Source organism: Achroia grisella, unplaced genomic scaffold (assembly GCF_030625045.1).
Source record: "Achroia grisella isolate CSIRO2021 unplaced genomic scaffold, CSIRO_AGI_Agris_v1 utg109, whole genome shotgun sequence".
Classification (NCBI taxonomy): domain Eukaryota; kingdom Metazoa; phylum Arthropoda; class Insecta; order Lepidoptera; family Pyralidae; genus Achroia; species Achroia grisella.
Genome location: NW_026712573.1, coordinates 4,710,457 through 4,922,004, shown reverse-complemented (window position 1 = coordinate 4,922,004; position 211,548 = coordinate 4,710,457). Strand labels below are relative to the sequence as shown.

General features: G+C 33.8%; 5 protein-coding genes across 7 annotated transcripts; 3 read left to right on the top strand and 2 right to left on the bottom strand.

The window, feature by feature from the left end:
- Window positions 1-25,451: 25,451 nt before the first annotated feature.
- On the top strand, window positions 25,452-36,827 carry LOC131848234 (gustatory receptor for sugar taste 43a-like). The gene is made up of 11 exons (XM_059198030.1): window positions 25,452-25,521; window positions 29,271-29,386; window positions 29,994-30,108; window positions 30,826-31,019; window positions 31,702-31,849; window positions 32,306-32,461; window positions 33,032-33,178; window positions 34,261-34,446; window positions 35,278-35,387; window positions 36,062-36,223; window positions 36,762-36,827. The coding sequence occupies exons 1-11, from the start codon at window positions 25,452-25,454 to the stop codon at window positions 36,825-36,827; spliced, it is 1,470 nt and encodes a 489-aa protein (XP_059054013.1).
- Window positions 36,828-52,430: 15,603 nt separating this feature from the next.
- Window positions 52,431-178,859, top strand: LOC131844786 (uncharacterized protein CG3556). The gene is made up of 11 exons (XM_059193754.1): window positions 52,431-52,527; window positions 96,639-96,679; window positions 163,049-163,124; window positions 172,605-172,801; window positions 173,557-173,654; window positions 174,279-174,526; window positions 174,916-175,076; window positions 175,652-175,868; window positions 176,420-176,570; window positions 177,324-177,535; window positions 178,031-178,859. Exons 3-11 carry the CDS (start codon window positions 163,055-163,057, stop codon window positions 178,090-178,092), a joined length of 1,416 nt encoding a protein of 471 aa, XP_059049737.1. The 5' UTR covers window positions 52,431-52,527; window positions 96,639-96,679; window positions 163,049-163,054; the 3' UTR covers window positions 178,093-178,859.
- Window positions 178,860-184,604: 5,745 nt separating this feature from the next.
- LOC131847764 (nucleoside diphosphate phosphatase ENTPD5) lies at window positions 184,605-201,132 on the bottom strand. Of its 2 annotated transcripts, XM_059197420.1 has the most exons (11): window positions 199,783-199,984; window positions 198,365-198,488; window positions 191,637-191,780; window positions 190,802-190,890; window positions 189,920-190,083; window positions 189,382-189,473; window positions 188,700-188,856; window positions 187,922-188,071; window positions 187,130-187,302; window positions 186,228-186,391; window positions 184,605-185,571 (listed from the first exon to the last, which is right to left on the bottom strand). In XM_059197420.1, the coding sequence occupies exons 1-11, from the start codon at window positions 199,813-199,815 to the stop codon at window positions 185,467-185,469; spliced, it is 1,395 nt and encodes a 464-aa protein (XP_059053403.1). In that variant the 5' UTR covers window positions 199,816-199,984; the 3' UTR covers window positions 184,605-185,466. The 2 variants fall into 2 exon arrangements, with proteins under 2 accessions (XP_059053403.1, XP_059053396.1); XM_059197413.1 differs by lacking the exons at window positions 184,605-185,571; window positions 186,228-186,391; window positions 199,783-199,984 and adding an exon at window positions 200,997-201,132 and having other exon boundaries at window positions 186,836-187,302.
- Window positions 200,514-207,103, top strand: LOC131847790 (zinc finger protein 511). Of its 2 annotated transcripts, none has more exons than XM_059197443.1 (4): window positions 200,514-200,946; window positions 203,849-203,994; window positions 205,726-205,924; window positions 206,498-207,103. In XM_059197443.1, the coding sequence occupies exons 2-4, from the start codon at window positions 203,849-203,851 to the stop codon at window positions 206,834-206,836; spliced, it is 684 nt and encodes a 227-aa protein (XP_059053426.1). In that variant the 5' UTR covers window positions 200,514-200,946; the 3' UTR covers window positions 206,837-207,103. The 2 variants fall into 2 exon arrangements, with proteins under 2 accessions (XP_059053426.1, XP_059053434.1); XM_059197451.1 differs by having other exon boundaries at window positions 203,839-203,994.
- A 3-nt stretch (window positions 207,104-207,106) lies between these two features.
- LOC131847780 (phosphoglycerate mutase 1) lies at window positions 207,107-211,054 on the bottom strand. Its single transcript, XM_059197431.1, has 5 exons — window positions 210,856-211,054; window positions 210,075-210,307; window positions 209,316-209,507; window positions 208,620-208,692; window positions 207,107-207,571 (listed from the first exon to the last, which is right to left on the bottom strand). Exons 1-5 carry the CDS (start codon window positions 210,956-210,958, stop codon window positions 207,405-207,407), a joined length of 768 nt encoding a protein of 255 aa, XP_059053414.1. The 5' UTR covers window positions 210,959-211,054; the 3' UTR covers window positions 207,107-207,404.
- Window positions 211,055-211,548: the final 494 nt, after the last annotated feature.

Below are 211,548 nucleotides of genomic sequence, written 5' to 3'. Positions count from 1 at the left end.
ACAATGAGCTAATTAACCAATTAGCTCGTTGTGGCGATTTCACCACGATGTTCTCCAGGCGAGAATGCCTGGATGTCAGTAAACTTTATTGCTAACAATAAAGTCTCTATTGAAAATCAAAGTTAAAATCATTTATTCATATAGGACATTTTTATCCATTCTTGCGTTTAATTATTTTTATAAAAATAGTATCTAGAAATAGATGATATTAGTATCGTCTAATTCAGGTAGCTACCTCATACCGTACATTTTTGTATTCGCTATTCTTAACAATTCTTTCCCCATAATAATTATTAGTTTATTGAGTTAGTACATTGATTTATATTGTATAAATCATAGATCAATTGTGAAGATAAATAAAGTCGCATTATGGTGCTTTCACATTTCAGTAATAATAATTTTGTTCATCATCATCATCTGCTTCTTCCTTATCCCATTTATTTGGGGTCGGCGTAATATGTTTTTCGCTTCCATTCATCCCTGTTCGCAGTCATCGCGTTATTTACTTCCTTTCTTACCATATCATCTTTCACACAGTCCATCCATCTCTTTTTCGGCCTTCCTCTGCCCTTATAACCATCCACATTCATATGTAACACCTTTCTTAAAATATTATCCTCGTTCCTACGCATTACATGTCCATACCATGATAGACTCTTAATAATAATTTTATTCATAAAACAAATAAATGCCACGCATTACATATTGAAAATATGAAATTGGTTTTATGTCTTGTACAACTTGAATATTAATATATATCCTAAATAACAATTCTTATTATATATATTATAAATAATAATATGGTAAATAATATCTATATTAGTACTAATTATATTATCGTTCGTCATAATGATTTCCGCTTCAAGTGCGATACAACTACCCAAATCAAATTAAAATATCTTTATTCATGTAAGTCTCATGCAGACTTATGATATGTCAAGTCTACCGTCAGTTAGGAGTGCTTTCTAGCTAAGAAGAACTGACAAGAAACTCAGCATGTATTCATTTCAATTGAGCTTGTATGTACAATTACTGAAATACAGAAATATATAAATATAGAATATATCTAATATAAAACTATTTAAAAAATATTATTATTGCCTATTTATGTTATTTGCTTGAGGTTGGAATTGTTTAATAGGTAAATAGGTAGGGTATAATAATAAGATGTATATAATTATAATTACTATTTTAATTATTTAAAATATTGTTATGTACATAATCTTAACAAAATACATTTAAAAAATAGGTCTTAAAAATCAAAAAAAATCATAGATAGGCATAAAACCAAAGGTTAACTGGTAGAGAATGCCATATGGCATTAAATTCGTCTTTTAAGTTTTATTGTACGGTAAAGATTAAATAAACCTCTATGTTATGCATGTATCCTTCAATTCTTGTCCCTGACGGGTCTAGATAGCGAACTTTAAAAAAGGACGAGCACAATAGATCTATGTGGATCGCAGTGCTACACGTCAAACCATCGGATAATAACTCAAACCCCCCCATAAAAAATGCATGTATTTAATAAATTTATATTTTTTTTCTTGAATAATTTTGTTTTTGTTGTGTATTATTTGTAGTTACAAATTATAATTTCTTTTACAAATATAAAATGGGTAATTCCAGTAATCAATAATAGGAATATAAAATGTTAAGATCCCGTTATTCCTTTGATATTAGGTATATGCAAATATTGACAACATCAAATATAAAAAATATATAAGAAATTGGTATTTTAATTATTTCATAATTAATGAATTTCAAGGACCTTTGTTGAGGTCTACGTGGTAGGTAATAATTTAGAAGCCGTCTGCTTTATCGGCCGATGTTTGGAACTGGAAGATGATGACCAGGTAAGTAGTAAGGATACCCAGGATCTGCAAATAATGCATACGTAGAAGTGGTTAAGAAAATGTAAAATGTATTTTTTAGAATTAATTATTTAGAAAACATAAAAGGATGAATTAATATACGTGGAACATAGAAAACATATCGGATGACTGAAATATCGTTGTTAATAAGTCATATCTGGGATAAACTAAAAAACTGAAGATGTCAATTTGTGACTGACACTTTGGTAATAGAATTACCAATAACAAACTTCGAAACTAATCAAAGTTTAGTGGTTAGTTATCGTATCTTAAAATGTTGTCTGTCTGTCGGTTTGTTTCTGTTAATCTCTGAAACGGCTCCTCCGATTTTGACGGGACTCTATCTCGCAGATAGCTAATATTATAAGGAGTAACTTAGACTACATTTATTTTAGAAATTTATTGTAATAAAAGAAGTTGAATTCCACTGACGAAGTCACGGGTTAACAGCTAGTTATGTAAATATTTAGATACCGTAGCTCCTAGTGGTCTCGCCAATGTACAAACTCCAAGCGGTGAAAATGCGATTTTGTTCAGAGTGAGGTGCTTGAAAAACTCGTCTAACTCCGCAGCGAGAAGACTATCTGCGTTTGAAGCGTGATGCGTCAAAAGACTGACTAGCACGTGGGTACGATTTACCTATCGACAGAAACGAAAACACATAAATATTTTATTACTTTATACTCTCTGTTTAACTATTATTGGCAGCATGTATACATGTACATACACATAGCACCTCAACATAACAATTAAATAATTAAAATTAAAAACTAATAAGCTACTATACTTGGACTTCGTTCCATATATAGCTGCAGCCGAAGCTACAGCGCTGATTTTCAGCGGAGGCCATATTTGTGTTTTGGAATTCCAAATACAAAAAGCAATAACGAAGGTTAAATAAATAATTAAATAGATGTACATAACAATGTAATATGTAAAATAAACTAGATAGTACTTCCTCAAGCGTCCAGTGACAAGGTTCCACTAGCAGCACCAAGCTTACGAAGTGAGTGCTGTACCACAGTAACAATAGCAGTACAGCTTCTACTTGTGACTCTGTGTATTCTGTTGATAAATAAATATTTAAATGTCGTGTTAATTGGTATAATATCAATTATAAAGGACATAGTTAAAATAAACCTTATTTCCATTATCATAAAATATTTTATTACAATTTTTATTTCAACATATAATTTTAATAATGATTAGTAATAAATTAAAAAGTTGATGGCGATGAATATGAATAATTGTAAATTGTAAGATGAGGGAACTGGTACCTACCACACAGGTTTATTCTTAGTTTAGGTACCAGGGAACAATATAAAACGTGAAAATTTGAAGAAATTAAAGTATTGTTATTATTAATAATGTTTATTTTGATGACATTTTACATAGCTACATCTGATCGTTGTAAAAGTTTCTTGAGTATTATTCTACACATTTAATATATGTGTGGAAGTAGGTACTAGTACGATTTTATGGTGTAAGAAACTACACAAATAATTTATTTAGTGTGGTAATATATATTTTTGTAAATACAAAGAAAACACCCAGACCGATAGAAACAACCATACTCATGAATACAAATGTTTGTACTATGCGAGGAATCGAAAGTAAAGTGTGCTAATCTGATAGACCACCGAAGCCGTCAGTTTAATGAATTCTTTGTTAAACACAGATAATATGAAAATAAATACATACGCAGTGCTAAAGAGATGTAATAGGGTATGATGACGAGATGAACAGCAAACGTGGCAATCAGAAGAACTAAAACAATCTCGTGGCATTTTGTTACCGACGACACCAAACAGCATATATTGCTAAACGAGAGTGCGAGCTGGCGGACTGTTTCGTGGACCTTCTTATGTGGACGTGTTATTAAATAATCTGAAAAGTAAAACAAAGTTTTATTAATTACGACTATTAAAAAAAAACTGTTTCAAAACAAAAGCAATCAGCGACGACAATTTATGCAAACCTCTTGTTAATATTATACAAAGATTTAACTTCTTATATACATATTTATTTTTATTATTAAAAAAATTCTCACCTATATATAATTACATTGATAGCGAGTATACGAGAGCAACTCCACAGTATGCAACTAGAACACACAGTATACAACTTTTAAAAAAAAAAAAAACTTACCTGAATACGAAATATAATTGACATTTTTTACATTCATTGGATATATCCGGTTGTTCCTTTTCAGTGTGATGTGATCATTATATCCAACTGTACTGCCTGAAATAAATTTTTGAACAAAATTTAAATCGCGACCTATAATCCTTACTTTTTACTTATTAGTACATATAATTGCGGCCAAATGATGGGATAAAGACTAGGGAATGATGAATAATTACTGTTTATTGCGCATAGACACTAAACGTTTTTTTTGTATTTAATTTTTAGGAGTGACTTTTGTACAAACTAAAAGTACATGCTAGTCCTTTTGTTCCCATTTGTTTTGTTTGTGTTGTGTTAATAATTATATCACTTCACCAATGAGCAAATTGCCTTAGCCGCGCTGTTTGAAGGATCGACTGAAACACTTTATATCGTATATATCAGGCACCTACGTCAAATATATTCATTTTTTGGTCTGACATTATTTTATATCGTAGACTCTCGTTCCTGACACATTCCATCAACAATCTTAATTTAATAATGGTTTAACCAATGATATTTTCTTCTAGTTCTTCACCGAACTACTTTCCAATACCCCTTGTATTGTTATTTGCTACTTTATTTTAAAAAAAAAATGAAAATATAGTAGTAGTAGTCACAGCAAATAGTTACCTTGTATTACTGTCTCAGTTTCTAAGGCGTCGTTGAGATTCTTCAAAGTAGAGTATACTGCCAGCGCTCCCACTATGAACTGACACTGCAGAAATATCATTCCCATATACGCATAACCAAAACTCATATAAAGGCACGCTATGAAACCTGCAATTAATATTGATATTTACATACAGCAGAATACAAAAAAGATAAAAGAAATGAACAGCCAATATTCATAAATATTTCACAAAAAGCAAACATAAATTATTTCAAATATGTTTTTTGCTAAACATATTATGTTATCTGTGACTAAACTAAGGTCATTAAGTAATTTAAAAATAACAAAATGATTTATTTTTTAAGCGTTTGCAGTTCAAATTCTAAATAACTAATCTATGATAACTTAAAATTTAAATTCGAGTAAATCGATTTTCAATGATTAATTTACGTACTTTCTTTTAATTTATTTATTAAATAATTATTTAAAAATAGAACGTTTAATATTGAGTTGTCCTGTTTTGATATTCTTCTCGATTCTATAGCCATTAAATAAAATAGAATTATTAATTAAAAAAATATTTAGTATTGTAGAATATATATTACTGTTAAGATATAGAAATGATGCTTACGATCCCTGTCGTATCGAATAACATCAACCATAATTGTCCAAATATCCAATAATGTAACTAGAAGGTAACTGAGCATTATGAATGATATGGCTGCCATATGTGTCCTCACTGTTGATGCTGAGGTTTGACTGTTCATAATGGTATTTATCTGAAATATATTACTATTTAGTTTTGTCAGGAGAAAGAGTATATGAAGCTTAGGATTAGACAGACGTAGCCCTCTCCTTAATGTTACATATCATTCATAATCATATCAAAAGCAACCTAACATTGAGTGTAATGCAGCTGGAGTCGAGTCCAAACGCAAGTTTTAAGGTTTTTATACTTTTTCGCTATAATGTATTTACAAAAAAGTGCCTTTTGCACTTCTTCTTTATGTAAACTGTAAGTGTGCGAAATTTTATACTCCTTCGTCTAGATATACAAATATACAACCTTCCTTAATTCATTCAAATATCGCATCATTTTGTTCATCCTGAACGGACCCTCATAGGCCCCAACGATCGCCGTCAGCAACACTATACCGAAATCAGCAATCCACAGGATGCGTTTCGTAGGCGTTCGCATGCGTACAGCTCGGGACGGCTCCACGTTAAGATCTAGTATCAGTCCAGTCACTCCAACAGAAACTGCAAAGTTTTATTGTAAAAGCATAAAAAAGCTAATAAATCGGTACAAGATTTAGAAAGGTTTTTTTAATGGTTGATAATGTAATTGTGCACCCGCCTTCGCTAACGGTTTACGCTGACGGGGCACCAGTGGAGGATGATAAGATGAATTTGAGGTCAGGTCTAACATGGACTAACTGTCCATCGTGAAAAATTCATCAGTAATTTATCACGATAGGGTTTCCAGAGGAACCTCGAGGAGGTAAATCTAATATGGTACATTGGCACAGCAATCTCCACATTACAAATATCTTCCCCTAGAGAAAAGGGATATGTAGTTTAGTGGTATACAACTCCGAATATTATACTAAAGGTCGTGAGTTGAAATCTGTGCGACACTAAAAACCTTTGTGTTAACTTATATATGTTTTAATTGCTTCTCCGGTAATGTAAATATGAGCGCCTAGTATTGACGCCACGACGTTGATAGTTGACAGTTAGCACTTACCATCAGGTGGGCTGTCAGATTGTTTGCCAAATCAATTACATCAAAAAATATGTATGAATATAACTTACCTACAATAGAAAATAGAATTACGTTGTAGACATACATGAACGGCGATACTCTCATAAGCCACCCGTCATGGCGTCGTCTGAACTGTATGGGAGCGATGCCTGCGAACCGGGACACGTGGAGAACCAAAGCCATGGCTCCAGACACATGGCATTGTGGTCGGGACATGGTGTCACTTTCACATAGATTTTTCTAAAGTTAGCATATATACTCGTAAGTTATTAGAATTAAAAAAATATATACAATCATTTGAAAAGAATAAGAGCTGAGTTCTTTTAGTTTGAAAGCACTGAAAATTTATAATATTACTAGCTGTTCCACCCGCATGTAATTTATAGCTATATTCTAATGTAAAAGCTATATTACTGTAAAATTTCATCAAAATCCGTTCAGTACTTTTTGCGTGAAAGAGTAACAAACATCCATCCATACTCACAAACTTTTACGTATATAATAAATATTAACACATATAACATAATATTATATTAATAACGTTGTGGATGACGGAAGGATCCTATGGACACCTGAAACACTAGAGGTGTCACGTGCGCGTTGCAGACTCTTGGATCCTTTTTTAGCCATCCCAATAAGATAAAAAAATATAAATACCTTTTAAAAAACAACAGAATCCCTGTTAATCTTAGATCGATAAATAAAAAATCACATATGTTACTTATCATATATGTAAAACTTTAGCTTAACCGGTTTAGCACACTACTTTACTTCCGATGGTCGAGGGTTCGATTCCTCGCACGATGCAAACATTTGTAATGATGAGTATGATTGTTCATATTGGTTTAGGAGTTTTCTATGTAAATATATTATGTATATATTTGCAAAAAATATCTAAGTATCAGAGGTCTAGTACCTATAACACAAGCTCTGCTTAGCGTGGTACTTGATGGCGCTGTGTTAATTGACCAGGGTTATTTATTATTATTATTTATAATATTATAGAAAATTTGTCAAATTAGTATTATGAATGTTAAAACGTTAACTGTTGTATGTCTACCGCGTGTATAACTATTTAGAATAAATGAGTAACTAATGGTATAACTAAGTTTACACAAGTTTACTGTAAGTAAATATTTATATTACCACCCTTAGTAACATTTGTTTTCGTAAATCAAGAATGTGATAGATTATTGAACAGTAAATTGAAAGGTGCTGTAGGAAAATTTGCTTGATGTCTTCTTGATTATTAAATAATGGCATATACGAATGTTGATTTATATATCTGATTCTATACATTTAATAAAATTCACTGCATGTCTTATTTATTTATTTATGTAAATTAGGCCACTAATCGCCCATATTATAAACACCTTATAGACTAACATACAAAAGATTTGGCCTCGGTGGTCTAGAGGTTTAGCACACCGCTTTACTTCCGATGGTTGCGGGTTCGATTCCTCGCACGGCACAAATGAGTATGATTGTTTGTATCGGTCTGGGTGCTTTCTATGTATATTATGTAAGTATTGAAATTCGACTATACTCCTAGTTATAAGTACGAGTATATTTTAGACAGAATCTAAATTATAGCAACTAGTGTTTACCGCTCAATGCAATATTTGAAGTTTGCTAGTTATCGACACTGGTGTAAAGGGGTCAACGTAAATTGGTAATGTTCGACGTTTTCATAGAATTTTAGTATTCGTCCAGTATAAGTTGAAATAAAATCAATTAAAATGAAAAATTATAGTAAAATGATAACAATTTACCAGTTTCAGATTTTTTATATTCACCTATCCGCATGCCAAATTTGAACTTCCTAGGTCATCCATTCATTCATCACTCATTCGCCATTCATCATTCATTCATCATTCATTCATCATTCATTCATCATTCATTCATCATTCATTCATCATTCTTTCATCATTCATTCATCATTCATTCATCATTCATTCATCATTCTTTCATCATTCATTCATCATTCTTTCATCATTCATTCATCATTCATTCATCATTCATTCATCATTCATTCATCATTCATTCATCATTCATTCATATTTCATTCATCATTCATTCATCATTCATTCATCATTCATTCATCATTCATTCATCATTCATTCCTCATTCATTCATCATTCATTCATCATTCATTCATCATTCATTCATCATTCATTCATCATTCATTCATCGTTCATTCATATGATGTATGAACATCAACAACACATTCTATGTATATTATGTAAGTATTCCAGATGATAATGATGATGATGTAAGCATTTATATCAGTTGTCTAGTCTCTAATACCACAGATAATATAACATTACATACTAATACATTATGTTATCTGTGCTAATATTAATAGATCTATAAGATAAGCTCCGCTTACCGTGAGACTAGATGGCGCTGTGTTAATTGTTCAGGGTCACTTATTTATATGAGTTATCATAAAATTAATATAAAATATAAACATAAATTGTCTGTGTGGTCACGAAGATTATTTATAATCTTATTGTTAGGCGTTTTATTTAGTACTTCATTCTATTATTAGATGTCTAGTATAGCTATGAATGGAATTTTCTTACTCGTCACATTTAAACTCCTATAAACAATAATAAATTATTTCCGTTCATGTATACACTAGCTTTTACAGTGCTTATGTTTGTATACCGAATATGTGTTTTGGTTTATTTAAAGAACGGCCTCAGTGGTTTAGTGGTTAAGTACACCGTCTTGCTGTCGATGGTCGCTGGTTCGGTTCTTAAGTATGATTGTTTGTATTCAAGTCTGGGTTTTTTTTTTAAGTTTAACATGTACTAGCTATGCACGCGGTTTCGCCCGCACAAAATTTACTGTAAAGTTTCATCAAAATCCGTTCTGTAGTTTTTGTGTGAAAAAGTAACAAACATCCATCCATACTATACTTTCACATTTGTAATATTAATAATAAGATTTATAGAAAAATAAGTATATCAATTACTCGTTTAGTATCTATAGTACAAAGACTACTTAGTTTTGGGATATCATGGTTAATTACTAACCTGGTTTAGGACTTATTTATATTAAGACCAACTGTATTTGTTTTTCTTATATTTGAAAATCATTACCTTCCAAACGCATTCTGATTGTACTATTAGAATGTTTTGTCACATTCAACATATTAAGAAAATTGTTCGAATAAAAAGGAGAAACCAATTCAACATCTGAAATAAGTTCATCACACATTTGCACTTTTTATAACTCAGGAGCGACATACGCCACATCATTATATAGTACAACTAATGTTTAATAATTTAACTTGAAGCCTGGAATGTATTTCCATATATATTATATGGGTTTACATAAAATGATAACAAGAATTGCAGTGTGTCATTTTTTTTGCACAAGCATAAGCATAAGAAGAAGCAGAAGTAGAAGTAGAAGCAGAAGCAGAAACAGAAACAGAAGCAAAAGCAGAAACAAAAGCAGAAACAAAAGCAGAAGTAGAAGGTGGAAGCGTAAGAGTAAGCGTAAGAGCTAGCGTAAATACTGGCATAAGCATAAGCGTAAGCACCCTTTGTCATATCAATTGATAGGAGAAGTTATGCTTAACCAATTTAATCCGAGAAATAGCGTTAGCGAGTTCTTATAGTGCTGAATTCAAGAATTCAATTATAGACAATGAAATGTGGATATGACTAGTACTGTATTCACCATGACATAATTTGGTAATGGTTATAACTATCTCATCTGGAATAAGTCGTGAAGGTATGTACATTAATTATATTGCTATTTATATGTTTGCAGGCTCATAACGCTTTGTGATACAGTTGCAAACAGCTATACTTTATATTTATAATATTAGTGGTTAAAAAATCAAACAACTCTTTAGTTAATAAATTGATATGTTTATTTAGAATCCATCTATTCTATCAGCTGTTGTTTGGAATTGGAAAATGATGACGAGATAAGTAGCGAGCACTCCCACGATCTGAGAAAATAATTGTCATTTATAATAGTAACATAATATGAAAGTATACATAGTACAAGTTTTGTTTAGTGTTGAGAAAAGTTGTTGTTAACAAATTTGTTTAAAAAATAACAAATATTTGTTATTTTAACTAATAGATATTTGTTATTTTTTAAACAAATATAACTTGACGTGAAAATATCTTAAGTACATAAATACATAATTTTTTATTTGATTTAATGACATGGACCAATTATTGCCAGAGGTAGAATGACTTTAATTGAATTTGTGTAAGATACCCATCTCACATAATTCAGCGGCCAAGCAGTTTTCTTTCTAAACTCTGTTTCGGTTGTAGGGTGAGATTAGGTAGTGAAATTACTGGGTATGACGTCACATTTCATAATTTTATATAGGTACTAGCTGACCCTGCAGTTTCACCCGCGATATTTTTAGCCTATGTGTTATTATGATATATAAGCTATATTATTGTAAAGCTCATTAAAATTCATTCAGTACTTTTGGCGTGAAAGAGTAACAAACCTCCATACATCAACATTAAAACACATAGTTACAATTTAATATTTTTAAAGCCTTTTTATATAGCACAAATAAGCCTGTGGCTCACCTGATGGTAAGGTAAGTGATTACCGCCGCCCATGAGCACACGTAACACCAGGGGAATTGCAAGTGCGTTGCAGGCCTTTTATGAAGGACTACGCTCTTTTTTTGAAAGTCCATCAATCAATATCGTCATTATCGTATCGGTTCGGAAATACCATTGCTGATGATATCAATTTGCAAAATATGTAGCGTTACAATAGAGACAGGATGAATTACAAAAATGTGACAAAAGTGTTTAAATGTCCCCTTATGAGTCCTATGGTTAACATCTACTTTCGGTCTTTGTAATTAGTAATTGTAGATTCTATTACCGAGGCACACAGTGGTCTTCCCATTGTAAACATCCCAAACGGCGAAAATGCGATTTTATTCAATGTGAGATGCTTGTAGAACTGATTTAGTTCTGCGTTCAAAAGACTGTCAGTGGACGACAGGCGCTCCGTTAACAGGCTCACCAGTATATGGGTGCGATTGACCTGAGCAAAAATTTTAAGAAAAAGCAATGTAAAGTTACAATTCTTTAAATTAAAATAATACATATATGTAGCATGTAGCAAGACAGGTGTTTACTTTATACTTTTATCTCTTAATTTAATCTTATCTCATCAAAGGGAGACTTTGTCTTGTCTTTTCGTGACAAATTCATAAGAAATGAACCACAAGATTTTGTCGTCCTGTCTGGATGATAAATTTACTAGAAATTAACCAACCACCATGGTTTCTAGGGTAACTTCGTAGAAGTCGATTGATCTGACATGGTACACAATAAGCTTATTGCACTACAACCAACCTAAGCAACGCAAGAAGTAAGCGGTTAAAACTCAGGTACAGTGGAAATTACGTTATTAAGAATTAAACAAAAATTGAGGAGGTTTGAACCAGTTTTTTTTTAGTTTATTTTATTGGGGGGTTTAGCCCCCCAATAAAATAAATAATGGTTATTGTCAGGTTCCAAGACCTGTTACACTGCAACCTATATAGATCTATTGTGCTGGACAAGAATTGATTATGAAGAATTGTATTCTTAGGAGCGAGGGTTTTTATCTCCTCAGGATAGAGTGTATACTTTCCAAAGAAGATATTACGTTCATGCAAGAGTGTGCTACAACCACATAGAATGTGTAGAGGCATTTCCTCTACTGCTTGGTAAAATCTACGGTTTCATGTTAAGCTAAGACCTAATTTGAGATGTCTCAATTTTAGACAACGCGGCACCAGTCGAACCTGTTATCACCCACGTTGCTAAGGTTGGTTTAAGTGCTGTGGCCTGCCAACCCCGCCAACAGAAGCCACCTGGGCCACTGTTGTCAAGGGAAAGCGGGGTAAATTGGTGAACGTCACCGAAGGACAGGCGGCAGCAACAACGAGCCGCCAGGGAGTTAAGCCGAGCTCGTCGAAACCGACCAAGCCCAGCATACCGGCCCCCTCAAAGTTAAAACCGTCCCGCTCTGCGGCGGTGGTAATAACCATTGACCCGACCGCTGAGAGAGAAGGCGTTACATACGCAAATATCTTGCTGGAGGCAAAAACTGGAGTGGACCTCCGCCCTCTAGGTATAGAGGCTCTTAGACTTCGCCAGGCTATCACCGGCGGTAGGATCCTGGAGATTCCTGGAGCCGACAGCGGCGGAAAAGCCGACGCCTTGGCATCGAAGCTCCGAGAATTCATCCCGGAGAATATGGCAAAGGTGGCAAGGCCCGTCAAAACCGCAGAAATGCGTGTGATGGGCCTCGACGACTCTGCGACTACAGATGAGGTTGCAGCGGCAGTCGCACAAGCTGGAGATTGCCAGGCGGACGCAATACGGGTCGGTGAGATCCGCCGCAACTCCTCCGGGATGGGGACCTGTTGGGTTCGCGGCCCACTGCTGGCCATCAAGAAGGCGACCACCGCGAAACACATTCGCATCGGGTGGGTGTCGGCACGTACGGAACTGCTGCGGCAAAGGCCGCTGCGATGCTTCCGGTGCCTGGAAGAAGGACATGTGAGCACTCAGTGCTCACAAACCCAGGATCGTAGCAGCCTTTGCTACCGTTGTGGGGAAGCAGGCCATCGTGCAGCAACATGCACAGCCGATCCGCGGTGCGTCATCTGCGCTGCGCTAGGTCGCCCGGCGAACCATTGGGTGGGTGCTAAATCTTGCACCCCACCCAAAAACAAAAAGGGGAAACGGCCAGCCACTCAGGCCCCAGGCCGAAGGAGCGTTCAGGAGGAGGGGATGGAGACGGGCCACGAGCCCAGTCCCCCTCCTGGCGATCAGGGAGGTAGGGGCGGTAACTAGCCGCTCCTCGATCGCTACCGGGCCGGGGTGACGACCGCGGGGGCGGTCCCACCCCACCACACTAGGCCCGAAGAAGTCGCGCGCATGTCCCCGCGCGCCTTCCCCAGGGAAGAGGAGGGGAAGTAGTGGGTTCCGCTAGGGAACCCGCAGAGAGGGCCACCGCCGCCGGAGTTGCGGTAAATGTTATTGATCCCGCGACTCCGGCATAGGCGTTGGGTGAGGGATATCTTGGAGTTTTTAGTGAGTAGGAGTCTCACAGTACCCGCAGGCTTCCCCCGGGGCCGGCGGATCTCCATGAGGGATTTTCTCCAAGTCAAAAAAAAAAAAAAAAGTGAAGTGGCCTAAGAGCTGTCTTTACATGATAAAGAACTCCCAAATGGTAAAAGCCGATTAGCGCGTGAAAGACCACACGTGTGAAGCAGCTAATGACTATACTACTAATACTAATGACTAATTACTTCCTCCTTCGTCCAGTGGCATGGCTCCACCAGGAGCACTAAGCTGATGAAATGTGCGATGCACCATAGCACCATCTGCAACATAGCTTGTAGCTGATCGTCTGGACTCTCTGTGGGAAAAGTTGTATACAGTTAACCTGGAATACATCTGGACACGCCGCCTTCCAATGTCGCAAATGGAAGTATTAAAATGTGTATTTATGTGTATGTGTATGTAAAAAAAATGAGATCGCAGTGATCTTATTTTTTTATTACTTATTCTCACTCTCACTCTCACTCTCACTCTCACTCTCACTCTCACTCTCACTCTCATTCTCACTCTCACTCTCACTCTCACTCTCACTCTCACTCTCACTCTCACTCCGACTCCGAGCCCAACTCCCACTGCCACTGCCACTGCCACTGCCATTGCCACTGCCTCTGTCACTCCAATTGCCACTGCTACTGCCTTTGCCACAGCCACTGCCGCTGCCGCTGCCGCTGCCGCTGCCGCTGCCGCTGCCGCTGCCTCTGCCTCTGCCACTGCTACTGACACTGACACTGCCACTGTCACTGCCACTGCCACTGCCACTGCCACTGTCACTGTAACTCACACTCTCGCTCTCGCTCTCGCTCTCACTCTAACTCTCGCTCTCACTCTCACTCTCACTCTCACTCTCACTCTCACTCTCACTCTCACTCTCACTCTCACTCTCACTCTCACTCTCACTCTCACTCTCACTCTCACTCTCACTCTCACTCTCACTCTCACTCTCACTCTCACTCTCACTCTCACTCTCACTCTCACTCTCACTCTCACTCTCACTCTCACTCTCACTCTCACTCTCACTCTCACTCTCACTCTCACTCTCACACTCACTCACTCTCACTCTCACTCTCACTCTCACTCTCACTCTCACTCTCACTCCGACTCCGAGTCCAACTCCCACTGCCACTGCCACTGCCACTGCCTCTGCCGCTGCCGCTGCCGCTGCCGCTGCCGCTGCCGCTGCCGCTGCCGCTGCCGCTGCCGCTGCCGCTGCCGCTGCCGCTGCCGCTGCCTCTGCCGCTGCCGCTGCCGCTGCCGCTGCCTCTGCCACTGCTACTGACACTGACACTGACACTGCCATTGTCACTGCCACTGTCACTGCCACAGCCATTGTCACTGCCACTGCCGCTGCCACTGTAACTGTAACTCCCACTCTCGCTCTAACACCAGCAACAACAGTAAACTGATCTCGTGGCACTTGGTCACATCCGTCACAATTTGACAGAAGTTGCTAAACGACAGCGCAATATGGCGGACGGTTTGACAAACCTTCTGACTTCTTTGTGACTTTAAATGATCTGCAATAACGTTTTTATGTTAGACAATTTGTTATTTTTAGATTAAGGGATAGTAAGATTTTCCAGTTACCCCGGATTGTTGCATATGTGGTAATTATTGTAGTATATTTTCAGTTTAGTATTTTTTTATCATGACAAATAAACAATCTGTATTCTGTTATAACATTAGTTATGACAACCGATTCATCCCGTCTTTCGGCGATGAGTAATTATTTAATATTGAAATCATCACAGGGTGTTAAGTTCACCAAAATTTACTATTGGCGTTTGTTTTGTATCCATTAAAGTTAAATAAATAAAAAATACCTAATAGTCAAACCTTTGTTTCTATAAAAAGACGTGTCAAAAATTACTTATTAAGATTATCATTATCATTACATAGTATAAAACGAAGTCACTGTCGCTGTCTGTCCTTCCCTATGTGTGCTTAAATCTTTAAAACTACGCAACAGATTTTGAAGCGGTTTTGTTATTAGATAGAGTGATTCAAGAGGAAGGTTTATATATAAAATACATGTACACCCGTGCGAAGCCGGGTCGATAGCTAGTCATTTAATATAAGCTAATTTCGGTATTCCATAAAATTTATTGCAATCTACTTACCAGAATATATGGTAGAATTTTTATTTCTGACAAGAATGGGATGAGTCTTATTAGATATGATTTCATCGTCAATTCCAATAATTTTCTTGTAATCGCCTGCGACAGAAAAATACGAAATGAACATTAAAAAATATACTTATCGTGTATGTAAAGTACTAAAGTACTAAATCGTAAATAAACTCACGGTTTTAACGGTAAAACCGCCCTCGGTGGCCTATATATGTATATAAATACATCTCAAAACATTGTCTACCTATTACTTCCTTTCTTCTCTACCTGTTATTTCCCATGCCATGCCTTTTTGCATGTTTCCAAAAGGTTGAAGCGTTATGTTTAATAACCTAACCTTACTCAAACATTGTACAATATTTTCAAAAATAATTTTGAAATCCGACCTCTGTCAGTCAGATAAGCGAGTTCAAACAAACAAACATAAAAACTAACAGGTTTACAGATAGACAGATTAAAATTACCCTTCGCTTCCGTCTGGGTTTCCAATACATTGTTGAGGTTCTTCAGCGTAGAATGTACTGCCATAGCACCAACTATAAATTGAGACTGCAGAAATATTAACGTCATATAGAAGAAGGCAAAACTCGCATAAAATGAAGACACCAAAGCTGAAATATAAAGAAAAGAGACTCATAAATAATAATATATACGTATCTAGCTGGGTCAGCTATCGTTGCAAGCGTTGTTATGCCATATAAAGTAAAATCGCTATTAAAAAATAGGGGTTGATGGTAAAAGGTCGAAAATTTAGGGTTGTATGTATTATTTAACACCACATTAAAAAAAAAATCCAAAAAATTTATACATATTTAAATAGTACATTCATCCTCGTGGATATGGCTGAAAATTAGTGTTTTGCTCCTTGAGTAATTTTCCATACTGACCTATGAATATTTTGTATTGCTGTGGCATATAATATATATAATAATATATAACCCAAAGCTTGTAAAATACACTGAAAGAAAGAAGAAAAACATACTTACGATCCCTGTGGAAACGCAAAGCGTGGGTATGCGTAGTCCAAATATCCAGCATCATAACAGAGAAAAAACCAAAATATGAACAAAGTATGGCTACTGCGCGTATTCTTTCCTTTGATGCTGAATGCTGGATGTTTAAGCTTTTATTTATCTGCAAAATTGTGATGATAGACCGGTACTCCTAAACTGTGCCAACAGCGAACTAGGTGAATAGCCTCATCTATTCACCTAGTTGGTGGTTAAACTATGTCTCACAAACTTCTATCGCTGTGTTACATATTACTTCTATGAATTCATGATACCCTAGTCATCAGGAATTGCAAGGTATGAAGTTTTACGACTGTCATTGTATTTTTTTATATATAAGCTACTCGTATGTAGAGTAGAGGTAGTTGTTTGTAATGGGGACTAATGAAACATCTTAGGGCGATCTCGATGTTGTCCAATTTGGAAATTATCACATTTAATTCCTGGTGAATTCACCACTGTGTTAAGTGAACTAACTTCATGCTATCAAACTCCACTAATGCCCCACTAACATATACCGTTAGCGCCGACCGTTTGTTTGCCATTCTCATCACCCGTGATCTATCGATTCTATGTAGTCTATATGTTACGTCTGTGATGATAATATTCAGAGGTAGTCATGATTCACCTTGTGTAATTCATTCAAATATCGTATCATATTGTTCATTCGAAAAGGGCCTTCGTAAGCACCGACGAATGCAGTTAATACCACCGTCCCGAAGTCTGCGATCCATAGAATCCGTTTGATGGGTGTACGCATACGAACTGATTGTGATGGATCTATATTCATATCCAATATTACTCCAGCTATGCCCAAAGAAACTGAAACACAATGTAGAAAATACAAGTAAAAATGTCCAATATATATTATGAGAGACCTTTCTAATGATCTGTCCGTTCTTAAAGCAAAAATCAGAGCCAACCTTACAAATTTTTGACAAAGCAATTTATAAAATAGCTCAATTTGGTTCTCGTACATCATATTTCGTATGTCACAATCTTGTACAAAATTATACGATAAAAATATCCTCGTATTTCTAAAAGGATTCTTGTACCGTTGACATCATTTGTAAGAACATTCCGGTGTGTAACCTCAGCTCCCGACCTACTTGTACCAACATACCCTCCAGAACTGAAATATCTCTCCTTCCCGTACCAACGTTCGTTAATCACTTCCAAGTTCCTTTATCTTTTATATATCTAAAAAGTTAGGATTAAAAGAATATGGGATAAGTTAGAACTTATCCCATATTCTTTTAATCCTAACTTTTTTCACATTGCACATCAACATAATTTTTTTATTAAGTACGTATCATAAACAACTTACCAATGATGGAAACAAATATAACACTGTAGGCATAAGAAAATGGCGATACCCTGATGGTCCAGCCGTCGTGCCGTCTTCTGAACCCAACAGGTGCTATGCCTACTACTCTAGACACGTGTAACACTAGAGCCATAGCGTCATACACCACACATTGGGGTCGAGTCATTGGATTACCTTTTACAAACCTGGTAAAATACAAAAAACTGTAGTCTTAACCACTGGCTAAAACTGGGGATACAATTCTTGAAGTTCGAAACAGACGTAGACCAAAAATGAAAGTGGAATTGAGAAAATAATCTTCAAATTTGCATATTTAACGGCTAAAATAACGTGAGATTTGATTAATTTGAGTTTTTCCCTTTGCTGTTTAGTGGATTAGTTCCGTTTCTGAAATGTGTACTGACTTTTGGTTTGGCTAATTCAATTTTTACAGATGTCCCCTTAATTTTATAATCATAATAAATTATGCAAGGAGAAAATATCTACAGTAATCTTAAAAATTCCAAATAAATTACAAAGCTTCTAAAAGAATATATATATAAAAACTGAAAATATATTAAAAAACTGTTTTTTTAAACATAATTCATCCATTGACTTCTTTTGGCTAATTAAATTTAAAAAAAATGTATTTATTTCCTTTTCTTGCCTACTTTTTATCCTAGATGGTAGTTCCATCAAGTCTGTCTGACTAAATGTTTATTGTATTAAAAAATAAGTATTATTTTATCGGCGTTAGTCACCTGCGTGTTTAGAAATAATAATGGATGTATGTTGTCGAGTGGACCTAACTCGTTTACTATTAGTAAGTAATAATTTACTTTACAATTCTTGACAATAATTTTGTTTTCATAAATCAGTTATTTGCTACCATAAATTTGTATAAGACTGGTATCTGCCGGTGACTTCGTCTGCGTCTCAATAATTGACCTGAATAAAAAGTAGCCTAGGCTTTCTTTACTAGTGGTCTCTGGGGTATACCTTGGGTCCTCATAACTTTTGTTACAGAACTATGGTGGCAATGAAACTTATGGCCTATCTGGTTGTAAACGGTTACCATAGCCTATAGACCTCTGAGCCACCAGGGGTGTCAGGTGCCGAATCTTAATTTTTTGATAAACCCCATACTGTAGTCTCTAGAGAACTATAATTTTGTAGAGGATAATATGTAGGTTGCTCAAACATCTCTTTAAAATAAAGTTTTTCAAATTACTGCAGTGGTGCCGATGTTAACTTTACTAATAACAAAATCAGCTATGTCACTATTTAATATTAGACATATTTTAATTAAATATTCATAAAATTACGTAATTACCAATAATAGCTTCTTACATGAGTATATATTTCTGAATGTTTCTTAATAGATTTTTATCATTTAATGATAAATCATTTCCATTACGAATAGTTATGTCAACATATGGAGTGTTTATTTAAACTGTTTCATGTTGTATATTTTTTATTAATGATAAATTTATTTCTTCGGAAGCAGTTTACTATAGACCATATTCGAGGAACTGTCATAGAAATTTCATATTGTAAATAAATTATCTACTATTATGTTATGAAATTTTTAATCTTGAGTATACTCTACCTGCTCTATCTCCCATTTTTCATGATGATCAGGAAGTTAATACAAGCGAGGAAGATAAAACCATCACATATGATACTAAAATCAAAGTCAATATTGGAACAAAGGTAGTAGGAATATCGGCTCGACGAGTGGACTATATAAAATCATCGTTGATTTTGCCGAAACTTATTTTTATGCGTACCTAATTAAAATAGCAAACAAACTAACAATGACCTGATAGTAAGCTGTAACCGTCGCCGTATACATGAACAGCTCACCATGGACTTTACATCATATGACACCCGTGAAACCATACTGCTTAATCTAACGATATAACCGAAACACAGCTTATTAAGCAATTTCCTTGACGGTTCAAAATAGGTGAGGCTTTAGAAAGCAATCCACGGAACTTCCTGCCACTACTTCTATATTGCTTCTAATTTTGGTGTAGTAATTAAGCCATATTATATCGATTACATCAGTACTGAGTACCCATGTCTATTGCATTGTAATTTCTATTAAAATATAAATATTTATGGTAGTTTACTAGTATTAGCACATTAAGTTAAAAAAACATCAAAATTTATAAAATTATTTTAATTTGAATAAATTAATTAAGTTTTCAGAATAGTGATCGAATAATATTGTTCAGAGAGTAGTTACAAGAAAATTTTCTATTTCAATTATTGTTCTATCACAAATATTATAATCTATTGATTGGATTACCTAAAAATAAAAATGAAATAATGTTCCCAATTATTATTTGGTTTTCTTTCATTACTGTATTTAATTCTTCTTCTTAATAGGTAGAGTATAGTTTTCTCCATTCTGTATTTCCTATACAAAATCTTCATCGAATGATCGTTTTAGGTTTTTTCAAAGCAGTAATTGTATTTTATTATCTGTAGTTATAAGCACGTTCTCTGTTTCATTTATACTAATTTCGATTGTTCTTCTGGTACCAATATCATATTTATATATCAAATAATTTCAAATAAGTGGTTTGAAATAAAATGGTTACTTAAAATTATTTGGGTCTTTAAAAATTTTCCTAACATAAAAGTTAGTTTTTTTACAACATGTTAATTAATGCAATGTAGCTTCGGCATTATTTGTTGAACTGGGTATGTCGGGTAGTATAGAACCTGCAGTCATGGGCCTTATTATAGCTTGGAATGTACCAATCATCATTTTCGCATCACTTCCATCCGCTTCTCTCTTCACTATATTTGATTCTTTAATAGGCGGTGTATCATTTTCGTCATTCTGCTTTTCTTTCTCAAAATCTTCATCGAATGATGCTTGTTTAGGCTGTTTCAGTTCAGTTATTTTATTATCTGTATTTATAAGTACATTCTCTGTTTCGATTATATTAATTTCGATTGTTCTTCTATCACCAATATCGTATTTATTTATCAGATAATTGACAGGAAGACTTGAAATTAATGAAAATAAGAAAATATGAAGTACAAACAAGCGTAATGTTAGAGACATGTTGTTCGTTTGTGATAAAATTGAATATTCGCTGATTATAAGTAGCATCGTTTACTTGATATTCCATATTGAGTATGAAGGAGGAATTTTAAATAGATAGATAAACTTATCTATGTAGATATATGGGTTTCTATGTTACATGCATGTGCATAAAGGTAACTTGTTTCGAATTTTTATAATTATCGATGTTGCTTACCTCGGCTGACATATCAACAGACTGGAATTAATTATAGCTTTGAACAAAATAATCTTTGTTTGAAACTTTTTAATAACTTGAATATTTAAATTTAAAAATAATTTTAATACAATAAATATTGTATAAATTAGTTTTATATAAATTAATTTTTATAACAAATTTTGTATTAAATTATGCAATAATTTTGTTTAGGTTATCTATGTACGTTAAATAAACAATAATACTGCTCCAGACAATCATTGTCTATGTATCTACTTTGTACTTAGTTTTGTTACGATTATTGAAGGCCTCGGTGATTTAGCGATTAAACATAAAGCCTTACTTCCGATGGTCGCGGGTTCGATTCGTCGCATGGCACAAACATTTGTATTCATGAGTATGATTGTTTGTATCGGTCTGGGTGTTTTCTATGTATAATATATGTATTTACGAAAAAAAATATCTACGTAATTGTATAACACAACATTTAGCTAACTTAACTTGGGTCTAGAGAGCGCTGTGTTAATTGTCCTTAGATTATTATTGTTAATTATTATCTGCCTAATAAATATCAAATTCGGTCAAACACTTTTAAACTACAAATAATAATAAAATCTTAACTACTAGAATAAAAAATCAAACAGAAATTGCGCGAAGTCGGTACGCCCCTTTGATCATATTATAATCATATAACATCGCCAAATTTATCAGGCACGTCAAGCAAACAGCAAAAATTCCATTTAATAACTGGCCGGATGTCTCTTCTAATCCGTTAGTATACGCCCCGCCCGCCTATGATCTCCACGTGATTACTGCTGCCCTAGTACTTGAACACGTTGATTATGTTAAAAAATATTATTCGGACACGTCATAAAAAGTGTAAATAAACGTCTTTTCACGAGAACGTGTTGGATTTAAATGATATTTTTTTATTAAAAATTATTTAAAACTAAGGAGGTATCTTTGAATGAAGTTATTAAGGTGAATAAATTAATGGGTAAGTAATATGTACCATTGCAATTTTAATTTCAGTATTTTAAATAATATATACTAGATGATAGGCTGTAGTTTAACCATGATGACATTAGCGAGGTTATTTTCGTTCGAGGACAGAATCATATATTTATATTTAATTTAATCGACTATCGCAAGTTAAGGCCAGAAATTACAGTAATAAATTTAAAATAGCAACTAGTCCCTATTTATCTCTCACATTGTATTAATGATTTACTTATTAGGAAAAAAATACCATATACTACAAATGTCAATTTAAATTTCCAATATATTTTTACAAATAACTCTTAAAATTTTATAATTTATTGTACATAGAATAATAATTAATGTTCTTTATTTAAAATTCCGTTGCATGTCTTTATTAAAAAGTAAACAACGTTGGCGCCAAATTGCTAACGTATAATTTCAAAAGAGAAATATGTATTATATTGCATTGTAATTGTAATTTTATTTAAATATTAATTTGATATTTTATTTAAATAATTAATTTGAATTATGACTTGAAGCATGGATATGGATAATAAATACTTAGTAAGGGTTTACGTAAGTAATAAATTTTTCAAAGAAAATACGATATGTTCACTTATATTAAAATAAATAAAAAAAGTACAACGAAATACTAAAAAATCTGGTAGTCTAGGAAAATATCTTTATTTTATTTAAGTACCCATATTATTCATTGGGTAAATTATGTGAAAACACTATGCCCACAAAATACACTTACTTGTTGTTTGATGAAAACATTAAATGGTAATTTATACATTTGTGATGATAAAATATTAAGGAAAATGTGATTTTGATGTCTATTTTTGAGACATACAGTCATATGGGATGATGAACTGATACCAACGAGATGAGGATTTAGTCTATCTTAGCCATATTTTAAGTTAATCTCGCAATTTTTTTACTTCGTGTCAATACATTAGGTATAATATAGGTTATAATATGATTATACCAGAGCATAACTACTTTTATTTCACAGTCAGACGCTTTGTTCAGGTCTTCCTTCATCCAGGACGATGGTAACAAAATACATCACAGGAAATGGGACATAGTCGCAAGTCTCCCAGGTAGTAATACTACATTTCATTAGGTTGTGCCTATAGCGAGCCTATGTTTCCCTATGTTCCCCTCTTACAATATTCTGGGAACAAAAACGTAAAAATATTTTGTAATTCATGACAAGGTACTAGAATGTAATTTTAACATATTTTCAATCTACTTTAAAAATAATAACGTTCATAATTTTATTGTATTTTTTGTCTATTCAAAAAAATTACAATAATCAAAACCAATTTTAATGAGATTTTTGTAATCAACCCTGTTCTCCCCTATTAGCATCGTTCCTACCGTATATTTTTTTCATTCATGGAAATGATGATGTAGTATATTTTATTCATATTTATAGCTTCTAATAACATATCAAACAAAGTAAACAAACAATTCAATGTAATGGGACAACAAACACGATCGTAATCGAGCACGATTATAAAGATTTGAATAATTATAACCTACAAATTGCCCTGTTTTGTATCGTATCAAGCAATTGTAGAGAAATTTAAATACAGTTCGACATAAGTAGAATACTAGTGTAGTATTATGCTATTTGTGTAAGTTAGGGTGACATTATTTATTCATCAAAACTGTTATCTAAAGCTGTATGGCTCATGTTTTTGGTATCCTCCTAAAGAGCAAAAATTATAAAAAAATGTGAAAAATAAATATCCATATTCAATTTCATAACCTAAAATTAAATTACAGTTTGAACGAGATACTTTGTACAGTGTTAAATTATATTAAAACTTTTCAAGCTTAATTATAAATGTGCTGTAATACTAATCACACAAGTCTAATACTAACTAACATTAAAATACATTTTTTTTTAAATATTTGTTAGAAATAGTACACATTCAGTGGTTATAGTCAGTCAAGGACATAGTTTCTGCAGCTCACACACACGTAACAGGATTCAAGAATGATTATCATGTACAGAAGTACATTTAAAAGCAAGACATTTTAGTATTCCCCAGGGGATGGGGATTACTAATAATCAATTTATCACAATGGGCTAACTGACCTGACATCAGCTCATCTTATCATCCTCAACTACACCTTACAATGTAGTAAAAATATATATTTCTTAGCAGATTTACGTGCTTGTTTACAGAGCAACAACGTTATGTTTTTTTATTGGTTTGAGAATAGAGCGTACTCGATAAACAAATAAACATGTTATTATGTTGCATATTTAATTAATGTAATTTTATTTATTAAAATTACAATAAATTTGTAAAAATATAATATAATAATAATAATAAATAGTTATTGCTGTCTTAGGTTGTGTTACATAATTAAGTTGTAGGTACATAACTGTAAATACAATTTAAACATACGAGTGTAATTGTGCCACTTGAACTTGTATAGAATTATACTGTATCTCAGATGTCACATACCTTCCCAGGGTGCATTATTTTTCATTTATTCACATTTGCTCTTACATAACATAATAACATACATACTACTTAACATAACATTACATAAACAATAAAAAAATGAAACAATAAATACAAAACAATACAAATACAAAAACTTTCGTGTTTAATATACATTATTTATATTATTAACCGGGTCTTATCACGAACGGTTAGTGCAACCTAGTCGAAACATCGAGAAAGGTTTATTTGCCATAAAATTAGTTCGTGTTAAGACCCGGTTAATAATATAAATAATGAATAAAATACATAAAAATCATTTTTTTTATAAACTGTATATTATAACTTGCCGTACATGTAAGTCTCTTATATCCTTTAAATTTTATAACAAGGTTTCGTAGTCAGAAACTTGTGTTTAACAAAACCGATGTAGTAGTAAAATCTTGGAAATCTACGTAAATAACTTATATGTACATAGATAATACAAGGTGTCTATTAAAAGTATTAATAAATGGTATTCGTATATTGATGTATTAGTCTATTTTGTAATCAAATTAATATAATAAATAGCTGAGAAAAAATAAAAATTATACATGCAACCGTATGTCACAGTGATAGCGTACAAATTACTCTAATGACTATAATATTACTTATACCTTTAGTATATTAATATATTTCTCCACCAATTCCCCATATTGTTATAATCTCAAAGATATTGCTTACAGACAATATATTTAAATTAAATAGATTTTGTTGTATTAAAAATGTTCAAGAAAACTGGAGTTGTTAGAAGATATGAGTATTTTGTTACGCCCATATATGTTAAAGAGCTCGGTGAGTTTATAATAATAAGGTGTGTTTCGATTGTAGGATGGTAGATAGACGACCTCGGTGGTCTAGCGGTCTAGCACACCGCTTTACGTCCGATGGTCACGGGTTCGAATTCTCGCACGGTACATACATTTTCATTCATGAATATATGTTTGTATCGGTCTGGGTGTTTTCTATGTATAATATGTAAGTATTTACGAAAAATAAAAATTATCTATGTATTTGTATCAGTTATATAGTACCCATAACACAAGCTTTAGCTGGCTTAACTTGGGTCTAGATGGCGCTGTGTGAATTGTCCTGAGATTATTATTATTATTATAGATAGATAGAAAATAAATTTGTGCTACAAAATACAAAACTGGTACATCGTTTCAGTGTGAAGAATCACTCAAGGAGCAAAACACTGATATTCAGCTATGTCCTCGAGGGTGAATAATGTACTTTTATATTTTAAAAACAAAAATATACTGAACGTAATAATATTAGTTGCAATTAGGCAGTGTAATTACAGAATAACATTTACGTCCTCTGGAATTGCAACGCAACGCATAAGTGGTATCACAGGTGTTATGATAATGAGATGTAAGTAGTACTATTCATTTACATTGCCAATTATTGTGGTTTACCATCTGCTGAGCCGTCAGCTTGTTTTGCAATTCACACCTCATTAGTTCCAATAGTTGTGAGTTCGATTCCTCGCATGGTGTAAACCTATAAATTGATGAATATGATTGTTTGCAAAGTTTTTTTATGTATATTATATATGTAATTACAATTTACAAAAAAATAAATGTATTTAAGTATTCATATAATTTATCTAGTACCCATAACACAAAGTATTCTTAGCTTGGAACTAGATAACTATGTGTCAATTGTCCTAGTTGATAACATACATAATAAAAAAGGTAATTCATAGTAATATTAGGCTGGTTTATTCGTTATTTTAGTTACTAATAAGTATAAAATATAGAGAATAAATAATAAAAGTCTTCATTACTCTGTACTTTGAAGGACTATTTCTCTTATTCTGAATGTAACACTTGTTTACCCTGTTTTGTCAACTAGAGACCGAGTTCATAAATTGTAGTAAAGAAAAAACAACTATTACATCAAATATTAAGCAAAAATCGGTGCCATAGATACTCCTAGTGTTAAACGTATTCTATAATAATAATTGCATTACTCAATGTAATTGTCATTTAGATAATTTTAATTACTTATTAATTATAAAAATTCATAATTGTGCAAATCGAGTGCTTGTGAGTGAGTTAATGACTTATTGATTCATTTTTAATGTACCGCCACGCCTTGTTTGCTTTTACTGTTATGGACGTAATAAATGAACATCGTAGCTTACTGAAATAGCATCTTTCACATCTATATATACATATAACAAAAATATAATTGATAGCTGTTTGTACATCAAAAGTATACACACATATGAGAAAATCTATTAAAGGACATTATTACCATAATAGAACCATTTATTTTTGTTAGAATTTTTGTCTGTTTGTCTATTAATCCGCACAGATTAATAGACAAACAGACAATAATTCTCTTCTTTGTGTGCGCTAAATACAGAAAGAGCTAAGATATGGCTAAAAAAAATCTACAATGTTAGAAAAAATGTTAGTCGGTAAAGTTCTATAATATTGTATAATGAAATAAAAATTTTCAAAAGCGAGCTCTCAAATTAATTTAAAAGAAATTATACACACTGTAATTTGTATATATTTATTAACAAAAAAGTAGTATCGTGACGTTTAAGGCAGTAAAATAGCGTAGCAGTGTAACGTAGTAGAGTAGAGTATCAGCGTAGCATAGCAGCGTAATGTAACAACGTAGCATATCAGCATAGCGTAGCAGCGTAAAGTAACAACGTAAAGTAGCAGCAGCGTAATATAGGAGCGTAGAATACCAGAGTAGCGTAGCAGTTTAATGTAACACAGCGTAATGTAGCAGCGTAGCGTACTAGAGTAGTATTTCGGTGAAAGTAGTAGCGTAGCAACGTAAGGCACCAACGTACCAGCGTAGCAGAGTAATGTAACAGCGTAACGTATCAGTGTAATATAGCAGCGTAGCGTAGCACCGCTGTCTCTCAGATTAAAGTTTTGATTGAGTATCGGCGTTTCCTTCATTGGAGAGTCAGGCAGAAATATAAATTGACACGCATAGACTTTTTTTTTACTTTTTTCATGGTAATAAAGCACTAGGCCATTACACTCATACGCGTAAGTTATATTAGTATTACCACATATAATATAATTAGATGTAATGCTATACCAGAATATTTGTTGAAACATATTTTTTAGGAAGACACGCCTATGACCTAATGTAAATATGTTTCAACAAATATTCTGGTATTACAGAATATTTGTTGAAATATATTTTTTAGGAAGACACGCCTATGACCTAACGTAAATATGTTTCAACAAATATTCTGGTATTACAGAATATTTGTTGAAACATATTTTTTAATAAGACACGCCTATGACCTAATGTAAGTTAATAGCATTACATCTATAACCTTCCAAGTAATGTATGAGTAATAAGTTTGCAAAGTTAAATACAATAGGATAAAGAGTATGTACGCAAATAAAATACAAACAAACAATTATTTATTTTTATACAGGTACACGATGAATATAAAATACAACTATACGGTTGTACAAGAATAGATTTATCCAGCACTTTATTTCAATAAATAATGTATATACAGTGCGCAGTTCATTGTAGTGAAAGATTAAATAATTCAGAGAAGGTGCGACAAACATGTCACATTTCTGGACATGTCTTTTGTTGTCAGAAATCCTTTAGTGATAACTAACGGATTGTTGACAACAAACTTCATAATAAAGTGATTCGATGGGAATTCATCTTTGATTGAAGGGGGTAAAAGATTTTTAGTAATGATGACCCCATTACTAGTAATATACCATGTCAGGTTGACCTCTATACGATACCTCCTGGAAACCTGAATGGGTTAACTGACCTGACCTCACGCTCATTTTATCATCCTCCGCCTGGTGCCCCGCCAGCGTAAACCGTTAGCCAGGCGGGTGCACCATTCCATTATAATCCAATAAAATGGGTTTAGGGCGGAGTTACATATCATCAAAAGCAAATAATATCGATAAAGTTGAGTGTTTACTATGATAAACACTTTAAGTGCTTAATAATAGTGTTATTAAGTGCTTATAGTGTTATCAAAAATACAACCACCTGCGAACTCTCCGGAATTAGGTGCCGGTGGTGGGTACTGCGGTGGGGTCACATGGGGTTTGTGGTCTGAAATACTTCCCTTTACTATAAATACAAGGCAAAGAGGGATGTTTAGTTGTGGGGACTGTTAGGATCCTTTCTACGAATACTATTTCAGGTTGACCTTCACGTGGACCCTTTTAGACACCATCGTTATTAATTTCTAGTCAGTTCATCACAGTGTACTAAATAACTTGACTGATTTTAGGCTCAATGTAACCATGACTTCAGATGCAAAGTTTGTCAGTCATAAATATGAATTGTCATATTTATGACTGAATCTCCTATGATGAAGACACCGATAAAAAAACAAATTAAGCCAAGTGGTGATTATTTCACGCCACGTTAGATTCACATATACCCTGAAATATAGGCCAAGTGTTGTGTTCACCATATTGCCGATAGTAGACAATGCCTGTAACTTATCCTATTTCGTTATAACAGTCGTGACGTTAAATTATTACGATTTATATTTGAAATGTTTCTAGGTGTGGAATCTACGAAAGTGGAGGATACGAGTGGTTCACCGGTGGGGACCGCGAGGTCCCGTGCCGTCCGGCCCACACACTGCGTCGTCGCTGGAGCCCATGCTTTAGTCCTCAGGGTAAATATAATTTATTATATAACCTCCCAGATGATCTAAACTATTAATCATTTTGTAAGAATCATGTAATGTGGATCAATGAACCCATTTCTAGTAATGTACCATGTCTCGTTGATTTCCACGCTATTCCCCCTGGAAACCATTGTGATAAGTACCACGTGTATATGCTACGATGGGCTATTTTTTATTGAGAGTTTTGGGCTATTTTCAGGTACTAAAACCTGTAACACTACGACCTGCATAGATCTGTTGTGCTCTCCCTTTATCAAAGTTTGCTACCTAAACCCGTGAGGGATATTCTTAGGAGCGATGGATCTAACTGACCTAACCTCATGCTTATCGATTATCCTCCACTAGTGTCCCGGCAGCGTATATCGTTATCGCAGGCGGGTGAATGGTGTAAAAAACTAGGGTACTACAAAACATCAACAAATCTACACCACAAACAAAACTCTCATCTTAATCTCTAATATTTATCAGATAAAACCCTGTTTTTGCAGGTTGTTTTTTACTCTTATGAATAATTTTGGACATAAGCTGCAACAAAAACATAATAAGTGTAGATGTAAATAACAGTAAGTACAATATTTTTAATTTATAATTTCAGGTATCAAGTATCTTTGGACTAGCGCCGTTGAGATTCGAGCCTTGTGGTTCGGGCTTCTCAGTCTCTATATCCAATGCAATGTGTATATATAGTTATATATTGGTCACAGTTCTAGGTAAGTGAAAACGAGCTCATTTTCTTCTATATAAATAACTACTGGTCCATTTAGATGAGCACCCGGGCAAAGCCGGGTTCTCATCTAAAAAACTCAAGCTCAAAAACTTTACCAGTTTTTGTATATATTAACATAATATATGTCTTTGTCACTCTGGAATAATATACCTCGAAAACGAATAACGAAATTATAAAATTGCAAGAGGAAATTTTGCGTTAATAAGTATGCAAAAAATGAAATCTTTCATCATCTTTTATGATTAGTATGTATATACTACGCGCAAACTTGCCTCGGTTTCATGTATGTGCACTGATTATAGCGATCTCTATTTTTTGAACCCGCGACCATCGAAATTAAAGCGGTGTGCTATACCGCTAAACCACCGAGGCAGTTTGTTTTTGAGGAAGGCCAAAGACTATATAACTTCACGATAGTAGAAAAGGATCAATAAAAAAAGTTGCAATAATGGGAAAAATGTGACGCATACAAACTTGCGCGGGTCGATCTTTTATAAACAAAACATAACCTTTACTCCTTAGATTTTAATTTTACCTAAATTAATAAAAAAATATTAAAATATAATTCTTCATTCAGACACAGTCAAATTAATGTACAAAAAAAAATAGAAGAAACTTTGTGTGCCGCAACGATTAATAAGCAACCAACTCAGAACGTAGCAGAATATTCTTATTTAAATAAAATGTATTTAAATTCCAGTTGTATTAACAATATCCGGTTTAGTGGCGGAAATCAATGTGGGCTTGGAATTAGCTGTGCGGATGTCCTCCACCACATCGCAGGTGGTCTCTATGTGCGACATCCTCATAGTGGTGCTCACCGCCGGAGCAGGAGTCTATGGTGCACCGAAGCGAATGCGCAGCATGCTGAAGTTTATGAACAGCATTGCTTCGGTAAGTGACTTATTGGTAGATACATAGATAAAACTTGACTCTTGGAATGTTTGTAGAGAGCCAAATTGAGCTAAAATGTATCAGATTCTTTAAGGTCTTCTTACGCGGCTAAATATTTTAAAGTTGTCAACCATTAGAGTGTAGTATTCCATGCTACGGTCAATTTCATAGACACCGTTCTTTCGGCTTTACGTTACTTTTATAAACATACAAAGTTATCATTCATATTATATCTCTTATTCATATACATTTTTTTTTATTAGATGTACTATTTATTAAAGAGATACATATATTATAGAAAAAAAGTATCAGGGTGACAGGATTTAAAAGACATTAACGTTTTAGCTGGGTAAAGTTAGCAAAAACTTTAAAGTGACAGAGACATACAGACAAAAGTACGAGCTACTAGCTATTTATATGACATTCATATAAATAATGCTTTAAAATATATTTCTTTATAACAGATAATTGAATTTTACGATAGTCAAGTTAAGGAAGATTATTAAAAATTAAATTAAATTACCAATAATTTACTACCTCTTTATTATTAGTTTTAAAATATTTTAAATAATATATAAATATTGCAATTTTGGAATTACCACTCATTTTTTTATTTAATTTCTCACTACATTAAAGTAATAAGTACCAGGATGATAGGTTTTAAAGGAGAACAATATTTCAGGTTGATACCAGTATAGGTGGGAAATACACTCAAGCGACAGAGCGCAAGGTACGCGCTGTTCTGCTGGCTATTCTGATCTACTTCTTCGTATTGCTAATAGATGACCTCTGTTTTTACGTGGTATATGCTAAAAAAGTAGGCAGGCAATGTAAGTGAACATACATATATTAGAAATAGTTTATTATTTTAAGTATATAACAATGAATGCCTAATTGCCTATTTCTATCTCTCTTCCTCATCATGTTTTATATTTTTTTGTAACATTTTGTAAAAAATTCAGAATTTCAGAAAATTAATAATGTTTTATGTTATATCGTTACATTTTATTAATTATTGCTTTGTTTGTAAAATCTAGGCGAGATTAGTAGGAAAAAAATGTAAAGCCAGCAATGTAAAAAATGGATAAAAAACGCATTATAAAATAAATGGTGTAAAAGGAGGCTTCTCAACCATATGAATTTTAACTTTATTATTATTATTAGTGGTCGCAGAGTAGTCGAAATTCGACCATAATTAATTTAACATTCATTAAAATTATAGACAATTCTAAAGACAAACTATATTAATTTAATATTATTGAACTATATTATTTATTTTATTTCAGGGAACGTACTACTCAACTACATAGGTTTTTATGTACTGTGGTATATGGTGATGATATTGGAACTGCAGTTCGCTTTCACTGCCCTGTCGGTGCGAGCGCGCTTCCAAGCTATCAACGATGCTCTCGTACTTACCGTCAAGAACACGTCTATACCAAGTAAGGGTTTTATTATGTGGTTTGTGCTTTAAGGAATCAAATATCCTCACCGTTGCTCCGCAATACATTTAACAAAATATCATGTATGCCAGGAAAAATATAGACACTTTTAAAAGAGTTCGTTAAACACTAATAGAAGCTTACGTAATGACAAACTCATTTTACCTAAATGCTGTTTAACTAAAGTTAGTAATTCGTTTTATAACAATTGCGTAAGATTTTACATTAAACTACCAGAGACTGTTCTGAATCTGCCTAAAAAAAGATTCAAATGTCGTTTTTCTATGTAAAAAAGTATATTATAATTCAGGAAACTGAAGAAATATTCCCGAGAACTAACTAACGACAGCGCATTTTGTAAATGTCGCTTATGAAATACAGACAGGCAGACACTTTTTCGGATTTATAATGTTTGTAAAGATTAATAATATAATATATGTAACTAGCGACCACTCCGGATTCGTTCCAGTGAAATTCTGGTCGGAATTCCGTTTTTTACATAAATTTCAACCTACGTGACTCACGTACTGAAAGAATAAAAAAATGTAATTTCAAACCACTACTTTCCAGTGTCCGCAGTGGAGAAGACCAGGAGTCCAGCATCGCTGAACATCTTTGCTATAAGCGTGACATCGGCGGACAGCCAGCGTATACGTAACGTGAACCTAACGATGGACACGCACGAAAGTGAACCCACTGTTATTGTGTCCAAATCTGGTATAGTTGCATATTATTATTTCTACCTCTGTTAATAAGATATTTTTTTAATATAGGCATATGGATGACGCATCCGCCTGCGTTAATAGTATATACCGCCATGACACCAGTGTTGGATGATAAGAAGAGAATGCAGACCGGTCAGTTAGGGAATTATGGCAAATATACTGTTTTAAATTTGACGCGGTCATTATTTATACGTATAATTAGTAAAAATCACGGGATTTGACCAAATAAATCAGTTTACCCGTGATCATGGTCGTTGAAGTATCGAAATATCGGGAACTCAGCAAATAAATATAAAACGTGGTAAGATCCCGTGATTTTTACTAATTATACGTACAAATTATGGCAAATTCCCCACAATGCTGTCGGAATCGCTATAGAACGCTGACGCAAACTCGAGAGTTCAGCAATGGTGCTCGTAGGTAGTAGGTACACCATGTGATTTATTAGTGGGTAAGATCCCACACATCCCTTCGTCATCTCTCTGACGGGAGGGCGATCTTTTGAAGATTTTTCCACATGATGTACATACGAGCAATGGCTGGAGTCACGAGATCGCGTTAGCATTCTACTACGACTCCAGCAGCATTGGCCGGGCTGGTAAAGCTGTATAAATGGTGCAACTAGTCCAACTTGTTATCTGTGTAGTGTAGTGGCCCAGTATAGGTAGAATTAAACCACTATCATAGTCGTATTTGTAGACCTTTTTTCTTTTTTTCGGATTACTCTAATGCTGTTGGCCGCATCTGGACTTTACAGCTTCACCGGACGATAGTAGGCGAGTGCACATGGCACTCCAAACCTGAAGGAATTATGGAGCGGCTGAAGGCCAAGTCCTACCTGGTGGATAGGACTTTAATCTAAGGACACTACTAGGGGTTCAAACTTCGAATTAGGCCGTCGCAATTTCGATCCTCGTTAGAATTAGACCGGAGATCGATCGTATCGTACGAGCGCCATTATTGGAGTTGTGAGGTTGTAATAGCATTTTAACGCGACTGCTGCAGCATTGGCACTTCCTGTATAAATAGTGCAACTAGTCCAACTTGTTATATGATAGATTTGTTATATTTTAGTGGCGGGTGAATCCCGGTTGATGGTGTCCGCCAGTAAAGCGACCCATCAGCTTTCAATGCTGCACGGGGCACTGTGTGACGTGGTGCACAGGATCGACTCCAGCTACGGTTTGCCAGTCATTGTCATACTAATGTCCACACTATTGCACCTCATCGTGACGCCATATTTCCTTATCATGGAACTTAGTGAGTTATTTAAGTTTAAACTTTGTAAATTCAAAGAAAGCCTTAGTATAAAGTTCTTTTCCTCTTAGGAGATAACCCTGTAAGGCATTTGTTTTTTTTATACTACGGTAGTGGCAAACCAGCATACGGCCCATCTAATGGTAAACGGCTATCGTGGATGCCTGAAAAAGGGGTGTAATGTGCTCGTTGACGACCCTTAAGAAACCTGAAAAAAAAATTAAAGGGGTTTTCAAGATATATACCCTTATATCTTGAAAACCCCCTTAATTTTTTTTTAGTGTTAATTTGATATATCCATTTTTGTACAGGCAAGGAATTTTCCATGTATCATATACTTAAATGTTCTGTTAAAATAAGCTTTCAAGTATTTGACTGAAAACTTAAATACTGATAATGATAAAAATAATAACAAAAATCCATTGAGTTTCTTGCCAGCTCTTCTCAACTGATGTAACTAGTTTTGCCGGTGTTGCCATCAAAAATATTCGCTGAAGGCCATCTTCGAATTCAGGACGTTTAGGGTTGATGTTTAACCAATGGGCTACGCAGGACGCTATTAAAAGCACGTTGTTTTATTCCATACTAATATTAATGAGAAAAAATGTGTGTATGTCTATTTGTTGCCTTTTCATGACTAAATAGCTGAACATGTTTTAATGAAGTTTAATGTAACTATAGATAGTCTCGAAGCTATCTTTTGTCCAAATATGCAGACAAGGTCACGTGTAAGAGTTAGTATGTAACAAATTAACTAGAATATAGCCCTGGTGACGTTTCACTCAGGCTATTGTTGTACTAGGTTAACATAAAACAAAGAAATCTACATTGCAGTCGTGTACACGAACCGTCTTCACTTCTTGGTGCTGCAGTTCCTGTGGTGTTTCACTCATCTATTGCGTTTAGTTATCATCGTTGAGCCATGTCATTACACAATCATTGAGGTGATTTGTATGAAGTTTTTTTTGTATGGATGATGATGGAACGGTGCACCCGCCTGCGCTAACGGTATACGCTGGCGGGGACAATAGAGAATGAGGGCATCTTGAGCTTGAAATATATTTTTAATAAATAATTTTTTTTTAATTATAATATAATAAAAAATATTTAATAAATAAAAGATGTGAACAATGCTGGACCGATCGTCGTGGAGATCGTTGGGGAGCCTATGTCCAGCAGTGGACGTCTTCCAGGCTGCAATGATGATAATGAAAATTTGAGATCGAGAATATATCTTTAAATAACTGATAATATAATGTACATTTGTATGCAAGAGTATAATTGTTTGTATCGCTCTGGGTGTTTTATATTTACATAATGTATGTAAAAATGTATCTAAGTATATCACAAGCACTTACCTTAAGATTAGATGATGAGGTCTGAATTGTTATAACATTTTTTTTAATCTATTTTATACATATATAACCGTATCTCATAAAATGTAACTGGATGCTGTCTGTATATAAAAGTATACATAAAACTATTATTGAGTTTATTTTTTTCAAAAAAACTGCTAAAATTCTAAAATTCAAACTCTAAGTCATTGAGTTTTGCCTGTTTGACTGTTTGTGCGCTTATCTCAGGAAAGGTTTAACCGATTTGCCTTAAATTGTACCAGGGTAAAAGAACACAGAGCCTGGTGAGCCGACTGATGTCCTTAGCTCCGTCTACTGGAGAATTATCCACTAGGCTCGTGGTATTCTGCCGACAACTGATGCTGCAGGCCGTTTCCTACATGCCAATGGGGATGTGCACTTTAGACCGACCGCTTGTCGCTTCGGTGAGTTTTTTTATGTACACGATTTATATATATTTTGTATATACACGAATGGCAAAACATGACCAGCCACCTGATGGTAAATGGCATACTATTCATATACGTATAGATACTGTTGATTTTACTATTTGACAGTTTGTATTTACACATTTATATCCCACATATTACCTTTTACCTCTGCATCATCTCCGGAAGCATCACCCTCGGGGGTCTGGGTTAGCAGACAACTAGCAAAACAATAAATTAGATATATCTGTATGTGTGTATGTAAGATGTAGGCCTGTAAATTCGCAAGGTTATTTAAATATCTAGAGAGAATAAGAATTATACACATATATATGTTGGAAGATTTTGCGATAAGGCCGCCCAATATTAGCTTTGTCCTGCAGATAGTAATAATATGTTTTTATCTATTTGTACACATTAATTTATCTAATTGTATTTTGTATGACGGGAACAATAAATAATTTTCATTTTATTTCATTCCCCTTAATATATAATTTTATACATAGATCGTTACATAAGCCTCTCTTGTTTTCAGATACTGGGAGCAGTTACTACGTATTTAGTTATACTTATACAGTTCCAGAGATATGATACAACATAATTATATAATTATATTTAATATATTTATGATTACTAGAAGAATCTCTAGTTGTTTTATTCTGGCTGAAGATATAATACTAGGCTTGTTACCAGTGTGTTGTTTACACACCAAGTCACATGTTGAGCGGAGCGTGTTCATTCTCAAAAACTCGGCTTTCAAAAATTAAATTAATTTTTTTTCAGTAGCGAATGATTTTTTTCCGCCATGCTAAGTCTATGGTAACTTTTATCACCGACCATTCCTCAAGGACATGACCGATGGGAATTTTTTGGAGTCGTAAGCGATGCAGGCCCGATGGTCGACATTCGATGAAATTTTGGTCTCGATCGATCCGTTTTGTAGGAGTATCGTTACAAAGAGTGCAAATCTGTTCTCTAAGATAGATCCGCACTTCGCGCTCCGCTGAATAACAATATATATTAATAATTATATGATAAATAGCTGTACCCGCGACTTCGTCCGCGTGGAATTTAGGTAACTTTATTTTTATAAAATTAAAGTAGCCTAAGTTACTCCTTATTACATCAGCTATCTGTCAAAAAAAGTCCCGTCAAAATCGGTCCTGCCATTTCAGAGATTAGCCGGAACAAACAGACAGACAGACAAAAATGTACCGTATTTATATTCGTATGTAGAAAAAGAATGATTATTTCAATATTACAAACAGACATTCCAATTTTATTTATATGTATAGATAAAGGTATTTACCTCTCTCGACGTTTCGACTAGCCGTGGACTCGAGCTTATTGGAGTAACAGCGATGTCAATGGCGGTAGGTGCCAGCAGTTTTCTTTTATTTTGCCATATTCAGATCACGAAAACATACCGACTTTAATCACATTATTAGGATAACTCAAGAACTACCGATTAAATCTTGAACAAAATTATATGAATGAGCTTTTAAATAACAAAATAATTTTCAAAAGCAGTCCAGGTACAATAAAGTTATGTGATACACATAAAAATAAAGTCGAAAAGAGAACCTTCTCCTTTTTAAAGCCGGTTAAAAATAACCACCTTCAGTATTAGTGGAGGTAACTCGTCAGCTGGTACATAGATTCACAATCTTGGCTCGTAAAATTCTTATGTAAACTCGATACAGATTAGTGATGAGCGATATCTATCGATAAAACATCTTTAAATAAACAATACTACATAATATTAGAATAGAATAGAAAATCCTTTACTCAAATGAACTTAATTTAAACACTTTTGAATAGTCATAGTTATCCTTCTTTAAATCTAGCTGTCACTTCACAAGAAGAACAAGCAATGAACTTGCGTTTGCTCTATTAAATAATCGTTGTAACTTTACATTCCTAAGTCAAAACGTGTGAATACAAACTACTGACTAGCACTAATTTATTAGGATCAAATATTAAACGCACAATAATATTAAATCATTCGTAGTGATTAGCAAACTAGTCATTACAAGCAGCACTCCTTCATGAGTATGACATTAAATTAATATAAAAAAAATATTAACATAAAACTTTCATATCAATAGTCATAATATAAGCATACGGTTGTAATGGTATTCAGATGGTAGTCAGAGTAATATTCAATAGTCGAATTTATGGTTTGAAGTTTATTTATACCTATGTGTTACAATTGAATGTGATAAGGGGTTGTTAATTGTTATTGGTGTTTCATGCATCGGAGAGTAAATTAGAAAACAAAACGACGTTGATAGTTTCTAGTGTCCGTCAAATTCGAAATCACGCCTTTAGAGTCCATAAACACAATAGTAAAGTCCACCATGGACACTATTCGTAATAATAAAATAATGATTATTATTATGATCCTATCAACTTATCATTATTGACTGGCATGATAACAGGTTAATGACCTATAATTTATATAATACAGTACTTTCGAAAATAGCATTAATCTTCTTTCAGTCAGAGGATTTTCTTGAAAGATGTCTCTAAGAGATAATCTGAGGCCACAATTTAGGAATGTCTAGACCCGAGCCAATTTATAAAAGTACGTTTCGTGAATTGACCTGACCGAAGATAAAACCTGCAATATAACGAAGTGTAAGTTCGTTGCCGGAACCTCATTTACTCGAAAGCCTCTGCTCTGAAAGAGACTTATTTTCTAAATGGTTTACATTTCGATAGATTGTGAGTCTGTCTGTGTAGATATATATGTGTATATAACCCACAACGATAAAAAGAAGTCTATCTATTTAACTGTGAGTTTTTCGTTTTATTTATAATTTCGTTGTCATTATAAATACAAGGATGATTAAGACACTAGGAGAAAGCAGTGTAATTTAGAGAATAAGGTTTGACGATAGTAGTAACAAGATGAGTCCTCGTTATCTGCTAGTAAACACAATTATCTTAGCACATTTTATTTATATAACATGCGCATATACATTACATTAAAAAATAAAATATCCATATTATATTTTTAATAATTACTTGCTTGATTTATTTCTCTGGTAAGGTAAATGGGTACAATAGAATTTGGTTATATAATTTTCATTTACGCATATTCTTATTTATTTTCTCTATAAATTTTGAAGACATATACCTATAAAACTATTTTTATAATAATGTTACAACAAATTAATTCACTAGAAAACCGAGATTAATACAAAAAAAATGTATTACATTTATATTGATTGATTTTAACAATAAATACAATGGAAAATATGTTTTGAATAAATATTATTTTAATATTAATAATATATTTATATTTTTCTTGTCGATAAAAAAATACAGTAACAAACACCGCACTACGACATAGACGACTAAGGATTCTAGGTTCATATTCGCAAATGGCTTCACATTACGAGCTATAGCCAGCGACGTGAGTCTTGCATATAAAATATTAACCATATTTCATATAGTTTTCATATTTATTTCATATTAAAACATAACTGTATATGTAATATTGTCTTATCTATGCCTCTATCGAAAGATACATTCGTCTGTGCTATACTTAGGATGGGAAAACTAATAATCGATTCTTGAAGAAATCTATTTCGTTTAATAAAAATTACTATAATTGATTAAATAATAATAGAACTTTACAAAAACCCACATTTTTGGATGCCTTTGCACGTGGATGTTCTAATTTTTCCTGTAGAACCTTTTTGGATGAGAAACACGAAGCTTTTTTTACGCAGAAAGCCAGATGCCTACTGCGGTAACACATCTATGGGACACCAGTGGATGATGATAAGATGAGAATAAAGTCAACATGTCATAACATGTCTATATAAAAAAAAGGCTAAAATTTTACTTTTATTTTTCATATGAGTGATTATGTAGTGCACCTGCCTGCGCTAACGGTATATGCTGACGGGACACTAATATAGTATGATAAGATGAGCATGAGGTCATGTCAGTTGGCCCATCGTGATAAATTTCCCTGAAGCTGACCTCCCCGGTACCTTGCTAGCAACGGGGTTATTAGTCCACATTACTATTAATCCCTTTCCACCACTCTATATATGTTAGTAATAAGCACAGATGATTGTATTGTTAGCAATGTACCATATCAGGTTGACCTCCACGCGGTTCCCCCTGGAAACCATCGTCATAAATTCAAGATGAATTTATCACGATGGGCTAACTGACATGGCCTCATGCTCATCTAATCATCTTCCACTGTTGCCTCGCCAGCGTAAACCGTTAGCGCAGGCGGGTGCACCATTCCATTATCATCGATAAAAAAAGAAATTAGTAAACACACTAAGCTCTTTAACGGCATGTGGCAACTATCACCTATATACATGAACAGCACTACAACCTCAAGTCGTCATATGCTCATGATACCTCATGCTTTGCCTTCGTACAGTACCGTGGCCACAGAGACAGTTTATACATTTACTAGCCGTCCAGGCTTCGCACGGACACAATCATGGAATTTCTCGGCTTGTTCTATACTATGATACACATGTATCATACATATAAACCTATCTTGAATCACTCGCAAATCGTTTTTCAGTAATAAGGCCGCCCATTGTTGCGTCTTTCCTTTGTCAATGTTGTATGTTTGTACATATTTATATATTAATAGTGTATATAAATGTTTGTATTCTGTGAAGACAACAATAAAGAATTTTCATTTCATTTCACTCTATCTATTGCTGAAAACTGCATTTAAATCCGTTGCGTAATTTAAAACAATATAGCGAACAGACAGCAGACTTTGTACTATGTAAAGATATTTATTTATATTATTATTAAATGTATATGTTTGTCTATAAGGTATTTATTATATGTGCTATTAGTAGCCTGAAATATATAAATAAAAAACACAACTTATAAAGAAATCTACTCAGTGGCTAAAGTTTTAGGTAGAGATACTCACCCACGCAAACAACATTTAAAAATGAGTAAAAATCACGGGATCTTACCACGTTTTATATAGTATTTATTTGCTGAGTTCGGGTAAACAGTTTACTCGTGATCAAGGTGGGCGAAACACTGCCGAAATATCGGCAACTCAGCATATAAATATAAAACGTGGTAGCATCCCGTGATTTTTACTAAAGTACGATTATTAATTCCAGTCAGTAAAATGACAAGTGCAACTATCACTGATACAAAAAAGGGTGACCCGCTACAATAGTAATGTTCGGCAATCAATAGACTTAGACATTTAGTCATGCTTTATTTTATTAGGTATCGAAGACTTTTTTTTAATTTTAAATATTTAATACATATCGTATTAAACAATACGATTTTAGAAATATGGACCTTACCAGCATATTAAAATTTCTCACTATAACATTATTACAAAAGCTGGGAAAAAATGTAAAAAGAGATTCAGAGGAATTAATACTAGAATTTTTATTTGTATAAAGGCAATTTGATATTGAATAAAAAAAATGTAATCTCGACTAACTTTTAATTGTAAAAACTCGATTCTACCACATCACTATTTATTTGGGACTAAAAACCTGCAACACTGGAAATGTCATTTTACTGACTGGAATTAATAATCTTACCTTAATTATACGTATAAATAACGACCGCGGCAAATTTAAAACAGTATATAAAATTCTCGTGTCACAGTTTCCGTTCCCATACTCCTCCGAAACGGCTTGACCGATTCTCATGAAATTTTGTGAGTGTATTGAGTAGGTCTGAGAATCGGCCAACATCTATTTTTCATCCCCCTAAACGTTAGGGGTAGTCCGCTCCCTAATTTTTTTTTTTATTTTAAGGCAAAACTATGTTTGCCGTGGCAGCTAGTAACATTATAAAATTACCTACATCAGTTTTGATTCAGTCAAAATAGAACTCTACCAAAATTTTCATATCCAATACAACGTGACGGTGTTTATTATTTCTGTTATCTCATACATGTCATATTCAGGACAGCCCGCGGCCCCGCTGTACTTTATTACATTTTATAAAGGAAATGTTTATTTTATGGGGAAAAAAGCACAGAGAATAACTCATAGTGATACATTTTCTGAGCGGAATAGAAATACATACCGTACTTAAATTTAAGGACCTCGATGGTGTAGTGATCTTACACCGCCTTTCTTCGAATGGTCGCGGTTTCAATTCTCGAATGACAACAAGACGGTAAACGATAATCTAACGGTAAATAAAGCGTGTATACGTCGAATCAACTTCTGTTTTCTTGAATTTTTTCTATATAATTTAAATGGCAGTATATCTGACTATACTCTGGAAATTGAAAACATTGTAAGTATTCATGTATACATATATACATATGAAGAGCTTCATACTCATAATGTCTATCCTTCACGCAGGAGTTAGCCTTCAGCCGCTTTGTAAGTCCTTCTACGGGTTTGGAAGGCCCTTTACAGTTGCTTACGCCCAAAAACACCGCGTTACATCCAATGGTCGCAGGTTTGATTCCTTACACGGCAAACATTTATGATCATGACAATGATTGTTTGTATTGATCTGGGTGTTGTGTTGTGTATATGTATATTATATTATACAAGATGGCGCTGTGTGAATTGTCCTAAAAATTATTGTATAATAGCACTTCTTCAATAAAACATCCTTTAATTTTATTTCAAATGGTAATTTAGATGACACACAGACCACGCTGACTTTTAACTTTAATATAATTTACTCATTATATATGTTTTTATAAAACTTTTAACGCTAACTCACTTCAAACTGGCCAGTGACCGAGTAACATTTCATTTTCAGAGCCCGCCTGTTCAGCGGGTGACGTCATCAGAGGGAGCTGCCAGGACTCGATTACTATTTTTGTAGGCGTCCTATCGATCTTTTTATGACGGTACCTTTATATATATCGGCCTCGATGGCTTGTACACCGTCTAACTTCCGATGGCCGCAGATTCAATTCCTCGCACAGTGCAAACATTTGTATTCGTGACTATGATTGTTTATATCTGTCTGGGTGTTTTCTATGTTATGTATCTAAAAAAAATTATTTCAGAAGTCTAGTACCCATAACACATGCTCTGCTTACCGTGGGACTAGATGGCGCTGTGTTAACCGGCCAGGGTTATTTGAAGTATATTAGCAAAATTTTGTTCCTACACCATACGTTATTCTGACGATTACAAATATAACAAAAATGTTGTTAAATTCAGAATAAATCCATACTTCTATACTAATATCTAAATTTGAAAGCGTATCTGGGTGTTTGTTACCTATTTAGCGAATAAACAGCTATGAAATCAAAATGAAGATAGTTTGTTTTAGAAGGTCATAAAGAGAACCTTGAAGATCATAGGTTATCTTTCACTTTAATAATAATCTGGAGGTGAAACAATGGATATTTGTGCAGACGAAGATAACATCTAGAAAACCACAAAATAAACATCCAATCTTTTCAATAACAATTTAAACCATAAATATGAACTAGAAAAGATCGCTTTTTTGGCGATAAGGCCGCCCGTTGTTAGCTTTTTGTCTTGTTTATTATTGTATTTTTTTATATTTTATACAAAATTGTGTATGTCCATAATTAAAGTTTCATTCAATAACTATAAAATCCAGGAATACTTCTATATCATAAATTTTGACTACAGACCGAAGAGAGTAGTGTATCGGCGCTACCATGACAAATTACTGTTTCAGTGACGTACGCACATAGACAACGTATATTTATATTCGACTTCAACAGCCTAGGTGGTCTAGCGGTTAAGCGCACCGTCTTAATTCCAATGGTAGCGGGTTCGATTCCTCGAACGGTACAAACATTTATATTCATGGGTATGAGTATGACCGTTTGTGTCGGCGTGGATGTTATCAACGTAATGTCATTAATATGTATGTATTTACGAAAAAAATTAAATCTATCTATTTGTATCAGTTATCTAGTAGAGTACTAGATAAATGATACAACAAGTTAAGCTACCTAAAGCTTGTGTTATGGGTCATAACACAAATACACAAGCTTTAGGTAGCTTAACTTAAGTCTAGATTGAACTGTGTGAATTGTCTTGAGATTGTAATTATTATTATTCCATATGTATATTAGTCTAGAAGGTATTTATAACATAGGCCATTAGTTGCATTGAAATAAAAATATTCATTAAAAAATGAAAAATATTACTAAAATGGTTTACCATTCAATTTTGCAAACTAATTTCGTCTGCAGATGCCTGCATCCTATTAGGTACCCTTCCTCAAGTTGCATTGATTATACAGCGATGTTGCAACTTAGTTCTCAAGTACACCACAGTCATGCAAGTAATTTATTGAGAATTATTTGCATGGATTTAGTTGCAGTTGCTTACATAAACTTGAGTTACTATACTCCTTATTATTGTTTGGGGACAACAATCTTACTAATAATGAATTCGAAAATTTGTGAATATAGATCGATGGATATTATTATTTCAAACAGAAACTTAAGCATATAACGAGCGGAAAAGTATAGTTTATACATCAGAATAATTTACACAGGCTATTTTGAAAGATAACTATAATTTTTAAATACTAAGTAAGTGTGATGCAGATAAAGTTGCGTGAGTCAGCTAGTTTATCATACTTCATCATCAGGTGGATCAGTTCTGTTTGATCTGTCTGCCGTGAAGAAGCATGCTGCTTTTCAAGCTTCATTTTGGCTGAAGTAATATATGACAGTAAAATTAAAGGACATTAAATAATAATAATAAAGGGACTCCTTTTGATAATATATTTTAGTTATTATATTATATTTTATAAGGTTTTTAATTTTAGGTTCTTAGTTGTACAATTAAGTTATATATAAAGTATAAATACCTATACATTAATAAACGAATTATGATAAGAAAATAATAATAGGTTTGTATCTGTGTTATGGGATAACCGATATAAATACCAAGACTTATTTTTTCTATAAATACATACATTATATACATAGACTAATACCCAGACCGATATAAACAGTCATAGTCATAATTACAAATTTTTTGTATCGTGCGAAGAATCGAATCCGCATTCATCGGAAGTAAAGCTAAACCGCTAGATCACCGAGGCCAACAAAACTTAGCACTTAAGAACAGCAATTCAACAGGGACACTACGTCACATGATATCTGTGGTTCTGCTCATGTAATTAGTCTCTTTTCCTGTAAGATACGAGTAAACGTGTTGAAAGTGGAAACGAACCTTAATGAACTTGTTTCGCGGACTGGTCAAAAGTAGTGAAGAGAAAGAAAACCCAGTAATGACTCAGCAAGTACCGCGATGCACGACTGTATTAAATAAAAGGTCCACACTCCGGAAACAAACTCTTATAATGAGTTTTGTTTCTGGGACTACACCTCTTTATTTTTATACTCGCTTAGTAAGTTTTCTCGATGCGAAGGAAAGTTTAATAAAAAAAAATATAAACGGGGAACGCTTTGGTAACTTATTCAGTACGATTTGATCAAACTGTGCAAATGTTTTTCTAACAACTGTTTTCTTTGTGGTTTTTCCTCGTCACATCTTTTTTATCATTGATATTTCTATCGATAATGTAATAAATAAAGTTGAAGATTATTTATTCAGTATTGAATAGTATGACTTTACTTTCTTGTACATATTTTATGTACCTACATGAAAGTAAAATTAATACTATTTGTTTTAATAAAAAAAAACCATAAGCCTTTAAAAATTGAATAATTTAACATCTCTTTAAAATTCGTAAAGAATTAATAAGTTTAATGTTTTACTTATGCAACATATATATTTACTCAGTTGAAGAGAGATTGTTCGTATTAAAAGTTATTTGAAATGTAAACCATGCTGGAGTTTCTCCATTGAAAATCGGACAATCTAATCGGGGTAAACGTACTATTCTGTAACGTAGAGGGCCATACAAAGGTACCATTGTGTTTTTGTGTCGAGTTAGATTGCAAGGATTTCTTGTTCCAACAACGACAACGTTTGTGTTTGGGAACCCGCACGTGTTGCTGGCGTGCCGAGACTGGGGTAAAATGTTTTCTTAGTCATGGAATATACATAGGTCTAATATATATATTTCTGCACTGAAACAACGATTCTTGTGTTGTTGTTTCAACTTATAATGCAGAACATACTTGCTGCGATAAAGCGTTACGAGTGTAGCTGAAATTAGATTCTATTTCTGCTTAAACACTTTACATGGGTTTTATTATATTAGTAACGAGCTGTAGCCGCGACTTCGTCCGCGTGGAATTTAACAAGAAAAATTAATAAGACATTTTTGCTAAAATAAAGGTTGCCTAAGTTACTTCTTATTACATCGGCTACCTGCCAAAAAAGTCCCGTCAAATCGGTAAAGCCATTTCAGAGATTAGCCGGAATAGACAGACAAAAATTGTAAAAAATGTGTTTTTGGTGTATGTACCATATTTATATTTATATGCATGTAGTAAAAAATTGTTATTTCAATATTACAAACAGACACTCCAATTTTATTTACATGTATAGATGAGTTTTATCCGTTTGTATATTGTTTGTATCGGCCAGAGTGATTTCTATATATATAATACTAGCTGACCCGTGTAACTTTGTCTGCATCACACTTACTTGACATTTATCATTATATTTCGCCCAATTTACATAATACTGAATTATAGTATATATTACTGTAAAGTTTCATCAAAATCCGTTCAGTAGTTTTTGCGTGAAAGAGTGACAGACATCCATCCATACTCACAAACTTTCACATTTATAATATTAGTAAGATTATGTATGTGTATTAGAAAAAAATGTATGTAAGTATTTGTATAACTGTTTAGTACCAATAACACGAACTCTGCTTAGCTTGGGACTGGATGACGGTGTGCATTTATAGGGTTATTCTATCTTAAATAGAATATAATAGAATAGAAAATCATTTATTAAAATAAACTTACATTGAAGCACTTTTGAATAGTCATTACATTTTTTTGATCTACCGCTCATTCGGAAAGCTGTCTCATCACAAGAAGAACGAGCAAGAAACTTGCGTGTTGCTCTTTTAAATAATTTTATTATTACTTTACATTTTTAAGTTTAAGTGTGTGAATACAAACCACCAATTAGAACTAATTCAATTAAATACTCAAATAGAAAAAATATTGAATATATAACCAACTGGTTAAACAATTAATAAGAGGAAATCAGTCATAGTGATTAGAGCAGACCAGTCCTTACAAGCAGCACCCGTTCACGAGTATGACGGATGATAAAAAATATAAAATTAATACAAAAATAAACATATTGAAAGAGTTTGCAACATTGATAATAAAAATAGTCTTCTCCTGCTGTACGCTTGAGTCAGCTCACGTCATACAAAACTTAGTTTACTATGTAATAAGGTTCCAAAGAAGATTCACTCTCTCAATGCCAGCGGTTATGTGACAGATATTAATTTTAGTAGACACACCAGCTGGGTTGCACAATTGCGCCGAGAAATTGTGAATCCGAACACGTTGGCTCCATTGTTCCCTATTATGAGTTATATCACGTACTGCACTAACACAGCAAATGTAAAGAGTAATTGTAATAACTTTGGTCAGTTAGATATAGTCAGTGTCTAGACAAAATGTTGCACTACATGAGCTTTAATAATAATAATAATAATAATAATAATCTCAGGACAATTCACACAGCGCCATCTTTTAGCTAAAGTTTGTGTTATGGGTACTAGATAACTGATACAAAAACATAGATATTTTTTTTCGTAAATACATTCATATTATATATAGAAAATACCCAGACCAATAGAAACAATCATACTCATGAATACAAATGTTTCCGTGCAAGGAATCGAACCCGCGATCATCGGTCGGATATATATCAATAAGGATATTTTTACTTTTTATTACTAATATTTTTATAGCTTTACATCTATTTGGATATATATCATATATTTTTCAAACATATCATTATTATTTTTGGTTTATTTTTCTCCTCGGGTAAAAGCCTCCTCCATCTTAAGCTAACCCTCGCTATCCATGGCAATATGCATCCAGTCTTTACCTGCATTTTTTTCTTTATGTAACTGGAACTAGGATCAAGCCCATCGGATCGCGAGTGGGCCGTCAGCATATACATATACATGAACAGACAGCACGTTTTTATATCAACCCCGTGATATCACTCATTCGTTGCTGTACTGGATATTATCGCTAAGTGTATACTGGTGATTTTGCTATACTAGCTGTGCCCGCAGGCGTAACCTCGCAGCTAGTAAAATAATATAAACTATAAATTTCGTCAAAATCAGTTCAGTAGTTTTTGCGTGAATGAGTAACAAACATTCATCCATCTGTCCAGCTATACTCACAAATGTTCGCGTATAATATTATTAAAACTATCACAGATATAAAAAAAAATTACCCGATATCGATAGTGCGTTACCTACCTAATACTTAAAATGACTTCAAACTTGTTACAAATAAATTGAGTAATACCCAAAATTTTATCATTTTGTTGTATCCCATCCTTGGATTAGTAAAGGTTTTAGTTTCCTTATTTTAAGTGGTCTAGTACTCATTAAACATTATTGCCGTAGTCACATGTACGTATGTATGATAGGATAATGATGATTTTCAAGTAATCTTAAAAATTATATCTTACCACTAAAAATTAATACATGCACCTTACATTCAATATCAAAGTTCAGAACAATCAGAACTGGCTGGAAAGCGATCATCTAACATAATAAAAATCTTGGTGCTCATTCGAAATTCAAAAACTTTATCGCGGGTTGTCCTGCTACTTATTGCAATTTATTGATTTTTTTTTTAATTTCGTTAATGTTTCATTTGTTGATTGAAAAAATGGATAATTGTAATAGAGTGCATTGATGCTGTCAACTTGTCCACCATGGTTTTTGTACTATTTTGATACTTCTATTTTTTTATATGTCGCCTTTGATTGTCTTTCGGGCCGTCTTAGGAAATATATCCACGTAAAATTATTCGTGGCATTTTTTAAAATTCTGTAGTGATTTCGTTCAGTCACTTATTACTTCCAATTACATAAAAGAATTAAAATCGCAATTCAATAGCATCTTGTACAATAAATATAGTTATAACGGTTTAATTATTAACTAGCGACGCATCCCGGCTTCGCACGGGTGTATAACATGTACAAATCTTTAAATTTCTCGGCATGTTCTATACTATAATTATACGTATAAACCGTCCTCTTGAATCACTCTATCTATTGTTGACATTAAAATCCGTTGCGTAATTAACATTTTACAGAGACATAAGTGAGCAGACAGCAGTAGCAGAGTGACAACAGACAGCGAGGACAACTTTGTTTTATACTACATAAAAATACTCATACATTTCTATGTAGTGTATTATTACTAAATTATTTACATTGTTTGTGACTTTAATCCATTAAAATTGCCGTTTTTAATACCCATTATGTTAAATGGTCAGTTATGCGAAAGTCCAGTACATTTTAATGTTACCAGGGTGGCATGACTGCAAGGAGCCGGGGAATGCCGTTTCATTAAATTTGTATTAGTTAAGTTTGATTAATAAAGTTGCAGACTCAGCATTCCCACTTTTGGCGGAAAGTTTTCGTATTAAGAACGCTCCTGGTGTATAGTGGTCCTCGGGATTGGATAGTTCAAGTTATGGCCATCGTTGAGTACTAACGACTTTTCTTAACGTTTAGTATAAAAATAGTTATTAAATTATGTATGAATATAAATAAGACTTCTCGCTAATAACTTACCAACCAATATACATAGAAAAAGTGCTAGAATGAGATATTTCTAAGATTTGATGGAAATTAGGAAGGGGAGTGTTAATAATGTGGGCTAACCCCATTGCAATATACCATGTCAGGTTGACCTTGAAACCATCGTGGTAAATTGCCATTATGCAAGATGGGCTAACTGACCTGACTTCATGCATCACTTTCCACTAGTGCCCCGCCAGCATTAAGCGTTAGCGTAGTCTGGTGCATCACTTTATTATCATACTTTAAAAATATATATAGTACCAGTTGAATATTCATCACTGACATTATGACGTTATATGACGCCCATGACACCCTTTGTACATTGCCATTTCTGGAGAGCAAGATGTTCCCTCATACATTGTAACTTCACTGCCATAATCATCACTCCTTACTAATATTATAAATGAGAAAGTAACTCTCTGTCTGTTGCGATTTCACATCAAAACTACTGAACCGAATTAATGCGAAAAAAGTATTGTAAGGCGTCAAAAACAAAATCAAATTACTTACAAACTGCGCTGCCAAATGATCAATTTAATAAATATATAGCAGAATTTGAAATAAAAACCAGAATATATATATTTATATAGAATACCTACATACACTACCTACTATACACATACCTACTATACATACAATTATGATCATCATCATCTGCTTCTTCCTTATGTCATTTATTTGTGGTCGGCGTAATATGTTTTCTTCCATTCATCCTTGTTCGCAGTCATCTCGTTATTTATTCCCATTCTTACCATATCATCTTTCACATATTTTCTTTCCATGGATCTCTTTTTCGGCCTTCCTCTGCCCTTATAACTATTCACATTCATATGTAACACCTTCCTTAAAATATTATCTTATTTCTTAATTGTTTATTGTTGTTCTCAAATATTATAAATTTATATAAACCCGCATGTTTCTTATAGTCCAATAAAATATTATATTAAATCGTGATGTGACCAGTTACGACGCAATATATAAAAATAAACGTGCAAATACGTGAATAATAATATTCAGAAACAAATTTTGATTTAAGTTGACTGGAAGGGAATGAAAAAATTAAAAAAAAGAATTAAAAAACGCCTTTTTTAAAATAACTCGATCACGGTAAGAAACATAAAAAGAAAAACTAAATAATAGTTGTAGAGAAAAAAATTCTGCACACACTATTAAGCTTTTCATGAGTAATGGAGGTGACTGAAAACCAGTGTTATATATATGAGGTGCACTGAGGTTGTTATATCAGCAACAGCCAAAGCAGTTCCTTTTAACAACTTTATTTATATTAATATTGGTAATAAAGCTATATCTATCTAAAGTGAGATAGGTTTTCTTTCGGCTATGTACGCCCTTAACGAGTAATCCTTTACTAAACTGCAAGTACTCCAACTGTTATAACACCCCTTTTTGATCGGCAAGGATTAAAAGAAAACTCACTTTAAAAGCCATTACAGTAATCCTAGACAGAAAGGTACGTAGCAGCTGTTAACAACAGGGTGTAATAATCCATATTTTTAACGGACTTTAAAGAAAAATGTTCAGCAATAATTTCTTTTTTATTATTTATATATTAGGTTCAGGAAACTTAATATTATTCACATATAAGTCCTTAAGGTCCTAAAGTATGTACAATATGGATCAACCATATTGTATAGATATACCTTAAGACTAACATATATAAAATAATAAAATCCTATTAATATTATAAAAGCGAAAGTTTGTGAGTATGTATGGATGTTTGTTACTCTTTCACGAAAAAACTACTGAACGGATTTTGAGGAAACTTTACAGCTATACACCAGAATAACATATAGGCTATAAATATAACGATGGTGAAACCGCGGGCACAGCTAGTATAAAATAAAATAATAATATTGTCTTCATGGTCTTAAGTTAATTTGAACAGAGATTATTAGTTAGATAATCTCTATTCAAATTAACTTAATAGAGAGATTCAGTTTCATTAAGTTCATAACCTTAAGGTACGACTAACCCCGTTTATATTAAAATATTAAATTTATTATATTAATTTTAATATAAATAATTATGGGATTACAAGTGTAACATTGGGAAATTATGTTAATTATTATTATAAGAACCCAGAGCCGTTTAAGTCAATGTAAAAAATAAACAGTTTGTTTAATGTCCAGACGAAATCTCCGCTGTAAATGACCCCTACCTATCTATATTCAGACTTTAAACGAACATCAATACGCTCATGCAAACAATTTGACACCAAATTTAAATAAGAATTAAGTCCTATTTCGTGTGAACCAAGACTATGTCTCACTCCATTACAAATGGGGAAACAATTTGTATCAAGGCAGAGAACGTCAGAAACTGCCGCGGAAATTATACGAATGAGTGTCTATTGGTACTGGGGGAGGATGCAACACCGAGAGATTGCATAGGGTGTTTCCATCCCTCTGAAAAGCGAAATAATTTTCAGTCTACGCCGGTCGGTGTTCGCGACCGGTCGCGTCTCTCGCCTTACGCTATCACGAATTCCAGGCAAATTTCCAACTCCGTATATTCTTCTATAGTTGTTGAAAGCAGCGGAGAAGTTTCACGAATCTTGTAAGTAAATTTAATACATTTCTTTCTTGTTATAATGCTTAAATAAATGATATTTTTCTTATTTTACAACCGAACTTTGCTAGTTAAAAAGCCGTCTCGTCCACGGGGAGCCGTTATTAAAAAACTTGAATTTGTGATGGATATTTTAAAAGGCATTTGAGACGTTTCGAGGGTTATGGTCGGCATGACTTCTGCCTTTATTGGGGCTATGTTACATTTATATTCACTTAGCGGAATGAGGACAATTCAGTAATTACGGTGTCGCTTTGGTTTGAGATGGGTTTTTGTGGTCGGAGTCTGTAAAAATATTTAGATAAGATTGTGCCCATTTTTTATATTTAAAATTAAATTTATTGCTCATATAGCAACTGTAATTACGGTTTGAGTGAAACATTTAGGAACGTGCTTGTTGCTAACTTTGAATCTGTGACGGAATAACCGGATAAATTTTAACGAGTTTGAACTTTTCACATTTCTTTATTCTAATGATATAATTAGAAATGGGATACAGTATAATTAAATCTGACAGCCTATGCCTTTTCAAGCTAAACTTCATAATTAGTTTAAACAAACCATATTGACAAACTCGGGTCTGTGCAATTTAGTACACCGCCTTACTACTATTGGTTGCGGGTTCATTTCCTCGCACGATGTAAATATTTGTATCTGTATTGGTCAGCGTATTTTCTATGTATTTTACAAAAAAAAGATTTAGGTATTCTATCAGGTCTAGTAGAATTGTCCGCTATTATTTATATATATTATGTATGTCCTTTTTTACGGGAGCAATACCTTCTAACACGCGGACCTTAGCCAAGCATGGATGAGTTTAAAAATAACATGACGATTATGAATGTGATAACGAAAGATTTTTTTTACAATACGACATGTGTTAAAAAAGACGGCTGGGGGAAAGGGAATTGTTAGTAATGTGGATTGATGATCATATTGCTAGCAATGTACCATGTCAACTTGACCTCCATGCGGTGCTCCCTGGAAACCATTATGATAAATTCTTGGTGAATTTGTCAAGATGGGCTAACTGACCTGACTTCTAGTTCATCTTATCATCCCCCACTGGTGGCTCGCCAGCGTAAACCGTTAGCGTAGGCGGGTGCACCATTCCATTATCATCCATAAAAAAAAAAAAAAAGAAAGACGGCTAGCGATAGGTTAGAGTTACGTGTCATATTATTATTATTTATGTATATATTTTATACATCTCCCTTTGATGGGGTGATAGACTTATCATTGCGGGTGAAAATAACCAAATAACGTTAACTGTAAAAGATATGATGATAATATTTTTTTTTAAACGGAAGACAAAATTTACTATAATAAACAAATTAATTTTAAAACAAAATTTAATATAATAAATGATTAATTAATAATAATGTCCGCAAATTTTGGACATTATTATATTATATTAACTTAATAATGTAAATACATAATTGATATAAAGCATTTTTTCCAAGAGATTTTGTACTGTTCAAACATAACATTAGCAATCTGAATTCGTGAGGATTTAGACAAAGATTCATGTGACATTTTTATAGCCATAAATATAGGCGTAAATACCTGGTAGAACCTATATTTTTTTATATAATAGTAATGGCAAACGAGCTGACGACCCACTTAGTGGTAAGTAGTAGCCATCTCCATATACATGAACAGCGATACTGATATCATGTTATCATGTGATGCTTGTGATAGCACTTACGCGTTGCTATTCCTGACTACTAAAATCTTATAATAATAATAAAATGTATGAAAAAAAAGACTAATAATAATAATCTCAGGACAATTCACACAGTGCCATCTAAACCCAAGTTAGGCTATATAAAGCTTTTGTTATGAATACTAGATAACTGATACAAATAGATTGATATTTTTTTCGTAAATACATACATATTATACATAGAAAACACCCAGACCCACACAAACAATCAAACCCATGACCATTGGAAGTAAAGCACTGCGCTAATCCGTTAGGACATCGAGGCTGTCAAAAGTAGATCTTACTAATATAATAAACGTAAATACGGATAGATCATTGCCATTATCATCATCGCAGCCCGGAAGACGTCCACTGCTTGACATAGGCCTCCTCCAAAGATCTCCATGACGATCAATCCTGCGCTGCGCGCATCCAATGCCTTCCAGCGATCTTGACCAGGTCGTCGGTCCACCTTGCTGGAGGCCTTCCCACGCTGCGTCTTCTGCTCCGTAGTCGCCACTCGAGGACTTTATTGCTCCAACGGCCATCTGTCTTACGAGCTATGTGCCCTGCCCATTGCCACTTCAGTGTCGCAATGGATGAATAGCTATCAGTTAATCTTCGCGCAAAAACTACTAAACGAATCTTGATGAAACTTTACAGTCATATATAGCTTATGGATCAAAATAACACAGGCAATGAATTTCATGCGAATAAAACCGCGGGTACAGCTAGTAAATAATAAGTATTATTTTCACAAATACCGTTATTTTCTTCTCTTTTCTGTTTATTGGTGATAATAAAATGTAAGGCAGTTAAAGGGTAACATTTATTACTTAACATACTACGAGTACATTATAGGGTAATAAAAGTGAAATGCTTCTTTTACGTGTGTGATCATACCTATACTTACTTACTTACTAATCCTTATTAATATTATAAATGCGAAAGTATCTATCTGTCTGTCTGTCTCGCTTCCACGCTAAAACTGCTGAATCGATTAAAATGAAATTTGGTACACCGATAGACTACATCAGTTTCCCAACCTTTTTAGTACCATACCCCACCATAGCCTTTCTAAAATTCTTATGCATCCCTCCCCTAGGAAATTCACTAGGAAATTGTAGTTATTTGTAGTATACGTTATATTGTAGTAGGAAATAAATAGTAAGTTAGTTTTCAATACATGTAATTATAAATTGAAATTAACTTTCCATATAATTTTAATAAAGAAACCATTTTCGAATTGCCCCAGTGCCTCCCTTAACAATCAAATTGCCCCCCTGTGATGCGTGGGCCCGACGTTGGGAAACACTGGTCTAGTACTTTGTGAAAGGATATATTTAAAGCTAGAAGCTTGAAACTTATTTTTTAGGCTGTTGATTATATACAAAAAAAAATAATAAAAGTATGTAAAAATTTTGTCTTTAAAAAGGTAAAATAAAATAGGGGGTGAAAGTTTGTCATTCGTCATTTTTGAAGGTAGAACGATGTAACTTATGTATTTCTTTAGATTTTTTAAGTCAGAATATTAAATATTTTAAGCTATCCAATGTCACTGTTCCACACGGACGAAGTCGCGGGCAGAACTAGTGTAAACATATAACTATATGTTTGCAGCGACATCTACAGCAATAAAAAAGGTTATTATTAGAGAAAGTGTGTGTATCCTTTGTTTCAGGATTTATTGTGTTATTATTATTATATATGTTTTATCTTATTTTCAAATGTAAATTCTTATATTTCTCTTATATGTTTTGTTACAAATGAAAGTATTTTATAAGATAAAACTGAGTGCCTAAACCGTCTCAGTTACCTAGTCATAAATATAATCATGATATACGTAAGGTTTTTGAATAGAAATAATTGATAATAGGTTACAATTTAATACTATTCTATCTTAAATATTCTACTTTTGAATGCCTCGGTGGTCTAGTGGTTTAGCGTAGCGTTTTATTTCCAATGGTCGCAGATTCGATTACGCACACGGTACAAACATTGGTATTCATGAGTATAAAGTTTTCAATTTCACTTTAACATCAAAAATGACCAGTATATAGGCTACGATCCATTTTCCTCTGGCAGTTCATCAGTTTGTTTTGTCGTTCCAGTTATGTGAAATATGTTCTGACGAATTTTTCGATATGATGCTTACAGCTACCTTTTACCATCACACCGCTCACCATCTACAAGGAAGTTAACCCCATACGCTAGAACCTAAGTGGTCTCGAACAGTGCGTTTTCAGAGGAGCATCCACTTGTGTTCACTTTATCTATGTTTGATAATGAAATAGTGCTCCCTTCTGCACTAACGGTTTTCGGTGGCGGAGCACCATTGGAGGATGATAAGATGAACATGAGGTCAGGTCTAATTGATTCTCATGCCCCTGAAAACCATCGTGATAAATTCTTGGTGAATTTATCACGATGGCTTTCAGAGGGAACCACGAGGAGGTCAACCTGACCTGGTACATTGCTAGCAATAAGATCATCAGTACACATTACTGACAATCCCCATCCCCCTTGCGTACACTTAGGTTGTGGAATGAACTACCGAGGTTTTCTCGAGTGACTACAGCATAGGGTTTTTCAAGAAAGATTTATTAAGGTTTCTTATTTATTCCCTTTACACCCTGCACGAGACACCCCTGTTGCTTCAGACGTCCATAGGCTACGGTAACCGTTTACCATCAGATGGGCCGTATACCTATTTGCTACCATCGTAAAAAAAGGAACCAGTATAAAAAAAAATTAAAAAAACGATGCTAAAAGATTTCGGCGGTGAGCGTTCATAATTTAATTTGCAAAATATAGAAAAGCCATTATTTGGAAACGAGTTTATGCTCCAGTCGATTTACTTTTTATAGCTGGCCATTTATAATGAACCTAGATGCCTAAAGCCTAAAATGAAGACGCCATTGAAAAGTCATTTGACTGTAGGCTACGCAATTTGCATGAAAGATATAATAATAAAATGTATATTAAATATTGTATACTAATGTTATAAAGAGAGTTTTGAGTTTTTGTATTGACGGTCTCGGTGGTCTAGCGGATTATTAACACCGCCTTACACCCGATGGTCGCGAGTTTGATTCCTTGCATGGTATTAATGTTTGTGTTCATGAGTATGATTCTTTATATTCGTCTGGGTTTATTATACATTTTTTTTTGTAAATAAATATATAATCTCTACATGTATTATATATATATTTACAAAAAAAAAAGTATTCCTGTCAGTTGTCTAGTACCCATAACACAAGCTCTGCTTTAGTAATATAGCTTATGCATCAGAATAACATATAGGCTACTTTTTAAATGAAATTTAACGCAGTTGAAACCACGAGCACAGCTAGTAATATTATAAACGCGAAAGTTTGGGAGTATGGATGTTTGTTACTCTTTCACGCAAAAACTACTAAACGCATTTAGATGAAACTTTACAGTAATATAGTTTATGCATCAGAATAACATATAGGCTATAAATTTGACGCGGGTGAAACCGCAGGCACGGCTAATATTCTTGTATATGAGACATGCTCCATACGTTTGAAAATTTCAAATGAAAATCCATTTTCTTTATTGAATGTATATAGAATTTTCACACTAATGGGCATCCCGTCTGAGATCTAATAGTGAACAAGCCATGTAGCCGAATAACGACGTTGCCCACAGATAGGGATATATATACAGACAGTAATATAATGCTGCTCATTAATTATAGACTTGGCAGGTTAATCTTTGGTCGTTTATTGAACTATAATACACACACGCTTGCGCTTTCATAGTCTCTACTTAGTATCTGATAATACATATAATCCTAAATGGAGTTACGAGATAATTTTCACTTGGTTTATAATTTTGTGCACTAAATGCTCGGTATGTACCATGCCAGGATGACCTCCACATGGTTCCCCTGGAAATCATCGTAATAACTTCCTAGTCAATTTGTCACACTAACAGACCTGAACTCATGTTCATCTTATCACAATCCACTGGTACCCCGCTATGGTAAACCGTTAGCGTAGGCGGGAGCACGATTCCATCATCCATTAAAAAAATCTCTCTCTGTCATTCCTACATCTGTCACACCTACTTCAACAGCCTTGCAGCTTAGCTCCAAGCTGTGTTTTGTTGGGTGAGACATGACACTGAAATTACATGGTACAGGCTCAAGATATCTTCATCTTCCATAATTCTGACACATCTAAGTTCCACTACGGGTATTATATATTGACATGACATGATGTATGTAGAATTATTTATATATATATGTATATTATATTGGTTATCACTCAACATCAGAAAGGTCCTCATCAGGAACATCAGCTTGTCTAAATTTTATGTTTTTTTAGTTTGTATAATGAAGACTACTGGCCTTATTGTTATGTAACAATATGGCTTGTATATATATGGGCTACCATATATGTATATACTTATATATACATATGTATGTAGATAAGCACACATGTATGTATGTAGGCTCTGAAAGCATTTTTTTTCTATCTTACGCTCGTATTCTTTAATTTTTGAGTAGTGTAGACTTCTCAAAAATTAAAGAATACCAGCAGAGTTTCTTATCAGTTCTTCTCATCTCGAAATCATTCCGAACTCACGGTTGATTTGACATTTAAGAGTCTGTAATAGATCTATATACATGATTAAAGATATTTTAAATTTGAAAATTTGAATAATAAGAATATTTCTATACTGATAATATTTAAACTCAATTTTACTCGGCTGGAGAGTGCTTCAACTGGCCTGGTTGAAGAGAGGTCAAGAATTGCGCACGTAATGAACAAATGGGAGTAGCAATGAGATAATGACCAGGCTGCAAGTGACTCAGTCGCTGGTCCATTTAAAACATGCTATATGATGAAGTGTAAGAATATATAAGTAGTGCCTTGTCATATAAACAAGAAATAATATTTACACATGCCTAATATTATTTGAGAGCGTCGCGACCTAGTGGTTTATTACTCTGAAATAAATCTGACAAACTGACCCGCGCAAATTCGTCTGCGTAACATTTTTCACGTTTTTGCAAATATTTTTCATTGCTGTTCCGCTCCTATTGGCCCTAACATCAAGTTATATAGCTGATAGTCTTTCTTCATAAGTAGGCTAGCCAATACTATAAATGTCTTTTAATTCGAAACAGCAACTCCAGATATTAGCGTATCCAACCAAACAAACAAACAATCTCTTCGTCTTTAAATATTTTTAAATTAAAATAAAGACATGTGCAAAGCCGTGAACAACAGCTAGTTGAATATAAAAAAGTACCAGTATAGCATAAGATGATAGGAGAAAAGGGAAGGAGCGTAAAAATATTGTCAAAGTAAATATGTACAAAGGGAATCGGCACAATGCATCAATATTATTAAATGAAAACAGCGAGATGCCTACCAGCAGCTGCGAGCGGTGTATTGTAAATACGATTAAGATCCAATACAATTTAGAATTTCCAACCGAATTTCTTGCTTGGATGAATCTACTTTCAGAATGTGGCAGCTGAATCGTAAAAAGAAAATATTCAAAAGTGTTCAGAATTACGATCATTTATTTGAATAAAGATTATATCTATGTATTTCAAACAATAGTTTCCTCTTCGTGACTCATTCATTATCCTTCCTTTTTTTGTACCTGGAGTGGCAAATAAATTAATAGAACTATAGGAAGTGGTAGATTAGAATCCTCGCCTATATACATGAAAAGCATCACGGACAGGGGGAAAGGGACTGTTCATAATAGAGACTGGTGATTATTATGACATGTTACCTAAAAATCAGTTAACATCTATTTTTCATACACCTCAATGATAAGGGTGACTTACACATAATTTTTTTTTATTATTTTTCTGACAAAATTTAGTATTTGTAATTTATTATGATTTAGCATTGTTTCCTTGTTGCATTTACTGTGCCTGGTGTCTGTTTGTGTGTGTGTGTGCCTTGAACGTACTTAAAAAAAATCTCTAACATTTTATATATCATTGAAAAATACATACAACTTACTTTTTACCCTTTCACCAATAACCCCTATTTTTATACCAATATTAGTACTATAATTTATTTAGCAAAACAAAGTTTTCCGAAACAGCTAGATAGCTAGACAGATATATTCATAGAAATTAACTATGATACCATTTTTCCTCAATAGAAAATGGTAGAGATCAAGTGAGTCGCGCGCCACAATGGTCGGACATGGCTGCGTGCAGACTTCGAGAGGCAGAGAGTGTCTGCAGCTGACAGTAGCTCGCCTGATGCGAATGGCTCATTGTGCCCACATCCATTTTTATTTTCTACATTTCGTCCTAAACGAAACTATTTTATTATTTTATACGTATCAGTCCATTTCCATTTCAGTTTGTTTGAACAAATCCCACACACCCCTACGGCGGGAGAACGGTTTTTGAAGATTATTTCACACGATAAAAATAAAAAAAGGACACATTGCAAATTAACTACATCGTTATAAAGCAACATTTGACTTGGCCAAATTTCGCTGGATATACTCCATAACTATCTTATATGTATAGATATAGTAATAACAGTAGTAATAAAGTAATAATAATAATAATAAATAATACTTATTAGAGATATTGAATCTTCATTCTATACAAAAATATTAGATACAGGTTCTTCCAGTGCATTTCCATGCACTATTCTATAATATTTTGCATATGCCTTATAAATTTTATATTGCATGCAAATTGCTATACCTTTTGTGTTACACCTTGTTTATTTTGAACCGAGCTGCTTATATTCTCTCGCACTTAACCTTACCTTGTAACGGATCCCTAATAATAATATTTTCCAAGCAAACAACGAATGGACCTTTTGTAGGGCAGGAAAGGGCCAGCTTTGAGCGCCCCTTATTTACTTAACTTGAATACACATATACCTCTCATTTATCATACGCGAAAAAAAATAATGGAAAATTTTAGATGTATCACGGGATCAAAGGGATGGAGGACAAAGTAACTTTGAGCCGATTTGGAAATTAAAATCGTGTTATAATAATATTGTAAGGGCGACTGACATAACGGTATTGCTTGCTTTGCAATCAAAATAAAAAATATAACAGAAACCTATTATACATATTAAAAGGTATAAAATTAACATAAATATCGGTGCAGCTCATGCTACTTTCCGCGATCTTCTATCATGCTCTTTAAATGTTGATACGATACAACTATTTCGTTTAATTCTATTGCGGTTTGGTCGCCCAACACTCAACACTAGGCTTCCAAGTTATATCCGAACTCTATTAAATGCCAGATGATACCTTATTTAGAGACGAAACACGTGTCGCAATATGGGTGTAGACTCAATAACAGTCGGAATTTGATCACCATTAGAGAAGGTCGTAACGGTAGTCAAGTGTTCGCACTGATGTTTGATCTTACATATGCTAATTGTAGCGGAATTAATCAAGATAATAAAAATCCAAGAATTAGTAAAATGATATGAATTAAATATTGTCATTATTGTGATTATCTTCGAAGTGTTTATTATTTCTTTTATTTTGCTAGAATAGCAAATAATAGAAATATATCATTACATATAGCGTATCCCACGTAGACTTACGTTTTACGAAATTCAAGAACATTTTCATAATGCCTACAGCTACCTTTTACTATTGCACCTCTCGCTATTGACAGGGAAAATTGTGTCATCCCCACACGCTGTAACTTGGGTGGTCTCGGACAGTACGGTTTCAGAGGATCTTCCTCCTGCGTACACTTAGACTGTAGAATGAACTACCTGCCGAGATTTTGTCGAAAGACATGGGGTTTTTCAAGACATCGCCGACCCTTAAGAAACCTTAATATACCCATATTAAATCTTAACGGTTGGTAACACGCATGTGATACCCCTCGTGTTTCTGGTGTCCATAGGCTAATGTAAACGTTTACCATCAGATGGTATAAAAAAACTTGACATTTGGCTGTGGTGCTGTTCTTATATAGGTGAATGTTATCAACTTATCACTTACCATCACTGGCTGTCAGCTTGCTAGTCATTCTATTTACATAGAAAAAAAAATACAAAGTATAACCCACAAAGCTTCTAATTGCTTTTCAAAATTTACCTCAACAAAAAGGCAGTAAAAAATTCTTGTTGTAATAGTATTACAGAACCACTATTATTACATTACAATACATACAGGACAATAAAAAAATAAAGCACTTCACAAAAATGTTCTTATAAGTAGTAAAAAGTGGCTGTCATTTTATAAATAGACTCAACCTCTCCAATAGCCTTTACAAAAATATTTTTCCGAAACCTCCATTACCCGGGTATAGTTTAAGTACCAGGAGAATATAAGTAAAGAGAGAAAATCCGATAATATCGAAGCGGGTATTGTCTACCGTTTATTGTCTTTGCAGCATTTTATTCGATTGTATTTATTTGGTAGCACCGTAAGTACATATATTCTTTCCATTAACAATAAATAGGTATATCAACTAATGTTTGGCGACAAATTGTTAATATACTGGCCAGTTTTTTCAAATATCGAATAGTATTTACGGGTAAGGGCCATTAGATTTTTGCTCAAAAGAAAATGTAACTCAATTAACAGTAATAATAGAAACGAAAATTAACTAGCAACTAAATATATGTTTATCTCATTTTAGCACGTAACATATAAAATATCTATATATAAATTCTCATACTTATCGTTTATATACAGAAGGAATGCTGTATGCAAATATTTTTTTAATTATGCATAAAAAATACATTTTGCATATAAATCAATAATAAAAATAATATACATTATTTTATTTTTTATAATATTATTTTATATTTATTAACTACTACCTGTACTCACGACTTCATCCGCATGGAATTTTTTTTTTTAAATGAAAGTAGCATAAGTTACTCTTTATTACATCAGCTACCAAAAGACTACCAAAGAAATTCCCGTCAAAATCTGACCAGCCATTTCAGAGATTAGCCGGAACAAATAGACAGACAGATAAAAATTGTAAAAAATGTTATTTTGGTGTATGTACTATATTTATATTCATATGCATGTAGTAAAAAAACGTTAATTCAAAATTACAAACAGACACTCCAGTTTTATTTAGATGTATAGATAGTATATAAATGTCAAATAAGATATCATTATAGAAAATTAATTGCGCCGCGCCCATACTAATTGGATTACCGTTTTAAATCGACTCCGCTAGTACATACATATGTATACAGTATTGTATTCAATTAATTATGATAATAGTAACGTGACGGACTCGGTGATCTAACGGTTTAGTATACTTCTTTATTTCCGATGGTCGCGGGTTCGATTTTGTATTCAGGTGGTTTCATTCTGTTCAATTAGAGATGACACGATGGTTTCCAGGGGAACCGCGTGGAGATCGATCTGATATGGTACATTACTAGCAATGGAATCAACAGTTAGAATAGAACATAATTTTATTGACTCGTTTTACACAATAATAACATAAGAAATACAAGCAACAATTTACACATTACAAACAAAATAGTTTCCAGTGCTGATTTTCAGTTAGGCCACAGTACGGACGCACACAAATTACAATTAAAATATATATATATATATATAAATATATATATATATATATATATATATATATATATATATATATATATATATATATATATATATATATATATGTAAATTTATAAAGCAGATATTCTACTAATAAAATAAAACCTTCACGAAAGATTTAAATATACACAGCGAAATGTGGGCATGTCAAGTGTTCCATTCACTACAGCATCTACAATTGTCTCTATCTACCCTATTCGGGAGAACAGTCGTAAAGAAATGTTATTGTTATACGTTACAATATCACACTAATTGGAATGTTGTTTTTAACCGACCTCACTCCTGTACATGGAGCGTTCTATTAAATTATTACTATATAAAACTTATATATATATATATATATCTATACTTATATATATGACGGCCTCTGTGGTATAGCGGTTTAGCACACCGCCTTACTTCCGATGGTCGCGGGTTCGATTCCTCGCACGGCACAAACATTTATATTCATGAGTATGATTGTTTCTATCGGTCTGTATGTATGTATTTACGAAAAAAAACATATCTATGTATTTGTATCAGTTGTCTAGTACCCATAACACAAGCTTTAGGTAGCTTAATTTGGGTCTAGATGGCACTGTGTGAATTGTCCTGAGATTATTTATTTATTTATATAGAGGAGAGAAGGGAGCTGTTAGTAATGTGGACTAATAGTCCAACTAGCAATGTATTTATGTCAGGTTGACCTCCACGCGGTTACTATAATTTAACTAGTGGTCGCCCAGTAGTCGAAATTCAACCATAGTTAATTGGGGGGAAAGAGGATTGTTAGTAATGTGGACTGATGACCTTATTGCTAGCAATGTACCATGTCAGGTCGACCTCCACGCGGTTCCCCTGGAATCCATCGTGATAAATTCTTGGTGGATTGACAGATCTGTCACGATGGGCGATGTCACCCGCCGGCGTAAACTGTTAGCGTACCCGCCTGCACCATTCCATTATCATCTATAAAAAACAACCATAGTTAATTTACATTCAGTAAGACTATAGACAAATATTATAATCTCAATTTCACTTTAACAAATCAAGTCAAAAATAATGTATTCATATAGGCTATTTTAGCCGCTTATGAACGTCAAATTCTTTGTATTATATTTTTCCCCTATCGTTTAGTTCAATATACAGATTCAATTGAGAAGAACTGGCAAGACTCACCTGTTTTTTTTAAATACAAGTATTTATTTATATAATTAAAAAATAATAATAAGGTTTCTCTCCCTGGGGCCCTGAACCCCGGCCGACTGTGCTTCTGCCGGGGGTAAGTTGCCATCTCCTCTCCTTAAGAGGGGAGATGAGATTTCTTTGAAGTTTAAGAAATAATAATAATACCATATTAGAATAATTAGGCAGTTAACAGTCGTGGCGACGCCTAAACTTGTATATTTTAGTTATTTCCATAGCATTATGTCATAGTATAATTTTTTTTATTTATAATTTTTAATAATTATGACGTGATCGAGTGGATTGAGTAGTCATGCTCACTAAAATGTCCAGACATATGGCGGCGTTATGGGCCGGGTCATTGGGTTTCGTAAAATATGGTCGAGCGCAGTGATGGCTGGCTCATACATCATACTCGTGAACGAGTGCTGTTTGTAGGGACTGGTCTGCTCTAATCACTACGACTGTTTTAATCCTACTGTGTACTTAATATCTGAACCTAATAAATTAGTGCTAGTTGGTGGTTTGTATTAGCACGTATCGATTGGAAATGTAAAATTACAATGATTATTTAAAAGAGCAATACGCAAGTTTTTTGCTCGTTTTTCTTGTGATAAGATAGCTTTCCGAATGAGCGGTTGATTAAAAGAATGATAACTATGACTATTCAAAAGTGCTTAAATGAAGTTTATTTGAATAAATGATTTTCTATTCTTTCTATTATATTCTATAGAAAAAGACAGTATTATGGAGATATACCTATATTAGGAAAACTATTGACAAGATAGATTTGAAGTATATACAATAATGTACTATAAAAGAATTATAAATTCAAATACAAATTTAGAATAAAAAAATATATTTCCGATTAGCCAGTTACAACTGTTATTTAAATTCTTTATTACAATAGCACAATTTTAGACGTTCTATTTTTGATTTAAATATAAATTATCACCTTCAGGTATTAATATTACGATGATAAATTTTGTAAAATGATATAAATTTTATGCGGCGTGTCGAGAATTTATAAAATTTATAGAAATAAAGAGCAATATCGTCCAGACGGCATGCAATACAAGCCAGAGCACGTTTCCCTCAACTTTTCCACTACATTTGAATCACGAATCACGACTATTTCATTGTGAGGTGGAATCTCATGGAGTATTATTAGGTCTGCAGTCTATTGGCGACCTCGGGGGTCTAGCGGTTTAGCAAATCGCTTTACTTTCTATGATCGCGGGTTCGATTCTTCACACGATGCAAATATTTGTATTCATGAGTATGATTGTTTGTATCGGTCTGAATGTTTGAAAAAATATATCGAAGTATTTATATCAGTTCTCATAATACAAGCTCTGCTTAACGTGGGATTACATACATATTTTTTTGTAAATACATACATAATATACATAGAAAACCCCCAGACCGATACAAACAACCTTATTCATGAATACATGTGTTTGCAGCGTCCGAGGAATCAAATCCGATACCATCGGAGGTAAAGAGGTGTGCTTAACCACTAGATCACCGTGACCGTCAATAATATATTAGGACATTCGACACAGCGGTATCTAATCCAAAAAAATACGAAATGTATATCTTTATATGCCTACGTTTTGAACCGACTTACATTCACTTATACACTATATATATATATCTATGTTTTTAGCCCAGCGGCAAATCCAACAAAGGACTCTTATTTTTTTTTTATTTCGCCATTTCTCTCACCACCCCTCCCGTACGCCTCCCCCTCTTTCGCCGCTCAATGGCTCCCCGATAGCACTACATTACCACAGTACTATTTTATATTCTGTGGCATTACACCAGCTGCGTTGTTTTCTTTGTATTTCGCATGTCTGTCATATATACTGAGATATTTTTCTAACCGTCTATCAGAACGCTCTGTTATTTTTGATTGACTGAACGAAATAAACGCAACAATTTCTCATGTATTCTTAGTACAAGTATTGTAACAATATTATTTTTTACTGATTCATAAACGAGTATATTTTCATTGTTTATCTTTTTTTTAAAGACGTTGTCGGTGGTCTAGTGGTTTAGCACGCTGCTTTACTTCCTATAGTCGATTCCTGGCACGGCACAAACATTTGTATTCAGAAGTATGATTGTTTGTATCTCTATGTTCTTTCTATGTATATTATATATGTATTTACAAAAAAAAGTGTGTAAGTAGGTATTCTTTAGTTATCCTAGTATCCATAAGACAAGCACTGCTTAGCTTGGCTCTAAATGGCGTTGTGTGTATTCTTTAGGGAATTATTGTTATACTAGCTGACCCGCTAGTTCCGCCTCAGAATTAAATATGTAATATGTTTTTGAAGTTTAGTTACGTTCAGAAATTTGAACGTCTGTTTGACAGATAAAAATGTTGTTTTTATTATTTTATAAGCAATTTCTTCAAGACTAAAATTAGCGAAATCGGTTCAGCCGTTCTCGAGTTTTAGCAAGACTAACGAACAGCAATTAATTTTTATATACATATATATAGAAGATATTTAGGAAATTATTTATTATTGCTATTTTTAGAAGAATGTTTCGAATCAATGCAGTGGTTTTGAATATTATTTTACTCATAACAAAGTCTACTCTATCTCTCTCTCTCTGTTTGTATGTTTATTCCCTTTTCAAACGGTTGGACAGATCTTATTGTTGGGCTTAAAGATATATTGTATCACGAACATGCACATTGGCTATCTTTTGCAAAATAAAGGAAAGAAAAAAAAACTAAAAACATTCCTAAAAAAGGAAACAAAGTCGCAGCTATCAGCTAGTATTAATATAAAAATACACGTTATATTTAAAATACAACCGCAATATTGTAAAATTACCGTCGACAAGAAGCAACAACTTCATAATGTGTTGCATAAAATTCACGTGCGCAAAATGCAGATGGCTTAACAATATTGTTATCCTCACGTCCTAGAAATATGGATTTTATTTAATACTAGCTGTTCCCCGCGATTTCGTCCGCGTGGAATTTCCACATAACTTTCATTTTCGAAAATAAAAGTAGCCTAAGTTACTCCTTGTTACATCAGCTACCTGTCAATAAAAGTCCCGTCAAAATCGGTCCAGCCAAAATCAGATCAGAGATTAGACAGAACAAACAGACAGACAAAAATTGTAAAAAATGTTAGTTTGGTTATGAACAGTATTTATATTCATATGCATGTAGTAAAAAAAGGTTATTTCAATATTACAAACAGATACTCCAATTTTATTTCTATTTATAGATATAGAATAAAAGTAAGCTATCCATACTTTACACCACAGATAAGATAGTATTACATACTCTATACTAATATTACTCGTATAAATTAGATGTCTGTCTGTCAGTTTGTTACTTTTTCGCAGTTAAATCTCGGACCACATTGAAGATAGTTTCTATCAACATCTGATACAGAAAATTGACACGTCCAAATTGCAGATGATTTAACAACATTGTCCTCCTCATGTCCCAGAAATATGGCTTTTATTCAATAAATAGAATATAAGTAAGCTATCCATACTCTATACTAATATTACCCGTATAAAAGCATACAACTTAATAATTTATTTATCTCAATGCTTTCTTGATTTAATTATTTTAGAAATATGAAAGCGCAGCGGTTTTTATATTGATTGCCGCATGCATTCTTATGTAAAATGTGAATACTATAACTATCAGATGGCAATTGTGAGTAGTTATGACGTGGTCTGGTGTTTTGAGTAGTCATGCTCACTAAAATGTCCAGACTTGTGGCGGCGTGGTGGGCCGGGTCATTGGGCTCCCTAAAATATGGTCAAGCGCAGTGACGGCTGGCTCATCCGTTATACTCGTGAACGGGTGCAGCTTGTAGGGACTGGTCTGCTCTAATCACTATGACTGATTTCCTCTTATTAATTGTTTAACCAGTTGTTGTGTATTCAATATTTGCTAATCGGTGGATTGTATTCACATTACACACTTAAACTTAAATTGTAAAGTAAGAATAAAATTATTTAAAAGAGCAACACACAAGTTTCTTGCTCGTACTTCTTGTGATGAGACAGCTTTCCGAATGAGCGGTAGATAAAAAAAATGTGATGACTATTCAAAAGTGCTTCAGTGTAAGTTTATTTGAATAAATGATTGTCTATTCTATTCTATTGTAATGGGATGTTTTTGTGACAGTTTGTTACCTTTTCACAGTTAAACTGAGGATCACATAGAAGATAGTTTGTATCAAAATATATGGCAGAAAATTCACGCGTGCAATTGGTAGATGACTTAACAACATTGTTATTCTCTCGTCCCAAAAATATGACTTTTTTAATAAATAGTATTGAATAGAATATAAGTAATCTGTCCATACTCTATACTAATATTACTCATATAAATGGGAAATATATTTCCCTGTCAGTTTGTTACCTTTTCACACTTAAACCGCTCAACACATTGAAGATAGTTTGTATCAAAATCTGTTACAGAAAGTTCACACGTCCAAATTGCAGATAAATTTGTTAAGTTACATTGTTATCCTCACGTCCCAGAAATATGGCCAACAGTTAAACAGCTGCAGTTGAATTTCTTTGAGATGTGTATCTTAAAGAAATTCATCATGAATATAGTTCGTATCAAAATGTGTCGCAGAAAATTCTCGCGTGCAAAATGCTGATGGTCCAACAACATTGTTATCCTATATTCTCAGAAATATGGTTTTATTTTTTTACTTGGCAAATGGCAGACTTAACACCATAAGGCATTTTTTATCTAAAAGCGGTGAAATTAAAGTCTGTAGTAATAATCGTATGTAGCAGCTAATATACAAAATAAAATTAATATTACTATTATTAAAGTTTTTTTATTTGTTTTATTCTTGATTGTAGATCATTATGTATGAATAGTAAACTCTTTATTGTTACTTTCACAGAAAATATAAATACATAAGTCTTAAGAACCACATAAATACTGGCCGTTTCCAGCGACGTCGTCTGCTTTTTAGAGATAATGTCCGTCCGCTTAGCAAAATATATGCATATTTAAGTAAAATTTTAATACAGCCTTCGGACGTGGAAAGTTAACACCCAGACAGTCAAACACAATGGATATACTAATAGTACGGATATCAATATAATGAACAAGACAAAGAAGTAACAATATGCCGCTTATCAATTGATAGTGATCCTGTACCACTATATATTCTTTGCCTTCATAACAGTTCAAGCAACATTAATTTATTCTTGTCTATGCTATTCCAAGCATTTTCCAACTGACGCTATAACGATTTCTCTAAAAAATATATTTTTAAACACCAGTTTCAATTTCAACAAATTAAGTTGAGGCAAATGGACTCGGCGAGATAACGAGATTCATGAGAAATAAAAACAACTCCCAGTTTAATTATGGTCTCCTAGTATTTAATTAAAGCGGCCTTGTCGTTATCTCCATGACCAATAAAAAAATCGTCAAATAGAAAAAGAAAATATTTATTGTAACCCAGTAAGTTGATAAATAAAACTTCATTTTATATTACTTTGCGAAAAAACACAGTATACATTAAGTAAATAAAATAAAGGAAATGTACAAATAAACGTTATATACTTAAGTATAATATTTATGATCAGACTTTATACGGAATACAGATTTAGCTAAGAAAGAAGAGTAAACTGGTCTGTTGCTCTTCCAAATAACAACATTTCTTTCCTTTAAAATCTTTACATTTAGAATATGAACTACCAGGTAACATAAATTCATAATAACAAAATATTTAATCTAATCTTAAAGTAATTACTTGAACAAAATAAATAATTAATCATAGTAATCAGAGCAGCTCAGTTCAAAACGCGAATAGTTACTTCGAAGTCAGAATAAACAATATACTGTATTAATGTAGGTGTATCTACATGGTAAGAAGAATGTTAAAGTAATAGTTTAAGCGGAGAAGTACTGGTGAGAAACCTCTACCCTCACTCTTTTTTAATGTGACTGTACGTCATTCTAATTAATGTACATTAAAAATAATACTCATTAAAGCTTATGTTGCCTTGGTGAATACAGCGACCACCAGTAGATACTGTTAAATTATTGTGACATTTATATAAAAAAACATGATTTTTCTTATCAGTTCTGCTCAACTCAAATATCAAGATGGTAGGGATTGTAATAAAAATATGAGTAAATATATCTTTGACTTCATAATTTGACTTTAAAAAATTTCCTCTGCCAGTAAAAGTACCAGATAAGTTTCTTATTAATGCTTCTCAACTTTTTTTTCTCTCTTCTGTTGGCTCCGGCGGGCTTCTCAACTTAAATACTCACTAGCGAGGCTCGACGGTAGGTATTATAATAAAAAAATACTGGCTGTTAATACTCATACTAGTATTAACATCGCGCATACAGCTATAACGCACTCGTCATCCTACTGCAGCTTCGCGCCGTGCAATATTGTGCATCTGTGGCGCATTACGTTTGCGCGGGAAAATATAAACCTAAAAAACTGGCTTCTTCTGCAGACATACTGATTAATTGTTATATTCCTAATTCTTAATTAATTTATATTGTCCTACAAAACTTTATATGTCTGCAATATATATTTATTATTATAAAATACCTATATACTTAAACAACATACCTGTACACAACATATAAATGCAGCCCCTACTATCACACCTAACACTTGCATAAAAGGCCGAATGGTCCTATATGATTAAATAATTTTTGGACTTCGACTATTATGGTTTCTTGTTGTATAAATTAAGATTGCAATCAAAACTTATAAAGCATTGTATAGCATGCTTGTAGCGTAGTGCAGTGGTCGAGTGGAGAGCACAATTCTGGCTTACCTCCAACTGTTTAAGTTCTACTTGAGTATCTTCATTATTATTCTAGACTCTTCTAAATGACAATGCAATGCCTTAAATGATTGTTTATTTTTTATTTATACACTAGCGGCCCGCCTCGTAATCTTCTGCATGAATTTTAATTTGTTTTATATAATAATTCGACGTCTTTGGCGACCTCAATTGTGCAATGATTTTGTCTTCCAGCGGTAGCGGATTGAATTTACTTTACTCCTGTCATATTGTGACCACGGCTAGTGCAATCTAGAGGAAGCGTCGAGAGATCTTTATTCAAGTGTTAAGACTATTTAACAATGTAAATAATATATCATCATCATCATCATAGATCATATCATATATATATATAATAACCACGAAAGTTTAAAAATTATGTAAAACTAAATAACGCTGTAGTATGACCAGAGTTATTTATTTATAACTTATTTCCAACTGTACACTGAGCAAATGTCCAACATGGACCATTTATTATGTATGATAACAATCATAAAATCATATCAACCATTCATATTAAATGAATTATTAATGTATATTGTTATTTTCATATTGCATATGGAGGCACTCTCGAATTTACAATCTGTCATTTTCAGACTGTTATTACCAATTCTATTTTTTACTTCAAACTAGATCTATAGATATCTTGAGTAATCTGATACTGTATTAACTTTCGGGTGATTGAAACATCAGTAACAAAGTACAATTAAGCAAGCAAAGGGGATTGTCAGTAATGGGGACTAGGCCAATTGCGAGCTATGTCAAACCATCCATTCTCCTCTTCATTATGGTTAAGCGTATAGTATATTCAAATTCAAAAATCATTTATTCATGTAGGACGTTTTAGCCGCTTATGAACGTCAAGTTTTTACATTATAATTTTTTTCCCTACCGTCCAGTTCGGTATATAGATCCAATTGAGAAGAACTGGCAAGAAACTCAATTGAATGACTTTTTTTTTAAATCCAGTTTATTTACAATGCATAGGTATTTATATAGGTGTCTATGTCTAACATTAAATGAAAATCACGAACATGAAAACTATTGCCATGCACGCTCGTCATTCAAGTAATCGTTTAGTGAGTAATAGGCCTTGCTCAGTAAATATGATTTAACAGATGTTTTAAATTTATTTAAGGGTAATTCCAATATATCCTTTGGTATCCTATTGTAAAATTTTATACCTATTCCCATAAAAGACCAATTGACTTTTTCTAAACGATACTTGGGGACAGCAAGTTTGTCTTTAAATTTATATAAAACTATTACAAATTTCAATTCCATGTGACAGAAGGTCTAAAGGCTGTAGGGGTTAATAAGGGTGTTACCTTTTTGGTAACCGCAACGCAAACATCACTAACGTAGGTAGCTAATAATAAAACGGGGCTAACTGTCGTGTACCTAAATATAGAACTTATCCCATGCTATAATGCGAATAGAACTATGTCAAGGAAAGCTATGGTTAGACGAGTCCATTGTGCCCCTCGCTTGCAGGTATGTTAGAGACAAGTTGAGTAGCCCCGGACGGCGGGGACCGAAAATATTAATTTATAAGAAACTAAATGCGTTATGTAGTTAAAGCATTTTTGTAACGGTTCTCTGTACCTTTGAACAGTATCGTCTTAAATCCAAAAGGTCCTGAGAATCTGGACGACATATACTGTGTATTTCTGACTAGCTCTTCGATGAGGGAAGCACCTATTTTAGATATTCAAAACTCAGCAAAAACTGACTTTTTATTCGAAACTCAGCAAAATGTGAGCATGTCAAGTCATATGCTTTTATTTATTTACATAACTTTAATGCACATTGTACTAAACTTAGCATGCTATATTTTCTACTAGTCAAACATAGGTAGTGCAGAGAATATATGTTGGCGGTCCAAATTCAATATTCGTATTCAAAAATGATTTATTCATGTAGGACATTTTAGAACATCAAATTTTTTATATTGTAATTTATTCCCTACCTTATTACCTAATTAACTTTTACTGATTTATTTATAGGTGTTCGAAATTCATATATTTATATTAATTTCGTTTTTAGTGAAACTATATAACTAAATAACAACAAAATACATGACATTGGTCTAAGAAACAATATCTGAGCAGTGGTATGGAAAGTAATGCTTTACTTTCTAATTCACCTCGTGTGTAGCGAAATTAGGACCAATTTCACATAGTGTGCCCGCCGCGCCGCCCTTGTTGCTTTTATCCCTAACACCACTGCTACAATATTGACCCTGACTTTAGTGTCGTGTGAACGCTTTTTTAGTTATAAGTACAGATGTAAAAGCGCCTTACTATATAGACTAGAAAATTATACTAGAAGTTTCTGTTAGCGAAGAACAGACCCGGATATTGCGCTCTCTACGCCTTCCGTTCAGAAACCGGTTCGTACCGGTACTCTATTGCCGGTGTTATGTTTCACCGGTTGCTGCTCTGTGTTTATGAATTATGTTCCTTTCCTTTGTTTACGGATGTGTGTTCGCGGGTCTGTTCCATTTTCGCGTATTCATATCAAAATATATGGCATGTTTAGTGTTGTGCTGTTCGCGAATGAACTAGTGCAAAATAGCGCTCTCATAGACAAATGAAAGGAAGTAATTTACAGATCCGTCGCTCTTAAATTTGTTTGACAATGTACGAATTTACCTAGTGATTGAAAACAAAAACAGGACTCCATATAAAAAAAAATTGCAGAATCTCGCCATGAAACAGGAACTAGTACGTTCACTTGAGGGCAAAAAGCGAAACTATATTTATGCGAGTTAAAAACAACCTAGAAGTTTCTATAGGATCCTACTGTCTTTCTCTGCCTCGAGACGGTAAGTAAAAGAAAGAACTAGTTTGCAGTTAGACTTTGTAAAAAGTCGTCTGCGTGTGTACATCAGTACTCATTTCAGCTGCTAAGTAGCTTGTTTTGCACGCTGTTTTTCAGGCAATGACATTAAAATCTAAGAGGTATGATATCTTAGTCCTCTCAAATGGCAATCATAACTGATATTATACACGTCACATGATAACGTGATCAAGTTTCACGCATATCAGTAAGTTTATATTCCATGAAAAAGAAGGCTAGCTGTGAACAATTGAGTCTGAATCTCGAACTAGAATGCTCAAGACTAGTTTAGATGTGTATTTTTATGAAACGCAAACAATAGGGTCTCGTTTTTAACCTAATAACGAGACCCGTGGTTCTCCCATTTGGAATCAAGATGAATGTTTCTTAATTATATTCTCATTTTCTGCGGATTTTTTTGCGGTTTCATCGTAATTGGGATGGATGTCTCCATTGCTTTTCTTGTTCAGATAATTATCGTACTTGTAATAAGGTTTGTTGTCAATTTTCATTTTTTTTTTTGTGATTTCGATATGACTGGTTTGAAGATAATAAATATCTTATTTTATATCGCAACAATTACATTTTATTTTTTATTAATGAAGACTCAAAAGTTCATGTTTAGGTACAGGTTACATTTATTCTTGTAATTGGATTGGTTGTCAATTATATTCTTCTTGAAATCTATATGACTTCTATGAATGAAAATAATAAATATTTTATTTTATATCTCAAAAATTACATCTATACAAATAAATAAAATTGGAGTGTCTGTGTGTAATATTGATACAATCGTTTTTTACTACATGCATATGAATATAAATACGGTACATACACCAAAATAACATATTTTAGATTTTTTTCTATCTGTTTGTTTGTTATGGCTAATCTCTGAAATGGATGGACCGATTTTTGACAGTACCTTTTTTGGCAGGTAACTGATGTAATAAGGAGTAACTTAGGCTACTTTTATTTTAGGAAAATAAAGTTAAATTATTGCACGCGGACGAAGCCGCGAATGAAGCTAGTCTTTCTATATAAAATAGTAATTATGTATTTGTCCCCATTACATTCTTTCTTACAATGTTGTTGTTTTTTTCTTGAACAATTACCTGCAGGTTCTTATTGGATAGGTACATAAAAAATCCGTTTGTTTTTTTTAAAGCATAGGGACCAAACGAGCTTGTGGCTCACCTTAGTATGTAAGTGATTACCGCCGCCCATGAGCACCCGCAACACCAGGGGAATTGCAAATGCGTTACCGGCCTTTTAAGAAGCTTAAAAGTTTATATATCGTTCTACTGATTTTAACCCGAGTTCTAAGTTTATAAAGCTGAATCTTGTATTATAAGTTCAGTGTGTAATGAAAGTAACTGTGGAAATTTCAACTTATGTACCTATACTATGTGTACAAACCCGCAAGCTACAACTAACTATACATGTATATATAAAAGTTTATTGTATGCAATAGGAGGATCTTAGTAGTCGGTGCACAAACATTCCTTCTATACTTAAAGTAACTTGAAGTATCGTAGCAGAGTTAAGTTACGCTTACAGGCAACTAATACGGAATGCTCTCTCCTTCGTCTCGCACTGTGAACACGGAGCTAAGGCTCTATACACACTATTATACCTTCACGTGTTATTCAAAAGCAAAAACAATTGGAAACACCAAGGTCAGGCTGACGTGGGACCACGACAGCCTGACTTATCTTCACCATATTCTTGATTAAAAATCAAAATACATGCTTTTGAAGCAGCTGTTCTTCAGCTTACCTGTTTTTCATGGCGGTTGAAATGCTGCCGAAATATCGAGAAACCAATAAAAAGTAAATCATACAAAAATTGGTTAAAAATAAAAAAAAAATTATAAAACTTATCACTTAAGGGTATGAAAAATAGATAGATAGCCTATTCTACTTTCTACTGAATATGCACATAAATATCATAAAAATCGATCAAGCCGTTTAAGAGGAGTACGGTAACAAACATTGTGACACGAGAATTTTATATATAAGGTAATATTTAACCACGCGTTAAGGTCATAGAAAACAAACTAATTTTATCAGTATTATTCAATTTATAAATTAAGTAATATGATGAAGCATATGGCAAGCATTATGCAAGCATATGGCTAAACTAGGCCTATGCACGACAAGTATCTGCAGATTCTGCCAAACTGAAGAGGAAACGCCGCTTCACATCCTATGTGGTTGAAGCCCACTCATGCATAAACGAAATATCTCCTTTGGAAAGTTTACACTCTTTCCCGAGGAGATAAAAACGATCGCTCCTAAGAATATCCTTCAATTCTTGTCCCTGACGGGTCTAGGTAGCGAACTCTGAAAAGGGCGAGCACAATAGATCTATGTAGGTCGCAGTGCTACAGGTGCTATACATCTGACAATAGCCCAAACAACCCAATAAAAAAAAATATGATGAATATTGTTCTTTTTCTAATTTTTAATATTTTTTTATATATATTGCTATGGTGGACCCTTAATAAGATACTGTATTGAATTATTATATAATTATAATAATAATAATATAATAATCTCAGGAGAATTCACACAGCGCCCTAGACCCAAGTTAAGCTAGCTAGAGCTTGTGTTATGGGTACTAGATAACTGATACATATACATAGATTTTTTTTTTGTAAATACATACATATTATACATAGAAAACACCCAGACCGATACAAACAATCATACTCATGTATACAAATGTTTGTGCCGTGCGAGGAATCGAACCCGCGACCATCGGTCGTAAAGCGGTGTGCTTGACCGCTAAACCACCCAGGTCGTCGATTTTTCTAATTTGTTATAGTGTAAGATACCCATTGATAATAATTAACTTTATAAATAGCTCAACATAATTTTTCTTTGTTAACTAATTTACCTGCAGCCGTCCATCTTGGCTTTATTAATCCAAGATAAGATGTTCTCTAAGTATTTAATCAATGCAGCTACATGAATAATGCAAGTATATTAACTTTACAGACTAATTTAAATTTATTTATTTATGTACTAGCTGTGCCTGCGGTTTCACACGCATCAATTTATAACCTATGTTATACTGATGTATAAAGTATATTAGTGTAAAGTTTCTTCATAATCCGTTCAGTAGTTTTTGCGTGAAAAAGTAACGAACATCCATCCATATTCACAAACTATAATATTAATAAGATGTATACCTTTAATATTTGTAGGTATATGTATTTAGTATTCATATACTATCTAACTATATTTTTGTAGTGCGCCACCTACCTTTCCCCTTACTCAAAACTTCTATCTCCTAAGAAATACGTCTCTATAACAGTTGTAATTTGGTTGTTTTAATATTTTTATTTGACGGCCTCGACGATCTAGCGGTGTAGCACACGGCCATACATCCAATGGTCACGGGTTTGATTCCGCGCACGGAATATCTGTATACATGAATATGATTACAAATTTGTATCGATCTGGGTTTCTATGTATAATGTATATATTTACAAAAAAAATATCTATGTATATCATCACATAAGCTCTAGCTAGCTCAACTTGAGTCGAGATGGCGCTATGTGAATTGTCCCAAAATAAGTAATATATATTTTAGTTTTAGATTATTATTATATATTAGATACCAGCGAGACAACGGTCTACTAGAGTAATTATATAATATATATATAATTAAATATAACTATCTGTAACATTATCATAGTCCATAACCGGGACCGACCCCACATAGTATTCATGAGATTAGCCATTTATCTGCCCCACGAGCGAAGTCCATATCTGCCCGCTGCAAATTATGAATTATTCACACACCACACCCATCATAGACTCTATTGCCATAGTATTAGAATGGTTTTTGCTAAAACGATGTCCAGATTTCGGCTACGAGATAGCAATTCGCATTAAATTGCAAATACGGTGTGTTGCGAAGTTGAATATGTAATAGCTCGCTCATAACTCCGTAAGGTGCAATAATCGGGAGACGAGTTGAGAGATGTAATTAGTCGCTGAAAACGTTATAGGTACGTACTGTCCCAAAAACGAGGAAGACTGTACAAACCCCCATGAAGGAGGACTATGGGCCGAAGGGGGTGGTATATCGGCGCTATCGTGGCAGATTGCCGTCATCAGTGCCGTAAACACACAGACATTATATTAATCTACATATACTCGTATATAAAAATGAATTGCTGTTCGTTAATCTCGCTAAAACTCGGGAACGGCTGAAGCGATTCGGCTAATTTTTGTCTTGAAATATTCGTGGAAGTCCAGGGAAGATTTAAACGGTGATAAAATATGAAGAAATTGGAGAATAGCAAAATTCTATTTTATTTTCCCATACAAACTGTCAAACAGGGTGCGTTCAGAAATTTATTGCGCAACTAATCAGCTAGTATCATAATATTAATTCATATGTATGTTAGTCTATAAGGTATTTATAATATGAAGTAGCATGAAATAATTAAATAAAAAAAATCATCCACGTAGAAGCCTCATCACTACCTTTTTTATGGAAGATAATGGAATTTTGAAATCGACTGCGCTAACGGTTTACGCTGACAGGGCACCAGTGGAGAATGATAAGATGAGCATGAGGTTAGGTCAGTTTGCCCATTGTGATTAATACCCAGGACTCGAAGATAGGTTTCAAGGAAAACCGCGTAGTGTTAGGTTAACCTCTACGCGGTTCTACTTGTATATTGAAGGGGGGGACGGGGTTGTTAGTAGTGGGGGCTAGTGATCCCATCAATAGCATATACCATTGCTATTGCCATTGCTTACATTAACAACGGTAAAATAAAATCTAACTATTTTTCTTACTAATATTATAAACGCAAAAATTTGTGAGTAAAGATGGATGGATGTTTGTTACTCTTTCATGCAAAAACTACTGAACGGATTTTGATAAAACTGTACAGTAATGTAACTTATATATCAGAATAACATATAGATATAATATGAAGATGTGTGGCGAAAGATATTAAGATGAGAGATATTTTAATTGGGCGAAATATAATGATAAATATCAAGTAAGTGTGATGCAGACGAGGGTCAGCTAGTTGGAGTTTAGTTGAATAGATTTTTTTTCGGACTACTCTAATGCTGATGGCCGCAGCTGGCCTTATCAGCGAGTGCAGATGCCACTCCAAACCCGAGGAAGGACTTATGGAGCGGCTGAAGGCCAGCTCCTGCCTGACGGATACGACTTTAGTCTGAAGGCACCACTAGGGGTTCGAACCTCGGCTCAGGCCGTCGTAATTTCAATCCCCATTTGAATTGGATCGATATAAACTCTTCAACTAAAACACAATTTGTCCAAAGTAAGATCCTTGGTGGCTGAAATAGGTGAGACTGAGGTACCCACGGATTTGACTTTTTATAAAGAGTAAACGCTAGAGTAACTAAAATTATGTATTTTTATATAACTAACTATATATGTATTTTTATATGTATGCAAAATAGTGGATAATATAATCCCCGTACTGTACTATAAAGCTTCAAACGCATCTCGGAGCAGTACAAAGTGGAGCCGTAACGAAGCTTTAGCGAGATTAACTATTTATCTCATTTGAAACTCAGCACTCCGTTGTCCAGCGTGATACGGTGTGGTCCATTTTATGAACTAAAGCGAAATCTTACACTAGCGATGTTGATAATTAATTAAAGTGACGGCCTCGGTGGTCTAGCGGTTTAGCACACTGCTTTACTTCCGACGCGGGTTCGATTCCTCGCACGGCACAAACATTTGTATTCGTAAGTATGATTGCTTGTATCGTTCTGGGTATTTACTATGTATAATATGTATGTATTTATGAAAAAAAAATCTATGTATTTGTATCAGTTATCTAGTACTCATAACACAAGCTTTAGCTATCTTAACTTGGGTTTAGATGGCGTTGTGTAAATTGTCCTAAGATTATTATTACGTTTATTATCTATTTGTATATAATAACTAGCTATGCCCACAGTTTTTACCCGTATATAATTTAAAGCCTACCTATATAAATAACCCCTGACAATTAACTAGCACGATCTAGTCCCACGGTAAGCAGAGCTTATGTTATGGGTACTAAACGACTGATATAAATACTTAGTTAATACGTTTTAAATTAACTACCACACATTATTTTTGAACAACCTATAAAATAAGTAATTAATATTACTTCCGATAGTGCCAACCCTATTTCAAAAATTCAAAAACCTGTCAACATTGGAAGTGTCAAATTTGTTTCCGAGATTAAAAAACAGACTATAATTCATTAAGTCATTTAGCAAACACTATTATTTACCGAATGAATGAATCTATATGGCATAATACACTTGATTTATTCAGACTCAGTAGTCCAGTGCATTAAAGTAACGCTTCTGGTGGTCACGGGTACGATTCCTCGCACGGCACAAACATTTGTATTCATGAATGTGATTGTATCGGTTTGTGTGTTTTCTATTTATATTATGTATGTAGTTATAAAAAAAAGTACCTATGTATTATAGTACTACCTATAATATCAGTTGTATAGGATACATAACACAAGCTTTTGCTAATTTAACTAGATTGCGCTGTGTGAATTATCCTGAGATTATATCTGAGAATAGCTGACGATCTACAAATATAAACATGTAAGTACAATAAGCACATATAATACTAGCTTTTGCTCGCGGCTTCGCTTGCATTAATTTATCCCTTTAGGGGTGGAATTTATCAAAATCCTTTCTTAGGGGATGGCTATCATAGTAGCTTTATGCAAGCAAAGTTTCAGCCCGATCGGTTTAAAATTGACGAAGTTTCATATAAACTTTCATGTATTTTATCCCCTTAGGGGTAGAATTAATCAAAATCCTTTCTTAGCGGATGCCTAAATCATAACATCCACCTGCATGCCAAATTTCAGCCCGATCCGTTCAGTGGTTTGTGCGTTCATAGACCACTATGTCAGTCACCTTTGAGTTATATATATTTAGATTAACTATAAAAATTAAACCAAGCAGCGTAAATTCGCCACGTAAAACTTTAGATTCCATGTACTTTGCGAAATGTGGTCATGTTAATTATTGCGTACACCATGATGCTGATATTTAAAAAAAATGTAGGTAGTTCTAATACGTAAAAACAGACAGAAACCTTTCGATATTACGGTCTCTGTAACTATTCTGTAACCGATAGAAATAGAAGCGAATAGTTACGAGTATAACAAATACGTGATCGGATTTACATTGTAACCTTAACCTTACTAGGGAGGGAAACCTTCTGAGTTTTCTCAAGCTCGAATATTTTGTAAACCTGAGTTTGCTCAAGTATTTCGTACAAATATTTATTCATAGCTCTGAACACACATCTATGACATGACGGTCCCCGTGGTGTGGCGGATCGCAAACCGCTTTATTTATGGTCGCAGGTTCGATTCCTAGCACAGTGGGAACATTTGTATTCATGAATATGATTGTTTTCAATATTCAGAGTGTTTTCTGTATATATTATGTATGTATTATATTTACAAAAAAATGTATATAGGTATTTGTAGCAGGTGTTTAGTAACCATAACACAAGCTCTGCTTATAAAGATTGGACCTATATGAGACTGTATAAATTGTCCTGTAATATTATTATTATCTACAGTTTTAATCTATTGTTTAGTATGAATTGTTACTTTTGTAATAATAGTCGTGCATACCCCATAGTTAGATTAGATAGCTCTGTATCATTTCACCTGGGTAATTACAAAATATAAAAAAAAAACTTTAGTCATGCCTTATAATGATCTTGTTTCGTAGTCTAGTTACTGTATCAAGTATGTATAACAAAATATTGATAATGTATTACATGAAAATAGTTTAGTAATATCTTTATGGGCTGAAGTTCAGAAACTATTCGTAACCATATTTGGACCAATACCTTTCAGTTGTCTCCATCCTAAGGTGCCCTGAACGACATCACTTTACCAATAAGACGCACTATGTGTACTGCTTGTGTGGGCTCTTCTACTCTAATCACTACGACTGATTTACTCTTATTTAGTTACTCAACCAGTTGGTTGTCCATTTAATGTATTGGCTCTAATGAATTAGTGCTATTTGATGGTTTGTATGTACATATTTTAACTTAAAAATGTAAAGTTACAACAATTATTTAAAGAAGCAACACGCCAGTGTCTTACTAGTTCTTTTGTGATAAGACGTCTTGTCAAAAGTGCTTAAATTTGATAACTTAAATAAATATTTTTTTATTTTATTCTATTGTATTGTATTCTTATGCCTTCCTTTATTTAAAGCTATGTAAATTTTAAATCGGTTAAGTTTTACGTAATCGTAATATATTGCTTTCAGAGGAACAATAATTTTTTTGTGTATAGTCATATCAAAGTTATTTATCAAATAATATCAATTGTGTCCCTCAATAATATATAAAATAGTATAGAAATAAGATAAGATCGAGCCCAGAGATGGCTGGCTCATCCGTCATACTTGTGAACGAGTGCTGCTTGTAGGGACTGGTCTGCTCTAATCACTACGACTGATTTACTTTGATTTAGCTGCTCAACCAGTTGGTTATATATTTAATATTTTCTCTATTTGAGTATTTAATTGAATTAGTACTAATTGGTTAATTTAATTGGTGCTAATTAGTGCTAGTTTGTATTGATACACTTCAACTTAAAAATTATTTAAAAGAGCAACTCGCAAGGTTCTTCCACGTTCTTCTTGTGATGAGACAGCTTTCCAAATGAGCGGTAGATTAAAAAAAATGTGATGATTATTCAAAAGTGCTTCAATGTAAGTTTATTTGAATAAATGATTTTCTATTCTATTCTATTAAAATTCCTGTCAACAAAGTGGGTCGCTTGCTACATATTAAAATATTCGTATGTTCTTGTAAGATAAATATTAATCAGATTAGGAGTATGCGAGTTAAATATTAATCAAATAGGAACTTGAAGTCTTGAGTTAATATGTAGAGTAAGACGTAAACAAACTGGTAACAAACATACAATGGAATTAGCTCGGCTCTCACTTGGGAAGAGAATACTTAATACAACCAAGTGATCGATTAAGTTATAAACTTAAGCTTTCATAAATAATAATAACTAGTGATATTAGACCATAATTAATTTAAACTGTAAATTTTAACATTATTAAAATGTTGTCATTTTTGAAGGTAGATTATAGGAAAAATACCTATAGGTGTATTAACACATTTAAACATCAAAATTGACTGAAAAATTTCTGCTGTTATTGAATAAAATCTCTATATAAATAATTTAAATTAATTATACGAGATTATCCGTCACAATAATTCTAATTTCAGCTTATTTAATGCTAAATACTTTACTTGTATTCATGGCTGTTCTTGTATAATTAATCGTAAAATGTTACTAAAATCTCCCCTAAAGACATGTCGCATAATTAAACTACCTAAAGTAGATTAAAGCAATATTGGAAAATCTACTTTAATGGGATCAAATTTAAGTTCATTTTTCAATAATAATAATTCACCTAAGGGTACGATATCTCTAATCCAAATAGTTATTTATGTAGTATGTTATATATATGTAGGTATGTCTTGATTTATTTTTATCTATCAACTACATACATAGTTTATAAATATCTTTGGAAATATTGGCGGTTCAAGCTTTGAAGTGCTTTCTATATTAAGATCTTATCCTTTTGTTGAAGTTCGCTATCGCTCGTCACTTGCGGCAATCATATTCCACTGGGAGTCTTGGTTACATTCCTGCAGTTGCATTGGTTGGCTGTGCTTTACAAAATTATGGCGAAATCCCATTAATTCAGCGGAACACAACCGCGTCTCACTGTGAATATGCACTTAGCTAACTTTATAGCTGCTGAATTAGTAACGTAAAACTTATATGCAGCACCGTTGCTATAACTGTTTAGCATACCTACATACGCGCGGTTAGCATGGGTTCGATTCCTCATATGAAACAAACATTTGTATTATTGGATGTTTAAAAATAACCAGGGTGTTTTAAAAAAATAAGTAGAAATTTCTATAACTTGTCTAGATACTATAACTAAAGCACTACTTGGGACTAGATGGTGGTTCTGAATGGGTCATTATTATTTTAATTAATAACTATGGAATGCTACTCTAGTCTGCGCTAATGGAAAACTTTAGGGGTATAAGACAGCGTGGCCCTGTGGAGTATGACAAGATGAGCACTAGGTAAAGTTAGATGATGATCATAATCGCCATGATCATAAATTCATGAAGATTTAAATACGATGGTACCCAGGGGAATTATAAAACAGTGTGGCGAGGGGGGATACTAATGCAATCTCTCGGATTAGTTTAGTTTATTATCCGATTTTCTATCAACGCAGTATCATTCAAAAAACTAAATAAACACAAGTTCTTTTGTTTCGACTAGATTCTACTTACGGCCTTTGTTGGTTCTACGTAAACTGCTACGCTATGACGCTCTTTAGGGGTCTGCCTTACACCATCTACTCTACCAACGTCGCTGGTGTCGCGGTAGAACACAATGCAATCTCGCGAGTCCGGCAATGGCCCTCGTATTAATACACGAGTTCTTTTGTTTCAACAACATTCTAACTCACAACCTTTATTGGGTCTAAGTGAACTAGATCACGGCGCTATCTAGATGGGGCCTACCCTACACCATCTACAGGACCAACACCGCTGGTGTCGCAGTAGAATACAACGCGATTTCGCGACTCCGGCAATTGTTTCGACTGATTTTAACTCACGACCTTTGCTGGGTCTCAGTAAACTTAATCACGGTGCTCTCTATAGAGGGCTTACCCTACACCATCTACAGTACCAACACCGCTGGTGTCGCAGTAGAATACAACGCGATTTCGCGACTCCGGCAATTGTTTCGACTGATTTTAACTCACGACCTTTGTTGGGTCTTTGTAAACTAAATCACGGTGCTCTCTATAGAGGGCCTACCCTACACCATCTACAGGGTGAGCCAACACCGCTGGAATCGCGGTAGAATACAACGCGACTTCGCCACTCCGGCAATGGCGCTCGTAGGTACACTATGTAATTTTTTATTGGGTAAAAATTCCTCGTGACCTCTCTGACATTGAGACGGACTTGTGAAGATTTTTGCATACTATAAAAAATAAGACCACGGCGCTCAATAAGAAAATTGAGATCTTATTTTTAATTACGCTTCAAGCCGACAATAAACTCTTTAATGATTGTAATTTTAATATTAATTAATTTTGTCGCCCTCTAGCTAAGTGGATGGATCAGATGCGGTAGCGACAGGGTGGGGGAGGGGGTGTTTTTGACGTGACTCGAGGGTGGCCTGTATCGAGTAACGAATTAATACATTGTTAATGATTCTTATTAGGCGAAAGTAATTCAGACGTTCCAATTTGTTTATAATTAGATGATATAATATGTTGAGGTCATCAGCGATTTTTATATAAATATTATCAGCAATGATGCTGATAATATTTATATATTCATATAATGTATTAAAAACCAATATTTTGATGTCAACGACAATCATCAACGAATTCCACTGCCCTGAGAAACACTAAAATGGAAATAATCTTTATTCAAATAAACTTAATATAAGCACTTATGAATAGTCATATGTTTTGGATTCTCTCACTCATTTGGAATGCAAACTGATCATGAGAAGATAACATGCGTGTTGCTCTTTTAAATAAATATTGTCCAGCGTTACATTTTAAAGACTGCGTGATTACAAACAGTGCATAAGTAAATAATAATAGTGATTCAAACAAAATAAATCAGTCATCAGAGCAGACCAATCCGTACAAGCATGCGTGAGGCTTAATTAATAATAATTTTTTTAGTTATGGAAAACAAACTGACAGCAGATCTATTAGGAAGTGATAACCTTCAGCTTGAATAAAGTGAGATGAATTTTTGACGTCATTTGTATACCGTTTCAGTTACTCTTCTAAAGAGTAAAGTATCCTGATATCTAGATATAGTAGTGAAATTAAAGAGTGCTATTGAGGCATTTCCTTCTTACCATAAAATACTTTGCAAAGCAACTGATCGATCCCCTATCGATCCCTCCGATGATTCGCCTTCCAATTCAAACGAGGATGGATATTACGACGCCTAGAGTCAAGGTTCGAATAACTGGCGGTGCCTTCAAAAGTCTAACAGTCAGGTAGGAGTTGGTCTTCAGCTACTCCATAAGACCTTCCGCGGTTTTGGAGTACCATGCAAATGATGTGTCTATCGTTCGATGAAACTGTAAAGACCAGCTGTAGCCAACAGCATTATAATGGTTAGATAAAAAACACGCTGCTTGGCGGTAGAAATAGTTGTCACAGAGATACCTACGCTGATGGCTTAGTGAAATATATTTTTGAAATCTAATTCTTTTGTGGTACTAAAAATTGGCATTATTAAAGAACGCTCTGAGCCGATTAAATATATTTTTAAAAGCAAACAAAGAATGAACCACTTAACCCTACAACCTTTATAAGGAGATTAAGCGAAACTAAATGTATACGGTGAACAAATTCAAGGGGCTTTAGACAAGAGGATTGTGCTCCATCTAAATCATAATAGGGACTGAAATACGATACTGAACGACGATAGCTCTAGTGTATGAATACTGATAGTAAATATAGGTAGGTATTTATGAAATAGTTAATGTAATACCTGACATAACAGCATTGTATTCCGGAAAAAGTTAAACAAGAAACCTTTTTTATCGTGTTGAAAAATGTACACCAAGACTCGCCACCGGCGAAGGAAGAGAGATTCTTCATTTAGATGTATATCCTAGTTACCTTTGTCTTACCTATTTCAGCCGATAAGCAGCGTTTTTGTGTATACAGTATACATAATAAACACTACCAGTTATCAGGTTTAAAAATACTTCTTTACAATGTACTGATGTTTTGAACATATGGAGACACTGAGAAAATATTAAAAAACCTAGCATAAATCAAGACATAGTGGGCTGTTCTGAGACATCATATAATCTTACTTTACTTAATATTTCCAGACAGACAGAGGAAAGGCTTGTGAGTAATGGTGATTAGTAATCCCATTACAAATAAATTACCATGTTAAGTTCTCCACGCGGTCCCCCCTGAGAATTATTGTGGTTAATTCCTGTCATGATGGGCTAACTAACCTAACTTCTTGTTAATCCTGCCATCCTTCACTGGTGACCCGCCAGTATATGCCGTTAGCGCAGGCGGGTGCACCATTTCATTATCATGAATTAAAAATTCTTTCAGACACTTATACTCTCTCTCATACACTCACTCAGTCACACACACATACTCACATTCACACACACACACACAAACGCACACACACACTTTGGACTAAGTCTCTGGAAAATTTAATCCAGTTTTATTTACTAGCTATGAGTTACGTTCAGGGTTATTGTTTATTTATTTGTAAATCACATATCATGTATCATGAAACGCCATACGTTGTGCTAACAGAGGTGTTTTTCGACGTATTTTAATTTTTTCGACGTGATATATAGCCTTTGTGTGGCCGTTATCGGAACCGTTCTGGATTTAAACGTCCACGGAGCGCAGTTTGTTTGCGAAAAATAAAATGGCGCCATCGTAACGACCGATATTTGCAACGAAATATTAATTAAATTTTTACATTATTATTGTTTATGGTGTTTGATAGTAGGCTTATCTCTTTAAATGGATTTCATTGTGGAGCCATTTGATTATATTTTTGATTTTGTAAATATTGTTTTAATATTGGAATTGTTGGATGTCGCCATTATCAAAAGATAGTTTATTGGGGGCGCCACTGTATTATGCTCAGAAACAGCAGAGCTATCCTTGCCATACTACCATTACCTTTCGGAAACAAATATAAGGCAAGTGCGGAGAAAAGACATTCTAACAACATAATTTTTTGCCACGCACAACCACATTGTGAAATCGCCTACCAGCAATGGAATTTCCGAACCGTTGTGAACGAACAACGCACTTGCGATTCTCCTGGTGTTGCGGGTGCTCATGGGCGGTAATCACTTACCATCAGGTGAGCCGCAAGCTCGTTTGTCCCCTGTGGTATAAAAAAACCTTTCGGCGCGATCCCGGTTCAAATCAAATTATATATAAATAAATAATTATTCATGTAGTACATTTTACTCCCGTATGAACGTGAAGTCTTTTGTAATAATATTTTTTTGTCTACCGTCCAATTTAGATACAGTTTCGATTGACAAGAACTGTCAACTTAAATGTTTTTTTAATGCTTTTCAGTTCAAGGTGTTCAGTATTGGCAATTGGGAAAAACTCTATTTTTTTTTATTTACTTAATAAATTTTATTATTGAATGACTCGTCAATATGAAAAAAAGTTTGGGAAGATATACCTAGCTCATATTAATACTAATACTTACTTACTTACCTATAAATACACATTTATACAAACATATAATTTGCTTAGTATATATTTTTTAACATACCTTGTGCTTTTTTTAATGTTGTTGTATCACATCTAAATTGATATATATATTTTTAAACCAAATACCTTTTAAATGCCATTATACATTGCTAAATGCATCATAACGACAGACTATAAAGAATACAACCTCATACAGAAATTGTGACACGTTCTGAGTGAAATCCCTTACAATATGTACATAATGTATGCTGCCCTCGTAAAGCGACATGTGGACCGTACATGAACTCGCTGCAACTATGTTTATTACAGCAGCACGGCACATAATATGCAAAGATGTGTCCAGTAAAAATGCTTAATATCTTCCAGTAGATTTCTAGACAATAAAACAACCTGTAAAATCGCGAATTATTTATGTAATTGCCACTCAAATCTCACGGCCCATCTGATGGTAAGCAGTAACCGTCTCCTATATCACTAGCTATGCTCGCGGTTTCACCCACGTGAAGTTTGTAGCCTAGGTGTTATTCTGACGTATAAGTTATATTACCGTGAAGTTTTATGAAAATTTGTAGACTAGTTTTTGCGGGAAAGGGTAACATCCATCCATCCATACTCACAAACTTTTAGCGTTTATAATATTAGTAAAATACATGTACAACACTACAGATATCACGTTATCAGGTGACGATCGTGATACTACTAATGCGTTGTCATTCTAGAGGACTAAGATGAATGAGTCAGAAGTCACCATGAGCTAACAGATCTGACCTCATGTTCATCCTATTGCGGACGGGACCACTATTCAAATTCAAAAATTATTTATTCATGTAGGACATTTTAGCCGCTTATAAACGTCAAATTTTTTACGTTATGATGTTTTTTTTATTCCTTACCGTCGTCATAGATAAGTCTTGAAAAGTCCAATATATATGTAATTGAGAAGAACTGGCAAAAAACTCAACTGAATTACTTGTTTATCTATTATTATCCATCAAAAATACATTTATGATACTCCTGTACCTACGCAGACGACTTTTTACAGTCTTCCTCTAGTATTACGATTCATATTCCTCAAACGTTAGGGTATCAAGATGCTAAAAGGTTTTTTTCCAAATCCAACAGACAGTTTGACTTAGCGTAGACTCAGTTGTATTACTGTGGACTAGTGGTCGCCCTATGATCGAAATTCGACCATAAATATTTTAAATTATAAATTTGAAAATTATTAAGATTCTAGTCTGTCAGACTATGAAATCATTAAACTTCTATCAGTGTGTCAAATACATAATAGTGAGTGTAATGTGTTGTTTATTGATTTAATGTATTTAAATAAAATATTAGTATTTTGCACTCCTTCCATATTTAGACTATATGTGTGCTAAATTTCTTAATTTTTCGTCCGCACAATTTTCGTAAAAAGGGGTACAAAGTTTTTGGTTCACGTATTAATATATATATATAAAATGAGCATGTCCAAACAGGTCTGGATATGTTGATTTGAATATGAAATAGCACGCTCGTTCTCAAGCACGTGAGCCTTTTCAAATGCATTATGTATGCTGCATTCGTGTTTACAGCATTCCGAAATAATTTTTAAACTTAGTATTTTAATGCACGGTAATGGAACAGAGCATGTCTAAGTAGAGCTTATGCTACTTAAATATGTTTTATTTATTGCGGTAACGTAACATACATTATAATAAATATACACACAGCCATATATATATACACACACGCACACATGCACACACACACACGCAAACACACACGCGCACACGCTCACACATACACACTCACACACATAGGCCCACCCCTCTCAATGGTATTCCGTCATTCTCTTTTCACAACCATGTACTCTCTACCTTATTCATTTACCTATTATTTTTTTAGTTTTTTTTTTATATCTCTAAACATTGTATAATTATAATTTATGTTATGTAGTATAAGCATCATAATTTAACTTATATCACATTTCGGTTGGGGGCCTGGTGATCTGTATTACAGGTTTTGCCTATTTCAGACACCAGCTCCTCACAGCAAATCGATTCAAATAATAAATTTAAGTATTTTACTATAAAGAACTACATGTATTACTTACTTTTACTACATGTATTGTTGCCATCATGTTTGTGAGAAGAAATAAATAAATTATATTATATTTATAATATGTAAAATATGAATATACTTATTTATAATAAATACATACATAATATGCATAGAAAACACCCAGACCCATACTACAATCATATTCAAATGTATCGTGAGAGAATGCAAACCCACGTGAGTAAGCCGTTGTGCCATTACCGGTAGACCACTGAGACCGCATTTTGTATTTTAGAGTTTATTCTGCAATTTTATACATTCTATAGAATGTATAAAATTCTATACATATACAATTCTATACAATCCAAACGATATTATAATGTAGAAATAGAAATAATCTTTATTCAAATAAATTTAATATAAGCACATTTTTTGTTATTCTACCACTCATTTGGAACGCAGATTCATCACAAGAAGAATTAGCAAGAAACTTGTGTGTTGCTCTTTTAAATAAATGTTATTGTAAGTACATTTACATTAACAAGGATTAGGCATGCGACAATCGACATAGAAACCGCTACGCACTTAATCCTTGTTCAATCAGATGACATTGTCAACGCGTTACAATACAGGTTAGATATTTCGACAAAATCATTATTATCATTTATAAATTCTTTAGAGAACTAGGTATAATATTTTATTCTTAATCATCTTATATATTTGTGCTTCATACCCTTACCCGGCTCTTAGGAATTAATTGCTCTCTACTGTGAAGTTAACGGGACATTTTTATATTTATTTTGATTCACAGGAGATTATCAATTAGTAACGACTTAAGTGTTATCTTTTGTCTCCAGCGGCTCAATTTTCACTTCTAGCTTTTGATGATACGAGATTTTAATTAAATTCAAATAAAACGCTCCATGAAACTACAAGCTATTCTGAGAAATAAGTGCCATTAAAAAGATAATTTGAAAGCCCCGACATAGTTTGTGAAATCACGTTTTCAACTAGAAAATGAGTTAATAGTCTTCTAACGCTGGAATAAACTTACTAATATTATAAATTTGAAAGTTGGATTTTAGAATGGATGGATGCATGGATGGATGTATGGATGGATGCATGGATGGATGCATGAATGGATGTTTGGTACTTACTCACACAAAAACTAATCAACAAACACTAATCAACGGATTTTGATGAAACTTTACACTAATATAGCTTACACAGCAAAACTATATATAGGGTATAAATTTCACGCGAATGAAACCGCGGGCACAGCTAGTTATTGATTAAAGTGCAGCTAAGTACCACCTCCATTACTTCAGTTTTCAAACAAAAAAAAAACCAAAATCGATACGTCCGTTTAGGCGCTATGATGCCAAACAAATACAGACTTTTTTGTAGGAGATTAAAACTATTTAATAAAACTTACAATTTTGTATGAATTATTAATATATTTAGTGCTGGAGTCAACTAGCAAAAGTTTTTTATTTTGTATTATTTTACGAAATTGTACTATTCAAATGTATATTTCATATATTACAGATGAGAATTATCATAAAACTTTTTTCTACGGGAACCAATGTTTATATTTCTTTTTTTGTTTGAAAGCTACTGCTTCTCGTATGTTCTTATATAAATTTGATTAAGATAAGACCAGTCATTTTTTAATCATCCTTAATAATAGTTTTATATTTATATTTCTTTTATATTTTATATTTCTTTCTATATTTTCAATTTGCCAAAAAATACAACCAAAATTTAATTATTTAATAATTAAACCAAAATTTTATTTATTTATTTACCAAATTTGTATTACGATGGCCTCGGTGGTCTAGCGGTGTCACACTGCCTTACTTCCAATGGTCGCGGGGTCGATTCCTCGCTCGGCACAAACATTTGTATTCATGAGTATGATTGTTTGTATCGGTCTGGGTGTTTTCTATGTATAATATGAATGTAGTTACGAAAAAAAAACTATATATGTATTTGTATGAGTTATCTAGTGTCCATAGCACATACTTTAACTAGCTTAACTTGGATCTAGATGGCGCTTTATAAATTGTCCTGAGATAAAAAAAAATGTAGTAGAGAGACACGCACTATAAAAGTTTACAATGCAATTTAACCATAGGTTTAAAAAAAATAGACTTTGTACACTACTACATTACATTTTGCAGGAATAGTAAGAATATTTCATTTTACTGTTCAACTATTCTTGTTTATTTTGGACGGTACTTTGTTAGCACTGAAATACATTCTCCTTTGTTTCAATTTCAGCCATATGGGACCTTGTAGCTGTAGAATTGAATTAATTGTTAGTTACTTAACAGCGAGCCATACAAAATAGAAATAGTGTTTTCCAGATAATTATGAGTATTTCAGAAAATTAGTAACTGCATATTTTTAGTACTCGTAGTATTGAAGGTCTCGGTGGTCAGATCAAATACATACATATATTTTTTTCGTAAATACATTCATAAACAAATTCATCAGATGTCATATAAGATAGTAAAAATTAAAGTACATACGTCAAAGCTACGTAAAAATTGTGTAATTGAACCAACCATTGTGGAAGGTTATCTGTAACATCTGGGATTCCCTAGCACAAATGTTACGGCCTATAAATTAGTGTCATTGTGTAAAAATTAAAAAATATATTATTATTATTCATATTATACATGGAAATTGGAAATGCGACCATCGGACGTAAAGCGGTGTGCTGAACCGCTACACCACCGAGGTCGTCAAACACTTAAATATATTTCTATCTGTAAATACATACATAATAACATCCAGACCGACACAAACAATTATACCCTACGCTAGGGGGGGAAAGGGGATTATTAGTAATGTGGAATGATGATCTCATTGCTAGCAATATACCATGTCAGGTTGACCTCCACGCGGTTCCCCCTGGAAACCATCATCTTCCACTGGTGCCCCGCCAGCGTAAACCGTTAGCGCAGGCGGGTGCACCATTCCATAATCACCTATATAAAAAAACCCTACGCTAGGAACTAACATGCGACCATAGGGAGTAAGACGGTGCGGTAAGCTAACCGCTAGACCATCAAGGCCGTTATATTATTGTTTACCTATGTTGTAACTAACATACATTCGTATATCTCTGTATATACAGACGTGCTCTCGCCGTGAATGCATGCCGCCGCATAATTCACACGGTATCATATACTTTCGCCATTGCTTCAAAAATTTTTAGCACAAAGCAGCTTTGTTTGTTAGCTGACTTTAGTAGCTACTTTGTTTACGATATTAATATTTTAATATTCTTTTATAGTAGTGTAGTAATAATAGACAAATAGAATAAATGAAATCCTAAATTCAATTCAAATAATCCCGTCAATTTAGGAAATAAACTATTATCTTAGGTAGTAGTAGTAGGATATTTCTTCCATGATTAAATATTCTACATTTGTTATCAAAATTGTATTAATTAATTGATTTTTTTTTCTTTCCTTCTTAATTTTTTTCATTTTATGTATTCAAAATTGTACATCGATCTTTTTTCTTTCCTTTATAATTTTTTTCTTTTTATATATGGCAAATGAGCTGACGGGCTTCATGATGTCTAAATTGTAAATAGCACTACGGACATCACGTTATCATGTGACACCCGTGATACCACTCATGCTTTGTAATTTCAGTGGACTAGGATGTCATGACTCTCATTCTGTAATTTTGCCTAATCTGCATCCTGAACTAAACGAAAGCTTGTCGGCTGTAATAGATGAAATAGAAGTTTACTTCTTACAATCTACGTCTAATAGATATACGTAATAGATATACGACGTAGATCATAAGAAGTTATATATATTATAATAATAATAATCGAAGTTATTAATATATTATTTATATTAAGTAGTACGTTTATATTTTTGTATTATACATTTATTTACACTTTACGTTATTAAACGATACGAAGTCACGATACGTATTAATCATATATTTTATAACATTTGACTTTTAAAAACAGACATTTGCACAATTTTAACAGACAAAATCTCACGGATACAGCTGAATAAGTCCTAGAATTATGTACATTTGTCAACAAGCACGCGAAATGTTTATATTTCCAACAAAAAAATAGATTTCTGGTCTCCACGAGCGCGGGAAAGATTCATGTCTACTATCAACATATCTTGCATTCCGCTATATAATACTGTGAACACAAACAACAGTTTATTTAACACATTATTTATTTATATATGTTGTCTAAGTCCGTTCTTATAATACAATCTATCTTGATATCAAATTTCATTAGTATCTGTTGAGCAATATAGCCCTAGCTACACACAAAAGCACACATACACAGTTTCGCATTTATTTATTTTATTTATTTCTTTACATCATGTGATCATAATAAGCGAGCTTTACAGTTTCCCAATAGGCCTTTAGAAAGATTGCATACATAATTACAAGAAAAGCAATCTTAATTTTACATACTACCTATATAATCTACTGCTATCCTATGAAATTCCAACAAATTATAAAGAAATATACCTAGATCTGGATATCGATTAACTGCACCGTTGAATAGACGCAATGCATGGAACATCAAACAATTATTGGGCACTCTTATGGATACTGACACCAATATATATCTTTTGGAGTTTCTTCACCATGAGTATATGTTTTGACTCATGTGGGTTCACCCAAAGGTCCTGAACTCCTGAATGCATGTATGATATGATCATATGCACCAGTGATATGATCTTTATAATATTAGTAGTTGTCACATGTCGATTCATTTACCTTTTTTTTTCAGTTAATACTCATACACAGCGTTGTCTTTCAAAGGGACTATGATGTCTTAATAATAATAATAATCTCAGGACAATTCACACAGCGCCCTCTAGACCCAAGTTAAGCTAGCTAAAGCTTGTGTTATGGGTACTAGATAACTGATACATATACATAGGTTTTTTTTTTAAATACATACATATTATACATAGAAGACACCCAGACCGATACAAACAATCATACTCATGAATACAAATGTTTGTGCCGTGCGAGGAATCGAACCCGCGACCATCGGTTGTCTCTTATCCTGTAGTTTCATTGTCTTATTTCATCCTACAACCGAAACAGTATATCGACTAAAATAAGTAAACTGAGATACTCACGTAGAAGACCCAACAATGCGACTCGTCTAACCAAACTAATCTTACGACAATTAGTTAGAATCCAACCGATCCACCAAATCGTTACTTAACTAACCAGTATGGTTATGAATTCGTCAGAATACAACAGATCGACCCGATAGATCGGACTGACAAATCGGGTCGTGTGAATATACGCTTTTAATATTCATCCTTTCATACTCGAATTTAGCTGACAATAATAAAATTATGTTATCTATGATAAAACGAAGTCACTGCATTATCACAAAAGTCGTAACCGTGTCAATATTTCGTCACAAGGAAACTTACATTCAATTTTCTCATTGCACGAATTCCATCCTTATATTGTTTCTATAAGAGCTACATTTCAATATATTCTTTTCATTTTTTTTCCAGGTGATCAACAGTATTAACCTGTCAAGGGAGAGAAACGTTCTGTAAGTATTTCCTTCCTTAGCAGTGTTGCCGTTTATTATTATACTTTATCTCGTCGACCGAACCGCGAACTTTGCCACACAAAAGCAGAGTAAAATACCTGGGATATTAATTTTGGAAGTGTAATTTACGACAGAATATATTATGGGATGCCTCTTAAGAAAGAATTAAAATTGCATGGAGCCGCTCTTGAATATTGGAGAGGTGAGGTGTTCGCTCCTTAAAACCCAATCTTATATTAAATAGGCTTTCAAAAGAGCAATATATTTGGAAATAAAGCGGAGGAATTCGTAGAAGACTCGATGATTTCACGGTATAACCTAAATCCTCTATGTTCAAATTTGTGTGCTGTTATAAATAGGTTCAAATATTTGAAGTAATCGTAGCACTTATGTGGTATATAAGGTCTAACCAAAATGCCTTTACCGCTCAATAATTTCGACGAGTAAATTATTAAATTAAATAAATAATTAACGCTGAGTATTAGATCATAAGGATTGTTATAATACGGGCATTTTGTTTTTTTGTTTAAATATTGTTTAGTTTTAGACTTTTACTAAATCGTTTGCGTTGGTATTTGGCAGTTATATTAGCCGTAGAGTACCTTGCTAAAATGTAAAATGTCTTTCGGTTAAAACAGCAGTGAAATTCCAGGGTATGGAGGTATACCATATTCGACTTCAGGAATAACAAACCAATAGCGGTACCATCAGCGTCAAATGATGACTACATGTGTATAGGCGACTGTTACCACCTATCATCACGTGGACTGTCAGGTTATTTACCATTCCAATTATATAAAATACGTTTTTTATTTATTACCTACTTATCTACACCTGTGTGTGCTGTCATTGTCTTTTTTTTACTTAATAAAAATAGTCGAATTTTGACTACTGAGTGACTACTAGAGTCTCCCAGTAGACAAAATTCGACCATAATTAATTTAACATTCAGTAAGACTATAGACAAGAAACAAACTATATGTATTAATCTATTCTCAGTTGATCTCTCTCATTTGATCAAGAGACTATAACAATAAACAAAACATCTCGTATATGCGGAGGTATGAAAAATATGCGTATATGAATACGCATATTTTTCAAAAATTTATAATGATATTCTTGGCACATTGAAGATGAATAAAATCACATTATTAAGAGAAATACGAGAAAGGTTTTATTATAGAATTTTATATACCGTATCATACCATACCATTTTATATACCGGACTCTTCTAAGTATCGTCTGGAGATATCCTAATTTATCATTATTATTTTTTTCTTTTGCAAATTATTTGTGTACAATTTTTAAACAATAATATTTTACAGACCATTGCTATGGCACATGATCTTATAATGTTATGTTTTTGAGCAAATAAAATTATTATTATTACGATAATTTCCAGCTGCAAAATAAATTGTTACCTAACCAAAATTTGGGCGGGTAAAAATAGCAGCACATTAGTTATCCCGATACTAGTAACACGCGAACGATGATAAATGTTGCCACCTGGAAATTACCCACCTACGTGGAAAATGCACTTCAAGATGGCGGTTATGAAGATTTATGTATGGTACGTTGGAATATTACAGTTATGGATGCCGCCGGCGACGGCGACAGGCCTTTTAAATAACAGCTCTTCTAGGTTATATGGAAATTATTAGAAAATTACCTCGGTGATTTACTTTGCTGGGAACTAGGCGATAAACTGATATGATCTTACGCAATGGATTTTTATATATATAAATATAATCATACAACGTACACAAATCCTCGGAACAGTGAGGTCGCTCCGTGAAGTTTGTGAATACAACAGCGGGCTCTGCGTTCCTGGGAGGAGCTTCGCTTGATACTTTGGTAGTCTCGGCTCTACACGCTTAACTACTACGGTCCAAATGAGAGTCTAAATGCGGAAAACAGAGTTCAACAAACAATACAAGGAGTTTACGCTTGCAGGGCACCAGTGGAGGATGATAAGTGTGCATGAGGTCAGGTCAATTAGCCCATCGTGACAATTTCACCTGGAATTTATCACGATGGTTTCCAGGGGGAACCGCGTGGAGGTCAATCAGCCAGGGTACATTGCTGGTAATGTTGGTAATGATGATGGTATTTTGGGGGAACTGCTTGGAGGTTAACCTGACATGGTACATATTAACTATGGGATGAAAGGGAAAGGGGTTTGTTACTAATGTGGACTCTTGACCCCATTACCAGCAATGTACCATGTCAGATTGACCTCCACGCGGTTCCCCCTGGGAACCATCGTGATAAATTCCAGGTGAAATTGTCACGATCGGCTAACTGAACCGTCCTCACGTTCATAATTATCCACTAGTTAGATTACATTAAATTTGATATATGACATCATAAAATTTAGGATCTCTACCACTCGCTTGTCACAGAATGTCACACTATGTTTACCCCCCCTTAATGTGTCACGTTATTTATGAATAGCCCCTAATGAATTATCATTATCTATACATGTAAATAAAATTGGAGTGTCGGTTTGTAATATTGAAATAACCGTTTTTTACTACATGCATATGAATATAAATACGGTACATATACCAAAATAAAAAATTGTTTGTTAACGGGACTTTTTTTGGCTACATTTATTTCAGAAAATTCTTTATTTTAAAAAAATAAAGTTACATTCCACGCGGATGAAGTCTCGGGAACAGCTAGTCAATGAATAAAAATGCGCATACTCAAAAGACCGAATTTCCTAAAAGCCTAATTATAATTAATTGAAAACGTATGTTTCAGAATTTCAATTATATACCTATATTATATAAATGACCTTTTCAATGATATTCCGATATTTATTGGAGTTACTAAAATATTAACAAAAGTAAATTACTTTAGAGACATATTCCGGCTTTGTCCGAATTGAAGAATGAAAGAAGAAATTTCCAGTGGGTACCGCGTAAATTTCACTCTGAGCTAGCAATATGGTCAATGCCCCATTATTAACAATCCCTTTCGATCCCCCGTCCCCCCTCCGATCGACGTCCGTCCCCCCTCGAGTCAATCTCCCGTCCAATTCAAACGGAATTACGATAGCCTGAGCCGAGATTCGAACCGCTAACGATGCCCTCAGAATAAAGTCGTGTCCGTCAGGTGGAAGTGGATGGTGATGATGGAGTGCCATCTGCACTCGCTCCCTATCGTCCGGTGCCGCTGTAAAGGCCAGCTGCGACCAACAGTATTAGAGAAGTCAAAAAAGAAACTCCTTCAATTAACACTAAACTTATCTACAATTTGTTATTTAACATATCACCAACACAAAATTATTTTAATATTAACCACAGTATGTGAAACAAATATGAACTGAATTACCAGTGGGCTAATTGCTCTAATTAATATTTGAGTAAACCAAAAAGATAATATTTAGATACCTCTACGAAATCTCATGGTAATTAGTCCAACTTAATTGATATGTATTACCCTACACACATGCACAACGTAAATCAAATATGATAAAGTATTACTATACAATACCCTTGTGGTTATATGCTCTGGAAAGTTAAAAACTTTACAGGAAACATACTAGGATTTGCTTAGTATAATCCGCCGATTTGAATAGTCGTCTCGAGCTGAGACCGTCGTATAAAAGGACTAGTACTTTTAAATCATACAGAGATTATATCATACAGAGCAAAGGAAATCTTTTTGTAATTCGTGTAAAGTGCAATTCTAAATCACCACGGTCTCTACATATGACGTTTTTATTCTCAATAGGAACACTGCATATATATATGTAGATACAATATACCTATATATACATCTGTATTTGCAGTCTGTCTGTGGCGATTAATAGCTAATGGAATTACTATTGTTTCACAACGAAATGCAGAGCGCTCTGCAAATAGGACTTTAAATTTGACAACCATTTTGTGTGGGCAATTTGTTTGATTGCCTCTTCATTATACCTATGTAATGTATATGCTTTCCTGGTACCACACCCATGTTATTCTCTTCTGGTATTAGGCCGCCCCCATAGTTTTTTTAGCACAAAATGAGCAAAATGAGCACTCGAATTAAATAAAAACAAATTAAAATAAATTAACAAATTGTTGTACACACAGGATAATTAAAAAATAATTGTTGGGATACTTATATTACAAAATGGAGGTCCTGAAACCATGTTATATACAATACACATAACAATACACTAATTCACACACACATTTCCATAAAAAACTTATTCCTTTTAAGGAAATCTGGAGAAAAGTTTAATCATAAAATTTGAGCTCATTAGTCAAAAAAATGTTTGAATATCTGTCAGAAATAAATTATTGCCTCTTTCTACTTTTTGGTACCCCGTTGACTTTAGATCAGAGTATTATTTGTCTATTTCCTAAGGCATCTCAAACTACTAAGAATGACTGACGTCATTCGTCCTATCATTCATATTAAATTTTCTCATTCAATTATCGATTGATCAATCGTTTATTCTTCCAAATTAATTCGAATTTGCATAGCTTTCTTTGTCGTAAATTTACTTACTATATTATATTTTAAGGTTGCCTGGAAGAAATCGCTTTTCAGCGATAGGGCGCCCATTGTCGCTTCTTTCCTTTTTAATATGATACGTTTATATATATTTATATATTAATAGCGTATATAAATGTGTTCTTGTATTCTGTGAGGATAAAGAATTTTCATTTCACTTCATTTCATTTAATCTTTTAAAAAAAGTACTTTTACTTACGTAATATTTTTTCAATTTAAATTATATTACAACAATTTGCCAGGTACATTAGTACCAGGGGATCATAGCCGTACAAAAGTACTAGACTGAACTCATTAGCATTGCCACCACAGAATAAATTTTGGAGAGCCCCCGAGAGTTGCCGACTACCGGCACTAATATCCAACGGTGGAGTTAATCTATTCTTTCCGTTCCATGCTTTCCGAATAAAACAGACGAATTTATTAAATTTTAAACGTAGCTTGTTTGTGTTACAAATTTTAAATTGAAAGCGATTATAATTTTAATCTATTAAATATTACAATAGCTATTACGAACGTATACTAAGTACTGTAGTATACTTTACAGAGTTTCCGCCAAAATACATTATATACATACTTATATTATACCATATTTAAAAATGTAATGCCTATAAAACGTACTTACCGAGTTTTATATTTACATAGTCCTTCCTATATTCAATTATGATTTACTAGTATAAAACCCGTTAGTCTGATGTGTAAGCTATATTACTGTAGTTTCATAAAAATTCGTTCAGTACTTACAATCCATCCATACATACAAATTTTCGAATTTATACGAATAGTAAGATAAAAATGTCACAAACAGAACCATGCTTTGCGCCATGTGGTCAATCTATCTTCATCCCATGTCTCTTAAAAGGTAGGCAGAGAGATCCGCGTAACATTATATATTATATTATAACATATATATAAAAGGATAGGTAGAAAAAAACCGAATGTAGGAGAACAAATTTTATTAGAAAATTTCTAGTAAAATTTGTAACTACTTGTCTTGGGTTCTGTTATCTTATCTATCTCTCTAATCTATCTATCTAACTTTAAGTATAGGCTCCATTTAACAAATAGTGGTTATGGTGTTATGTTTCGACCTGGTGACTCTGGCAACAACAAGCATACGACCCATATGATTGTAAATTGTTATCGTAGCCTATGGACGGCTACGATAACAATTTACAATCATATGGGCCGTATGCTTGTTTGCCACGATCGTGGTATAAAAAAACAACACTAACTTGCTTTGTGAACAATTCCATAGATCGATACTTAACAAAAACGAGATTTAAACGTAAAAAATTACGAAAAGTTAAAGACAAATAGAGATATTAAGAATACTAGTTAATTAAATATTACTAAGATGTCAAAGCACTTACTGTCGTTGGTATCTGATTTTGACGGCTGAAGATGGTCGGAGGAAATTGCTTGCCCGTTAACTGGCTTACGGTACTAATTTTTAAAGAATGCCAACACGGACTGAACTACGAATATGAACTCTATTGACGTATTTCTAAAAACGGGCAATATCTTCATGAAAAGGTTCAAATTAAGTTCAGATACAACTGTTTTTTCATCACTCAGGGTTGATTAAAAAACTACACTACCCCACATATATATTATTCATGGTCTCTGTGATGTAGCGGTTTAGCACAACGCTTTACATGTTATGATCTCGGGTTCGATTCCTCGATCGGTACAATTATTTGGATTCATGAGTAGGTTTGTTTGTCAGGGTGTTTCAGGGTATATTTTGTGTGTATTTACAAAAAATGTATCTAAGTACATCTATCAGTTGTCTAATACTTATAAGACAAGCTCTGTTTAACTTAGAACTAGATAGAGCCGTGCGAATTTTCCATGGATTTTATTATTCTATCAAACGCCACTGCAATCGGTACACAATTAAAATAAGTGTAATTCCTATATATAGGTTACAAAAACAATCATCAAAATCAATTCGCATAGCATAGATTTTGGTAATCCTTACACCAAACAATAGGGTTTGCAAGCTTTATACCAATTGTGACTCTTTTTGTTTATTGTTGTTTTATTAAGAATCTTCTTCTTTCTGCAGTAAAAGGACATCGCTGTCAAAAATCTCTAACAATTTATGTTTCTAAAAATGTTGATAATTTATAAACTAAATCTACTACAAATTTCTATAAACAAACTATGATTACACTAATACAATTTCTATGTCTATGGTCAAAGGCGCCGTCAAATGAGCAGCAAGATTAGGTTAGGATTAGGCTACGCTATCAGAGCGAATGTCCTCTAGAGACCAATGAATTTAATCAGATGCTAATAGGGACCAAAATATCCGAGACCTCCCCAGATTTATACACAAAGAAAGTTGATACCCTCATTTCCCTTGTTAGAACTTTCTCCGATATGAGCGTACGATCAAAATACATATTTTTTATGCTAAAATTCTTAAAGTGAAACAATCTTTTGACGTATCAAAGCAATCGCCTGCTTTGTGTATGCAAATGTTCATCCCTCACTTAAAAGGCGTGCCGGGCGTCAAACAATGTGAGCCCACTTGGACGTCGAAACGGCCATCTTTTTATACGTAACCCTATGCCGTATTATATAATAAAATTGCTAACAATTCTCAAATATAGCAAATTATAATCCAGTTTTGTGAGATTTGGTACTTATACATAATAAGACTAGACTAGATGACCTGCTCAAGTACGTTTGAGTTACACTTACTTGACATTTATCATTATACTTCGCCCAATTCATATAATATATTTTTAAATTATAGCCTATGTGTTATTCTGATGTATAAGCTATGTTACTGTAAAGTTTCATCAAAATCCATTCAGTAGTTTTTGCGTGAAAGAGTAACAAACATCCATACATACTCACAAACTTTCACGTTTATAATATTAGTAACAGTTAGTTAGAATAATATTTACCAGAGTAGACTTGGTACAGTCGTCTACATGGATATCTTTGTAACACCTATTTCATCTGCTAAGTAACTTTATTTGTTAGGTGTTTTTCGTTTGGAGGGTGAAGTATAGCAACCAAATTATAGGGTGCGGAAGAATGACGTAGTACGTAATAACAACTCATGAAGTACTATGAGCGCAATATAATAATCTGATATCCGCTTATTTGCTATTCGAAATACATAAAAAACTTCAGACATTACGAGCTAAGTAATACGATTCACAATTCCTAATTCCAAACTTAAAAAAGTACCGCCTTACCTCCGATGGTTGCGGGTTCGATTCCTCGCACTGTGCAAACACTTGTATTCATGAGTGTTTTCTATATATAATATGTATGTATTTACGAAAAAATATATCTATATATTTGTATCAGTTGTCTAGCAACCATAACAAGCTCTGCTTACCATAAGACTAGATGGCGTTGTGTTAATTGTCCAGGGTTTAATTTAACGTTCATAAGCGGCTACATGAATAAATGTTTATTTTTTTTTTTTTGATGTTGCAAATATATTCATTTTAACATTTCTCAAATCGGAATTGTTAGCAACTGTGTTATTAAGTCACTGGAAACCGTCAGTGTGTCATCGGCTTATTGTTCCCGCCAACGTCATAAATCAAGGCGTCAAATCCGCGCGGCCGATCGTTTAAACGAAAATGGATTAGTACGCCATCTTTTTTCCAAATTCATCCGTTATTTTTAATGAAATTTATACAAATGATTAATTGCTGTTTCATTTAATATTGAAACAATTGATGCAGTATGAATGAAGTAACCCATACCTAGACAGATAGATAATTCATTTATTGCTAACATAACACAACAAATTACAAATAATACACAAAACAAAAAATAAAATATAAAGTCGGCAATAGGAGCTGCCTCAACTGTTGCTGATATAAGTGCAACTTCAATGAGGTGCACCTATACAGCGCTGATTTTCAGGCAGCCGCCATTACTCATTAAAAAACATACTAACGTGCGGGTTTATTCAATTAACAGTCACTATAAGTGTATAGTTAAATATCATAAATTTATGATATTTAAGACAAAAACAAGAATAGACAAGGCATATGTTACGATAGGACTGTATTAAAGCTGGTTTAAAATGTGACACGTTCCTAGGTGAGGTCAAATAAGTGTAATAAGCTCTCTAACAAAAATGTAAACAATGAATGTGGCATGAGAAAACAAACGGTATACAAAAACAGAACGTCAAAATATAAAATTCAAATATATATAAAAAACATATACACTTATAGAACTGAAGGATAGAGATATAGAACCAGATATATTATGCTTTTCAGAGACATTCTTGAAAATAGGTCATGAAAACTATTTAAAAATTAATGGGTATCAACTTGCTGCTACTTTTTCTCGGGATAGCTGTAGAGGTGGAGTTTGTATTTTGACAAAAATGGGTTGGGAGTCAAAGGAACTTCCATTCATTCAAAATCATGCTATGTCTAGGTTGTTTGAATGTTGTGGTATTGAGGTTACAGATTTAAATGTAGTCATAATTTGCTTATATAGGACACCGACATCGGATGCTAATTTTTTTCTTAAAAAACTTGACTGTTTATTGCTAGAATTACAGGATAAATGTGGGAAAAAGAAGATCATTCTAACCGGTGATTTTAATATTAATACACTAAACCCGGGGAAAACTACTGATTACCTATATGACGTAGCTAATAGCCATAATCTAAAAATACATATAAATGTAGCTACTAGAGGTTCTTCATGTATTGACCACATATTGAGTAACATTAAGAATGCCAATGTATTAGTGTTATCTCTTCATTTATCTGATCATGATACTGCTCAGTTACTTAATTTCCCTATTAATATTACATGTCAACAGCAAAAAGAGTATTTTATTTATAAAAGAGATTACAGTATTGAAAATATTACCAAATTTAGGAACTATATAAAAAAATTAACGTTTTCAGATGTATTGGAATCTAGGAATATTAATGTAGCATACAACAATTTTTACGAAATATTTACACTAATATACAAACTTTGCTTCCCAATAAATAAAATTAAAATAAATAGGAAGATATCTAAACCAAAATGGATGACAGAGGGTCTAAAATTAAGTTGTAAGAAAAAAAGAGAACTCCGTTTCAAATATTACAAAAATAAAACACCACACGGTAAAAATATATACAGACAATATTCAAAAATATATAGACAATGTATATTTAGAGCACAAAAAAATTACAATATTAGATTAATTGCCAATAGTAAAAATATGTGTAAAGCTTCTTGGCAGGTAATAAAAGACGAAACGTCTAATACAAAAAACAATGACATAAATAGTATTAAATATAATGACGAAAATATAATTGACCCTAAACAAATAGCGAATGCATTTAATAATTACTTTATTGACATAACTTCCATGCCCTCAGTTAACACTTCATATAATTGCAAGATACGAACCGTAAATGACACGGGTAACTCATTATTTCTGAAACCGTTAACTGTTAATGAGGTTATTAATGAAACAATGGCATTGAAAAACACAAATTCAGAGGGGTTTGACGAAATATCAACAAAAATTATAAAATCATGCATAATGGAATTGGCTCCAGTTTTAACATTTCTAATCAACTTATCTTTTGAATGTGGATACTATCCTGATCTTTTAAAACTATCAATAGTAAAACCACTTTATAAAAAGGGCGCTAAAAGTGATATAGCCAACTATAGACCTATATCCCTGATTTCAGTACTATCAAAGTTATTTGAAAAATGTATGCTCAATCGTTTCATTGATTACTGTTCTAAGTATAATATTATCAATAATGATCAATATGGATTTCAAAGGAATAAATCTACTACTCTAGCTATCTTATCTATTATAAATGAGGTGTTACAAAATATCGATAGAAAAAAACGTGCTACCGCTTTATTCTTTGACTTAACTAAAGCATTCGATTTTGTATCGCATCATATTTTATTGAAAAAATTGGAAGCCATAGGTATTAGAGGCCCAGCTTTACAATGGTTCACCTCATACTTGCAAGATCGCAAACAATGTGTAGTTATTGAAAAAATTAATAAAAATAACACCCTAGAATCATATCAATCCGACTACAGATACAATAAGTCAGGTGTTCCGCAGGGAACAGTACTAGGACCAATACTATTTTTAATTTATATTAACGATATACCTTTAATTACCCGACATAAATGTGTTTTATTTGCGGATGATATTTCTATGATTGTGACATGTGATAAAAATATTGACAATAATGAATATGAAACGGATATTAATAATGCGGTTAAATGTATAATAAATTGGCTTGACATTAATAATCTAAAAATTAATTTATTAAAAACCAATTATATAGAATTTTGTAAGAAAAATACTGTACAAAAATTAAATATTGCACACGACAACGTAAGTATCGAGGAGGTTATGGATGTAAACTTTCTTGGAGTTATTATAGACAAAAACCTTAATTGGAAACTTCATATTGATAAAGTATGTAACAAAGTTAACAAATTCGTTTATGTTTTGAAAAAATTAAAGAATATAACAAATCAAAATACCGCTCTAACAGTTTACCACGCTTATGTAGCATCCGTTTTAAGGTACAGCATCATTGTCTGGGGTAACAGTGGGCATTTAAACAGAGCTTTCATTGCACAAAAAAAATGTCTGAGGGCAATATGCGGCACCACCCCGCGTACGTCTTGTAGGCCATTATTTATCAAACTTAGTGTATTAACGGTACCTTCAATGTATATATTGGAAGTCTGTAATCATGTTAAACGGCATCAAGAACTTTTTACGAAAGCCAAGGACATATATCCACGTAACACTCGTAATGCAGAGAGGTTAGTTTTAGACATTATCCCAAGAACATCACTGTACCAAAATAATAGCACTGCTATGTTTATTAAAATTTATAATAAAGTTCCTGATACTATCAAACAATGTAATATAAGACTTTTTAGGGCAACGTTACAGGAGTGGCTAATTGTAAAAAACTTCTACAGTATAAGGGATTATTTGACATACGAACTCTGACCTCATGTAATTATAGTTTTAATAATATTGATTGACATTAGTGGAATACTGTGACATTTATTATTTTATTGTGGTACCTATTATAATGTTTTAATTAAATTTAATGACATATTGTAATTATGATATCATTTTCAATATTTGCATACCTCTACGGGGTGCTGCATGTCGTGTACTTATACCTATTATATTGTAAGATCAAAATTACCATGTAGCAGGCAAATAAATAAATTATTATTATTTCCACCGTTTCACAATATAAATATCGGTTGTTATATAGTGATACAAGGACGGGCTTATATCACCAAGTCACATGTTCACACAATTGAATTTTTAAATATTGTTTACTGGGCTGTTTAAAAATTTTCTAACTATTGAACACGTATCTAATATAGTGGATTTCTGTAGTTCAATGTAGCTAAATTTCCTTAATTGCAGTTGATGTAATGACGAATGCAATGTTTTTGGGATCACTCCAGTGGATGATAAAATAATAGGGATAATTACAACGGAAGTTTGGTGCCACATGTCTTTAATTTCTTCTGACAGAGGTAAGTATTTTTGTATTTTCTCGTTGTGTTTTTGTTTCAGGTTTTCAGTATTTGGGATGGATATATCTAAGAGGTAAGTTGTTTTTAGATTCTTATATATAAGTGTTATATCAGGTCTATTAGAAATTATTGATTTGTCGGTGATAATATCACGGTTCCAGTACAGCTTAGTGTCTTCATTTTCAAGAACTGCGGTAGGTGTATATTTATAATATGGTGTTTTGGTTGTTATAAGTTTGTTTTTGAGTGCAAGTTCCTGATGAATTAATTTTGCAACGTTGTCATGCCTCTGTACGTACTCTTTATTAGCCAATACGGGACAACCTCCTGTTATATGATTTATTGTTTCTGACCAATTATTACATAATCTACATTTATCACTCTGAGCAGTATTATCTTTAATTATATATTTTGCATAGTTACGTGTGTTTATTATCTGATCTTGTATAGCGATCATGAAACCTTCTGTCTCTGGGTATATATTTCCTCGTGTGAGCCATGTATTCGATGCATCCTTATCAATATGGGGTTGATCTAGCTGACAGGGATATTTTCCATGGAGTTGTTTCCTTTTCCAGTTTTCTATTTTCTGTTCTGGTGTTATGATTTTATCTAAGGGTTTAAACTGATCGTTATTAAGTTGTAGTGCAGTTCCAGATGTCGACATAGATATGATTGCCTTATGCAACTTACTGGTGTTGGAATGTTGTTGGAAGTATGTACGTAGATTTTCAACTTGGGAGTAATGTAAATTTTTGATGTCTATAATCCCTCGGCCACCCATTTTTCGGATTAATGTAAAACGTTCGACCGAAGAGTGTATATGATGTTGGTTATGTTTACGTGATACAGATCTTGTAACTGTGTTAATAGCATCAAGATCCGTATCTGTCCAATTAATTATACCAAATGAATAGGTAAGTACTGGTATTGCATAAGTATTTATGGCCTTTGTTTTATTTCTGGCTGAGAGAAGAGTTCTAAATATTTCGCAGAGACGTTGCTTATATTTCAATATTAAATCAGATTTTACTTGTGTGTGATCTATAGTAGTATGTTGTACATAGCCCAGATATTTATACGTCTCTTTATAATTCATACTGTCTATTATTTCCTGTAGTGACTGTACATAATGTGGTTGTGTCTGTTTATAGTGTCCTTTAACAATTGAATTTATTTTGCATTTTTCAGTACCAAACCTCATTTTAATATCCGTACTAAATAATTCTGTTAATTTGAGAAGATAATCTAATTGTTGTCTATTGGTTGCATATAGTTTTATGTCATCCATATATAATAAATGCGTGATTTTAGTTTTTATTTCCCGGCTTATAGTATATCCATATCCTGTGTTATTTAATATCCTAGATAAGGGATTTATTGCGAGGCAAAACCAGAGTGGGCTCAACGAGTCACCCTGAAAAATACCTCGAGCTATTTTAATTGGAGTAGATTTAATAGTTGAATTTTTTGTAGCTATTTGCAAAATGGTGTTCCATGTGGTCATTGTATATTTCAAAAAGTTTATTATTTGGTCATCAATTTTGTATAATTTTAATATGTATATAAGGCAGGAATGTGGGACACTATCATAGGCCTTCTGGTAATCAATATAAGCGTAGTGTAGATTTCTATGTTTTTGTTTTACTTGAAAATGGATTTCGGTGTCAATTATCAGTTGTTCTTTACAGCCTCTTGAACCTTTACAGGAACCCTTCTGTTCCTCGTGTATAATATTGTTGTGTGTTATATGCCGTCCTATTTTATGTGCGATAATAGATGTTAACAATTTATAGATCGTAGCTAAACATGTAATTGGTCTGTATTTCGACGGATTTAAATGATCTGTATCTTTCGGTTTAAGATATGTTATACCTTGCGTGAGAAACAATGGTGTATTTTCCGGTTCTTTAATTAATCTATCGAATATATTAGCAAGAGTTTGGTGTGTAGATGGTAAGTATTTTAACCAATAATTATGTACTTTATCTGGGCCTGGTGCTTTCCAGTTTAAGGTTCTGTCAATAGCAAGTTTAACATCTTCCAGATTAATCGTAACATTAGGCATTGGTTCCAAGCCTCCTACTTCATTTTCCTCTATAGACATCCAGGGTGTATGTTCATTATGTTGTACAGGGTTTGACCAGATATTTTCCCAGAAACCTTGTATTTTGGCAATTTCAGGTCCTTGTGTAACAAATTGGTCTTTATTTAAATGTCTGTAAAATAGTTTTTGATTAGTTTCAAATAAATTGTTTTGTTGTTTTCGTAAATTACTCTTTTGATATCTGCGTAAACGTTTTGCCATTGCCTGCAGCTTTTGTTTCTTTTCGTCAAGATCATCCACTATACTATCTTTATTTTTTCCCAGACGATTAATTTTCTTTTGCTTTTTGACAGTCAGATTTCCTCGAAGGTATTGTGTAAGTTGTCCTATCTCTTTTCTAAGCCTATTGATTTTATATTCCAATCTTCTTTGCCATGGTGGTTTTTTGTGCTTCTTGGTTTCTGTGATTGATTCTGAATTTTCCGTATTTATTTTGTTTCGAGTATTGTGTATTAAGGAAGTAGTAAAAGCCGCACTATATATTATCAGTTGTAATTCTTCAAGTGTGTTAACAAGGTTTTCTTTTAAAAAATCTTTTATTATGTAATTTAATGTTTTAACTGTTTGGGTCATATTAGGGTTGGTTTGTAGCCTTGGTAAACTAGGTCTCAATGTAGGGTCGGTGCCTCTATATTTTATTAATGTTTCATTAAATATATCTTCTATTTTAGTATAATTAACTGTACTTGTGTTAGTTTCAGTGCTAGATTGTGGTTCAATATGTTGACTATTTATAGATGTGTCAGCGTTCTCTGGTATATTGTTGTATTGTTGAGGCGTTAGTGTATTTGTTTCCAATGAAGTGTCCGGGTTGATCGATTCTTCTTCCATACCTATATTGGCTTCGTGTTCCGTGTTTAAATGGTCTCCAGCTTGCAGTTTTATGTTTTGTCTTTCTATTGGCGGTATTCTATTGTTTCTATGTATTACTCGTATTTGATCAGCTAGTCTTTGTTGTGTTAAGTGATTTAGCTCTGGATAAATTTCGGTGAATTTTTTATGCAATACTGTTCTGTATCCTGTTAGATTATTTTCCAGATCAGTGACTATATAATAGCAACGGAGCAATTGTCGGTTGATCTCATCTGTCCATCTCATCCGTTGTCTACTTCGGCCAGCCTGAGTGGTTGCAGGTAGAATTTCCTGCAAAACACTTCTGGCTGGGGGTGACGTGCTGATAGTGTCACTTTCAGTCCTACTTGACTGTATAGTCTCGGCGGTAGTATTTTGTGTGACCGACGCCCGCCGGAGTAACGAACGGCCTCTGGCTCGCATACTGCCACGTCTAGCGCCAGCTCCAGACGTGCCCTGGCGATCACCCCCAGGCAGCGACTCTATACTTGAACTATTATCAATCTCCATCATAAATGGGTTACCAGAGCCATGTTAGCCGTGCCAGTAAATTGATTATATCACGTGTCCGTCCCCCTCGTGAATCAGATCTTCGATTCGGACGTATGGTTGGACTTTAGGGGACTAGGACTTATTATTATTATTATTATTTTTTTTTCTTTTTTCCAAAAATTCTCATCTCCCCTCTTAAGGAGAGGAGATGGCAACATACCCCCGGCAGAAGCACAGTCGGCCGGAGTTCAGGGCCCCAGGGAGAGAAACCGGCGTACAATGCGGGCAGAATCTAACAGCACCGCTTTCTGCATCTTTCCCGGGAGTGAACCGCCCCGGAATCCCAACCGTCTGAGATGTTGTTCCAGACTGGTTGGGATAAGACCGTTCACCGACATAACGATTGGGATGATTTCGGTGGACATCACCCCCCACATTTCGGTCACCTCGTGAGCCAGGTCGAGATACTTTCTCTTTTTCTCAGTTTCGGCTTTCACGAGGTTCTCGTCGTGCGGTATGGTGATGTCCACCAAAAACACCCTCGAAAGTGCCCGATCCATCACCACGATATCAGGTTTGTTCGCAAGAACGGTCCTGTCCGTGATGATGGATCGGTCCCAGTAGAGCTTGACGCTGTCGCTTTCGAGGACCGGCTGGGGCTCGTACTTATAGTACGGCAACCTCTCATTCGTGAGGCCGTATTTCAGAGCTAGTTCTTGATGGAGTATTTTGGCTACCTGGTTGTGTCTGTGCAAGTACTCAGTGTTGGCAAGAGCTGAACAACCCGAAAGCACATGTCTGAGTGACTCTCCGGGATGGCGACATGCCCGACAGATGTCCTCAGTGCCATCCTTCAGAATGTGCTTTCGGTAATTGTTCGTCTTAACCACCTGATCCTGTATTGCACAGACAAAACCCTCGGTCTCTCCGAAGAGATCACCGAACTGTAGCCAGTGCACGGAGGTCTTCGTGTTGACGTACGGCCCGTGAAGGGCTTTGAAGAACCTTCCGTGCAACTCCTTCTCTTTCCATACGGCCTCCCGCCGAGAGGTACCCAGGACTTCGGGTTTTCGCCAGTCCTCTTTAGCCAGAGAAAGAGGGGTGAATCCTTTGTCACATTCTATGACCTCTCTATGCAAACCCTCGTCTCTTTTCTTCAGAAAATATGTCCTGAGACTGTCAATCTCGCGGTTGTGCATGGTCTTAACGCTTAACAAGCCTCGACCACCAGCCTTCCGCGGGATGTACAGCCTCATGACTGACGATTTCGGGTGATGCATTCTATGGAGGGTCATAGTTGTGCGGACTTTTCGATCCAGGGCTTCGAGTTCGGTTTGAGACCATCTGAGCACGCCAAAAGTGTAAAGGAGTACGGGTATGACCCAGCCGTTATATGCTCGGATCTTATTGGCACCCGACAAGGAACTTTTCAGTACTCTTGTAAGGCGCGCAAAAAATTCCTCACGGACTGACTGTTTCATATCCGTCTCCCTCACACCGATGTTTTGTGACATGCCCAGATACCGGTATGTTTCAGCCTCGGAGAGGGTTTTGATGTTGGAGGGATCTGTAACGATCCCTTCAGTTTGATTGACCCGTCCCCTCTGCACATGGAGAACCGCGCACTTGTCTATTCCGAGTGCCATCCTAACAGAGCTGCTATAATCGTTTACAATATTTAACAGCTCCGTCAGGCGTTCGACACTCGGAGCTAGTAGTTTCAAGTCATCCATGTACAGAAGGTGAGGCACTCGTGTACCTCCTCTCCGATACTGAAATCCAGTCCCCGAATTCTCCAGTAAAGTACTGAGAGGATTCAGGGACAGGCAAAACCAAAGTGGACTCAAACAATCGCCCTGGAATATTCCCCTCTTAATCTCAATCCGGTCAGCGGTATCCGTTAATCGCTCGCCCTGGATAGACAGGATCGTCGTCCATTGCCCCATGCATGTCTCCAAGAACACCCGAACCGTACCGTCGATCTTGTACAGCTCGAGTATCCTCCGAAGCCATGAGTGGGGCACGGAATCGAACGCCTTTTTATAGTCTATCCAAGCAGCGGAGAAATTCCGACGGTTCCGCTTAACCACTTGGCCAGCGACAGCATCAATGAGGAGAAGCTCCTTCGATCCGCGGCTACCGCCCCTGCATCCGTTCTGAGCGCTAGATAGGATCTTATTTTCGTACACATGACGAGAGATCTTAGCGCTCAGAACAGATGTTAACGTCTTATATATTGTCGTAAGACAAGTTATGGGGCGATATTTAGATGGATCCGCGGTATCGTCCGTCTTAGGAGCTAAATGAGTGATCCCGGTTGTAAGGAAGTTCGGGAGCGCCCTGTTTTCGAGGGCACTCTGGAATTGCACGGCTAAGGTTGCATGGCTGGCCGAGAACGCCTTTAACCAGTAGTGTTGCAATCCGTCGATTCCCGGACTTTTCCAGTTCGGAGCCCGACGGATCGCAGCAACCACGTCCTCCTGCGTAATGGCAATGACGTTCATCGGTGTTATTCGAGCACATGCTTCCTCAACACCGTGCATCCATGCGCCCTCCTCATGTTCCACAGGTTCAGACCACAGCTGTCGCCAGAAGGCGACGAAATTGGCTGTCTCGGGTCTTTGTCCTGTGGGCTGTAGTTTTGGGCGCTCCAAGTTTCTATAAAACTTCCGTTGATCACTCGTAAAGAGACGATTCTGTTGATACCTCTCGACCCTCTCAGAGTACCGTCGGAGTCGCTTCCCCCATGCAGCGACCTTTTGCTTCAGGTCATCTATACGCTCCGTAAGTTTTTGTCCGAAGTCCGGCTGGAACAGACGTACACCTGTCCCAGCAAAGGCCTTTTTTACGGAGCGCATAATTCTCGGGCGTGTATTGCCCTCCCTGAAGCAGAGCAGTCTGCCAATGAGGACCCTGGCCTGGGTGATCCGTCGCTCAATCCTTCTTTTCCAGGCTGGTTTCGCATTATCCCTTTGGATATTACGTCCAGCCCGGGGCATTTTTGCGCCGGTATATCGGCATACTGCCAACGCAGCGCCAAACAGGATTGAACTCGTCTCTCCCAGGTCACCGCTGCCCTCAAGGTATTGAGGCAGCAGTCCATTTGCGGCCTCAATGGCATCCCGCGTCGCCACATTTGGATGTATCCGGGGCAGCTTCGGTCTCTCTTCGAGGGGAGTTCCTCGGATCTCTAGAATCGCCCCTTCTAGTATGCTCCTCATATTCTCTATATCCTGGGAAGTTGTTCCGTCCGCATCCGCTTCTGAAGGCCTTTCGGCAACCATCTCTACGTTAGGTAGCACGTCTGAGATGGGTTGCTCCATGGTCGTGGGGTCTGCTTCTGGAACAACTTCACTTCGCAATCGTTCGAGTTCGGTCGCGCTAAACATACCAGAGCGCTGTATGTACCGAACTCTATCGGCTAGGTTCTGTTCCGAGACGATTAGCTCCGGTAAAAGACGCAGAAACTCGCGGTGCATTACTGCCCTGTATCCTGTTCTGCCTGTTTCTGTCCCTGTAGCCCTGTAGAACGCTCGCATGAGGTCTTCGTTCATGGCTCTCGACCATCTCATGCGACGTGTACCACCAGTGGCGGGCGCCGATTGCTGGGCCTGTGACGGCCCTGCCGGTGCCAAGCCAGCTGATGTCGATGGCAAGGGGTCGGACCGGCCAGGTGGTGGGGCCGGTCGGCTGGCTTGCATTCTGTCACGCCTACCGCCAGTTGTAGACGTGCCCCGGCGGCCCCCGGGCAGCGACCCTATTTCGTTCTCTTTATTTTTACTCGCCATCTTTATAATTGCTATGGCCCCTTTGGCCGCATAGGTTTTATATTTACGCGTGACCGCCTTTCACGTGAGCTAGATGGTCAGCTCGGACGCGGGGTTGGACTTTGAAAGGCTTGATTATTATTATTATTATTATTATTATTATTATTATAAAAACTATCAAAAAGGTTAGCTCGGTTTATTCTTACTAGTGGTCGCCCAGTGCATTGTACAATGTTCTCATACAGCCAGATGGAGACAAATTCCGAGGAGCTCTGTCACCAAGGAGGATAACGAATACAATCCACTGATGCCATCATGACAGCTATGACCACTCTTTCCAAAGTGTAGGGCTAAAGACGAGCAAGCTTTTAGTAAGAAAGAGACCATATTAAAAATTTAAAAAGATCTTTCAACCAGCAATAACAATTAAACAAAAGAGTATATATGTCAAGTATATATGTATAGGCGAGTCATATGCGTGGTGGTAGTATATGTAAGGTTTTTCTATAGATTTAATGCATTACTAGCTGACCAGAATAAAATAATATGACAAAGGTTATTGAAGTTCACATTACATTTGTGAACGGAAAAATTGTTGTTTTTACTATTTTCCATGCGATTTCTTTTCTTCTCCGCACATAAACCTTCCTTGTAGTTCTACAAACATTTCTAAGTCAAAATTAGCCAACTCGGTCCAGCTGTTATCGAGTTTTAGCATGACCACAGATAAGATAAATATTACATAGCGAGATTGTTATTTTTATGTATAAGATTAAATTTAACATTTTTCACTATTTTTCCGCGCAATTTTCGTAAAACAATCGCAATTTAAGTTGCAAACAATCGCAATTTGTTTCATTAATAAATGTTATGCTATCTACGACACTAGGAGAGCATACTATATAGGTATCTATAGGCAACAGATTTATACGCAAATATCAACAAGCGATCATGCTCGTCCGTTGATTGCCAATAATCTGAAGCAATCAGCGAGCACAATGCACACGCCATGTATGCACTATGTTATTAATTAAATAACCGGAATGCAATACCAACAGAGGATTGAATTCAAGTCCGCCATTTTGTGGAGCTCTAGTAGCATTTTCAATTAAAAAATGTCTGCATACCTATACGAGCCGAATTTGCAAAGCGAATTCCATAGATAATAAAAAATAAAAGTTTTGTCCTCGAAATTTCTGTATTCCTAGTATTCTTACTTTATTCTAAATACTAAAAAATTCCAATTATTGGAAGGTATCGATAAATACTACTTTTATTTAATGTACATACATTCTTTTATATAACAACAACAATCCCAGACAGGGTAGCCAGATGTATTGTCATATGTAACACAATATTTAATGCCCGATGAGAATATCGAATCTATTGTGGCAAGCTTTCAGCCATCGCGCGCCGTCTGTCAGATTAATTTGGTTTTCTATCGATTTTTAACATCACCAGAGAGTAAGTTTTACATTTATATTGTTGTTTGATGGTATTGGTAAGATTTAATTTCACGACTTTAGCAAATGTAGATTTAAAAATAATTTAGGTCAAAATGAACTCTAAATTGTTCTTTATTCTGTTCTTGTTCTTCAGTCCTATTCACTATTGATTAATAATGACTAGCTTAATCTACTAACCATACTTTCTTCATATTATATGCAAAATTTATTAAGATTGTCTGTGCCTCATTCATGCAATAACTAATAGATGGATTTGAATGAAATTTGGTACATATTTAGTATATAGTAGCTGAACCCGACGTTCCACTCAAAATTAAATGCCAAATGTTTTTTGAAGTTTAGTTACGCAATAAATTTCTAAATGCACCCTGTTTGATAGGTATCAGCCGTTTGTATGGGAAAATATAATTATTGTTTTTACTATTTTACATGCATTTTTTTTAATATTTTATCATCGTTCAAACCTTCCCTGAACTTGTACGAATATTTTAAGACTAAATTTAGCCAAATCGGTTCAGCCGTTCTCGAATTTTAACAGCAATTAATTTTTATATATACGGATTTATAAACTAACACACACAGTATACTTTTTATTCAAATTCACAGCTTTAACACCGCAGAATATAGCCAGTATTTTGTTTTTTTGTATTATAAATATGAAATTTGTTTGTTTAAACGTCTTTATCTCTTAATCACGCTTTAACGACTGGACGGATTTGAATGTAATTCGGTACAGAGATAAATCGTATTGTATGTTAATATGTGGGAAATGATAATAGCAGCAGCGCCGCGCTTTATAGTTAGTATTTCATAACACTTTACTATACTTTATTAATGTTAATCCTGATCAATATTCTCGAATGATCACAGCTCCAAAGACATTTCTTACAAGTTTGCAGCCAAAGGCGGCAATCTAATTACTGTGATGACACGCCCGCCTTTGAAATGGCTATTTTTGGGCAACCCTTGTTTACTATTAGACCCTTTTCAGGTCTGACCCTTCTTCTTCACAATGCAGGTGCGGTCGGATATATTGACGCAGCGTAACTGTGAACACCTGTGTACTTATGTAATCCTGGTAGCCGCCGGCTTGATTTATATGTATGTGTATTGATCATAAACCTGAACGACATAACTGTTTAGCATACTGCTTTAATTTCGACGGGTCAGAGATTCGATCGCCGTGTAATACAAACATTTATATTTGTTAGATTTTCTGTTTGTCCCACCAGTGTGTTTTTCTATGTATTATGTATTCACAGACAAGTTGAATAAAAAAAACATCATAATAAGTTAGTGAAATCCCTTTATCAACTAGTCTTCAGACCGACGTTGTCATTAATCGAATAATCCGTTTTTTATGGTTCTTCTTTATATTATTCATGATGCACCGCTTATATACGATAACGGTATACGCTATCGGAGCACAAGTGGCAGATGATAATATGAGCATGCAATCAAGTATTGCAGACCAAGGTAATGTAATAAATATACAGTAAATATTCACAATGTGTTTCCAAAGGGACCGCGTGGTGTTCCACCTGACTTGCTGGCACTATTCTCCATTACACTGGTATAGTGTAATGGAGAGAAGTAAATGGTATAGTGTAAAGAATAGAGAATACCCCCCTCCACCCTTTTGGGAGCTATCATGCCACTGTTAGACATAAACATCTCTCTTTTCATTGAAGGTAGTAGTAGAGTGGAGTAGAAAAATGAAATTTTTAGTTGTTTGTTGTTTAGTTGTGTCTGTGGGTTGAGAGAGAACAACCCGGATATCATAAGTATAGATAGAATACTTTAAAAAACTGCGAGATTTCGGAGAATTTATGATTAACGTCAATAAAGAGTGTTAACTCGTGTTTAAAAATAGAACATGGTAAAGGTACGTGCACATGGGCGGCGAACGGTGATACGCATGAGTGCTGATCAAACACGATTATCTGTTGAAGCGTGTGTGGAGCACCCCGGCGAGCACGGAACATCGGGTGCTAATGTGTGTATATGACTTGTTTGTATTTTATTTTTTGTGCACAAAATTTAATTATATGTAACTAGCTACTAGCTGACCCTATAGACGTTATGCTACCTTAGTAATTTCGAAAACCATCAGTCATCAATAAAGTACCTTTTTGCCATTCCATTCACATGAAAAAACCTACCCTTCTAATACCTAATTGTAGACTGAAAGGGTAGTAATAATTATTAAACATAAGAAAGAGAGAGGTATAACATCGACTATTTAAGGACGTGAGATAACGCTTACGAGAGTTTCGTGAAATTCAATTTGACTTGCCCTAACTCAGCCCTTTATCGCTCGGTAAGCCATAATGTAAAATAATTACTAGATACCGTTTACAATACCGCTTATATACGAGAACAGGGGGTTATATTTTTATTTACTTTGTCCCAAGAGACAGCATTTACAAAGATAAGCTCCATTTGTTATTAAAATTACGTGTACTCACTGATACGCGCTAACAACTCAGCGTTTATGCGATCCTAATAAATTTGTGGACGTTGTTTAATACAATTCCTATTTTTTTTATTACGGTTAGCAGTATTTTGAAGGTTGTTTATGTGCAAAAAACGCTTCACTTGAAACAGTATATCTCCAAATTATTTTTTAGAACAATCGTAAGTTAGCTCTTTGCCGTGCTGAAAGAAATTAATTTAAAAAAAGGTTTTTTACGCAACTGGAATAACAAATCCACCTGATGGAATGGAAAGTGGCAATCCAAACGATATAAACAAGTGTACCACGGATATACAACTAAATTATTCAAAAGAGTAACACGCAAATTTCACTCTCATATCTTCTTAAAATGAGACAGCTTTCCGACTGAACCGTAGATTCATAAAATTAGGTAATGACTATTCAAGTGCTTAAACGTAAATTTATTTGAATAGAGATTTCTATTCTAATTTTATTATATATAATTTATTGATTATATATAGAATTTATTATATAATATATAATTAATATATAGAAAATTATTGATAATTTTCTATTCTATTCTATCACGTCGACATGGAAACCCTCTGGTAACTTATGATATTATACCATATCTCAAGCTGAATTCCTTCAAACAAGAACACAGCTTACAAAGTAAGCTCTTTGGTGGGAGAAATCGGTGATACAGAGGTATATACGGAGACGACTTTATAGAAAGTAGAAATTGTACCAACAGACTGTTGGAAATTGTAGATATTCAATGAATATGTGACATGTTAGAAAGAGACAGATGGCATATATGTCTGGACTGCTCACGCAGTTTAGTCTTGCAATTTATCAAGTCTCTGTACCATACAGAGAGATTTTTGGTAATTCCGGAAAAGGAAGTTCTAGATTTGTTCAGTTCAGTTTACTTTTGAAAAGATAACAGATAGGAAACAAATCTCATTTATTACATTATTAAAAACTATAAAATTGTATAAATAATATATAATATACCAGCTACTTGCCTCGGCTTCGCCCGAGGGTACATGTAAACCTACATCCATATAAACCTTCCTCTTGAATCACTCTATCTATTAAAAAAACCACTTCAAAATCCGGTGTGTAGTTTTTAAGATTTATTTATTTATTCATGTATGCACATGACGGACGGACGGACAGACAGTGACAACGACTTTGTTTTATACTATGTAATGATGTAATAAATATTTCGTGAAATAGTAATAAACATGGATGGATGTTTTTTCAGTTCAGTTCACTTTTTACCACCCGCAACTACTTTGTGGAATCACCTTCCAGCAATAGTATTTCCGAAACGAAACGATATTGAAACATTCAAGAAAAGAGCTTATTCCTTCTTAAAAGGCCGGCAACGCACTTGCAATTCCCATCGATCCCCCGTCCAATTCAAACGGGTATCGATATTACAACGCCCTGAGCCGAGGTTCGAACCCCTAGTGGTGCCCTCAGACTAAAGTCGTATCCGTCAGGCAGGAGTTGGCCTTCAGCCGCTCCATAAGTCCTTCCGCGGGTTTGGAGTGCCATCTGCATTCACTCCCTAAAGGCCAGCTGCGGCCAACAGCATTAGAGTAGTCCGAAAAAAAAATTGCAATTCCCCTAGTGTTGCGGGTGCTCATGGGCGGCGGTAATCACTTACCATCAGGTGAACCACAAGCTCGTTTGTGTGCTATAAAAAAACTGTTATCTTTTCACAACGGGCTTGTGGTTGATTTCATAAAATGTACTGTGTATGGTGTCGTAACATAATAAAAATCGGTTAAGCAAATAGCAATCTCTGTTTGCTTATTATTACCTTTAATACAAACAAAGTATATGAACTATTTATGGTCATAACATTTAATATATTTTTTATGTTCGTCTCGTTCATTAAGTACTTCACCTAATTTCTAGATTACAGCCCGGCCATTAGTGTCTGGATAATGGAAAATGGCGGCGCGTTATGAGGAGGCGTTTTATGAGGGTAGGCATTAAAAGACCTGAACAATATTTATTTAACACGTTCTCTGAAAACTGCGAGTAATAGTCAGTATAAAGATCTCGCATCCTAACTATATTTTTTTTAATTATTAACTAGTTGTCCCGGCAAATATTGTTTTGCCATATAAATTAATATCGCTGTTAAAAAATAGGGGTTGATGGTATAAGGGTAAAAATTTAAGGTTGTATGTATTTTTAATGTTGAATCATAAAAGAATATATTACATAACCTATTCTCATACGTAATGAGTATATATATAAAATATTTGTCAGGTTGTCTGTAAGAGATTGCTTTGAGTTATAACACCGCCTTTTGTTGGCGTACTTTTATATTAAGTTATTTTTTTTTATATTATATATGTACAATATTATTATATAGATCAGTAGTTTAGGATTCCATCGCGGACAAACCACTTGATCCGAAATTGTTATGTAATAAGATTTTTTTTAAACATTAGTATAGTAAATACTATTTGTAGGTAACATATTTTTGCAACACATCCAGTTATCTATTATATGAAATAAATAAAATTTAAGTGTCTGTTAGTGATTTCAATTTATGAAAGTACCCATGCAAGTACTACACGTATTATGTACATAGGGCGAATGTTTCCATTGCTAGCAATGTATCATGTACCTGTCTCCACGCGGTTCCTTGGAAACCATTGTGATAGATTCCTGTTGAATTTGCCACGATGGACTAACTGACTAACCATAAACCGCTAGCGTAGGCGGAAGCACTATTCCATTATCATATATTAAAAAAAAATACTATAATATAAAAGAGTGTCTGTCTGAATATTTGCTTATTATCTTTTCATGACTGAGCTGAACCGATTTTTATATTGTATCAAGGTATAGATATTTTTCATCTTAAATAACGGTCGAAGTCACGGAAAGTAGTTAGTAGTTTCTATACAGAGAGTCTAAAACTTTACAAATATTGAAAACTATTATCTGCCTACATATTATAGTTTATGGAATATGAAGTCGAGAGTATCTTCTAAGCTTAACGCCGACCTAGATCTGGTTTTATAACTCTCATGATAACCGCATATTACCTAACTTTTGATAATGTAAACTGAACCTTAATAATTTACGAATACGGTACTTATTATGCGCAACAATAGCGATGAATACTACTAAATAGTATATATATATTATATATGTGTATATATACTAATAATCTTTACTTCCTTACTAATATTATAAATGTCAAAGTAACTCTATCTGTCTGTTGCTCTTTCATGCCAAAACTATACACAGATAGTTCAGACCCTGAAAAAAGATATATGCTGATTTTGCGAAAAAGGGTTGTAAGGGATTGACAGGTTGTATGGAATAATAAATAAATAACCCTGAATACTTAACATAGCGCCATCTAGTCCCAAGGTAAGCAGAGTTCATCTCTTCATCGTTCTCATGTTTGCACCGTGCGAGGAATTGAACCCGCCACCATCAAAAGTAAAGCGGTGTGCCAAAGCGTTAGACCACATCATCCGTACGAAGCCAGGATGGGTCGCTAGTTATATATTAAGAAGAAATCAAATCTGCCAACAAAAAACATACGGCTCGCCTTATTCGTATCCATAGTCACCTCACACCTCACACCGTGTCAGCAGGATATCACGTGGTCATTAATTGATTCTGTAATGTTTTATATACAGCAAGAAAAGATAACTGCTTCCTCGTGTAGGCTGCGATCGGTTTCCAAACCACTGGTCGCAAATACGATAAGCTTATTTTTGCTAACGTTATTGAATTCGAATTAACTATGTTACGTACAGATATAGTAATATATCATGAATGAAGATGTCGTTACAGATTAGAAATACCAGCTGATAGTATAGCCACAGATGTCTAAGTATTATGTATCTAAAAACATGAATCATAGGAGCATCTTACCCCTAAAATGTATCCGAGGTAGACTGTACAGTGTCTAATCTATAGTTTAATTATGGCGGGAAACCGAGACGTATAATTTTTTTTAGAGACACAGAGCAATGACTATAAATTGTAGCTGATAGTGTAGCTACAAATGTAAGTACTAGATATTACATAAATCATAAGAGCATTTTATCCCTTAAATTTATCCGAGGTAGACTTTACAAGGTCTATAGTCTATAGTTTAATTATGGCGGGAAACCGAGACGATTATATTTTTTTAGAAGATGGCGTTCCACAGAGAAAAGAACACAAATTGTCGGTTCGGACAACGCTTGTTCAAGCGTCGTCTTTTAGACGTTGAAATGCGTGCTGATAAATTCTGAGGTGTGAGGTCACCCACAATAACTTTCTTTAAATTCTAGGTTCGTTTTATGTAATTTAAAAAAATGTACACATTTGACCAACCTAAAAAAAAAATAAGTGAGTAGTCAGGGTGTACATAGACGCATTTCATCAATGTCAAGCTAACAGGCGCCATTTTTCTTTCTTTTATGTCTACTAGTTCAAAAACAGATGTCCATTTGATATAGTTTTAATGTACTTACGTATCTATCTTCCGGATCCATTAATCACTGAGAGTGCTCGAAGCAGTAAGACAAATGCACTCATTTCTCCGCTAGTGGACAAGAGCGAGTCGCTTTCTCTGTACATTGTTTTCTACTTGCTCCTAATTGTGTCATAATGTCCTGGTACAACGGAGTTGCAGAGTGCTTTGTGCTCTTAACGTATTAGTTATTTTTATTTATTGGTAAGTGAGTCGCCATTTCTTATAATTAGGTAGTACTCAAGAAATAATATGGAAATATGAAATAAATTTCACATAACATAAAATCATCGGATTACAAATACTATCATAGAAACCGGATTAAAATAACAACTAAACTCATAATATGCGATCTATATACGACCTTTTCTAACAAATTAGGAAGTCCATAAGCCAAAATATTTACACATATACATAGAGTTTCATTACTATTTTAATCCTGTTTCTATTTAGACCAAGATCTTATGTACAAGAGAAAACAATATTTTCTGATAAATGAAATGTTTATGATTGCTTAGTACGCGTACTATATGATATGCCTATACACTGAATTGACCAAAGCCCATTTTCTATGTATCAGGTAACGAAGGTGCTTAAAAACTCTACTAACTTAATTTATTTTCTGATCACAGATTTTTAAAAACATTTGTTTACAGGGATGTTGCTCTAAGTGACATACGCAAAATAGACTCTACGCAATCGCTATAAGTGTTATAGCGATTGCGTAGGTTTTCCGAATCTAACTAATATTATAAAGAGAAAATATTTGGTTTTCTCTACTGATTTCAAAGCCTACTTTATATGTAAGCTATTATGAATAAGTAACATAAGATATATTTTAATTTATTATGAATATAGATCCCTACAATAATAGCAACTGCGCGAAGCCACGGGAGGTCGGTAGTATCATAGATTACATAATGTATACAGTATGAAATATAGGTACACTAAGTTTTATTAGTCTCAGCGAAGCTGCGGCCGACATTGATTAGGGTTAAATAATGGAGTTTAAAGCCCATCACAGGAACTACAAAGAAAAGTTTATTAAAAAATTACATGAACTTTGTTTATCATATTTTCCTGAGAAACTAGAAATTAACAGACTAATGAATGATACTAACCGTTTTAAAAAAAAAATATTTTGGCTGCCAGCCGCAAAGCATCCACAATAATGTATTTCGGTTGAAGAATGATATGACGCAGCGAAATTACAGAGTAAGGAAGGCATCATCTTATTCCTCTGAAATGACAGGGTTGGCGGCCTTGATGTCTACCTGGTGGTAAGTGGTAACCATCGCCAGAGAGCCACAATTATCACGTTATCATGTGACACCTCACATGATAACGTGATGATTGTGGCTCTCTGGCGATGGTTACCACTTACCACGATAACGTGATAATTGTGGCTCTCTGGCGATGGTTACCACTTTCCGCCAGGTAGACATCAAGGTCACATTATTCAGTATACAAAATAATAACAAATCACAAAGAAAATTCATTAGGAAAAAAGGTACTGGGACATCAACAACTGCTAGTACATTATTCTATTAATAACCGGGTTAGAGCAGGAGAGTTTTATGAGGGCTCGTGACGATCGTCTAACGATACTAATAAACGAAACGTCTCTGTATTCATGTTTGCTTGGTATTATCTTTGATTTCAGCTGTGAAATAGCGAAATGAATCCTTCTTCTTAACCAGACAGACAGTCCGTCCTATAAAGGTCCTTCTTGTACTTGTTAAATTAATTATAAATTTAGTGAAACTAGAATTAATATATATTTTTAATATATTATATAAATTAGTATATATTTTTTTTTGATGGGTTAACGATTTGGCACACTTAGTCGCGAGTTTGATTCCTCGCTCAGTACAGACATTTATTATATTCATGAGTATCATTGTAGTATTGGTTTGGGTGTTTTCTACGTATATTATGTATGTATAAAAAAATCTGTATTTACATCGGTTATCTAGTACCTATAACACTAGCTCTGCTTAGCTTATGACTAGATAGCGCTGTGTGAATTATCCAGTGAAGTTAATATTATTATTATTAATGTAGATACGTTTACAATATATTTTGTCTTAAATAATGTAAACTGACCATACTATTATTATAAATGAGAAACTGTGTCTGTATGTATGTCGGTTTACCTTTTCCCAAGTAGTCTTGATGGTACATAGATGAAGAACTTTATGAAATGTAACATGAAGGGAGAATGTACGACATATACTAAACGCAAAAATTCATAAATAACATGGAACTAAATATATTTACAGCATTTCGAGATTCGTTTAAAAATCTTTATTTAGAATATAAATGTGTCAGGACTGTATCTCTCGTCTCCCGCCGGAAATGGAATCGTCTGAATGCCACTTCGACAGACGTCCTCGGTGGTTACCTACTTATTTACACCAGAATCGATAAGTCGTTGACTTCAAAATAGTTATAACTCACTATACGACACATACTACGATATTTCATGTGAAATTGAAATAATATGCAAGAGCGTTTTTATAATCTGTCACAAATAAATCTGTGATACCATTATACTGTATAGTCTGTGGTTAAAATAGTTTCGATCAATCAAATAATTTTATTACAATAATTACATAAAATATTATATAACATTGTAATTTAATGCACTGTTATATTATAAAAAACATAAAATATGGTTCAGAATCTACATTTGGGTTTTATTGAGAACACATTAATATCATAAATTTTATTTAATTCGATAAAGAATAATTCTAAAATTTGCATATAAAAAGCAGTAGGACTTTATATTTTAATTCTGGTAATCTAGTCTTAAACTAGTTCAGTTTGTGTTGAAGGAGATTATTGGTAATATGGGGTAATAACCACTACTAGCAATGTGCCTTGTTAGATTGACCTCCACGTGGTTCCCTCTGGAAACTATCATGATAAATTCATGGTGACTTTACCACGATTGGCTGACTTAATATTTATCATATCATCCTCCGCTGGTGCCCCGCCAGCATATACCTTTAACGCAGGCAAAGGAACCGTTCTATTATCATTTATAAGAAAAAAAAAACTAGTTTAGTTTTAGCGTAGTATAAGCGTCGCTTGCTCTGGTTACTAAACAACTGAAAGAAATCATCATAATTTGTATAAACCATAGAAAACAATAGAACTTCAACTAATAACATAATCATAAAAAAACAGCATTTCCTTTAATTATAGTTTCTTCTTCTTTGTTTCCCAAATAAATCGTTTAATTATAAATTAAGAGCCGAGCAGCGGCAATCTCTGGGGAGTGCCAGTACTATAGAGACGGTCTTTTTAGGAAAAAACGGAGCGTTTAATATCGTTGAGTCTTAATAAGGTAAATCTCACGTCCTGTCAGATACAAGATTTATATATGCTATCTTTGCCAGCTCATGAATACGTAATAAGGTCTGACTAATGCCTCCGGTGCCTTATGTCTATTGTTACGTAGAATGCCTAATAATAGACCTTCGTATATATACATGATGCTGTGTATCGGTATGTTTGTTGTTTTGAGAAATTGAGTATTGGTCCTTAAATTTAATGGATATTTCTTCTGTTATTTTTTTAACCTTCAGGGTGCAAATAGGGTCATAAATTTACTAAATTATACGCCGAAATACAAAAATTTTTCGGCATCAATATCTACGACGAAAATATCCTTAGATTTCTAAAAGTATTTACTACCTATGGTCATTTCGAATTTATTTTATGTATAATAAAATTAACTTATACACGCCGTTATGTCCGCGTCACCCAGTTAGTTCATTAGCCGGGTTAGAAGTTTATGTACTTATCATTTTAGTACTATCTCTACCAAAAATTACATGATTGTCAGTTGCTTAGTTAACGTGTAACAAAGAAACGTACATCCCAGTCATATTTATGTCGGCACAGACAAACATAAACAGGTAAAGTCTATTATAAGTTTATTTGTTCGATACAATTTACTTATTATATTATATTTTTTAAGGTTTTTAATTTTAGGTTAATAATGTTAGTTATTATTTATGTATCTTTTAAATAGATTACATTGTAAGTTGTAAATAGTATGTAAATATATATAAACAATGTGTAATACTATATTTAGTAAATTATTTTAGTATTGCCACAGATAATATAATGTTACATAGTATTGGATACCACATTTATCGATAAAGGTTATATAACATCACTCCGCGACCAATAGGAGCGGAACTGCAATGAAAAATGTTGCAAAAACGGGTAAAATGTTAATGAAGCAGCACGAGCCAGTAGTTTCAAAATGAAAAAACATATGGTTTGAAAATCGTAGCATGAGACGTAGCTGCTACGTATTCTTAATACATGTGTTACGACGTAGAAAGAGCTACGCCGAGTGCTACGTTTATATTGTCATTAAACTTAAAAATAATACAAATTCATTTTTAAATACAAATTTGGGAGAATAGAGTGACCTCCAGCATATACTATTGCAAGTTTGTCAAAAGTAACTAGTCTAATCAATGTTCGTAACCCAAACAAACCAGTCCCTACAAGCAGCAGCCGTTCACAAGTATGGCAGATGAATTGATATACCTTAATATACCTTGATGTACCACTAAATCTGTATACGAGTATCTAGGAGTGTAGAGGTTAGTGGGCATAACACTTCAGTCGTGAACAGTGCAGAACCTTTGATCCGGCCCCCTCGCGTACTCTATAAATCCATAACTTCATACATAAATTACAAACGCAGCCATACTTTTGAAACTGCAACTGTAAGTGTAATATTTTCAGCGTTAACTGAATCCCCTACTATTGTTTTTCTATACTAATGTTAAAGAGAGGAAAAGTTTGTGAGTTTGTTAGATTGTAGGGGATAAACTCTAGATCTACTGGATCGATTTTAAAAAATCTTTCACTATTAGAATAATACAGTACACCTGAGTATCATAAGCTAATAATATACATACTATCTGACTAATGTTATAAACGTGAAAGTTTGTGAGTATTGGAATGGATCGATGTTTGTTACTCTTTCACGCAAAATCTACTGAACAGATTTTAATAAAACTTTACAATAATATAGCTTATATATCATATAGACTGTAATGTAAAAAAAAGTAAATTTGGCGAAATATAATGATAAAGGTCAAATGACGCAGACGATGTTGCGCGGGACAACTAGTACCCTGCTAACATTTACTAGTAAAAAAAATAGAGATCACTACTAAAACTTTAATAAAGTACATATGTAAAAAAATGTCCTACATGTGATATGTCTTATAAATCATTAATTATGTTTCTTAAATAAATAAAAATAAACGAGATATATTTCTGTATTTAAAATCTCAATATAATCTAAATAGAAATTCAGAACAGTTAGCTACGTAATGTAAAGAATGTAGATTTAACTACGTAAATATCCAGATATAGTGTTTTCCTTCGTTGTTTTTTCTTTTTGTTTTCCTTGTTCAATGTTTTCCTTAAAACGCCTGTACAAAAATAACCTAACTTTTTGTACTTTTAAATTAACTTTTTTATTATTCCGTGCGTGATTAGGGTTACCAGAGTATAAATTATTATTCAACGGGAAATTGTAAAATAAAAACACAATGCTTTGAGATGTATTTAATTATTTAAAATAAATAAATGTCCTATATATCGTCCTGAACCATGTAGAGCCACAACTATTGGTAATCTATGAGATATATGTATTTGAACGGTTGAAATACGCCCAGGGCGTCTATTTTATTAATGGCAACTCGTCGATTTCGAAATTCTGTAAATATACTTCAGTTTATTTTATATTATTGCTCCTTTTCTAATATGTCTGTAGTGGAAAAATAGTTGAAACAACATGTCAGCTATTTTAATAGCTTACTTTTTCCTTTAAGACAAAGTAAAACATAATCTGTCCGACATATTTTTATAACCATGAAATCTTGTTTCTCTTTTCATTTTATCGAACCCTCATAGTAACTTCTGAGCAAAAATATTGATCAATATAAAAAGTATTACTTATTATCTTAACATAAATAAAAAACCCTTTTAAATTTCTAGAATCCTGGTAGCAGCTTTAGAGAGAAAACTTCGTGAGAAACAACATGTGCAAATAAAATTATTCTTTACATGACCTGTTGTTCATTATCAATAATAAAAAACCGTAGGTATGTATGTATACGATTACTCTTTCAATTTCTAAAACCCTGGTAGTAGCTTCGAAGCGAAATGTATGTCGAGTGCAGCTCTCGCGGTTGTGTTCTCCAGACCTCGCGATACAATTCCAATGGCGAGCGGAGAGGCAGGCTTTGTTCCAAACCTTTTTACCATTCATGTTTATTTTATGGGCGCGTATTTTGCTCGTAATTTATAGCGGCTGTAGGATATACTTGTAATGGTTAGCTTACTTCCCAATCAGCATGAAGAACTGTGTGGAATAAATTAGATGCTAATCTATATATTAATATGTCAAGCAAAAACTTTGTTCCCCTCTCTGTACGAAATATGCGCGGACGGAGAAGTATAAAATTTCGCACTATAAGTGTGCGTTTTATAGTTAGCATTATGCGTTTTGTTATCATTATTTATAAGCATTCTGCACTCCTTCTCTGTATAAAGTTAGTGTAGTGTAAGAAGTGCAGAATACTAATAGTGATTCTAATTATGCATAAATTATAATTAATTAAATCAATAAAAACTTATACGCACACATCTTTGAAAACAGAACATTAATGTTTAAAATTTTAATTTAAATTAATTATGTTCGATTTATAACCAATAGTCGAAACAAATAAATTAATTCCTGACTATCATGCGTACTTGCTAACATTTTTACTAACATATCACATTCCCGGTGGGGATGTGGTGGTGTGGTGGGTGTGCAGTATCAACCTGCCGATGTACGTTGCTAAGAATAAAGACAATGGACCCCACAACACATCACTATGCCTTTGTTCCCATTACTTGGGTCTATGGAATACTTCATTACAAACAAACTCCTCCCCCTGTCACCGCACTTGGTCCCAGTAGGTTGTTCTGGTAACAATGACATATAAAATAGGTAATATTTAAACAACATATAATGACTGTCTGTTCCCAAAATATAGAGAAAAATATATACAGAATAGTTGTAAGCTAGTTTCTGCGTGGTACTCACAATAAAGAAGAGGGAAACAATTGTCAAGAAAAACGGAAACAGTAATAAGTTTATTAAAATGCTACCACGAATGGCAATCGTATGAGTATACGATCCTCATACAAATACGAGATTTTTCAATATGTTATGTCGCGTACCAAGCAGTAACAAAACGCAATACAAAGGGAGCATTCTGATTGGACCGCACACCCATCCAATTCAAATACGCACCGTAATGCAACAGACTTAAAATATCAACCGACCGATCTAACGTACATTTTGTTCACTCCACCAAATTTGTAATAAATAGTATATTTGCCATTAAATTCGAGACTATCAAGCGAAATCTATCATTTATCTACAACCCGTAATCTGCTGAAGACAACCTCACCGACCATCTGAGCATTCGAGCCGCATCATCACGTACCATTTGGACCTTCGAGCCACATACGATCAAGCAAAGAACGAGCGACCACTGAGGACTTCATCAGATTACTCCACATCAAGACCTAACAACGTCTACAATATCAAGCCAGAACCTTGGGCAGCAGCAAAGCATAGTGGGAGACTTGGACAGACGAGATACCTGGCAGATCAACTCCAAGAATACAGCGCAAATCGGTACGACCACCAGATATCCTATCCTACCCCTATCCTGTACTTGTGTTCTGTATTGTGGTAAATATCTATTGCAGTGTTTGAGACGCAGTGAGTTACCGGTATTGCGCAACAGAGCAGCTTGCCGTCAGCTAGCAACTGCTTCTACTGTTTCATACGTGAGTACTCCACCTTTCACTGTCTACCAATATGAGTGAACAATCATCCACATTAAAGTCTCTTTCTAAGTCGCCCTGTAAAATATCAAATACAGGCGATGATAATACGAATCAGTCAATTCGTGATTTAGTTAAAAAGCGATCAATTATCAAAGGCCGGTTTACAAGATTTCAAAACTTTATTAATACATTTGAAGTAAATACAATTCTTTCTCGTCAGACAAAGGCAGATTTGCAGTTAAGAATCCAAAATGCTGCAAATCTGTTCTCTGAGTTTAACAACCTTCAGTCTAAATTAGAAGAACTAGTTTTAGAAGTAGATTTAGACGAACAAATCGAACAGAGAGGTCAGTTTGAAGACAGTTACTTCAACACACTGTCTCAAGCTGAGTGTATGCTCAGTGGAGAAGATGACGCGTCATATTCTAAATCATGCCCCAATTCTAACGATTCCTTGAAACTTCCAGTAATTTCGGTACCTACCTTCACAGGCCTCAGCGATCAGTGGCTACAGTATAGGGACATCTTCTTATCATTGGTACATAATAATACGAATATAAGTAGCATTCAAAAGTTTCACTATCTAAAATCATCGTTAAAAGGTACTGCAGCTATGGTTATCGATTCGTTGGAATTTTCAGCTAATAATTATTCGGTGGCATGGGAACTACTCTTAAATCGGTTCAATAATAGTAGATTATTAATACATAACCACGTAAAGGCATTATTTACTCTTCAAACCGTGACTAAGGAGTCGCCAGATCAATTGCGATATTTAATCGACAATATTTTAAAAAATCTACGCGCATTAAAACTATTAGGCGAACCAGTCGATAGCTGGGATACACTAATTATATACATAATCGTATCGAAATTAGACAAAATATCTGAACGCGAATGGGAACAATATAAAATCACAGTTTTAAAACATTCTGGTAACTCCGAATCGCGATTGACGGTAGATACATTATTAGCATTCCTAAAAGATCGGGCCGACATGTTAGAAACATTACTTGCGTCGCACAACAATTATAAACACGATTCAAATAACAAACAAATTTCAAACACGATAAAACACAACGTACATTGTAATGTTTCTAGCAATAAGCCACAAATCCACACGAAGCGATCTTGTTTATTCTGTGACAACGGTTATCATCCATTATATGCGTGTCAAACATTTATAAGCACTGATCTAGATTCTAGGCTAAAGTTCGTCAGTGAAAATAAATTATGCGACAACTGCTTGCGACCGGGGCATCGCCCGAATGAATGCAGGTTCGGTGGATGTAGGAAGTGTAACAAAAAACATAACTCATTGATTCATGAAGATAGTGAAGTTTGCAACTTGTCACCGGTAAGCGAACGGAACACAGCTGCATTATCTATGCACTCTTCATTCACCGAGGCAGGGGGGCGCCCCGCAGCCGCCGTCATAGGGCCGGATCTTAACATTAACAAATGCTCACGCTCATCTACGCACACTAATACATTATGCGCTCAGTATCCCTGTACGCAGCCGGTTCTTTTATCGACAGCGTTAGTCGATGTTTATGACAAATACAATAATATTCACTCTGTTCGCGCGCTTTTAGATTCAGGTAGTGAACGATGTATTATGACGCAATCTTTATGCGATATACTAGATTTACCAATTATACAGTCCACTCAAGAAATTCGTGGGGTTGGTAATTCGATAACACAATCGACAAAGATGTGTGATATTGAATTGAAATCCCGTATTAGCTCATACACTGCGTGCATTCGATGTATTGTATTGCCGCATTTAACATCTACGTTGCCAGCGATACCGAAACAATACGCGCAGTTTCGTATCCCTGACAGTGTGCAGTTAGCAGATCCGTACTTTTGTGAATCCCAGAGTATAGATATTTTAATAGGCGCAGATAAATTCTGGGATTTATTAAGTAGTGGTAGAATGCGATTACCTAACGGTCCGTTTTTGCAAAATACACGACTAGGCTGGATTATATCGGGTTCTGTAGGTGTAAACACGCAGAATACCGGTCAAATCCAGTGTAATTTTACACACGTTACCGATACTCAATCACAACAATCTAGGGAGCTTGAGAAAGTCACTAAGTCATGTGAGACGCAAACTGATGACCAGCGAGAGTGCGAAAATCCTATCATTAAAACTACGATGCGAAATAATGATGGAAGGTTTTGCGTTCGCATTCCTCTCAAGTCATCACCACATGAATTAGGCGAATCATATCCTCAAACCCTAAACCGATTTTCAACGTTAAATAGGCGATCACAAAAACATGATAATCATAATTTTCTATACTGCAATTTATTAATGAATGTATACAAGTGGGTCATATAACGCGTGTTAATTTATATGGAACCCCAATTTATATAAAACAATTAGTTTATAATATTAAGTATAATAATATTATGTCTAAAATATTAGGCTTGCATAAAATTCCTCATGACAGTGAATTTATTTATAATAACCAATTTACAATTGATAAAAATAAAACTAGACGCACTATATTCTTATTATCTTTAAAATTATTGCCATTATATATAAAGATGCGTGAATCATTACGCTGTCATTTTTATGATGCAGTACTCTGGTCTGACTCCACTATTATACTAGGGTGGTTACACATGTCACCAAGTATTTTACAAGCGTTCGTTCAGAATACAATATCTGAGATTCACGAATTAACGAAGGATATACCATGGTTGCATGTTAGGGGTAAGAAAACCCCGGCGGATTTAGTGTCACACGAACAGTTAAATGCTACTTATCCATTTATAACCTATTTATATTGAATTGTAAGGAATTGGGTTCTAAACGGTCAATAATTTGTTTATTTGTATGTTTCGTGACACACGCAGTATATTTGGAACGTACAAGTGATCTATCCACTGAAGCATACATCTTCGTTTTGAGGCAATCTGTTTTGCGTCATGGTAAGCCGCCTAATATAATGATTCAAGTTAATAAAATCAAATTTCATACAAACGAATTTTTAAAAAAAAAATATCTAACTAAAGCAAAGACATATAACTCAATTAAGTTTATCCCTCCTCTGTTCTCCTCATGTTGGCGGGCTGTTGGATGGTGGAATATGCACAAATCATTTGAGGCTAGTTGTAATATAGGTGTAATATAATATAATAATATAATTGTAAGTAAAGCGCATTTAATATTCTAAAGGTTTATGATAGTACTGACTCAAAGCTAAGTAGTCCTAAATTCTCTTCCACTTTCCACAATAGCATCCGATCCTAATAACCTTCAACCCCTCTTGCACACTCCCTGGTTGGTCGTCCGTTTACAGCGCTAGTTTATCAGGACAGGAGAACTGATACAGGGCATTTGTCGAATCCTATCAAAAGGTGGACCAGAATCGTCATCATTCTGTCATTCTGATCGCAGCGGGTAAGGAAACACATGTCGGAGCTGGAAATAAGAGAAGACTCAACCGCAGTTCAATTTGGAACCACTCAAGAGCTTCCAAGGCCGGGGGCATGTCGCGTACCAAGCAGTAACAAAACGCAATACAAAGGGAGCATTCTGATTGTACCGCACACCCATCCAATTCAAATACGCACCGTAATGCAACAGACTTAAAATATCAACCGACCGATCTAACGTACATTTTGTTCACTCCACCAAATTTGTAATAAATAGTATATTTGCCATTAAATTCGAGACTATCAAGCGAAATCTATCATTTATCTACAACCCGTAATCTGCTGAAGACAACCTCACCGACCATCTGAGCATTCGAGCCGCATCATCACGTACCAGTTATTATGATTTATCGAATTTTTTAGATGATAATTTTGACGAAATATGTTTATATTACATAGTTAGTTTTATAGTACACGTACTTATAATATGTAGTACTTTTGTATTATTACAACATTTTTTATTATAAAAGTATGTTAAACATTTCAATTTAATATTTTTTGTAGCATTTAAGTATGTTGTATGCCATCAAGGCAAAACATAACGGACAAATGCCTTCTATAACATTTCTTTATGTAATCACGCATGTTTTTCAAGTAAAAAATCTTGAATCTTGAATCTTGGCTTGTACGAGGACATTTTCACCCCCGTACAAGTTACTACGAAATTTTTAACCTACGAATCGGTCAAAATCAACCATAGCTTCGTTGATTGCAAAATTAAGCGAAATTCATTAAGAACTTTTATCAGCATTTAGATTTCTTCATAAGAGGTTAAGTATTTTAATGTTGGTAACCCTGTGTAATAAAAGATGATTGTATAATTATTTTAAACTTATGTTCTTTTTTACACAGGGATTAGATTACATTAGATTAGACATACTCAGTGTAAAAATAAATATTAAGAAATTTAATCTTCTCTTAATGAATTCATCTAACTCCCGCTAAGAAATTAAAGATGAGACTCGAAATATGCTTGGTTTAAAGAACACAGTTATTATTTATCCGACAGGGCAATTATAGATACAGTATATATATATACAAGCAATATAATAATGTCTCTAAAAACGTATATGTAAATAGTATTGTATATGTGTATTTAGACAAACATAACGAGAACAACTTGAACGTGTATCCCAACGCTATATTTGCCTATATGCATACTAAGCGTGGAGATTACTTCCTCCAGGAAGCCTGGAAGCCTTTCAGGAGCGGTGTTATGTATAATCTGATACGGCTTTAATATTAGAGTGAACATGAAATTACTTGTTGAAAAACAAATATTTACATTTTACGTACCATATCGTAAAGATATGACGACGTTATAAAACCGATTAACAATATTATAACTTCGAGTCTATCTACTTTATATAAAAGTTTCGTGTCATGTTGTTTGTATGCAGTGAAACTACTGATCAGATTTTGAGGAAATGGTGAAATGGTATATATATACTGGGTAGGTCCGAGAATAAGTCTATTTTTATAAGTGATAAAGGTAGTCCATCCCAAATTTTTTTTTTTTTTTAACATAATTTTTAATTTTTTATGATACGGCCTTAAAAAGGAAGAGTTTTTTTTACCCCTAAATAATAGGATGGCCCCTATTATTTCGGGGTAAAAAAGAGATAACAACCTATTTTCTTTTCTCATACCTACCGGGTATACATATAAAATTTCATCAAAATCGGCTATGTTTCGGAAAAGCATGGCGAATAACACTGAGACACAAGAATTTTATATATTAAAACAAGATATAGGAAAACAGGTACCTTATTTCAACAGAAATGTAAACAGTTTGACATCTCTTTTAATAGAAACTGTCGCCTACATATATATATATATATATATATGTACATATATCTATACTTTATCCATAATGTATGCATACATATATGTATATATATGTGTATAGGCGGCGGTTGTAAATGACAGGACACTACAACAGATCTAAATTTTAAATTTTATTATGGGAATGATTCATCTACGAAATTGCCATACTCTTCAAACAGAGTCCATATGTATTGTTAATTTATCATATGTAAATTTATGTATATGCATGTGCAATTATAAATAAATAAATAAATGATTGAAAATACATTGTGCTCTGTGGGACCTACTATATTTTGCCATAAGTGTGTACTAAATTGTTGTGTCTCATAACCTTGTAATTTCTCTGGCATATCTCACCTTTCAAACAGCAACACAGTACAAAAACTGTAGGCAGCAGTTATTACATATATAGATTAAAGCAAAATGGATATAACTTTTATATATAAGACAGACTACTTAATCTTCGTAAGGACAAACAAGCGATTTGTGATAAAAAAAAATGAGCATTGTTTCATTCGCCGGAGGGAATGGCCGTCCAACCGGACATTACTCCCGCGGGGCGACTCGCACGCCACTGAAATACTGCACCGACTCTCAACAGGAAATTGCACTTTTGCTATCTTCCTTTCTATACCCACTCTAGACTTCATTGCATCGACGTAAGAAATAAAAAAAAACTATTTTTTTTTAATAATTATATTTCAGGACAATTAACACAGTGTTATCTAGCCCTATAGCAGAGCCAATGTTATGGGTACATATATAGAAAACACCTGGGCAGATATAAATAATGATATTAATGAATACAATACATACACACATGTTTGTATCGTGCGTGTATCAATCGAACTCGCGACCGTTGGGAATAAAGCGATATGCTAGATCACCGAGACTGTCAAAAATGTAGCCAGGTCAGGCAACCTATGATACCGAATTTACCATCACAGGTTTCAAAATTTTGTATTTAGTTCACAATTTTCCTCTATGCTAAAAATATCGTATCTTCTCTCGGAATTATTGTGATTTGTCTTTACAATTAGGTACTTGCTTCAACTGTTATGTAATGAAATAAATAAAATTTTAAATACATACATAATAAAATTCAAAGCAATATCTTTAAGAGATACTTATTAACTATATACTAAATAACTTTACTATTGTATAAACGCTCAGTACATAGTTTAAGTGCGAGTATTCGAACCACTTTGTTCGTATCTCAATCCACGTTTATGTCGATGCGTAAAACTTTGAAATTTGAATAGGTATCAAACCGAAATATGTTATAGATGTTGTAGACACTAAAAAGGCAATAAAACCCGAAATAACTTCGGCTTCCAGTTCACTCTTGCCTGATATCGCTGAAGAGTCGTAAACGTAATACGACCCGTAATTAAATAACCCACATACCTGCATACTGCCAAAAGTGGAGTACTGTAATGATCATATTCTAGAGTTTTAACCTTTTTAAATTGTTTAAAAGAAATAAAATGTTTAAAAATAATTTTCAAATTTGAATATAGAATTGAAAGAAAATGCATCTGCAAATACATTATCATGAAATAGACACAGAAATATATGGAGAATTGGGCAGTATAGATGCTGACGTTAGTCTGCTCTATAAGAACCAAGATACAAAAAAAAAACAAATCCGCGTGTCATTTAGAAGAAAATATTGTTTACGTGTAACTGTGTATCCAGATTTATTAGCATTACAAATTTTCAAGATATTTGTTGGAGAACAAATGATTGTTGTAATTACAATAAAAACAATAATGTATATAATTTTATTAAAAGTAACAAAATATTGCAGTTCATGTTCGACGTTCCATTTTCAAAAGGAGTAATTTTTTTTTAAGATTGCTGTGTAACCAGGAAATGAAGAAAAAAGTTTGCTTTGTTAGATATGTTTCCGTTGTAGACTGAAATAAGGCAAAGAAATTCAAATAATATAACGACTATGCGAGTTAGGTATAGTTAATCATATTACTGTATCATTTCGCAATCAGTCAATATGAGAACCGAGCTCCTCAAAGTAATCGACAAGACGGACGGCGCAGTACATATTTAATATTCCCGCTGTTCTCTCTGGCTGGGCTAACTTTCGTGGCGGACTCCTAATCTAGTTAATTAGTTTTAGTTGATTACATTCTGTGTGCTTCTTGTTAGTGCGATAGTTTATATTTTGTGTTGATTCATGCTTCAAAGTCCCAGGATTATCTGCATAATTATAACTGGCTTTGAATTTTATTATGCAATATTACATTAGCCCTAACAGACATAATATAAATGAATCGCTAAACTTGAGATCGACTGAACCAATTATCCTTGACGGTCGATATTCTCATTAAAAAAATGTGTATATTGTAATTCCCTGAAAATTCCAACTTTTCTATTTCCCATACAGCTTTCCTTGGTGTCTAGATGTTAAATTTAAACATATATTTCCTGGAATTTAATATATTAATATTAATTAATAAGTTGTAATAGAAAAAGAGACTAGAATGGAGTAGAACGGCGTAGAAAGAAATAGAAAGAACGTCCGAGGAGAAAACGAGTCGGCAAGTAATCAGGTGAGGACGGTTGTATCTCTAATGCGCTGCCTTTCCTGAGTACTTACTACTTAGGTTTCACCTTACGGAAGGTGAAACCTAAGTAGTAAGTACGTAAGTATCATCTTACAAAGCAAGCTACTTGTAGGCAAAAGGTGAGACGCCGACGAGTTGCTAAATCTACCAAAATATGTTTCTTATTAATACCAATTACATAGATACTAGATGGCAAACTATCATCCATAAAGGAGATAAGAATCTTTTCAGCTTTCTCGTGAAGCCATCTATCAAGTTGCGATACAGCTACGATGCAATTACGATCTATAAAAGATAAATCGACAATTTGAGAACATTACTTCGCTGCGTATCTACATTTTTAAAGCGGTCGTAAACGAATTTCTTCAAGGATCAACTTCAAATCTAAGTAGCTTTTGATGGTTCTGAACTAAGTTGAAATGGAACTCAACTTTTCTTTGTTTATTCCTCTATATGACATAGGGACATAGTGCTACCTTTTTGTATACTTACACTTTTTATATACACATTATTAGTCGATAATAAAATATTATTTCATCTTATTTCATTGAGAGCAAATTATCAAATACGAGCATAATAACTTAGCCCTCAGGAATAGCAACGCATTAGAGGTTAGGTCTTGGTGATCTCGGTGACAATGGTCACAGGTTCGATTCCTCTTATGATACAAAATTTTGTATTGATGGGTATGATTGTTCGTATCTCTGTTTGTTTTATATGTATATATTTACAAAAAAAATCTAAGTATTTACATCTGTTCTCTAGTATTTATAACACAAGCTCAACTTGGTTTGGAACTAGAGTGCGTTTTGCGAATTTTCGAGGGTTATTATTATTATTATTAGCATCACAATGCCCGACATCCGTGATGACATTCTTCTTTATAGCAACGTCTATAACCACATTTCATCCTGTAGAAACTCAGCTTTCTCATTTACATACAAAAACCTTCCTTTCGACTCCACTGCTTATCTTTTCTTATGTCCTGGTAGAACTTTTTTCTGGAATGTCCTTGGGATAATATTTCTACACTACCACTTTTCATCAGGTAGAATCCCAGCTTTCCCATTTACTTATTAAAAAATTAATTCTTTCTTTCGACTCACTCCTGTTTTTCTAGAATTTTCTCATGATAATGAATAGATAGGAATATTCTTAAATTATTTCTACACCGATTTTATGTCCTGGTAGAAGTTATCTTTATAACTATACTTTTTTTAGAATATTCTTATGATTAATGAATAGATAATAAATATTCTGGAATATTCTTATCCTGGGTTTATATTTCTACACCGACCTGTTCAATTGATAATCTGACACGCTTGCCTTGACCTGAAAATCAAATTACGGGCATGTATCATTGAATCGATAGACCGTATTCGTAAAGCCAAATTGATTTAATAGCGAGCTATGTGACATGACATGCCTATTCACGTTGTAAATCAATAACAATTCGGAAGAAAGGAAGTAGCTCTCATATTTGGAATGATTCACGATTCCTTTCAAATATAAAATGGCATAAATTTAGTATTGTATATTGAATCATTCATTTCATAAACCCGTTTCAATCACACAAACTCGCGGAAGGACTTAAGGAGAGGGTGAAGGTCAACTCTTGCCGACTGATACGATTTCAGTCTAAAAATAACATAATAATAATCTCAAAACAATTCACACAGCGCCATCTCGTGCCAAGTTAAGTTTTTTTGTTTGTCAACCGATTACAATGTAACGAACAATAATTTTGAAAGTAACATTACTGAGATGTGCGCGCACAAACGAAGAGACAAGCACAAAAATTCAAAAATTGTTTTGAGTTACTATTCCATTCATAAGTCTATATATATGTAAAGCCTACATAAACTATCCTAACGTCATTTCATTTTTATATATAAGACATATAACTTTAATATACATATAATTATATATATAAGACTATAATTAAAATTAATTTGTGATGCGCCGACAGGGCATGGCAATATATGTAGGCTTATAGGCATATTCTTAATACGTGTATTATATACGTATTCAGCGCGTCACAAATTAATTTTACAAACTTAACCACACTCTATGTGCATGGACTTTACATTCTGTGACGTTACACTGTAATGAATAAATATCAATATAACTCTATATATAATAATAAATATATATATATATAACTCTAATTATATATTGGTCTTACCCTTGGTCCATGGGGTCCTAGCGCTGTAAAGCATTTTAAAGAAATAGAATAAATGATAGTCGATATCACAGGAGACCGAAGAGCTGGCAGCCACCTCGGACTAAGAATTAGTATAGCTAAACTGGGAACGCTGCCAGTAACTAAAAGGTGCCTAAAGGGACTCCTTTTAATAATATATTTTAGTTATTATATTATATTATATTTTTTAAGGTTTATAGTTTTAGGTTAATAATATTGTTATGTTGTATTGTTTTTTTACTAGTTATTAATGTAATATTATATAATTCTATTATTACTATTACATATAAATTGTAACTTAATATATATGTTAAGAATATATAACTCTAATGTTAGTTATACTATATAGTACATCACTCAAAGTACTAAACTAGAAGATAATAGTTCGCTTGCGAGCAAAGCAAATGCAGTTCTGTTGCAAACTGTTTGCATTACTCTACGCTGCTGCAGTACGGGGAGATTTTAAAATTTATCATACATATACAGAGGCCCATCAGGTATCACTTAGACTTAGAGTTTCCCAAAGCGGGGCCCACGAACAGGGAGGCAATTTGACTGTTAAGGGGGGCAATTAAAAAATGCATTTATTAAAATAATTTAATAAATGCATTTTTAATGCGATGTGATTTTCAATTTTTCATTATCATATTGTTCTGAGAATTTACAATTACGGTTTGATTAACAATACATAGATAAGATAAGATTCCTTTCATTTATACCTCTTTTATTTGTTACTTGCCTGACTTACTTTTACCTGTTCTAAATAAAATTTGATTCATATATTATACAAAAATATATAGAAATGACAAAAAAGACTCAATAGCAGCATGTCAGCACAACTAACACAATTGGTCTCACAACCCAATTGCCCAATTTGTCAGGATACAACAGATTGTCCCGACAACTTCGTGCCAACCTTTAAAATGGTTCAATGTACCCCGTAGTTTGAAGAATATTGTTTACTTTAGAAAATTGGTGTTTGTTATTCATTGTACGGAGTTTGTTATTGGAAACTCATTACAATCTTCCCCACTTCAATAAATACTTATGACGGCGTATTACAGCCTGAACTTGTCGAGAAGTATTAGTGAGGATTACATAAATACCAAGTTCCTAACCTTATATTATACCTTTGAGGGTATCCAAGATATATGCAGTATAGGTGTATCGTACATAGAGAAAATTTTCATAGAGAAATATAACCCAATACAATATTAAATAACAAAACATGACTTCTATAACACAATATACGAAGTCGTTGTTAATAAATAATTAATTAGTTACGTATGCTTTATTATTTATTATTATAGTAATATAAATTGAATTAAAATCATTCTATCTATATCTATATGGATAATCTACTTTTTCCTTGGGTAATATAATAATTTATAAATTCATTGAAAAGAGACCATTTCTGATGTAGACCAGTAGACAGTATTGATATTTAAAGCGAAAACACATTTTTCGCTTGTATTGATTGTACAAGAGTTTTTTTAAATGTCAAAGATAATTGGAATTAGTTGTATTTTTTTTTATTGGGGCTATTGTCAAGTGCTTGAACATGTTGTTCTGTGACCTACACAGAACTATTGTGCTCGCTCTTTCTCAGAGATGGCTAGGTAGACCCGTTAAGGACATGAATTGAAGGATATTCTTAGGAGCGATGATTTTTATCTCCTCAGGAAAGAATCTAAACTTCCCAAAGAAGATATTACGTTTATGCATGAGTGAGCTACAACCATATAGGATGTGTATTGGCGTTTTATCTTCAGCTGTGCAAAATCTACAGATTGTTGTTGTGCACAGGTCTAGTTTTTCCAACTCATAGATAATTAGAAGTAGCTGTAGTTAGTTGTAGTATCTAATATTATCTTATCTATGGTAGTAGTAAGCTAGATGTAATTTATATTTATTGCTTAAATATATTCATTTTCAAGTAAATAAATATCTTTTCCTTATTATAAAGAGTATAATTGTAAGGATTATATTATAACCCAATGTGAAAACGGCGTATGAAATCATTATAACCACAAAAGAAAATGTTTCGCAATAAAACGGCAAGATAAATATATAAATTGTATAATCATGATACTTTAACGATCCACTTAATACATTGAGGATGAAATCTCTCTAAGCGATTGCAACTGGGGACAAAATTTCAATACAATAGGATACAACAAAGTAAGTAAATAGATATATAAAAAAATGGCGTTGTAATTTACGAAAATGCTTTGAGATGAGCGATTATAAAGAATCTATTTCAAATCGACGTTTCGGAGATCAATCAACGTCTGGACCAGGGTTGCCAATTTATGTGGTTGAAATAAGAGCTAAATAATATAATAAATCTCTAGGCAGTACGAGATTTTTCAATGTGAGGTACGGGGACATCATAATTTTCGTACAATGTTGTACGAAATTGTGATCTACAGAAATTAGAGAAGAAATTTATCACTACAATCATTTTTGAGTAGTTAATAACGTATTCAAGATGAACAAAATGTAAAATATACTTACTCATTTTTCGAATTTACTCCCGCAATTCAGATGTGCTTACTCGTGCACCAGCCAGTCTTGTCCCATTGAAATGTATATCTTATATATAAAATTCTCGTGTCACAGTTTTCGTTCGCATACTCCTCCGAAACGGCTTGACCGATTCTCATGAAATTTTGTGAGCGTATTGAGTAGGTCTGAGAATCGGCCAACATCTATTTTTCATCCCCCTAAATATTAGGGGTAGTCCACCCCTAATTTTTTTTTTATTTTAAGGCAAAACAACGTTTGCCGGGACAGCTAGTCATTAATGAAATTAAAAATAGATAGTGATTCGTTTTTATCAATTTTTAATTTTGTTGCTTATCGTTAGGCGGAGTAAACAACATAATGAATAATAGATCTAATTGTATTTGTAAGATCACTTAACCGAATGGATGGATTACCATTATACATTCGGTTAACAAACTAAACGTTGACAATATACGAAATATTCGAGACAATATATGAAATATTTAGGGGCCTTTATGCGGGGTAAAAAGTTTTAAGGTTGGCAACCCTGGAACGAAGCGTTCGAGAATAAACCGAACGTTATTGTCGGGATTTGGGAGAAGCGTGGAATTTTTCTTTGTTAACAAACCAACGTCTGTAAAGAAGCGATCCTCTAATTGTTTGTAAGGATATTCGATGAAGTTTTTGTGTCAAATCTTCATAAAGGTTATGAATACTTTCGTCAGATTCAAAGAAAGTTCCAATAAAAATTGTATCAATGATATTTTATTCAATTTTTAATTAAAATTTAGAAATATATTTTATTTAAGTATATAATAAACCCTTTTTTACTAAGATAGACTCTGTACGTCGAGGTATCAAACTCTATGTCACTTATTTCTGCTACTAAGTAGCTATAATCTGAAATCCAGTCTGAACTGTGAAATATGGCACTGAAATTACAGGGTAGGAACGCATGACGTAATTCTCAGCAATAGCGTGGAATGAGACGTAATTACGAGCAGTGTTGCCACTCTTTCAAATAAAGTCTCGCATTTAGTTTGAATGCTGTCAACTTTTTATCATTTTAGATATAAAAAAGAATTAATTTGAATAAAAAATTCGAAATTGTACAGAGCACAAATAAAAATACGTACACTTAAATTTGGGGTTGAAAATAAAAAACGAATTCTCCACACATACAAGCGCGATAAAATAAATTCACATTTTTTCCGTACGTCGTACATGCGTACTACTGAGCCCTACAATATGCACTAACCGAGCATAACGGTCGGAATCTAGCAAAATGAGGCTGAACTTATCTTTATTTTTCCCGTTCTCCCAAGATAACCATTGTAAAGTTGTCGACTTTTTATGTGTTAGTTTTTTATTACACACTGGGAGGCTAGATGATGTAACAAAATAAAATTGGCTTGGCTCACCAAAACATTCTAATAACTTTTACAAAGCGCTTTAAAACAATATTTTTATTCAACACTCTATCAGTTTGGTAAAATGATATATTTTTGCGATGACTAGTGATGTGCCAACATCCTTTTGCAACTAGTGACGTCCTATCTTATTTATTACCAGTGATCGGAGTAGGTAGACCTATTTTATGTACTTGCCATATAAAGATAGAGAATAATATGCATAATTCCAGTGGTGCAGAAAGAGACTAAAACAGGTGCATCACTCTAGTCACACCCGTCACACTACCAGTACGTGTGAGCAAGCATGCAGCTACGAGTGCCAAAATGGGACAATGTCTACTGTCAATACTCTAATGCCGCAGCTGGCCTTTACAGCTTCACCAGACGATAGGGGGCAAGTGCAAAGACACTCCAATCCCGCGGAAGGACTTATTGAGCGGCTGAAGTATAGCTCCCGCCTTACAGATACGACTTCAGCCTGAGGGCACCGCAGGGGGTTAGAACCTCGGCTCAGGTCATCGTTATTTCAATCCCCGTTTGAATTGGACGGGGGATTGATCGGTGGGGCGACCGGGGGCACCGGTGTGGAGCGCCGCAGGCGTTCGGGTAATTGCACGGTATAGTGTGTTTAAGATCGTCGTCTTCGCCGGCGAGGACGGTGTCGTGTGTGCATGTAAAAGTGTGGCCGGGATGAAACGGGTGGACCCGTAGGGAGGTTAACTACCGTTATGGGCTCGTCGGGATCAATAAGAACGTGTCTCGGACGACGTTGTCGCGTATGTCGGATATGTACACGGGTTGATCCATTGTAACATCAATAATCCTAAATCATAACTGTGGATGACCCCTATGTAATTTTAAATTGTACTGTTTTTGTAATAAACGCTTCATGAGCAGAGGTCACAAGTTTCATTGATAACACTCTTCCTTACCTCAAAACAAATTAATACAAAGATAATTAATTATTACAAAAAAGCGCTAAATATGAGTATCTCTGTGTAAACTTTCCGAATGAGAGGTAAGTTAAAAAATAAGTAATAACTACTCAAAAGTGCTTAAACACAAGATAAAAATTCTTTATTCAAATAAATTCTTTATTCAAAGAATTTTCTATTTTATTCTATTTTATAAAGTCAAAGTCCAAGAATGGTTTATAAAAATCAATAAACTCTACATAACTATGAAGCTAGTTCTAATAATAAATGAACTAAATTCCCTTCCTTTATAAATGATTCTTCAGGCATTCGTTGAAATCTAGATAGTCCGTGCGAGGGGACATAATATGTAATTTAATGAAGGTAGAGTCAGCAGAACCACGTCTAGAACGCGCGGGATATGACAATCCCGGAATCCCATTCCCGGGGGATCAAAACCGGCTACAAGTCTTAATTCAAAACCGACGGATATTGGATTTCCCATCTTAATATTATACACGCGAAAGTTGATAAGTATGGATGTTTGTAACTCTTTCACGAAAAACTACTGAACGGATTTTGAAGAAACTTTACAGTAATATATGCATCAAAATAACACGTAGGCTATATTTTTATTTAAATTTAACGTGGATTAATCCACGGGCAAAGCTAGTATTAATTATTTTTATCTTGTACAGGAACATATATATATAATGAATCATCGAAGGTTTTCATATTTAGTGAGCTATTTCAATACTACTGAAATATTATTAATTGACTGGTGGTCATAGTGGTCTAGCAGTTTAGCACACAGCTAGTTTCTAGCTTTAAGAATGATGATACTACCATACAAACTTTCATCTTGCACTTCAACCCTTTTTTTAAAAAGTAGCCTATGTCCTTTCTCATGGTCTAAACTATCTGTGTACCAAACATTATTTAAATCGGTTCAGTACTTTTGGCCTGAAAGCAAGACAGACAGACAGAGTTACTTTCGCATTTATAATATTAGTAAGGAAGTAAGAATTATGCATTAATATACTTTAAAATTCAGTGTAAAAATATAACACACTTAGACAATATATCTTCAGAACATGCATTGGCTCAATGCTAGCGTTTCTGTAGTCTGTACACGTCACACATCGTCCGGTGACTAATCTATCTGAATTGTAGACTGAGCTATAGGGTTGCCATATATATAAGTTTTTAAATTGGTAATAACCGAATAATTCTGACGGTATACCCTGACAAGGCACTTGTAAAGGATAACACGATGAGCATGAAGTCAGCTCAATTAGCCCATCTTGACAAATGCCCTAGGATTAAACTACGATGGTTTCCAAGAGAACTGCGTGAAGGTCTGACTCGGTACATTGCTAGCAACTGGGTTATTAATCCACATTATTAATTGTCCTCTTTAACCCTCTATAATGACTGAGTTCTTTAAACAAGCATATTTCTAGTCACATCTATAATTTCCTAGCGAAATTAGAATAAATGCATCACAAAAAATGTAATGTATAAAATTCTCGTCTCGAGATATTTGTTGCCAACTCATGCGAAATGGCTTTACTGATTTTTGTCAAATTTTGTGTGTACATATATTGGGTAAATCCGAGAATTGGTCAACATTTATCATATATAGGCACAACTATTTTTCAAATTACTCAATGATAAGACTAACTCGCCCTTATTTTTTTTTTATATTTAGTTCTTGTTATATGTTATTATGATTGAGACAGCTTTGCGAAGGAGCGGTAGATTAAAAGAGTGTTGACTATTCAAAAGTTCGCAAATTAAGTTTCTTTGAACAAATGATTTTCTATTCTATTCTATTCTATTTGGATATTTCCATTTTTACACTGCATATTGGTGCCACAGTCTTCATTATTAACAACCCTTTTCCTCATGTATATAAATAGAAATTTACTTCACACAGATTCAATGACTCGACAATAAGATTTCACATTTAGATTATTCTAGAATGAAATTTTGAAATTGGAACACATTAACACATTGTATATATATTTGTGCCTAATTTTGGCGCCAAGCCACCTGCTTGTTAAGCGTGTTTCTATTTGAATTGTGAGGTTATATTACTAGATGAGATGTAAATACCGATGCGTTATTTACACACAAGGTCACATGTTGAGCGGTGCGTGTTTATTACTAAATCTTTAAAATTAAATTATTTTTTCCGCCATACTAAGCCTCCATGACAACCTATCACCAACCATTCCTCAAAGACATGACAGATTGGAATTTTTTTAGTGGTAAACGATGGAGGCGCGAAGGTCTATTTTCGATGAAATTTTGGTTTCAATCGGTCAAACCATTTCGGAGGAGTATCGTTACAAAAGATCGCATGCTTCGCACTCCGCTAAATAAATATCACAGAATATTTATTGACATCTCTGACAATAATAATAGAAATAATAACGCACGCGTCTATTCTTTGGACTAAAATGTTTATAGCGTTTTATTTTAATTATCAGGCGATGATTATCGCTAAGTAAAATTAGAACCATAAACATACACAGTTATAGATACAGGGAACTTCAAGGTTGGCAACCATGTTTAACAAATGGCGGGACGGCGCGACGGGTCGAAATGTCCGACGGACTCCGACGTGACGTACTATTGCAGTACTGTTCATGTCGATTTACAGTAATTTAAGTACTTAACATTTTAGCCCGTCGAACTATTTTGGGAATATTTCAATAAATAATTCTCGTAATTTACGATATTATACGATGGCAAGACACTAAAGTTGCAGTATAAGGGTTAAACAATAATAATAATAACCCTTTACAATTTACACAGCGATTTTTAGTCTTGATAGCGGCTTTTAGCGCTGATACTCCATTACTAATAATTCTCCTCCATTTCGTCAATTTAGGCTTTTTGAATGATAATAGCTGTGTGTGTATGTAAAATCAGTTTATATACATATATATCCAAATTAAAAAATATAAATGAAATATTTTGTTTCAAATCCCAACTATATAGCTAACGGCCCACCTAATAGTAAGCTGTAATCCACGCCTATATTAATAAACGTCACTTCGGACATGATTTAATCATGTGGCACCCACGATATTACGTGTTGCTGTTCCAGATTAAGATGTCATTGGGGGAGTTTGAGCTATTGTCAGGTGCTGAGACCTGTAACACTGCGACCTGTATAGATTTATTGATAAGATAATGTAGAGTAATAAGATGTCATTCCTCTTATCCAGTATTTTAACGACTATTATAGCTGATGGGATGGTCAGAGTTATTGTCAATTGTCGAGGTCATGAACTGAACCCTTGATGTCGGAATGTGGGAATATTTCGTTGGATATATTTGAATCCATTAGGGTATTGGGCGAGCCCACCGCCATCTTGGATTCAGTTATATAAACTACTAGTTTACATATTTGTTGTTATGTCTGCCAGATTTAAAATTTTGATTTCTTTTCTAAGACACCGTAATTACTAGTAGATTGCCATATAAGAAAAAAACCAATAAGTTAGAACGTTCCCAACAATATATTCCAATATTTTAGCGGTCGATTAAAATATACATGTAAGTAAAAAAATATCTGACGAATTTTAAATTTCGAAAATTAAATATAAAGCACGGTAGTTAGGACGCTCCCCAAAAATATAGGACTATACTAACTTTTTTTTTTTCTTTCGCAACTATACTAACTTACTTGTAGGTAAGTAAAATAATGGGTCTGTCAAATTTCAAAATTCGATTTCCAATCTTAATCACATTAGTGAACCAATAAAAATTCTACTGTAAGTGGATGCAAAAGAGCCTATATTTAAATGTAACATTACTAGTAACTGAGCGGGAACTTTGCGTTACGTAACAGTTTTTACTACTGTACTTAAAAAATTGGGCGTACCGTCCACAATTGTTTGTATAAGAAATAAGTACTATTTACATACGTTTTTTTAATCATAAAAATAGGTTAGAACGCTCGCCAAAAATCTGTATTTTCAGCGTTCACTTAAAAATATGTAAGTAAAAAAACTATACAACCAGAGGCCATCGGCCAGCCAGTCGAGGCATATATTTTCCGCCATATTTCCCTTGTGGCACGCGGTAGACACACACATATATGAAATATTTGCGGCACGCACCACCATATGTTACGATAGTATAAACTCTGAAAGTTTTCATATACGCTGTAAAATATACCCAATAGTTGACCTAGATGTATTAAATTCCATATTTCCTAAAGTACTTTACTATATGAACTAGTTATTTCTATTATAATTAAATACTTGTATTATAGTCGAAAATAGATTGTGTAATGCCACACACGAGCCTTTCAAACCAAGTTCAAGCGACATATTTATTGTTATTATATTGTTTAATATATACATACTTCATAGAGTCATACTTGAGTCGTAGGAGTCAGCTGGTTGTAATTAAGGGTCATACCTCTGCTCCCGTCACACTGTTCTCTGGTGTGCCGCAAGGTAGTCATCTAGGCCCGTTATTATTTGTCATCTTCATAAATGACCTAATCGATGTCCTATCCTGTCCTTGTCTACTTTATGCAGATGACCTTAAGATATTTTCTACGGTGGACAATAGTACTGACGCTCAGAAATTGCAATCGGATTTAAATTCACTTTCCGATTGGTGTGATCGTAATTTCATGCAGCTCAATGTGGGTAAATGTTTCGTTATAACTTTTACTAAAAAAACAAATAAACTCGAATTTGACTATATCCTTAGGGATAAAATTCTTGAACGTAATCGTGTCGCAAAAGATCTGGGCGTGCTTTTTGATGACAAACTAACATTTCGAGACCACTATGATAATATTGTTGACCGTAGCTACCGTCTTCTTGGGTTCATTACAAGATCAACTAAAAACTTTCGGCAGAGTAGAAGCTTAATTAGTATCTATAACTCACTCGTACGTAGTATTTTAGAATATAACTCGGCTATCTGGTCTCCCTTCTATAGACTACATAGCAACCGAATTGAAAGTATTCAAAGACGTTATTTAAAGATACTTAGCTATAGATGCGGCTTAGGTCGTAAACTTGCATCTTACAGTGAACGTCTGAAATACTTTAATCTGGACCCTTTATATATAAGACGACAAAATAATGACCTAACCTTGTTACATAAAATTATTCATCATCAGTTGGACTCGTCCACTCTTCTTTCTCTATTAAACTTTAATACGAGATTTAGACCACGCAACCGTAATTATAACACCTTCTATCTTCAGGTTTACTCAAATAATACTTCTTATTATAATCCAATAGTTCGAATGTGTCGCCAATACAATGAAATTCTTGTCTCGAATAGAAATATAGATATTTTCCATTCAACGCTGGTCCAGTTCCGGAGACAATTAAATTTCCACCGTAAAGTGACAAATTATATTTAACATTATACCAATTTTCTTTTCTTTAATATAAATAAAGTTCTGTTAACATGATAATTTATTGCATTGCGTAGTTATAGTTATATATAATTTCTATTTAGTTTACTTTTTATTATATAACCTTATCTAATTATCTAGCGTATATTGAATGCGTCTATATAATTTAGCTCTTAGGCATACATAGTGTTGGATTACAATCCAGTTCTGTACCGAACTACACGCTCCTATTATATTATTATATTGACTGTAATCTGTTTTGTATGCTAATAAATAAATAAATAAATAAATAAATAAATATATAACTTTATAAATAGAAAATAATCTAGACTATATTAATGTAGACTTCGCGTCAAGTTACCTCTCTAGGTACTTCTGTCTCACCATTTTTTTATCGTTTGGAAAGATCTTCAAAAGACCGTCCCACAGCCGGAGGAGCAGTGAGGGGTTGTTTGGGATTCTTACGGACTAGATAGTGTTGTTATAATTGTAAATAGTACAACTATTTAAGTGAGTAAGTATCATCATCATCTGCTTCTTCCTTATCCCATTTATTTGGGTCGGCGTAATATGTTTTTCTCTTCCATTCATCTCTGTTCGCAGTCATCCCGTTATTTACTCCCTTTCTCACCATATCATCTTTCACACAGTCCATCCATCTCTTTTTCGGCCTTCCTCTACCCTTATAACCATCCACATTCATATGTAACACCGTCCTTAGGATATGATCTTCATTCCTACGCATTACATGCCCATACCAAGATAGACGATTACTCTTTAACCTCTCCGACATGGGTGCCACTTTCATAAGTGAGTAAGTATTTATTTATTATTTATTTTATTGGGCAATTAAATTACAGTGTCCAGACGCATGACTTTAGGATCTTAATCTTCAGGGCGGACAACTCATAAACGATATTACGGTCTTTATATGACGACATGATATCCATAATGCTGTTCTCGTACATAGACGATTGTTAAATGATGATTGTCAAGTTTGCCATCAGATTCTTTGCCAATCCAGATATATAAAACCATGAAAAATGGGTATAACTTGAGGAAAGTTTGTTGGTAGTGGCGCCTAGACTGGTCTAGTGGTACATGGGGTCTAAAAAGTCTATAATGTTTATTTTAACTAATTCAACCATGAAAGATAAGTAATAGGAATGTATTTTAAACTCTAATCCCGATAATATTGAAGTAAAAAGTGAGAAAACAAATAAATACAGAAGTTTGGAAAGTACTAAAAAGCTTTCATGGAAAAGAGAAAATTTTTTACCCGAGATTCATATACTAATACAGCTACATCTTATATACTTACGTATATCTAACTATAGCATCGAATTTTGTCTGAGTAACATCTAATAATACAAAGAAATCTTTGTTTTTTCTGCCAGTTTCTTTAAATACTTCTCCTAAACGGATAAACCATGAATGGATTTTGATATAGTTTTCACTGTGACCACAGCAATGCTCTGAATATCTGTTAATGTCAAATAAAAATTATCCATATACCTAATTATCAACTTAATTTTAATCATTGTAAACTTATTTCAAACGTGATAATATATTGTACATATTCGTATCTAAAATATATGTGACTACAGCCTCGGTGGTCTAGTGATTTAGCATTTACCGCCTTACTTCCAATGTCGCGGATTCAATTCTGAACACTCTCTGTATAAGTGTGTGTGTTTTCAAAAAAATATAGTATTTACAAAAAAAATCTATATAAGTATTTACATCAGTTGTCTAGTACCCATAACAAAAACACTGCTAAGCTTGGGAGTAAATGGCGCTGTCTATTGTTCAAGGTTATTATTATGATTGTGTATTATTATCTTATCCGTGTTATTATTATTATTATATATGACACATTACATATGTGGCATAATAATCTCACAAAATTACATCACTGTCCTGTCGAGACCAGGCTATTTTGTACCGGCACCATATAACCTCATTATTTATAGGACCTAATAGGAATCCGTTGTCAGCTGAATATATCCCCGGATTTCCCCCGGGAACACCAGTTTCGATTGCGAAATGTATTCCACGTCTCGATCTCACTAAGGGATTACAGGATGGCCTAAACAGAAAAAACGGCGAGGTCCAAGGATTAGCCGTTTTGTTTATACTTCATTTTTATTCCCGTACATAAATGAATACGGAGAATTCGAAATAAGGACATGATTGTAATACCAGATGAAGTATTTATATGAATTTTACAATTTTTATCTGTGAGATGAAATATTAATTTATTATGAATGAATGAATAAACATATGTACTGATATAGACTTTGTAAGAAGCCGGCGTGGAAACTTCAGCCCCAACTATTGCAACCGCCAAGCAGCGAGCTTTGTAAGCTGTGTTTCCATAGTGGAATGCAAATTAGGCAATTAAATAAGAGAATTTGGAGACAACATCTTAGAATTTCAGAATGGTAACGCAATAGCAACAGGCACTTGATAACGTTTAATCCGGAACGATCCCCCGTTTCATTCAAAAGGGAATGGTAATTACGACGGCCTGAGCCGAGGTTAGGCCGAATCCCTACCGGTGCCCTCAAACGAAAGTCGTATCTGTCAGTCGGGAGTTGGCCTTCAGCCGCTCCATAAGTCCTTCCACGGGTTTTTAGTGCCATCTGCACTCGACACTACTGGAGAGGCGGAAACCCACAATGCAAACATCAAAGGTCCTTAGCCCTAAAGTCACATGTGGCATGGCACTTTTTTGAAAACGAACATGGTCACGCAGTTACTTTTTTTTCGGACCGGTATGTGACAATATTAGCTGAAAACTGGTTTCCAGCTAAAATTAAGAGGGCTACCTGCTTTTATTGCTAAGGATCCCCTTCCACTTGCTCTTGTAGCGAATATGACTAGAATGAGACTCACGTAACGAAAGTGTGATCCAGGGAAATGTCGATTAAAATACTGACAACAGTTACTCCCAAGTTCCTTCCACTTGCTATAGGAGCGAATATAACTAAAGTGAGACTCACGTAACCGAAGTGTGATCCAGGGAAAAATTGACAAAAATCTGGCAACACTTCCTCCCAAGCTGCTTCCACTTGCTCTTGTAGCAAATATGACTAGAGTAGGACTCACATAACCAAAGTGTGATCCAGGTAAATATCGACAAAAAATCGGGCAACACTATGCTCTCAGGACGATGGCGCCTCGTGATTGATGACTGCTCTACGCACGAAAGATAAATCTTTTTACGCATACATTTATTTTGTTACGTGCACTGTTATTAATAGATCATGATCCACTACATTCGTAAATCCTTCGGGATTGCTATACTTAAACTAAAGTTTTATAAATGTACGTTTATATTAAAAAAAAAGACTACCTTTACCTTCAATGTATAGTAGGTACATACTTGAAATATGTGTATTCTTGAAAAGTAACCTACACTTGTTCAAAAAGAAATATGAAATAGGCACTTTTTCTATAAAGTACCCTCATAAATTAAAGGATTCTTTTCATAAGACCACAACTTATTAAAAACCTGTTACGATATGTCAGTAAAACTATATATGTTGATAGATTATAAAAGAAGTATTTTTTTTTTAATTTAAAACTACTTTATTTATTAATGCTTGGAATAAAACATTAGTAATAAGTTCGACATTAGTAAATTCATGACATTAAACAAATAATGTAATTTTCTATTCTTTATTTATTTATTTTATAGTTATTTATTATTTTTATATAATAATTTAATACTTATTTCGGAAAGTTTTTGTATGCCATATTCTGGCGCATCACTATTGTATTAATTAAAATGTACCTAAATATTTCCCATGTTTTCCTATTGACCTACAAATAAATAATTCAAATTTAAAGAATAATAAATATGTTTTGTTTTGTTTTTTAATCTATAAAAATGCACTGACCTGCGCCTGGAAATAAGTAGGCTGTATGGATAAATGCGAACGTATTGGCTGTCTAGTATAAAGTGATTGATTGAAATTGCTCTTCGATTGTAAAGTAAATTGTAAAATAATTTGTCTACGCTTTATTGATAAGCGCCTTTCTGAATAAGTAATGAATAATTGAAATTACTGGATGATAGGCCTGAACATTTACATCGTTTACATTTTTTTTTAGGTTCGCTCGTTCACACAAATGTATATGGGAAACAAGCCTTCCTAATTCTGTATCGTAAAGCGGCTTTTTCACGGGCGGGCGCCTGAGCGTCACTTCAATTTGTTCACCAGACGGAAAATTAGCTTTCGTCACCTAAATGCACACCTGCCTTATGCATGGGTACCTAAAATCGTTAAGTTAGGCACTACGAATTTATAGGCAATCTGTGGTAGCACTAACTTGAAGATGTGTTTTGATGAAAAACATCCACCGTTATCTTTGAGGAGGTGTGTTTTCTGGTTGATGAGAAAAATTCTCCTTCTTATATAAAAATTAGGTTTATAAATTGATTATGGCCACCAAACAGTTTTGTCGGCACGTTGTGTTTCGGTTGAAGGTGAGACATGGCAGTGAATTTACAAAGTATGGAACTACAATATCTCAGTTAGTTTTTCGGAATCGCAACATATTTATTTATTCAATAAAATAAATAACCCTGGACAATTAAAACAGTGCTATCTAGTCCCATGGTAAGCAAAGCTTGAAATTACATAGATAGACTTTTTTTTTGTAAAAAATACATAGAAAACACCCTGATAGATACATACTGATGATGACTACAAATGTTTGTACCGTGCGAAGAATCGAATCCGAGACCATCGGATAGTAAAGCGTTGTGCTAAACCACTAGAAGGCTGTCATTGCGTTGTTTGTATCAAGGATTAATTTCTTCATTCGACTTTGCTTGGAGAAAGTAATTTTGGCTGGATTCCGAATAGGTATGTACCCTTTATACCCAGTATATCCGACGGTAATCCTTAATTTACCGTATACACTGGCCATAAAGTTGTTCATGACAGTTACGCTGGTAATATTACACAGATATATACATGCATGCGTTATAAATCAACCTACTTTATGGTTGGTTGGTTGTACAAAATGATATTTAGATTTACACTTATTTGAATAGAATAGAAAATTATTTATTCAAATAAACTTAATTTAACCGCAGAATAAGTCTGAATAGTCCTCACAAAAATGTTAATTTACCGCCCATTCGGAAAGCTGTCTCATCACAAAAAGAACGAGCAAGACACTTATGTGTTGCTCTTTTAAATAATCGTTGTAAGTTTACATTTTTAAGACGAAACGTGTGAATACAGACTAACAACTAGCATTAATTTATTAGGGTCATATACACAATAAGATTAAATCAGTCGGGGTGACTAGACCAGACCAGGCCCTACAAGCAGCACTCTTTCACGAGTATGACGGAAACCTAATGATATTTATTTACAAAATTTGAAATATTAATCATACAATTGTCATTAACACCAAAAGGTGCTTTTTTATTTTCATCCAAACAGGACAAAAAAAAACATAAATATCTTGATAATTGTAAATATTTTTTCAAAACTGACAGATATTGTGATTTTATGAGAACTTTATTTATAAGGATGGATTCGTCTTGCGAAAGTCATGTCGTGATATTTCAAAAATAATCCATTATTTATTCATTACCAGTTACAAGAAAACTTAGTAAATATCAAAAGAATCGACAACGTTCAGAAAAGGTAAAAAAAACTCGCGCGATATTGATCCTTTTTGAAGTAGGTTTAAAATTATCATTATTGGGTTACCAGGGTATAAGAAGATCATAGGACATTCATCAATCAGGCGTCAGATCAAACACGGATCGTCGCACGTCACAGTGTAGATAAATCGTCCCTGGAAATGTACAAGCGGAATGGGTACTGTGCAAATTGGAACCGCGAGAAAAGCGAATTTTGACTGAAATTAGTATATTATAAGAATTTTATATAATGTTTGAAATGAATAGACTCAATAAAAATTCTAATTTAATTCATTCATAGTAAATTACATTAGATATTTTATATCGATCTACAGATCTGTATCTGTTAGAGAAAATACTAGAACTAGTGGAAGAGTGTCGAGTTAGGAGTCTATTGAGTATCTTATTAACTCCGATAGTCTTCTCTTGTTCATATTATACAAAGCAAGCTGCTCCGCGATTGATTACGCATTTGCTTGAAATATGTAGATGAGACAGAGATGAAAGCAGATGACTTTGCACAGAGTCTACCTTCTTTAAATTTCTACTTTACTTTCTAACTACTACACATACGATGCTGGGATGGTAATCAATTCATTTCATTCATAATATAAGAGGTACTCTCTTATCGGTGGAAATCTTGACACTTTCTACAATTTTCAGTTATGCTCTTTAAATGTTGACACCAATTGACTCCAATTCTGTCTTTAATTTGCTTGATGTAGCTGTGCCTTGGTTTTCCCCTCCACCTCTTTCCTTCTACTTTTCCCTCAATCATAATTTTCATAAATTGATCGTGCTCTATCAAGTATCTAAATATTTTCCAATATATTTAGTTTAGTATTCAATAATAAATTCCAAATTTCTTGCAGAAACCTGTACAAAAACGTGTATTTTGTGTAAAGTCAAAACCTCTTATGAATAAATATTTAATAAACTTACACGAAATTACAAAGTCGACCTGAGCTGTAGTTATTAGGCATTAACCTTAATATGGTGCTTTATTAAAATGAATTTATATACCGTTTGGTGTTATCACCGCCTCCTGTCTAGCCCGACGCGGACACGTAAATGATGTTCGTGTTCATACATATTCAGTAGATAGCTCGCTTGCTTATGTTACCTTGTTACCTGGTCTACGTAAAAACTCCTTATTCTCAACTCACGATAATATCAGTTACAATATTAAATAAAAAAAAACCCTCTATTTTTTCCATATTCGTCCATCTTCTTTTTAATGATGGATCAGGCAAAGATCCTTAGACCATACAGCCTAATATCCTTCTAATAAAAAAAAAGTTATTTTTTTATCGAGGTCAAAAACAGGCAAAAGAAATTGCTGTATGCGGTCAAAAAATGCCTCAATAAATTTATTTGAATAAAGGTCACATACATATATTCTATTCTGCTACAGGAATGCATATAGTATTCTAAATTTAAATTGTAAAAACACTTTGTCCCTATATACTATATATTACTACAAAACTTTAAGCAGAGGTTCAAGGTTCATTTCTACTCGACTTTTAGCTGACATCTGCAGAACATCCATTGACCGTCATAAGGCAAAATATTGACAAGCTGAAATGGCAGAAAACCGATGATATAACTTAGTGAAGCGATAACTCATTGCAACATGGGAATAAACCTTAACACTTTCACGGAATCGTTGAAATCAGGTCTTGCGAAGAAATCATACAAAAGACTCAAATTGTGAAACTCCTTAACTTTATAAAAAAAAGATCTTATTGGAAGAAAAAAGACTTTGTGAAACGTCTGTATAGCAAGTTTGCAAGCATGTAGGTTCGTTCTATATTTCGTAATCTGAATTGTTTTAAAAAAGTAAACATTCAAAATAAAATATTGAAGGTCACGAATATATATTTTTAATAAATTGCAAGGTCGCAAGCGTTTAGGCTTGTTCTATGTTTCCTATCTGTATGTATATCATTACATAGTATAAAACAAAGTCTCTGTCGCTGTCTGTCCGTCCCTGTTTGCTTAATTCTTAAATACTACGCAAGCGGTTTTTTTAATAGATAGAGTGATTCAAGAGGAAGGTTTATATATATAATACATGTACACCCGGGCGAAGCCGGGGCGAGTAGCGAGTAATATATATAATAAAAATTTAAAACAAAATATTCCACTTTCTGAGGAGTATTTCTTATAATAAATGTAAAAAATTCGATTACTTATACAACTACGAATTCCTATACCTCAGTAGGTCTAGCAAAATTGCAAGTATGTAGGCTTGTTCTTAAATAGTTTATAGATCGTAATATGTTATATTAAATATATAACAGATTACGATGTATAATAATGTATTGTTAAGTATGTATAATTAAATAATATAAAAATAAAAAATAAACTTTTAAAACAAAATATGAACTGCACGAGTGTATTTTTTTAATGTAATAAATGTTCTATTACTTATACAACTATAAAATCCTTTGACTCAAAAAAAATATTACTGACATTAAACAAGTCAAATGTAGATAATGACTTTGCAAAGGTTTCTGAATTATCATAATAAATCCAGTACACGTATTAAACAATAGTATACGACTACAGCACCAGTTGCCAGTTACCGAATATATATCACGAAGATAAATTGAAACAGATATGGCAAACGTTTATTTTAATGGCGCCTACGAGACATCACCCGAGGCGCTATAAATTGTAATTTATGCTCAAATCTGCACAGACATCGATACCTTTGTCGCGAGGGCAATAAATATGTTAAAAAAGCTGTATTAATATTTTCCCGCCCTTTTGCCGTCTACTCAAGAACTATGCAGCCATATTTGCCGTCATAAATTTCCGACACGTACTCGCTTAGTCGCCGAGCATATATTATGAGAGATAAACCGAACCATAACGGGGCTATGTGACGTTTATTTTATGGTGTCACCGAAACACCAACGTGGCTCGTAATATGAAGGAAAGTCTAAAACGATTACCAACGTTTACGATCGGTATTGTTTTGTTTTGTTATATAAATATAAAGGCAGTATCTAGAAACCTAAATCTCAGTGTATATACATGTTTTACTAAATTTCCGACTAAAGTACTCTCTAAGTATAGATAATAAATACAATAATTGACATATTAATAATAATAATAAGAAGTATAATCCGTAACTCCAACCTATAACACCGAAATTTCGAAATAATAAAATTTATAAATAAGTAATAATAATAACCCTGGACAATTAACACAGCGCCATCTAGTCTCACGGTAAGCAGAGCTAGTATTATGGGTACTAAACAACTGATATAGATACTTAGATATATATTTTTTTGTAAATACATACCAACGGAAGAAAAGCGGTGGCGTATACCGCTAGATCATCGAAGCTGTAATTCAGAATCATTACATTGGCGATTTATGAGGTTAATAAGGAATAAAAGAGTTCCATACGGAAAAACTGGTTAGTTTTTCTATTTGAAACTGATTTACGGAATAATCATTATATATTTCGTAACTCGGTTGACAAGCAAAAGCGAGGGAAAAGTCAGCACTACTATTTTTTTTTTGGTTCGGTTTTTCCCTTTTTAGGGAAAGGGAAAAGGACTCGGCCCATACAGCCATTGTCTTCAGTAATATTTTCTTATATTTTATAGCACTACTATTACATAGACAATAGAATGACATAAATGACAATGACATTTGTTAACTACATTCAGCATTACTTCAGTAGGGTTGACAATAAATAGTCTTTCCTTAGTTATACCATTAAGGAAATATTATTTATTGTCAACCCTACTGAAGTAATGCTAAATGTATTTATTCTTTATTCGTAGTTTAAAAAAAAAGATATTCAAGCAACAAAGTATTTACTATAAACAAGAATGACTAAACAAAAAAAACGCAAATTAAATTTATTTGAGTACAAACATCAGGTGAACCGCAAGCTCGTATGTCCTCTATGCTATAAAAAAAAGGCTAGCAATATTATAATTCAAACAACAATATTCGAACGAATATTCTGCAACATATTATATGTACGAAAATAATGTAAATGTGTATCTATTTATGGAAATTGTTAGATATAATATATTGCTGTATTGTTTTCCTAATGACTAAAAAATAAAACAAATAAATAAGAAACTGTAACGATTCATATTGATCTCTGAACCAACGTTGTTTATTGAGAATCATCTAACAAACATCAGTGACGGTGCAGTATTGTCAGTGCCGCCATTGAGGTCAACCTGACATGGTACATTGTAAGCTGTTCAAGACAATTTGAACCTAAAATAAATATAAATATTTTGTAGTATATATTTTCGTTTTGTAATGGCAACACTTAACAGTTTAAAAAGGATTCATTCAAACTGTCACTCCCCCCTTTCTGTTTCTAACTATCAAGCCATACACACTGTACTCCTGTAAATCAAATATAAAAATACAGTCCAAACATATTAAAAGCATATGTTGTTTTATTAATCCAACATTAGCAATAATAGCATCAGTCCATCATACTAACAATTCCCTTTCCTCGACGTAGCGCAAATGAATTACTTATTTAATGAGATTAATTTCAAAATATAACAATCAGATAGGATAACCGTTTTGTTACGGCCTTCGCCCTTATCCTCAACCCAATATATTGTACCTACCCATTGGTATACTCGTACTTAAATTCGTTTTGTAATTGGACGTCATATTAATTGAGCACGACAGTTATGTAGTTTTTTGTTAAATATATATATATATATATATACAATATTATATACTTGACACGTATGAAAAAGCTTTGTTGATTAATATTATGTGACTATATCAATTTTGTTGCTTTGTTCCAGATCAACATGGGGCACCTGCGTATAGCAAGTTACTGGGTTCTGGTGTTGATTTCTGTAACCGTTTGTGCTCAAACTGGTGAGTAATATCTAGTATAAGACTATAACTATAGTCATCCCACTCTATCTACTGAAGTAATAATAATAATATTTTAACTCGGACAATTCACACAGCGCCATCTAGGCCCATGCTAAGCAAAGCCTGTGATATGAGTATGAACAACTAATATAAAATTAAAAACATACTTGATATAGGTATATAGAAAACACCCAGACCAATACAAACTTTGAAAATTAATCAATCACAGTTTTAAAATATAAATGTGTTGGCAATTAGCTATAAGTTTGTATTGTTGTAAATACTTAGATATAAATACAAATGTTTGTATCGTAGAATCGAACCTGTGACCTTCGAAAGTAAAAAAGAAGAATTGTATTTTATAATAAATCAATATTAATGTATTATTATTAATAAATGCTATTGAATTACTAAAGTATATTATATTAAAAAAAACCTGAAAAAAGAAATAAATGTCATATAAAACACTTCCTTTGTAAAAAAGCTTACTATATAATTGAAGTGTTTTTATAGAAAAACTTAAAGTTCATAGCGCTGATAATATTATCTGATTACACTAAAAATGAGTGCGTAGCGGTGTCTATGTTGATTATCGCATGCCTCTTACTTGTTGTATATATAAAAGAAAACATCTTTTCAACAGAGCAACACAAGTTTCTTGCTCATTCTTCTTGTAATGAATCTGCATTCCGAATGAGTGGTAGAATCAAAAATATGACTATTCAAAAGTGCTTGTAATGAGTTTGTTCGAATAAAGATTATTTTTATTTCTATTTCTAAAATATTATCTTGGAATTCAAAATCTTACCAAGTTTACATTAAACTAAAATTGTATGTCTATTGGAAGACTAAACGTCTTTTGATAAATTTACTTATGGTATGGTGGGTACTTGTATTTTATAATAAACCAAGATTAATGTATTCTTATTAATAAACGCGGTTTAATAACTAAAGTCTTGGAAATGCATAATCTTATTATATTTACATTAAACTAAAATTTTAGGTCTGTTGGAGGACTAAGCGTCTTTTGATAAATTTACTTATGGTATGGTGGGTACTTGTATTTTATAATAAACCAAGATTTATGTATTCTTATTAATAAACGCGGCTTAATAACTACAGTCTTGGAAATGCATAATCTTATTATATTTACATTAAACTAAAATTTTAGGTCTGTTGGAGGACTAAGCGTCTTTTGATAAATTTACTTATGGTATGGTGGGTACTTGTATTTTATAATAAACCAAGATTAATGTATTCTTATTAATAAACGCGGTTTAATAACTAAAGTCTTGGAAATGCATAATCTTATTATATTTATATTAAACTAAAATTTTAGGCTATTAGAAGACTAAGCGTATTTTGATAAATTTACTTATGGCACGGTGGGTACCGTTATATCCAGAACGTTCGCAAGTTAACGAAATTTAGAATGCAGTTACGTAGTTGAACTTTGCGAATAAATAAAACAGCTGCGACATTCGGCTAGCACTAAATAGCTAAGTTTCCCCATTATTAGATCGAGCATTTCCTTATAACATTCGATCCTTAGGAACAATGCCGAGAGGTCTATATTCTATATTGATGCTTTGAAATGTAGAACTCTCTTTGAAATACAGACATCCTTAATATTATAAATGTGAAAGTAGGGATGTTTGTTACACTTTCACGCAAAAACTACTGAACCGATCATCATTAAATTTTGTACACATGTTCTTGAAGGTATTAGAATGAGCATAGGATACTTTTTATCTATAAAAATAATATTTATTATGAAAAACAATAAAATAAAATATCAACATTTTGCTACTTCAGCGCCATCTAGCAACCAGTAATGATTCAATGCGAGGGCAGCCGCGGGTAAAAGCTAGTATAATATGATATCTCACGACAATTCACACAGCGACATCTAGTCCCAAGCTAAGCAGAGCTTGTGTTATGGATACTAGACAAGATCAAGAAAAAATGTCAATTGTTTAGTAAATCTAGTCTGTTACGACTAGATTTACTAAACAATTGACATTTTTTTTAAATACATAGGAAACACCCCAACAAATACAAACAATCATACTCATGAATACAAATGTTTGCACCGTCCGAGGAATTGAATCCGCGACCATATGATATAAGGCGGAGTGCTAAACCGCTAGACCACCGGGACGGTCCCCATTGCAACTAACCATTATGTAGTTATAGTGGTTTCAATACATAATTAGTATAGATAATAATAACAATAACCCAGGACAACTCATACAGCGCCATTTAGTCCCAAGCTAAGAAATGCTTATGTTATGGGTTTTAGACAACTGATAGAGTCACTCCAAACATTCAAGCTCACAAACTTTACCTCTTTATAATATTGGTAATAATACCTAAAACTTACCCTTTCTTACCATTCTTGCCACCCACGTTTCAGTTTGATATAGCAGTTACTCCCACGGCGTATAAAAATAGAAATTCCCTGTTATACCTCCATTCTGCACTGACAGTCAGCTCTGTAGTTTAGGCAGCAGGAATATGCTGAGCGGAGATTTTTTAACAAATAATTTATTACAAATAGAAATAGTCTTTATTTAAATAAACTTAATATAATTACTGTTGACTAGTCGCATTTTTTTTATTCTACCACTCATCGTCGCGTAAGACTCATCAAAGGAAGAAACTTGTGTGTTATTCTCTCTCTCTGGTAGTACTAGTTGCCACGTGCATCTTAGTCTTCATCACAATTACGTGACAAATATACATAATATCTTTTAAGCTATGTTACTGTAAAATTTCATCAAAATACGTTCCGTTATTTTTACGTGAAAGAATAACATCCATCCATTCATACTCACAAACTTTCGCGTTCGTTATATTAAGTTATCTGTGATATTAGTAAGATTGCTCATTATTAGTAAGATAGCATATTGCTCATTTTTTTATTATGTTAGTGTAGCCAAGTAGCCATGTTTATGTACTATATGTGTAGGTGTGTATGCATGCTGCCAATTTAATTTACAACTACAACTATTAGTTACATATTAATGTCAATAATATTTATTAAATAAATGCATAACAATATTATTCACGGTTTTAATGTCTCTTTTTTTACATTGTATCTTTCCGTTTTTTTTTTGCTAAATAATATATGATGTACCAAAAACGGACAAAAGATTCTGAATTAATAAATATAGTTAAAAATACTGTGCCTCGATAGGTGAGATAGAAGCCGGCAAAGAGCTTGCTTTGTAAGCTGTTCCGGTTTGAAAAGCTATATACGGTATACTGATAAACAATAGAGTACGGAAACAGCACATATTAGTCTTTAGGAATTAGGGAGTAGGTAGCTCAGGCATCAAACGATATGGTGTCCGTGATGCTGCTCATATATTGCGATGGTTGCACATTCCATTAATATCCAGCTAGGTTTCAAAGCAATTCATACGCTTCGTCTCCCATCACCAATATCCACGTCAGTGGTTTCATTTCATTTACCACAAAATACATGCCCAGTCTTTGTACATATGCCGACCATGTGCTTGCAACATTAAATTCGCACACTCTGCCCACAAACATTTTGTTTTATATTTAATTATAGTATTTATCATTTTCACAACTGTTTTGCACTTCCGCGTAATTTATTCTATAACTAGCTACACCCGCGACTTTGTCCGTGTGGAAATTAACTTTTTTAAATTCAAATTCAAATTCAAATTCAAAAATCATTTATTCATGTAGGACATTTTAGCCGCTTATGAACGTCAAATTTTTACATTATAATTTTATTTTTTTTCCCTACCGTCCAGTTCGGTATATAGATCCAATTGAGAAGAACTGGCAAGAAACTCAATTGAATTACTTTTTTTTTAAAGCCAGTTTATTTACAATGTATATTTATATAGGTGTCTATGTCTAACATTAAATGAAAATTCAGTGCATGAACAACTATTGCCATGCACACTCGTCATTCAAGTAATCGTTTAGTGAGTAATAGGCTTTGCTCAGTAAATATGATTTAACAGATGTTTTGAATTTATTTAAGGGTAATTCCAACATATCCTTTGGTATCTTATTGTAAATTTTTATACCTATTCCCATAAAAGACCTATTAACTTTTTCTAAACGATACTTGGGGACAGCAAGTTTGTCTTTAAATCTTGTATTAATATTATGAATATTGCTGTTTTTTGGAAATAAGTCAAGATTTTTATGAACATATAGGATATTTGAATATATAAATTGAGAAGCAACGGTGAGAATATTTGCCTCTTTGAATTTCTCTCTTAATGAGTCACGACTCTTCATACAGTAGATCGCTCGAACGGCACGTTTTTGTAATATGAATATATTTTTAATATCTGCCGCTTTTCCCCATAGTAATATTCCATAAGAGAGTAAACTATGAAAATAACTAAAATAGACTAATCTAGCAGTATCAGTATCAGTGTACTGTCTAACCTTACGCACGGCAAAAGCTGCTGAACTTAGTTTCGCTGCAAGGCTTTGAATTTGTGCACCCCATTGTGTTTTATTATCTAGTGTGATTCCTAGAAAGACAGTAGATTCTATAAATTCCAGAGATTCGTCATTTAATTTAATATTGCAATTAGTATTAAAACTTTTAGACAGAGAGAAATTAACACATTTTGTTTTTTTAGCGTTTAACATAAGATTGTTAGTTGTAAACCAGTGCAGGAGACGCCGCAAAGCACTATTTACATCGTCATAATTATTAGTCATTCTATTAACTTTAAAAATCAATGAAGTATCGTCTGCAAATAATACTATGCCGCATCTATCCTGCATGGCATATGGGAGATCATTAATGTAAACTAGGAATAAAAATGGACCGAGAATAGATCCTTGAGGTACACCAATTTGCACAAGTGACCCGTCAGACGTAGCGTTGCTAACCTTCACTTTCTGTATTCTATCAGATAGATAAGATTTTATTAAATTTAAAGCATGGTCTTTGACGCCATAAAAAGCAAATTTTTTTAGCAATGTATTATGATCAACGCAATCAAAAGCCTTAGAAAGGTCACAAAAAACACCTATCGCATCCATTTTAGTTTCCCATGCAGCAAATACGTGTCTAAGCAACTCTGCACCTGCGTCTGTAGTTGAACGACCTTTGGAAAAACCGAATTGACTATTGTGGATTAAATTATTTAAATTGAAATAACTGACAAGCTGCATAAGGATTATTTTTTCAAAAATTTTACTGAGTGCTGGGAGTATAGATATAGGTCTATAATTTATTGGGTCACTTCTATCTCCAGATTTAAAAAGCGGTATGATTTTACTAATTTTCATTATGTTAGGAAATTTACCTTCATCTATACATTTATTGAAAATAAAAGCAAGAGAGGGCGCAATAATTTCCATTATACTATCTAGTATTTTAACAGATATACCCCATAGATCCTCTGTTTTTTTATTATTAAGCTGTTTGAATATTTTCATTATTTCTACTGATGATGTATGTCTAAAGTTAAATACAGCTGATGACTTGCTAACATTGTCTGTTAGTAAAGTTTCAGCAGCAGACGGGGAAGATTTTAGAGCCTGTGTCGTAATTAATGGAATATTAGTGAAATAAGATTCGAATGTATCCGCGACCTCTGTGTCGGAATTTACCAATTTGTTATTAATATTTAAAGCTATTTTACTATTTTGAAAATTAACTTTTCCAGTTTCGCTATTTATTACTTTCCAAGTGGCTTTTATTTTATCTTTAGATTTAGTTATTATTTTACCTAAATAGAGAGACTTAGCTGTATGACAAACCTTTTTAAATATTTTCGAATAAGATTTTACATGTTCATGAAATAAGGGATCGGATATATAGCTTCGTTTTTCGTAAAGTTCGTAAAGATTAGCCCTAGACTTATAAATACCAAACGTGGCCCAGTCACAAAACTTTGATTTTACACTAGTTGAAAAGGTTTTTGTTTTAAATTCACTGCTAGCTTCATGTTCAATTAAATTAAAAATATGTTCACATACAATGTCCGGGTCATATTGAGGTACTATGACACTAGATATTTTATGTTCAATTTTATTTTTAAAACGTGCCAAATTCTTTTGTGTTATTTGTCTGCATGTAATTGTTTGAGTCCCTTTGGATCCCTTAGTTTCAATTATAACTTTTTGTCCATAATGATCAGATCCAAGACAGTCGAAATTCATTTTCACCTTTACTTCACAATTACAAAAAACATTATCTATACAAGTGGCAGAATTTCCTGCGACCCTAGTGGGTTCTAAAAAAAGATTGTGCAAATTAAATGATTTAAATAAGTTAATCAATCTTAAGCTTATTGAGCATTCCGATAATAAATCAACATTAAAATCGCCACATACAAATAATGTTTTATTCCTCCGTGCGACTCGTCTCAATGCTTCCTCCATAGCCAGTTCAAAAGAATCAAAACAAGCCGATGGCGGACGATAAACGCAAATTATTATACAAGTAACTAATTCTACGCAAGATAGTTCAATTGTTTGCTCAATAGAAATATTTACAATGTCTTGACGGTTTTTATATTCTACATCATTTTTTAAAATAATAATTGACCCGCCATGAATGGCATTGTTCCTAGCAAAAAAACTAGCTATATTATAATGTTCAAAGGGACAAATTATTTCATATTGTTTAAGCCAATGTTCTGTCAGACATAACACCCGTACATTGTTAGATTCTAAGAATAGACTTAATTCTAATTCTTTGCTGGAGAAGCCACGAATATTTTGATGAATAATGACCATATCCTGTGGCTTAACCAATGTCGTAGATGTTAGTTTAAATTAACACATGTCACATTATTAGTATTATTACTAATATTACTAATTAAATCCGTTATACTACTTATAATGGGATCATAAATGTTATACGCTAGTAAACTAGCAATAGTCTTTTTTTGTTTTTTAGGAAGATAAAAATTACCTCCCGTCATATAATAATTTGTAACAAATTTGTTACTTTCAAAATAAAATATATCATTACAATGATATGTCATCGAATAAATTAAATTATTTATACTATAAATGAACTTATTCTGTTCATTAGTCAGGGATTGAGAGTAGGGAAATGCGCATAATAATATTTTACCTATACCAAGCTCCACTATATTATATAATGATTTTATTAAATTAACTATATCAGATTTACGCATATGCAAACAATTCCCTAACGCTATTACTAGGGTCGTGTGAATATCATATTTTTCATTTACTATATTTCTTATAATCTTATATATACCTGATCCCGGAAAACAATTATTTATTACTTGTTGCGAGAGACAGTTCGATAATAAACTACCTAAATCCTTGCCAAATTCATCTGAATAAATAATTGTTCTCCTGATGGTTTCATGTACAGTGCTGCATTTATTTACTTTTGTACTGTTGCGTGTGGGTAAACATGAAACGTCTGGTTCCGTGACGGATGAGATATCAATGTTCAACTGATTATGGTGGGACGGTTGGATATAGTTATCAGACTCTGGTGAATTACAGTGACATCTATCCGTAAGAGAAACAAACCGCTCCATGTTGTAGTTACCTAATTTTATTAAATTATCCAACTGATCAGAATATTCATGTATTTCATTCTTAGCTGATTCGTATTTCAAAGATAAATTGGACAACGAGTTCTCTAATAGTTTAATTTTTTGTGATAATTCATCTATTTCTAAATCTTTGTTATATATTTTTTCTTTACAATTATTTAATTCTATTGATAAGTCAATTTTTTGCTTCCTAGTAATAATTGACTTTAAACACTTTTTATGTCTTTTCACTAAATTTTCTGATTTTCGAATAAATTTATTTAATTTTACATATTTTTTTAACTTATTACTACTATTAATAGGTACTTTATTAGGACTATAGGAGCTTGGTGTATTTGTCAAATCTATGGTCACAAGGGGCAGAGCAGATGTTTGATCACTAGTAGTATTTAACATTTCTGTATACAGATCCATGGTCTCGTTATAACTACTCAACCGCCTGTGATCCAACAAAGATTTATTTTGTGATTGAACTTCCTCAAGGTGCCGCTCTAGATGAGTGATTTTCTGCAATGCTGACTCATATGTGTCTCTGCACAGATCATATTTATTTACAATTTCTTGAAGTTTTTCATTTTCGATATGTAGAACTTCAAAGTCTGTACTGATCTTCACTAGGTCATTCTTCAGAGCCACATATTTATCAGACATCAACTTAATTTCAATCTCACTTTCATCTCGTTCCTGTAATAAGGCCTTATTTAATTCATTGGATTTTTTTAACTCTAAGAGTGTCACCTTGAGCTTAGCATCAAGATCACATGCTCTGCGGGACATCATTTTTAATTATTATGTTAAATATCTACGAAACAAGACAACAATGAATATTATTCAATAGAAGAAATACAGTGTTGAAAGTGCGCTATTTCCCTTCAATAAAATAATTTAATAATAAATAAATAAATAAATATTGTTAGTAAAAACTTTAAATACCAATACTGTTACAAAAAAATAATTAATCTTATATATTACCACTACAGTATATATGTCTTAATTTGTCATATGATATCTAGCAATGGCTATGGATTACTAATATTGTATTGTTATTTAATCAAATACATAAGTTTAGTTTCGCACAGCTATTTGGAATATATTATCAATATGATAATAAATAAATTTTATGAGCTGTATTGTAATAACAATAATATTTTATGTTAGTGGGTAGTTTTTTTTTTCCTCTCAACAACAACAACCGATCTTCACTATCGAATATTTAACTTTAATATTATTGTTTATTTGTAAACGGATATAGTAATAGTGAAGTGTAATAACTGTATTTAATTATTAAAGGAGTCAATAGAAATCCAAGACTTCTATTGTAAATTACCAATACTTTGACAGTTGGCGGTCCCACAAATTTTGTAACGTAGATTTTTGTCACAAAGAAATCACAGATTTGCACACCAACAATAATCGACGTTACTTATGCCCAAAACTCACTGATTATATACACTAGTATCGTTATTTCACAAGTAATAAATTAAAAACAATAAATAAATAAGAGCCAACTGACAAAGACTGTTATCGGCAGTGTTGCCAGAGAGAAAAAAAAACTTTATTTTTCTAAAATAAAAGTAGCCTAAGTTACTCCTTACTACATCAGCTACCTACCAAAAAAATACCTTCATAATTGGTCCAGCCATTTCAGAGATTAGCCGGAACAAACAGACAAAAATTGTAAATGTTAAATGCATGTACTGAAAAACGGTTTATTCAATATTACACATAGACGCTCCAATTTTAATTATATGTATAGATTCTCGTAGCCAATGTAGTATTTTACAGGGATCGAAATAAATACAAGTGCGAGTGTCCAACTCATCAAAACTTTATTTTCTTAACCCTCACATAATACATACTTAATCAACCATGTACTACAGTGCGTCAACAGTTTACCATTAAAAAAAACTAATCTATACTTCAGAAACGGAAGCACCGACGACTGCGACCACCAAGCCTGCCCCGACTACTACTGTGGTCAGTTCCACGTCGACCATCGTCTGGGAGGAGACGTTGAACGAAGGCCAAGCGATACAGAAGGCACTGCAGTACCTGCTACAACACCGTCAGCCGGACTGGGGCTGGGGAAATGATACGCATCATGTTATGCTTACTCTGCAGGCGAGTATTGATATATCAATATTTGAGTACCATGTCACAGTGGAATAATCTATTGGATTCAAACTTTTATAAATATAATTAACTAGCGAGCTGTCCATGCTTCGCACAGACGCATTACACATCTTGGAGTTTCTCGGCTTGTTCCATACTATAATACATATAAAGCTTGCTCTTGAAACACACTATCTATTACTGAAAACTGCATTGAAATCCTATGCCTAATTTAAAGGATATAAGCGATCAGACAACGGCTGCGACGTGCGCGTGCGCGTGACGTTTTACATATACTATGTAAAGATGAATTCTTATTGTGACAAAGCATAAATCTCATTATTTCGCTATTATATATTGGAGTCTCGTTTTTAAAATATTATTAATGAGTTGTTATTGTGACAAGGTATAAAGTATTTACATAGCATCTATCGTTGACTATAGTTTATTCATTCTAGAAGCGACCTCACATATGTTTTCCGTAGGAAGTTGTGTTCGTTATTTTTTTCTAGAAGTAAAGAAATGTATAGACAATAGATACTCCGAATAAATCACTGATATATTTGAAGCAATATTTACTATTCCGCACAAATTTTTCTCAAAATATATTGTTAATAATTATAGTCTATATATATCCATAAATAACTAAAGATTTCGGTAAAGAATTTTGCAGAAATAACTTCATGAATTTAAAAAATAACCTAAGTAGTTATATGAAAAATAACCATTGATTTATCATTATTACTCATGTAATCTGTTTACAGTTAGCCAACAACACTGGAAAAGAAATTGAACAGCAAGGTCTGGAAATGCAGCTGTCAGCTAAACAGATGGAGATAGAAATACTGCTTATGATATCCAAGTAAGTAAATCATGCAACGCCATCTAGTGTCAAAGTAAAAAGAGGAAAGAAGTATTGGAACCTCTTAAACAATATCATGGTGAATATCTTGTTTATATATAGATAAAGTTGACAATTGTAAATAGAGTTTATACTATGAGTACCAAATAACTTTTTTTAATCTTACTAATATTATAAAAGTGGAAGTTTGTGAGTGTGGATAGTTGGATGCATGGATATATGTTACTCTTTTACGCAAAAAGTACTAAATGGACCTTAATAAAACTTTACTGATATAACGGTATGATATCTGTATATAAAAAAACCGCAAAAATCGAATTTAGGAAATGTTAAAAGTAAAATAGTACTCATACAGATTTTTTCAAATTTTTTTTTTGCGGGCTAATCTCCGAAATAGTTAGATCGATTTAAATGAAATTACAACATTTTAGATACTTTTAATCACGGAAAGATTTTAGATAATTTAATTTATCTAAAATCTTTTAATCAAAGAAATAACAAGTACCACGCGGACTAAGTAGCTGTTAGTTAGGGATAAATAGTAATTGCGCCATTCATCATCATCATCATTTCAGCCTGGAAGACGTCTACTGATAACAATTGAGGTATTAAACTTTGTTAAAGGCACCACGAGTCACCACCACCGTTAGGTCGTCTCGCAGCTTACACGCTGGCCCTCGGCGCCCTCTGCAAAGACCCTCGCTCCTTCCACGGGAGGGATTTGGTGACCGCCCTTCTCCACCGCGAGCCCCCTCACGACCTGGAGTTTGCCTACGCGACCCTGGCTGCTTGCTCTTCAGCAGCGCATGTCCGACGCCGTCACATTCGTCGGTTATTGGACATTGCTAATGCTGCAGCTGACCATAGTCTTGGTAAGAGAAACTGGTTTCTTATAGCATAGGAGTTGTTGGAAATTCTAACAAATTTAATGGTATCAAACCTTTTTTTTTATGGCTAACCTATTTTTTATCAATGCTGAAAAACAAGCCTAAGAATATTCTGATGGTAATCGGTAGTCTGAACTACGAAGACTTTCTTCGTATTTCGTAAATCGTACATATTGCTTATGGGTGTAGACTATATAAATCCATCAAGTAGTAAACTAAATGTAGTTTAAAACACATGTTGCAAATTCAATAAATAATTGTATACTGAAAGTATACAATTATTAAAATACGGTACGATATGGTAGTACCCTGATTTAGTCCCGTCAGTTCGTTTCGGACTTTTATGATACAAAATATGTCATCTCAAATTGCAGATACGATATCGATGGTTATATTGGCGCTTCGGTGCGTGGTACAAGACCATCGACACCGTAGCTTGATCCACTTCGTGCGCCGTCCGATGGCAGGTCTTGCGCGGCAACAGCACCCTGATGGTAGCTTTGGAAGCCTCACCACCACCGCTCTGGCTATACAGGTATATATATCCTTGCATATAATAAAATCGTAAAATAGTGAATAGACGAAAACTGTCTCTATTTGCATTAAGGTTTTATTTAAAAAAGTCCTTCGAAATTTGGACGAAATTTTCACATAATATATTGGTAAATAATGGTCCACATATAGACTATAGAAAGCTCAAGAATGACGTAAAGGAAAGAAATAAATAAACGTAATACACCACCTGCAGTACTGCAAAAGGTTAAAGGAAAGAGACAGATGATAAATATTATTGAGAATATGTGGGGAAACACGTAAGGGCATGATGAACTTATAAATAATATTATCTATGGAAAAATAGAAGAAAAGAGGGGAAGAGGATGACAGACAGAGCTACATGAGACAGGTAAAGGAAAAAGTTGGATTCGTGTATATTAACGTTACGGACCAGAGGCGGTAGTCAGGTCTCTGCACTAAATATTCTCTAACCTCACATATGCTAGCTGGTATATATGCTGGTAGCGGAATGAAACAAAATAATACAAATTCATTAAGTAATGCGTTACCACAATTGTTTTCGGTTTAAGTTACATAACACAAAAACTGTTTTAGGCTCTCGAAGACTCCGACAGCGGCCCAGGTGCCCACCAACACTGGAGCTTACCAGCTGCAAGGAAGTGGCTATTAGAGCGCCAGAATTCTGACGGCGGATGGGGAGATGTGGCAAAGACTGCTGCAGCAGTTACAGCGCTGACTCCAGCCTCACTTGCCGCTGTACGACCTCCGCACTGTAGCGATAAGCTGCTTGATAGCCGTCATGAACCATTAGGTATCTACATTTATGTACCTACAAACACTTATATATTGATTAATATTTAAATATGTAATAAAGAACTAATCGTACTAACTGACAGGCTCGGTGGTCTAGCTAAACAGCTACAGCACAGCGCTTTACTTCTGTGCCTACAGTTGTAGTATTTCTGTCAACACTTGAGACCCATCCATTATTTTACGTCTCCACTAACATACATTCAAGTTTAGTGTAAAATCAATCTATGTACATCCTGGCTTCGCGTCAAATATGCGCGTTACTGATAAGCCAAGTACAATAAACTTACTAAACATAGGACAATTATTTCACCAATATGCTCACTACCTAAATACTACAATAACACTCTAATTAACAATATACTATGTAGCGACATCTCATCACATCATACACATCGGTACAGTGATGAGGTGATACCACCGTGCTAAACTTCCAATTGTTACATATTCGATTCCTTGCTCGGTACAAACACTTGTATTCGTGTCTATTCTGTACATGATGTAGAGGACTTATAATGACTACTTCTGAAAACTTTGTGTTAATAACGGCAGACAGTAACAACGGTGACGGCAGCGTGAAGCTGGCGTACCAGTCGGGACAGGCAGCCAACGAGTCTGATGCTAGGAATGTCTCCTTCACTTACACCCTCTGGTTGGGCACCAACGTTACCGACAACTTTACGCTGCAAATGGTCGCCCCTAGGTAAGACGTTCTCTGTTATTTTCTTAACATATACTTATTATAAAGAGGTACAGTTTATGCGGTAGGGGGTAATCTCTGCGAGACCATATGGTTTGACGATACTAACACACTCATAAGCGATTTTGTTGAGGTGAAACTCTGGCAGTACCCATCTACATCCCTCGGGGCACGATCCCGGGGTAATCTCTAGATCTACTGAACCGATTTTTAAATTCCTTTTAAAGTCATATAACCTATTTATTTATCAACAAATATTATGGGCTATTATAAGATCAATCAAAACGATCAATCCGAACTGCTGAATATCTCTTGTGAACCGATTGTGAAATTTATGGATGTATCCAGCTCTGTTTGCACCTGTTTTCAGGTGCTTTTCAGAACCCTAATTGTAACAGTGTGTACTTTGCAATCTTAACTCAAGAGGGGCAAATTTTTTTTTTTTTTTTTTTGGTATAAACCTCCCATGAAGAAATGTCTATATTATGTATATGTAGTTACAAAATTATATAGTATTTATTTCAGTTTTCTATGCACGTTATAATTTTCTTGACATTATTTTACCATATATTATTTAATATGTGGTACACGTTTATACTTTACGCTTCAACATACCTGGTAGCATATATAGTATTTACAAGAAAATCAATTGTCTAGTATACACAACACAAACCCTGCTTAGCTTGGGACTAGATGAGGCGCTACGTGAATTGTACTAAGTTATTATTCTACACTAAGATTTTGCTTTAATTCCAGAAACGTGTCATTCTACCACGTGATGCAAATGGCCGCCGATCAAAATCCAAAATTCAAATTCGAGGCGAGCGAATGGCCAAATGGCCACTATGTCCACACCCTGGCAGGCCATAAGGAGGAGCCAATGGGCTACCACTACTGGTTGCTGTACCGTCTGCCCGAGATACCAGACCCCTCCAGCCCACCTGGCAACCAACTCGTCGCACCAGTTGGTAAGCTCCTAAGCTCTGGTATACTATTTAGCTCTTGTTCACTATACTTCACTACCTACCTTTACACGACATATTCTTTTACGGGCGATTTAGCGCGGGAAAACTAGCGTGCGCAATCGTAAGTGATTGCATTTAACTATTTTTTGTTATCACTCTTTCACGCGTGATTATGCGAATAGTTCATGTTTTTTCTTTTAATATTTTAAGTTTTATACCACTGACTTTATTTTCCAAAGTCTCTTTTAAGTTTTATAAATTACTCTTCTTATTTCTTTAATATTTAGGGACTTTCGTACAACGTACAAAAGTACATGCCAGTCCCATTGTACCTTAATAAATTACTCTATAATTATGTCTTTACCCCACAGTCACATATCAGCCATTTTGCAATGATAATTTATTTTAGATATTTTAGATAGATTCCGATCAGTTGCATTGTCATTGCAAAAAATATAGTTAAGCAGAAGAATCATACGCTTTTCTTTCTTCTTCCAGGTGTGGACGACCTACTAGTCGAAGACGGTGAACACTATCTTTTCTGGTATAAGAAGCTGTAAATCCTGGACTGAGCCTTGAGCCCCATTCATTTCCATTTTTTGTTAATTACAATGAAAGGCTTAGAACATCCCATCCCACAAGACCTGATTGACATTGTTCAGTGACCAATTAATTTAATTTAAAACCGGTTGCATATTTTTGAAAAGTCTGTCACAAAATTTGCGAAGGTTTATCTTCTTATAGCTTCCGGTAGTGATGGTAAGGTTTTCAAACTGAATGATTGTAATCTCACACGTGCTGAAAGTAGCAAAATAATACAAATCCATTGTGCAGTATCCACGGAGAGTGTGTCCGGTAAATGTAAGAAAAACCTGACAGATTTTTTGACAATATACGGTCGGGCTTTATGCAAAAGAGGGCCATATTTCTAGTACATCGCATAACACACGAGAGCCAACCATTGCTCTTTTAGAAACTGATACAAGTTCTAAAAGTATTAATAGAGTCTATCATCAGCGCTGACTCTAAGCTCATGGTTGATACGCCATCTGACTTTTATGATCATATTTTCATCATATGCATTTAATTACATAGGTTAAGAAAGACATTTAAGTTTTATCCGTGCAATATAGGCGTGATCTTTTAAATTTCAAACTAAACATTATGTTTAATCAAAATATGTTTCTAAGATCTTCATTGCACGCAACAGAATTTTAACAACTTGTTAGATTCAAAGTAAGCGAAGTTCGAGTCTCTTATGGCGGATTACAATATGTAATATCTTCGTTAATTATATATAATGTATTCTTGTTATAACTTGGATAGGTATTAGTTTTGAATTTTGAATTTTGAAAGTATTTCATATTTGCACATAACAAATATGAAACACTTTCTTAATAACTTCATAATCAGATATTTTATATATGGCATAGGTTTACTTATTATTAATATAAAAATATTCGTACCATAAAATATAAATGGCATTTTTATTAGAAAGTTAATTATTTTCACTTCTACATTTAATTTTAATATTATTACGTTTGATATATCATTCTCCAAATTTTTTTCACAATATTTTGTTCTGTAAACTTTGGAAGTTCAGGAATATTTCTTAATATTTGCAATAGTTTTGTAATACTGACAAATGATAAAATATTTATACGTCTACAAATACTTGGGAATAAATTCACGATATCCGTAAGAGACTCGAAGCTTTAAATTTTGAATTAAACAGACGTATATAATTACTTTAGATATAGTAACCATAATTCACTAGTCATAATAATCAAACATTCATATCTTTAATATTGTAAACCAGTAATCTTCTCAAGTGATAGTAATTTACGTTTTAGCTGTGAAAGGTACCAAAGACTTGTGATTCTACGTTTGTCATATTTCTTCCTGAGACTATGGTCTATGTAAATAATTATAAAGGTGTCGCAGCACGGTGGTGTATTTAAAATATGTACTTATATATATTGGATAACGTAGTCAATAATTTAATTAACAATTGTATTTTGCATGTCAGAAATGACTATATGTGGGAAACAAAAATGAATGATTCAAAATATCACACACAATGTACCATATTTTATGCCATCAAATTTCATTTCATATCATTACGGAAACTATTATAATAGTTTCATGAAAACAATTCGATTGATACATTCAATGAGTCTTATCTCCTTTTTTTTCATCAAATCAAATCAAAATATCTTTATTCACGTCTCTTATGATATGTCAAAATTTACCGCCAATTCGGAGATCATGCAAGCTAAGAAGACCTGACAAGAAGCACTGCTCTTATTCTTTTCAAATGTGCTTGTACATGTTTACAATAATACAGATTCATTTTTAAGTTCAAAATTAGGCAAAATAGATACCACCAGCCGGTCTATTGACAAAATTGTCAATAGAAAATATTTTAATCGTCATGTTTTACAACCATAAAAATATATAAGTAATATATACAAATACACTGCTTGCTACAACACCAATGTCGTGAGATTAGCGTCAAAATACTTAATATGTATTTCTAAATACAATAATAATGCATTTGAAACTGTTAGATGTTTTTGGCAAGGCAAAATAATATAGTAATTTGATTCCCACAGTAAATATGTTTACTTGGGTTTTTAATGGATATAATAGAATGGGGAACCCGCTTGCGCTATCGGTTTATAATGATGGGGCACCAGTGGAGGATGATAAAATGAACATGAGGACGGGTCAGTAAGCCCATCGCGACAAATTCTTACTAATACAACTATGTATAGCATTTCAGCTAGAAAAAGCATTTACTATTACTTTGTCTATACAAGCCTTGCCAAAATTTCTAACATAATATAGCTACAATATTCGCATGCATTAGTCTTACAGCATGTAAAATAGCACTTATAATTAGATGAAATAAGATTCGTGTTTATAAGCAATTCTCAATTTGAAACTCTTAACTCGCGTCGTATCAATGGAATTTAAACATATCCAACGACATTGTGAGATGCAGATATTGTATGTCGAAGGAGAGAGCGAGGCGGATAGAGTAACACAATGTCTACGTCAATGTTCCATTGATATAACGTATTATAATAGGTACGTGTATTCTCATGTTAGAATTGAATTAATCATTTTAGACGAGACTGAAGACTCAACTGTTATTGGAGTTACAAGTGCGTTAGAATAACATTTTTATTGTACCTACTGAATGGTTCTTAATAAATATTAATTTAAAAATATTGTGACTATTTTATTTGTTAACTCTACCTATTATTATAATTTTATGGTAAATAATATAGTATTTTTTTTATAAATGATAATGTAATGGTGCACCCGCCTGCGCTAACGGTTTACGCTGGCGGGGCACCAGTGGAGGATGATAAGATGAGAATGAAGTCAGGTCAGTTAGCCCATCGTGACAAATTCACCAAGAATTTATCACGATGGTTTCCAGCGGGAACTGCGTGGAGGTCAACCTGACATGGTACATTGCTAGCAATAAGATAATCAATCCACATTACTAACAATCCTCCTTCCCTCCAATAATATAGTATTTACCAAAAGTATTCGTGTTATAACCTGATCTAACTATATTAATAACGCGAAACTTAAAAAATAACTATACATATTTAAATTACCAAGCTAGACGATATACAAAGTCATCTGCTTCTCAAGATATAAAGGGTGAGTCATGGCAGTAAAATGACTGGGTACAGTGGCATGAAACCTATCATCAGAATTGAACGTATAACTAATAATACTGTAATTTTTTTTTTGTATGCGCACCTGTCTGCCCTAATGGTATACTGACAGGGCCCCAGTGGAGAATAATAACCATGAGGTCAGCATAACGTGTTAAATTGACCAGGAATTTATAGTGATGTGTTATAGGGGGAACCACGTGTAGATTTACCTAACGTGGTAATTTGCTAGTTATAAGGGATTACTGCATATTACTAACAATCCCCTCCCGGTAATACGGTAATATTGTTAATATATATAGACAACTTCACTTTCTCTCAGGTGTGACATTAGTGTGTTTGCAGGGTGGAAACAATTCAAGTCTTCCGCTTCCCTTCTTTCCTTCTATTTTACCTTCGATAATATTATTCATAATGGCGTATTAAGTGCCTTCTTTTCCCCGCCTATTCCACTACTGGAGTAAATTAAATAAATATAAATAATAAATGGCAAGAAATGAAAAAAGAAATTAGAACCAACATTTATTAAATTTGTACAATGTACACAACACCACATTGCTAGGTACATCCGAATACCTAAGTGCATAAGCTAATATAAAATAGATACACTTTGTCGAAAATGTTAAGATATTATCATAAAAATATCCAATAGCATTTATATACATACGGTGCTCGCGTGAGGAGGTATAAACACTGTACAAAACTATATATTGTTTGACATCAGTACAACCATTTTGTTGACATATTGTAATATATAAACCATCTTCATTTATAAAAACGCCGAACGTGTAATATACCCATACGCCTATTTATAACCAGTACGGTTTCGGTTTATCTCTGTTATTAATCTATATTTTTATTCTAAGTGTGAAAGGTTTATCTGTATTTATATTCAATAGTATTCTAAATTTGAAAAATTGTAAGATAATAGGCCAAGGAATATTGTTATACGTTTTTACGAACCAAGATGGTATGTTTACAAATATTAAATTATATGGAATAATTACAATAATAAGTACTAATAGATTCGACTAATAACATTAAGAATTACAATATATATTAATTATAAATATTCAATACAATATTACTTCAGATTGCTTTAATGTTCCAATATAAAAGTAAAACATCAAATTGAAGTAAAATTACAGATAACGAAATCATATATAATGAAAAATCTCAAAGAGATTAATGATTCATTAAAAAAGATGTAAATATATTATAAAATGACTTATACCCGAATAGGTATTTGTCTGTGTTACAATCGAAGCTATATTGATCTGTCATTTATTCAATTAATCTGAATCAACAAGACCACGTCCAAATCTTGATTATTATTTAAATAGATGCCTTTATACGATACGTTCTCTCACGCGCGATTTTTTTGTGATATATCAATTTTTTTATGAACATCTTTCGCGCGTGATATTGCGTTTCAAGTCATTTCACTTTCTTTTAAACTTTTAATTTTGATTCCACACCTTTTATTTTCTAAATACACCAATTTATAAATCACCAATAACTCTATAATTATATCTTTGCTCTATAATCTGATGTCCGCCATTTTGCAATGGTAATTAAATTAAAAAACAGGAAATAAAGCACTGACGAGTGAAGAAAGCGGGAATGCGTTCACTGGCGGCGCGCGCGAAATTTCTCGTTTTCTTTGTCTACATTTACATGTACATTCTTTCGCGCGTGAAAGAGCATACGTTTAAAGGCAGGTAATGGCCTACACATGACACTAAAATCTGGAGAATATCGTCCCATCGATGGGGGTAAGATTAGCCAAACGAGCGCACTATGTAGAATCAGCCTCGATTTCGCTACACACGGGGCTATTTCATAAAAATAATGTTAATACCAATCCCGAACAATTCACACAGCGCCATCTAGTCTCAAAGGTGGTATGGGTACTAGACAACTAACAGAGTACTTAAATACATTTTTTTTTGTAAATACATAAGTAATATATATTTAAAACACCCAGACCAATCGGAAGTGAGGCAGGGTGCTATATAGCTAAGTAGCTAGTGCCAGATATTGCCCCTGATTTTAATTTCATGTACAATCCATGTTATATATGTAATCAATTTTTCTACACATAAAAACGTGTATGGAAATTAATAAAACTACTGTTACACATTTATAGAATGATTTGTAGCAGTCAATAATATTAATTAATATATATATTAAAATAAATAAATTATTGCGTATAATTTCATGTCACTAACTTTATTTTTTCTATTTACCTCTCAATTTAAAAAATTAATATTAGTTTTATCACAATCATTAATAGTATAAAATAAAATATACAATGGGGACTTTTATAATTTACGATACGGTCCGATACGGTACGATACGATACTATATGGTACGGTACCATAGCAGAGAACAAAATGGTAAAATGTTGCTAGAAACGCATGGTGGAGGACCGCCATTCGTCCAGATGATCAGGACATGATTTTAGTTTCTGGCCGATACAAATGTATTTGCTTTTTAGTGTAATGTGAATACATTTTATACTATCATATATTGAGTTCAAATAAAACAATATATATCGAACCGTAGTATCGTATTTATACGATAAATTATAAAAGTGCCCATTTAGTCAACTAAATTCTAACTGAAACAGTAAAAAATCGCATGGTTTTTCTTCCTATCTTCTTTATAAATAATAAGTTTGGTGACTAAATTAATTTTGGCAATTAGGATGTCTTTTATAACAATAAAGAATACACAAACAACACTGTACTTAACCTCTAATTTAATGAAGGAATTATCTATACACTATTGTGCAGTAATGAAGGGACGTGTGTGTTTGCATTTATTTCTTTTGTTACTTAGCGGTGTTTAATAAAAATTTATATATGTTTGCAATATAATCTTGTATGTAGGATTGCTTATAGTAATAATATCGCTTTTGTAAAGCTAATGTTCTGGTTAGGAACACTGATTAGGTCTCTCTATTCTCCCAAATTTGAATTTAAAAATGAATCTGTATTATTGTAAACATGTACATTTATTTGAAATAAACACGACCTGAGTTTCTTGTCAGTGCTTCTCACCTTGAAATCATTCCGAACTGACAGTAGATTTAACGTATCATAAGAGTCTGTAATAGACCTACATGAACATAGATATTTATAATTTGAATATGACTTTTAAAAAATCCAATTGAAAAAAAAATACTGCTGAAATGATAAAATGTAGTATCTAATATACTGCGTTTTATTATTTCTATTTTTATAATAGGATTTATTTTAATTTGAAATTCATTCTTATGTGAATATTGTGGCACATGCGTAAAACATGAATTTTATTAAACTAAGTAATCTGATTTGACCCTCAACTTGGCTTGATGCCTTACCTTTTCTAACCTACAAAAAAAACTACTAAAGAATAGTATGTTACTTTTTACGAACGTAACTGCTATTACAGTGCTAAGGCCATGCTACCACAGATGATTTCAAATGTACAGAGTGTAAGTTTGAGCACTAGTAACATTTGAAATGTGACAATATTGAAAATTATCACAATATTAGAAATAGAGTTTATATTGGATGTAAACTCTATTTTACTCTTTTACTCAGTTACAATTCATACTAACACTATAAATGCGAAAATTTGTCAGTCTGCCTATTACCTATTTACGGCTAAACGATTTGATAGAATTTAGCATGAAGCATTTAGAAGGTGTATCACAAGTAAAAAAGATATTAACTTTAACTTTAAGAAGGGCGATTGTCGCGTACAAACGGCAACAATACGCAATACAAGGAGCGTTCTGATCGGAGCGCACACCCATCCAATTTGAATCCGCTATATAACGTAACAGACTTAAAAAATCTAATCGATCGAGGCAACGTACTTTTTTTCACTCAACCAATTTTGTAATATATTTACCCAATAAATTCAAGATGGCAAACAAAATCTATCATTTCTACAACCCGTAATCTACTGAAGCCATCACATCACCAAGAATCATCTGTTAATTCGAGCCGCAGCATCACGTACTAGTGATGAAGTCGCAAGTATAAACTAGTATTCCATAATGAGCACTAGCGCATAATCTTTCACTCTGTACATTCAATACTCTGTGATTCTACTAAATAACTACCGCAAGTAACATACGAAATAAAGAGACCATACTTTATATCACATATACAAACCGTAGAGGTAATAGTTGCACGAATTTTAGAATGTGATCTTATCTATAACGAAATAGAGTTCATTACACTACGCGGCGGGCGCAGCTGTCTCCGCGGCGATGCGGTTCATCACGGTGGTGTAGGCGAGGCCTAACGCCCACGAAACCTCGTGACCGTTCACTTTCTTGAATAACTGTAAATGTAAATGTTCAAGGAATGAACTACATATTAAAGGTACACCAGCTGATTCAGCACAAACGTCGTTTATCTATATAAATTAAAATGACTATAAAAAATAAGAATCGGTAACAGGCGAGATAGATAAAAATTTTGGGTTGTATGTATTTTTTTTATAAAGTGGCATTTATAACAAAATCAACATAAAATGTTAGGGTTGGACAAACCCTAAAATTATATTTTATACGTTTACATTTTGCATTTTATTAAGTAATCTTATATATAAAAGTCTCGTGTCACAGTTTTCGTTCCCATACTCCTCCGAAACGGCTTGACCGATTATCATGAAATTTTGTGAGCGTATTGAGTAGGTCTGAGAATCGGCCAACATCTATTTTTCATCCCCCTAAATGTTAGGGGTAGTCCACACCTAAATTTTTATTTTTATTTTAAGGCAAAACAACGTTTGCCGGGACAGCTAGTATTTTATATATTGCAAAGAAAAAAAATCTCCGGGCGCGATTTTAGGAGCGGCATTTATTAGCATTTGGCCCGCCTCTAAAAAAACGAAGATCCAGGATAGAAGGAACCCTCCTTCTATCCTGGATCTTCGTTTTTAGTAAGTAAGTTCGTATTTCGTTTTTACTTAGTAAGTAAGCAAACGGTACTGACCGAGACCGGCTGGTGGTCGTGCATCTTGTAGGCGTCGTGCAGCAGCGCCAGCACGTAGACCAGGTCGCCGCACGCCCACGGCTGCTCCACGTTGGAGGCCGAGCACGCGCGCAGCGCAGCAGCACGGAACGAACCCACCGCCGCCGACCCGCCCACCACCACGTCTGCGTCCGACACACCGCACAGGTTCGTTTCACATTTTAGGAATAAGTTGCGAGTTCAGAGAAACAGTCTGCCCATTAGACTGTTGTTAGAATAGAATAGAAAATCATTTATTCAAATAAACTTATATTGAAGCACTTTTGAATAGTCATCACATTTTTTTAATCTACTGCTCATTCGGAAAGCTGTTTCGTCACAAGCAGAACAAGCTAGAAACTTTACACCTCCCGCACCCGTTTACGAGTATGACGTGTATGTTTTTATTAAATTCAATCTGTTAATACTATTCGATTATTTTATGTTTCTATGTACAACTAAAAATTTCATCAGAAATTATAACAATAATTTTATTTTGTACCCAATATTTACAATTTAAATTGTTCCCTGGTACCTAAACTAAGTAGAAACTTGTATTTTAGGTACCAGTTCCCTTCTCTTACAATTCACAATGTTTAGAATTACAATTTATAAAAAGACAATTAAATAAGTTAATAACACAAGCTTATCATTATTTACTTGCAAAGTGTATGTGTATGTGTGTGTGTGTGTGTGTGTGTGTGTGTGTTGTGTATGTGTGAGAGAGAGGATAAGAGAAGAAGAAGGAGAGATAAATATTAATACCAATACTAATACGGGGACACTAGTACTACTACTACTAATTGTCTTACGTCCTTCGCGGAGTAGGCTTCGTTACGTGCAGTCATAGCCGCCACGTAGCTAGTGATGAGCGTACTACTCACCGATGATGCCCGCGTCCGCGGCCACGTCGTAGAAGTAGGACATGGCGGCCACGTCTCCGCGCGGCGGCTGCGTGGGCTCCCAGTCGAGGGTGCGGGCGAGGTACTGCGCCACGACGCCGTGGCAGCGCGCCACCGCCGCCTCGCGCTTCATACCGCCCGCACGCGGCGCCCCACTGCCGGGGACACGGATGGACTCATTTGCATTGCCTTTATACGACACACTTTTGAGCCAGCGCGCGCAATTGTGAGTTAGATTACATTTTACAATTTTTTGTGATGACTCTTTCGCGCGTGATAGTGCGGATATTTAAAGCAGTTATTCTTTTTTATTAGTTATTTTTTTAATACACTATTTCTATTTTTGAGTCACTACTGTGACTACTCCTAAACACATAAAGAGAAAAAGATTTTAATGTCAAGATACGTTTAAGAACTCTTATATATATTATTTTGCTCCATAGTTAGATGTCAGCCATTTTGCAATGATAATTAAATATTAGCAAGTCTTTAAAATACGACCGATCGAAGAACGCTGGAATGCACGAACTGGCGGCGCTAGCAGTATTTCTCCATCTCTTTGTCTACATTCACATGCATATTCTTTCCTACATGATTCTATTAGCGCGTGAAATAGCATACGCATAAAGATAACTATTGGGAGAGGTGACCCAATATATGTTTTCTTTATTACCATTACCATCTAAAATAAAAAGATTTAATTGTCGAAACCCGTTGAACCTGTATTAGAAATCCGACCATATTCTACTATATATAATATACAATATAACTTACCTGATGATGTACTGCTTGTTAGCGTACGTCCAGGGCTCACGCTGCACGATAGGGTCAACGCACACAGACGTGAACTCGTTAGTATTATTGTCGCCCGCCTCCATACGGAAAATGCCGTAACGTGCTGCCAATAAGCCCAAGTTCAGGTAGCTGTCGATAGAACAGAATAGAATTTTTTATTGAAATGTCCTTACGAAGGTAAACTGTAAATTGTCGTCTGTGTGTTTACATCAACAGGTACTCTGCTTCAGCGTATATGGCCAAATTTTCCGGAACGTCAGATTTATCTGGTAAACACACTTTATATAAACGATTTGATACCAAGCAACCATTCCTTAACAGGAATCTCTTTCTACTTAGTGATGTTAATCAAAATATTCCAGCATCGGTAACAAGCAGTACATCATCAGGTAAGTTATATTGTATATTCTACTATACATAATATACAATATAACTTATTAAACGATATAAACGATTTGATACCAAGCAACCATTCCTTAACAGGAATCTCTTTCTACTTAGTGATGTTAATCAAAATATTCCAGCATCGGCAATACTACTTAAATAAGTGGGTATCGATACTTACTAATTTAAACACTACGCGAATCACATTTCCATAATACTCATCCCTATAATATCGACACTTGCAGGACTAACAAACAAGGTATCGCCATAAGGACGTCAGTTGGTTTGCAGTATCAGTTCATAAAAATAGTTACGTGACGATGAGTGGTGATGATGGTGATGATGATGATAATGATGACAGTGATGATGATACCTGTGCGTGTAGAGCGTAATGTTGTTGTTCCCGGCAGGCACGAGGTATCGGTCTGCGGCCGGGTACAGGGCTGCGTCGCGCTCGCTCACCCGGTACGTGATCTGCGTGGAGCCGCCGCCCAGGTCCAGCGCGGCCATCGTCTCACCGTCCATCAGGTCTGGTGACAGTATCCCAACCAGTTAACACTCAGTCATAGGCTTACTATACTGCGGTTCCAATAGATCTTATAGAAAAGGTAAACAAAGACGCTAACCTAGCCATAGCCACCAGCTAGGGTGGTAAGGTGGTAAGGGATAAATGTTTTAATGGCAATAGTAGACAGTGAAGTGACATATATATAAATTTGTTTTATAGTTTTGAATAAAGAATCCAAAAAAATAAACTTTAAATATATTAATATCAAAGGAGTTTCTCAACAGTTAGTAATGTGTAATAATGATCCCATAGCTAGAAATACCATGTTAGGTAGGCCTCTACGCAATTCTCCCTGGAAACCATCATGATAAATTCCTGTCAATTTTACATGATAGGCTAACTGACCAGACCTCATCTCATCATCCTCCACTAGTGCTGCGCAAGCGAAACCGTTAGCGCAGGCGGGTGCGCTATTCCATTATCATCCATTAACAAACTGTGCAACAAAACCAATATAACACAAATAGAAGGAAAAGACGATACTCACTATGCAGTAAGTTTAATGTGTACCAAATGAAGATACCCTCATCTGAGCCGTCCATTATCTCAACACTGTTACTTCCCACATCATAGCCTAATCTGAAATGATATAGAAGCAATTATAATAATGATATAGATATTAACACTAAGCTATTAATATTAATTGCCTGATAGTGCCTTGTTCTGAGACGATACACGTTTCGCAATATGGGTTTACATTCAATAGCGGAATAATCACTATTACTGGTTACTCCAGTAATATTAGTATATAATAGTAAGTAAGTATTTAAGTTTTGATTTTTTTCGAACTATTCTAATGCTGTTGGTCGTGGCTGGCCTTTACAGCTTCACCGGACGATAAAGGGCGAGTGCAGATGACACTCCGAACCTGCGGAAGGACTTATGGAGCTGCTGAAGGCCAACTCCTATTAGACCGATACGGCCAACTCCTGTTTGAGATAATCTTAAAGGGGGTGGTGAAATAGGGGATGAAAGTTTGTATAAACGAAGTCGTGGGTATTGGTTAGCAAATTATATAAACTCACGGTGCTATAGCTTTGGAGACGTGTACAAGCAACTGTTGCGCCTTCTCCTTGGGCAGTAACCGCAGGCCGGCCGTCGCGCGCACTATGAGCGGCGTCGACTTCCGTTTCTCCTCTGGTATGAGGAATTCAGCTTTTTTTATTAACTGCACTATTGTGTCGGCGCCCTATAATGATAAGACAGTAATAATATTATTTATTGACGGCCTCGGTAGTTCAGCACACCACCTTACTTCAGATGGTCGCAGGTTAGATACCTCGCACGATACAATTGAATACATGAGTATAATTGTTTGTATCGGTCTGGGTGTTTTATTGTGTATTTTATTAAGTATATATTTACATCAGTCGTCACTTAGTTCCAAGCTAAAAAGAGCTTGTATTATTGCTACCAAAAAAACGGATGGAAACACTGTGAGTTACTACATTCATAATATACATAGGTAACACCCAACCCAATACAATCATAAAGAGGATAAATATGAAATGAAATGAAATGTTATATATTATATATTATCGAATTATATATTATCGGTATTGTTTATATTATTTTGTTTAATTTCGCTGCCATTAGCGTGTGTGAGACTAACAATATTCGGTGTAACCTGACCACCGCTACTGGACCTTATCTTCTCTATTAGTGATCAAATTCCAACCATAACTGGATGGATATTTCTGTTCTCACACTCTCTCTCCGCTACCAAAATAATATAAATCCATTAAGTTAATATGTTTGAATTTCTGTTAATGAGTCTTAATCTGCTGACCGGATTCAAATGAAATTTGATACATAGATACCGATTACAACAAAACACATACACATACATAGGACACTTCTTTCTATAATATATCATTAGATTTTTCCAAATTACAGCGTTATCATACCTTTTCAGGTTCGTCCGCAAACGACGATAACCCGGGCTTCGACTGCTCAAAATATTCATCCACGAGATCCAAATTCGCCTGACCAAATACTGAAAAAAACATAATTATAAAATAAACAGATGTAAATAAAAAACTCCAGTGAAGAAACTATTGCTATTGGTCATAGACATATCAATAAACATCTAATAACAATTTAGATGTTTATTGATTTGTCTATGACCAATAGCAGTATTTAATAGGTATTTTTAAACTTTCGTGTTTAATATACATTATTTATATTGTTAATTGGTTCTGAAAACGAATAATATAAAGGTAAATAAAGGTATTTACCTCTCTCGACGTATAGACAAATAACATTAAAAACAAACAATATTAATCTATAATCTATTTGACCACAGACTAACAATAAACAAAAGAGTGTGTTTGACACACATACAGTCTGTGTATTTTTTTATGCATAATTAAAAAAAGAATTTTTTTAATTATGCATAAAAAAATACACAGATCAGTCTGCACTCCTTGTTCTTCATGCGTTTCGGACAACTAAGATGTCATGTCTATATGACCTGTAATTTTATTTGTTCGTCTGTATTTGCCGTTTCTCGTAATGTCAATGATATGTTGTTTGTGGTGCTTTTTATATGTACATAACAAACTTTTGTACAACCTTTACTAAAAGTTACTACAGGGTCATTTACAGGGTGATTTATTTTTCTGATTGCTATGATGACTTAATCTGTCGCCTGCTTTAGTTTATCGTCGTGTTTTGGCACACCTGTATAGGCAACAGCTGCTTCAACTTTCTTCCATTCCATTTAATATAAAAAATACAAACCTGTGAACGGTACTCTGAACCTATACGCCAGCACTCTGGACCCTGAGGAGCCAGCGTCAATGATCACCGCATAGTGGTGAACGCTCTCATATCCTAAACTTTTGGCAATACCGTCTAACCATTGGGCTTGACCTGCAAATAATCCTGTAACAAAAAAAAATATTAGCAAACTTCCTAGATATCTCTGGACGATAGATGATGATGCGAGGGTACCTCAGTCACACGCTGGAACCTAAGTGATCTCGGACAGTGCTGTTTCAGAGGAGTTTTCAATTAACACAGTGCTATCTAGTCCCACGGTAAACAGGGTACTAGAGAACTGATGTAAATATTTTTATGTATATTTTTTAAATACATACATAATATACATAGAAAACACCCACCGATATAAACAATCATACTCAAGTATACAACTGTTTGTAACCTGCGAGAAATCGAACCCACCACCATTGTAAGTAAAGCGGTTTGCTAAACTGCTAGACCACCGAGGCAGTCAAACGTTTACTCAGGCGGGTGCAACATTCCATTATCATCCATTAAAAAAAATCTATCTACAAAAAGAAACCTTAAGTTGGAATTCTAAACTACTAGATCGTAACGTTCCTGGCTTTATTTACTAAACAGTTATTTGGGGTTAACTAGTTAGTTAAATATCATAGCTGCAACGAGTCATATCGCGAATAACGAGGTATGTACCACAAACAAACATTTGAATAGCGAGCAAAATACATTATTCATCATTACATATATAATATGTTTAATTTACGATTGTCAAACATGTTAACAATGACGGCGATAATTATACAAATATATGCCAAATATTACACTTAAGTGCAGAATAGACTACCTCTGTGGTCTAGCGGTTTAGCACACCGTTTTACTTCCGATGGTCGCGGGTTCGTTTCCTTCGTTTTATTATCTCCTATAGCTCTGCTTAATTTTGAAATAGTTACTTATCTAAGCCAATATTATGAAGACTACTAACTTGTTGTTTATTTATAAAGCATTTGCAATTTATTGTAAAAATAAAAATCAAAATAGAATGTCATACAAAATATAATAACATAGAATAAAAAAAATTGTAACACTTTTGCCCAACAATGAGCAAGAAGTCAGATAAAGAAGGATTTAACCACGATTGTTTCAAGGGGCACTGCACAGAGATCGTTAGACATGGTAAGTTGCTAGCAATCTAGTCACTGGTTACCATTTTTAACCACCCGCTCCCCCCCCCCCCCCCCCGCCCCCTCCCCCTCCCAAAGAGGATTGTTATAATTATTCTATATTCAAATGTACACATCATTTACATTCATTGGAATACAAATTAACAAACAAACAACATGGCAACCAAGGTCAAGGTCCGATAATGAGTTCCATAGACAAAAACTATCGTATTTTAATTTTTATGTCATTTAAAGTCAATAGTAATTTAGACAGTGTTACGATTTTTTTAATTATATGACTGTTACAGCCACTTGTATTTTGGATTAGTACGTGTTCTTCAAATACGAAAATGCTTAATTTTAAGTTTATTTGAATAAAAAAAATTATATTCTATATATATAATTAAAATTGGAGTGTCTCTTTGTGATATTGAAATAACAGTTTTTTACTATATGCATATGAATATAAATACGGTAGGTACATACACCAAAATAACATTTTTTACAATTTTTGTCTATCTGTCTGTCTATTTGTTCCGGCTAATATCTGAAATGGCTGGACCGATTTTGACGGGTCTTTTTTTGGCAGGTAGCTAATGCAATAAGAAGTAACTTAGGCTACTTTTATTTTAGAAGAATTCTTTAATTTCAGAAAAATAAAGTTAAATTCCTGGCGGACGAAGTCGCGGGAACAGCTAGTGTGAAATAATAAATTCCTTAAATCAAACATAAAACTTCCTGTTTTTATCTATTAAAATTTTTATGTTTGCCTATAAAAGTTTACTTTGAATTTATATAACATTTTACTCTAAGAAATAATTAAAATTGATAAATGTTTTCTTTGAAAGTAGAACTGTATTAGTAGTCTCGTTTGATTATTTGATTTACTAGCTGATTAACATTGTACGCGTGGTATCCAGCATAAAAATAGCATAACTTTTTGCACTAATGCGCACAACGCAAACAAACTAACATGTTTGTTTGTGAACCGATTGCAATGTAACAAACACAAGAAAACTTACTATACCTCAGTCAAAACATTACTAACATCAGTTAAGACATTTCTGAGGTTACCTGCACAAACGGTAAACCAAATAGTACCTACAAAATGTAAAAGTACTGCAAGAAATTTAACATAGAATATGTATAATTTATTTTTACTAATTATGGTAATACCGTTTATAAAGGTTACAAGAAACTATTTTTTAAACATCCTATGATTTTTTTTATTCCTACTAATTTAATACCGTTAAAAAAAGGATAGAACAAATACCTGCAATGAGAAGGGGCAATGTACGCACTACAGTTGTCTCGTTGGCCATTTTGCAGTACACGATCGGGAACAGTTATCTACTCACTGTACATATAAGGTAAAGTACACACGTCCGTCGGTCTACGCGACTCGTTGGACCACTGACCAAGGAGCGACCGGGTTCGTTAGGGTACGAACACACGAGTGAGTATGCGACAGAATGCGCCGCTGACGTAATCTTAGCAAACTGCATTATTAGGGAATGAGTGGAGTGAGCAAATAGGGTTTAAGATAAGGCATGAGTAATGGTAATAATTGTACACACTATAAGACACTAACAACGGGTTTTCAAGTCATGTTTTGTGTAAATATTATTACCAACTAGCCACTCACCCCGACATCGCACGAGTATAAATGTATTATACATATAAACCTTCCTCTTGAATCGCTCTGTCTATTGCTAAAAACTGCATTAAAACCCGTTGCGTAATATAAAAGATATAAGTTTTGTTTGTTAACTAACTTAACCTAACTTTGTTTTATACTATGCAAAGATATCTCGTTAACACATAAAATCTTACAAGTTATAAGCACCTGACCAATACCTAGGCGAGGTACTAGCAATGTACAGTGCAATATGAAAGAGAGTCGATTCTGTGAAGTAGAGAGTAAACTCCGGAACTGCACTTATATGTCAAATTCTTTCAGCTTGATAGGTACAGTATTCTAAAGTAACATGTTACAGAAAGAAAGAAAACCCACGATAAATCAATAAAGCCGATTTTAAGATTAGCGACCGCAAATAAACAGAGAAAAATTCGTTTGTACTTTAAGGATGATAGGATCATCAGAAATTAACCAAGAAGGTTTACATGGGGGACATAATGGCTGTCGACCTGATATGATTAGTAACATTGTTAGGAACTAGTCCCCGTTACTAATAATCCTTTCCCCCAAGCGCACATTACAACTATTCCTTGTTCATCTTATTTCCTTTCATATGACTCTTTCTACAGATGAAATTTACTATTATCCATAGACGCATAGCATAAAATATATACCACACACATTTCAATACATATCAATAACAAATGCAATAAAACCGTTATAATTGATTTCATTGAATTATTATAACAAAATGTCCGCGAACAATAGTGAAATTCGACATTGAATACATTTCACGCAATACACGTTAAATATTTAAATATGCTTCTACAATAACCACGTTTTCTTACGTCATTTTAAAAACTATATTAGTTTCTCACTGAAACCACGAAACGAGTTTAGAAAAATACCATATTCAAACAAAGGAATATTTATGTGTAATTAGGTTTAAACTGTTACACATGCAGTTTAATTTAAAAGAAATCATGGTCACTTCTGTAGGAATCCATCTTTTTTTTTTTCGGACTACTACAATGCTGTTGGCCGCGGCTGGCCTTTACAGCTACACCCAACGATGGGTGCGAGTGTAGATGGCACTCAAAACCTGCGAAAGGACTTATGGAGCGGCTGAAGAAAACGAGCTAACAGCTAACGACTTTAGTCTGAATGCAAGCTAGGGGTTCGAACCTCCCCACGTAGGAAAAAGAGGGTTCGATCCTCAGGGCAACAAGTACATAAACTCATAGCTTGATATTTAATAACCTATAACTTTCTTCAAGAATTTTGTTACGAATTGGTAAAATATTCTTTCAACTACGAATGGACTTCCTGAGTTCAGCACTAATGTGCTGTTTGTTTTAATAAACAAACTCTGTAGCTTTGTATATTAGTTATTAACAATAAATGAAACGAATGAGACGATGATTTCGTCACGGTTACGAAAACAACACACCATACATACATTGTGGTGACGGAGCAACAATACAATCACTTCTATTTGTCATATAAATTTGTATATATCTTAGAATTATACAATTTCGGAGGACGCCAGTTGCTGAGTGTGAGAAATACCATCCTGATCAACTGGATGATTGGTGGCCCTCCACAGTGCGGTTTTCTAAAAACTTTTTGCCACGCACAATCACATTGTGGAATCACCTTCCAGCAATAGTATTTCCGTACCGATATGCTATTGAAACCTTTAAAAAAAAGAGTTTATTCCTTCTTAAAAGACCAGCAACTCTCTTGGTGTTGCGGGTGCTCGTGGGTGGCGGTAATCATTTTGAGCTTTTTAGTTAGTCAGGTAGTTAATCACTGATAGGCTAGTTGGTCCCTTGTGCTATAAAAAAATGAGGGCGTCGATAATCGCAACACAGTTTTATACCCCTGTGAATCGTTCTTCAGTATTTGTACACATATAAATATTATTATTAGATTATTAAAAATCACCAGGATAGTACAAAAGCTGCACAGGAAAAACAACGCACAAATACATTGTTACAAAAGATCTAAATTTAACAATATGTGTTAGTATTGTTAAATTTAGAGGCTCGACTGTCATTATTGTAGTGATAAGGCAGTAATTAAAATACCTTCACGACTATAATCTCAAAAGGTATAATCACCTTTTAAGACTAACTATCCATTATCATGTCAGATGGGGTATGATGACCATACATGACCATACATGATCATGACATACCATAACCTCTATATCTAGATTGTCAAATGAAGTCATGCTAAACGCAACATTTATTCCCCCAACCAACGAACTGTTGGGGGGGCCAAATGTTGCGTTTACCGTGACTTCATTTGATTGTTAGTAATGTGGACTAATATCACTATTGTTGACAATATACCATGTCAGGTTCACTGCCACGAGGTTCCCCCTGGAAATATCCTGGCGCATTTGGCACGATGAGGTAACTAACCTGACCCATGCTTATCTTATCATCCACCAATGGTACCCCGCCAGCGTAAACCATTATTGTAGACGGGTGCACCAAATAGTTATCTACAGCATGAGGTTTTTTAAGAAAGGTATATTAAGGTTTCTTGAGGGCCGGCAACGCGCACGTCACACCCCTTGTGTTTCAGGCGTCCATAGGCTACGGTAAATGTTTACCATCAGATGGGCCGTATCTTGATTGCCACCAACGTGGTATAAAAAAAATGATCACTAATTTAAAAAAACGCAACATTTAAGAAGCCCAATATTTCAATCTATATCAAATATACACTAGACAAGCCCGCATTTAACTCTCGGTCGAATATACAATTTGAAACCAATTTGGCGCCAGCCTAGCGCCGTCTATCCGATTTTTTTTAATGTACCTGAAATAGCAAAACAGTTATCGGCCCACCGGGTTGTATTTGAACGAACCGTATAATTTGGCAACCTTCGCAAACCTTTGGCAAATAAAAAGTATTTGGCAACCTTCGCCAATATAAGAATAACTTTTATTTCTGAAATCTTAACTTAATTAACATTTAAACTATGAACCCGAATATCCACTCCAGGGAGCAGGGGATTGTTAGTAACGTGAACTATTAACCCCATTGCTAATAAGGTACCATGTCAGATGGCTAATTGACCTGACTTATGATCATCTTATCGTCCCCCACTGGTGTCCAGCGAGTGTAAACCGTTAGCGCAGGCGGGTGCACCATTCTATTATCATCCACAATAAAATATACCCTCCATTTATACACGAACACTGCCAGGGACATTGCATCATCACATGACACCCATGCGTTCTCATTCCAGACTTATCCTATAATCATGCAAGCAAGCTGCTTGGCGGCTGAAATAGGTATGACTGGGGGGAATGGGATTATTAGTAATGTGGACTCACGACCCTATTACTAGCAATGTACCATGTCAGATCGACCTCCACGCGGTTCCCCCTGGAAACCATCGTGATGAATTCCTGGTGAATATGTCACGATGAGCTAACTGATCTGACCTCATGTTCATCTTATCATCCTCCACTGGTGCCCCGCCAGCGTAAACCGTTAGCGCAGGTGGGTGCACCATTCCATTATAATCCGTAAAAAAAAAATAGGTATGACTGAGGTATCCTCGCAGATGACTGCTAATTTTGGAAAATCAATTTTATTGATTCACTTTATAGGCTAGTTTAGCTATAAAATATAATTTTTGAGTGAACACAGTTTTATATTAAGCATTTGATATGTATACCCAACTTAAATTAAACATAAAACATGTGCAGTTGCACATGTTTTCAGTCGATTCGGTCTACAATTATGTAGTTACATAATTGTAGACCGAATCGAATTTCCATAATTTGTATAGCCGATATGCTAATTATATACGGCTATATTTTACAAGTAAATTTTTATTTCACTTTGAAAGCCAGTAAAAATATTATTATAGAGAAGCACAATTCAATAAATGGGTCACTCACCTAAAAAGTATGTGACAAATAGTGCTAATAATATGAGTAGAATGAATACTTTCTTCAAACGACGAGGTTGCTTTAGTGTCCTAGATCTTACATTGATATGTGAAGCTGAGGTATCATCTCTTAACTGTAACCAAAAACATTTCTGAATAAATTAAAAGATTAATTAAAATCTCCATCATAAACAATGTTGCCATATTAGGAAAAAGGAAATATATGTCTGCCTCTATTCCACATTGCTTAATAGGATCCATAGTAATTGTGTTAATTCTGAAATAATTCTACATTGTTATGAAATTCAGAACCACTTTTGAAGATTATAGGATATTAATATAAATCATTTATCAATTTTGAAGAAAGACTAACATGAAATTCTAAAGTAATAGTTATCGAAAATCAGTTCTAATAACAGCATATATTGTATAATAATTGTAATAGGACCAAAATGATAGTGAATGATAATAGTATCTACATTATCAGTCAGTATTCATTATCATCATCTGCTTCTTCCTTATCCCATTTATTTGTGGTCGGCGTAATATGTTTTTCTCTTCCATTCATCCCTGCTCACAAATTATACAGTTATTTTGTTCTTTTTATTTTTTTTATACCTGTACTAACATTTGATTGTCAACCAATCAATCAATCACAATATATCTATGTATTCATGTAGGTCCAATACAGACTCTTACGATATGTCAAATCTACCATTATGAGTGCTTTCAAGCTAAGAAAATCAGCTCTTATTCTTTTACTATAAAAAATATATTTAATTCATATGAAATATTATAGTAGGTGCTATGTGAAAGACAGAGAAGAGATATCAGTTCTAAATTTAAATATTTAGTTTTCATAAATCATAGATAAACAGTAACTCCAAAGTGGAACACCAGTAAAACAGCTGCTATCCAAATTAATCTGTGTAATCAGAAAAATAAATAATATTATCTATCATCACACTATATCTTCAAGAAGGGTGCCTCTATTCATAGTAAATAGTATGAGTAATATTTTATATTTATATAAAATATAAAATGCCTGTGACATAAGGGATAAAATAAACAATAATTACTGCTATATTTTTTAATGTATGTATTATATCGTTTTTGTAAATTACCTATGTTATTGTTTTTGTAAGTTGCTTGTCTTTGTATAACTGTTATTTTCTAATTCTTTATATTGAACAAATAAACTATTTTAAAAATTATAATTTTTAATTTGCTTTTTAATTCATGGATATTATTTTTAATGTTGTAGCTTCATTGCAAATAAATCTATAGTTATTTTTAGACTCTTATTATTCCTTAACGATTTTAGGTATTACTTGTATTGTGTATTACTTGTATGTATACTATAATGTTATTACTAAATTTTATTTAGAATAATTTTTATCTATATTTTTAACTCTATTGAACACTTACCTCTAAATACCTGTAAGTACTGAACTTTCCCATAACGGAGTAAAATAAACATCACAACCAGAAAATACCTTCAAATAATACTTAAGATTTTAAATATACTGCAAAATACAAACATTATCAATATTTTTTCTAAATAAAAATATAAAAGTTGCACGTATTAAAATGGTAAGTAAAAATTGATAAAAACAACACACACGCGTTAAAATTTTGCTAATAGTTAAGAATGTCAAAAAATACAGATGATATACGTCAATGTCATGATTGTCAGTACAGACAAAAACAGGCTCACAGAGTAATAATTATATTTTTATGTAGCTTTTGACAATTGAATAGATATCATTTCCATGTTTTCCACCCCGTTGACTTCTAATTTAACTTATACCTATTTAGAATTCGTACAGCAAATTAAGAATACTTACAAAAAAATACTTATCATAAACTAAATATAGTTATTAGTAATTAGTAGCTGAGGTGTTATCAATATTTACTATTGCAAAATAGTGAGTGATTTAATAATAAGCAATTATCGTTATCGTTTAAATAACTTGTCCAGATTTTATTTTAGTGTACCATATTGTGAACAAATTGTGTGCACAGAAACAGCCATGAATTGTACAGACTGCAAATCGATTGATTGATTGATAATGATTGACCTTAAATTGTATGTTTGTACTTTGCAACAAACAATATCAGTGACGCAATTTTATTCATTCGCCACTTTTATGAACTTATTATTACTTTGGAAATTAAAATATACGTTAAAGTACAATAATTAAGTTTAAATAATACTTTAGTTAATTTTGTTTCAATATTATTTTTAATTGACTTGAGTTGACACACGAAGTGATCGAAGTTTAGAAGTTTGTGATTCTACCTCTAGAGTTAACACGTTACATTAACTCTGTAAACGGTAACTAAACTAATAATCATCAATAAAGACAATCAACAAGTTCACCAACTTAATTTATTACTTTTTTATTATTAAAGATGTCCATTCAATAATTAAATTTGCTTTTACGCTCTATAAACTCTAGTTCAACATATATATTTGAATTTAGAACAATAACACAGAATAACTAAGTATTAAACGTATAATTTAAGATAACCTTGCACAGAATTTCTTGAGTGTTTTATTCATTTTAGGTTATAACAGGGAAGTCTCGTGTAAGTACGTACTGAGATATTATTATAAATTATTAATATAAATTAAATACCTTTCGCTGTCGCACACTCATTTTCCTATTGTGTAATCGTTACTTCCAATATTGTGTATATATTTTACTTCACTTTAATAAGATTGTTATTCGAATAATAATTTATACGATCAACCTGTAAGTACATATACGTAGATCTAACGAAACAAAACTTATTAAAGTGAGCATCGAGCGAATGACGTGCAGCTATAAAGATAGTAAATGAGTACCATAGACATACTTATAAGCGGACATTTCAGGTGCCATTCAGGACTGGTACCGCAGATTTGTTTACATCTACGTATGATGATATAACTCATTAATTATATGACTTGCATTATATATACAATAGTGTATCTAGGCAGTTATGTAGGTATAAGCTATGAGAGTACTAGGTTATCTATATTGTATAATCAAATAGAAATTATAGCTGCTTTATAAGTGCCTTTATTCTTAATAAATGCGTTTTGAGTATGGATGGATGGATGTTTATTACTTTTTAACCCAAAATCTGCGAAACTGATTTTCATGAAACTTTACAGTAATATGGCCTATACATTAGAATAACACTTTTTAAGCTATAAATTTCATAACGGGTGAAACTGCGGGCATAGCTAGTTTTATTTGTATATAGGAAATAATTTTTGTCATACCTACCATTCATTATATTATTATTAGATATACTTAAATGTGTAAACACTTATACCTAAGATTTATAAACCACAAATGAAGTAGGTACGGTATTTAACTCACAGTCTTCTAATTTGTGGAGAGTAGGGGAGGGGCTTTACGAGAGTTTTTTTTTTAATTTAAGGGAGTAACAACCATTTAATATTAGATTGACCCATTGGAAATTATCGTGGTTAATTTCTGACGAAGTCGCCTTGAAAGTCTGCTCAAGATCTTCCTTAAATGGTGATCCGTCAGCGTATACCTTTAGCGCAGGCGAGAGCACGGGCACCATCTCTTATTTATTAGAATTGAATAGAAATTTATTCAAATAAAATAAAAATAAAATACAAGCACTTTTAAATAGTCATAATTGTTTATTCTTCCACTCATTCGAAACGCAGATTTATCACAAGAAGAACGGAGCAAGAAATTATAGTGTTGCTCTTTTAAATATTTAAAAAAAAATTATTATAAAATAACAAGTATGAGGAATGCGATAATCAACATAGAAACCGCTACGCTCTCATTATTAGTGGAATCAGATAATATTGTCAGCGGGTTTTTTTACAAAATCAATTAAAAAAGACCTTCATGTGAAATAGAAAAGTATCCCTCCAATAAATGTAACGGCTAAATAGTTGCATTAAAATCGGAACATCAACAGCGATGTCTAACATACGCTTCCCCGACCTTGAACACAAATTGCTTGCCAGCGTGACTATACAATCTTAGTATATAGTAGGTATAGATATGTTTGAAGGTTAAATTATACTTATCATGTGTTATACAAAACTACGAATACTATTAACAAAAGAGCGGCAGTGTTTATTGTTAAAAGTAATGGTATAAAACCTTTTTAGTGGTTTATTTCATAATTTTCAAATATAGAATCTCGAGCGATCGGCTTTTGTTCTACTTCTTTTTTTTTCTGTACGCTATTTTTTTATTGTATACTAGCTGTGTTCGCGGTTTCGCGCCCCGCATCCGCATGAAATTTCAATAAAAATATAGCCTGTGTTATTCTGATGCATAAGCTGCATACTGTAAAGTTTCATCAAAATCCGTTCAGTAGTTTAGTGAAAGAGTAACAAATATCCATACTCACGAATTTTCGCAATTTTTTTTTCAATTACTGATATTATATTAATATTATGTCACGAATGTTATACATGCGAAAGTAACTCTGTTTGTATGTCTATCTGTCACGCTTTCATGCCAAAACTACTAAACCGATTTAAATAAAATTTGGTAAATCCGGTCATTTTATTTGCAAAAGAGTATGTTGTATATATATATTGGTGTTTGCATCATCGGAGAATTGGACATTAATGTAATTACTTTATCGGCCATATTCAAACTTGCGACCCAAGGTGTAAGTAGAATAGGAGTAGTAAACTACTAAGCCACAACGGGCAATAAAAAGCTCTACATCTTGAGTCTGTTATTGCGCGTCTGCTATAAATCTATATAGTACGTCATATATAGAATAATCTAGTATTATATATAGATTATCTTGATATACAAACAGCTATGTCATCTGCAACTTCGTCTTTACAAATTGTCATTTTCTATTTCACCCTCTTCCAGATTTATTTTAATATAAAAGTTAGGCTATGTCCATTCACATACAGTCTATTCCTTGAAACAATCAAAATATCTTTATTCATGTAGGTCTATTACAGACTCTTATGGTATGTCAAATCTACCGTCAGTTCGGAGTGCTTTCGAGCTCAGAACTAACAAGAAACTCGGCTGTTTTATTTTCAAATGAGCTTGTATATAACTAGGCAGAAAAAATCATAAATACAGATTGATTTTTTTATTTAAAATTTGGAAGAATAGTCATCCTTATGACTATTCTTTTTTAGTTATGAAAACTTAACAAACAGACTAATACACACAATTTCATTATTATTATAAACTAGCTGTACCTGCGACACTGTCAGTGTGGAATTTAACTTTATTTTTCTAAACTAAAAGTAGCCTAAGTTACTTCTTATTACATCAGCTACCTACCAATAAAAGTCTCGTCAAAATCGGTCCAGCCATTTCAGAGATTAGCCGGAACAAACAGACAGACAGACAAAAATTGTAATAAATGATATTTTGGTGTATGTACCGTATTTATATTCATAAAAACGGTTATTTCAATATTATAAAACAAACACTCCAATTTTATTTATATGTATAGATTGTTTCAGATGATGATGGACTTAATTAATTGTGAAAATATAAAGAAGTATGGCGTCGGTCGTCGGAAACTGGATGATGTTCTGTTTGCGTCGGATAAGCCACCTCCTCGCCTCGGAGTGTACGATCTGGACGAAGAAAACTTATGCCACGAAGTGTAAGTACATCAATATTGCTATATATGTTTTTACTAGAATCCCAAAGAGGCTTACGGCTCACCTCTCTGTAATTTCACTGCCTTATTGAGATTATATATTAGTGACTAGCTGTACCCGCGACTTCGTCCGCGTGGAATTTAACTTTATTTTTCTAAAGTAAAAGTAGCCTAAGTTACTCCTTATTACATCAGCTACCTACCAATAAAAGTCCCGTCAAAATCAATACAGCCACTACAGAGATTACAGATAGACAAAAATTTTAAATAATGTTATTTTGGTGGTGTACCGTATTTATATACATATGCATGTAGAAAAAAACGGTTAATATAGTATAAATACGGTACATACACAAAAATTTTTTTATTTTACATTTTTTATCTGTCTGTTTGTTCCGACTAATCTCTGAAATGGCTGAACCGATTTTGACGGAACTTTTATTGGCAGGTAGCTGATGTAATAAAAAATAACTTAGGCTACTTTTATTTTAGAAAAATAAAGTTAGCGGGTGCAGCTATTTAGTGAATAAAATCCCATGCATGATGGCTTTTAAGCCTTCTGTAATTTAGTGGGTCTCGTAGTGCTGTTACAAGGATATTAGTATGCGCTCCTATACGATCTCTGTGTGATGTTCAGATTTCCAAACAACAGCAATATTCATAATATTAATACTAGATTTAAAGACAAACTTGCTGTCCCCAAGTATCGTTTAGAAAAAGTCAATAGGTCTTTTATGGGAATAGGTATAAAATTTTACAATAAGATACCAAAGGATATATTGGAAGTAACTCTTAAATAAATTCAAAACATCTGTTAAATCGTATTTACTGAGCAAGGCCTATTACTCACTAAACGATTACTTGAATGACGAGCGTGCATGGCAATAGTTTTCATGTTCGGGATTTTCATTTAATGTTAGACATAGACACCTATATAAATACCTAGGCATTGTAAATAAACTGGATTTAAAAAATAAAAAGTAATGCAATTGAGTTTCTTGCCAGTTCTTCTCAATTGGATCTATATACCGAACTGGACGGTAGGGAAAAAAAATCTAATGTAAAAACTTTACGATCATAAGCGGCTAAAATGAACTACATGAATAAATGATTTTTGAATTTGAATTTGAATTTGAACTCATGTTCTGTGGGGGGAAGTGGATTGTTAGTAATGTGGACTCATGACTCCATTACTAGCAATGTACCATAAATTTTATTTTTTGTGGAAGATAAAGGAATGGTGCACCCACCTAATGGTGTTATCAATCCACATTACTAATAATCCTCTTCCCCCCTGTACCATAGGTTAGGTTAGGTTAGGTTGACCTCCACTCGGTCCCCCACTGGTGCCCCGCCAGTGTAAACCGTTAGCGTAGGCGGAAGCACCAATCCATTATCATCCCTTAAAAAAAACTTATGTTCTGTGCTCTATTTCTTCTCTTACTGTTCTCATTCCTGTGTACTCATGCAATTAAGTTGTTCTGATGTATAGAGGTGCAGCAGTTATTTTTTTATTTTGAGTGCTTTATTCTGAAACCGTCGCAAATAAATATTGGATTTTTTGCTGGTCCGAATAACTCAATGCGGTATGTCCAAACTGGTTTTATAAATGAGTATCTTGTTTTCCTCCTACCGTGATCCTCTGCCTGTCAGCCAGTTCAGATTTCTGAGCCGTGCATTCAATTCACCGCATTTTTTTTGATGTACATCTTAGTATGGACATTTTTTTTGCAGAATTCAAACAACATGCAACATCCCCGGGTGCACATTCATCGCGGAATCCATATTGGATTACGAGAATCATTACAACGCGTCACACCGGTACACCTGCACCCAATGTAAGAAGGTGCTGCCGTCACCACACTTGTTGGACCTCCACATACAAGAGAGACATGACTCGTTCTTCGCTGTGATGGCTGAAAAGAAACCTTCTGTATGTTGACTTGAAGACTGTTTATAGTATATCATAATTTTACTAATATTATAAACGCAAAAGTTTGTGTGTATGAATGGGTAAACGGATGGATATTTGTTATTCTTTCACGCAAAAACTACTGAACGGATTTTGATGAAACTTTTCAATAATATAGCTTATACATCAGAATAGAACAACACATTGGCTATAAATTTTATGCGGGTGAAACCTGGACATAGCTAGTTAATAATAATAATATAAACATATAATAATAATAATATATAAATAAACTCATGACAATTCACAGTGCCACGTAGTACCAGGCTAAGCATAGATTGTGTTATAGGTACTAGATATAACTATATACGCCGATAATACTTATATACGCCGTTTTTTTAAAAAACACTAATTACATAATTCTAATTTATGTATTTTCTAATACCCATAACACAAGGTATGCTTAGCTTTGTGAGGCGCCGTCTAACGCTTTGTGAATAATTCAGGTTTATAATTGTTTTTTTAATTTATCTATTACAAACAAAATTTATTTACTGGTTTTACTAGGTAAGTTATATATTTTATTATTTACAGTACTGTTGCTATATAGAAGAATGTAAAGAGAAATTCAAGACTGCCGACGAAAGACTGAACCACTGTGTAAAAATACATAAACTGCCAAAGGATTTCAGATACGAACAAAAAACAAAAATCGGCAAGAAAAAAAAAAGTGGCAACACTAGAAAAGTAGAAAGCAATGAATCAATGGATACAGATGGACCACCTCCACAATTTTCATTTACATATAACAAGAAAAAAGCAGTTACATCTTATACTGGAAGACAATTTACGAAAAATAGTGAGGAGAAAACATCTAGGGATGTAGATATGGATGAAATAGTCGATGAATTAAAAAAAACATTGCCAGATTAAATAATTGTTACCTATTTATTACTTTATTATCATTTCGTAACCTTTGCTTATATTTATAAATATGATAACATACGCCCGTAAAGGCAGTGACCTATAAAATACATACATTATTTACAGATATCCAGTACATTTTTATTACAAACATTCTGTGATAATTTACACTGTTACTTTAGCATTCATACTGAGTTTTACAATATTTGTATAACGTAAACGAAAAAAATCATTGCGAAAAATTATTGGCCAAATATTAATCTCGTTTTAATTTATAATATAATATAATAATCCAAACAAAATAAACTATATATTTTTTAAAATAAAAATATTAGATAATAGAAGTGCATTTATGGCATATTACCAAATTTTTTTTTTAATGTTTATTCTGTAATCTGTCGATTACAGAGATGTTGCATGCTTCTAATTTACGAGTAAAATAATCATATATTTATAAATAAAAAAAGAACTTTATGAAAACATTCCATTAACTAATCAATCTTAATAAACATATGCACATATACATATTATTTTTATTTAATAATATTTGTATTAAATAAAACAATAATTAATAGATCTACTTGGCTTTCCCCTGGGCGGCAACAGCAGCCACTGCCTTCTTAACTGTTTCCTCGTCACCGAGGAACACCATAGAATTAACTGGCTTCAGATTCTCATCCAATTCATACACAAATGGGATACCAGTAGGCAGGTTCAGCTCCATAATAGCGGCGTCACTGAGTTCTGTAATGTAAAAAAAAACTGGAATAGCAAGCAACCCCTCAAAACGACTCAAATGAACATGTATATAAACAGCACTCTAGTTCTTAACTCCTTTTACGCCAGAGAGCCTGCCGGCCCGCGTGCTCACGGGTGGGCACACAACATGTTTTACCAGGGGACCGCTTGTACACCTATGGACATGATTTAAATTTCCATTTATGTACAGTAGTTCATTCGCTGGTCCCTCGAAGAAATACTGCATGTAGCGACTTAGTTCATTTGACATAGCCTCACATAATTAACAATAGAAAAAATGCCAGTCTATATGTGAGAAATAAGATTTTTCAATGCGGTCTTCAACTTGTTAAATAAGAATTCGTGCACTCAATGGACAGCAGATTCGTCTGCCAATCAATCCGATTATATATACTGATTGCGGATATACAAGGAACAAAAATAGGCAAGCTTGCACCCTATCTGATGGTGAGTGGCAATCATTGCCTATATACTATGAATAGCATCACGAACCTAACGTCCACCACTCGATACGCCATCCGAGGACACGTGTGTTTCTAAATAAACTAAAAAAAAACACCTCAGGTATTATCATACATGAGGACTAATTTAACACGGCTCCATACCCTGTTATTACACTTCTGGTTGCAATAAATCTATCAAGTTCTGAACATACTTGTAATCTACTACTGCCCCATACCCCACTCCTATTATTATCCACCAAATCTGGGATAGTAATAACAAGAAGTCGACTCGTTTCGTTGTATGTCGCGTCAAGCACACAAGTTCCGTAACTGATTCATCAGCTGCGATCTCCGCGCGATCATCGTATTTAAAACATCATCTAGTGCACATCAGCGAAGTGTTGGACATTAAAAGTGGAACATTTACTCATATTTAACACCTACATCCGAGGTGACGCGAAATATATTTGTCCTCAAATTCCCATTTTATTTTACCCATCACCTGTCATGTCTCTTCTTTCAACCGAAATATAGGAACTTTGTACAAAAGCTTTGTTAAATTATTATATTAATATCTCTAGTTGTATTACCATCTAAATGCTTGACAATGCCTCTAAGACTGTTTCCATGGGCAGCAATTATTATCCTTTTGCCTTCTTTGATCTAAAAAAATAAAAATTAATACTAATTATGGATATCACCTACAAAACACCTTGATGAGATAATTGCAACTTTTTTTAGAAAATCATACAAGTAAAATATTGTTATTTTTAAACAGTCGTGTTTAATACACATCTACAATACATAAAGCTTTATTAATTCAGTGTCTTGATATGTTTAATTTTATGGAAAATTAAGGTATTTAGGTATTAATTAATATATAGTTATGTACTAGACCATTCAAAATGGAGTTGGACTGGCCATATGCTTAGCATATGGCCAGTGCAAAATAAATAAATGGAGCAAACAAGAGACTCTCTGGTATCCTAGAGATGGGACCAGAGGACAGAATCGCCAAGAATATGCTGGAAAGACGAAATCAACCTCAGACTCTCAGACTGTTCTGGAACAGGGTTGCGGAGTTTAATGGTTAAAAGGAGCTGGAGGATGTCTATGCCAAAAGGCACAACGAGTTGCGGGACATTTTGTAAACAACAAAATGTACCCCAACTTTGAGGAAAAAGGGCTATATTATTATTATCATCATCATTGTTGTATCATTAACTCAGCTTTTGCTGGTTTTATTATTATTATTATTATTATGTATTAAAATATTGTTTTCTTACCTGTGGAACAATAACATTATTCCAGTATGGCAAAGTTCTCTCTATAGTGAGCTTCAGACTCTCATACATGGGGAACTCCTCAGGTTTAGGATCTCCAGCGTAACGGGGATCTTTCACAATGGTGTCGTAATACGGGTGTTCCTTCTCCATAGGTGGTGGTGGTATGTCGAAGCTGCGACGCCAAATTTGTACCTGAAAATTCATAACTTAATAAATAAGTTGACAAAAATATGCTTAACTAGTTGAGCCATGCCTGACATAAGAGTGTGAGAGAGTAGAGTGGGGCAGACTTAAGAGGAAAAACAGTAATGCATTTCTTTTTTGTATAACATTTCTTTGAAACTCCACTCCAATTGGTTATAACAAAATGTTACATAGCCTATATATCCTTCCTGGATAAAATTCCATTCCATTTTCAATAGTTAGTCACAACTTGTGAAGATTTCAGTCTTGAGGGCCAATGTATGAGAGGTAACCCAGGAATTATATAATAAAGTAATGTCTATAGTGCTATTCATGTACCATCTGGTGGGCTGTAAGCTTTAATACAATTATAAATACAAAGAAGTTACAAAAAAAATTGTAGAAATTAAACTTCAATGGACTGCTGTTGTTCTCCCTCCATTTCCACCAACCTTTCTCTTTCTCTCACATCTACCCCCTCCAGGTAACCCCTTGTCATGTCCGAAAAATCATTATATACTCTGTCTTTACGTCCGTTTTATTCAAAAGTTTCACTTCAAAATAAAACCTGCCTACCTGAGCCTCCCCATACTTGGCCGCAGTTTCTGCCTTATTAAGACCAGTGAGTCCACCATAATGTCTTTCGTTTAGACGCCACGTCTTGTTCACAGGCAGATCTGATTGCCCAATCTCCTTCAGAACGGAATTCAGAGTAATCTGAGCTCGCTTTAGCACAGATGTGTGAGCGACGTCAAATTGATAACCTTCTGCTTTCAAGGCTTGTCCAGCAGACAATGCTTCTTCACGACCTGGGATAGAGAAGAAAATCATATACATCTATACATATAATTAAAATTGGAGTGTCTGTTTGTAATATTGAAATAACCGTTATTTACTACATGCATATAAATATGAATATGGAATATACACCAAAATATTTGTTTTACAATTTTTGTCTGCCTGTTTGATCCGGTTAATCTCTGAAATGGCTGGACCGATTTAGATGGAACTTTTATTGGCAGGTAGCTGATGTAATAAAGAGTAACTTAGACTACTTTTATTTTAGAAAAATATCTAAATATCCTTAAATAAGACAGGATAGCAACAATTGTTAATATGAATATATTGTATCATGCAAATGGAAATGAAATTTATATCCTAAAAATGCAAACGAAAACGCGAGTCATAACTAGTACATAACAATAAACTAGGGCTGTTCCTTAAGCTATTGGGTAGTGTTTTAAATAATCTGTAAGTATTATTATTAAAATGTAATAACAAAATTTAATTGAATTCATCCTATATACAGTTCATTGAAGAAAAATCCTTAATATATACATTGCTTCTTTGGACTAACCTTTATCACTTAAATCAGCATCGAACCATCCGCAAAACAAATTTTTCTGATTCCATTCACTTTCGCCATGTCGAATCATAACAATTTTATATTTCGCAGACATACTGATAACGTAATTAAAGAATTTTAAGGACCGGTTAAATAAGAATGAAGTTCGACCTTCCTTCGGTGTTCAATAACAAATTTTAGGAATGTAAATATATCGATAATATTATTCTTTGACGGAAAATTTCGATTACTTAATCGATATTACAGTATCAATAATACATGCTAAGAGCAATATGTAGATTAAAGTTATACGCCTATTATGAAATAGATTTCTTATATAAGTAAATTACTTTTTTAGTTCAAAATATCCTACCCTACTAATGTAATCTGTCTAATTTCTAAGGCAATGTTTACTATTATTTATCATATTTTATTATCTAACATAAATCACTTACAAATAAACTGCTTAATAATACAAATAAGAAGTGTTTAATTAGGAAACATAACGTTATGAGTTCAGGATACTTAGAGATTATAGAATTTAATCTTTATCCTTACTCCTTAATAATATTATAAATCCGAAAGTAACTCTGTCTATATGTCTGTCACGCTTTCGCGCCAAAACTACTGAACCGATTTAAAACTTGATAATAATTTAAAGTAATTAATACTATCCTTATTAGTTTTACTTGTCAAGTAAAAAGT

Excerpts from the sequence above, each read along its gene's own strand:
- LOC131847790 (XM_059197443.1), top strand. The coding sequence starts at position 203,849 with ATGATGATGGACTTAATTAATTGTGAAAATATAAAGAAGTATGGCGTC. Across the intron at positions 203,995-205,725 it reads GAAAACTTATGCCACGAAGT|AATTCAAACAACATGCAACA; the intron begins GTAAGTACATCA and ends TTTTTTTTGCAG. Across the intron at positions 205,925-206,497 it reads TGGCTGAAAAGAAACCTTCT|TACTGTTGCTATATAGAAGA; the intron begins GTATGTTGACTT and ends TATTATTTACAG.
- LOC131848234 (XM_059198030.1), top strand. The coding sequence starts at position 25,452 with ATGTTCAAGAAAACTGGAGTTGTTAGAAGATATGAGTATTTTGTTACG. Across the intron at positions 31,020-31,701 it reads TTATGAACAGCATTGCTTCG|GTTGATACCAGTATAGGTGG; the intron begins GTAAGTGACTTA and ends ACAATATTTCAG. Across the intron at positions 32,462-33,031 it reads CAAGAACACGTCTATACCAA|TGTCCGCAGTGGAGAAGACC; the intron begins GTAAGGGTTTTA and ends ACTACTTTCCAG.
- LOC131847764 (XM_059197420.1), bottom strand. The coding sequence starts at position 199,815 with ATGGGAAAGTTCAGTACTTACAGGTATTTAGAG. Across the intron at positions 190,084-190,801 it reads TTGCGGACGAACCTGAAAAG|GGCGCCGACACAATAGTGCA; the intron begins GTATGATAACGC and ends TTATCATTATAG. Across the intron at positions 188,072-188,699 it reads ATTACGCTCTACACGCACAG|CTACCTGAACTTGGGCTTAT; the intron begins GTATCATCATCA and ends TTCTATCGACAG.
- LOC131847780 (XM_059197431.1), bottom strand. The coding sequence starts at position 210,958 with ATGTCTGCGAAATATAAAATTGTTATGATTCGACATGGCGAAAGTGAA. Across the intron at positions 209,508-210,074 it reads CCAAGTATGGGGAGGCTCAG|GTACAAATTTGGCGTCGCAG; the intron begins GTAGGCAGGTTT and ends ATGAATTTTCAG. Across the intron at positions 207,572-208,619 it reads CATTGTCAAGCATTTAGATG|AACTCAGTGACGCCGCTATT; the intron begins GTAATACAACTA and ends TTTACATTACAG.
- LOC131844786 (XM_059193754.1), top strand. The coding sequence starts at position 163,055 with ATGGGGCACCTGCGTATAGCAAGTTACTGGGTTCTGGTGTTGATTTCT. Across the intron at positions 176,571-177,323 it reads CTGCAAATGGTCGCCCCTAG|AAACGTGTCATTCTACCACG; the intron begins GTAAGACGTTCT and ends CTTTAATTCCAG. Across the intron at positions 177,536-178,030 it reads CCAACTCGTCGCACCAGTTG|GTGTGGACGACCTACTAGTC; the intron begins GTAAGCTCCTAA and ends TTCTTCTTCCAG.